Raw genomic sequence first — 288,358 nt, forward strand, 5'->3', positions numbered from 1 at the left:
GGAACCAAGACAGCTTCACTGCATCAAAGAGACAATAGCCGGGCGATGCACCATCAAATCTTGGGTGAGACAATGCCAAAAGACAATGCCAAGGCAACATAGGAAAGTCTAAAGAAGAAGCACATTATGGTCCTGAGGTGGCCTAGCCAGCCAGTCTCCAGACCTTAAAGGGGTACTTCACCCCTAGACATCTTAGGATAGGGGATAAGATGTCAGATCACCGCTGTCCCGCTGCTGGGGACCCCTGGGATCCCCGCTGTGGCACCGCGCTATCATTACAGCACAGAGCGAGTTTGCTCTGGTTGTAATGACGGGCGATACAGGGGACGGAGCAGCGTGGCATCATGGCTCCGCCCCTCGTGACATCACGGCCCGTCCCCTTAATGCAAGTCTATGGCAGGGAGGCGTGACGACCGCCACGCCAATCCCATAGACTTGTATTGAAAGGGGCAGGCCGTGACGTCACGAGGGGCGGGGCTGTGACGTAACGATGCTTCGGCCCTTCATTACGTGCAGAGCGAACTCGTTCTGTGTTGTAATGATAGCGCGGTGCCGCAGCGGGGATCCCCGGGGTCCCCAGCAGCGGGACCGCGGCGATCTGACATCTTATCCCCTTTCCTATTTGCATAGGGGATAAGATGTCTAGGGGCGGAGTACCCCTTTAAACAGCTGCATTGACGTGGTCTGAAAAGGCAGGAGGTGCTCAACCCCAAGTGCAGTTGTGCACCTTCACTGGGGTGGAGCTCCTGCACTTGTGGTCCGTTGCTATGGGCAATCCCCAGCATAATGTGCATACAATGGAGGATGCCTGCAGATGGTCACAAGTACCACAATGACATCCTACACCAGATAAATGTGTAACACTTAAAGAAGCATTCTGGGAATATTTATTTATTTATTCATTCAGTCATACTGTGCAGCATAGGCTATTATTACAAAATAATGTGGAGAATTTTTTGTGTATGCATTTTTATTACCTCTTTTGCTGATCTGGCATGCATGGGATAAACTCATTTTATCTGTTATTGCAGTCATTTCACAACAATATTGGAAACATTTAGTTTTTAATATATTTTGTATAATTGCTGTTCAATCTCCATTTTTGCCATGATTTATTTTGAAAATCTGTAATCTGTATTTAGACCTTGTTCTAAAATGCATAATTCCCCAAAAAATCAAACATAACATTTGGACAAGTCATGACTATTTAAAGCATCATAGCACCTAGACACCTAAAAAAGGAAGACTGAAACATATAAATGCATTGGCAAAACTACTCATCCAGTGAGGAAATACCGTATTTTTCACCGTATAAGACGCACTTTTTCTTCCCCAAAACTGAGGGGGAAAAGTTGGTGCGTCTTATACGGCGAATACCTGCGACCATCAATGGCCGGGACCCGCCGCTAATACAGGACATCACCGATCGTGATGATGCCCTGTATTAACCCTTCAGACGCGCCGATCAAAGCTGACCGCCGCATCTGAAGCGAAAATAACACTAACCCGGCTCAGTCGGGCTGTTCGGGACCACCGCGGCGTCCCGAACAGCTTACAGGACACCGGGAGGGACCTTACCTGCCTCCTCGGTGTCTTCTCCGTGCCGGGATCCCCTGCGCTCTCCTTCGACGTCATCATGTCGTCGCGCACGCCGTCATCCAATAGGAGCGGCATGCGTAGCGGCGTGATGACGGCGACGTGATGACGGCGACGGAGAGCGTGGATCCTGGGGAAGAAGAAGTCTGGAGTGTCGGGGACACCACGGGGTCGCGGCGACAGCAATGGAGCGACATCCAGGGCAGCGGTGACAGGTCTGGAGTGGCGGGGACACGCGAGTATTACCTCCTATACCAGTGGTCTTCAACCTGCATACATCCAGATGTTGCAAAACTACAACTCCCAGCATGCCCGGACAGCAAACGGCTGTCCGGGCATGCTGGGAGTTGTAGCTTCGCAACATCTGGAGGTCCGCAGGTTGAAGATCACTGTTGGGTGCAGAATCTTTTATTTCTAGATTTTGCACCTTTAAAATAGGGTGCGTCTTATATGCCGGTGCGTCCTATAGGGCGAAAAAAACGGTAGGTCAATGGGCAGTGGTGGTGATCAGGGTGACAGTTTTCCTTTAAAATGTGTAGGACAAAGATACAAACCAATGGTTAATTGGGGGGAAAAAATGAAACTTACAATATTCACCAGAGACAGAACATCAGACTAATTAGGAAGATGTTCTTTTAATTAGGATCAAAATGACTTGCTTGAATCTGAAATCATATCTACAGCAAAATTACATAAAATTTACTACGGAATAAAAAACATGTTCAATAACATATGTTTCAAGTCAGCTAAAATAGGAACATTTAATCAAAGTCTGGATTATTTATATAATATGATTGCAGCAGGAAATTGTGAAGGTTCCTAAAAAAAAAAAAAAAAATATCCACAGGCTTATCCAAAGGCTTGACTATGTAAAAAAAATTAAAAAAATAAATAAATAAATGTGGAAAAAAATCCATTTACATTTTAGGCACCTTCCCACTTAAAATGAATTATTAGCATTGATCAATTTCTGGTATATTTCCACTGACCGGAAGACACACTATAACTAGTCCGCCCATTTTGGCGTGCGTTTGAACTGTATATATAAGTTATGTATGTTATTGTTTTATATGGCAATCTGACAGGGTCCAGTACCCGAAACGCGCAATTGGATTAATAAAGCTTTTAAAGTATGCGCTAGCCCGTCCCCTCCGTCTCCCTCCCCCCCCGCGCCATACCCCGTTCCCTCCATCACAACCCCCCCCCCCCCCCCGCATACCCCGTTCCCTCCATCACAAACCCCCCTCCCGCATACCCCGTTCCCTCATTACACTTACTGCAGAGTCCGGCAGCGGGCGTGGAGGGACAGCGGCGGCGATGTGCGGGAGGAGTGGCCTCCCAGCCAGTGGCCGGGGAGCCAATGCACTTGCTCCCTGCCTCTCTGATTGACAGGCAGGGAGCGAATGCAGCCTAACTGAAAAAGGACTGATTGCCAGGCCAAAATCAGTCCTTTTTCAGGCGTGACATCACTCCAGGCTGCAGCCGGCTACTAGGAGGGAGACCCCTAGTGGCCGGTTTTCAAATGTAAATTAGACCATTTTAATAAACAAAAAAATAATTATAATAAAAGTATATTAGAGATATGTTGTAGTATGTAAGTACTACAACATATCAAAAAATAAAGTTGGTGACAGTGTCCATTTAAGTTTTATCGTCATCTTCTACGCTGAATGCAGGGACATTTCTCTCTGCATATTCCTTCCTGTTTAAATTAGGGAACATGGATACAGCATTGGAGAGAATTTTATCCCTTCAAGGAGTACTCCAGCCAAAATTAACTTATCCCCTATCCACAGCATAGGGGGATAAGTAGCTTATTGCGAGAGGTCCGACCACAGGGACTCCCCAATCTACAGAATGGGACCCAGACTTTCTCAGTGAGGAGCGCGTGTCGTCTATCAGTAGATGGCACATGCTTCATTCATTTCTATGGGAAAGCTCATGATGCCTGAGAGCGGTACTCGGGTCTTTTCAGTCCTATCATAGAAATGAATGGAGCGCGTGCCATCTACCACACACGCTCCTCTCTAAGAGATGGGTCCTGTTCCAATGATCGGGGGATCCCTGCGGTTGGACCCCCCACGATCATCTACCTGTAGATATGGGATAAGTTAAATTTGGCTGGAATTCTCCTTTGAGGACACAGCCTATTTTAGGCCTTGAGGACACAGCTAATTTTAGTTTTTGTGTTTTTGTGTTTAGTTTAGTTTTGTTTTTTTCTTACTCGTCATAACTTTTTTTTTTCATTTATTGATCCATATGAGGACTTTCTGTTTTCATGACCAAATGTAATTTGCATTGAAACCATTCCTTTTAACATAAAATGTATGGCAAAATCCAAAAGATTACTATTTCTGGGGGAAAACTGAGAAGAAAACCGCAATTTTGTTACTTTTTGTGCAGGAGGTGTTTTTATGCAGTGCATTTTATGGTAAAAATAACAAGTTCTCTTTATTGTGTAGGTCACTGTGATTAAATGATACCAAATAGTGTGAGTAGCATGCTGCAGAGGTGTTGCAGGTGGAAGCTGTGGACGAGCATAGATCTAGTTTGATTGGTGGCGGTAGGGGTGGATAGGAAACTGTAAGACATCATGCTGGATGTGCTGAGGGCGACCAAGGAGCCCACAATCACATGTCACAAGTTCAACTGGGTGGTGGGGATGATGAGCAGGAGTTTTAAAATGAAAATATAATATGTGACAGGACGTGGGAACCAGGTGAGAAGGAGAACACACGTTCATAGCAGGTGGGTAGTGGTACTCTCAGTGAAGAAGAGCATAGCCAAGGTAAGGCCCAGACACTCTGTTGTAGTGGATCTTAATTCCCACGTGGCCATGTTGATGGTGATGCAGGCGCTACCGTACCATCTTGTTGACGCCGCAACTTTTGGGCAACTAATGGGGTGTACCCAGCCAAGGTCGCCATTATTTTGCTAAAAAAAAATACCTGCTGGAGGGCCACTCCATGCAATTATCGGTGTGCAGCACAGTGCCTGCCATGGTAGATACTTGGAGGAGTAGCTAATGTCAGGGCCAATGGATCAACATCTTGCAGATCGAGGCTCTACTGGAATGAGGCAAGGAAATAGCACTCCATGGCTAAGCCAATCCATTTCCACTTCTCAACCAGCCACCTATACTCCTCAACCAAGTCCTCCACGATGGGCATCTTGCAGTTTCCCACAGGGTTGGAGCAAAGTTAAACATCTGCTAATCCTGGATGAAATAAGCCACACATCTGATTTCTGCAGCAGGAAATTTTACACTGACTCTCTGATCATAATCTGAGATTAGAATACGTGGTCACTCACAACAGTACAATCATTGTGGTTGCCCTGTGAGTAGGTGGCATACATTCTCTTCCTGTATGTGCTAAATCTTGTCAAACATTTCTTTGTGGTGGTCTTAGTTGTGTGTTGGCTATCTGCAGGAAAGTTTGTGTTTTGTTTAGCCATTCATATGCTTTTAAACATGCCCTCCTAGAGCTACAGCATCAAAATAGTCTTCCTTAACACGGCGTCATTTACAACGTTCCAACATCGTGGAATTCATAATTACACATGCAGCGCAAAGCGGTGACAAACTTCCTAATGTAGCTGATAAACAATTTATGAAGCCAGTGTGAATTTCAGCTGAGGTATTGACATCTGTTGTGGGATCAGGCCTTTTAAAGAGGCAACAAGATTTGTTAGCAAGGACAACAGTGGAATTAGTAAAGTTATGCTGTTAATATCAATTCTAGAGCAAACGCTCATGCTGATGATTGAGGAAGGAGCGATGGAGGAAGGTTCACATCTGGATGGCAGAAGGAGGATGTTCTTCTTGAGGAGGATGAGGTAGTTGGACCAGGATAAGAGAAGAGGAACCTACACAAGGTGACAGTGATGATGATGACTAGTGATGAGCAGCAGGGGCCATATTCGAATTTGCAATATTTTGTGAATATATTGATGATACCGTATTTAACGGGGTATAACACGCACCCTCATTTTACCAAGGATATTTGGGTAAAAAAAGTGCGCATGTGTATACCCCGATACACTGTTTCTGACCCTGCAGAAGCCCCCAGGAAAGGCAAGGGGAGAGAGGCCGTCGCTGCCTGCTTCTCTCCCCCTGGCTATCGGCGCCGCTGCCCCATTGCCTCCCCCATCCCCTTTCCTGGGCTCTAGACCCCAGGAAAGGCAGGGGGAGAGAAGTGGGCAACGACGGCCTCTCTCCCCCTGCCTTTCCTGGGGGCTTCTGCGAGATCAGAAAAAACGGGGATGGGGGAGGCAATGGGGCAGCGGCGCCGGCAGTCTCTGGACCCCAGGATAGGCAGGGGCAGAGAATCGGGGCAGAGAATCGGGTCTCTGGACCTGCAGAAGCCGCTGCAGTTCATTGCTTTAAAGCGTCCCCGCTTTAAATCATTGAACTGCAGCGGCTTATCGGCGTATAATACGCAGATAGCCTTTAGGCAAAAAATTTTAACCTAAAAAATGTGTGTTATATGCCGATAAATACGGTAATTAGTTGTCCTATGTTCTCGAAATTGTTCATGAAAAAAGCGCATAAAATTTTGCATAAAAATTTGCATGTGAAAAAAACGGAAATTTGCATGGAAAATTCACATAACATTTGCATAAAAATGTGCATGTAAAAAAAATACATTACAAATATATAGCACTATATTTTAAATATTTGCAAAATCGCGAAGTGGCCATATAGTCACGATAAAAATTAGCATTATGAATATTCTTGCTCAACACTAATGATGACGAGGACCACAATGGCCAATCAAGGCAATACAGTGATCCCACGACCTACAATGGCCACGACATATGATCATTTCAACATACGATGGCCTCTCAGAGACCATCGTATGTTGAAGGCAGCATCAACATACAATGTTTTTATATGTCGGGGCCATCCCATTAACGGCTATCTGGCAGCGCAGACTGCTTCAGCTGCCACTGGATAGCCGTTTAATGTGCCCCGCATGCTACGGTGAGTGTCCCTCACCTGTCCCCGATGTTCCTCTTCATGCTCCGCTGCATGGCCGTCGCTCTCCTTCGTCGTCATCACGTTGCTGCGCACGCCGTCCCGTCATCCAATAGGAGCAGAATGCGCAGCGACGTGATGATGGCAATGGAGAGCGACCATCCAGGGCAGCAGTGAAGGTCCAGAGCAGCTGAGACCCCTCGGGGACATAATGACGGTGATGGAGAGCGACAATCCAGGGCTGTGGTGACGGTGGGGACATGTGAGTACAACTTTCTATATTATTATTGCACGGATCCCTCAACATACGATGGATTACCATCGTATGTTGAGGGATCACTGTATTGGAACGACAGAACAAGCCAGGGCCTCAGAAAAGCTGACAAACATGGAACTCAGAGAGAGACATATTAACAGCTTGAAGGAAGGAGATGAGTACTAGATAGCCACATTGTTAGACCCTCGGTATAAAGCCAGAATCGAGAAATTTTCTTTCACCTACTGAAAAGGAAAATAGGATGTTTTTTTTATTTGAAAATTTTTATTTATTTTCAAAGCAGACATATATACGAACATCTGAACAATCAGTGTCAAACACAAGAGCAGCAGAACATGCTCAATTACACACAGGATAATTCCCAAAAACAACAGTAATCCAAAACTAGTCAAAAGAAAATGAGAGGCTTAGTGACAGGAAGTTATAGCATCTCCCAATGAGATTGTATGGACAAGTGGCATAGTACTTCTGTGGGAGGGATAGTGGGCCACAGGGCTTGTCACTATCCTGAGTCTAAAACCAAAACATGGTAACAATGAGGCATATCTCCTATCTGTGCATCAGAAAAAGGAAAGAAACGATGAAGAGGAGAAGCCGGAGAAGAGGGAAAAGAAGGGGGAAGAGAGAAACAGAAAAGGAAAGGAAACCAGGGGACAGTTAAACATACTGTCAGGATCCGGACTGGTATGCGGAGAGAACACGGGTGGTGGATCCTCTATGTCAGTGAGGCGATGGCCTTTTCTGTTTCTCTCTTCCCCCTCCTTTTCCCTCTCCTCCGGCTTCTCCTCTTCATCGTTTCTTTCCTTTTTCTGATGCACAGATAGGAGATATGCCTCATACCAGGGGAACGGAATCTAAGGGGTTGCTGGTTTTCACCAGATCCCGCCGCAAAGCAGGATGGACTTGCAGCGGCAGGTAACCCCCCAGGTCGTTCCACCCGATAGCGACTCACCCTCACTGACAGCTGAGACAAGCGCGGTACACAGGGACAAGGCAAGAGCAAGGTCTGACGTAGCAGAAGGTCTGGGCAGGCAGCAACGGTTCGAAGTCAGGGGCAACGGCAAGGGTCTGGGAACACAGGCAATGGAACACACAGAAACGCTTTCACAGGGCACAACGCAACAAGATCCGGCAGGGACAGGAAGGGGAAGTGGGTTTATATTGAGTAGGGAGTGTAAGGAACCAATTGGGCCAGGCACCAATTAATGGTGAACTGGCCCTTTAAATCTGAGAGACCCGGTGCGTGCACGGCCCCACTCTCTAGGACGGCCGGGACTCAGCAGGTGGACGGGGCAGGTGAGAGACACGGGGCGTGATCCGAGAGCGGGCACGTCCCGCACCTCAGATCGCGTCCCCTTCGGGAACATGGAAGCAGCGCTCGCGGTCAGCGGAGCCGACCGGATCGCTGCATACAGAAGCACGCAGCGAGCGCTACGGGGAAGCAGCGGGAACCGGAGCGCTCAGTGTGACAGTACCCCCCCCCCCCTTGGGTCTCCCCCTCTTTTTGGAGCCCAGGAACCTATGGATGAGTTCTTTGTCGAGGATATTGTCCTCAGGCTCCCAAGACCTCTCTTCGGGGCCACAATTCTCCCAGTCAACAATAATTTTTTTTTTACCTCTGACGATCTTGGAGGCGAGGATTTCTTTTACCGAGAAGACGTCGGAGGAGCCAGTGACAGGAGCAGGAACGGCAACCTTGGGGGAAAAGCGGTTAAGAATGAGAGGTTTGAGAAGGGATACATGAAAGGAGTTAGGAATACGAAGGGAAGGAGTAAGATGGAGCTTGTAGGAGACAGAGTTGATTTGACTCTATATGGCACGAGGTAAAGAGGACCCAACTTGTAGCTAGGGACACGAAACCGAATATATTTGGCAGAGAGCCACACTTTGTCACCAGGGGCAAAGACAGGAGGAGCTCTTCTCTTCTTATCCGCATGTTTCTTCATGCGAGAAGAGGACAGTGAGAGCGACTTTTTAGTTTCCTTCCAGATAGAAGAGAAGTCCAGGGTCAAATCATCTACTGCAGGAACTCCAGATGAAGTGGGGATGGGGAGGGGGGAAGAGGGTGACAGCCGTACACCACAAAGAACGGAGACTTGGCGGATGACTCAGAGTTTTTGAAATTGTCCGAGAATTCAGCCCAGGGTTACAGATCGACCCAATCATCTTGACGGAAGGAAACAAAATGTCGCAGGTAGTCACCAAGGATCTGGGACTGTTCATTGGACTGCGGGTGGTAGGAGGACGAGAAATTTAGTTTGATCTCTAATTGATTGCAGAGAGCTCTCCGAAATTCAGACACAAATTGAATGCCTCTATACGAGACGATATGCATGGGGAGCCCATGAAGACAAAAGATCTGCAGAAAAAATTGCTTCGCCAACTGTTGCGCAGAAGGAAGGCTTGGAAACGGAGTAAAGTGAGCCATTTTGGAAAAACGATCAACGACCACCCAGATGACCGTGTTGCCATGGGATACAGGAAGATCTGTGTTGAAGTCCATGGCTATGTGGGACCAAGGCTGTTCAGGCACCGGCAGCGGATGGAGAAGACCTAAAGGCTTCTGACGAGGGGTCTTGTCACGTGCACATACTGTACAGGCTCGTACAAAATCGGTCACATCCTTTTCCAAGGAGGACCACTATTAGTGTCTGGCAATCAACTGTAAAGTCTTTTTTATTCCAGCGTGACCAGCCAGAAGGGAGGAATGGCCCCATTTGAGGATCCGGGGGCGAAGACGGGGAGGAACATAAGTCTTTCCTGGAGGGACAGGTACCAGAGAAGCAGGAGCAGAAGAGATCAGGCACTCAGGGGGAATGATGTGCTGAAGGGTCTCGGCCTCAGAGGCATCGGTGGTATGAGATAGAGCATCAACTCTGACATTCTTGTCTGCGGGACGAAAATGGATCTGAAAGTTGAAACGGGCAAAAAACAATGACCACCTAGCCTGGCGAGGATTTAGCCACTTGGCAGATTGGAGATAAGACAAATTTTTGTGATCTGTATAAATGGTGTTGGGGTGAAGGTATCCTTCCAAAAGATGTCTCCACTCCTCAAGGGCCATCTTAATCGCCAACAGTTCACGGTCTCCGATGGAATAATTTTTTTCTGAAGGTGAAAAGGTTTTGGAGAAAAATCCGCAAGTGAAATTTTTTCCTTTGGCGGATTTTTGTAGGAGAACAGCTCCGGCTCCAACAGAGGAGGCGTCAACCTTGAGGAAGAAAGGCTTCCGAGGATCAGGTCTGGACAAGACTGGAGCAGAGGAGAAGGCGGCTTTGAGGTGGTTAAAGGCTTCCTCTGCCTGTGGCGGCCAGGATTTCGGATTAGCATTTTTCTTAGTCAAAGCTACAATAGGAGCAACGATGGTGGAGAAGTGGGGAATGAATTGACAGTAGTAATTTGCAAATCCGAGAAATCTTTGGATTGCTCGCAGGCCAGTGGGACGAGGCCAATCCATTATCGCAGAAAGTTTATCAGGGTCCATTTGAAGACCTTGTCCAGACACAATGTAACCCAAGAAGGGAAGACTGCTGCGTTCTAATAGACACTTTTGGATTTTGGCATAAAGTTGATTTTGGCGTAGTCGCTGGAGCACTTGACGAACATGAAGGCGATGTTCCTCTAGGTTGGAGGGAAAAATGAGGATGTCGTCAAGATAGACTATCACACAAGAGTACAGCATATCCCGAAAAATGTCATTAACAAAGTCCTGAAAGACTGCTGGGGCGTTGCATAGACCAAATGGCATAACTAGGTATTCAAAGTGACCATCTCTGGTATTGAAGGCGGTTTTCCATTCATCACCTGCTCGAATACGGATGAGGTTATAAGCGCCCCTTAGATCTAGTTTGGTGAAAATCTTGGCACCTTGCAGTCGGTCGAAGAGTTCGGAGATGAGAGGCAGAGGATAGCGATTTTTTACGGTAATTTTATTGAGGCCGCGGTAATCAATACTAGGGCGGAGAGATCCATCTTTTTTGGCGGCAAAGAAAAATCCAGCTCCAGCTGTGGAAGAGAATTTCCGGAAAAAACCTCTTTTGAGGTTTTCTTGTATGTACTCAGACATAGCTTGGGTTTCCGGGGCAGAAAGTGGGTAAATCCTACCACGGGGTGGTGTGGTACCAGGGAGTAGGTCGATAGGACAATCATAGGGTCTATGTGGTGGTAAGACCTCTGCCTGCTTTTTACAAAAGATGTCCGAAAAGTCCTGATAGACCTTAGGAAGACCCGGCAAAGGAGTAGCCATGGAGACTTGGCAGGAAGAAACTGGGTGAAGACATCGGTTGTGGCAAGAAGATCCCCAGCTCTTAATGTCTCTGGTGACCTAGTCGAGGCTAGGCAAATGACGTTGGAGCCAGGACAAGCCCAGAAGAATTTCAGAAGTGCAGTTGGGTAACACAAAAAATTCAATATGTTCATGATGGTGAACTCCAACAGTCATGAGTAGTGGTTGAGTGCGGTAACGCACGGTACAGACCAGTCTCTCTCCATTGACGGATGAAATGAAGAGAGGCCTGACGAGACGGGTAACTGGAATGTTGAATCTATTTACTAGGGAGGCTTCAATGAAACTTCCTGCTGAACCCGAGTCCAAGAAGGCCACAACGGAGAAGGAAGTAGCATTAGCGGGTATAGCAATCCGCACAGGTAAAGTCAATCGTGGAGAGGTAGAATTCACTCCTAGCAACAACTCTCCTACGTTGACTAGATGAGTTGGTGTGTCTCTCAGAAGCGGAGGACGAATAGGACAGTCTTTTAGGAAATGTTCGGTGCTTGCACAGTAAAGACACAGGTTTTCATTCCTACGGCGAGTCCTCTCTTGTTGGGTCAGGTGAGACCGATCCACTTGCATAGCCTCCTCGGCAGGAGGCACAGGAACAGATTGCAAAGTACGTTGGAAGAGAGGAGCCTGGGAGGAAAACCGCCTGGTGTGAACAAGATCCTGACGAAGCTCCTGGCGTCTTTCCGTGAAACGCATGTCGATGCGGGTGGCCAAATGGATGAGGTCAGACAAGTTCGCAGGAATTTCTTGTGCGGCCAGGACATCTTTGATGTGGCTGGATAAGCCTTTCTTGAAGGTCGCGCAGAGGGCCTCATTATTCCAGGAAAGCTCAGAGGCGAGGGTGCGGAACTGGATGGCGTATTCGCCCACAGAAGAACTCCCTTGGATAAGATTCAGCAAAGCAGTCTCGGCAGAGGAAGCCCGGGCTGGCTCCTCAAAGACACTATGTACTTCTGAGAAGAAGGACTGGATTGTAGCTGTGGCAGGATCGTTGCGGTCCCAAAGCGATGTGGCCCATGACAAGGCCTTTCCAGACAGGAGGCTGACCACGAACGCCACCTTAGACCGTTCTGTAGGAAATTGGTCCGACATCATCTCCAGGTGTAGGGAACACTGGGACATGAATCCACGGCATAGTTTAGAGTCCCCATCAAACTTGTCTGGAAGAGACAGGCGGAAACTGGGAGCAGCCACTCGCTGTGGAGGAGATGCAGGAGCTGGCGGAGGAGATGGTTGCTGTTGCTGCGGCAGTAGCTGTTGCAGCATAGCGGTCAACTGAGTCAGCTGTTGTCCTTGTTGCACGATCTGCTGAGATTGCTGGGCGACCACTGGGCAGCGGGACCTCAGCGGGATCCATGGCCGGATCTACTGTCAGGATCCGGATTGGTATGCGGATAGGACACGGGTGGTGGATCCTCTGTGTCAGTGAGGCGATGGCGTGGGCCGTACCAGGGGAACAGAATCTAAGGGGTTACTGGTTTTCACCAGAGCCCGCCGCAAAGTGGCATGGACTTGCAGTGGCAGGTAACCCCCAGGTCGTTCCACCCGATAGCGACTCACCCTCACTGACAGCTGAGACAGGCGCGGTACACAGGGACAAGGCAAGAGCAAGGTCTGACGTAGCAGAAGGTCTGGGCAGGCAGCAACGGTTCGTAGTCAGGGGCAACGGCAAGGGTCTGGGTACACAGGCAATGGAACACACAGAAACGCTTTCACAGGGCACAACGCAACAAGATCCGGCAGGGACAGGAAGGGGAAGTGGGTTTATATAGAGTAGCAAAAAAACTTTTGAAGAAAAAGTGTGAGGGGAGTGCTACTAAAATATAACTTTTAATATATATATTTAAAATACACCACTGGCGTGATTGTGAACCAATACCATCTTAAAAACTAATACACAGGATCCACTCAGGGTTACCACCCGTATGGTGGATTTACCAGTATTCAGAGCGCCACCAATCCGGTGGATTTGTATAAATATATACCGTTTTCAAATATATAACGTTCTCTACGCGTTTCTGCCCTAATCTAGAGCGTCATCAGGAGAACTTCACATATATAGAAAGTCTCAACAATGTGGAAATGTGTGAGATAAAGAGATAACAATAGCGTCACTCAATATATTAACATAAGTAGATGCGTGTAGCACCCCTGTGCTACTATGCGGGTGTAATTGATCTACATGTGGCACCCCGATACTAGGTGCCACTATGCGGGTTGTAATTACAGCGGATCCTAAGGAGATAACAGTCCGTGGTCCGTCTCCCAGTACAGTCCGCTGATGTAACCGCCAATTACAGGATCCCGGTAGGTGCGCAAACCCGCAATGGCGGGGAGCCAGTAGCAGTCCGACCGGCTTATATACGCTAGGTAGCGCATAGAAGCCGGTCGGACTGCTACTGGCTCCCCGCCATTGCGGGTTTGCGCACCTACCGGGATCCTGTAATTGGCGGTTACATCAGCGGACTGTACTGGGAGACGGACCACGGACTGTTATCTCCTTAGGATCCGCTGTAATTACAACCCGCATAGTGGCACCTAGTATCGGGGTGCCACATGTAGATCAATTACACCCGCATAGTAGCATAGGGGTGCTACACGCATCTACTTATGTTAATATATTGAGTGACGCTATTGTTATCTCTTTATCTCACACATTTCCACATTGTTGAGACTTTCTATATATGTGAAGTTCTCCTGATGACGCTCTAGATTAGGGCAGAAACGCGTAGAGAACGTTATATATTTGAGAACGGTATATACTTATACAAATCCACCGGATTGGTGGCGCTCTGAATACTGGTAAATCCACCATACGGGTGGTAACCCTGAGTGGATCCTGTGTATTAGTTTTTAAGATGGTATTGGTTCACAATCACGCCAGTGGTGTATTTTAAATATATATATTAAAAGTTATATTTTAGTAGCACTCCCCTCACACTTTTTCTTCAAAAGTTTTTTTGCATTTCTGATGCTGGGAGATGATATGACCCCTTGTAGGTCAGCAAAATCATTCTACATACTATATTTTTATATAGAGTAGTGAGTGTAAGGAACCAATTGGGCCAGGCACCAATTAATGGTGCACTGGCCCTTTAAATCTGACGCGCGCGCCATAGAGAGCGGGGCCGCGCGCGCGCCATAGAGAGCGGGGCCGCGCGCGCTGGAACTCAGCAGGAGAACGGGGCAGGTGAGAGACACGGGGCGCGATCCGAGAGCGGGCACGTACCGCACCTCGGATCACGTCCCCTCCGGGAACATGGAAGCAGCGCTCGCGGTCAGCAGTGCCGACCGCAGCGCTGCATACAGAAGCACGGCGCGAGCGCTCCGGGGAAGCAGCGGGACCCGGAGCACTCGGCGTGACACATACCTCGTGCATGCGACAGATCCCACTTCTCCGCGACACCCAGGCAAAAATAGAGGACCCAGACAGGATGTTTAGTAATGGCGGGAGAGAGATTGCAAAATCTATGTGGGGAGGGTGCGAGAATCGAGTGCATCAATTAGCTAGATAGAGGCGTTTCGTAATCCCTGGAGTTCAGGAACTCCGACCAGGGGTGCCATAACGTAAAGTGTTTCTCCGCTTGTAATTTAGATTCAATCAGGAGTTCTTCCATACGACATAACTGTGAGACCTTTTGTAGCCAAGAAGAAAACGATGGCGGAACTGGCGATTGCCAATGTCTAGGGATCACCACCCCAGCTGCCAGAAGTAGGAAAGAGACAAGACGCTTTACGTCTCTAGGTATGGTAGAGGGCAGTATGGAGAGGAGTAGGGTCTCCAGGGCATTCTGGAGCTTCACCAGAGTAATGCGGTGAATGGTCCTCTACACCTGTGACCAAGAAGATGTGAGGGCAGGGCAAGTCAACCACGTGTGAAGCATGGTATCTCCTGCTGCCCCACACCTCCAACAGCAGTCGGAGGTGCCAGGAAAAATCTTAGATAGCACAGGAGGAACCCTATACCACCTGGACAGTTTTTTGTAATTAGTCTCTTGGGCCTTACAAGAAGTGGATATTTTGTGACATTGAGAGAACCCCCTCGACCAATCCTCCCCAGAGATGTTGTGTCCCAGCTCCCTCTCCCAGCCCCTACAATACGGCAGAGGCTCAGGAGTGGATGATTGCAGGATCAAGGCGCAGAGGCCGCTGATGGAGCTATTGGGCGAGGGTGTAGTAGAGCACATGGACTCAAAGGTAGTGAGAGGGCGATGGAGTCTCAAAGAGTCTCTGGACAAGAGGTAGAAGTGGCGCAACTGTGTATGTTGGAAATTATGTGCTGGGGTGGGGGGGGGGTGGGGGGTGTTCAGGGACAGCAAGCCCTTAACCCCTTCATGACCCAGCCCATTTTCACCTTCAGGACCTGGGCATTTTTTGAAAATCTGACCACTGTTACTTTAAACATTAATAACTCTGGAATGCTTTAACTTATCATTCTGATTCCGAGATTGTTTTTTCGTGACATATTCTACTTTATGCTCTTGGTAAAATTTCACTGATATTTGCATCCTTTCTTGGTAAAAAATCTAAAAATTTCATGAAAATTTTGAAAATTTTGCATTTTTCTAACTTTGAATGTCTCTGCTTGTAAGGAAAATGGATATTCCAAATAAATTACATATTGATTCACATATACAATATGTCTACTTTATGTTTGCATCATAAAATTGACGTGTTTTTACTTTTGGAAGACACCAGAGGGCTTCAAAGTTCCACAGCAATTTTCCAATTTTTCTCAAGATTTTCAAAATCGTACTTTTTCAGGGACCAGTTCAGGTTGGAAGTGGATTTTAAGGGTCTTCATGTTAGAAATACATTATAAATTACCCCATTATAAAAACTGCACCCCCCAAAGTATTCAAAATGAATAACCCTTTAGGTGTTTCACAGGAATAGCAGCAAAGTTAAGGAGAAAATTCTAAATCTTCATTTTTTACACTCGCATGTTCTTGTAGACCGAATTTTTGAATTTTTACAAGGGGAAAAAGGAGAGAAATCACCCTAAAATTTGTGACCAAATTTCTCTCAAGTAAGGAAATACCTCATATGTGTATGTCAAGTGTTCGGCGGGCGCAGTAGAGGGCTCAGAAGGGAAGGAGCAACAATGGGATTTTGGAGAGTGAGTTTTTCTGAAAGGGTTTTTGGGGGGCATGTCACATTTAGGAAGCCCCTATGGTGCCAGAATAGTGGACCCCCCACATGTGACCCCATTTTGGAAACTACACCCCTCATGGAATTTAATAAGGGGTGCAGTGAGCATTTACACCCCACTGGCGTTTGACAGATATTTGAAACAGTGGACTGTGCAAATGAAAAATTGTATTTTTCCTTTTCACAGCCCACTGTTCCGAAAATCTATCATACACCAGTGGGGTGTAAATGCTCACTGCACCCCTTATTAAATTCCATGAGGGGTGTAGTTTCCAAAATGGGGTCACATATGGATATTTATTGTTTTGCGTTTATGTCAGAACCGCTGTAACAATCAGCCACCCCTGTGCAAATCACCTCAAATGTACATGGTGCACTCTCCCTTCTGGGCCTTGTTGTGCGCCCCCAGAGCACTTTGCGCCCACATATGGGGTATCTCCATAGTCGGGAGAAATTGCATTACAAATTTTGAGGGTCTTTTTTCCCTTTTACCTCTTTTGAAAATGAAAAGTATAGGGCAACACCAGCATGTCAGTGTAAAAAATTAAATTTCTATACACTAACATGCTGGTGTAGACCCCAACTTCACCTTTTCATAAGGGGTTAAAGAAGAAAAAGCCCCCCAAAATTTGTAAGGCAATTTCTCCCGAGTACAGAGATACCCCATATGTGTCCCAAAACTGTTGCCCTGAAATACGACAGGGCTCCAAAGTGAGAGAGCGCCATGCGCATTTGAGACCTAAATTAGGGATTTCCATAGGGGTATTCTATGCCAATGATTCCCAAACAGCGTGCCTCGAGCTGTTGCAAAACTCCCAGCATGCCTGGACAGTCAATGGATGTCCGGCAATACTCGGAGTTGTTGTTTTGCAACAGCTGGAGGCTCTGTTTTGGAAACAGTAGCGTACCAGACGTTTTTCTTTTTTTTTTTCGGGAGGGGGGCTGTGTAGGGGTATATGTATATGTAGTGTTTTTTACTTTTTATTTTAGGTTAGTGTTAGTGTAGTGTAGTGTTTTTAGGGTACAGTCACACGGGCAGAGGTTCACAGCAAGTCTGCCACTGGGAGTTTGAGCTGCAGCGCAAAATTTGCACCATCTCAAACTTGCAGCACTCACTGTAAACCTCCGCCCATGTGAGTGTACCCTGTACATTCACATTGGGGGAAGGGGGCAAACATCCAGCTGTTACAAACTCCGAGCATGCCCTTTGGCTGTCCATGCATGCTGGGAGTTGTAGTTTTGCAACAGCTAGAGGCACACTGGTTTGGAAACACTAAGTTAAGTAATAAACTTTCAAGTGTTTTGCAACCAAACTTAGTGTTTCCAAACCAGTGTGCCTCCAGCTGTTGCAAAACTACAACTCCCAGCATGCATGGTCTGTCAGTGCATGCTGGGAGTTATAGTTTTGCAACAATTGCAACAGCTGGAGGCACTGAGGTAGGAAACGGACAATGTTTCCCAACTAGTGTGCCTCCAGTTGTTGCAAAACTACAACTCCCAGCATGCTCAGACTGCCCAGGCATGCTGGAAGTTGTAGATCGGCAATATCTGAAGGATCTGATGTTGCCGAACTACAACTTCCAGCATGCTTGGGCAGTCTGGTATGCTGGGAGTTGTAGTTTTGCAACAACTGGAGGTCCACAGTTTGGAGACCACTGTATAATGGTCTCCAATCTGTGCTCTTCCAGATGTTACAAAACTACAACTCCCAGCATGCCTGGACAGACTGAACATGCTGAGATTTGTAGTTTTGCAATATCTGGAAGAGCACAGATTGGAGACCATTATACAGTGGTCTCCAAACTGTGGACCTCCAGATGTTGCAAAACTACAACTCCCAGCATGCACAGAAAGCCAAAGGCTGTCTGGGCATGCTGGGAGTTGCAGTTTTGAAAGTCCCAGAGGCAGCAGTGAGATCGCTTTACGGCGATCTCACTGCTGCCAATGAAGATGCCGCCCTGCTGCCGGAAACTCACCGCCGGGACGCAGCGCCGCCGGGACCGCCTGGAGGACGCCACTCGCGCCGGGACCATTCGGGACACCGCATGGCCGGGTAAGTGACACCGGGGGATGGGTAAGGGACACTTAGCAGAGCGGTGTGTGTCCTGATCCCCGTGATCGGGACTCACACACCGCGCTGCTAAGTATTCTCATAGCGAAACGCTGCTATCAGCTAGTCAGATTTGAGTAGCTCATAGCAGCGATCGCTGGGGGGGGGGGATGAAACCCCCCGTGGTCGCATGGTAAGATGGCTGACTATCTTACCGGGCGCTGCGGGATGCCGCGAGTAGCGGCAAAAATTTTCATAACGTACCTGTATGTCATGGTTCGGGAACACCTTCCCACTCATGATGTACAGGTATGTCATAGGTTGGGAAGGGGTTAATAAAGCCGACTTGATCCGGGTGGACTAGGGACTCCATATGGGCGGAGAGCCTGTTGGCAATCAACTTGGCGAAGATTTTGGCATCGGTGTTGATATGGGAGATGGGGCGGTAGCTGGGGAAAAGGAGGGGGTCTTTACCTTCTTTTAGGAGAACCATTATATGAGCTTTAAGGAAAGATGGGGCGGGGGACGAGGTGTCAGATGGGCAGTTAAGTAGCTCTAACATGATGGGGGATAGTTTCGGTCCGAGAGACTTATAAAATGTTGTGGTAGAACAATCTGGGCCTGGGCTCTTACCAGGCGGCATAGAGGAGATGGCAGCGGTAAGTTCCTCGGGTGTGATCTGGCACTCTAGTGCCTGGACGGTGTCAGGGGGCAGCTGGGGAAAAGCTGTGGAAGAAATGTATTGTGCAAGAGATGGTGGGGCCTTGAAGGGGGAGGCTAGGCCTTGGGGTTTCGGCATGGTGTATAGAGAGGCATAATAAAGACAAAAGGCATCCAGGATATCAGGGGTGAGGTAGGACAGTGTACCCATTGCAGTTTTGATGATTTACACAAAAAGAGAAGACCTCTTGGCCTTCAGGGCAGATGCCAATAGTTTGCCGGACTTGTTACCCCATTCATAAAAGACCCTCCCCGTGATTTGTTTGTATCGTCTATGTGAGTTGTTCATATGGGCCAACAGGTCATTGCGCACTCACATGAGGTCCCGGTACACAAAGTCTTGTTGGGATTGTTTGTGGAGGGTTTCCAAGGTTTGTAATTGTTGCATGAGAGAAGTAAAATGCTGCCTTCTTCAACCTGGCCCCATGTTTCATGAGGACCCTGACACATTTCAAAGCCTCCCATTTAACCATGGAAGAGGATGTGTCTACAGCGTGGTCTGAAAGAAAGTGGGAGATGGAGGATCTCAAGTCCTGAACGCAAAAATTGTCCAGGAGGAGGGATTTGTTCAGTTTCCAGGATGAGTGAGGCCTAGCAGAAGATGGCAGCCTGAGCGAACAGAATACAGGTGCGTGATCTGAGAGCATCATTACACCTATGGATGTGGACAGGACAGAAGAAAGGAGATGATGTGGGTAAAAGACATAGTCAATTCGGCTGTAGACTTGTCCAGGGTCTGAGTAGAAAGTATAATCGCGTTCCTGTGGGTGCAACGACCTCCAGACATCGCTCAACTGCATGGCATGAAGCTTTTCCCTCAAGGCTCGCAAGAGGCTGTGGGAGAGAGCCGAGCGGCCCGAGGACGTGTCTACTTGAGGGAATAGAGGGAGATTCAGGTCACCACAGAGAAGAATAGGTCCAGTGGCAAATGAATCGAGCACCTCCAATGTGCGGATAAGGAAATGAATTTGATCCCTATTAGGGGCGTATATGTTCGCCACCATAACCAACCAGACAGAGATCTCACAGTTAGAAAAGAGGAATCTTGCTTTAGGGTCAATCTGGGAGGAGAGGATCTTAAGAGGCAAATTCAGATAGAAGGCTAAAGAAACTCCCTTTGTTCTGGACTCCGAGTTCGTGCTGTGCAACCATGAGGTGTAATATCTGACAGGGTGAGTATATGGCCAGTTTTTAAGGGAGTTTCCTGTAGGGACAATATGTGTTCTTTCTGTTTATGGAGAGAATAGAGCGTCTGCGCTATACAAGTTTGCCTTGGAAATGCCCAATGAGTCAAGTACTGACTGGTGAGCATGCTCTATTTTTTATTTTGAAAGCTCCCTGATATTAAAAACTTATGGAACCTGTTATCACATTCATTGTGCTTGAACCCCAAGTTATTGAGGGAGTGAATGAAAGTCCGCCAGGGACTGTCCCGATGACTCATTTAGGCAGCATGAAAGTGATGACAGGTTACCTTTAACTCTTTCAGCAATTTTCTCTACATTTTCACTTTTGTGAGATCTTACCAGAGCATTTAAATTTCACTCCCATGGGACACGATGCCTATGACCACGTTCTTGTTTTTTTTTTTTTTTATTGTTTTACCTTAGACCACATTTGGTAAGTACTAAGGATTACATACCTGAAACACTCCACTACATGCCATTTTAAGATGCTAAGACCCAGTCATCTAGTCATCACCTGCTGGTACTTGTCTCTTACCCCACAAAGGGTTATTTACGTCACCTGGGGTTATAGCCTTATGGCTGATTAGTGTAATTTACAATCATTGTTGTTATTTTTGTCACATATTTATTTCCCTATTGTATCCAAAAAGCTGAGACAAAAGATCCCAGTAATTATTAAATATCTTGGCATTTGGAACAGCTTGACATGATATAGCGTGTCTGCAGAAAATATTATAAATATTTCAGAGTACTTTCTGTACCACTCTTTTATCCCAACGTTTCATTTTTTTTGAAGGAAAGACAGGTTTAAGTGTATTTTCCTTCAAATAGTTTCAGTCATTTGCTTCATAAGCTTTTAAAAGCCCAGGAAGTTGTTCTTACAAATGTACTTAACCTTAGTACAAAGTGCTGTTCACCAGACTAATCAAAGCAGTGGAACAGAACAGTGTTTGGAAAGACCTGGTCTCTCTACGTCAGATGGACCCACTTCTGCAACAGAAGCATTGCTTTCCCTAAGGAAGGCAGCATTCAACATGAATACATCACAGATCGGAATTAATTGCCTCAATTCACCAAATGGCATATGCCGGGGATTTTTAATGAACTACAACAGATACTTCTGATATTAGTTTAAAAGTCGAAAGCTGAGTTAATTTCTCATTAGTATTATTTCAGATACAACACATTTTGCGTCTTCAAAGCAGGACACTGCTTAAGGCGATGATAGAAGAAGTCAACTATGCTTTAATATTTTATTACAAGTGTAACTCATCAGAAAAGTATTCCCCCTCTAGAAACATAGCTGGGAAATCAAATCAGCCATGATGTTCGGGAGGAAAATAAAATAGACGGTTTAACTTTTCACATATTAATCATCCAGTGCATCCATTGAATTTGACATATCATTTCAAGTGACCACATATCTGTTTTTGCAATTGTACAATTTTTCTGAGATACTACAAGTGCAATTGGTTTATGTGATGTCAGGTAAGGAGCTGTCCCTACCTACTTGAACAATCTGCCCTAAATGGTGGCCTCAACTGGGCGATGGTCCCTACACTAGATGTCAAAATCAGCCAAGAATGGGTAAACCATAGGCAAGCCAGAAAGTCAAAACCTAGAGGGAAGTAAAGTACAAAATTAGAACCAGAAACAAAGTCAGAACAGGCAGGGGTCAAAGCAGGACCATAGTCAATGGCTGATCATGCAGTGCAATTATAGTCACATGTCATCATTGTCTGTAATGAGGCACACAAGTGAGGTCATAGGATGCAGGGACGCAGAAGAAAGTAGAGGCTTTGCAGATGAAGAAGACAGAAGACAACAGCAGCTGAGGTAAGTACACCAGGTGGGGGGGGGGGGGGGTTATGCTTGGGACTGCTGCCTACCCAGTATGGGAGAACTGCTGCCTACCTAATGTTGGGGATATCTGTTGCCTACCTAATGTGGGAGACCTCTGCTGCCTACCCAACGTGGGGGACTGCTGCCTACCTAATGTGAGGGACTGCTGCCTACCTAATTTGGGGGAACTAATGCCTACCTAATGTGGGGGAACTGTTCCCAATCTAATTTGGGGGAACTGCTCCCAATCTAATGTGGGGGAACTGCTTTCTACCTAATGTGGGAAACTTCTGCCTACCTAATGTGGGGAAACTGCTGTCTACCTAATGTCGGGGACATCTACTGCCTACCTAATGTGGGGGACATCTACTGCCTACCTAATGTGAGGGAACTGCTACCTACCTAATGTGGGGGACCTGCTGCCTGCCTATTTTAAGGGAATTACTGCCTACCTAATGTGGGGGAAATACTGCCTACCTAATGTGGGGGAACTGCTGTCTATCTAATGTGGGGGAACTTCTGACTACCTAATGTGGGGTAACTGCTGCCAATCTAATGTGGGGAACTGCTGCCTACCTAATGTGGGGGAACTGCTGCCTACTTAATGTGGGGACTTCTGCTGCCTAGCTAATGCGGGAAACTTCTGCCTACCTAGTTCGGAGGGCTTCTGCTGCCTTGTTAATGTGGGGGAAAATCCACAACTCTCCTGCCTAGCTAATATGGGGACTAACTACCAAGCTAATTGGGGGCCCATCTACTACCTACATAGCTTAAATGGGGTTTTTCATACAGGGGACAGCTATCTGGGGGATTTACCTACAGAGGGCATGATGATGACCCTGAAGATCTGCCTCATCTTTCTGAGGAAGGACCTCTGTACAGGTCACAGATCATTCCTAGAAAGCATACCAATTCTAGTGAAAAGGGTCTGGGCCAGTCTATTGTGTCATATTATGTCTATGGGCTTGCTGTAAAGCATCTCTCTAAATGCTGATAACACAACTCTGCAAAATGTTAAGCTCATTAATAATGTACAATAAAATGTATAATAAATAAATAAATAAAATTAAGAAAACAGAAACAGGTTAGAAAAAAATAAATAGGGAACAAGATGTCTGATCGCAAGGGTCCCGTCGCTGGGGACCCCGCGATCTCCGTGTCGGCAATGGCGGCGTCCAGAACACGGAAGCTTGGAGCTTCTGTGTTCGTGATGCCACACCCCCTCCATTCATGTCTATGGGTGGGGGCGTGATGGCTAGTTTGTAGCCATCCCGCCTCCTCCCATAGACATGAATTGAAGGGGGCATGGTGGCTGTAGTCGCCAGTCATCTGGCACGGAGAGGAGTCCGGATATGGGATGAGATGTTTTTTGATGGAGTACCCCTTTAAAAAGCCAATGCAATAATTATTATTTTTATTATTATTTACATTTCTAACAATGATTCTAAACCAAATAGAAGATACCATAATAGTCTTACAGCTGAAGGGGTCTCCGCAGACTGAACTCCGCTCCCCAAGCTTTTATATCTTGTTTGTTATTGCAAAAAGAAATTCACTGAAGATAACAGAAAATAACATCACCTGATTTCTCCTGACAAATGGTGACAACTTGTGGGAACCTTTTCTCTACAAAACCCCATAGGTCTCATGTACAAATTACCGTAGGTTCATTTTTGGGCCAACTTCTATTTTTATAGGAGAGAACATTTTAATGGAAAAATACTGTAATCTGTGCAGAACATTACACAGAAATAAAACAACCAAGACATGCACAGTATACAATAAAAGTCTGACAAGATAATTCACACAGGGAATATAAAACATAACTATACTTTTACACATTAAAGGAGTATCTAAGTAGTAAGAACCTTTCTCGTATTCACAGGAGATAAGTATCTGAGAGTGGAAGATCCGTTGTGGAAATTGTTGAGGGTCCCAGAGACCAGATCCTATGTCACTATGGATCAGATCACTAAGGGATTAGGTTACATACTGTCCATAAAAGTCTATGTAGAATGAAGGTTAGAGGTAAGCGCTACACAGTCAGAGATGGAGAGAGGCACATAGGCTGCAGAAAGTTCTAGTAAGTATTGTATCTTCCCCCAGTGCTGGAGTCCCAGCGTACTTCTCTATAATATGCTGCATGCTTTTTATTAGAAGGTGCTATAGAGATATTGGGTAGCAGGAGCTCCTTTTCTCTGTATATATGAGAGACATCATAGCAGCTATCATCTACCCACCAGCTCAGGGACAACTGAACATTAGACAGGGGGGCAGAGGGGAAAACTGGTGAAAAATGTTTTATCCTAGTAATATAGTGGCCAGAAACAACGCAACTCTTCATGTACACACAAGGAAGCCTAAATATTTAATGGCCATTTAAGTCTTTGCTTATGCAAGGGATTTGAAGTTTTGTAAAAGAAAAATGAAGCTCTGTGCACTATAAAAAATACTGACTGAATAATGACAAAATGAAGGACCTCAAAATGACTTGGTGTTAATGGGTGAACGTTCAATTCCATGAGCCCCCCCACTTTGTACCAAAATAGTATTGTGCAAGGCTCACCATCCGATGAACTGTTTCTGATATACTCTGGCAAATTATATACTGTAATTCATTTTTTATTCTTTATACGACTCGTATAACATATATGCCAGTATGGGGACCTTACTCTACAATTTCATTAGAAATGTAAACAAAATGGTACTCTAAAGGCACCAGAACTTCCACAGACTGTCTTCCTGTTTGGAAATTGTTTTAATTTTATATTAAACAGTTTAAATGTTTATTTATTTATGACTTTTACTGTTATTTTCTAAAATCGTCTGTAAAAATGTCCGCTTTATGTTCCTACATTAATACCATGTAATTAAAATATGCAACCTAATGCTTAAAATTGTACACAGGAAAAATAAGCGATATTATGTTTTAACAGCAGGGATGCAGGCGGGAGAATGTAATCTGTAACAAAAAAAATAATTTCCCCTTCAACAATTTAGAAGTTATTGGTGCATGAAAGAGGTTTGAACTAAAGAAAACAGCCTGTGGGTACTGGCCATTCTCCTTGTAGTATGCCATGGTTACAGCTCCAGTTAGGAACAAAGAAACATTTAGGAAAAAGAAGGTATGAATCAGATTTCTAATTATTTGCTCCTTCTGTGAAGAAGAAGATAATGACATGAAAATAATTTTTAGTTACTTTTTTTGCTATTTTTTTAATTAAATTATGATATTATATTATAAATTATTTTAAAATATGATAATTGAATATTGAAATCAATATATTTAATAATGATTTTTCTAATTGATATTGTCATGCAAATTGCAAGTTTAGAATACCTATATACTGGTTACTTAAAAAATATATATATTTCTATTTTTTTTTTACATAGATTCATATTTACTTACTAAATTGGTAAAAACAGAACCATAGTGTCATATAATGATTTAAATATAATCATGTCATATAAGATAGGTAATGAAGCACAATATTACATATAAACATTTATAGCTTTTTTCTAATTTTGTAATAGATTGCTAGATATGAGGTAAAAAAGATAGAAAGATATGAGATAGATAGATAGATAGATAGATATGAGATAGATAGATGAGATAAATAGATATGACATATATAGATATATAGATAGATATGAGATAGATATGACATAGATAGATAGATAGATAGATAGATAGATGATAGATAGATGATAGATAGATAGATAGAAATTAGATAAATATAAGATTGATAGATATGAGATAGATAGATAAATATGAGATAGATAGATAGATATGAGATAGATAGATATGATATTTTCATATATATATATATATATATATATATATATATATATATGAGATAGATAGATATGAGATAGATAGATAGATATGAGATAGATAGATAGCTATGAGATAGATAGATAGCTATGAGATAGATGGATAGATATGAGATAGATAGATAGATAGATAGATATGAGATAGATAGATAGATATGAGATAGATAGATATGTGATAGATGGATAGATATGAGATAGATAGATAGATAGATAGATAAATAAATAAATAAATAAATAGATAGAGAGATAGATAGATAGATAGATAGATAGATAGATACATATGAAATAGATAGATATGAAATAGATAGATAGAGAGAATTGAGATAAATAGAGAGATAGATAGATAGATAGATATGAGATAGATAGATAGATATGAGATAGATAGATAGATAGGTATGAGATAGATAGATAGGTATGAGATAGATAGATATGAGATAGATAGGTATGAGATATATAGATATGAGATAGATAGATATGAGATAGATAGATATATATATGAAATAGATAGATATGAAATAGATAGATAGATAGATAGATAGATAGAGAGAATTGAGATAAATAGATAGATAGAGACATAGATAGATATAGATTGGTTTTATATGTTATTAAGTCTATAGAATATTTATATACAGTTTAATTTGTTCACAGGATGAAAATATTTAGCATTTCTGGAATTCACTTAATAATAGCAACATGTTTTCTGCTATACATTAAAAAGCACACATTTTCTGGTAAGTTTTTCTTATGACAATAAGACTAAATCAATCATTGCTTTGTATAATATCTAAAACAATAATGTTAAACATTAAACCCTAATTCAGTGTAAAAATTCTAAAAAAGACTATGTAGAGACACAGATCAGTAAGTGAAGTATAAAATTAGAGCTGCTCATAGAGGTCTATAGAAGGGGGTAAGGAAAGAGAGGGCATGACTGAAGAGAGACTGAGGCAAAAAAGAGACTCAGAGACTTGGTTAAATGTTCTAGTCAGTGTTATATATACCCCAGTGCTTGATTCACAGCTTACTCTGCTCAATACTGCTGTGTGATGTCTTCTACAATGCTTCTTCTGAGGGTGTGCTGTAGAGATACAGGGGAACTCTCTTCAATATGTGTGCAGTATATGGTAGATTTCAAAGCAGCTAGTATCCACTCACCTTCTCAGGGACAACTAAAAATTAAAGATGGAGGCTGTAGAGGAGAAACCTATTAAAAATGTCAATTTACAAGCTTTTACTTGAAAGCTATCTGAACATTTATTTATTCTTACTGCCATGTTATTGACTGTGATGTATGTGTTATAAATATAGAATATATTTATAGATACCAGTCCTCAAAAGTACTGCAGGTACAGAGTGAAATAGCGGGATAATAGCAAAGAATAAACAGATAAAGAGATAGAACAATAGTAAAATGAATGCAAAATTTATTTATGTCAAATGATGTACGTCGTCACCTTTAGCAGGGCCCTTGCGTGGGGTGAACGGCAATACTAATTAATAACAAAAATATGGATAGTATATATTGATGATAATTAATAATGAATTAAAAATTAAAAGTATAATAAAATGTATAAAAAATAGCGCTTGAATAGATAAGCTATATGTGGAAATATTCACAGTCGCTATTGCACTTAGTCCATTTGAATAGAATAGTCCATTTGGCTAGTATCCACTCACCTTCTCAGGGACAACTAAAAATTAAAGATGGAGGCTGTAGAGGAGAAACCTATTAAAAATGTCAATTTACAAGCTTTTACTTGAAAGCTATCTGAACATTTATTTATTCTTACTGCCATGTTATCGACTGCCTCATCATTTTTCAACCATTTGCTCTTTTTGATTTGTTTTTTATTCCCAGCTACAAATGAAAACTCTAAATTTATAAAGAATCAATCAAGTCATCATAGAGTAAAAAGGTAACATAAAATTATGATAAATAATAATTGTGCAAATTCAGCATTTAAGGCCACAAAGGTTTTAGACTGGGCACATATTTTCTCAACCAGGGTGCAAAAGGGCACTGTAAAAAGGAAAAGAAATATGAATGCACATGAATGTCCTCAGCCAAGGCCTTCACATGACTATGGATGACAACAGCCCAGTGGTCACCTTTCCAGTCATCTGTTTATATCTGGGCATTACCTATATGGATATTGACATGTCACTTTTTTGGGGGGATGCTTATTTCAGTTCTAATATTGCAATTTCCTCTTAAAGTAAATGGGTTCAGGAAACAGCACTTCTTTTGGAGCTGATTTTGTGCAGAATTTTTCAGCATTGTTTCTGGACATTTCATATTGAAATCAGTTTGAAACCACATTTATTTTTAGGTTTCTTTCATAGCAGTTTTATACACTGTGGGAAGGTATTCAGTTACAGCCATATTACTTTAAATAGTGATGAGCGGCATTGCCCATATTCGAATTTGCGATATTTCGCGAATATATAGACGAATATTCGTCCTATATTAGCGAATTTCGCGTATTCGTTATATTCACATATGCAAATATTCGCATATTCGAGGAAGAAAAGAGTGAGGGGGGGGGGGCAACTTTACTATTGGTTGCTAGGGATGTTGTTGATAACCTCTAACAAGTGGATTTGCATCATTTTAGTTGGCCCACAAGTAAAAAGAAGGAATATGTGAATATGTGCATATGCCGAAAAAAAGTGAATATTCGCAATTTCAAACATATAGCGAATATATTCACAATATTCACGAATTCGCGATATTTGTGATCAAAATTTTAAATGCGAATATTCGTGCCCAACACTAATTAGCTTACACTTTTTATTCTCCTCACATTTTCAAAGGTCTCTTATGCTGCTTTGAAAATATGAAAATATGTGAGAGTAAATTTTCGTGCTACTTATTTTTTTTTGCACCAAAAATTGCCAAATTTGGCGGCCAAATTTTTTTGTTGCCGACATATTAGATTTTTTTTGCACCAAAATTGAGTTTGGCACCAAATCAGCCATTTGATTTTACATCCCCAAGAATTTTGGTGGAAGCATCTCATGTATTATTCCATGATTACTAGTGCCTAGACAAGTTCAGGTAAGTTCAGGTGCAGTGACCATGAAAAAGAAAAAAATAATATACCATATATCCCGGCGTATAAGACGACTTTTTAACCCCAAATTTTCTTCTGAAAAGTCGGGGGTCGTCTTATACGCCGGGTATTGGGGTCCGGCATAGGAATACTTATGATTATCTGCCCAGGCCGGCTCCTGTGTGCGGCTGCAGGCGGGGGCCGGCCAGAGCATGTACAAACTAATAACTGTACACTTAAAAACCAGGGTGCCTCCAGCTGTTGTGAAACTACAACTCCCAGCATGCCCGGACCGGCAAAGGCTGTCTGGGCATGCTAGTAGTTGTAGTTTCACAACAGCTGGAGGCACCCTGGTTTTTTGTATACATGAATTTGTTTTTACATGTTCTGGCCTGCAGCCGCACACAGGAGCCAGGCAGATAATCATAAGTATTCCTATGCCGGACATCCCTGTGTCCCGAAAAATCTTTTCGGGACATAAGGATGTCCGCGGGTCCCTAACCATTCCACGGCCGCCGTGCGTCCTCCTCCGGTCCTCCTGCAGTCTTCCTCCAGTCCTTCTGCGCTTCTCCACCTCTCTATGGTTGTAAGCACGGCGTTCAACCATAGAGGCGCAAGAGGACGAGCACCGGCCGGGCCTGGTGAGTGACCGGCGGCGCGTCATCTACAGTGTTCCGATCATCGCTCCTCTGGTCCCGGGACTGCTGCTATGGTCCATAGGCCATAGCAGTAGATTGTGACCCCGGGCCGGAGGAGCGATGACCGGAACACTGTGGGGGGCAGTACACTCTATATGGCTGGAAGTTGTATGTCTGTGGGGGGAGCTGCCTACTAATGTGGGGGGAGCTGCCTACTATTGTGGGGGAGGGAGCTGCCTACTATTGTGGGGGAGGGGAGCTGCCTACTATTGTGGGGGAACTGCCTACTGTTTTGGGGGATAGGAGCTGCCTACGATTGTGGGGGGAGCTGCCTACTATTGTGGGGGGAGCTGCCTACTATAATGGGGGGGAGCTGCCTACTATTGTGGGGGGGGAGCTACCTACTATTGTGGGGGGGAGCTGCCTACTATTGTGGGGGAGGGGAGCTGCCTACTATTGTGGGGGAACTGCCTACTATTTTGGGGGAGAGGAGCTGCCTACGATTGTGGGGGGAGCTGCCTACTATTGTGGGGGGAGCTGCCTACTATTGTGGGGGGGGGAGCTGCCTACTATTGTGGGGGGGAGCTGCCGACTATTGTGGGGGGGAGCTGCCTACTATTGTGGGGGGAGCTGCCGACTATTGTGGGGGGAGCTGCCGACCTAATGTGGGGGAGCTGCCTACTTTTGTGGGGGAACTGACAACCTAATGTGGGGGGGGAGCTTCTGACCTAATGTGGGGGAACTGCTGACCTAATGTGTGGGAGCTGCTGACCTCATGTGGGGGAACTGCTGACCTAATGTGGGGGAGCTTCTGACCTAATGTGGGGGAACTGCTGACCTCATGTGGGGGAGCTGTTGACCTAATGTGTGGGAGCTGCTGTGGGAGCTGCTGACCTAATGTGGGGGAGCTACCTACTATTGTGGGGGAACATGCTGCCTACCTAATGTGGGGGAACTACAAGATACTGTACATCGCGGTAGGAGGGGTAGTCTTATACGGCAAGTATATCCCATGCTCTATATTTTCAGTGTAAAAGTTGGGTGTCGTCTTATACGCCCAGTTGTCTTATATGCCGCCATATATGGTATATATATATATATATATATATATAGATATATATATATATATATGTGTATATATATATATATATATATATATATATATATATATATATTATTATTATTATTATTATTATTATTTTAATAACATTTTCCAATAATAATTATTTAGTTTTCTATAATTAAGTAAATAACACCTTTCCCCCCAAAAAAAAAACTAAAGAAAAAAAGACCATATACAAAAAAAAAAAGAAAAACTACAACCATTTCTGTGATGTCAATATTAGCAAAAAGCTGGTGTGAAATTTTGTAAAATGGTCTCTCACCCCTGTAAAATATCATGTAAAACAGGAAATTTACATAGTCACGCCCACTTTTGCAAAACTGGTGTGCAAATGTAAATCTTGGATAATTCTCATGTAAACACTTTGAAACGCAACATTTTTGTTCATGTGAAAAGTTTTATATATGACTCCCTGTGTGAACATACCCTTATAACTGAGCAACTTTTTATTTTTGTGTTTTCATCTTTTCCTCCTCGCCTTTAAAGGAGAACTCCCGGATACAACACTTATCCCCTATCTTAAAGGGGTACTCCACTAGAATTTTTTAATCAACTGGTGCTAGAAAGTTAAACAGATTTGTAAATGACTTCTATAAAAAAAAATCTTAACCCTCCTAGTACTTCTAAGCTGCTGTATGCTCCACAGGAAGTTATTTTATTTTTGAGAACAGTGCTCTCTGCTGACACCTCTGTGCGTTTTAGGAACTGTCCAGAGTAGGAGCAAATCCCCATAACAAACCTCTCCTGCTCTGGACAGTTCCTGACATGGACAGAGGTGTCAGTAGAGAGAACTGTGGTCAGACTTAAAAGACATTCTTAAAGAAAAACTTCCTGTGAAGCATATAGCAGCTGATATGTACTGAAAGGATTAAGATTTTTAAATAGAAGTCATTTAAAATCTGTTTAACTTCCTGTCATCAGTTGATTTAAAACAAAATGTTTTCCAGTGGAGTACCCCTTTAAGGGGATAAGTCCATAAGGGGATAAGTCCCAATGGTCCCGATTAGAGATGGGCAAATCGGAGTTGATGTATTCCAATTCGTTCCAAATTTCATGAAAAATTCGATTCGGAACTAATCTGAATTTCCTCGCACTTTGTGGTAACGAATCGCTTTATTTACTACATTTTGTGTGGGCCGGGGGGGGTTAAAATGGCAGCATGTGAGGACATGGGGCAAAGAACTCTGGCAAGGCGGGTAGGCGGGATCACCTTGAATCACAGGGAGGCATGCAGCCTATCAGCAGCCAGCCAGCCATGTGATGTCACAGCCCTACATATTCGGCAGCCATTACCGAAGATGTGCATTTTGTTGAGAGAGCAGAGACTGTTACTGACAATAGAGATCTGTCTAGCGGCGAATCCATTCACCTCAAGCCTGTATTCCTTCTGGCTAAAGAGAGAGCAGACACCATGTGGTCACTCATCAGCATAACTGACAATACAGATCAGCACAGGGGAAATCCAGGAGTTTTTCTGGGTAAGAACGGCACCAGCTCCTACGAAAGAAGCATCAACCTCCAAAGCAAAAGGTTTCTCAGGATCAGGTCTAGAAAGCACAGGAGCAGTGGCAAATGCTGACTTTAAGCGAATGAAGGCCTCTTCGGCTTCAGGAGGCCAAGTCTTGGGGTTAGAGTTCTTCTTAGTAAGAGATCCAATCTGAGCAACCAAGGAGGAGAAATGTGGAATGAACTGACGATAATAATTGGCAAATGCCAAAAAGCATTGAATAGCCCGTAGACCAGTAGGACGAGGCCAATCCAATACTGCAGTCAGCTTGTCAGGATTCATCTGTAGACATTGATATGGAAGAGGCAAACCAGGCATAGGAGGAGGTAAAGAGACAGCTTTAGACTGGATTGGCGCAAAACAGGAATTTTGGCAGAACTGTCCCCAGCGAGTGATTTCCCCAGATCTCCATTCAAGTTGCAGAGAATGATGTTGAAGCCAAGGAAGACCAAGAAGAAGCTCCAAAGTACAATGATGAAGCACAAAGAACTCAAGTTTTTCCTCATGCATGACACCCACTTGCATGACGAGAGGTTCTGTGTGGAATGGCACTGTAGAATTCAGGTTTTGTCCATTAACAGAGGTAATATACAAGGGCTTAGTAAGCCGAGTCACTGGAAGCCGGTGTTTATGGACTGGGGAGGCATCAATGAAGTCACTGGCGGAATCAGAGTGCAAAAAGGCAAAAGCAGAGAAAGAAGTCTTGGCAGGAGTAAAAACTTGGACCAGAGTGGACAAAAGAGGAGAAGTAGAATTCACACCTGGGGTCATCACACTCACTTGTCCTAGATGCGAGCATTCTCCCGCACGTTGTGGACGTATAGAACAGTCTTTGAGAAAGTGCTCCATACTGGCACAATATAAGCACAAATTATAATTGCGTTGACGGGATCTTTCCTGTTGCGTTAGGCGAGAGAGATCCACGTCCATAGCCTCTTTGGCAAGAGGCAAAAAAGACAGAATAGGTGGACGTTGGAACACAGGTGCCTAAAGAGGAAATCGCCGTGTTCGTACAGGTTGTCTTCCCAAAAGAAGTTCGTCCTGCCTCTCGGCAAAGCGCACATAAATTCTAGTGGTTAATGAATTAGTTCACTCAGGGTAGACGGAGGATCTTGTGCGGCGAAAGCATCCCTGATTCTACTGGACAGTCCTTTTTTAAATGTAGCACACAAGGCCTCATCGTTCCAAGCCAGTTCAGAGGCAAGAGTGAGGAATTGAACACTGTAGACACCAACGGAGGAATTCCCTTGGCAGAGGTTCAGAAGAGCCGTCTTGGCTTCAAATACACTGCTGAATTCTGCTAGGAAGGCCAGCAGATTAGAGGAGACCGGATCATTACAATCCCAGAGAGGAGTAGCCCAGGCCAGGGCTTTTCCTGACAATAGACTGACCATTAAGGCTACCTTAGGACGTTCCTTTGGGAACTGATCCGCCATGAGCTCCAAATGCAATGTCACAAAGTCTCTACACAACTTTGGATCACCTTCATACTTTGAAGGTAGGGATAAACTAAGCTTGGATCCGGATAGTGCTGCAGGAACAGGTGGAGAAGCAGGAGCAGGCTGTTGCTGTTGTTGCTGCTGTACGGCAAGAAGCTGTTGCATCAAGGCAGACAATTGATTCAGTTGTTGCGCCTGACAGGCTAACTGCTGCGACTCTTGAGCCATGATGGAGGAAAGATCTGAAACTTCTGACAGAGGTACCCCAGTGGGATCCATGGCCGGATCTTACTCTAAGACTCACGGCAGTAGGCTGTAGCACTCAGGGTAGTAGTGGATCCGCTGGACCTGTGTGGTAGATGATGTGGGCCGTGCCAGGGGGTGGAGTCTAAGGTGCCACTGGTTTTCACCTGAGCCCGTCGCAAAGTGGGATGGATTTGCTGCAGCAGGCAGTATCCAGGTCGCTACCCCTGGCACAACTCGACCACACAGGTGGCTCAGGAGATTCAAGGCAAAGGAGGGAAACGGAAACTCGTGGTCTGGATAGCAGAAGGTCAGGGCAGGCGGAACAGGTGCGAAGTCAGGAACGTTGCAGGAGATCGAAGGCAGGCGACACGGGAGCAAGGTCAGGTCACGGAAGGGGTCAGGATCTGGCAAGGCAAGACACTGAATAGCTTTCACTAGGGCACAATGGCAAACAAAGATCTGGCAGGGGTTAGGAGGTGCAGGTACTTACAGTATAGAAAGATGCAGGTGTATGTCATAATTACGGGCTCACTGGCTCTTTAAATCTGAAAGCTCCGGCACTGCCAGAGGACAGAAGGGACAGCAGAGAGCGGAGGTGAGTGATGGGCTGGGATTCGCATGATGGCTCGTCCCGCGATGCGAATCCGGCTGAGGAGGGCAGAAAAGGAAAGCGCTTATGGCCAGCATGTTTGGCCGGAGCTCTGGACGTAACACTCAGGCTTCCTTGTCACAGCACAGACAAGATGTGCTTCCTTTTGCCGGTCCCCATGGTTCCCATTTCCAGATTTCGTGGAGTAAGCCATGATTCGATTTCTTGATGAATGACTTTTAGCAGTTCCTCCCCTGTGTGACACCGTTCACCAATGCAAATCATATGAAGAACAGCAGGACACCACTGTGCCCTGCACACATAGTATGCTGAAGAGGCACAGAGACCTGTCCATGCAGTGGAGGCTGCGGACATGGTGGAGGATGAGGAGGCGGAGTCGCACACTGTCACAGGACCAACTGCCTGAGAGCATGAGGGGGGAAGCGACGTGACCTGTCCAAGTTGCTGTTGTGGCTGTGCAGGAACCACATTCAACCAGTGGGCCGTAAAGGACATGTATTGTCCCTGCTCGACACGTCGGCGCTGACGTGCACTTTGGTACACACCGACAGGCTCAAGGACTGGTCCACCTTCTGCTCCACAAAATTGTGCAGGACTGGTACTGCCTTCTTCGCAAAGAAATGACGGCTTGGGACTCTCCACCTTGGCTCCACACAAGCCATCACTTCTCTGAAAGGTGCAGAGTCCACCACTTGGGAGGGACTGCAGCACCAGCAACTTCGACAGGAGCACATTCAGCGTCTGCACGGTTGGATGAGTGGGCACATACTGATGTCTCTTGGACATGGCTTCGCCAATGGATTGCGAATGGAATGACTGACTCGAAGTAGGAGGAGCAGGAGCATCTGGAGTGACAGAAGATGGGTGTGACACACAGCTCCCTTCCGCTGAGGTGGTGGAGCTTTGGCTGGCTAAAACATGAAGCGGTGTGCCACTGGGTGATGCAGCAGGCTGGACCACCACATCGGAGCCAGGTTTCTCTCAGGCTGCTTCATGGTGATGCTGCATATGTTGACGCAGGGCCGTGGTGCCAACATTGGGACCCTGGCCACTCTTCACCTTCTGCCGACACATCTTGCATGTGGCCAGGTTAACATCCTCCGGATGCTTGATGAAAAACTGCCACACCGCCGAGTAACTGATTTTCCCACCAACAGTCCACACTGATTGACTGCTACTGCCGCCGACTCCAGGAACCCAAGGTCCACTACTTACCGGGAAGGTAGGCTGCCGTAAGGCAGGTGGTCTACCCGGGGCATGTTTGGCTCCTGACTTTCCACTTCTGCCACCATGCTGACTGCCAACCATGCTACCACCTTGCTGGCTCAGCTTCTGCCTCACGGGCAACCTGCAACCCTCTTCTCCTGATGATGATGAAGCCCCTTCTGCACCCGGCTCTAAGAGCGATCGGCTTCATCATCATCGAGTTGTGTCTGCACGTCACTGATGTCCTCCTTAGGTTCCTCAACAATGTCTGCTTCAGGAGCATGAACGCTCACAACACCACCTCCCACGCCATTCTCCTCATCACCACTTGCCCGCCTAGCGGAGGAAACGGCGGATGTCTCTTCCACTTCTTGGCTGGGCAGTAGCTGCTGACTGTCCTCTTGTAGATCGTCCTCCCTAAATAGTGGAGCTGAACCCATAGCATAAGATACTTCTGTGGGAACAGCATAGGACACAGGCAATGGGAGGACAGGGACTGCTCCCGGGCCATGCCAACTGAGGGTTGTGTCTGAGGAACCCACCGACTGTTGACTGGGGGTGTCAGATGTTACTTGGCATGAAGTGGATGACCGTGTTAACCAATCGATGATGGCAGATGGGTTGCTGGTCAAGACACGACTGCTAGCTGATACAGGGAGCTCAGGCCTCACGCTGCGACTCCTGCTGCCACTCGCCCCTAGTCTGCTGAGACCTCTGCCTGATGAATTTAGGCCTCTGCCACCTCTCTGTGCACATCCTGGCACTTCTCTGCCTGACATACTCAGTGCGTATATGAGAGGAGTACAATACGCTTCACTACGCTTAAAATAGTATTTGTCTACAACACCAGCAGGTGTATACGTAGGCCCTTAAGACTTTAACAGGAACAAAATGGTATACCACTTAGATGTACATATGTGCTATGCAATTATGAGGGGAGGACAATGCGCTTCAGTATGCTTTAAACAGTATTTGTCTACAATACCAGCAGGTGTGTACTTTTGCCTGGTCTTTCAAAGTATCTAGGCCCTTAAGACTTTAACAGGAACAAAATAGTACACCACTTAAATGTACGTACAGTACAGACCAAAAGTTTGGACACACCGTCTCATTCAGAGTTTTCTTTATTTTCATGACTATGAAAATTGTAGATTCACATTGAAGGCAACAAAACTATGAATTAACACATGTGGAATTATAGACATAACAAAAAAGTGTGAAAAAACTGAAAATATGTCATATTCTAGGTTCTTCAAAGTAGCCACCTTTTGCTTTGATTATTGCTTTGCACACTCTTGACATTCTCTTGTTGAGATTCAATAGGTAGTCACCTGAAATGGTTTTCACTTCACAGATGTGCTGGTGTGGAGGAGGAGGTGTGATGGTGTGGGGGTGCTTTGCTGGTGACACTGTTGGGGATTTATTCAAAATTGAAGGCATACTGAACCAGCATGGCTACCACAGCATCTTGCAGCAGCATGCTATTCCATCCGGTTTGCGTTTAGTTGGACCATCATTTATTTTTCAACAGGACAATGACCCCAAACACACCTCCAGGCTGTGTAAGGGCTATTTGACCAAGAAGGAGAGTGATTGGGTGCTGCGCCAGATGACCTGGCCTCCACAGTCACCGGACCTGAACCCAATCGAGATTTGTTTGGGGTGAGTGTGAAGGCAAAAAGAACCAACAAGTGCTAAGCATCTCTGGGAACTCCTTCAAGACTGTTGGAAGACCATTTCAGGTGACTACCTCTTGAAGCTCATCAGCTGCGCAAAGCAGTAATGAAAGCAAAAGGTGGCTAGAACCTAGAATATGACATATTTTTACACGTGTTAATTCATAGTTTTGATGCCTTCAGTGTGAATCTACAATTTTCATAGTCATAAGGTGTGCCCAAACTTTTGGTCTGTACTGTATGTGGTATGCACTTTTGAGGGGAGGACAATGCGCTCCAGTATGCTTAAAACAGTATTTGTCTACAACACCAGCAGGTGTGTACTTTCGCCTGGCCTTTCACAGTATCTAGGCCCTTAAAACTTTAACAGGAACAAAATGGTACACCACTTAGGTATAAGCACAGGTTACACTTAATAGAGGACAAAATGCTTTTAGTGCTCTACTCACTCTAACTGGCTGACTACTATTAGCTTTTCAGTTGTTGTACACACCAGTGCTGCAGCACACAATCGCTGCATAGTACACTCAAAATTGCACTCTCTTTCTCAATCTCATTCCCTTTCTTATCAGTGCTTGTAGGCTATGATTTGGGCTTGAGGTGAATAGCTGCTGCAAAAAAGCTTTTCTGTGCAACACACTGCTCTCTGTCCCTCTCTGCAATAGAACGCTGATGTGACTGGGAGGTGAATTGCTGCTGTAAAAATGCTTTTCTGTGCAACACACACTGCTGTCTGTCCCTCTCTCTCCCTCTCTCTCTGCAATAAAAGGTTGAAGTGACTGGCCGCAAGATGGATGCCGATTAAATAGGGCTGTGACATCACTGGTGTGGCTGGCTGCTGATAGGCTACATGCTACATGTGATTCAGGGTCATCCCGTCTACCCTTGTTCCTGCCTTCCCATGATGCCTTGCCCCATGTCCTCACATGTGAATCCGCCATTTTAGATGCCCTGGAGCCTGGAGCGCACTAAATGGAGTTTAATTAAGTGATTCGCGAGATTCTCATTTGTTGCAAAACAAATTTTTCAAGAAATTTGTTACAAATTCGGATTTGTCAGATTCGATTAGCTCATCCCTAATCGCAATATGTAAGATGGATGACAAGTAATGAAAACCTTTAGTCAACTGAATTTGTTTGTGTGGTAAGGCCTTGGGAGTGTAGTGTAGTTGGGGTGTTGCTTCGGTATATGAGGGGTTAACTTGACCCCTGTCACTCGTGACACCAGGGTGAGGGTTAATACGCTGAGGTAAATCTTCGGCCTATCACCACCCTTCCCAGAAACGATAGGTGCGTGCTTAAATGAATGAAGGTCCACAATAGAGATAAACTTGAACTTGTATAAACTTTATTGAGGTACTTGCGGTACATCCAATTAACAGCAACAGTCTTAGCAATACAGTCTCTATGTAGTACGGCAGTGATTGACAGATGCCACGGACCATTAGCTTATCCAAAGGACTAGTAGAATTAGGATTGATGCAGAGATCCAGCTGGATTTAGGGGTCTGTTTAGGTCCGGTGATCTTGCAGACTTAACAGGGATTGAGGTAACTCACAGTTTTGTAAGATGGCCGTTGCTGCAAGGCTAAGGCCCAGTCACTGCTGATGACAGCTGTGCAGATCCTCCTCTATCAGCAGCCCACGAGGAAAGAGGTTGCTGCTTGCTTGGCAGCAAAGGAACAAGAGACAGATTAATGGATGCCGCTCCCTTATATGGGCAGGGGCAGGGCTGTTTTGGATTGGTCCGAGTCAGCTGTCACTCACCGTTACAATGCATGGTGGGCGATTACCTGACTTCCTCCAAAGGTCCTTGAACCACAAAACCATAGAGTCTGGAACACATAACGTGAACCGCAGGTCCAGCGACACTACAACAACGTAAGTACACTTTATATGCATATATACAATTAGAATTTGAATAGTTTTAACTATTAAAGGGGTGACTAGGGGCTAACTATAGATGAGGACCCCAACGGTAGCTAGGGACTCTGACTTTGGGGACCTCACCACAAGGTAAAGGATGCAATCCGGTACTGGGACACCACATTTGTAAAGAACCTGATCTGATGTGTGATGCTCTCACAGAACTATCCATCCTTTCCTGCAAAGTGTCTTGTAACTGTCAAGTAACTTTCTACAAGACAGAGCCTCCAGTTACTCAAGGAGACAAATTTTTTAGGCAATCTTTTCCAATATGTCTCATGAAGGACAAACTTAGAGAAGAGGAATTATTGATACTGAGTCAAAGAAGGATTTTAAAAGTGTCACACTGACCCCAGGGCCAGTTTTAGACTAAGAGTGGCACTGGGTAAAATAAAAAATGGGGCCCGTGGGTCACATGAACAAAGATCACTATGTTGTGCTCCCTGAACTGTTGTTCTGCATCTCAGCCTATGTGAGTGGATGAGGTCGCACTGCAAATTGGAAATAGCTGGTACTGTTACCTGTGATGATTCCAGCCATTATAATTTACAGGCTGTGACAATTTGGGGATCGCTGTGACCCCATTCACTTGCAGTTCAGCACGATTCAGGGAGCAGGATCTGGAGATAAACTTTTCCGCCCACAGATCCATATGACATATTTTAAAAAAATATTGTGGGGGAAAATTGTAAAGAAAAATTTAGCAACTTTTGGGAGGGTTCTCATTTTTATGCAGTGCATTTTACAATAAAACTGACATATGCTCTTTATTCTGTGGGTCAATATGATTAAAATGATCCCATGTTTAGATGCTTTTCTATTATTGTATTGCTCTGAAAAAATAGTCAACCTTTTCAGCAAAATTAGTATGCCTAAAATTGCCCTCTTCTGACCCCTCTTACCGTATATACTCGAGTATAAGCTGACCAGAATATAAGCCAAGGCCCCTAATTTTACCCCAAAAACCCAGGAAAACTTATTGACTCCACTACAAGCCTAGGGTGGGAAATACATCATCCCCCCATGTAATCATCCAGACCCCCGCCATCACCCCCCCCCCCTTCATCATCACCGCCTGTCAATCCCTTCATCAGTGGTCTTCAACCTGCGGATCATATGTTGCAAAACTACAACTCCCAGCAGGTTGAAGACCACTGCGGCGTTCGTCATCATCCAGCCCCCCCCCCCCCTTTGTTTTGTATTCACCTCCCCTCGATGGGAAGTTAGGGTGAGTTGGTCCAGGCCATCTATGCTGCAGGGACCGTCCGGTGGGGAGGATTCGTGGGGAGTCGTTGCGGGCTGTCCATTTTCACAGGGGGGGGGGCTCTTCTCCGCGCTTCAGGCCAGGCCCAGGACTAGTGACATTGCCTTCACAACGACGCAAAGAGATGTTGCGCATGAAAGTCCCCGTGCGTCGTCGTCAAGGCAATGTCACTAGCCCGGGGCCGGGCCCGAAGCGCAGAGAAGAGGCCCCCCGGTGAAAATGGACAGCCCGCAACGACTAATCCTCCCCCCCTGTATACAGGGCCATATGAGGCTTCATTTTTATTTTACTGTGATCTGTAGTATTTATCAGTAAATATTTTTGTTTTAATTATTTTTCATTCATTTTTCTAAAACATATGAAGCGACCAAAAATCTGCAATTCTGATGTTTGGGTTTTTATTTCACCCCCCCCCCCCCAATTAACCCCTTTTTACCATAAGGGATCACATGCATTATATTATAATAGTTAAGAAATTCCCGCGTGTGGCAATACAAATGATATTTATTTATTTAATTATTTATTTATATATTTGAATTTTTTTTTGTAAAATGGGAAAGGGGGGGTGATTAACATTTTTATTACGGGAATGTTTAAAAAAAAAAAAAAAAAAAAAAAAACATTCAGTGTCATCAGTGCTATTGATGATCTGCTTATACCGCCTGCAAGACTGGAGACTGTAGAAGAAGAGCCTGAGATGCAGAGATGCAGGAGGGAGACTTTTGACATCATAAAACCCCTCCCCCACCCGATCGTGCTCCACTGAGATAACTGACAACTGTCACGATGCCGGCTGGCAGGTAGTGGATCCTCTGTGCCAGAGAGGGATGGCGAGGACCGCGCTAGTGGACCGGTTCTAAGCCACTACAGGTTTTCACCAGAGCCCGCCGCAAAGCGGGATGGTCTTGCTGCGGCGGTAGTGACCAGGTCGTATCCACTAGCAACGGCTTACCTCTCTGGCTGCTGAAGATGCTGAAGATAGGCGCGGTACAAGGGAGTAGGCAGAAGCAAGGTCGGACGTAGCAGAAGGTCGGGGGCAGGCGGCAAGGATCGTAGTCAGGGGCAACGGCAGGAGGTCAGGAACACGGACTAGGAACAGACAAGGGAACGCTTTCACTAGGCACAAGTGCAACAAGATCCGGCAAGGGAGTGCAGGGGAAGTGAGGTGATATAGGGAAGTGCACAGGTGGGAGCCAATTAAGCTAATTGGGAAGATTGGGCCAGGCACCATCATTGGTGCACTGGCCCTTTAAATCGCAGAGACCCGGCGCGCGCGCGCCCTAGGGAGCGGGGCCGCGCGCGCCGGGACAGGACCGAGGGAGAGCGAGTCAGGTAAGAGACCTGGGATGCGATTCGCGAGCGGGTGCGTCCCGCTGTGCGAATCGCATCCCCAACGGCCATGACAGAGCAGCGCTCCCGGTCAGCGGGAGTGACCGGGGAGCTGCAGGAAGAAAGACGCCGTGAGCGCTCCGGGGAGGAGCGGGGACCCGGAGCGCTAGGCGTAACAGTACCCCCCCCCTTGGGTCTCCCCCTCTTCTTGGGGCCAAAGAACCTGAGGAAAAAAAACTCAATTTTTCCGTGATGAGGTCCGATGCAAATTAGGAGGGGTTCTGTGTGGAAACGTACGAGACAGTCCAATCTTTTATTGTAAAAACAATAGATGTAGAGGGGTCTGGCGAGACTGGTCACAGGAACGTAGAACCTGTTGATGAGAGAGGCCAAAAAAATTTTTCCTGCAGATCCGGAATCCAAGAAGAGCATAGTAGAGAAGGAGAAGGTAGAGGCAGATATCCGCACAGGCACAGTAAGGCGTGGAGAAGCAGAGTTGACATCAAGAACTGTGTCACCTTTGTGCGGAGTCAGCGTACGTCTTTCCAGGCGGGGAGGACGGATAGGACAATCCTTCAGGAAGTGTTCGGTACCGGCATAGTACAGGCAAAGATTCTCCATGCGGCGTCGTGTCCTCTCTTGAGGTGTCAAGCAAGACCGGTCAACTTGCATAGCCTCCGCGGCGGGAAGCACAGGAACAGATTGCAGAGGACCAGAGGAGAGAGGAGCCGGAGAGAAAAAACGCTTCGTGCGAACAAAGTCCATATCCAGGCGGAGCTCCAGACGCCATCCGGAAGAACGCATGTCAATGCGAGTGGCTAGATGAATGAGTTCATGTAGGTCAGCAGGAGTCTCTCGTGCGGCCAGAACATCTTTAATGTTGCTGGATAGGCCTTTTTTAAAGGTCGCGCAGAGAACCTCACTATTCCAGGACAACTCGTAAGCAAGAGCACGGAACTGAATGGCGTACTCGCCAACGGAAGAAACACCCTGGGCCAGGTTCAGCAGGGCAATCTCGGCTGAAGAAGCTCGGGCAGGTTCCTCAAAGACACTTCGAATTTCCGAGAAGAAGGAGTGTACAGAGGTAGTGACGGGGTCATTGCGGTCCCAGAGCGGTGCGGCCCATGACAGGGCTTTTCCGGACAGAAGGCTGACTACGAAAGCCACCTTAGACCTTTCAGTAGGAAACTGGTCCGACATCATCTCCAAGTGCTGGGAACATTGCGAAAGAAAGCCACGGCAATACTTAGAGTCCCCATCAAATTTGTCCGGCAAGGACAGGCAGAGGCTAGGAGTGGCCACTCGCTGCGGAGGAGGTGCAGGAGCTGGCGGAGGAGAAGATTGCTGGAGAAGTTGCGACTGAAGTTGGTGCGAAATGGTGGACATTTCCGACAGCTGACGGGTTAGAAGGGCGATCTGTCGGGCTTGCTGGGCGGCCACCGTGGTTAGGTCAGCGACAACTGACAGAGGAACTTCAGCGGGATCCATGGCCGGATCTACTGTCACGATGCCGGCTGGCAGGTAGTGGATCCTCTGTGCCAGAGAGGGATGGCGAGGACCGCGCTAGTGGACCGGTTCTAAGCCACTACAGGTTTTCACCAGAGCCCGCCGCAAAGCGGGATGGTCTTGCTGCGGCGGTAGTGACCAGGTCGTATCCACTAGCAACGGCTTACCTCTCTGGCTGCTGAAGATGCTGAAGATAGGCGCGGTACAAGGGAGTAGGCAGAAGCAAGGTCGGACGTAGCAGAAGGTCGGGGGCAGGCGGCAAGGATCGTAGTCAGGGGCAACGGCAGGAGGTCAGGAACACGGACTAGGAACAGACAAGGGAACGCTTTCACTAGGCACAAGTGCAACAAGATCCGGCAAGGGAGTGCAGGGGAAGTGAGGTGATATAGGGAAGTGCACAGGTGGGAGCCAATTAAGCTAATTGGGAAGATTGGGCCAGGCACCATCATTGGTGCACTGGCCCTTTAAATCGCAGAGACCCGGCGCGCGCGCGCCCTAGGGAGCGGGGCCGCGCGCGCCGGGACAGGACCGAGGGAGAGCGAGTCAGGTAAGAGACCTGGGATGCGATTCGCGAGCGGGTGCGTCCCGCTGTGCGAATCGCATCCCCAACGGCCATGACAGAGCAGCGCTCCCGGTCAGCGGGAGTGACCGGGGAGCTGCAGGAAGAAAGACGCCGTGAGCGCTCCGGGGAGGAGCGGGGACCCGGAGCGCTAGGCGTAACAACAACCCTTATATCAGCCCTTAGATTCTTAGATCAGCTTTGATCACAGCGTCTAAAGTGTTCATGGCGGACATCAGCCTTATGGTGATCAGCAGCCAGGACCCGCTACCAATGAAGCAAGTGCAGCTCCTGTGCTAGCATCATAGATTGTCAGATTTAATCTAGATCACGAGACACTTTCAAAGGTTCATACTCCAGTTTACATATCCGTGGAATAGAGTGAAATTATTAAAAAGTTCAATTTAATTAGAGGGGTACTCCAGTGGAAAACAATTATTTCCAAATCAACTGGTGCCAGAAAGTTAAAAAGATTTGTAAATTACTTTGATTTAAAAATCTTAATCCTTCCAATACTTATCAGCTGCTGTAGGCTCCAGAGAAAGTTGTGTAGTTATTTTCTGTCTGACCACAATGCTCTCTGCTGATACCTCTGTCCATAACAGGGACTGTTCAGAGCAGGAGAGGTTTGCTATGGGAATTTGTTCCTGCTCTGGACAGTTCCTGACATGGACAGAGGTGTCAACAGAGAGCACTGTCGTCAGACAGAAAATAACTACACAACTTCCTCTGTAGTATACAGCAGCTGATAAGTACTGGAAGGATAAAGAAGTTTTAATAGAAGTAATTTACATGTCTAACCCTCTGGAGCCAGTTGATATGAAAGAAATTGTTTTCCACGGGAGTAACCCTTTCATCTCCTTTACTGTATTTGCTTGCAGCTACCACTTCTGCAGGAAGGCTACTCTCTCAGTAAAGTAATACTTCCTCATATCACTGCAGAAACCTTTGCCCCTCCAATTTAAAGCTATAAACATGTGGTAAGAAAAAATGACTGTACCATAAATCATACAGGTTTTTGAATATGTCCCAAAAGAGCTCCAAAGAAAGAACATTGCACATACAAATGAGTGCGGCAAAAATAGGTTGATTTCGGTTCTGTTTTCGTATGGCCTTGCATTGATCTACACTGCGGGATATATATCTTGCTGCCCGTTTCTTTCATAATTATGTCATCATTAGAAGACATGCATTATTAGCTCCATAAAATATCTCTTCTTAGTAGAACACTCAGTTGGCGGCTAATAATTGTAGCCATGATCGCTGGGGATATACAAGTCATTTCTCTATATGTTACATAGGATGTAATTAAGTGTACTTTAGCATATCCATCCATCCATTATACTACTTGCTTATACTTACGTGCTAAACAAAGCCAGTTTATCAGCGACATTTCAGTCAACGCTACTACTTTAGTTTCTTTTGAGTCTTTTAGAATTATATAGACAGTTTAAACTGCTTAAAGGAGCTTGATATATTTATTCTATGCATACACTATATCTGATTTTATTATATAAATATATATATATATATATATATATATATATATACTTATTTAATATATATATATATATATATATATATATATATATATGTGTGTGTGTATGTATATATATATATATATATATATATATATATATATATATAAATAGAAAATAGATAGATAGATATAGATATCTTAAACAGGAGACTCGGTGCTGCCCCCTAGTACAGAGGATCTATAGTGCAGCACACTCACAGCTCTGGTCTTTCGAGAGACTTCATGCGATTTTAAGGGATACTCCAATGGAAAACAACTTTTTTTAAATCAACTGGCGCCAGAAAGTTAAACTGATTTGTAAATTATATTTAACCCCTTAATAACCAAGCCCATTTTCACCTTAAGAACCAGTCCAATTTTCATTTTTGCACTTTTGTTTGTTTCCTCCTCTCCTTCTGAAAATCATACCACTATCAATTTTGCACCTACAGACCCATATAAGAAATTGAAAGAAAAAAAATGCCATTTTGTAAGCTTTTGGGAGCTTCGGTTTCTACACAGTGCAATGTTCGGTAAAAATTACAACACAGCTTTATTCAGTAGGTTACAAGGATACCCAATTTATGTAGGTTTTATTTTATTTAACTAATAATTGTCATTTTCTGACTCTTGTAATTTTTTTATTTTCCCGTATATACGGGGCTATATGAAGGCTCATTTTTGCGCCATGGTCTGTCGTTTTTATTGGTACCATTTTTGCTTTGATGGGACTTTTTGATAGCTTTTTATTAGTTTTTATGTTATATAGAGTGACCAAAAATGCACAATTTAATAGGGAAGGAGTTAATTCACTTTTATTAACTTGTATTTTTACACTTAATTTTTTTAGTTTTAGTCCCCATAGGGGGCTATAACAGGCAATCTTCTGATTGCATATACAGTAACCCCCCCGACCTGCGATGGCCACGACATATGATAAAATCGACATATGATGGCCTCTCAGAGGCCATCGCATGTTGATGTCAGCATTGACATACGATGCTTTAATATGTCGGGGCCATCGTATTAACTGCTATCTGACAGCGCAAAATGCTTAAGGTGTAATATTCGCATTTCAAATTTTTATCGCAAATTTTCTATTTCGTGAATTCACGAATATTGCGAATATATTTGCTATATATTCGAAATTACGAATATGTGTGAATATTCGCATTTGCACATATTCGCATATGTGAATATTCGCATATTACTTCTTTTCACTTGTGGGCTTATTAGAATGGTGCGAATATCAACAACATTCCTAGCAACCAATAGTAAAGTTGCCCACCCCTTCACTGTTTTCTTCCTCAAATACGTGAATTTGCGAATATGCACATATGCGAATATTCGCATGTGCGAATATAATGAATACGCAAAATTCGCGAATATGGGAGGAATATTCGTCTATATATTCACGAAATATTGCAAATTCGAATATGGGCAATGCCGCTCATCCCTAGTAGGAAAGTGTTTAGGCTCAATCCACACTGGCTCAAAATTATTGACAGAAAAGCTCACATCCGGGAGGGTCATCCACACCGCAAATGTAAAGCATTTTCTTACAAGAAAAATATTTTTTGACAGGAAGAAGACGAGCTTAATCGCAAAGTTAGGGAAGCAGAAAGGGAACATGCGTTGGACCCAGGGACAGAGAATTATCATCAAATGATAGAGTGTCAGGAGAAACTTGTATTAACACTAAGGTGCAACACAGGCTCTTCTTCCAGGGCCAGAAAAATTCTGTGGAAGGAGGCCGCCCGGGCAAGTTATTTCCAAATATAATTAAAGCCCAACAGCAGAAGACCTGTGTTATTTCCTTGCGGAATGAGAGAGGCAAAGTGGTTACTGATCAAGGTCAAATTCAACAGTTATTTAAAAACGTTTTCAGGGACCTGTATGCCTCTGAAAATCTAGGCAATGAGCTGCATGTTAATGAATTTACCAAAAATAGGATCAGAGCAGTCCGAGGAGTTAAATAGGCTGATCCCTGTTCAAGAAATTCATATGGCTCTATCCACCATGTCTAGTGAGTCAGCTCCCAGGTCGAATGGTCTCCCGTTTGGGGTTTATGCTGAGTTTAGGGATGTTCTCCTGCTGGTCCTCTTAATTGTCTTTAATTAATCCTGGGCAAGTAAGTCTCTCCCAGAGTCAATGCGCAATGCGAATATAATTTTGTTGTTAAAAAAGGAAAAAGACCCGCTTAGGGTGGATTCATACAGACCCATCTCACTTTTAAATGTGGATGCTAAAATCATTGCCAAAGTGTTGGTAATGAGGTTGGCGAGAGTCTGCACTGAAATATTTGGGGAGGATCAAACAGGTTTTGTACCGGGTCGTAATATTCATGATAACATGGCCTAACTTAATGCCCACCTTAAAAATCCGGGGAGGGGGCACCACTCCATCCTGTGGATTGATGCTATGAAGGCTTTCGAAAGGGTGGAGTGGAGGTAACTCTGGAAGGCAATGGAGGGGCTTGGGCTGGGAGGGAAATTTTTTGATTGGGTTCAAGTTTTGTATGACCACCCAACTGCCTGTGTTATGGTCAACGGGACACAAACAAAACAATTTGATTTGGAGAGAGGAACAAGGCAGGGGTGCCCCCTATCCCCTCTGCTTTTCCTCCTATATATTGAACCCCTCGCACTGGGAATAAGAAGAAGGGAGGAGATAGAGAAATTTGGTATGTGAGGGAAACATAGTAAAATTTTGCTATACGCATACGATCTGCTTCTCCTGCTTCAAAATTCAGAAAAGTCGATCCTCAGAGCCATTCATTTGATTGAACAGTTTGATAGCATATCTGGACTAAAGGTCAATTGGTCTAAGTCAAGTCTGCTGCCATTTGAGTCAGTCAGGGATGTACCATTGGGTGTGGTGAAGGTCTTAGAACCAGATAACACCATTGAATATATTGGAGTAAAAGTGTGAATTGATCCAAAATTATTTTCCAAACTTCATTTATACCCCCTGTTTAATAAAATTAGGAAGAAAATCGACTTATGGTTAAGACTTCCCATGGGGACTCCACAATGGTGGATAGGGCTGCACTTATTAAAATAATTGTTCCACAAATCCTTTTTGTATTGAATGCATCTCTGGCAAGTGGGTTCAATTGCTTATTTATTTACTAAATTCATTATTATGAGGTAGAAAATGCACTAGAATAAAATATACTTCCTTGACAGTATCAGAACACGAAGGGGGCTGGGCACTTCCAGATTTTTTTTTGATATTTTTTACTTTAAAATTACAGGATATCATGAGATGGAGGAATTTGAAGTACTCACTATCAGGATATCTTCGAGTTGTTGGAGGCTGGGTTTTTGACTTCTTTTACACTTAGTAAGAACACATACGCACATTTATACAATAAAGTATGGGTGGAATATAAAAAATACTGTAAAATAACAGGTAGATTTCACTTTACTCCACTTTGGCAAAATTTGACACTTAAGGAATTTAATAAGATTAAAGATTCACAGTTTTGGGTTAAGAAGGGTTTGTTATATGTTAATCAGTAATATAGTAATGGACACTTGATTTCTTTTGCAGAAGTCCAGGCCAGATTTGGGATGTCAGTCCACCAGAAGCCTTGCTATCTCCATTTAAAAAAATGTGGATTGGAAATCCGTAAAAGGGATTTTAATACTATACATTCAGTTTAGATTTCTTGAGGGGAGCCTTGGTTTCTAGGCCTATGTCAAGAATTTATAAAATCTTGGGCCTCGAGTTTTCGAGAAACTTTCAAGAAATTATTAGGGGAAGGAGGAAGAGAGATCTGGGAAGTGTTCCAACAGATATGTGGCAGAGGTCCATAGAAAACTTGAAATTGTCATCTTATTGCAAGGCTCACAATATGGTTCAGATGAAGATTTTGTATAGACTTTATCATACCCCAAAGGGACTGAATTGATTTGGTATTGGACAAGATACTAGGTGTCCAAAGTGTCAGATGGAAGAGGCAGTTTTTTTTACATCTTATCTGGGAATGCCCAACTATACAGTCTTATTGGAAGGGTGTCATTGTAGCCATAGAAAGAAAGCTTAAAATAGAGGGAGATCCAAAGAAAATTATACTGGGGGACATTCGTGGGTCAAGTCATAAGAAAAGCCTGATTAGATTTTTCACCTATGTAAAATTATAGATAGTTAGAAAATGGTTCGACTGTAATCCACTGATGGTACAGCATTGGATGGCAATGTTACAGAAAATATGTGCAGTAGATTAACAGATACTGGCCAAAACATCTAAAAAGAAACGAGTAGAGTACCGAAGGATATGGGAACAGTGGAATAGATGATTGGCCCCTTACTAAAAATAGTGTGAATTTCCTGTATTGTGTTTTTTTTTCTCCCTATGATCCTTTAAGGAGGGTGGGGGTGTTTAGGGATAAAGAAAAAAAAGGAAGCTATAGCCATATTATTTCTGCATATTTGCATCAGGCATTAAATAATAAATTATGTTTACCCCAATTTAGAAGGAAACTTGTGAATCTTATTCAGGCCATCAACATAATATCTGGGTTATGAGCGTAATGCTGTATTTCTGAACAAATGTATCTATATTTACAATACATATATAAATATGCAAATATACAGGGATACATCATTCATGAAGTAAGCTGAGAACTTCAACTCTAGAAGCAGAATTGCAGAGAATCATCATAGCGGTCAAGAGGGCCACCCCTGTGCTAAGCCCTGCATAGTCTTGGCTTGTGTAGTCAATGACAAGCCTATATTAACACATGGAAGAGTTTTATTGCAGAAATTTCTGCAACTGACATTTAAGGCGTCGTTCACATGGTGAAATTTCTGAGTGGAACCTGAAGGAAAAATTCCCCATGGAGATTTTGTTGCTCTCAATGGGATTCTGCTGAACCATTCACACAACGGAATTTCCGCGGCGGAAACACCTGCTGCAGAAATTCAGATTCCAGTCTTTGCAGAAAGAATTGACATGTCTATGGAGACAATGCTTTCTGAGTGCCAGCATATTCTCCTGTTGGACATTCCTCCATAAAAATATTGCCTCAATGCACAAATGTCCAATTCAAATTTATGGAAGATTTACATCAAGCTAGTATCAATTTATACTGTAGTTTATGCTATTTACTGGTGTAAACTATATTAAATCTTCCAGGCTGTAGAGGCTCTGCCCCCTTTTACATGAAGCCCTGCCCTCTTATTAAAAAAAAGGAGGAGGGTGGCATAAACACCTCGGGAAGTTGCACATTTTTGCACAAATGGCCATTCCACATTGTTATTTGGTAAAAATGAAGAAAATAAATATTAGTTAGGAAACATTTGTCAATGCAATGTATGTAGTCCAAAATGGTTTCTACAAAAACTACAACTTGTCTTACAGAAAAGCAAGATCTCATACAAACTAAACGCATGTGTGTAAAAATGTGTATATGTAGGTTCCAGGATAACTTCCAAACAGCTGGAGATATTTCGATTAAACTTGGTACACATGTTTCTTATATGCCAAAGAAAAATAAAGAACCCTAAACCTAGAACACTTTAGGGGTGTCCCGATACTAACAATATCAGTCTGAGAGAGTAAAACAGAGAGACCGGACAGTTGAATCATACTTTATCATGACATTTGTCCCACAGCAGGATGTTGAAGCAATCTTCATAGCCTGACAGTAAGGGGATCTGGACACATGTACGTGAAGTCCCATGCAAGTCTACAGGACTTCTGGTACTTCTTCTGATAGCGTAATTTCAACCATCCTGACTCCAGACCAACGTCATGGTAAAGTATTATTTAACTGTCCGGCAGGCAGGTGCACATAATAGTCAGTACAGAGGAGGAAGAGGGGATGGGGAAGGGTAATGAAAATCTATTGCAGGCTGAGAAAAGGGTGAGGGGGGAGAGAAGACATCAGTGCAGCAGCAGGGAGAGGGCATGGCAGTGATGCAGCAGCTGGGACTTCAGGAGGCTGGGAAAATTGCTGCTTTTTCACTTCCACAAGATTAAGGTAAGAAGACCAAGCAACACTGGATACTAGTAGTTATTTAAAAAAAAATGTAATTTCAAATGTACAACATATTTCATTTTACACTCATTTTTGCTGCTGTAATTGAGAAAAAAATGGGTTAAAAAAAAGAATATGTTAAACTTTACACAGTGTGAACCCCATCTGAGACTAAGTTGACACATTATAAAATGAGAAAAAATACTGTATTTATTGGCATATAAAACACACTTTTAAAACTAAAATATGAGGCAGAAACCCTACCTGCATGTTATATGTCAATAAATCCAGGGGATGTCGTATCTAGCCCACAGCAGCCTCCACTGGTCTCTGTTCTAAATTGTCCGCAGCTGTGCTTCTGATCTAGAACAAGCAGTGGGCGCTGTAGGCACCTTAAATCAGTGACCAGTGGCGGCTTCCGAGACTGACGAGTGACTTCCCTGATGCTGCGCAGAGGACGTCATTCGTCACTGTCGCACTGACTGTGTGCTAAAGAGCAGCCCGGAGGTCTCCTGAACCTGAGCCTTCCAGAGCGCGTCCAGAGACAAAGGCCGGATAATAAGACAAAAAAGCAGGGGAGCAGACAGAGGGGTAATGATGTGCTACAGGGGCACAGGGGGGCTCAGATGGACGTAAATGATGTGGCACAGGGGGGATCAGATGGGCTTAATTCATGTGGCACAGGGGCACAGGGGGGATCAGATGGATGTAAATGATGTGGCACAGGGGCACAGGGGGGATCAGATGGATGTAAATGATGTGGCACAGGGGCACAGGGGGGATCAGATGGATGTAAATGATGTGGCACAGGGGCACAGGGGGGATCAGATGGATGTAAATGATGTGGCACAGGGGCACAGGGGGGATCAGATAGATGTAAATTATGTGGCACAGGGGCACAGGGGGGATCAGATGGATGTAAATGATGTGGCACAGGGCAACAGGGGGGATCAGAAGGGGGGGGGGGAAATGATGTGCCACAGGGGGGATCAGCTTTAAAGTAATTTCTTTTAAATGTATTTATTGTTTTTCTCCAATTTTGCTCTTAAACTACACCAGTGCATGTTGTACGCTGATAAATATGGTACTTCGGGGCACACATTGCATGCAGAAATTCCAATTCCGCTGTAATTACAGCAGTTTTTTTAAACAATGCGTGCACTGACGGTCACTTTTCCATAGGCTTTAATGAAACACATTATTAGATTAAATAAACTGCTGCTTTTTATATTTATTTTTGTGCAGCATTTTTTGTTTTCATTTTACAACGTGTGAACATAACCCGGATTTGACTTTTAGATGAGACAACTCCTTTTAAAATGCGACCACTGAGGCGATGGAGCTGATATAATATCTTTCTCTTGCAGAAATGCAAACCAAAGCGACAGAGAAATTGCTGTTTCGGAAGAAGAAAACAAACTAAATACGAGACGTGGAGAAAAATATAAACGCATGATGCAATCTGCGAACAATAATACAGACAAAGCATCTATTCAGCCCCATGGTAATTATTTCCATTATTTGTTTGTAAAGAAAAAATATGATCTAATCAGAAAGTGTTTTACCCCCTCACTATGACACAACAAGTGACTTTACAAAAAGCAGGAATTTAAGAGGTGATCCTACCCAGGAACGTCAGGTCAGGAAAAGCTTTTATTTTTAGACAAAGAAATAAATGTTTTCAATGGCAAATGACAGGTGGGAATGTTCCTTATTTCCGTTGAATAAATTTAATGAAGTCAATTATTTCGCACAACATACTTTTCTGCAATGTTAATGGATTTGTTCAGTAACACTATTGAAAATATTTACCTTATGTATAATTCAATAAGTCGCTGGCAATTATGTAATGTTTAGACACCTACAACATCTAACACAATAAACACAATGTTATATTTTTTGCTCTAAGCTTCATCTATAATGCCTTTGAACAGCGTGAAAAGTTCTTAAAGCGTGGCGGTACGCGTTTAATGGATAAGTTAAAACTGCTAAATTTTAGCAACTAAAATCAATTGTTCAAAGGAGCAATTGTCACCATTTAACTTATGGAAAATGCATTAAAAAAAATTGTGACCTTGCACCTGTCTTATGTTCTTAATTCAAATATTTAAGGAGTTGTCCCAGCGTCTGGTGCTCGCTGCAGTCCTCTTCTTACTATCCAGTGACAGGCCGTTCGGACAGGAACTACCTTCTTGGCCAATGACAATTATTATTATTTATTTCTTGCTTATATAATGCAGCATAAGCTGCATTAGAGAATAATATAAAGGTAGTTGTGTACACCTTGCGCTTACCTGTTTTAGCTGATGCGGCAGGCATGACATTGGCTCCATGATGGCTTGCAATTCCTGTATGGATGAAATTCCATAAGGTTGCCAACATTTACTAGGAATCCATTGGCTGAGAGTGGGGAGTTTGATTGCTGCAGTAGTGCTGAAAAAGTAATTCAGATAGTGATATCCAGCCCTCCAAAACAATTAAAATAATCAATTGTATTTGCTCAGATAAATTTAAATGGAAAAAGAAAAAGAAAAATGAAGAGAAAGGTTGTTTGTTTTCAGACATGTATTTTTTCCCCTTTTTTAATAGTATTTCTTCCTGGGTTAAACATAAATATGTATTGAAATTATTAAGAATAAAGCATTTAGTTATGTGTATTTTCTGAATTTAATTGAACACATAGTACTTTTACCTTGGTTTAACATCATTATTTATTTAAAAGTGTTAAGAGTGAAAGTGCATAGCCATCTAAGGCTAAGTTATGTGTATTTTCAGCCTTTTTTAATAAAACATACAGTATATTAATCTGGGTTTAACATAACTACAAATATAAAAGCGCTAAAGTAAGATCCATCCAAGGACAAGTTACATGTATTTTCTGTGTTTAATCAAACCTATAGTATGAATTCCTGGCTTTAACATAACTATGCATTTAAAAGCATTAATAGTGAATGCAGCATATCCATCAAAGACAAGTTACATGTTTTTTCTGGGTGTAATCAACCCCACAGTATATGTACTTGGGTTTAACATAACTACAAATTTTAAAGTGTTAAGAGTGTACGCGAAATAAGCTTTTCAGGCCATGTTATGTGCATTTTCTGGGTTTAATAATAAAAAACTTTGTTTTTGTAGCTAGGTTTAACATAAATACACATTTCTAGTGTTCTCAGTCGGGTTAGTGACAAGTCATCACAAAAACATAAAAATGGGACAATAAGGAGGAATTTGATAATGACGATGCAGTGTTGGACAGGATGTGGAGTCCAGGGGTGGGGGAGGTTGCAAATTCAGAGCAGGAGGGTAGAGGTAGTGTTAGCAAAGAAGAGCTTAGCTGAGGTAGGACAAGAACACCTGGCATAGGCCGTAGGCCTGCTGATATGATCAGCTAAGATGCCGGTGACACTGCTGCATCTCTAGGCAAAGAAAAAAAAAATCATCAAGAGGAAGGGCACAGTCAGGTAGTGGTGTACCTGTCCTATGTTCTTACATGTGGAAATTCTTTTCTACCTTTCCAGATGCAGAAAGCATGGCACTGTGCTTTCTCTGCAAAAATAAAGTCCTTGGTACGAGTATAGGAACTACATCTCTATGTAGACACATGGAGAGGCATCAAAAGGCCACTTAGAACTGTTGAGACGCTTCACAACATGAGGAAAATGCTGCTGCTGCGACTGCTCCTCCAGATCCCTCACAATTGTCTAGCAGCCAGTCCACATCCACAGGCAGCACATTATCTGTCTTGTCTTCATCAGTGTCATTGCCTCCTTAATCCTGTCAGTAATCTACTGAGGAATCTATATCCTGCATACAACATTATTCGCCCCGTCATCCTATTGCAGTGCACCTTTAATGGCACTTGGCCAAGTTGTTGGTGACGTAGGCCCTCCAATATCATCTTGTTTACTACACGGCCTTAAGACAACTAATAGTAGTGGCACATCCACCGTTACGCCTATCCAGTTCAACTTCTGACATCTGCTGCCTATCCTACTCATCAAGGTCCTCAGACATCTTGGATTCCCCCCACAGAGATAAGCATAACTTGTCCTCTTCCTCCCCTCTTCTTTTATTGGTGCAATGTCAAGCACTCCCATGTTGCTAAGCCTAGGCAAGAAAAAAAAAAAACACATTGCTTAACTCTACCTATAAGTGGGTTAGAGTCAGGTCACATTATGTGCAGTTTTTTTTATCAAAGAGCTATGTGGAGAAAGTGATTTGGCCTATAATCACAATCGAAGTGTTATATAAAGATATAATGTCTTTCGGCTATGTTCACATGTTGAATTCTTATTACATTTTTCAAATTTTTTTACTGCCTTTTGGCTACAGGACTAGTGATGGTGAGTGTGCATGATATGGGAAAAATACATGGAGTGCTTCTTTATCTCAATTTGGTATTCAATTGTTGGTGTGGTTCTTACCAAAGTTGGAAACCTTCTAACATGCCTAAGTTTCCACCCAGTTAGGTTGTATTGTGTGTTCGGTTTTGCCATTGTGATTCTTTAGAATGTGAATTATCTTAAAATTAATCATGTAAACAATGTATTTCTTTTTTAGAAATATCTCACTTTCTAGATGTCTTAGCCAATATGACAGATTGTGTCGCCCAATACAATCCACCACCTTGTGAGAATCCCTGCCAGGATTTGAGGTACAGATCAATCACAGGAGCATGCAACAATAGGTGAGCTGCACTACAAAGAGTTGTGTGTTTGGTATATTTAAGTATAGAGCAGGGTTTCCCATTTTGGCTGAACATGTCAGTTCCCAATATACAATGCATTATGTGATAGTTGTTATTGTTGGATACATTTGATAACAGTCTGGTGTAACTACTATTGTTCAATAAGATGCATGTAGAAATATAGAAGTACACTTATTTATATGTTATGACTAAAAGAGTACCCGGTTGTGCCGTGTCTTCCTGAGGAAAAGCAACAATGTCACTCATATCCTCATCTCCTGTCCTAATCTTCTGTCCTCATCTCCCATTCTCATATCTCGTCCTCATAGTCTGACCTCATATCTTGACCTCATATGCTGTCCTGATATCCTGTCCTGACATTCCAACCTCATTTCCTCTTCTCATATCAAAACTTCCTATTTTGTCCTCATATTTCAACCTCATATGCTATCATGATATCCTGTCCTTACATCCCGACTTTCTATCCTGCCTCATATCCTTATATCTTAACCTCAGATCTCGTCCTTATATCCCAATCTCATATCCCAATCCCATATGCCATCCTGATATCCCATCCCTTGCAATAACTGTTCTTTGCACCTGCCTGCCGGATAGTAAGTTGGATGTTTTAAGTCCTGGACAAGCTCTGCAGCACAAGATCAGAAGATTTACAAGAAGTTCCAAAAACTTGCAAGAGACTTCAGAGACCCCTCCTGCCACCCACCCATCCTCGCAAATAGTGGTGGGTTAGAGTTAAATTAACTCTACTATACTTTTAGTTCACAAATAAGTAACGTGTACCAAGTTTCATCAAAATATCTCCAGCCATTTGGAATTACTTGAACATACATACATTGGGGGGTTTAATGAAAAGTGGAGGAAGAGAATATACTTCTACTCCATTAATTCACGTGGTGGAAACCACAGGGGGAGATTTATCAAAACCTGTCCAGAGGAAAAGTTGCTGTGTTGCCCATAGCAACCAATCAGATCGCTTCTTTCATTTTTAACAAAGCCTCTGCAAAATGAAAGAAGCGATAATAACGTTTTTAATAACGCCATCCACAGTCAGTTTCTAAGCTGACCGAGGACTGGTGTACATTTGCGCCTCAGTTAGCACAGTTGTGCCGAACAGTTGTATCCACTGCAGGATATCAACTGAAATCACGACTTGGAATGTTCTTTCTGATATAGTCTTCTACACCAAAAGTCGCAATGAAAAGTCTCTAAACAGCATCTTGGAAAAACTGTGCAACAAATTTACCCCACAAAACCAGAGTAAAACCAATGAAAAATGTCCCCCATTGTTCCAGTATAACTTCCAAATGGCTGGATATATTTAGTTTTGACTTTTTAATGTTTTTTATTTGTGAAAGGGGTCTTCCTGCTAAATAACAGGTGGTCCAGGTCAGGGGGTATAAGCTCCACCCATTTCCCTTCCACTTTATTTTCATTATTTACCATTCATACAGGGTATACCCTCTTTAGGTGTACCCCTCAATAGCAGCCTGGGCACACTTCTTGCCCCTGATTAGGTTCTGGGTTAGGTAGGGGTTCCAATTGGGCTAATCTTATGCCACAACCACAAATTTTAATTATTTGGGGGATTTTTTTTTATTCTACAGAGTAGTATTTAGGGCAAGTGTAATTAGTTGTGGAGAGATGAGTTTATTATAGGCACTATATTATACTAAGACTGAAGTACTATAATTACTCTTGTGCTGCGCATGGGGAAGTCTATATTGGGGTTTATGTTTTTTTAATGGTGGCGGTTGTTTGCCCTTTGTCTTTATCATGTAAATATTTTGGGATACTAATAAACTGAAGTGCAATTGATTCTAAAGTTATTGTTATAATTTTGAGAGGGGTGGAGTTTATAGGTTTTGTAAGGCTGGGTTCACATATATCAGGCGTCCGGCATAGTTTCCCTCTGGCGTGCACCAGAGGAAAACTGATGCTAGAACTGATCCTATTCATTTGAATGGGACAGTTCACAATCATCCAGCATCTCAATTTTGACAAAATAAATGGGCGAATATAAAGCCCATGGGAAGTGCTTTAAGACGTAACTTTTAATAGATATCTCAATAAAATACACCAATATTCTGACCCAATAAAATGAAGGATTAAATATATGTACCAATTGTACCAAATGTGATATGCCCAATGCGTTTCCACTGCGTACAGCAGTTTCCTCAGGGGAATAGAATTGGCACAATTAATTGTCAACAGTATATTATGTAAGATAACCAAATATGCATAGCACTAGTCGGGTCATACATCACTATCTCCAACAACACCTAAATGCCCTCAGTTTCAAATATACACCATTATGCATAGACAAACAGGTATAAGTATAGACCATCATATATGTCCACCATGGTGCAGTGTTTAAGATAGGTGTGTTAAAGATATAATACAAAAAGTACCGGACTGGCCTGTTTCCTGGTGGTAACGTGTAATGAAGAAATAAAGGCAATATTTAGACTCGGCACAGTCATTGTTTTTGAGAAGCCAGTATGATCATGATCGGTATATTTCTCTACCTGTCGAAAAACACAGACAAAATCCCCATTAGGAGTACTTCTTTTGTAGCCAAGTACCTGAAAAGGAAAGTATTGCCAAGGTATGGCTTCTCACCTTTCAGTGTCCGGATATTGAGTGTGGGTAGGAGAACTAGCTACAATGGTAGGGAGCCACACTGCTGGCTACTGGCAGCAGCGTCCGGCCTCCCATGAGTATGCGTCGCTGTGCCGCGCGCGATCTCGTGATAGACAGTCATGTGATCCAGTCCGATCTTGTGATGAGCCTGCTCTCTAGCACTGGGTGAATCTCACCCCTCGGCATATGTCAATGTAGCAGAATGACAGCGCAGACTATAAATCAAAGCTATTTAGGCTAGTAGGTATAGTACTTAGTCAATATCAATAACTGGTAATGCCTCTGGTATATTAGATTAGTATGTTATTAGAATCAGATCACTGCCATCAATGAAAGGATGAGGGTGCTATAGCTGTCACAACAGTGCTCATAATAGGATAATACCTATAAAATTGTAATATACACTAGTATCATTTAGAGATAAATTATAATCTGATACAAGTATGGCATAAGAAATTATTTTATAAGAAATATATATGAAACCACATCCCAAACAAACGGTAGAGGATCTCGCGGACGCAGAGGAACAGGGAGGGGCCAGGTGAATCAAACATCATGCACCGATGGCTCATCTGCCTCCTCCTCTGCTGCTCAGGCTCCCCCTCCTTTTTTAGGGCCGGCCAGCAGGGACAGCAGCAGGGACCCATACCCCCTTTGTCCCAAAACCCATTACTAAATAACTCAGCATCTAGTGATAATTTATAGGTGGTAAACCTCTCAGATGTTCTGTTAACTGAACAACAGGTGCAACTCCTTGGCAGGAGTCTTTCATTTGTGCCAACAGTGGAATACGATTCATTTACATGGATCAAGGATTTGCACCTGTTCTCCAGAAAATTGAAGTGGCACAAATTCTATAAGCAAAAAGACAGACGAGAATGCCAGGAATTAGGGATTAACGTTGGGGAACTGTTTACAACTAGGACTCTAGCAGATGTATTAGAGGTGAACAATAGACCTAGGGATGAGGGACCCTTTACCACTTGTGGCCCCAAGAGCAAGGTGTTTCCGCCTATCAGTGAAACGTCATGCATAGACGTTTTTCTTGACCCAGTACAATGGGATCTGAAGGCATTAGCTACCTCCTCCTTATCAGTCAAAAATAATCTTTCAAGACATGAACGACGAGCTATGAAACAGCTCCGGGAAAACAGCAACTTAATTATTAAATCTTCAGATAAAGGGGGAAATATTGTGATCCTCAATAGACAACAATATACTGAGATGTGTCACAAATTATTGGATGATAGGTCCGCTTATGAAATTCTCCTGAGAGATCCTACTCATGAATATCTGACAGAATTGAGAGGCATTATTTCCAAAGCTAGACTTGCCAGGCTGCTGTGTGATAAAGAAGGCCAGTTCCTACTACCTTGTAAACCTACTATTGTTACCTTTTATGCACTCCCTAAGAATCATAAAGGGGTTTCCCCCCTTCACGGATGACCGATAGTTTCGGGGATACTGAGCTTGGGACAAAATATTGGCATATATCTAGATAAAGTTTTGCGTGAATTTGTGACCACTCTTCCATCTTACCCTAGGGACTCTATGGACCTCTTAAACAGGATTGACGGTCTCCCCCTTGACAGAAACACTCTTTTAACAACTATTGACATAGAGGCCCTTTATTCCTCTATTCCTCACGAGATGGGACTGAGGGCTGTCTCATACTTTCATTCATCCAGAGGTAACCATCTGCGGGCACACAATAAATTAGTGTTGAGACTTCTGTACATGTCTTATTGATGTGTCTTTTTAGGATGCTAGTGTTAGTCTTACATATCATTATTTACATGTACACCACTTGTTGTTGTTCACCTTGTATTTGGCCTTGTTGGCCGGTTCCTTTGATGTATGGCTAGCTATTGTCATGTTTTTCCAGCTTATATTCTCTCAATAAAAGCTTCATGGTTTGACCTTTAAATTAGTGTTGAGACTGCTTGAGTTTGTCCTCACACGGAATTATTTTCTTTTTGATGGCCATATTTACCACCAGCTTAGGGGCACGGCCATGGGGAGCCCATGTGCCCCCACTTACGCCAACATGCTCCTTAGCTGGTCGGAGGCAAGCCTCGTCTTTATTGACGAAAGAGAGAAATTCAGTAATCTCGCCTTATTTTGGGCAAGATTCATTGATGATATTCTCATACTGTGGAAGGGCTCAGGGGATGATTTCAAAACATTTGTAAGCTCTCTCAACACCAATCCCATTCACGTTTGAGATCAGTAACAAGGAGTTAGCCTTTCTTGACCTGAAGATTGCAAAGGATGAGGAGGGTATGTTGCATTCAACAGTGCATCGCAAAAAGACAGCAAAGAATAGCCTCCTGAGGTGGGAGAGCTGGCACCTGGTCCCCCTAAAAAGGGGGATACCGAGTGCCAGTATCTCTGCCTCAGGAGGAACTGCTCCCAAACTGAGAACTTTATAGTACAGGCTAGGGATCTTATAACCCGATTTCGAAATCGGGGTTACCCCGACTATATCTTGAGGGAGGCTTTCCAACATGCCCAACGGACCCCTAGAGAGAATTTGTTGATCCCGCGTAAAAAAGATGTATCAGATGGTTTGGCCAGAGTAATTGGTACGTTTGACCAAACATAGGCCCCTGTAAGAACGATACTTGAAAAGCATTGGAGGATCTTACAGATGGACCAGGATATGGGCGATATTGTAGGAGAACGGCTACAGATCACAGATATCCTCACTCAAAGTCATCTGGCCCCTGATACACGATCGAGAGAAACATGGCTGGGCAGTCGTATGAAACCGAAGGGCTGCTTTAAATTTTGGAAATGCAAAGCCTGTCCATTCATCAAGAAAGCATATACGTTCACCGATATCAAATCTAATAAGAACTTAAATATAGGAAGTTTCATTAACTGCAAATCAAGTGGGGTCATCTATGTAGCCACTTGTCCGTGTAACATGTACTATGTGGAGAAGACTACAAGGGCCCTTAAACGCAGAGTCCTGGAGCATTTAGGAGATATCAGAAATAGTAGCGAAACCTCCTTATCGTTACATATGCGTGGAACACACGGAGGCTGGCTGGAAGGACTTTCCTTTATAGCCGTAGAAAGGATCAAACCCTCTCCCCGAGGTGGGGACATGACCGCATTTTGTTACAGAAGGAGTGTAGGTGGATTCACCAGCTAAATTCCACTGCACACATAGGACTGAATGAACAACTTAACTATTCTTGCTTTCTATAAAGTTCTCAGTTTGGCTCTTCCAACCCTAAGTAATGACATGTTAGGTAGTCAGTGAACCCTTAGTAGGTGTTCTGAGATTAGTGTCACTACCTAGACAGTATAGTGTAGGGTGTATTAGGAGGATCCAGAGTGGGACAACCCTTTTTAGGGCGGCCACCCTGCCTAGGCAGTAGGGACCTACTATACGGTTTGTAGGGATATATTTAGGCCCACTAGGCCCACACTATCCCCATCCCTCCCCTCCGTCGCCTTAGGGAAATCCCCTAAAATAGGGTGGGAGAAGCCAGAAAATGGGATGTGGTTTCATATATATTTCTTATACAATAATTTCTTATGCCATATTTGTATAAGATTATAATTTATGTCTAAATGATACTAGTGTATATTACAATATTATAGGTATTATCCTATTATGAGCACTGTTGTGACAGCTATAGCGCCCTCATCCCATCATTGATGGCAGTGATCTGATTCTAATAACATACTAATTTAATATAAGAGTACACCGGAGGCATTAACATTGACTAAGTACTATACCTACTAGCCTAAATCACCTTGATTTATGGTCCACGCTGTCACTCCACTACATTGATACATGCCGAGGGGTGGGATTCCCCCACGGCCTCAGCGCTGCAGAGCGGACTCATCGCGAGATCGGGCTGGATTTTTACCTGGAATAATAAAAACAAAAAAATAAAATTTTTGTAATTTCTAGTAAAAGACGCTATTTTCAAACATGTTGTTTTGCATTGTGGAAAATGAAGGCAGATATGATATTTCCGTCAATTATAATTCAGTCTGGAAGTGTCCAGTCATCTGAAAACTAGAGGGCATGTAGCATTCATGGCAATGCTAGAACAAGGTCAAGCTTTCCAGGTAGCATGCCGTCTCCAAGTATAATAATGCACAAAGTTACATTACTCAGTTTCGATTTGCTGGCAGACATATCATGTCATCTGATTCAGCCCTAGGGGCAGTATTTCCGGGCCTCTAGTGCCAACAACAGTTCAGATTTTGGAGATTTAGTTTGGAGATTTTTTTTATGTTGCAGTTTGTTTAATATTCAGAAGTGTCTCTATGGAAACACGGCTTGTTGATTAGTTTAGGGCTGCATTGTTTGGTACATCACCTAAAGATAACATAGCTTTTACAAGGCTAGAAAGAGACATATCAGGTTTTGTCCAAATAAAATGCAAGAAAAAACAACATTTTCCCCTAAATTCTAAATCAATGCACACCATGTTCCACCTTTGTTATACACTTTAAAATTTGCCAAATAATAAGCCATTACATATTTTAACAACCTAGCAAGTTCTTCAAGCATCCTTATATTTTCTATTTTTTAACCATAGAAATCATAATATGGTTGTGTGCTTGGGCTCAGGCCTGGTAGAAGGATTTTTGCCACCCTATGCAAAAGCTAATTTGGTTGACCCTTGACCCTGCCCATTGGCTCCTCCCAATGTATGGAGGGGCACGCGATGTCAGGATGTTGGACACACCTGACCTTAGTGATCGACCCTATCTGCCTCGGAGGTGGCACTGTGCAGGCTGCAAAGAGTAGATTATTATAGTATGGGTGGTGTGGAGGTAGCATAGTGGGGTTTTGCTTGACGGGCAAGTGCTTTGGATGGGCGGGTGCTTTGGATGCTGGCTAGCTTTATTGCAGCAGGCAGAGCCCCCCATCAAAGGGCGCTTTAGACGGCTGCCTATTTTGCCTATAGACAGAGCCGGTGTAGTGAAGAAAACTGTTCCCTGTAAGAAATGTGTCCAAGCAGTTGATGATAAATGATGAGTTAGTAAAGCCACTGTGATTGGCTGAGACGCGCACACCCGCCCCATACTATTGGTTGTTGGGGGGGAGGGAACAGTGCAGCCTCGCTCAGCTCAGTATTTGGCACCAGCTCCCTGGACACATTTCTACATTCCCGCCGCAGGGATCGGGGATGGAGAGAGCCAGCAGCGGGGACACACATTTCTACATCCCCCAGGCTGATGAAAGCCGTGGGGATCAAGTTCACAGTTTTACAGCAGCGGCAAGAGCGAGCTGCAGCAGCGGGGTCACAGTTTTCAACATCACTGTTCTCCGCTTCTCTGCCCCGATCTCTCCACTCTCATAGAGAGGATACAGTTTGCTATATTCTGCTGTGAGAGTGCAGAGCTCGAGGTGTATTGAAATGTGTCCAGGGAGCTGGTGCCAAATACTGAGCTGAGCGAGGCTGCACAACCCCCCAACAACCAATACTATGGGGCCGGTGTGTGCGTCTCAGCCAATCACAGTGGCTTTGCTGACTCAGCATTCATCATCAGCTGCTTCTAAAGGGAACAGTTTTCTTCACTACACCGGCCCTGCATGGACTCACTATAGTTTTCTATTGTGACGTAAGCTGTGTTAAAAAAATTTCACGAAGTCCAGGTATTGAGGCTGTAGATCAGTGGTCTCAAACTATGGCCCTCCAAATGTTGCAAAACTTCAACTCCCAGCATGCCCGAACAGCCGTTGGCTGTCCGGGCATGCTGGGAGTTGATGTTTTGCAACATCTGGAGGGCCACAGTTTGAGGCCACTGCCGTAGATGTTAGTATGCAGCCATATTGTGTAATGGGTGTTCCTGCCTGTGGCTCTGTTTGCAGTCCCTCCTTGTCTTCAGCTGCAGCATTGCTTGCTGCCATGGCAATGCCCGGGCCAATCAGGAGCATGGATGACTGGCCAATGGTATTCTGCCTGTAATTTGTTCAGCGCATATTAACCCTTTGTTTCCGACCATTTCCCCAGACCTGTGGTGTGGTTGTTTTGTTCTGACTCTTGTCGCCCCTGCATTTTAGTTTAGCGGAGTGACTGACACCCAGTTGTGGAATTGACACAACATATTGGCCCTGATTTACTCAGAGTGGAGTTTCCTGTGTGGGTTTTTTTTCCCTACAGTAATTTTTCCACGGTATTTACTATTTTTTTGCACTTTTCCCTACATTTTCTTTTTTTACATTTGCTCTGATCTGTGGGGTTTTCCAGGGCTCCAATCCACCACATTTTCTCTGGAAACATTAATAAAAAATTTTGGATTTTTCCTAACAACGTCCCCTTTCACTGTGACCATGCCCTGTTTTGGGGATTTTCTACATAAAATGGAGAGCTGGTCTGTTTTTTTAACTTTTCTGGTCCCAAACTCTGGCTCAGACTCAATTTGTGGCAATGTGCCAATTTCTGGTTCCACTGTACCACATTTTGGCGCACAACCCGACAAAACAAGTTGGGTTTACAATAATAAATCAGGGCCATTGTGTCTGTTTGAAGCCTATTCTTACTTTAAAACACTGAAAAAAAACTTTAGCAAGGAATATTATGGTGCGGTAATTAGCAGAAGTAATATTACGGTAAAAGTAATATTACGGTGCACAGTATCTCGGTTATTATTTATGCACTCTGCTGCTAATGAAATGAAAGGCATTACTCAGCATCCCATAATGACATTGCTAAACAATAAGCTCATTTTTTATTACGGGTCTAACAAATTTGGAAAACATTACCCAGATTAATTTGTGAATGTTTAAAGAATTAGAATAAATTTAATTGACCAAATACTTCTGTAAATGATTAAAACATGAAGAGTTCATCATTTTAATCTGTTTTTAAATATTTTCTTTTTTTTTTGTTTCCTTATATAAACAAGATCAATCAAAGCAGCAACTATACGATAGAGCTGGGATGTAGGTTATTTTTCCGGCATTTATTTTTTATTTTATATAGAATATAACTCTATTTTGCTTTTCTTGTTCCTTGTATACACTACATATATTTCTAAATTAGATTGTTCGGAATTTCTTTAGAATTGTAACTTATTTAACAAAATGAAAATGAAGGAACGTTACGGTAAATGTCCCTGTAAGCGGAAGCCGTATTATAAGAGAAGCCCACCAGTGGTTAAGTGTTTTAACACAATAACCAAAATACAGACTCCCCAGAGACCAATGTTCAAATCCGGCTCATATTTGACTTCTTCGAACTTTTGGAAACAGCAGCGTAGCTTGAAAGGCCGTCATTGTGGGCGCTTAACAGGTGGGAGTTTGCTACGCGCCGTTCTATCAGCAGGCAATGCAGTACATTGGAGCTGAGTGACATGATGTGAAATGCAGATTGTCTACAAAATTGTTTCTCTTCAAATAACAACGTTAACGTCATGTACATGTGTACTTTCTTTACATTCCTGTGCAAATCATAGTTTTTCTATGTGAATCATCATTTGTAATGTAATGATGTTGGCCAAATACTTACTCAGCTTTCACATATTCTGAATAAGGAGAGGAAAGTAAGCCATAGCCAGACTCTTAGGGTGGTTATGAAGTTTATCTCTTTATTGATAATTCAGTCATCATTACAAGTCGTACAATAAATTACAATCATACAAAGCATGACAGTACAAAATATAGCAAAGGTTGCCTAAGTTATATACTATACCACATGCAACACTAACATTCCACTCCATCACTCATTATGGAAGAAAAATTTTTGAACCACAATACATTACAGTCTATGATCGGGGAGGGGTCTGGAATCTACGGGGGATAGGGAGGGGTGGATCACAGGGCCAGATTACTCAGCAAACATGGGGGGAAGTGGGGAAGTAGAAGGGCGTTAGTCCTCTTTGTCATCGACATCCGGACAGTCTATGAAGTTTATCTCCCTCAAAGAGGACCTGTGGTCTTTTTGAAAGAAAAATGAGTTAGTGGATAGACAGATGAAAAAGAGGGACTGATCCCACACCTGTTTTTGGCATGGTGATCAAATTTCCTCGTTTCAGAAATATAAGGCACGTTAGCCAATCTGACAAATTGGCTAGCGGCGGGCATTACACAGTGTGCAGCACCCCACTAAGATGGGGAGCATGCATACTTAAAGGGGTACTCCGGTGGAAAACTTTTTTTTTTTTTTTTTTTTTTTTTTTTAAATCAACTGGTGCCAGAAAGCTAAACAGATTTGTAAATTACTTCTAATAAAAAAAATCTTAATCCTTCCAGTACTTGTTATCTGCTGAATACTACAGAGGAAATTATTTTCTTTTTGGAACACAGTGCTCTCTGCTGACATCATGACCACAGTGCTCTCTGCTGACATCTCTGTCCATTTTAAGAACTGTCCAGAGTAGGAGAAAATCCCGATAGCTAACATATGCTGCTCTGGACAGTTCCTAAAATAGACAGAGAGGTCAGCAGAGAGCTCTGTGCTCATAACGTCAGCAGATAGCTCTGTGTTCCAAAAAGAAAACCATTTCCTCTGTAGTATTCAGCAGCTAATAAGTACGGGAATGATTAAGATTTTAACCCCTTAAGGAGCGGGTTTTTTTCCGTTTTTGCATTTTCGTTTTTTGCTCCTTGCCTTTAAAAAATCATAACTCTTTCAATTTTGCACCTAAAAATCCATATGATGGCTTATTTTTTGCGCCACCAATTCTAATTTGTAATGACGTCAGTCATTTTGCCCAAAAATCTACGGTGAAACGGAAAAAAAAATCATTGTGCGACAAAATTGAAAAAAAAACGCAGTTTTGTAACTTTTGGGGGCTTCTGTTTCTACGTAGTACATTTTTCGGTAAAAATGACACCTTATATTTATTCTGTAGGTCCATACGATTAAAATGATACCCTACCTATATAGATTTGATTTTTTCGGACTTCTGGAAAAAATCATAACTACATGCAGGAAAATTAATATGTTTAAAATTGTCATCTTCTGACCCCTATAACTTTTTTATTTTTCCGTGTATGGGGCGGTATGAGGGCTCATTTTATGCGCCGTGATCTGAAGTTTTTAACGGTACAATTTTTGCATTGATAGGACTTATTGATCGCTTTTTATTCATTTTTAAATTATATAAAAAGTGACCAAAAATGCACTATTTTGGACTTTGGAATTTTTTTGCGCGCACGCCATTGACCAAGCGGTTTAATTAATGATATATTTTTATAATTCGGACATTTCCGCACGCGGTGATACCATATATGTTCATTTTTCTTTTTATTTACACTGTGTTTTTTTTTTTATTGGAAAAGGGGGGTGATTCAAACTTTTAATAGGGGAGGAGTTAAATGATCTTTATTCACTTTTTTTTTTCACTTTTTTTTTGCAGTGTTATAGGTCCCATAGGGACCTATAACACTGCACACACTGATCTTCTATGCTGATCACTGGTTTCTCATAAGAAACCAGTGATCAACGATTCTGCCGGATGACTGCTCATGCCTGGATCTCAGGCACTGAGCAGTCATTCGGCGATCGGACAGCGAGGAGGCAGGTAGGGGCCCTCCCGCTGTCCTGTCAGCTGTTCGGGATGCCGCAATTAGCCGCGGCTATCCCGAACAGCCCGACTGAGCTAGCCGGCCACTTTCGGTTTCACTTTCAGCCGCGCGGCTCAGCTCTGAGCGCGCGGCTAAAGGGTTAATAGCGCGCGGTGCCGCGATCGGCACTGCGCGCTATTAGAGGCGGGTCCCGGCTTCACTATGACGCCGGGCCCGCCGTGATATGACGCGGGGTTACTGTGTAACCCCGCGTTATATCAGGAGAGCAGGTCCAAGGGCGTACCTGTACGCCCTTGGTCCTTAAGGGGTTAATAGAAGTAATTTAAAAAATCGGTTTAACTTTCTGGCACCAGTTGATTTAAAAAAAAAAAAAAAAAGTTTTCCACCAGAGTATCCCTTTAATTAATGGCCAGGGTGTGTATTCAGCTCCTGCCAGCACTGAGTGAACAGGAACTCATGCTCACTGTCCTGAGCTGAATACACGCGCCATCCATTAAGTATTCACACCTCCTGTCCTAGTACAGTGCACACCAGATGTACACTGTTTAATGTCCTCCTTGTCCATTTGACAAAGTAATTAAAACATCAGATGGGGGGGGGGGGGGTGTTAGGAAAAAGGTGAGGAATGATTATGTATATGGCAGAATAATATGCTGTTTCATTATTTAATACTTAATCCTTGGTTGACATCTGATGTAGGGGTTTACTGTCAGCTGATGCTCCCCATCCATTCTTTTTGTTTTTGGGTTTGTGTGTTTTAAAGGGTGGATATATTTTTTCTAATAAAGATTATTATATTGTCATTGTTGTAGTATGCATCTTTTGTAGGTTAGGTATTGTATTTTGATTGGCATTTTGGTAATGCTGGATTGTAGGTTGATTTATCTCTTTAAGGAGTGCTTACATTTTTTTCAAATTTCTCACTTAGGCTGCATTCACACCACGTTTTTTACATACGGGTGCCGGATCCGGCCGAGGGAGGGGCAAGCCGGGCGCTCCCGTACCCCAGCCGAATCAGCCTGTGACTCTATTTACTTTAATGAGCCGACCTGTGTCAAACGGTGACTCCGGTCTGCTCAGTTTTGACCCGTATGAGGTTTTGTGACCGGACCTAAAACCGTAGTGGTGTGAATGCAGCCTTATAGTTATAGGGACATACCCAAACTTTTTATAGGTGAAGTCTGGATGTGGAGACACCCACCAATGCTGAAATAAAAGGCAAAGCGCTTAGCTGAGTGTTGTCCCATTGTTTTTCAGCTTTGCTCTTTTTGCCTTTCCTTAAAAAAAATTTGCTTATAAGACTTTCCATAATCTAAGCACACTTGGCATTCAGAGGTAAGATGAGCAGATGACCACAATGTTAGCGATTATGGAGGTCTCGCAGCGATCATGGAGGTCTCAGCAGCTGGACCCCACCGATCAAAAGTTGTGTCATGTCACCATGACATGTCAGAAGTTTGCAAAGTAAGCAACTATTGGCTAACCCAAGGTCATGTGATCTTGCTGCTGGATGCAAGGTATGCTGGGATGCCCTTGACATTATCTCAGTGTTCCTAGTACTTCCTCCATTGATTCAGGTGCCAAAATTCCATAGGTTCCTCATCCCTTTTGCTATTATTACCGCTGTTGCCATGCTCAGCTCGAGTGGAGCCTGGCAAAGTTTGAAAGCTCTGAGTGGGAACTGTCACCCCAAAATTCTTAGAGATCAGGATCGCCAGGTTCGGTTAAAGGCGTACTCTGCCCCTAGACATCTTATCCCCTATCTAAAGCATAGGGGATAAGATGTCTGATCGCCGGGGTCCTGCTGCTAGGACCCCCGCAATATCTGTGCACCAACCGATGTTTTTTTTAGAACGCTGGGTGCGGGCGGCTGAGGTCGTCGTCCACGCCCCTTGTGACGTCAAGTCACGTCCCCTCAATGCAAGTCTATGGGAGGGGGCGTGGTGGCCACCACGCCCCCTCCCATAAACTTGCATTGAGGGGGCAGGGCGTGAATCTCAAGGAGTGTGGCTGTGACGTCAGGACCCTGTCACTCCTCTCCGAGCATTTGGAACAGAATGTTCGAAAAGCTGGGGCAGCGAAGTACCCCTTTAATTCATCTCCCCATTGTTTACCAAAGTGATGATCTCTTTAAGGAATCTTTTTTCTATGTTCTTCTTTTTCTTTTCTTTTCTGCTCAGCATACAATGAGCATCACCAAAGCCTCCTCCATAGAGATCAATAGAACGTTAATTTGACATCTGCTTAACCTGCTTTGACTTCCTATTGAAAGTAATGATGACACAGGCTGTATACCGAAACTTGCTGCGGTTTCTTTTCTTCAGTGTTTTCCTATTTTTAACTATTGCGTAGCTCTTGCTTTTAATGGTGTTTAATGTACTTTAATAGGCTGACCCTGTGACACTACTTAATTCATTCTATGAGATATAGAGTATATAATCATCCCCAATATTCTTCATCAAAAGTATAATGGAGTGTTAGGTTTTCCCTGATAAAAGGCTACAAATATAGATAAAAGCCTGGTCAGAATGTCAGCAATTTTGGAATACTAATGCATTTGAAGCATCTATTAAGTGAACCTCCAGTGCTCCACATAGAACGTGCACCTAAATTCTTAGTATAGAATTATTTAAACACCTTTGAAATTGCAATAAATTGAGGCAAAGTAGGAGGCAACTTGAATAACTACAGTTCTTTAAAGGGGTACCCCGGTGAAAAGCATTTTTTAAAATCAACTGGTGCCAGAAAGTTAAACAGATTTGTAAACTACTTCTATTTAAAAATCTTAATCCTTCCAGTACTTATCAGCTGCTGTATGCTCCTGAGGAAGTTTCATTTCTTTAATTTCTTTTCATTCTGACCACAGTGTTCTCTGCTGACACCTCTGTCCATGTCAGGAACTTTACAGAGCAGGAGAGGTTTGCTATGGGGATTTGTTCGAGCTCTGGACAATTTCTGACATGGACAGAGGTGTCAGCACAGAGCACTGTGGTCAGATAGAAAGAAAACTCAAAATGAAAAGAACTTCCTCTTGAGCATACATCAGCTGATAAGCACTGGAAGGATAATATTTTCAAATAGAAGTAATTTACAAAACTGTTTAACTTTCTGGCACCAGTTGATTAAAAATGTTTTCCAGTGGAGTACGCTACGACAAACAAAAAATATATTCAAATCAACTGGTGACAAAAAGTTATGCAAATTTGTAAATTTCTTCTATTTGAAAAATGTAAACCTTCCAGAAGTCATGTAGTCTTTCCAGTCTGACAAGGTGATTTTATTTCTTACTAGCTGAGTACCCAGTGTTGCCCTGTTTTTCCTTCCTAATCCTTGTTGGGGAGGAAGCTTTTGATTTCATATCCCATCCTCATATATTTTTGTCACATCCCGTCCCCATATCCCATCCTCATATCCCGACCTCATATCTGACCTCATATCCCGCCCTCATATTCCGACCATCATATCTCGACCTCATATCCTGACCTCCTATCCCGTCCTCATATCTCGACCTCATATCCCGTCCTCATATCCCGACCTCCTATCTCGACCTCATATCCCGTCCACATATCCCGTCCTCATACCCCATTCTCCTATCCCATCCTCCTATCCCGTCCTCCCATCCCTTCCTCCTGTCTCAACCTCATATCCCATCCTCATATGCCGACCTCCTATCCCATCCTTCTATCTCGACCTCATATTCTGACCTCCTATCCCGACCGCCTATCCAGACCTCATATCCTGTCCTCATATCCTGTCCTCCTATCTCAATTTCATATCCCATCCTCATATCTCAACCTCCTATCCCGACCTCCTATCCCGTCCTCATATCCCATCCTCATATCTTGACCTCATATCCCATCCTCATATCCCGACCTCATATCTCATCCTCATATCCCGTCCTCATATCTCATCCTCATATCCCATCCTCATATCCCGTCCCCATATCCCGTCCCCATACCCCATCCCGTCTTTGTGAGATGGAGTGTGGCTTGCAAGCCGGACCAACACATTCACCAGGAGATGCAGAGCGGAGCTTGTCGAGTAAGGTAGTTGAAGTCCCATATACGTGCAATAGACTTAAAACAAAAACCCTTCTTTTATATTAGGGTGTAGGGTAGGTAAGGGTTAATTTAACCCGCATATATTTACATTTGACGTATAAGTAATATGTGTATCAGGTATTATTGAAATATCTCCAGCCGTACAGAAGTTATGTGGGAACATACAATTCCCATTGATTTGCATGGGACTTTAACCCCTTAAGGACCAGGCTTTTTTCCGTTTTTGCACTTTAATTTTTTCCTCCTTACCTTTAAAAAATCATAACTCTTTCAATTTTGCACCTAAAAATCCCTATGATCGCTTATTGTTTGCACCACCAATTCTTCTTTGTAAAGACATCAGTCATTTTAGTGGTACCATTTCTGTATTAATAGGACTTGTTGTTCGCTTTTTATTCATTTTTTCATGATATAAAAAGTGACTAAAATACGCTATCTTGGACTTTGGAATTTTTTTGCGCGTACGCCATTGACTGTGCTGTTTAATTAACAATATATTTTTATAATTCGGACATTTCTGCACGCGGTGATACCATATATGTTTATTTTTATTTACACAGTTTTTTTTTTTTAAATGGGAAAAGTGGAGTGATTCAAACTTTTATTAGGGGAGGAGTTAAATGATCTTTATTCACTTTTTTTTTTTGCAGTGTTATAGCTCCCATAGGGACCTATAACACTGCACACACTGATCTTTTACATTGTTCAATGGTTTCTCATAGGAAACCATTGATCAATGATTCTGCCGCTTGACTGCTCATGCCTGGATCTCAGGCACTGAGCAGTCATTCGGCGATCAGACACCAGGAGGCAGGTAGGGGACCCTCCTGCTGTGTCTCAGCTGTTCGGGATACCGTGATTTCGCCGCAGACATCTTGAACAGCACCCTGAGCTAGCCGGCAACGTTTTAGTTTCACTTTACGCCACATCTAAAGGGTTAATAGCGAGCGGCACCTCGATCAGTGCCGCACGCTATTAGCCACGGGTCCCGGCCATTGTTAAAGGCCGGGCCCGACCCGCTATGCTATATGTTATAGAATGGGAGCAGACTAAAGATGTAACGGTACGTCCTTGGTCCTTAAGAGGTTAAACAAAAACCCTGACCCTCACAAATGGGGGTAGTTAAGGGTTATATTAACTATCCTATATTTTAAGTGGACATATAAGTAACATCTGACCCAGTATTATCGAAATATCTCCAGCCGTTTGCAGTAACATATATTTCCTTGGATGGAACTTTAAACAAAAACCACGACCCTGGCAAATGGGGGTGAGTAAAGGTTAAAGGGGTACTCCGGTGAAAACCTTTTTACTTTTAAATCAACTGGCTCCGGAAAGTTAAACAGATTTTTACATTACTTCTATTAAAAAATTTTAATCCTTCCTGTACTTATTAGCTGCTGAATACTACAGAGGAAAGTTCTTTTATTTTTGGAATGCTCTCTGATGACACCACGAGCACAGTGCTCTCTGCTGACGTTATTATAATAATAAGAAGTCTTTATTTATTACTGTCCTTAGTGGGATTTGAACCCAAGGCCCCAGCACTGCAAGGCAGTAGTGCTAACCACTAAGCCACCATGCTGCCTTTAGCGTACATTTGCTATGCACGGTTGCTAAAATGGACAGAGATGTCAGCAGAGAGTACTGTGCTCATGATGTCATCAGTGTTCCAAAAAGAAAGGAATTTCCTCTGTAGCATTCAGCAGCTAATAAGTACTGGAAGGATTAAGATTTTTTAATAGAAGTAATTTACAAATATGTTTACCTTTCTGGCACCAGTTGATTTAAAATAAAAAAGGTTTTCACCGGAGTACCCCTTTAAATCACCTATCCTATGTTTGTTGTTGACATATAAGTAACATGTGGCCAAGTTTCATGTTAATATCTTTAGCCGTTTGGACGTGATGCAGGAACATACACACACACACATTGAATTTTAAATATATAGATTAGTGGAGGATAGGTTTTTAATTAATTTTTAAAACTTTTTTTTTACATTTTATTTTACATTTTTAAGCCCCCCATAGAGGACTTTTGCATGCAATCAATAGATTGCATTCACTGTTTAATGCTTTTACTATTGCATAGCATTGAACAGTGAAATCGGTGCTCCACTGATACAGCCTGACTCTGCCAGGCTGCATCATTAAATTAATTGATTTGGCAGGTATAGGGACCCTCTTCTGCCAATTTAACTTATAGGACCCTCACGATCATGATCGGCATTGTTCACGGCATCTTAAGGGTTAATGACAGGTAGCGGTGGGATCATCATTAGTGCTGAGGTCCTGACTACTGATAGAAGCCATCCTTCACCACCTATAAAGCGATCACATCTCCTGTATTCATTTTATAGGCATTTAATGATCCTGGATATACATTTTTACCCTTAAAGGAGTACTCCGGTGAAAACCTTTTTTTCTTTTAAATCAACTGGTGGCAGAAAGTTAAACATATTTGTAAATTATTTCTATTAAAAAAATCTTAATCCTTCCAGTACCTATTAGCTGCTGAATGCTACAGAGGAAATTCCTTTCTTTTTGGAACACTGATGACATCACGAGCACAGTGCTCTCTGCTGACATCTCTGTCCATTTTGGCAACCATGCATAGCAGATGCATAGCAGATGCATAGCAGATATATAGCAGATATATGCTAAGGGCAGCATGGTGGCTCAGTGGTTAGCACTGCTGCCTTGCAGTGCTGGGGACCTGGATTCAAATCCCACTAAGGACAACAATAAATAAAGCATTATTATTATTATTATAACGTCAGCAGAGAGAACTGTGGTTGTGATGTCATCAGAGAGCATTCCAAAAAGAAAAGAATTTCCTCTGTAACATTCAGCAGCTAATAAGTACAGGAAGGATTAAGATTTTTGATTTAAAAGAAAAAAGGTTTTCACCGGAGTACCCCTTTAAGGATTAAGTTTCAGATGGCAAAGGCATACCTATATGCCTTTTTTTTTGTCTAGGGGTTAAAATACTGAAAATATTGTAATTATTATTATTATCATCATCATCATCAGATAAAAAATTAAATTTCTTAGAAAAACAATGATATATATATATATATATATATATATATATATATTTTTTTTTTTATTTATTTATTTATGTATTCATTTTTTTATTTAGAAATCAACCTTCCTGGGGAGCCTCAAATGCTGTTTTACCTAGGTGGCTACCATCACAATATGAGGATGGAATTGGTGAGCCAAAGGGATGGAATAAATATTTCCTCTACAACAATTTTTCCTTGCCTCCAGTAAGAACCTTTCAAGACGGGTTATTTCACAATGTTCAGAGTTAGGTTGCGAGCTTTGTAATGTAAATGCAATCTGTTCTTTTTGTGCATGAGTTCTGCTATGAATGTGCCACTTTGTAAAGTCTATTCCTAGTGGAAAAAATAAATAAATAAATAAATAAATAAATATATATATATATATATATATATATATATATATATATACAGTATATATATATATATATATATATATATATATATATATATATTATTATTATTATTATTATTATTATTATTAATAAGCACTGACTGTCCACCAGTGACATGGATTAGTTAAATGGTCACTAACAGGCAGCTTTCTTTTCATACTGCTATCACATCACATGAGCTCCAATCTGACTTGGCTCCATTGGAGGGCTCGAACGGAGAGGTAAAAACGTGTTTTCCTAAGGGCGCACACCGCTACGGTAAGTTAAAACCGCAGACATCAAAAGTAAAATAATAAAAGTGGCTTTATTGTCATAGACATAGATGACGCGTTTTGAGGACGCAGCTCTCTTTATCAAGTCACATGACTTAATAAATAGAGCTGCTCTCTCAAAACGCGTCTATATGTCAATAAAGCCACTTTTATTATGTTACTATTAATGTCTGCGGTTTTAACTTACCGTAGCGATGTGCGCCCTTAGGAAAACCAGTTTTTACCCCTCCAACGGAACCAAGTCTTCTCTGCAAACTCCGTGCATCTATAGAACTGGGTCCCGGCTGCCACGCAACTACTCCTATTTATACGCAAAAAGGTGTTGAGATCTGAGCCCAACACGTCCAGGTACGTGGGCAATTTACAAAGAGAAAACTGTTATTGTGTTGCCCTTGGTAATGGCAGAAGGATAGCGCCACCACTGTCTGTTTTTTCTTTCCATATAAACTTGCACGACCCCCAATCGGACTTGCCAAATCATACAGTACCTGCTGTGTGGACCATCTGTCATCAAGTATCCCATAGAAATAAAGAAAGCAGCATCCAATCCACATAGCAGAAGATGCTGTGCAATTTGGCAGGTCAGAGGTCAAGTGTGAACATAGGACCCGCGGGCTCCTAGCGTGTAAATAAAGCATCAGTTAAAAAAAAAATGCTCGGAGCACTCCTTAAATGTTCTAAAGCCCACATATTGACAGACTGAATCAACTAGTAAAAGCTGAACCATATAAATTTACATTTGCACTTTCAGAGACAATGAATGGAGCGATGGCCGATCATATGCCACTCTATTCAGGTAGGATCTTTGGGAGGAACATTTTAAAGATCAGACACTTAAAGGGGAACTCCAATACTTAAAGGGTTATCCAGGAGAAAACTTTTTTTTTTATATATCAACTGGCTCCAGAAAGTTAAACAGATTTGTAAATTACTTCTATAAAAAAAAAAATCTTAATCCTTTCAGTACTTTTTAGCTGTTAAAGTTGAGTTGTTCTTTTCTGTCTAAGTGCTTTCTGATGACACGTGTCTCGGGAACTGTCCAGTTTAGAAGCAAATCCCCATAGCAAACCTCTTCTAAACTGGGCGGTTCCCGAGACACATGTCATCAGAGAGCACTTAAACAGAAAAGAACAACCTTAACTTCAGAAGCTCATAAGTACTAAAAAGGATTAAGATTTTTTTTTAATAGAAGTGATTTACAAATCTGTTTAACTTTCTGAATCCAGTTGATATGTAAAAATTTTTTTTTTCCTGGAATACCCCTTTAACAATGTATCCCCTATCCACAGATAAGTGTCTGATCATGGGGGGTCCAACCGCTTGGACCACCCCCCACCTGTGATCTCCTGCACTGAACCCCAACTCACCCCATGCCGGAACCAGTGGTAGACCCACCCCCTCTATGCATCTCTTTGGGAGAGCCAGTGCTTCGGGCAGGAGATTGCGGGATCCCAGCGGTCAGGCCTCTAGCGGTCAGACATTTACCCCTTATCCTATGGAGTATCAGAGTTTCTCTTTAAGTGTCGATGGTGGCAAAATCAAGTTACTAACTTGCAATTTATCTTTACAGGTACGAGAAGTTACAAAAAGAATCATTTATGCATCAAATAAGGCTTTTCAAGAAGACAGTCTATACTCCCACATAATAATTGAATGGGGCCAATACATAGCTCATGACATGGCTTTTACTCCACAAAGTAAAGTAAAAAGTATGTGGGGCTCAGACTGCCAGTGTACCAGCGAGGATCAGAAGTCCTGCTTCCCTATAAAGGTAAAAGACCACTGTGTGCAGAAGTCTTCTGAGATTTTACATTGTCATCAAAAACCAACTAATCCTAATTTGACATGTGAGTGAAGCCACAGCAGTATGTACGCTGCCTCTGCTTGCTTTGCCCAGGGTACTGGGGAGGGCTTATATAGTTTAAAGGGGTACTCCACTGCCCCAGCGTCCAGAACGTTTAGTTCAGAACCCTGGGTATGGTGGTCATGACGTCACGGCCACGCCCCTCGTGACATCACACCGCCTCAATGCAAGTTTATGGGAGTCCATGCCAACGGCTGTCCGGGCATGCTGGGAGTTATGGTTTTGCAACATCTGAAGGTTCGCAGGTTGAAGATCACTGTTCTATATTGTATTTGGTTCAGAATCTTTATTTTCTAGATTTTTATCCTATAAAAAAATTAGGTGCGTCTTATATAACGGAGCGTCTTATATGACGAAAAATACGGTATGTGTTGTTGATTTTTTATTTCACAATACAAATTTGTTTTTGTGAGGTTTTGCAGTATATTTTATGGTAAAAGGAAGGATTCTATTAAAAAGCTACAATTGGTCCTACAAAAAACAAGCCCTACTATTGCACTGTTGATGGAAAAGTAAAAGAGCTTTGGCTTTTAGAAAACAAGAAAAATAAAAAAAAATTGTCTGTATCCTTAAAGGGTAGCTCCCACCATCCTATTTTTTTTTTTTTTGCTAGCCCGCCCCCCCCCCCCCCCCCCCCGCTACGGCACTAGCCCGTTCCCTCCTCCCCCTCCCCCCCCGCCCCGCATACCCCGTTCCCTCATTACACTTGCAGTTACTGCAGAGTCCGGCAGCGGGCGTGCAGGGACAGCGGCGGCAACGAGGCGGCGGCGATGTGCGGGAGGAGTGGCCTCCCAGCCAGTGGCCGGGGAGCCAATGCGCTCGCTCCCGCCTGTCTGATTGACAGGCAGGGAGCGAGTGCAGCCTAACTGACAAAGGACTGATTGCCACTCCAAAATCAGTCCTTTTTCAGTGGCCGGTTTTTAAATGTAAATTAAACCTTTTTAATGAAAAAAAAAAAATAATAAAAGTATATTAGAGATATGTTTTAGTAGATAAGTACTACAACATATCAAAAAATAAAGTTGGTGACAGTGCCCATTTAACCCCTTAAGGACTCAGGGTTTTTCCGTTTTTGCACTTTCGTTTTTTCCTCCTTACCTTTTAAAAATCATAACCCTTTCAATTTTCCCCCTAAAAATCCATATTATGGCTTATTTTTTGCGTCGCCAATTCTACTTTGCAGTGACATTAGTTATTTTACCCAAAAATGCACAGCGAAACGGAAAAAAAAATCATTGTGCGACAAAATCGAAAAAAAAACGCCATTTTGTAATTTTTGGGGGCTTTCGTTTCTACGCAGTGCATATTTCGGTAAAAATTACACCTTATCATTATTCTGTAGGTCCATACGGTTAAAATGATACCCTACTTATATAGGTTTGATTTTGTCGCACTTCTGGAAAAAATCATAACTACATGCAGGAAAATTTATACGTTTAAAAATGTCATCTTCTGACCCCTATAACTTTTTTATTTTTCCACGTATGGGGTGGTATGAGGACTCATTTTTTGCGCCGTGATCTGAAGTTTTTATCGGTATGATTTTTGTTTTGATCGGACTTTTTGATCACTTTTTATTCATTTTTTAATGATATAAAAAGTGACCAAAATACGCTTTTTTGGACTTTGGAATTTTTTTGCGCGTACGCCATTGACCGTACGGCTTAATTAATGATATATTTTTATAGTTCGGACATTTACGCACGCGGCGATACCACATATGTTTATTTTTTATTTTTTTTACACTGTTTTATTTTTTTTATGGGAAAAGGGGGGTGATTCAAACTTTTATTAGGGAAGGGGTTAAATGACCTTTATTAACACTTTTTTTTTACATTTTTTTTGCAGTGTTATAGGTCCCATAGGGACCTATAACACTGCACACACTGATCTCCTATGCTGATCACTGGCGTGCATTAACACGCCTGTGATCAGCATTATCGGCGCTTGACTGCTCCTGCCTGGATCTCAGGCACGGAGCAGTCATTCGTCGATCGGACACCGAGGAGGCAGGTAAGAGCCCTCCCGGTGTCCGATCAGCTGTTCGGGACGCCGCGATTTCACCGCGGCGGTCCCGAACAGCCCGACTGAGCAGCCGGGTCACTTTCACTTTCACTTTAGAAGCGGCGGTCAGCTTTGACCGCCGCTTCTAAAGGGTTAATACCGCACATCGCCGCGATCGGCGATGTGTGGTATTAGCCGCGGGTCCCGGCCGTTGATTAGCGCCGGGACCGACGCGATATGATGCGGGATCGCGGCGCGATCCCGCTTCATATCGCGGGAGCCGCCGCAGGACGTAAATATACGTCCTGCGTCGTTAAGGGGTTAAAGGGGTACTCCGCTGATTTATTTATTTTATTTATTTTTTATATAAATTAACTGGTGCCAGAAGTTAAACAGATTTGTAAATTACTTCTATTTAAAAATCTTAATCCTCCCTGTACTTATCAGCTGCTGTATGCTCCAGAGGAAGTTGTGTAGTTCTTTTCTGTCTGACCACAGTGCTCTCTGCTGCCACCTCTCTCCATTTCAGGAACTGTTCAGAGCAGGAGAGGTTTGCTATGGGGATTTTCTCCTACTCTGGACAGTTCCTGACATGGACAGAAGACTCAGCAGAAAGCACTGTGGTTAGACTGTAAAGAACTACACAACTTCCTCTGGAACATACAGCAGCTGATAAGTACTGGAAGGATTAAGAATTTAAATAGAATTAATTTACAAATCTGTTTAGCCTTCTGGCACCAGTTGATAAAAAATATATATATTTTCCACCAGAGTACCCCTTTAAAGATAAACTGACCATTCACCCGCACTAAACCCAATGCATGGGGTTACATTGTGGGTGACGAGGATTAAAATGAGGTAATAACCCATTATTAACTGGCATTACGCAATGGACAAATGACATTGGGCGGCATACCCAGCATCCCTGCCTCCATGTCGAGTCCCACCTTCATTACGCAAAGACGGCAAATGACGCATATATTTCAATACCCGGACCGCAGATCGGTGTAAGGTACATCAGTGTATAGAGTTTGGTGCTGTTGAACCGGTTGCCAGTAAGGTATTAGGCATTCTGTGGACATCATACCACCAGCTTGTGATGGCCAATACACTTCTACATGAAATGAATTATAGGCAGGGGTACCACCAGATCTTAAAGGGGTACTCCGCATGAAAACATTTTTTATTAAATCAACTGGTGCCAGAAAGTTAAACAGATTTATAAATGATGAATTCGGGTAGAAAACAGACATGGTGCACATCTACAATCTTGTATAATGATCTGATTGCTTCTCAGCATAATATAAAAAACTAACAGGTTTTTAGTATAAATTTTTGATCAAAAAGTACAAGCCCACTCGCCACGTCAAGGCCACCTATTTAGAGTGGATCCCTAACGTCCCTAGCATAAAATGGCATAGCACTGGGCGGCGACCACCACCGCCGTGACACCAGTGCCCACGGGAGGGGAACGACCCACTGGCAGAGCGGCCCCAATGCCACTCAAACCAGTCTATGGGCCGCACCTCCCCGCAGACACGGCGCCACGGCAGCAACGGACACCGCACAGCTTCCATTAAATTACTTCAATTTAAAAATCTTAATCCTTCCAGTACTTATCACCTGTTGTATACTCCACAGGAAGTTCTTTTCTTTTTGAATTTCTTTTTCTGTCTGACCACAGTGCTCTCTGCTGACACCTCTGTCCATATCAGGAACTGTCCAGAGCAGGAGCAAATCCCCATAGCAAACCTATACTGCTCTGGACAGTTCCTGACATGGACAGAGGTGTCTGCAGAGAGCAAAGTGGTCAAACTGAAAGGAACTACATAACTTCCTCTGTAGTATACATCAGCTGATAAGTACTGAAAGGATACATTTTTTTAATTTACAAATCTGTTTAACTTTCTGGCATCAGTTGATTTAATTTTTTTTTTCCAGTTGAGTACCCCTTTAAAAACTGCAGATGCATACATCTGCCCCCTAGTGGTTTCTACCATTACAATTCTACAGTAACATTTTTAGTTTGTTAGATGGGTACAATAATATTAGGTCACTTTTATATGGCTCGATATGGCTCACAAGCTACAACCATACATTTGCATCTTTTCTAAATCATGCAATGTATAAACCTAGGAATATCCTGCATTGGAAAGATTTTTTTTCCCCAGCAGTTCAGCACCACCGTAAATTTGTCATATAAATCAATGTACCGTATTTTTCGCCCTATAGGACGCACCGGCGTAAAAGACACACCCAATTTATAGGTGCAAAATCTTAAAAAAATAAAGATTTTGAACCCAATAGTGGTCTGCAACCTGCGGACCTTCAGATGTTGTAAAACTACAACTCCCAGCATGCCCGGACAGCCGTTGGCTGTCCGGGCATGCTGGGAGTTGTAGTTTTGCAACATCTGGAGGTCCGCAGATTGAAGACCACTGCATAGGAGGTAATACTCACGTGTCCCCGCCGCTCCGGACCCGTCACCGCTGCCCTGGATGTCGCTCCATCGCTGTCGCCGTGTCCCCGTCGCTCCGGAACGTCTCTGCTGCCGGCCGGGTATCCTCGCTCTCCGTCGCCGTCATCACATCGTTACGCACGCCGACGCACGTACGCAACGACGTGATGACGAGGAAGGAGAGCGCCGGCCATACAGGGGATCCCTGAACGGAGAAGACACCGAGGAGGCAGGTAAGGTCCCTCCCGGTGTCCTGTAAGCACTAACCCGGCTATTCAGTCGGGCTGTTCGGGACCGCCGCGGTGAAATCGCGGCGGTCCCGAGCAGCCCGACTGAACAGCCGGGTTAGTGTCACTTTCCCTTCAGACGCGGCGGTCAGCTTTGATCGCTGCGTCTGAAGGGTTAATACAGGGCATCACCGCGATCGGTGATGTCCTGTATTAGCCGCGGGTCCCGGCCGTTGATGGCCGCAGGGACCGCCGCGATAGGGGTGTATTCGCCGTATAAGACGCACCAACTTTTTCCCCCCAGTTTTGGGGAAGAAAAAGTGCGTCTTATACGGCGAAAAATACGGTAATTCTACACAGTTTTTCACTTGGGCATACAGCTTTATATCGTAACGGCTTGCAGATTAAAATTAAGCTTCATTATATTTTCAACGTGCAGGAAATTTATTGTAGTTAAAATAGTATTATACAATAGCCTTTCAATATGATTTCCTAAATGTGCAAAAAATGCTAGAAGCGGACAAAAGAAAAACACTTGGAAAAATTGTGCAAAAAGACATCAATATACCAAAGGTGCCCCTATTTTGAATGCATAAAAAATTGAATGACACCACAGTGAGTGACTGACCACTAGAACAAGTGAGCCAGACAATCCCTCCACAGCCCTGCAATAAGAGACTGTCAGGAGAGAACGGGCTAAGCTTGCATGTCTCCCGGCTCATTCTACTGACCGGTCAGGTTAGGAGCCTTGTGATGACAACTTTTGATATGTCTCTATGACAAATGAAATGTCTTTAGTAATCACAGGTACCATTTAAAGGGGTACTCCACCCCTAGACATCTTAACCCCTATCCAAAGGATAGGAGATAAGATGTCTGATCGCGGGGGTCCCAGCAGCGATCTCTGTTCAACATCCAGCGTTTGTTAAGAATGCTGGAGGCAGGTGGCGGGGTCATGATGTCACACCATGCCCCCCTTAATGGAAGTCTATGAGGTGTGGAGTGATGTCATTAGGGGTGTGGCCATGACGTCATGACCCTGCCACCCACTCCAAGCGTTTGGAACAAAATGTTTCGAATTCTGGGGCAGCGGAATACCTCTTTAAATCCTGTCAGTTGTAACGTGGGGCCTCCATGGATCACCCCCAAGGCACTTTTTTTGGTTGGCAATGAGACTATTGGGGTCATTTACCAAGGTGTTTTACACTCCAGTCCTCTTAATGAATAAGACATTTCTTCTGTTGTCCCGCTCAGCGCACTTTGAAATTGAGACCGGGTCCGAGTTGGTGTAGATTTATGCCACATTATATACCATCTTGCTAGAGCATATTTAAATAAATTAGAAGTAGGGTTGGCCACACCCTCTTTTTTAAAACAGACAAACCTGTGGTAAAAGAGCAAACAGTGGCACATATTTGCACAAATATGGGCTTGTGCAAACATTGTTTAACTTTTCTGCACCTAAGAAGCAAACGTAGAAGGTTATTTAATCACTCCCTATGTGTTTTGATAACTTTATACCATAGTCAGCATTAAAGAGGTACTCCGGTGCTCCAGCATTTTGTTCAGAACGCTCGGTGCCGGGGGCCGTGAACTTAATGTCACGGCCACCCCCTTGTGATGTCATGTCCCACCCCCTCCATTAATGTCTATGACATGCCCTCCTCCCGTAGACATGAATGGAGGAGGGCGTGGTGTGACATCACTAGGGGCGTGGCTGTAAAAATCATGACCACTGCCGCAGGAACCCGATGTTTGTTTAGAATGCCGGGTGCTGCGGGAGATCGCGCTGCTGTTCCTTTGAGTAGGGGATAAGATATCTAGCAGCGGAGTACCCCTTTAAATTTCTTAGCAATTACTGCAGTCCCTGTTCACTGCTCGTCCTTCCTTCAACCACTTTTGGTATGTACTCACCACTACATACCAGGAACACCACACAAGATCTGCCTTTTCAAAGATTCTCAGATCCAGTCAACTAGCCATCACAATTAAGTTCTTGTTAGGCCCCGTTCACACTACGGAATTCCCGCAGAATTTCCAGGCGGAATTCCGCGGTGTGAACTTTAACATTAGTGTGAACGGGTTTCCGCGAGACCCGTTCACACCGCGGAATTTCAGCAGCGGACATTTCCGCCGCTGAAAGTGTTCCGATAAAAAGAAAGAACATGTTCATTCTTTGCGCGAATTCCGTGAGCACTGCATAGCCGTGAATGGTGACAGCTTAGTGCCCTGCGGCCCAGCGCCAAAGTACTTTCGGCGGTGGCCGCCAGGCGGAAGCTCCACTCGCGGAATTCATCCGCGAGAATATATCCCGCTTGTCATGGTAGAATCAATGCTATTCACTTAAATTTTTAATGTTTTGGTATAAAAATGTGTTTATTTTCACAAAACTTTAAATTAAGACATTAAATGTGTTATTTGACAATGTATGTCGGGAGTTGAAAAGTTAGGACACCTCATGCAGAGTCATAAAATATTATAAACTCATCAGGAAAATGAGGTGATTAGCTAATATATGTATAACCTAAGTTGGACAATACAAGACACTGTTGAGATGTGCAGAGGTGCTACCTAAGAGATGTTTACTCTATATTCCTATACACTATGGGGGAGAGTTATCAAAACCTGTGCAGAGGCAAAGTTGCCCAGTTGCCCATAGCAACCAATCAGCTTGCTTCTTTCATTTTGCATAAGCCTTGTTAAGAAAGTAATAAGAAAGCTGATTGGTTGCTATGGGCACTTCCCCTATTAACATACTTTTCGCCGTATAAGATGCACTTTTTCTTCCCCAAAACTGGGAAGGGGGGGAAGTTGGTGCGTCTTTTATGGCGAATACACACCCATCGCGCCAATTCAACGGCCGGGACCCGCGGCTAATACAGGACATCACCGATCTTGGTGATGCCCTGTATTAACCCTTCAGACACGGCGATCAAAGCTGACTGCCACGTCTGAAGAGAAAGTGACACTAACCCGGCTGCTCAGTCGGGCTGTTCGGGACCGCCGCGGTGAAATCGCAGCGTCCCGAGCAGTTTCCAGGACACCGGGAGGGACCTTACCTGCCTCCTCGGTGTCTGCTCCGTGCTGCATGGCGGCACTCTCCTTCCATGTCATCCATCAATAGTAGCGGCGTGCGTAGCGACGTGATGACGGCGACGGAGAGCGTGAATCCCGGGGAAGAAGACGTCCGGAGCGTCAGGGACACCACAGGGACGCGGCGTCAGCGATGGAGCGACATCCAGGGCAGCGGTGATGGGTTCGGAGCGGCGGGGACACGTGATTACAACCTCCTATCAGTGGTCTTCAACCTGCGGACCTCCAGATGTTGCAAAACTACAACTCCCAGCATGCCCGGACAGCCGTTGGCTGTCCGGGCATGCTGGGAGTTGTAATTTTGCAACATCTGGAGGTCCGCAGGTTGAAGATCACTGTTGGGTGCAGAATCTTTTTGTTTCTAGATTTTGCACCTTTAAAATTGGGTGCGTCTTATATGCCGTTGCATCCTATAGGGCGAAAAATACGGTGTAAAAAAAGTGTGTATTCTTTTTTTTTGGGTATATGTGTTAGTGAATTATTAAAAGTAATTTTTTAAGTTGATACTTTGAATAAATTGAGGAAACTGTCGAAAAAAGAAAACACTATTTGGCATAACAAACCCAAGAGAGTTATAAATATAGATATTAATTATTTTCCACTTTTATAATACCTCCAGCTGGTACCCAGAATAAAAAGGAAATTGAAAAATTTGCGGCGAGATACTGTACGAAAAGGGAATAAATACTTCTTTCTTCTCCTTTCTTCCTGATCCTTAAATGCCAGTCTTTTGAACTCATTTCCTCTTTCAGGCTCGTGTGACAATAAGTAAGACAGCAGGTAATTACCTACACAGAGACCTCTGGAATCGCTCATTTACAAAATTAGATTTGGTTGATAAATTAGACAAAAGGGTACGGGTCTTCATCACAGATGAATAGAACATGTCACAAGATCACGACTCATTAAGTGTCTATCTAGAAATAATGTGTTTATTTCCTCTTTCGCCAAAAGAGAGCAGAGTAGTAAAGTAAACTGCATCTTGGCTTTAAGACCCAGACATTATCCTAAAGGGAGTTTCTTTCCATACATAACATTTAATTCAGTGAAAGATAAATTATACATTTACAATTTTTATTTAAAGGGGTATTCCGGGAATTTTTTTTATTTGACTATGCTACAGGGGCTGTAAAGTTAGTGTAGTTCATAATATAGTGTCTGTACCTGTGTTTGACGGTTTTCTCACAATTCTTACGTGATTTTCACCCCAATATTTATTTTTAACAGCATACAAAATGACTGCTGTCTCGGAATTTTTCCCAGCTTGCAATGCGGTCGAGACCTGACTCACTAGTCAGCTGATGACAGGGAGCCTGTCTGCTTCAATGGGTGGAGAGAGCAATCTGCAAGTAATGCAACAGCTGTAGGCACCCTGATTGAAAACCACAGATCTGCAGCTCATTTAGTTTCAATGGGTGGGGTAGCTGATGTGTGGGAAGGAGGAAAATGGTATCATGGGATTTGTAGGCAAACAAGAAAACAGAAAACAGGAAATACAAGTTCACAGAAAGCTAGCCACAGTGTTATGGTAATCTCACAGCATAGCCATTTAGCCTAAGACAAGCGCAGATCCTTCCTAAGCATGTCCATTACTGTCTGCAAGGTACCATTTAAAATCACCTTATGCTGGATAACCCCTTTAAGTATTGTTATGTGGTGTACTACTGGGGTGATGCACAATTTGCGATGCCAGGGTAGTGTTAACCACCACGCTACAAGGTTTAGACATTTCTTCTGGGCCAAGCGCTGGGAACAATAATGACCACAGATGTAGGGTTACAGAAAACTATCTTTTACTGAGACAGGAATGATGGCAATATCCTTTACAAAACAGATCAAAGTAACCCTGTGGAGCCTTTCTGCTTGCTGGGACTTCCCTTCACTTGGCTGAATGATGGCTGCTATGGACTTTATACTTTAGATTGCTGGCTTTAGATTTGTGACTGGTAACAACCCACACTGGCTTTAGACGGACTACTGTATATTTATCCAGAGCTTCTAGCTTATCGCCAGGCTTGAAATTGAGCCTGTGTGATGGAGGGCTTGTGAATAGCGTGGCTGCAGACTTTTGAGCTCTTCCTGGGCATCCTTTAGATTACCACTAGAGATGAGCAAACTTTTGAAAAATTTGATTCGGACGATTCGCAGGTTGAATCTGAAATTATTTGCAGCAAATCTATATTAAAAACGGCCTACAGAGAGCCTCAATAGGGGTGTAGAACACTTTGCTGTGTTCTAACACGCATTTGGAGTGTGCAGGGGTAGGGAAATAATACTTTTATTCAGAATAACATGCAGATTTCCGGCATCGCTTTTAGAATCACTGCTGAATGACATAGCGTGGAGGTGTTGGCAGCATGAGGACACCATATAGTGGCTGAATTACACAGCGTGGAGATGTTGGCAGCATGAGGAGACCATATAGTGGCTGAATGACACAGCGTGGAGATGTTGGCAGCATGAGACCATATAGTGGTTGAATGACACAGTGTGGATGAGGCTGAAGCATGAGGACACCATATAGTGGCTGAATTACACAGTGTGGAGATGTTGGCAGCATGAGGAGACCATATAGTGGCTGAATGACACAGCGTGGAGGTGTTGGCAGCATGAGGAGACCATATAGTAGCTGAATGACACAGCGTGGAGGTTTTGGCAGCATGAAGAGACCATGTAGTGGTTGAATGGCACAGCCAGGAGTTGGCAGCAGCATGAGTAGACACTAGGCCTTCACAATCCCTAAGATTATAAAATGAATTCTGAAATTTAAACCAAAGATTTTGGGTAGCTAGTGCTACCATAACAAAAGTTTTTATTCCCCAGCATCAGTAAACCATATATTGCCTGAATGACACAACCTGGAGTTGGCTGAAGGATGTGGAGACCCCAGGGATTCACAATCCCTAAGAAAAAAAGACGAAGTTTGAAATTTAAATGAAAGATTTTGGGTAGCTAGAGCTACCATAACAAAAGTTTTTATTCCCAGACGCAGGGCCAGCAGCATCAGTAAACCATATATAGGCTGAATGACAGAGCTTGGAGTTGGCAGAAGCGTGAGGAGAGCCTTGAAATGTATGAGTTGGAAAATTAAATATAAGATTTTGAAATTTAAATTAAGGATTTTGAAATTGAACTTTTAAGCCTGGAGGTGGCATCAGTAGGAGGAGACCACATAGTGGCTTAATGGCATAACCTGGAGTTGACTGAAGCATGAGAAGATACTAGAGATGAGCGAACCAAAGCTGACGAACCCGAATTCATTACGAATTTCATGAAAAATACGATTTGCAACGAATGCAAATATCGCCGCGATTCTATAGTGCAAATTGCTTCATTAAACTCCATTTTACAGCGTTCCAGGCTATTGGAGACCTAAAATGGCGGATCCACATGTGAGTACATGGGGCAGGGGATTATGGGAGGGCGGGAAACAGCGGCGGGAATGAAGGTAGGCGGGCTGACCCTAAATCACATGTGAGATGCAGCCTATCAGTGTTCACTGGCCCCTGTGATGTCACAGCCCCTATATAATTGGCAGCCATCTTGCCTCTCTTCATTTAATCCATGCACTCAGAGATAGAGAGGACGGGACTGTGTGTGTCTGACTAGCTTATACCACAGAGTTACACTGCAACTGCTAGTCACATCAGCATTGGGGAAAGACAGGAGTGCAGTGCTTTGGTGTTCTCACTGCGAAGGATCTTTGATCTTTAAACCTCCTATTCACATTGTTGAGCATTGCAGCAGAGAGGGGCAAATAGCTGTCAGCTGCCTCATACAGATCTCCAAGCTGCCTGAACATCTTATCGTCTCATTTTTCAGCGTAATTCAGTGGTTTTTTTTTGCTCCACAAATCATCTGCTGCTCAGAATTGTGTGACAGAGTGCAATTTGGGGTTTAATCCCTTTTTTTTTTTTTGTGGCGCTGCACTGTTGGGTCCTGCTGCTGTTCACAAATAAGTTATTTTTTCAGCAGACTGTAGTGCATTTGTCTGCTCTTATACGGGAATACCATATGACTAGTGTTGCTCGCGAATATTCGCAATTCGAATATTATTCGCGAATATTGCATATTCGCGAATTCGCGAATTTCGCGAATATAGCGCTATATATTCGTAATTACGAATATTCGTTTTTTTTTTTGTTTTTTTTTTCTTCACAGTACACATCACAGTGATCATCCCTCTCTGCTTTCAGCTTGTGTGGTGTAAAGAAGGCTGTAATACTACTGTGTGAGACTGGCGCGCGTAAATTCGCATATGCGAAAATTAGCATATGCTATTTTTCGCATATGCGAATTTACGCGCGTGTTAATTTTGTATATGCAATATTCACTTATGTTAATTTTCGCATACGCGAATATTCGCATATGCGAAAATAAAACGAGAATATAACGAATATGCGAATATTCGCGAATATATGACGAATATTCGTCCATATATTCGCGAATATTCGCGAATTCGAATATGGCCTATGCCGCTCAACACTACATATGACTACATCAAAGCAGTCTACTATTCTGTATCTGTAACAAGTCTAGATACAGGGAAAGTCCTGACTCCTGTCAAAAGTAATCACCTGCTGGTGTTTTTAAAAAATACTGATTTTTTTTTCTGCGTATTGTTGCGCATATTTTTCCCGTCATCAGTGCATACTGCATACGTACATCCAAGTATTGTACCATTTTGTACCTGTTAATCTGTCAAGGTGCTCCATACCGTGAAAGTCCAAACAATAGTATTCACCAGCTGGTGTTTTACAAAAAAACTGATTTTTTTTCTGCGTATTGTTGCGCATATTTCTGCCTTCATCAGTGCATACCGCATACATACATCCAAGTAGTGTACCATTTTGTACCTGTTAATCTGTCAAGGGCCTACATACTATTAAAGTCCAAACAATATTACCCACCGGCTGGTGTTTTACAAAAAACTTATTTTTTTTCTTCATATTGTTGCACATATTTCTGCCCTCAACAGTGCATACCGCATATGTACATCCAAGTAGTGTACCATTTTGTACCTGTTAATCTGTCAAGGGCCTACATGCTTTGAAAGTCCAAACAATAGTATTCACCGGCTGGTGTTTTACAAAAATACAGATTTTTTTCTGCGTATTGTTGCGCATATTTCTGCCCTCATCAGTGCATACCGCATACGTACATCCAAGTAGTGTATTGGCCTACTTACTGTGAAAGGACAGCAATAAGTAAACACAGACAAATACTATTTAAAGAGTAGTTTAGCGTATTGTAATACCCTCATATACGCACTGTGTCAGGCAGAGAAGTGCCAGGACATGCACAGTGGCAGAGGAGTGGCAGAGGCCTAAATACTTCAGGCAGAGTTGGAAGCAGACTAGGGGCGAGTGGCAGCAGGAGTCGCAGCGAGGGGCCTGTGCTCCCGTTATCAGCCAGTGGTCGTGTCTCGACTAGCAACCCATTTGCCGTCGTCGATTGGTTAACACGCTCATCCACTTCATCACAAGTGACATCTGACCCTCCCAGTCAACAGTCGGTGGGTTCCTCAGACACAACCCTCAGTTGGCATGGCCCGGGAGCAGTCCCTGTTCTCCCATTGCCTTTGTCCTATTCTGTTCCATTTCCTAGAGAAGTATCTTATGCTTTGGGTTCAGCTCCACTATTCACTGAGGACGATCTAAAAGAGGACAGTCAGCAGCTACTGCCCAGCCAAGAAGGGGAGGAGACATGCGCCACTTGCTTCACTAGGTGGCCAAGTAGTGATGCGGAGAGTGACGTGGGAGGCGGTGTTGCCAGGGTTCAGGGTCCTGAAGCAGACACTGTTGGGGAACCTGAGGAGGACATCAGTGACGTGCTGACAACTGTTGATGATGATGATGATGATGAAGCTGATCGCAATTGGGAGCCAGGTGCAGAAGTGGCTTCATCATCATCAGGAGATGAGAGTTGCAGGTTGCCCTGGAGGCAGCAGCTGAGCCAGCAAGGCGGTAGCACAGTTGGCAGTCAGCATGGTGGCAGGAGTGGAAATTCTGGAGCCAAATGTGCCCGGGGAAGACCACCTGCTTCGAGGCAGCCTACCTTTCCGAGAGGTAGTGAACAGGGGTCCCTGGAGACAGTGCCAGTAGCAGTCAATTAGTGCGGACTGTAGGTGGGAAAATCAGCTACTCGGCGATGTGGCAGTTTTTCATCAGGCATCCGGAGGAGGTTCATGTAGCCACATACATGTCAGCAGAAGGTGAAGCGTGGCCAGGGTCCCAATGTCGGCACCACGGCCCTGCATCAACACATGCTTCGCCACCATAAAGCGACCTGGAAGAACCGTGGCTCCGATGTAGTGGTCCAACCTGCTGCATCACCCAGTGGCCATCCGCTCCCTACTTCATCCAGCCAAGGCTCCACCACCTCAGCCGAAGGAAGCTGTGTGTCAAACCCTCCTTCTGTCGCTCCTGCTTCTCCCGCTTTTAGTCAGCCATTCCGCCAACAATCCATCGGCGAAGCCATGTCCAAGAGACAACAGTATACGCCCACTCATCCAACGGCACAGAAGTTGATTGTGCTCCTGTCAAAGTTGCTGTTGCTGCAGTCCCTCCCTTTTCAAGTGGTGGACTCTGCAGCTTTCAGGGAATTGATGGCTTGTGCCGAGCCAAGGTGGAGAGTCCCAAGCCCTCATTTCTTTGCGAATAAGGCAGTACCAGCCCTGCATAACTTTGTACAAGAGAAGGTGGGCCAGTCCTTGAGCCTGTCGGTGTGTTCAAAAGTCCATGGCAGTGCCGACGTGTGGAGCTGTAACTGCGGGCAGGGACAATACTTGTCTTTTACGGCCCACTGGGTAAATGTGGTTCCTGCACAGCCACAACAGCAACTTGGACAGGTCACACCGCTTCCTCCTCCACGCTCTCGCTTTCAGGCAGTTGGTCATGTGTCAGTGTGCGAATCCTCCTCCTCATCCTCCATCGTGTTCTCGGCCTTCACTGCACATAGAAATCTCAGTGGCCCTTCATCGTACCATGTGTGTAGGGCACAGCAGTGTCAAGCTGTTTTTCACATTAATTGCCTTGGCGAACGGAATCAGACAGGGGAGGAACAGCTAAAATACATTCGTAAAAAAATCCGAGTATGGCTTACTCCACGAAATCTGGAAATGGGAACCATGGTGACCGACAACGGGAAGAACATCGTGTCCGCGCTGCGACAAGGAAGTGTGAAACATGCGCCCTGCATGGCACACGTGTTGAATCTGGTTGTCAAGCACTTCCTCAAGTCTTCACCCCATTTGCAAAACATCCTGAAAATGGCAAGGAAACTGTGCATGCACTTCAGCCACTCGTACACCGTCAAGCACACCTTCCTTGAGCTGTGGCGTCAGAACGGTATCCCACAACATAGTCTTATTTGTGACATTGCCACACGTTGGAATTCCACCCTCCATATGTTGGACAGACTATACGAACAAAGAAAAGCCATCACCGATTTCTTGATGATCCAAGCAGATAGGAGTACTCCCCTGTGTAACTTCAATGTGAAAAAGTGGCAGCTCATACGTGACACCTGCCGTTTTCTGAGGCCCTTTAAGGAAGCCACATTATTTGTAATTTGCCTGGATTACGCCATGAACTACGTAATTACACTCCTACATTTCCTACAACAAATGATTGAAACGATGGCTGGTCACGGCAATGGAGACGTTGTGCCTACGTCTAAAGGCTACGTGAGCCCTGTGGGGGCTGAACTGGAGGAGGAGGATGAGGGGCAGAGTGGAGAACAGTTTAGGTTGGATGAGATGACCGGTGTTTCTAGTCATCGGACAGGAGAGGAGGAGCAGGAGCAGCCCGAGGAGCTGGAGGGTTATGAGGAAGGCGAGACTGAGGACCCAGACACACCGTGGCAGTATGCAGTGGAGATGGAGGCAGGTAGTCCCTCCGAGTCACTGGCGCAAATGGCATGAGTTGCTTGCCAAAATTGTCAAAATTCGTCAGCGGGATGACTTCTGTATCTCCACCTTATTGGACCCTTGCTACCGTCCCAGAATGGGGGCCTTTTTTACACCCACTGAGAGGGAGGACAAACTGACCTACTACAGTGAGATCCTACATAGTCAGTTGGCCGATGCCTATCGGCGACATGGTCCATCAACTCGCAGGTCTGACTCGGGGGGGCCCTCTGCGCTCACCTTCCTCTGCCATGGCTGCTGGGGAGGGGATGGGTGGCAGGAGCAGTACCGGCTCAATCAGCAGCAGCCTGAGTCTACAGTCGCTGATGAGTAGCTTTCTTCACCCACATAGTGAAGCAACTCATCAGCAGCAGGTAGACATGGAGCAGGACCTGAACCAGCAGGTGGTGGCATACCTTGACACATAACACAAACTCACAAGATAACAAAATGCAATATACTCTGGATTAGTGGGCCCAGAACAGTGACACTGGAAGCGCAAGAGGCAACATTTACCTGACAGTACAACATCCTGTAATGGGTCACCACAGGTATATATACAATATCTCTCTTGAGTCCACCCATTTCCTTTTTTTAAATATTTTATACTATCTTTTCATATGACAACACTGAAGAAATCACCCTCTGCTACAATGTAAAGTAGTGAGTGCACATCCTGTATAACAGTGTTTAAAGGGGTACTCCGGTGGAAAACTTTTTTTATTTTTTTAAATCAACTGGTGCCAGAAAGTAATACTTTTATTAAAAAATCTTAATCCTTCCAGTACCTATCAGCTGAATGCTACAGAGGAAATTATTTTCTTTTTGTAACACAGAGCTCTCTGCTGACATCACGAGCACAGTACTCTCTGTTGACATCTCTGTCCATTGTAGGAACTGTCCAGAGCAGCATATGTTTTCTATGGGGAGTTTCTCCTACTCTAGACAGTTCTTAAAATGGACAGAGATGTCAGCAGAGAGCACTTTGCTTGTGATGTCAGCAGAGAGCTCTGTATTCCAAAAAGAAAATAATTTCCTCTGTAGTATACAGCAGCTAATAAGTACTGGAAGGATTAAGATTTTTTAATAGAAGTCATTTACAAATCTGTTCAACTTTCTGGTCAATTTAGACCAGCGATTTGCGGCAATTCTGGGTCAATCGGGTGTCTGGTGGTGAGACCAGTGCCACCCCACGATCCCTTGATTGATTGGTCGGAACGACCGACCAATCACTTCCCTGCTGGGCGGTGATCAGGATGGCGATCGGGGCCGGCAGGGGTCTCCTACCTTTCCCTGGTCTGGCGGTGGTCCCGGTGGCAGAAGCGGTGGCAGCAGATGCGGTGGTCTTGGTGGCAGGATACAGCAGGAGGTGAAGCCTGTTCACCTCCTACTGTTGCTTAGCAACAACTTTTAGTATGCACAGCCAAATGGCATTCTGGGAGTTGTAGTTTTGCAGCAGCTGGAGTTCCAACTACAACTCTCAGCATGCCCTTTGGTAGTCTGTGCATGCTGGGGATTGTAGTTATGCAACAGCTGGAGGCGCATTTTTTCTATGAAAAAGTGTGCTTCCAGCTTTTGCATAACTTCAGCTCCCAGTATGCACAGACTACCAAAGGGCATCTGGGAGTTTTAGCAGTGTGCCTCCAGCTGTTGCAAAACTACAACTCCCTGAGTACGCCCAATTTCTCCTGAGTACGGAAATACCCCATATGTGGGTGTAAAATGCTCGACGGGCGCACAACAGGGCTCAGGAGTGAGAGTGCACCATGTACATTTGAGGTCTAAATTGGTGATTTGCCCTGGGGTGGTTGATTTTACAGTGGACCTGTCATAAACCCAAAATAATAAATACCCAGATGTGATCCCATTTTGGAAACTACACCCCTCATGGAATGTAACAAGGGGTATAGTGAGCCTTGACACCCCACAGGTGTTTGACAAATTTTCGTTAAATGTGAAAATGAAGAAAACATTTTTTTTTCACTAAAATGCTGGTGTTATCCTACATTTTTCATTTTCACAAGGGAGAATAAGAAAAAAAATGAAGCCCTATACCCCATATGTGGATGTAAAATGCTCTGCTAGTGAAATTCAATGCTCAGAAGAGAAGGAGCACCACTGGGCTTTTGGAGAGAGAATGTGTCCGAAATTGAGGGCCATGTGTGTTTACAAAGCCCCCATAGTGCCAGAACAGTGGACCCCCCCCCCACATGTGACCCCATTTTGGAAACTACACCGCTCACAGAATTTAATAAGGGGTGCAGTGAGCATTTATACCCCACTGGCATTTTACAGATCTTTGGAACATTGGTCTGTGCAAATTAAAAAATAAAATTTTTCATTTGCAAAGACGTCTGTTCCAAAGATCTGTAAAATTGACAAATCTTCAATTTGTCCCCTTGACATTTTTATGTCCCAAATTCTGAACTGATCGTATCCTTTCTTTATAGTTTTCTTTCCTGATACAGAGCTCCAAATCACCTGCTATATTTAAAAGAAAACAGAGGGTGCTTAGAAGCTCGCCGCATGCTGTTTTACTTTTTAATTCAATGTATAACCACATGCAGTTGGCGCCTAAGCTTCCTCTAGTAGCAGCTGCAAGCAGCCAGCATGGTATCCTTTAAATCTGCAGTATATCTATATCTGGGGTTTGAAACTTTGTGTTAAAAAGAAAAAAAAAATGACCATTATAATCTATTAAGATATATTGAGAAATTAACCAGTGCTGAACATTTAACCTACTTAGGCAATTGTGGTGTTTACCTTTAAACAGGCACTCTCATTAAAACAAATTTTAGTGCTCCTTATGGTAAATAAAAAACATCTTTCAAATGCAATTTGTTTATTTAAAATTTTTTAGTTTTCTTTGTTTTATTTGTGTTTAACGAAGCTGCTACTAAATGTCTCTCTATCTGTCCAGAGTACATAACCCCCCCCCCCATCTCTTGCACAGACTTTGGACTCCTGCTGGCCTGGCAGAAGTCCAAAATCAGGAAATGCAGTCTGGAGTGCTGAGGGGTGTGTGTGCAGCCTTAGCTGATCATAACTCATCTCACACTGAACTGCTCTGGGCTGTGTGCAGCAGAGTAAGGGAGGAAGTTCTCCCCTGTATGGCTTCAGATGATGTCTGTGAATCTGACTGAGACTGAGCAGAAAATACAGAGAAATATCAAGGTAGAAAACTAAAAAAAATATAAAAATTAAGGCAGGGGGTGGTTTATCATGATGGGGCAGTGAACTGAGGGGATTATAACAGTTAACAAGATCATGAGAGGTACTATTTAAGGACAAAACAAAATTTGGATTTCAGCACCAAATGTACCAGGCCACATTTGACATAGTTAACATGCAAACTTGAATATTATTTTGATGTGAGGAAAAATGAAAACTTTGCCACATTACTTTTATCAAATTCATCTTTAGGCAACAGAATTAAGCATGGCATTTATCATTGTAGGTGAAGAATTTTTCTACACCTTTTTTTGTGCGCTGGTAATGTGTAGGAGAATCAGATTTATTAAATGGTCGCAGAGCATTTCATAAATTTTGTGCAGGTCACATTTTCTGAAATTTTACTCTTCACATACACCATAAAGCTAAGCTAAGTCTGGGATGGTGTCGTTTAGAGACTTTTCAGTGGCTTTGCGCCTTTTTTGCACCTTTTCACAAAAAGGCGCAGTTCATAAAATCCTTCCATATCATGTGTATTGCCAAAATCAGTGGATTGCAACTCAAAATCAGCAGAAATGTGTAAACCAAAATGCCCAAAAGAGGCACAATTAAACCCTGCTTGTGCCTTTTTTGCACCTTTTCTAGACACAAAAAACAGTCTACAGACAATGATGAATGTTAGCCTATGTACTGATGATAATAAGTGTAAATTCATAGTCTATGGCTTCTGTGCAACTGAGACAATGCTAATGTAATCTTAAAGGAAATCTAGAAGCTTAAAAGTAAATCAATGAACAGCAACATTTAGATTTAGTCAGGCAGAGCACATCTATCTTGGTCCCAAAAGTAAGGTTTTCAGACTGCGTCCCTTCCCCCAAGGTCCAGGAATATAAGCTTCATAGTTATCAGATGGACAATCATTCATGAAATTTCGTCTCATATGAAAATGCAGCATGGGAAAATGGGAAGCATGAAAACTCAGACCAGAACCCAAAGATTATTTAGACCCCAAAATTTATGCAGACCTCAAACCCAGACCTTTAACTTATATGAGACACCAGACCAAACCCCTTAATAAATATTGACCACATACTTGAACACCAGAAGAATTCAGAGCTAAAATTAACCCAGGCTCCATACTAGAACCCAAAATGAATTCAGACCCCAGACTAGAACCCAAAATGAATTCAGATCCCAAACTAGAACACAAAATGAATTCAGGCCCCAGACTAGAACCCAAAATGAATTCAGACCCCAGACTAGAACCCAAAATGAATTCAGATCCCAAACTAGAACACAAAATGAATTCAGGCCCCAGACTAGAACCCAAAATGAATTCAGACCCAAATGAATTCAGATCCCAGACTAGAACCCAAAATTAATTCAGATCCCAACCTAGAACCCAAAATGAATTCAGACCCCAGACTAGAAGCCAAAAGGAATTCAGACCTCAAGACTAGAAGCCAAAAGGAATTCAGACCTCAAGACTAGAACCCAAAATGAATTCAGACCCAAACTAGAACTTTAAACACTCAATGTTACTTTAGAATGAAATTAATTTAGACTCTGGAATAGCACCCTGGCCCCTATGTCACATATAGATACATCAAGACAATACATGATAATGGATAGGAGCCCTTTTTACAAGATTTGCATTATTCAGCTCCACTCATAAGGATTTAGGAATAATGGTATTCTGATATTTAGTTGAATATAGGCGTTATATGAATGTGAATGGTAACATTCATCTGACAATAGGGTCGACAATTAGGCTGACTGCTTCTGGCAGAAGAGAACAAAAGAGAACAATACTGCTAATGTTACACAATCCTTCACTTTAACCCCCTGCAAAATCCATCCCTTTGCCTTTATAAAAGATACAATGTAGCCGTCTCACAGAAAGCAATACGTTTTACCGATGATAGATGTCAATGGGCTCCTTGTTTCGTACCGTCTGCCCGGTTTGATAATTCTTAAAATTACCAGGAAAAACCTGAATGGTTTCTATATAATAACACAGAGAGTCTGTGTTTTGTTAATAACATAAAGACACAATGATAATTATTCATTATAAGTATAAGGTATAACCATTACCCATAATACTAACGTTGGCCTTTCACTTCCATGTTTTGCAAATAAATAATCTCAAATTATGTTAAAATGGCAGCTTTACGGCAATGTGGAAGAGGAAACTTCAAAAAGTACTGGAAAATTACATGATCATTTTGATGATATTCAAGAGACTTTTCTCACCGGGGACAGATCTGTAACTATTATATTATTAGATGTTTCCTGTGAATCTTGGATCCGCTCTCTTTCTGGATAGAATTCTCTAACAGATGGTCGGCATAGTTTACCTCCGGTCTCCCCGGGATTGGGCACTTTACCACGTTAATGAGATGAGTGAATGAGGGGTCTTCAGAGATGATGTCGTAATCATTACTGAGCTTTATGTTCTTTCTGACTATTCAAACACTTGTTTAAAACTACCCCACCCCCAACATCAAGGCCCTAATATATTTCCATCCAAATTCAATGTACTTGTAATAAATCTCACACACAACTTTTATTCTTCTTCAATGTATTCTGTTATGAATATTCTAATTCCCAAATAGGAACAAAGGAATCAGAAAGGTAATTATTAGCCAGAGGAGTTGGTAGTTCTGTCCAGGTCTTGGAGACTGTGGGGAGCCAAAAGTTCCTCGGCTCCATATGGAATCACTGGTGCTGTGAGTGATATACTGTACAAAATGTGAAATACAAGTTATAAAGGGTGGCCCTGTTATAGACTTTGCATTAGGGCCCGGGAGGCCTTAAAGGGGTACTCCACCCCTAGACATCTTATTCCAAACCAAAGGATAGGGGATAACATGTCTGATCACGGAGTAACCCCCCCCCCCACCGCAATCTCAGCTGCGGCACCCCAGACATCTGGTGAACGGAGCAAACTGCCAATGCGGAGCGAGGCTCGTGACATCATGGCCACTCCCCTGCTAGTGACATCACGACCACACCCCTCAATGCAAGTCTATGGGAGGGGGCATGATGGCCATCACGCCCCCTCCCATAGACTTGCATTGAGGGGGTGTGGCCATGACATCACCAATGGGCATGGCCATGACGTCACAAGCCTCTGGATCTGCACTCGATGCTCTAAATGAACGCCGGGCGCAGCAGGGAGATCGTGGGGGTCTCCCGCGGCGGGACTCCGGTGATCAGATATCTTATCCCCTATCCTTTGGATAGGGAATAAGCTGTCTAAGGGCGGAGTACCCTTATAAGGGAGACATGTCAGTTGTTTTAAGTCTATGCAAACATTGGGGAGTGGAACCATGCCTATTGTCTTGGTCATGCAGCTTGCATGACTCGAAAAAACATTGTTTATAGTCAAGACCACCACCGGAAGGCAGGTTCTTTTTGTTTGGTGTCCAAAGTTCCATGTCTTAAGAGCCATCCTGACCCCCTCTGAACTCCAGTGGTGTTTTGATTGGGCACTAAAGCTGTCAATCCTAGTGAAGAGGAGGGGCTTGGCAAACTCAATACATTGAGCTCCATTCACCTACCATAGAGAGCTTGCCTTTTAAACAGTATTTTTTTTTTATTCGTGAAAGCCAGATGACAGATACATCTGGTGTTGTTTTGCGCTTTCATCCCTAACTTCTGTATAGAGCTCTCAGCAGTTTTAATGAGTCCCTTTAACGTATGCCTCTGGGTCATCATTGTATATAAGTAATGGTTAGTAATGAGTGCCGCAGATGGTGGATACAGCATGGGCTCGATGTTCCTTTTGCTACTCAGTAATTAAGCCCTCATTGTATCCACCATTTAAGGAACCTATAAGGATTCTTGTCATTGGCCAATAAGTTCAGATCGCTGCGGTCCCCCATGTTTAACTACCTTTTTGATGGGCTCACTGTGGAATAGCGTCCCCTGATGAACCTTGTTTAGGAAAACTTTCTTTATCACTCCCACTGCACCTTTTTGACTATGACCTCACCCACTACACTCTCTCCTACCAAATACATTTTCTTTTAGTTTCACAAAGAGGTCAGATTAGTTTAAATCCCAAAATTTTGTGTCACCATTCACAATATGTGATAAATAACATTATATTTTAAAAGTTCAGACAATAGTCAATGTGACTATACCAAATATGTCTATATTTATTATAAACATACAAAAGAACAATAGCATGCACTCACTGCTCAACTAGTGTCTAGGCGTCCGAAGGTCTGGGATCATGGGGCAGCATATCTGGTATCGCCTAAGCGCTCAGAGGCTAAGCCAGTCATTTGACGCGACAGTGCGTGCTTCTTCCGGCCTCTAAGAGGCCGGAAGAAGCGCGCACTGTCGTGTGAAATGACCAGCGTAGCCTCTGAGCGCTACCTCTGGACGCCTAGACAATAGATGAGCGGTGAGTGCATGCTATCGTTCTTTGTATTTTTGTTACTTGTTACTTCAACTTTATTGCGTGCACCCCGCAGGTGTCAATTGCTTCATTGGATCGCTCCCACTGCACCTTTTTGACTATGACCTCACCCACTACACTCTCTCCCTATCAAATAGATTTTCTTTTAGTTTCACAAAGAGGTCAGATTAGTTTAAATCCCAAAAATTGATTTTTTTCAGATTTTTATATCCCTGTATACTGAGTGGTCCAGGGGTAAGCAGTTATGCTCTATGCATTGTCGCTTCCACTCACTTTGTTCACTGGGTACTCTGCCCCCGGCCCTGCTGATTGGTGTACTGTACAGGAGCAGGGACTCCTTCCAAATCTGATTTGTGATCCAAATCCAGAATTAATTTGCCAGTTGGAGTCACCGAATTAAACCCAAAATGACGCCATTCACAATATGTGATAAATAACGTTATATTTTAAAAGTTCGGACAATAGTTAATGCGACGATACCAAATATGTCTATATTTATTATAAACATACAAAAGAACAATAGCATGCACTCACTGCTCAATTCTCTGGTTGGACTTGATGGACGTATGTCTTTTTTCAATCATACTAACTATGTAACTATGTAACTAGTGTCTAGGCGTCCGGAGGTCTGGGATCATGGGACAGCATATCAGGTATTGCTGAAGCATTCAGAGGCTACGCCAGTCATTTCACGCGACAGTGCTCGCTTCTTCCGGCCTCCAAGAGGCCGGAAGAAGCGAGCACTGTCGCGTGAAACGACCGGCGTAGCCTCTGAGCGCTACCTCTGGATGCCTAGACACTAGTTGAGCGGTGAGTGCATGCTATCGTTCTTTTGTTTGTTTGTTACTTGTTACTTCAGCTTGATTGCGTGCACCCTGCAGGTGTCAATTGCTTCACTGGATCCGCATACAGCTCAGCACACATATCCTTTTGTTCCATTGTATCCGAATTGTGTGCAAATAGGAGTGCTCTCCCCTATATTCCTTCTCTATTGCATATATCTATATTTATTATGTTTACATATTTTTATATGGGAAAGGGGGAGAGAGTCAAACTTTTAATAAGAACATTGATGTATGTGGTCTGCGCTCTATTAGTAGAGACTGCTCCCGACAGTAGCTATGAATGACAAAGGATCTGCAAATACGGAGTCTTTCTGAACAGTGGCTTGCCGTCACCGCTGTTTTGAAACAAATCCACACAACTATGTCACTAGGCAGAACTAAAACATTTTTTGGTATGCCACTTTCAGCTTTGACAGCGGCGATCTAGGATTCATAGCTGCCTGAGGCAATCTGCACATGCTGGCTATTTGCTGTGGCCCCAGCTAATTTTGGGGGCCACTCAATATGGCGTGGTCTCGAGTCAATAGCCTGCACCATTTGTACCTAACAGCCCTGAAGGGTATTCCCAACTTGCAAATGTATTCCGTATCCACGGGCTAGAATATAACAAGCTGATTGGCAGGGGTCTGACTTCTAGGACCCCTACTGATCATAAGAAATGAAAAACTACACTCGACAATTTTTGGAAGCCCCATAAAGAAACTGATCGTTCAAGTGTACTCTGTTATTTTATTGGACGGTTTTCCTCCGTTATCATGATTGGTGGGGGCCCTAGTTGTCAGACCCCCTCTGATCAGCACATACCCAATACATTTGTCAGTTGAAAATACCCCTTTAAGTACATTGTATCTGTATCACAATGTCTGTTAGATTGGTGAGCTACCCTCATTTTGTTATTAAAAGTAGAATAGCGCAAATAAAGGCATGCCTAAAAATCCACTACATTCACTTATGCTGTACTGTACTATGTTGCCGATTCTTTTTTGCATTGAACTTGTGTGCACACAGCCTTACTTCGTCCTTACATGTACCAATAATTTCCTGTTTTATTCTCCCTATAGATATCTACAAATGATTCACTGTCCACAAGTGGATGCATACCATTCTTCCGCTCTGTAGCAGCCTGTGGTACCGGAGATCAGAGTGCAATATTCGGACTTCCCTCTATTACAAGGCCAAGAGAACAGATAAATGCTTTGACATCATTTATTGATGCATCGACTGTCTATGGCAGCACTGTAGGTGTGGAAAAAAAACTGAGGAATCATGACAGTGAGGGCCTTCTAAGAGTGAATCTTCTCCATTCTGATCATGGACGGGAGTACATGCCTTTTGTAGCTGACAACCCATCACCCTGTATACAAGATCCTAATGCCGCACATGATGATAGAATCGAATGTTTCCTTGCAGGTGAAACCAGGTCAAATGAAGTCGTCACCCTAACGGCAATGCATACATTGTGGTTGAGAGAACACAACCGTGTTGCCATTGCTTTAAAAAAACTCAATCCCCACTGGAGTTCTGAAACAACCTACCAGGAAACTCGGAAAATTGTTGGAGCACTTCATCAGGTTTACATTTTTTTATTTCTGTCCTATGTTCTTTCTTTAATGCATTACTTGGGGTGTATTTGAGTTGGTTTATCAGTTTGAGCATCACAGTTCACAAACTGAGCTTGAGCTACAATACGGTAATCTACTATAGTCTATTGGGCATTGCTTGGAGGTGGAGGAAACATTACAATTGCTGTAGGTCATGGTTGGGAACACATGGAGCATACCAGCAATTTTTGTTTTTCAGCCATGCTTCTCTCCTTCCCCATCCTCTCCTATCCCTGCGATTGGTCGGTAGGGAGTGACCGACCAATGGCAGATCTGGGCAGGGGGTTCAAAGTTCGGTTCCCCAGTTCTTCCCACCCCTACCAAATTTAGGCAGAGCAGAGGAACATGTGAAGCGGCAGCTGTGATCCATGGTGGTGGTGGCAGTGGCAGCGGGACAATCGTTGTTGGGCGGTGGTGGCAGCAGTTGCAGGGCAGTGTCGCGGCGGCAGCAATCGGGTGAGTTTTGTACTCTTAAATGGAGGGTCACAGTTTGGAGATAACTGCAGTGATCTCCAAACTGTGGTCCTCCAGGTCTTGCAAAACGACAACTCCCAGCATGCCCAGATGTCCGTTTGCTGTCTGGGCATGCTGGGATTTGTAGTTTTGCAAGATCAGGAGGGCCACAGTTTGGAGATCACTGTGCAGTGGTCTCTAAACTGTGGCCCTCCAAATCTTACAAAACTACAAATCCCAGAATGCATGGACAGCCAAATGACATGCTGGGAGTTGTAGTTGTGTGCATCCAGTGCATCTGTCAGTGCATGCTGGGAGTTGTAGTTTTCCAACAATTGGGGGCACACTAGTTGGGAAACACGAGTTAGGGTATGTTACCTAACTCAGTGTTTCCCAACCCATGTCCTCCAGCTGTTGCAAAACTTAAACTCCCGGCATGCACTGACAGACCTTGCATGCTAGGAGTTGTAGTTTTGCCACAGCTGGAGGCACACTGGTGGGGAAACACTGAATTAGTTTGTTACTTAACTCAGTGGTTCCCCACCAGCATGCCTCCAACTGTGGCAAAACTAGAACTCACAGCATGCATGGTCTGTCAGTGCATGCTGAGAGTTGTAGTTTTGCAATAGCTGGAGACTTGCACCAGCACTCCCCCTACCCCAAAAAAAAAAAAAGTACAGTGTACATTGACACAGGCAGGGGTTTAGGGGTTTACAGTGAGTTTCCCAATGCAAATTTGAGCTGCAGCAAATTATCCACTGCAGCTCAAACTCATAGCGGGAAACTTGCGGGAAATAAAGAGTAAAACACTACATATACAAAAACTTTTACACAGTTACCCCCCCCCCCCCCCCCCCCCTAAAAAATAAAATCATGTTGAATGGCACTGTTTCTTAAACAGAGCCTTCACCTGTTGAAAAACAACAAGTCCCAGCATTTCCGGACAGCCAATGACTGTCCAGACATGCTGTGAGTTTTGCTACAGCTGGAGGCACCCTGTTTGGGAAACACTGCCGTAGGGTAATTTTGGTGGAGGAGGCAAGTGCCATGTTTGCATCCGGATCCTCCCCCATGCAAATCCTTAATTTAGGCCTCAAATGCGCATTGCGCTCTGTCACTCCGAAGCCCTGTCGAATTTCAAGGCAACAGTTTAGTGCCACATATGGGGTATTTCCGTACCCAGGAGAAACTGTTCTACAAATTTTGGGGGCTTTTTCTCCTTTTACCCCTAATGAAAAGGAAAAGTTGGGGCTACACCAGCATGTTAGTGTAAAAAATTCCTTTTTTTACACTTACATGATGGTGTTGCCCTATACTTTCACAAGAGCTAAAAGGAGAAAAAGACCCCCAAAATTAGTAATGCAATTTCTCACAAATTCGGAAATACCCCATATGTGGATGTAAAGTGTTCGGCAGGTCCACAAAAGGGCTCAAGAGGGAGAGCGCCATGTACATTTGAGGCCTAAATTAGTGATTTGCACAGGGGTGGCTGATAGATGCAGCAGTTCTGACATAAATTGAAAAAAAAAAAAACCACTCACATATGACCCCATTTTGGAAACGACACCCCTCATGTAATGTAATAAGGGTTACAGTGAGCATTTTTTGGAACAGTGGTCTGTGAAAATGAAAAATTACATTTTTAATTTGCACAGCCCACTGTTCCAAAAATCTGTCAAATGCCAGTGGGGTGTAAATACTCACTGCACCCCTTATTACATGCCATGAGGGGTGTAGTCTCCAAAATACAGTCACATGTGGGGGGGGGGGGGGTCCACTGTTCTGGCACTACAGGGGGCTTTGCAAACGCACATGGCCCCCGACTTCAATTCCAACCAAATTCTCCCTCCAAAAGCCAAATTTTGCTCCTTCCCTTCTGAGCATAGTAGTGCACCCACAGAGCACTTTACGTCCACATACAGGGTATTGGGTTACACATTTTGGGGACATTTTCTCCTATTACCACTTGTGACAATGAAAAATGTGTGGTAATGCCAGCATTTTAAAAAAAAATCTAATTTTTATTTTACATGGCCAACTTTAATGAAAATTCATCAAACATCTGTGGGGTGGTAAGGCTCACTGCACCCCTTGTTATGTTCTTTGAGGAGTGTAGTTTCCCAGCTAGTGTGCCGTTTGTTTTTATTTATTTATTTTTTGTTTTTTTGTTTTTGCTGATCTAACACCATGGGGGCTTCATAAATGAAACATGCTCCTTAAAAAACAGCAAAATTAGCTCTCCAAAAGCCAAATTTTGCTCCTTCTCTTCTAAGCATTGTAGTGTGCTCACAGGGCACTTTACGTCCACATATGGGGTAGTAATATACGCCAATACAGAAATTTAGGTGCACTACTGTGGTAGATGTATACAATGACATTGGCTATCCCTCAACACTGATGTTAAAATAGAGACATTTGCCAGTGTATCCTTATATGACGGACACACCAGAGCCCGCACACCAACGCCAAGGTTTCTCAAATGGCACGGGACCTAACGCTAACCTACCTGTGCGTGAAAAGCAAAAACCAGGGGCCAGTGGGCAATTACAGCGGCACTAGGCCGACATGCAGCCTGCTCCCAGTTACCTTCAGCGTGACTGAGCACACATACAATGGGAGGAGGGAGAGAGGCTACAAGCCCCACCCAAGTTGGCTGATATAGATGCATGGCCTCACAGGTGCAACCTTAATGCTGCCTAGAAAATGTTCAAGGCGCATTAACATATGGAGTTTACACACCTCCAAGTATAAGGAGGATACTTGGAGGTGTGTAAACTCCATATGTTAATGTGCCTTGAACATTTTCTAGGCAGCATTAAGGTTGCACCTGTGAGGCCATGCACCTATATCAGCCAACTTGGGTGGGGCTTGTAGCCTCTCTCCCTCCTCCCATTGTATGTGTGCTCAGTCACGCTGAAGGTAACTGGGAGCAGGCTGCATGTCGGCCTAATGCCGCTGTAATTGCCCACTGGCCCCTGGTTTTTGCTTATCACGCACAGGTATGTTAGCGTTAGGTCCTGTGCCATTTGAGAAACCTTGGCGTTGGTGTGCGGGCTCTGGTGTGTCCTTCATATAAGGATACACTGGCGAATGTCTCAATTTTAACATCAGTGTTGAGGGATAGCCAATGTCATTGTATACATCTACCACAGTAGTGCACCTAAATTTCTGTATTGTATTATTCTAATTGTTACACATCCACACCGTTTATCTGGTGTAGGATTCTATTGTGGCACTTGTAGTCCGCTGCAGGCATCCTCCATTGTATGTATTTTTATGCTGGGGATCGCCCCTAGCAATGGACTACAAGGGCAGGATCTGCTCCCCCAGTGTAAATGCACAACTGCATTTGGGGTCGAGCACCTCCAGCCATTTGAGACCACGTTTTTTGTTGTTGTAGTAATATACTCAGAAGAAATTTGGTTACAAATTAAATTGAAAAATTTGAGGTAACACCAGCATTTTAGTGAAAAAAAAATAACATTTAAAATTTTCCATGTCCCACTTTAACGAAAGTCTGTCAATTACCAGTGCAGTGTTAAGGCTCACTGTACCCCTTTTTACATTCATTGAGGGGTGTAGTTTCCCATTTAGTGTGCCAGTTGGTTCTTTTTTGCTGTTATGGCAACATGGGGGCTTCCTAAATGAGACATGCCCCCCAAAAACCATTTCAGCAAAATTTGCTCTCCAAAAGTCCAATGTCGCTCCTTCCCTTCTGAGCATTGTAGTGCACTCGCAGGGCACTTTACATCCACATTTCCTTACTCAAGAGAAATTGGGTTACAAATGTTGGGGGGCTTTTTATCCTTTTATAGCTTGTAAAAAAAAAGGGGGGCTACAAGAACATGTTAGTGTAAAAAATTTAGATTTTGAGTTTTCTTCTCCACATTGCTGCTATTCCTGTGAAGCATCTAAAGGGTTAACAAAACTTTCTGAATGTCATTTTGAATACTTTGAGGGGTGTAGTTTTTATAATGGGGTCATTAATGGAAGATTTAAATTGCTGCTATACTTTGAAGCCCTCTAATGCCTTCAGAAAGTATGAACATGTCTACTCTATGATGCCAACATAAAGTAGACAAATTGTATATGTGAATCAATATAGAATTTATTTGGCATGTCCATATTCCTTACAAGCAGAGGGTTTCAAAGACAGAAAAATGCTAAATTTCCCAATTTGACATTAAATTTTGCAATTTTTCACCAAGAAATGAGGCAAATATTGATGAACATTTACCACTATCTTAAAGTAGAATATGTCATGAAAAAAAGAATCTTGAAATCAAATTCATAAGTAAGAGAATCCCAGAGTTATTATTGCACAAAGTGCAGATTTGAAAAAAATGGCCTGATCCTTAACCCCTTAAGGACCCAGCCCATTTTCACCTTAACCCCTTAAGGACTGAGCCCTCTTTCACCTTTAGGACTCGGCCATTTATTGCAATTCTGACCACTGTCACTTTAAACATTAATAACTCTGGAACGCTTTTAGTTATCATTCTGATTCCGAGATTGTTTTTTCGTGACATATTCGACTTTAACATAGTGGTAAAATGTTGTCGATACTTGCATCCTTTCTTGGTGAAAAATCCCAAAATTTGATGAAAAATTTGAAAATTTAGCATTTTTCTAACTTGGAAGCTCTCTGCTTGTAAGGAAAATGGATATTCCAAATATTTTTTTTTATTCACATATACAATATGTCCACTTTATGTTTGCATCATAAAATTGATGTTTTTTTTACTTTTGGAAGACACCAGAGGGCTTCAAAATTCAGCACCAATTTTCCAATTTTTCACAAAATTTTGAAACTCGCTTTTTTTCAGGGACCAGTTCAGGTTTGAAGTGGATTTGAAGGGTCTTCATATTAGAAATACCCCACAAATGACCCCATTATAAAAACTGCACCCCCCAAAGTATTCAAAATGACATTCAGTCAGCGTTTTAACCCTTTAGGTGTTTCACAGGAATAGCAGCAAAGTGAAGGAGAAAATTCACAATCTTCATTTTTTACACTCGCATGTTTTTGTAGACCCAATTTTTGAATTTTTGCAAGGGGAAAAAAAAAGGAGAAAATTTTTACTTGTATTTGAAACCCAATTTTTCTCGAGTAAGCACATACCTCATATGTCTATGTTAATTGTTCGGCGGGCGCAGTAGAGGGCTCAGAAGGGAAGGAGCGACAAATGGTTTTTGGGGGGCATGTCACCTTTAGGAAGCCCCTATGGTGCCAGAACAGCAAAAGACCCCACATGGCATACCATTTTGGAAACTAGACCCCTCAGGGAACAAAACAAGGGGTAAAGTAAACCTTAATACCCCACAGGTGATTCACGACTTTTGCATATGTAAAAAAATAAAAAAAATTCCCTAAAATGCTTGGTTTCCCAAAAGTTTTACATTTTTAAAAAGGATAATAGCAGAAGATACCCCCCAAAATTTTAAGCCCAATTTCTCCTGATTCAGAAAACACCCCATATGGGGGTGAAAAGTGCTCTGCTGGTGCACTACAGGTCTCAGAAGAGAAGGAGTCACATGTGGCTTTTTTGAAGGAAATTTTGCTCTGGGGGCATGCCGCATTTAGGAAGCCCCTATGGTGCCAGGACAGCAAAAAAAAAAAAACACATGGCATACCATTTTGGAAACTAGACCCCTTGGGGAACGTAACAAGGGGTAAAGTGAACCTTAATACCCCACAGGGGTTTCACAACTTTTGTATATGTAAAAAAAATTAAAAAAAATGCTTGGTTTCCCCAAAAATTTACATTTTTACAAAGGGTTAAAGCAGAAAATACCCCCCAAAATTTGTAAAACAATTTTTCCTCAGTACGGCGATATCCCATATGTGACCCTAAACTGTTACCTTGAAATATGACAGGGCTCCAAAGTGAGAGCACCATGCGCATTTGAGGCCTAAATTAGGGATTGCATAGGGGTGGACATAGGGGTATTCTACGCCAGTGATTCCCATACAGAGTGCCTCCAGCTGTTGTAAAACTCCCAGCATGCCTGGACAGTCAGTGTCTGTCTGGTAATACTGGGAGTAATTGTTTTGCAACAGCTGGAGGCTCCGTTTTGGAAATCGTGGCGTACCAGATGTTTTTCATTTTTATTGGGGAGGGGAGGGGGGCTGTGTAGGGGTATGTGTATATGTAGTGTTTTTTCCTTTTTATTTTATTTTGTGTTAGTGTAGTGTAGTGTTTTTAGGGTACAGTCACACGGGCAGGGGTTCACAGTAGTTTCTCGCTGGCAGTTTGAGCTGCGGCAGAAAATTTGCCGCAGCTCAAACTTGCAGCCGGATACTTACTGTAAACCTCCGCCCATGTGAGTGTACCCTGTACGTTCACATTGGGGGGGGGGGGGGGAGGGGGGAAATACCTCCAGCTGTTGCAAAACTACAACTCCCAGCATGTACGGTCTATCAGTGCCCTTTTTGCCCTTTTTGCATGCTGGGAGCTGTTGCTAAGCAACAGCAGGAGGCTGTCACTCACCACCAACGATCCACGCCACATCAGGTCAGTCCCTCGTCGTCGCCGCCGCTCCTGGGGCCTCGATCCCAACATTGACGCCGGGGATCGGGGTCCCCAGCTCCCGGGGTGCACGTCCCGCACCCGCTCACGTCCTCAAGAGGGGCGGAGCAGGTTGCGGGAGTGACACCCGCAGATGGTCGGCCGACGAATCAGGGCGATCGTGAGGTGGCACCAGTGCCACCTCACCCCTGCTGGCTATGGCTGTTCGGGGCCGTCAGAGACATCATCATGACCCCCCTGGGCGATATGCCCCGATGCCTGCTGAACGATTTCAGCCGGCATCGGGCACCGGCTCCCCTCCAGCTAGCGGCGGGGGGCCGGGATTTGACAGGACGTACTCAAACATCCTGAGTCCTTAAGGACTCAGAAAAGGGGCCGTTTGAATACGTCCTGCGTCCTTAAGGGGTTAAGGACCCGGGCATTTTTTGCACATCTGACCACTGTCACTTTAAGCATTAATAACTCTGAAAATGAAAATGGAAGATAGTCAGCTACTCCTTTCCTTGCGCCCGGCAATCTCCTCAGAAGTATGAAGAAAGAAAGCAAGAGCCAGCGCATGGTCTTCTGATTTATTCAAGAGGTATAAACAGGTAACAGGATAGTACACATACCGGCACTCCGGATAGGATGTGACGCGTTTCGGGTCACGTGACCCTTTGTCAAACAGATGAAGTTTGTTTGACAAAGGGTCACGTGACCCGAAACGCGTCACATCCTATCCGGAGTGCCGGTATGTGTACTATCCTGTTACCTGTTTATACCTCTTGAATAAATCTGAAGACCGTGCACTGGCTCTTGCTTTCTTTCTTCATTAATAACTCTGGGATGCTTTTATTTTTCATTCTGATTCTGAGACAGTTTTTTCGTGACATATTCTAGTTTATATGAGTGGTAAACTTTTGTCGATACTTGCATCATTTCTTGGTGAAAACTGCCAAAATTTGATGGAAAATTTGAACATTTTACATTGTTTTTACATTGAAACTCTCTGCTTATAAGGAAAATAGACATAACAAATACATTATATATTGATTCACATATACAATATGTCTACTTTACATTTTCATCATAAAATTGACACGTTTTTACTTTTGGAAGACATCAGAGGGCTTCAAAGTTCAGCAGCAATTTTCCAATTTTTCTAAATCGGAATTTTTCTATTAGAAATACCCCATAAATGACCCCATTATAAAAATTGCACCCCTCAAAGTATTCAAAATGACTTTCAGAAAGTGAGTTAACCCTTTTGGTGTTTCACAGAAATAGCAGCAAATTGAAGGAAAAGATTCAAAATCTGACTTTTTTACACTCGCATGTTCTTGTAGACACAGTTTTTGAAATTTTACAAGGGGTAAAAGGAGAAAAATCCCTCCAAAATGTGTAACCCAATTTCTTTTGAGTAAGGAAATACTTCATATGTGTATATAAAGTGTTTGGCGAGCGCAGTAGAGGGCTCAGAAGGGTAGGAGCGACAATGGGATTTTGGAGAGTGAGTTTTTCTAAAACGGTTTCTGGGGGGCATGTCACATTTAGGAAGCCCCTGGGAAGTCAGTACTGCAAAAAAACAACAACAACAAAAAAACAACACATGGCATACTATTTTGGAAACTACATCCCTCAAGGAACGCAACAAGGAGGTGTTTGACGACTTTTCGTTAAAGTCGGATGTGTAACTTAATAAATATTTTTTTCTAAGATGCGGTTTTTCCCCCAAATTTTACATTATTTTTTTCAAATAAAGCTTTATTGAAATATCAACAAGGTGCACAATTGAAAATGTACAACATATAGGAATGACAGTACACAAAGCGGGTGGACATGGTGACAGTCAGCTGCTTACTAGACTTCAGGTTGGTGACATGTGAGCAACAAAATTTCGCGTTGCGTTGCAGTCAGGGGAATCCCGCAAATATAGACTGGATATCTCAAATGGTGGTCACTCTATAACAGAAAATCTACAAAAATGTAAAACTCTATAAGGCCTAAGGGGGTAGGAGGGGGGGAGAAGGGGGGGGGATGGAAAGGGGGTATGGGGTAAGAGGAAGAGAAGAATAAAGAAGGGGGGAAAATAGGCAGGTAGCAGGAGGAAGTAAGCAAGTAGGATAGTCGGTTACCTCGCAATAATCGCCGTCTCCAGACTCCATGGCGTCTTGTGTCACTCATCAGTAAATGCCAGGTGCTGTGGAAGCGTGACAGTATAGGCAGGGAGGGAACAAGTCAGTGGTATGAGTGGGGATGGCCTAGGGGTTAATTGGCCAGGTGTATGCCTTCATAGACCCTGGATGCTAGGAACGTCGTCCAGGGGCTCCATTAGGAGTAATGTTTGTCTACTTGGTGTTTGCTTTCTGCCATTAATTCCTCCATCCTGTATAAGCATGTCACCTCCCGCAGACAGGAGGAAATTGAGGGCGAAAGTTGAGATTTCCATAGCCTTGGTACAACGGTTCTAGCCACTATAAGCAGAAAGGACACCAAGCGGCTGTACTCTCTGGGGAAGTTATCAGGAAAAATGTAAAGTAGATGAGTCTCAGGTGTGTTCGGGAGATGTATGCCGGTGATGTGCACTATGATGTCTAAAACCTGGCACCAGAAATTGGTCAGGGATGGACACTTCAGCCAGATGTGGAGTATTGTACCCCCGGGACTCCCACATCTCCAACAATTATCAGCCACTCATGGGTACATTTTAGAGAGCAGCGCTGGTACTCTATAACATCTGGTTAAGATCTTGTAATTAGTCTCCTGTGCTTTGTAGGAGATCGAGTTGTGGTGGCAACGGGACAGAGCCTGGTGCCATTTGTCGGCTGGGATGGCGTGGCCCAATTCCTTCTCCCATCTTTCACAGAAAGAGAGAGAGACCTTGGTCGACGCTTCCAATAGGAGAGGATAGAGCGCGCTGACCGTCCGGAGAGTGGGAGAGGCCGAGGAGCACAATCGTTCAAATGCTGTCAGAGGTCGATGGAGGTTAAGCGATAGTTTATTCGAGTGATAAAAGTGACACAGCTGTTGGTATTGGAAGAGAAAGATTGGAGAGGGTGGTACATCTCCCAAAATGTCCGCTAGGGGTTTCAGGGTCGCTGGGGCCAAAAGGGATCGGAAAAATTTTACATTTTTACAAGGGATCATAGGAGAAAATGCCCCCCAAATGGAAATACCTCATGTGTGGACGTCAAGTGCACTGCGGGCACACCATAATGCTCAGAAGAGAAGGAGTCACTTTTGGCTTTTGGAAAGCAAATTTTGCTGAAGTGGTTTTTGAGGGGCATGTCGCATTTAGGAAGCCCCTATGGGGCCAGAATAGCAAACAAAAATACATGGCATACTATTTTGGAAACTACACCCCTCAAGGAATGTAACAAGGGGTACAGTGAGCCTTAACACCCCACAGGTGTTTGACAAATTTCCACTAAAGTTCGACATGAAAATGAAAATTTTTATTTTTTTCACTAAAATGCTGGTGTTACCCCAAATTTTTCATTTTCACAAGAGGTAATAGGAGAAAAAGCCTCCCAAAATTTGTAACCACATTTCTTCTTAGTATGGAAATACCCCATATGTGGATGTTAAGTGCCCTGCGGGTGCACTACAATGCTCAGAAGAGAAGGAGCGCCATTGAGCTTTTGGAGAGAGAATTTGGTTGGAATAGAAGTCGGGGGCCATGTGCGTTTACAAAGCCCCCTGTGGTGCCAGAACAGTGTGACCCCATTTTAGAAACTACACCCCTCACAGAATTTAATAAGGGCTGCAGTGAGTATTTACACCCCACTAGCATTTGACAGATCTTTGGAACAGTGGGCTGTGCAAATGAAAAATTGTATTTTTAATTTTCACGGACCACTGTTTCAAAAATCTGTCAGACACCTGTGGGGTGTAAATGCTCATTGAACCGCTTATTAAATTCTGTGAGGGGTGTAGTTTCCAAAATGGGGTCACATGTGGGGGGGGGTCCATTGTTCTGGCACTATGGGGGCTTTGTAAAAACAAATGCCCTTCAATTTCAGACACATTCTCTCTCCAAAAGCCCAATGGTGCTTCTTCTCTTTTGAGCATTGTAGTTCGTCCGCAGAGCACTTTACATCCACATATGGGGTATGTTATTACTCAGAAGGGGCTATAAATTTTGGTTTTTTTCCCTATTCTCCCTTGTGAAAATGAAAAATGTAACACCAGCATTTTAGCTAAAAAAATTTTTTTTTTCATTTTCACATTCAACTTTAAGGCTAGGATTCCACTGAGATTTTTTTCCCTGCGATTTTTGTGGCATAAAAACGCCAAAAAAAACACCAGAAAAACTGCCACAGTTTTTCCCTGCGTTTTGACGTTTTTTCAGGCGTTTTTACCTTTGTGTGGAATTTGCCACACAAGGATGCAGTAGGGATGTAAAAATGTATTTAACCAAATGTTTATTTTTTTATAACAAAGTTTTAATACATTTTTTTGTAAAGTGTGTGTGTTTAACTTTTTTTTCTTTTTTTTTTCAAATTTTTTATGTAGTACTACTACTCCCAGCATGGAACACACTGTTCCATGCTGAGAGGAGTAGTACCTGTACTATAGACATATCGCCCCGGGTGTCTGTCTGACACCCAATGCGATCATCCAGTATATAGCAGAGAAGCGGAGAGGCTCTATACATGGTATATGTAGTGTTTTATTTTGTGAAGTGTAGTGTAGTGTAGTGTTTTTAGGGCACATTCACACAGGCAGGGGTTTACAGTGAGTTTCTCGCTGGGAGTTTGAGCTGCGGCATCTCAAACTTGCAGCAGAAAACTCGCTGTAAACCCGCCCATGTGAATGTACCCTGTACATTCACATGGGGGGGGGGCAAACCTCCAGCTGTTGCAAAACTACAACTCCCAGCATGCACTGACAGACCATACATGATGGGAGTTGAAGTTATGCAACAGCTGGAGGTACATTGGTTGGGCAACACTGAGTTAGGACACAAACTCTGTTTCACAATCAATGTGTCACACACTGTTGCCAAACTGCAACACTCAGCATGCATTGACAGTCGAAGGGCATGCTGAGAGTTGTAGTTTTGCAACAGCTGGAGGCACACTGCTACAACTCCCAGCAGGCCCTTTGGTAGTCTATGCATGCTGGGAGTTGTAGTTATGCAACAGCTGGATGCACACTTTTTCATAGAAAATATGTGCCTCCAGCTGTTGCAAAACTGCAACACTCAGCATGCATTGACAGTTGAAGGGCATGCTGAGAGTTGTAGTTTTGCAACAGCTGGAGTCTGTGCATGCTGAGAGTTGTAGTTATGCAACAGCTTTATGCACACTTTTTTCATCAAAAAAATTTGCCTCCAGCTGTTGCAAAACTACAACTCCCAGCATGCCCTTTGGCTGTGCATGCTGAGAGTTGTTGATAGGCAACAGCAGGAGGTGAACAGGCCTCACCTCCTGCTGTATCCTGCCGTCGGGACTGCCGCCGCCGCTCTTGAGGGAACCCTCGCCGACATCCGGACAGGTAAGGGACCTCGCCTGCCCGATCGCCGCCCCGATCGCTGCCCAGTAGGGCAGTGATTGGTCGGTCGTTCCATACACCATCACCTGAACAACCAGGTTGATCTAAGCTGTGCCTTTTCAGACACTATGAGCCCACAGTGTCTGAAAGGGCATACAGACACCATGATCTTCTGGGTCACCAGATTACACCATTGGCCAGATATTGCCCAGTTTGCCATAGGTTTTCTGTTTTATTCACCCTCCAGTGTAGCTTCAGAGAGAGTGTTCAGTGTGGCAGGTGTCGTCACCCTGAAGCGAACACATTTTTCAGCCAGCAATGTGGAAAAACTGACATTCACTGAAATGAATCAGGCAGGAATTATCCATGAATTTAAACCCCCTTTGCCAGATGCTACAGATTAGACATTACTACCACCACCCCTGCTGTTCGCTGACTACTACAACACCCACCAGTCGCCACTCCCTACTCTCCGCTGGCCACTACAAACCCCACGAGTCCTAAAATCCACTCCTAGGGGACCCTAGCAGTCTGATATGAGGTTCTAGAGCTCTTAGGCAGTGTTAAACACATGTTTTGAGGTTTATTTCCTTGCCAGTTTGCAGAGAACATGCATTTTATCGGAAGGTTCGCTCAAGTCTATTTTTGAGGAAGGACACATATGTACATAAATTGATAGATTTTGATCCCTAATGTATGTTTAGAGGAAATTACTTTTTTTTTTTTTTTTTTTGCATAAAAGAGCTGAGGAATCAGCAGGTGATGCATTTCATTAACTCGACTCCCACTGATAAAAAAAAAGAAATATTACATTCTGGTGCACCTGAAGCACAGCACAACTGTGACACGGAAATTTGCATCCATCAATGATGTGTAACAAACAGCTCCACGACTCATTGATATAGTTAGAAAAAGGAATGTGTAGCTCACTTAGGGTTGAGGAAGTATGTACCCAAGGTTAACGGTGATGCCTTCACCCAAAAAGGCCAAAAATTTAAAAAATGGATATAGAATTAACCAGTCCTCAAATGTACATTAGAAAAGAGAGAGATAAAAGAAGGAAAAAATAGAAAATGGATCCAGATATCACAAGTTTATCATATGATGAGTATAGAATCTACACATAAAATCAAATCAGCCTCCTATCGCCTTAACAGGGCCCTTGCATCAGGCGAAAAGGTTCAATACAACATAATAAATGATATAATGTAATAAAAAAAAATGTTATAAAAATATGCTGATGGTTCAGGCGTATATACCAACTGAGGTGAATGGCAGGTGAAAATGGTAAGGTGCACTTAGTTCATTGGTGGTACCGTGCAACAATTCAGTGATAATGTAGCAGTGTTTAGCAATAGTTCATAGAGTAGTTCATTGGTGGCACAGTGCAACAGGTCAGTAATAGTAGCAGTAATGTTGCAAGGAATAACTTCCACTATTGGTGAATGGTCCTTGGTGGTATAATGACGCTGGAATAAAACTAGTTTTTTTGCACGGCACCACTCACCAACCGTAATGGATGTAGAAAGATAAACAGTCCGGGCTGGCACGGTGGCGTCCGGCACTAAGAAGTGTGCCCGTCTGAGCGATGCTACCGGATCTCGGTCTCCAGGTTTGTTCTGCGATATTCGGCTGATCGCTGTGGTAGCTGGCAGATGAGTCCTGTGCTGGTACGGGAGTGGATGCCGGCGTCCTCGTGTCAGTGATGCGCTACAAGCGCTCGTATAGTAGTGGTCCCAGAATAGGGGGCATCCAGCTATTGCAATTGTGAAAGCTGACTTGGTGGTTGGTATATAGGCTGGAGGGGGTGGCAGCGGTGAACATGTATGAATTCTAGACGTGTTTCAGGGCCATAGGCCTTTTCTTCAGTAGCAATATGAAACTAAGTGCACTTTACCATTTTCACCTACCATTCACCTCAGTTGGTATATACGCCTGAACCATCAGCATATTTTTATTACATTTTTTTTTCATTATTACATTATATCATTTATAATGTTGTATTGAACCCCTTCGCCTGATGCAAGGGCCCTGCTAAGGCGATAGGAAGCTGATTTGATTTTATATATGGATATATATATATATATATATATATATATATATATATATATATATAAAAGATGCAAAAAGATACAGCAGCACACCCGGTAGTAAAGTGCAAAAAAATGGGATTTATTTAACCCATATCAAATGCGACGTTTCGACGGCATCCCGCCATCTTTTTCAAACATGGTACACAGGTTACAACATCCACATTACATCAGGTGTGCAATTACATATCGGCGTTCCTCACTTCCGCATCGGTACCCAGCAGTCACATGACCATCACATGATCACACAAGTCATCTTGTGTGACTTGTGTGATCATGTGATGGTCATGTGACTGCTGGGTACCGATGCGGAAGTGAGGAACGCCGATATGGCGTCTATGGGCGTACAGGAGTATGTGGATCTGTCTCAAGGTAGATTTCATGTTTTTAACTTGTTTCTAATTCACTGCTGATATGGCACACCTGGGATTCCGGTTTAGGGAAATTGATATATGTGTATTTTTTGATGATTTTGCTTAATTATTTTGATGTTATGATTGCATTGGTTTGTAATATATGCACTTTATATATTGTATACACTTACATTTTATGATTGTATTTTTGATCACTTTTATGACAATGTTTACATTTGATTGTTTGTTAATTGCACACCTGATATAATGTGGATGTTGTAACCTGTGTACCATGCTTGAAAAAGATGGCGTGATGCCGTTGAAACGTCGCATTTGATATGGGTTAAATAAATCCCATTTTTTTGCACTTTACTATCGGGTGTGCTGCTGTATCTTTTTGCGTCTTGGATTATTTGTGCAGTCTGCGATTGGGACTGCTATCCTCGCTTGCACCCCAAGATTTTGCCAGAATACGTGGTTGTGCTGCCTGCTTTCTACATATATATATATATATATATATATATATATTATACTCATTATACTCATCACATAATAAACTTGCGATATCTGGATCCATTTTCAATTTTTTCTCCTTTTCACTCTCTCTCTTTTCTAATGTACCTTTGGTGACTGGTTAATTCTATATCCATTTTTTTTTTTTTTTCATTGAAATAGTGGTTTATTTTTATTTTTATCTAACTTGACTGAGGGTGGAATTAGCTCAGAATGCAAGGGTGTGCAGCTGATAGGGTGTTTAGACAAGTTTGGCATTTATCTTTTATTTTGAAGGGTTCTTTGGATAACAGACTCTGCTAATCCATTTAATGCAGAAAAGGAAAATGGTATTCATAGTGGATTTTTTACCCATTGCCAAAAAAAACTATGTATTTGTCCTATTTAGGGATCTAAGCCACCTACTTAAGAATTATTAATGATGTGAAGTTACATGAGGCCTACCTAGATAAACAGCGATCAGCTGAGCTGCAACAGATTTGAATTAGGGCTAAACTGAGGAGTGGAGACTTAAGGCCCTATCACGTGGCTCTAGACATGCTGTAAATGAGTGTTAATCTCATAGATAGGTGCTCATTTACTGAGCCTATTAAAAGGCTCGACCATCATGCCAGAAGGGCCAGGATCACTGGATTGTTCTCCCACTTCGTCCCCATCATTCATTTGCAACACATCCCCTATTCCACTGGGAGATGTGCGACCACCGAACATTGATTTTTTTTTAGCAAGGCAAAACAATGGGATAAGCTGACAAACAAGCAGAAATCGGTCTGCTTGTCTGATAATCGCTTCATGTAATTGGGCATAACGTATGGTCAAAGGCTTATGAATCGACCCTGTACAACAGCACAAGGCGTCCTTAAATTCTGTATTTTGGAGCTGTAGGAACTCAATGAAACACCTTACTTCTTGAAGTTACCCTCCTGCTTTTTTATCTCTAACATATTCCATAGAACATGAGGTTGAATAAGATTAAGTACGTAGTCAAAAATAAAGATCCCACTGTCACTATTGACTTTCCAGGTGCCGTTCTCTAAATTATTAATCGAGAGCCAGGCGATTGTCGGATTCATTGTCGTTAAGTTCTAAGGTGTTGCATGTAAAATAAAATATTGGAATTATTTTTTCGTTAAACAAGGCTCCACACGCTGCCATGCTTGTAAATTCTGTAAGTGAAGTTCTCAGATTCTAAAAGAGGATTTTTTTTTTCCTTTGTATGCGGAAGAACATTTCTTCTGGTATACTTTGCCAATGAAAAGAATAATATATGAAAAGGAATAGAGTATGGAAGCTTGAGGATATAATGAACAGAGCTGCAAGACAGTATGTTTATCTGAATATAAGACTTTTCTCCATTGTAAGCATTGGAGAAAACAAGATTCTTCACCAATAACCATCACGCTCTAAATATAGAGATGTCTGGATGAGAATCGCTCTTTAATACTGTGACCACTTTTATCTGCTGATTGCCCTAGAATGCCAAAATCCCCCCCCCCCCCTCCCCCCCACAACGTGACTGCAGGGGTCCAATGTTTTACTTTTCTGCCAGAGTCCTCCTAAAGTCATATATGCAAGCAGACTCTTCTAGCAGATCACACTGAGCAGTATTATATAATAATGTAGCATTCCTCAGTAGATGTAATCTAATGATTGCATATAATAGTCCCATATTGAGCATTTAAAAAGATGAAAAAATATATATTTTTTTTATTTTATTTTTTATTTGAGGGACCACTGCATTAGAAAGGTTAATGTATTGCTAATATGTACAACATATAAAAAGCTTTTGATTCTGACATTGCCCATTTAAAGGGCCCCTGGCTACACTACTTGGACGTGGCAAAAAGACAAAAAGAGGAAACATGCCACCATGTTTCTGACGAATGAGGTGTCAAAACCTTTGAGTGACCTGCAACAAGATTTGGTAGCAGTGATCACAAAGGTTTCCCAATGCAGATTAAGGGGCATATTAAACATTAAAGGTCTTCATGCAGAAACTCCAAGACTTAGACCTGTACTGACCCAAAAGCACAAAAGAAGTCAACTCCAATGTGCTCAAAATTAAAAACGATCAAAAGAAGTTCTGAAACCTTTTTAGGACACTGCTACAATAATCCACTTTTTAAATCCCCATGGGAAGTCACCATCAATTTCGCTATATATGAATGTAACTGTTACGCCGAGCGCTCCGGGTCCCCGCTCCTCCCCGGAGCGCTCGCAGCGTTTACCTGCTCGCAGCGCCCCGGTCAGACCCGCTGACCAGGAGCGCTGCGATAGTGTCTCTAGCAGGGATGCAATCCGCGATGCGGGACGCGCCCGCTCGCGGTTCGCATCCCAGCCTGCTTACCAGACCCGTCCTCCGTCTGTCCAGTCCCAGCGCGCGCGGTCCCGCTCCCTAGGGCGCGCGCGCCGGCTCTCTGCGATTTAAAGGGCCAGTGCGCCGCTGATTGGCGCCTGGCCCAAATTAGTGTTTTCACCTGTGCACTGGTCTATATTACCTCACTTCCCCTTCCCTGTATTGCCGGATCTTGTTGCCATTGTGCCAGTGAAAGCGTTCCTTGTATGTCCCAAGCCAGTGTTCCAGACCTCCTGCCGTTGCCCCTGACTACGATCCTTGCTGCCTGCCCTGACCTTCTGCTACGTCCGACCTTGCTCTTGCCTAATCCCTTGTACCGCGCCTATCTCAGCAGTCAGTCGGGGTTGAGTTGCTATCGGGTGGAACGACCTGGGGGTTACGTGCCGCAGCAAGTCCATCCCGCTTTGCAGTGGGCTCTGGTGAATACCAGTAACCCCTTAGACTCCGTTCCCCTGGTACGGCCCACGTCATCACCCCACTGACACAGAGGATCCACCACCAGTATCCTCTCAGTACCCGGATCCTGACAGTAGATCCGGCCATGGATCCCGCTGAGGTCCCGCTGCCAGTTGTCGCTGACCTTACCACAGTGGTCGCCCAGCAGTCGCAACAGATAGCGCAACAAGGTCATCAGCTGTCTCAACTGACTGTTATGCTACAGCAACTTTTACCACAGCTACAGCAACCATCTCCTCCGCCAGCTCCTGCACCTCCTCCGCAGCGAGTGGCCGTTTCCAGCCTCCGCTTGTCCCTGCCGGACAAATTTGATGGGGACTCTAAACTATGCCGTGGTTTTCTCTCGCAATGTTCCCTGCATTTGGAGATGATGTTGGACCAATTTCCCACTGAACGTTCAAAGGTGGCTTTCATGGTTAGTCTCCTGTCTGGGAAGGGCTTGTCAAGGGCCACACCGCTCTGGGACCGCAATGATCCTGTCACTGCCACTGTTCAGTCCTTCTTCGCTGAGGTTCGTAGTGTCTTCGAGGAACCAGCCCGAGCCTCTTCTGCCGAAACAGCCTTGCTGAACCTGGTCCAAGGAAATTCTTCTGTAGGCGTATACGCCATCCAATTTCGTACCCTCGCCTCTGAATTATCTTGGAACAACGAGGCCCTCTGCGCGATCTTTAAAAAAGGCCTATCTAGTAACATCAAGCATGTACTGGCCGCACGAGAAATTCCTGCCAACCTGCATGAACTTATCCATTTGGCCACCCGCATTGACATGCGTTTTTCCGAAAGACGCCAGGAGCTCAGTCAGGATATGGACTTTGTTCGCAAGAGGCGATTTCTCTCCCCGGCTCCTCTCTTCTCTGGACCACTGCAATCTGTTCCTGTGCCTTCTGCCGTGGAGGCTATGCAAGTAGACCGGTCTCGCCTGACCCTACAAGAGAGAACACGCCGCCGCAATGAGAACTTATGCTTGTACTGTGCCAGTACCGAACACTTCCTGAAGGATTGTCCTATCCGTCCTCCGCGTCAGGAAAGACGCACTCCGATTCCGCACAAAGGTGAGACAGCTCTAGATGTGAACTCTGCTTCTCCACGTCTTACTGTGCCTGTGCGGATTTCTTCTTCTGCTAACTCCTCCTTCTCAGCTGTGGCCTTCTTGGATTCAGGCTCTGCAGGAAATTTAATTTTGGCCTCTTTTGTTAACAGGTTCAACATCCCAGTGACCAGTCTCGCCAGACCTCTCTATATGGCTTTAGTTAATGGAAAAAAATTGGACTGTACTGTGCGTTACCGCACAGAACCCCTGTTAATGTGCATTGGATCTCATCATGAAAAGATTGAATTTCTGGTCCTCTCTAACTGCACTTCTGAAATTCTCCTCGGCTTGCCTTGGCTCCAACACCATTCTCCTACCCTTGACTGGACCACCGGGGAGGTCAAGAGCTGGGGTCCTTCTTGCCACAAAAAATGCCTCACGTCTGCTCCCAGGAGTAAGTCAAACCTCAGTGACTCCTCCTATACCAGGTCTCCCCAAGGCCTATCAGGACTATGCCGATGTTTTTTGCAAAAAACAAGCAGAGACTTTGCCTCCTCACAGGCCTTATGACTGCCCTATTGATCTCCTTCCTTGTACTACGCCACCCCGGGGCAGGATCTACCCTCTTTCTGCTCCTGAGACTCAAGCCATGTCGGACTACATCTAAGAAAATTTAAAGAGGGGATTCATCCGCAAGTCTTCATCCCCTGCCGGAGCGGGGTTCTTCTTTGTCTCCAAAAAAGACGGTTCCCTACGGCCGTGCATCGATTACCGCGGTTTAAATAAGATCACTATAAAAAAAACGCTATCCCCGCCTCTTATCTCGGAACTCTTTGACCGCCTACGTGGCGCTAACATCTTCACCAAATTGGACTTAAGAGGCGCATATAATCTCATCCGCATCAGGAAAGGGGATGAGTGGAAGACTGCATTTAATACCAGAGACGAACATTTTGAATATCTGGTTATGCCCTTTGGGCTCTGCAATGCCCCAGCTGTCTTCCAGGACTTCATGAATGAAATATTTCGGGATCTGTTATATACCTGTTGTTACGCCGAGCGCTCCGGGTTCCCGCTCCTCCCCGGAGCGCTCGCTACACTCTCCCCGCTGCAGCGCTCCGGTCAGATCCACTGACCCGGGGCGCTGCGATTCCGCTTCCAGCCGGGGTGCGATTCGCGATGCGGGTAGCGCCCGCTCGCGATGCGCACCCCGGCTCCCGTACCTGACTCGCTCTCCCTCGGTCCTGTCCCGGCGCGCGCGGCCCCGCTCCCTAGGGCGCGCGCGCGCCGGGTCTTTGCGATTTAAAGGGCCACTGCGCCGCTGATTGGCGCAGTGATTCCAATTAGTGTCTTCACCTGTGCACTTCCCTATATCACCTCACCTCCCTTGCACTCCCTTGCCGTATCTTGTTGCCATTGTGCCAGTGAAAGCGTTTCCTTGTGTGTTCCTAGCCTGTGTTCCAGACCTCCTGCCGTTGCCCCTGACTACGATCCTTGCTGCCTGCCCCGACCTTCTGCTACGTCCGACCTTGCTTCTGTCTACTCCCTTGTACCGCGCCTATCTTCAGCAGCCAGAGAGGTGAGCCGTTGCTAGTGGATACGACCTGGTCACTACCGCCGCAGCAAGACCATCCCGCTTTGCGGCGGGCTCTGGTGAAAACCAGTAGTGGCTTAGAACCGATCCACTAGCACGGTCCACGCCAATCCCTCTCTGGCACAGAGGATCCACTACCTGCCAGCCGGCATCGTGACAGTAGATCCGGCCATGGATCCCGCTGAAGTTCCTCTGCCAGTTGTCGCTGACCTTACCACGGTGGTCGCCCAGCAGTCACAACAGATAGCGCAACAAGGCCAACAGCTGTCTCAACTGACCGTTATGCTACAGCAGTTACTACCACAGCTTCAGCAGTCATCTCCTCCGCCAGCTCCTGCACCTCCTCCGCAGCGAGTGGCCGCTCCTGGTCTACGCCTATCCTTGCCGGATAAATTTGATGGGGACTCTAAGTTTTGCCGTGGCTTTCTTTCCCAATGTTCCCTGCATCTGGAGATGATGTCGGACCTGTTTCCCACTGAAAGTTCTAAGGTGGCTTTCGTAGTCAGCCTTCTGTCTGGAAAAGCCCTGTCTTGGGCCACACCGCTCTGGGACCGCAATGACCCCGTCACTGCCTCTGTACACTCCTTCTTCTCGGAAATCCGAAGTGTCTTTGAGGAACCTGCCCGAGCCTCTTCTGCTGAGACTGCCCTGTTGAACCTGGTCCAGGGTAATTCTTCCGTTGGCGAGTATGCCGTACAATTCCGTACTCTTGCTTCAGAATTATCCTGGAATAATGAGGCCCTCTGCGCGACCTTTAAAAAAGGCCTATCCAGCAACATTAAAGATGTTCTGGCCGCACGAGAAATTCCTGCCGGAGCCGGATTTTTCTTTGTGTCCAAAAAAGATGGCTCCCTACGTCCTTGCATTGACTACCGCGGTCTTAATAAAATCACGGTTAAGAACCGCTACCCCCTACCCCTCATCTCTGAACTCTTTGATCGCCTCCAAGGTGCCCACATCTTTACTAAATTGGACTTAAGAGGCGCCTATAACCTCATCCGCATCAGAGAGGGGGATGAGTGGAAAACGGCATTTAACACCAGGGATGGACACTTTGAGTATCTGGTCATGCCCTTTGGCCTGTGCAACGCCCCTGCTGTCTTCCAAGACTTTGTTAATGAAATTTTTCGTGATCTGTTATACTCCTGTGTTGTTGTATATCTGGACGATATCCTAATTTTTTCTGCCAATCTAGAAGAACACCGCCAGCATGTCCGTATGGTTCTTCAGAGACTTCGTGACAATCAACTCTATGCCAAAATTGAGAAATGTCTGTTTGAATGCCAATCTCTTCCTTTTCTAGGATATTTGGTCTCTGGCCAGGGACTACAAATGGATCCAGACAAACTCTCTGCCGTCTTAGATTGGCCACGCCCCTCCGGACTCCGTGCTATCCAACGCTTTTTGGGGTTCGCCAATTATTACAGGCAATTTATTCCACATTTTTCTACCGTTGTGGCTCCTATCGTGGCTTTAACCAAAAAAAATGCCGATCCCAAGTCTTGGCCTCCTCAAGCGGAAGACGCCTTTAAACGACTCAAGTCTGCCTTTTCTTCGGCTCCCGTGCTCTCCAGACCTGACCCTTCCAAACCCTTCCTATTGGAGGTTGATGCCTCCTCAGTGGGAGCTGGAGCTGTTCTTCTACAAAAAAATTCTTCCGGGCATGCTGTCACTTGTGGTTTTTTTTCTAGGACCTTCTCTCCGGCGGAGAGGAACTACTCCATCGGGGATCGAGAGCTTCTAGCCATTAAATTAGCACTTGAGGAATGGAGGCATCTGCTGGAGGGATCAAGATTTCCAGTTATTATTTACACCGACCACAAGAACCTCTCCTACCTCCAGTCTGCCCAACGGCTGAATCCTCGCCAGGCCCGGTGGTCTCTGTTCTTTGCCCGATTTAATTTTGAGATTCACTTTCGTCCTGCCGATAAGAACATTAGGGCCGATGCTCTCTCTCGTTCCTCGGATGCCTCAGAAGTTGAACTCTCTCCGCAACACATCATTCCACCTGACTGCCTGATCTCCACTTCTCCTGCCTCCATCAGACAGACTCCTCCAGGAAAGACCTTTGTTTCTCCACGCCAACGCCTCGGAATCCTCAAATGGGGTCACTCCTCCCATCTCGCAGGTCATGTGGGCATCAAGAAAACTGTGCAACTCATCTCCCGCTTCTATTGGTGGCCGACTCTGGAGACGGATGTCGTGGACTTTGTGCGAGCCTGCACTATCTGTGCCCGGGATAAGACTCCTCGCCAGAAGCCCGCTGGTTTTCTTCATCCCCTGCCTGTCCCCGAACAGCCTTGGTCTCTGATTGGTATGGATTTTATTACTGATTTACCCCCTTCCCGTGGCAACACTGTTATTTGGGTGGTCGTTGATCGATTCTCCAAAATGGCACATTTCATCCCTCTTCCTTGTCTTCCTTCAGCGCCTCAGTTGGCTAAACAATTTTTTGTACACATTTTTCGTCTTCACGGGTTGCCTACGCAGATCGTCTCGGATAGAGGCGTCCAATTCGTGTCTAAATTCTGGAGGGCTCTCTGTAAACAACTCAAGATTAAATTAAATTTTTCTTCTGCATATCATCCCCAGTCCAATGGACAAGTAGAAAGAATTAACCAGGTCTTGGGTGATTATTTGCGACATTTTGTTTCCTCCCGCCAGGATGACTGGGCAGATCTCCTTCCATGGGCCGAATTCTCGTACAACTTCAGAGTCTCTGAATCTTCCGCCAAATCCCCATTTTTCGTGGTGTACGGCCGTCACCCTCTTCCCCCCCTCCCTACCCCCTTGCCCTCTGGTCTGCCCGCTGTGGATGAAATTTCTCGTGACCTTTCCATCATATGGAGAGAGACCCAAAATTCTCTCTTACAGGCTTCATCACGCATGAAGAAGTTCGCGGATAAGAAAAGAAGAGCTCCTCCCGTTTTTTCCCCTGGAGACAAGGTATGGCTCTCCGCTAAATATGTCCGCTTCCGTGTCCCTAGCTACAAGTTGGGACCACGCTATCTTGGTCCTTTCAAAATTTTGTGTCAAATTAATCCTGTCTCTTACAAACTTCTTCTTCCTCCTTCTCTTCGTATCCCTAATGCCTTTCACGTCTCTCTTCTTAAACCACTCATCCTCAACCGTTTTTCTCCCAAATCTGTTCCTCCCACTCCTGTTTCCGGCTCCTCGGACATCTTCTCTGTCAAAGAGATCTTAGCTTCTAAAAAGGTCAGAGGGAAAACTTTTTTTTTAGTGGACTGGGAGGGTTGTGGTCCTGAAGAGAGATCCTGGGAACCTGAGGACAACATCCTAGACAAAAGTCTGCTCCTCAGGTTCTCAGGCTCTAAGAAGAGGGGGAGACCCAAGGGGGGGGGTACTGTTACGCCGAGCGCTCCGGGTCCCCGCTCCTCCCCGGAGCGCTCGCTACACTCTCCCCGCTGCAGCGCTCCGGTCAGATCCACTGACCCGGGGCGCTGCGATTCCGCTTCCAGCCGGGGTGCGATTCGCGATGCGGGTAGCGCCCGCTCGCGATGCGCACCCCGGCTCCCGTACCTGACTCGCTCTCCCTCGGTCCTGTCCCGGCGCGCGCGGCCCCGCTCCCTAGGGCGCGCGCGCACCGGGTCTTTGCGATTTAAAGGGCCACTGCGCCGCTGATTGGCGCAGTGATTCCAATTAGTGTCTTCACCTGTGCACTTCCCTATATCACCTCACCTCCCTTGCACTCCCTTGCCGGATCTTGTTGCCATTGTGCCAGTGAAAGCGTTTCCTTGTGTGTTCCTAGCCTGTGTTCCAGACCTCCTGCCGTTGCCCCTGACTACGATCCTTGCTGCCTGCCCCGACCTTCTGCTACGTCCGACCTTGCTTCTGTCTACTCCCTTGTACCGCGCCTATCTTCAGCAGCCAGAGAGGTGAGCCGTTGCTAGTGGATACGACCTGGTCACTACCGCCGCAGCAAGACCATCCCGCTTTGCGGCGGGCTCTGGTGAAAACCAGTAGTGGCTTAGAACCGATCCACTAGCACGGTCCACGCCAATCCCTCTCTGGCACAGAGGATCCACTACCTGCCAGCCGGCATCGTGACACCTGTGTTGTGGTTTACCTGGACAACATTTAGATTTTTTCTTCTAGCCTCGAAGAACACCGCCGCCATGTCCGTCTAGTGCTCCAGAGACTCCGTGACAATCAATTATTTGCCAAGATTGAGAAATGTCTCTTTGAATGCCAATCTCTTCCCTTTCTAGGTTATTTAGTCTCTGGCCAGGGACATCAAATGGACCCAGACAAACTGTCAGCTGTGTTAGATTGGCCACGCCCCTCCGGACTCCGAGCTATCCAACACTTCTTGGGGTTTGCCAATTACTACCGACAGTTTATTCCGCATTTTTCCACCATTGTGGCTCCAATTGTGGCCCTAACCAAGAAGAACGCCAACCCTAAGTCCTGGCCTCCCCAAGCGGATGAGGCATTCAATTGTCTCAGAACTGCCTTTTCTTCTGCTCCTGTACTCTCCAGACCTGATCCATCTAAACCCTTCTTGCTGGAGGTAGACGCCTCCCCGGTGGGAGCCGGAGCTGTACTTCTACAAAAAAACCTCTACTGGACATAACATTACTTGTGGTTTCTTTTCTAAGACCTTCTCTCCGGGGGAGAAAAATTACTCCATTGGTGATCGAGAACTTCTGGCCATTAAACTAGCCCTCGAAGAATGGAGGCACCTGCTGGAGGGTTCCAAATACCCAATTGTCATCTACACGGATCACAAAAATCTCTCGTATCTTCAATCTGCCCAACGGCTGAACCCACGCCAGGCTAGGTGGTCGTTGTTTTTTGCCCGTTTTAACTTCGAGATTCATTTTCGCCCTGCTGACAAAAACATCAGGGCTGACGCCCTTTCTCGTTCCTCTGATGCTTTCGAAATGGAAGCCCCCCTGCAACACATTGTTCCTCCTGAGTGCCTGATCTCCTCTTCTTCAGCTTCTATCAAACACCTCCTGGAAAGACTTTCGTCCCCCCGTGCCAGCGCCTCAAGATCCTCAGGTGGGGACATTCCTCGCACCTCGCCGGCCATGCTGGCGTCAAGAAGTCCATCCAACTCATCTCTCGTTTATATTGGTGGCCTACCCTGGAGGCAGATGTCGCTGATTTCGTTCGGGCCTGTACAGTTTGTGCCCGGGACAAGACTCCTCGCCAGAAGCCTGCCGGTCTCCTTCATCTTCTGCCTGTCCCTGAGCTACCATGGTCTCAGATTTCCATGGATTTTATAACGGACCTGCCTTTATCCCATGGCAACACAGTCATTTGGGTGGTCGTTGATCGTTTCTCCAAGATGGCACATTTCATTCCACTTCCTGGCCTTCCTTCTTCTACAATTTCAAGGACTTGAATCCTCTGCCAAATCCCCGTTCTTTGTGGTGTACGGCCGTCACCCTCTCCCCCCCCCCTCCCCACTCCCACCCCTTCTGGTTTGCCTGCTGTTGACGAAGTTACCTGAGACTTCTCCACCATCTGGAAGGAAACTCAAAAATCCCTCCTACAGGCCTCATCCCAGATGAAGAAGCATGCCGACAAAAAGAGAAGAACTCCTCCTGTCTTTGCTCCTGGAGACAAAATGTGGCTCTCCGCCAAGTATATCCGCTTCCGTGTCCCCAGTTTTAAACTGGGACCACATTATCTTGGACCCTTTAAAATCAAGTGCCAAATCAATCCTGTCTCCTACAAACTCCTTCTTCCCCCTTCTCTCCGTATTCCTAATGCTTTTCATGTTTCTCTCCTTAAACCGCTTGTCCTTAACCGCTTCTCTCCCAAGGTTGTCGCTCCAGTTCCTCTCTCCGGTTCATCCGATGTCTTCTCTGTTAAAGAAATTCCTGCGTCTAAGACGGTCAGAGGTAAAAAACATTTTCTCGTAGATTGGGAGAATTGCGGTCCTGAGGAGAGGTCGTGGGAACCCGAGGATAACATCCTCGACAAAGACCTCATTCACAAATTTTTGGGTTCCAAAAAGAGGGGGAGACCCAAGGGGGGGGGGGGTACTGTTACGCCGAGCGCTAACCTGCTCGCAGCGCCCCGGTCAGACCCGCTGACCGGGAGCGCCGCGATAGTGTCTCTAGCAGGGATGCGATCCGCGATGCGGGATGCGCCCGCTCGCGGTTCGCATCCCAGCCTGCTTACCAGACCCGTCCTCCGTCTGTCCAGTCCCGGCGCACGCGGCCCCGCTCTCTAGGGCGCGCGCGCGCCGGCTCTCTGCGATTTAAAGGGCCAGTGCGCCTAGCCCAAATTAGTGTTTTCACCTGTGCACTGGTCTATATTACCTCACTTCCCCTTCCCTGTATTGCCGGATCTTGTTGCCATTGTGCCAGTGAAAGCGTTCCTTGTATGTCCCAAGCCAGTGTTCCAGACATCCTGCCGTTGCCCCTGACTACGATCCTTGCTGCCTGCCGTGACCTTCTGCTACGTCCGACCTTGCTCTTACCTAATCCCTTGTACGGCGCCTATCTCAGCAGTCAGTCGGGGTTGAGTCGCTATCGGGTGGAATGACCTGGGGGTTACGTGCCGCAGCAAGTCCATCCCGCTTTGCGGCGGGCTCTGGTGAATACCAGTAACCCCTTAGACTCCGTTCCCCTGGTATGGCCCACGTCATCACCCCACTGACACAGAGGATCCACCACCAGTATCGTCTCAGTACCCGGATCCTGACAAAAACCTAGAAGGTTTTTCTCTGGATCGCTGAAGAGTACACCTTAAAAGGGTACTACCGTGCTGACAACTTATCCCCTATCTAAAGGATAGGGGAGAAGTTGCCTGATCACACAGGGTCCCGCCGCTGGGGACCCCTGCAATCTCGCACGCAGCACCCCGCTCTCATCAGGCCCCGGAGACGGTGGGGACGGTGATCATGACGTCACAGCTCCGCCCCCGTGTGACGTCATGCTCCGCCCCCTCAATGCAAGTCTATGGCAGGGGCGAGACAGTTGTCTCGCCCCTGCCATAGACTTACATTGAGGGGGCAGAGCGTGACGTCACATGGGGCGGAGCCGTGACGTCACTACACTCCGGCCCCTTGATCGGCAGTCATGAGACCCGGAGCGATGTTCGCTCCGGGGCCTGATGAGAGTGGGGTGCTGCGTGCGAGATCGCGGGGGTCTCCAGCAGCGGGACCCCGCACGATCAGGCAACTTATCCCCTATCCTTTAGATAGGGGAGAAGTTGTGAGCACGGTAGTACCCCTTTGAGCAGTTTGCTAATATTGCTCCCCCGAATTGACTGTGCTGTAAGATATTAAAAGCATTACTATCTCCAAGTTCTTTCCATTTAACCTACGCTCTTTAAAGCATGCTAACAATAACCTTATATTGTTTGGAGGTAAAATCATACGGTCACCAAGATTACTTTTTTCACCGCCTGGAACATATTTTAGATGGTTCAAATGTGATTATACATCTGCTCACCATCCAATCGATCCTGACCGTGGACGGTAACAACACATTAGGTATTCGCCGGCACAAAGAAAGCAGATAAGGGGCTCGGATATTAGATTAAAGGCAATAGCTATTTCTGCAAGAAACCCTCTGCCAAAGATAAAAAATGTTCACTGTGTTAATAACACAGAAACGTGGAAATGTTAAGTCATAGTGTGGTTGGTTGGCAATAAATAGAAGGTCAGGATTTCTATTATGAACCAATTTTTGTGGCTTCAATTTCCAGTAGCAGCAGCTGGCCAGAGAAGGGAGTACTTTATAGAAGGTCATCAAGGCTAATAGAGAGCTAAAAAAAAAGTGTAAGCTTGGCAAGTTTTTACAGTGCTTGTCTTAATAAGCGTCTTGCTAACATCACAAATCTAGATTTTTTGACAAGAAACGGTAAAGATTGCTTACAAGCGTAGTTATTGTTGTCTCGCGCAAGATGCAAGTAAGCAAAGAAAACCTTGTCGCTTACAGGCTACGGAGGGGCTATGTAGAACTGATTGGTATGCAAGCGTGGAAGAGGAATATGGCAGAAGGAAAGTGATGAGCGAGCAGAGCTCTGGCGGCCGAGGAGGCTTCACGCTAGTAATTGGAGTTATGGAAAAGACACATGTACTAGTAAAAATATAGATAGTAGTAGGCTAACTGGGTGGGGTATAAAAGGATTGAGATGACAGGGACGTGTGAATACTTCATCTGTGGCTACAATTTGTAGCAAATACAGTGGTCCCTCAACATACGATGGTAATCCGTTCCAAATGGACCATCGTTAGTTAAAACCGTTGTATGTTGAGGGATCCGTGCAATGTAACGTATAGGACAGTGGTCTACAACCTGCGGACTTCCGGATGTTGCAAAACTACAACACCCAGCATGCCCGGACAGCCTTCGGCTGTCCGGGCATGCTGGGAGTTGTAGTTTTGCAATATCTGGAGATCTGCAGGTTGAAGACCACTGGTTTTGGAGGTTATACTTACATGTTCCCACAGCTTCGGACCGTCACCGCTGCCCTGGATGTCGCCGTCCATCGCTGACGCCGCGTACCCGGGTTGGCCCCGACGCTCCGGCAAGGCCTCTGCTTCCCCGACATCCTCGCTCTCCGTCGCCGTCATCACATTGCTACGCACGTCGCTCCTATTGGATGACGGGACGGAGTGCGCAGCGACGTGATGACGACGATGGAGAGCGCCGACGATACAGGGGATCCCGAAGAGGACGCGCCGGAGCCCCGAGGAGAGGTAAGTGATCATCAGCGGACGACACAGGGCACCGTAAGCGGCTATCCGGCGGCAGCTGAAGCAGTCTGTGCTGCCGGATAGCCGTTTATGCGATGGCCCCGACATACAAAAGCATCGTATGTTGAAATGGAATGGTTTTGCATCTGACAGTGCCCATTTAAATCAACTGGTGCCAGAAAGTTAAACAGATTTGTAAATTACTTCTATTAAAAAATCTTAATCCTTCCAGTACTTATTAGCTGCTGAATACTACAGAGGAAATCATTTTCTTTTTGGAACACAGTGCTCTTGGCTGAATCACGAGCACAGTGCTCTCTGCTGACATCTCTGTCCATTTTAGGAACTGTCCAGAGCAGCATATGTTTGCTGTGGGGATTTTCTCCTACTCTGGACAGTTCTTAAAATGGACAGAGATGTCAGCAGAGAGCGCTGTGCTCGTGATGTCAGCAGAGAGCTACACAAGAAAAGAATTTCCTCTGTAGTATTCAGCAGTTTATAAGTACTGGAAGGATTAAGATTTTTTAATAGAAGTAATTTACAAATCTGTTTAACTTTCTGGAACCAGTTGAATAAAAAAAAAAAGTTTTCCACTGGAGGACGCAGGGTTTTTCAGTTTTTGCATTGTAGTTTTTTCCTCATCACCTTCTAAAATTCATAACACTTTAAATTTTGCACCTACAGACCCACATGAGGGCTTATTGTTTTGTACCACCAATCGTACTTTATAATGACATCAATCATTTCACCACAAAATTTATGGCAAAACCCAAAAAAAAAAATTTTTGTGGGGCAAAATTGAAAAGAAAAATGCCATTTTGTAAATATTGGGGGCTTCCGATTCTATGCAGTGCACTTTTTGGTAAAAATGACACCTTATCATTATTCTGTAGGTCCATACGGTTACAAGCATACCCAATTTATATAGGTTTAATTTTATTTTACTACTTAACCTCTTAAGGACACAAGGCGTACCTGTATGCCCTGCGCCCGGTCGCGGTATATAACCATAATGGGTCGGTCCCAGTGGCTAATGAAAGCCGGGACCCTGAGCTAATAGTGTGCGGCACCGATCTTTGTGCCGTGCGCTATTAACCCTTCAGACGCGGTGTTCAAAGTTGATCGCCGCATCTAAAGTAACAAAAATACACTCCCGGCAGCTCAGTCAGGCTGATCGGGACCATCGCAGTGAAATAGCGATGTCCTGATCAGCTAGAATGCAAGTGAAGGGTGCCTTACCTGCCTCCGTCGTGTGTGATCGGCGATTGATTGCTCCAAGCCTGAAATCCAGGCTTCAGCAATCGACCACCGATAACACAAATCATTGCCATGTTAATGCATGGCAGTGATCTGTGTAGCAGTGCTATAGCCACTAGAGGGAGCTATAACACTGCAAAAAAAAGTGTAAAAAAAAGTTAATAAAGATCATTTAACCCCTTCCCTAATAAAAAAAAAAAAAACCTGTGTAAATAAAAATAAACATATGTGGTATCGCCGCATGCGTAAATGTGTGAACTATAAAAATATATTATTAATTAAACCGCTAAATCAATGGCGTGCACGCAAAAAAATTCCAAAGTCCAAAATAACATATTTTTGGTCACTTTTTGTATCATGAAAAAAGGAATAAAAAGCGATCAAAAAGTCCGATCAATACAAAAATAGTACCAATAAAAACTTCAGATCACGGCACAAAAAATGAACCCTCATACCACCCCGTATATGGAAAAATAAAAAGTTATAAGGGTCAGAAGATGACAATTTTAACTCCTTGGGGACGAAGGGCATATGCATACGCCCTCGCGTCCCGTCACTTAAGGACGGAGGGTGCATCCATACGCCCTCCGTATTTCCGATATCTATCAGCAGGCATCCCGTGGCAATGCCTAGGGGGTCCTGAGACTCCCCCATGTCGGCGATCGCAGCAAATCGCAGGTCAATTCAGACCTGCGATTTGCCGCGATCCGGGCAAATCGGGTCACTGGTGACCCGATCTCCCGGAAAATAGGCATGATCGGAGCTGTCAGAGCCAGCTCCGACCAGCCTAAAGGATAGGAGCGAGGTGGCCATTGGTCGGTCAGGCTGACCACCAATGGCAGGAGGGGGGCGGGGGGATTAGAGTTCATTTCTCCACTCTGCCCACCGATCGAAGCCGGGGCATAGCAGGGGGGGGAACACGGGCGGAGAGGGGGGAGCATGGCCCGGCTTACCCGTACCTTCAGAGGCGGCGGAGGCGGCATGCCGGAGCAGCGGCTGCAGCAGGAGGAGCAGCGGCCGGAAAGTGCAGCGGAGAAGGCTGCAGTGAAGATAGTGATAAGTGATCTTCACTGTGGCCTTCTAAAAGCTGCAAAACTACAACTCCCAGCATGCCCACACAGCCAAAGGCTGTCTGGGCATGCTGGGAGTTCTAGTTTTGCAACATCTGGAGGGTCACAGTTTGGAGACCACTATATGGTGGTCTCCAAACTGTAGCCCTCCAGATGTTGCAAAACTACAATTCCCAGCATGGCCAGACAGTCAGGGAATCGGATGCTGGGCATGTAGTTCTGCAATATCTGGCCCTTCAGATGTTGCAGAACTACAACTCCCAGCATGCCTGTACAGTCTGGGAATGCTTGGAGTTGTAGTTTTGCAACATCTGGAGGGCTACAGTTTGGAGGCCACTACTTAGCGGTCTCCAAACTGTTCTTCCCCAGTTGTTGCATAACTACAACTCCTAGCACGCCCAGACTGTCCAGGCATGCTGTGAGTTGTAGTTCTGCAACATCTGAAGGGCCAGATATTGCAGAACTACACGCCCAGCATCCTTGACTGTCTGGCCATGCTGGGAATTGTAGTTTTGCAACAGCTGTAGGCACTCTGGTTGGGAAACACTGAGCTAGGGTCTGTTTCCTAACTCAGTGATTCCAACCCGTGTGCCTCCAGCTGTTGCAAAACTACAACTCCCAGAGTGCACTGGCAGACTGTAAATGCTGGGAAATGTAGTCTTGCAACAGCTGGAGGCACATGGGTTGGAATCACTGAGCTAGAGTCTGTTTTCTAGCAGTGTGCCTACAGCTGTTGTAAAACTACAACTCCCAGCATGTACGGTCTGTCAGTGCATTCTGGGAGTTGTCATTTTGCCACAGCTGAAGGTTTGGGGCGCCCCCCCCCCCCCCTGTGAATGTACAGGGTACATTCACACGGGCGGGTTTATAGTGGCTTTCCTTCAAGGAAACTTACTGTGAACCCCTGCCTGTGTGAATGTACCCTAAAAACACTACACTACACTAACAAATAATAAAAAGTAAAACACTACACATACACCCCCTTACACGTCCGCCCGCCCCCCAATAAAAATGAAAAACGTCTCATATGGCAGTGTTTCCTAAACGGCGCCTCCAGCTGTTGCAAAACCACAACTCCCAGTGTTGCCGGACAGCCATAGACTGTCCTGGCAGGCTGGGAGTCTTGCAACAGCTGGAGGCCCCCTGTTTGGGAAACACTGCTGTAGGGTTTTGGTGATGACAAGCCCCATCCTTGTAACCGGGTCCACCCCTACTGCAAATTCCTAATTTAGGCCTCAAATGCGCATGGTGCTCTCTCACTTCAGAGCCCTGTCGTATTTCAAGGCAACAGTTTTGGGCCACATATGGGGTATCTCCGTACTTGGGAGGAATTGCGTTACAAATTTTGGGGGGATCTTTCTCCCATTACCCTTTGTAGAAATGGTAAATTTGGGGAAAAAACTGCACTTTAGTGAAAAATTTTTTTTTTCATTTACACATCCGAATTTAACGAAAAGTCGTCAAACACCTGTGGGGTGTTAAGGCTCACCGGACCCCTTGTTACGTGCCTTGAGGGGTGTTGTTTCCAAAAAAGTATGCCATGTGTGTTTTTTTTGCTGTTCTGGCACCAAAGGGGCTTCCTAAATGTGACATGCCCCCAAAAACCATTTCTGCAAAATTCACTCTCCAAAATCCCATTGTCGCTCCTTCCCTTCTGAGCCCTCTACTGCACCCGCCGAACATTTGACATACACATATGAGGTATTTCCTTACTTGAGAGAAATTGGGTTACAAATTTTGGGGGGCTTTTTCTCCTATTGCCCCTTGTAAAATTTCAAAAACTGGGTCTACAAGAACATGTGAGTGTAAAAATTGGAGATTTTGAATTTTCTCTTTCACTTTGCTGCTATTCCTGTGAAACACCTAAAGGGTTAACAAACTTTCTGAATGTCATTTTGAATACTTTGAAGGGTGCAGTTTTTATAATGGGGTAATTTATGGGGTATTTTTAATATGAAGGCCCTTCAAATCCACTTCAAAACTGAACTGGTCCCTAAAAAATTCTGATTTTGAAAATGTTGTGAAAAAGTGGAAAATTGCTGCTGACCTTTGAAGCCCTCTGATGTTTTCCAAAAGTAAAAACATGTCAACTTTATGATGCAAACATAAAGTAGACATATTGTATATGTGAATAAATATATAATTTATTTGGAATGTATGTTTTCCGTACAAGCAGAGAGCTTCAAAGTTAGAAAAATGCTAAATTTTCTATTTTTTCATCAAATTTTGGAATTTTTCACTAAGAAATGATGCAAGTATCGACAAAAATTTACCACTAACATAAAGTAGAATATGTCACGAAAAAAAATCTCGGAATCAGAATGCAAATTAAAAGCATTCCAGAGTTATTAATGCTTAAAGTGACAGTGGTCAGAATTGCAAAAAATGCTCCTGTCCTTAGGGTTATAATGGGCTCCGTCCCCAAGGGGTTAAACATATACATTTTCCTGCAGTAGTTATGATTTTTTTCAGAAATGATACAAAATCAAACCTATATAAGTAGGGTGTCATTTTTACCGCATGGACCTACAGAATAAAAATTAGGTGTCATTTTTACCGAAAAATCCACTGCGTAGAAACGGAAGCCCCAAAATTTACAAAATGGCATTTTTTCTTCAATTTTGTCGCATAATGAATTTTTTTTCCATCTCGCCGTGGACATTTTGGTAAAATGACTGTCACTGCAAAGTAGAATTGGTGGCACAAAAAATAAGCCATAATATGAAATTTTAGGTGCAAAAGCGTTATGATTTTTAGAATGTGATGAGGAAAAAATGAAAATGCAAAAACGGAAAAACCCTGAGTCCTTAAGGGGTTAACAAATTATAACTACATGCACCAAAATTAGTATGTGTAAAATTGTCATCTTCTGACCCCTATAACTTTTTTATTTTTCTGCATACTGGGATATTTGAGGGCTATTTTTTTTTTTTGCACCATCATCTGAAGTTTTTATCGGTACCATTTTCGTTTTGATGGGACTTTTTGATCACTTTTTATAAAAAAAAATGTGGGTATACAAAGTGGCCGAAAAATACACAATTTTTTAATTTGAATTTTTTTTTACATGTACGCCATTAACCGTGCGGTTTAATTAACATTATATTTTCATAGTTGGGACATTTATGCAGGTGGCAACACCACATATGTTCATTTTTATTTACACCTTTTTTTTTTATGGGAAAAGGGGGGTGATTCAAACTTTTATTAGGGAAGGGGATAAATCACCATAGGGGACTATAACATGCAATACCTTGATTGCAGACACTGATCAATGCAAAGCCATAGCATTGCATTGAACAGTGTTATCGGTGCTCTGCTGTTCTAGCCTGGCATGGAGAAGCAGAGTGAAGATCGGATGGTGCGAGCCAAGGTAAGCACCCTCCCGCTGTCCTCTCAGCTGTTTAGGACGCCGTGGTAACAATTTTTTCCCGTTTTAGACACCGCGGTCAACTTTGATCTCGGCGTCTAAAGGGTTAATACCGGACATCAGCCCGATCGGCGATGTCCGGTATTAGCTGCGGGTCCTGGCTGCTGATAGCAACCGTAACCTGATGGATATGAAGCGTGATCAGCTCCTGAGCGCGATTCACATAACGGGAGCCGGCCACGAGTTTAAGTTGTGCTGCAGAGAACAAGCGGCCCACATTGGCCCGGGGCCCAGACAATATATAGTCTACTTCTGTCTCTGTTTTCCTTAAATACGGCATTTCTGCTAATGCACGGAAATGAGACAATTGCTGTAGAAAATCAATTTCCGATACTTTTCAATATTTGTGTAGTGATGCAGTCATGCGGGCTCGAATAGAAAATGTGTCTTTGTGGGATTTTTGTTATTTTCGTCCTTCCCCGTTATAGAAATGATGATAGTCTGAGTCTGTTGTTGAAGTTCGGCGGACTGTGGTTTAATGTGGCAGTTCCCATTGAGGATTAGCCCACACTTTAATGAAAACACGGGTCACGCTGTGATTACCTTTATTATACTGTGTATATCAGGGGTATGGATTTGACACATTCTGTTGAAATATTCAGGTATAGTATTTCTTTTTTTTGTAGTAATAATAAAAAATGGGCCCATTGGAACGATAACTGTTTTTCCAAAGTAAGTACAGAAGAGGATCCTGTCACAATCCTTGGAACAAAACTTGTGAAGGTACAGATGCAAAATCTGTGTAACCCTTTACTTGAAGAGATAATCCGCCCCTAGGCATCTAATTCCCTATCCAAAGGACCAGCACACCGCCGTCACAACCCCTCCCATGGATATGAATGGAGGAGGCATGGTGTGATATCACAAACGTTCAAAACACCGGAGTGCCAGCCGGAAGAACCCGGGGGTCCCAGCAGCCAGACCCCCCACCTCCACAATCAGACATCTTATCCCCTATCATTTGAATAAGGGATAAGATGTCCCCCTTTAAGTAAGTTAAATGCTGTCTGTTTGCTATAAATCTCCATTTAATAATATGATGTATAAAAATAACACTGTTTTACAGGTGAAAAGTTGCGAGTATGAGAACAACTGTTCTTACATAATTTCGGGGTGCTAAAAACGAAAATAACATTAAAAAAATGTATATTGGCTTTAGTTTTTATGATATAAGCCACCAACTAATGAAGTAAGGTTTATAAAATGCATGATGCAACTTACACCATAGATTACATAGTCAGGATTGGGTACCAATAAAAAAAATCACCAAGTGTACCAAGATGATGCAATATTAGCTAATATCACATCACCAAATTGTATAAAAATCACAGTATCTGTAGCTTGGAGAGTTTAGGGTGGGTTCACACTGCGTTTACTAACTACGGCACCCGGATCAAGAAACCTAGTACAGCACAGCAGACTCAGGGAGAAGGTAAATGCATGGTGAGTAAATGTGGTGCTTACCTCAAAAATGCCTCTTCCTGAGCAATGGAAGTCAGAATGAGTGAGCAACAGAACAGATTTATGAGCCAAATACAAAACTTAGACACATAAAAAAGACATGTAAAGTGAGTGACATATAAAAGTGTTATTATTTTCTGTGATATGGTAGGAATGCTTTAAATGGGTAATATCACTTTAAAAAACTTGGTTGTCTATGAACATGGTTGTCTATGAAGTAGAGGGGAGGAGTCCAGGCGGTCATACCAGTGCTCCAAGAAATGCAGCCACGTTCCCGTTTTTTTTATTTATTTATTTTTTACGGCAAACGCATGCAGCGCACGAAAATAATAAAGTCCCGGTAACCCCACTGTGAATGCATCAATAACAGTGTCGAAAGTGTATTACAATTGTATTGAAGAGTGCTAAACCCCTGTGTTTCAAAATAACATTTAATTCAATATACATATATATATATATATATATATATTTTTTTTTTTTTATTCATTTTAATTACATTTATTTAATTAATTTAATTTTCTTTTCTTTTAGGTCATCACCATACGAGACTACATTCCCAAAATTCTGGGTCCGTCGGCATTTCAGAACTACGTAGGAATCTACCAGGGATATGATGAGAATGTCAATCCTTCTATCTCGAATATATTTTCTACCGCAGCTTTTCGCTTTGGCCACGCCACTATTCCGCCGGTCGTGCACAGATTGGATTCTGAGTATAGAGAGCACCCTCGGTATCCAAGTCTTCTGATGAATGAAGTATTTTTTCGCCCTTGGAGGATAATAAAAGAAGGTAAGGTGCAGTTTTATTACACACTAGCTGAGTACCCGGCGTTGCCCGGTTTTTCCTTCCTAATCCTTGTTGGGGAGGAAAATAAACAAAGGAGGAAGCTTTTGACTTTATATCCAGTCCTCATATATTCTTGTCATATCCCAACCTCCTATTTTGACCTCCTATCCCGTCTTCCTATCTCGACCTCCTATCCCGACCTTCTATCCCGACCTTCTATCCCGACCTCCTATCTCGATCTCCTATCTCAACCTCCTATCCGGATCTCCTATCCCGACCTCCTATCCCATCCTCCTATCCTGTCCTCCTATCCCATCCTCCTATCCAGTCCTCCTATCCAGTCCTCCTATCTCGATCTCCTATCCCGACCTCCTATCCCATCCTCCAATCTCGAGCTCCTATCCTGACCTCCTATCCTGACCTCCGTTCCCATCCTCCTTTCCCGTCCTCATATCTCGACCTCCTATCTCGACCTCCTATCCCGACCTCCTATTCCATCCTCCAATCTCGACCTCCTATCTCGACCTCCTATCCCGTCCTCCTATCCCGACCTCCTATCCCGAGCTCCTTTCCTGTCCTCCTTTCCCGTCCTCATATCTCGACCTCCTATCTCGACCTCCTATCCCGTCCTCCTATCCCGTCCTTCTATCTCATCCTCCTATCCCGTCCTCCTCTCCCGACCTCCTATCCCGACCTCCTATCCCGACCTCCTTTCCTGTCCTCCTTTCCCGTCCTCATATCTCGACCTCCTATCCCGCCCTCCTATCCCATCCTCCTATCCCGTCCTTCTATCCCGACCTCCTTTCCTGTCCTTATATCTCAACCTCCTATCTCGACCTCCTTTCCCGACGTCCTATCCCGATCTCCTATCCAGACCTCCTATCCCGTCCTCATATCCCGTCCTCCTATCCCATCCTCCTATCCCTACCTGCTATCCTGACCTCACATCTCGTCCTCATACCCCGTCCTCCTATCCCGACCTCCTATCTCGACCTCCTATCCCGACCTCCCATCCTGTCCTCATATCCCGACCCGTAATATGTGTACCAGGTATTGAAATATCTCCAGACGTACGGAAGTTATGTGGGAACATACATTTCCCATTGATTTGCATGGGACTTTAAACAAAAACCTCGACCCTCACAAATGAGGGTAGTTAAGGGTTATAGAGAGCACCCTCGGTATCCAAGTCTTCTGATTAATGAAGTATTTTTTCGCCCTTGGAGGATAATAAAAGAAGGTAAGGTGCAGCTTTATTACACTCTAGCTGAGTACCCGGTGTTGCCCGGTTTTTCCTTCCTAATCCTTGTTGGGGAGGAAAATAAACAAAGGAGGAAGCTTTTGACTTTATATCCTGTCCTCATATATTCTTGTCATATCCCAACTTCCTATTCTGACCTCCTATCCCGTCTTCCTATCTCGACCTCCTATCCCGACCTTCTATCCCGACCTCCTATCTCGATCTCCTATCTCAACCTCCTATCCGGATCTCCTATCCCGACCTCCTATCCCATCCTCCTATCCTGTCCTCCTATCCCATCCTCCTATCCAGTCCTCCTATCTCGATCTCCTATCCCGACCTCCTATCCCATCCTCCAAGCTCGAGCTCCTATCCTGACCTCCTATGCTGACCTCCTTTCCTGCCTCCTTTCCCGTCCTCATATCTCGACCTCCTATCTCGACCTCCTATCCCGACCTCCTATCCCATCCTCCAATCTCGACCTCCTATCTCGACCTCCTATTTCGTCCTCCTATCCCGTCCTCCTATCCCGACCTCCTATCCCGAGCTCCTTTACTGTCCTCCTTTCCCGTCCTCATATCTCGACCTCCTATCTCGACCTCCTATCTCGACCTCCTATCCCGTCCTCCTATCCCGTCCTTCTATCTCGTCCTCCTATCCCGTCCTCCTCTCCCGACCTCCTATCCCGATCTCCTATCCCGACCTCCTTTCCTGTCCTCCTTTCCCGTCCTCATATCTCGACCTCCTATCCCGACCTCCTATCCCATCCTCATATCCCGTCCTTCTATCCCGACCTCCTTTCCTGTCCTTATATCTCAACCTCCTATCTCGACCTCCTATCCCGATCTCCTATCCAGACCTCCTATCCCATCCTCATATCCCGTCCTCCTATCCCGACCTCCTATCCCGAGCTCCTTTACTGTCCTCCTTTCCCGTCCTCATATCTCGACCTCCTATCTCGACCTCCTATCTCGACCTCCTATCCCGTCCTCCTATCCCGTCCTTCTATCTCGTCCTCCTATCCCGTCCTCCTCTCCCGACCTCCTATCCCGATCTCCTATCCCGACCTCCTTTCCTGTCCTCCTTTCCCGTCCTCATATCTCGACCTCCTATCCCGACCTCCTATCCCATCCTCATATCCCGTCCTTCTATCCCGACCTCCTTTCCTGTCCTTATATCTCAACCTCCTATCTCGACCTCCTATCCCGATCTCCTATCCAGACCTCCTATCCCATCCTCATATCCCGTCCTCCTATCCCATCCTCCTATCCCGACCTGCTATCCCGACCTCATATCTCGTCCTCATATGCCGTCCTCATACCCCGTCCTCCTATCCCGACCTCCTATCTCGACCTCCTATCCCGACCTCCCATCCTGTCCTCATATCCCGACCCGTAATATGTGTACCAGGTATTGAAATATCTCCAGACGTACGGAAGTTATGTGGGAACATACATTTCCCATTGATTTGCATGGGACTTTAAACAAAAACCTCGACCCTCACAAATGAGGGTAGTTAAGGGTTAAATTAACTATCCTATATTTTAAGTGGACATATAAGTAACATGTGACCAAGTATTATCGAAATATCTCCTGCCGTTTGGAAGTTATGCAGTAACATATATTTCCCATTGACTTGTATGGGACTTTAAACATAAGCCCCGCCCCTGGCAAATGGGGGTGAGTAAGGGTTAAATCACCAATCCTATGTTTGTAACATGTGTGCCAAGTTTCATGTTAATATCTTTAGCCGTTTGGAAGTTTTTGTGGAACATACATACACACACACACACACACACACACGTTGAGTTTTATATATATATAGATTTATACATTTTGTACCACTATATGAGTGTTTTCCAAACAGTGTGCGTCCACTGTTGCAAAACAACATCTCCCAGCATGCCCGGACAGCCTTTGGCTGTCCGGGCATGCTGGGAGTTGTCGTTTTGCACTAGCTGAAGGCACACTGTTTGGAAAACACTGAACTATATAAATGTATTTTGTTGATTTTTAATATTTACTAGCTAAGTACCCGGCGTTGCCCGGTATTTCCTTCCTAATCCCTGTTGGGAAGGAAAATAAACAAAGGAGGAAGCTTTTGACTTCGTATCCTGTCCTCATATATTGTTGTCATATCCCAACCAACTATCCTGTCCTCCTATCCCGACCTCCTATCCCGACCTCCTATCCCGACCTCCTATCCCGACCTCCTATCCCGACCTCCTATCCCGTCCTCCTATCCAGTCCTCCTATCCCGTCGTCCTACTATCCCGACCTCCTATCCCGTCCTCCTATCTCGTCCTCCTATCCCGTCCTATCCCTTCCAAAACAAGAATGCAGATGGAATTCAAAACACGTTGTATTGTGTTTTTTTTTTTTTTTTTTGCAACTTCCTTTTTATTTATTCTTCATAAAGTGCAATACACGATGCAAAAGTGCTTAAAAAGTTGATGTGCATTCAGACAACTTGATGCATGATGTTTAGTGATTTGGCCACTTACAGTACATAAATTAAGTTTATAACTAGTGATGTCGTGAACATAAAATTGAATATAGAAAAGAAGGGGGACTCACCAAACATTAGCGTGGCTGCTACTACTCAGTAAGTGCCATAACTGTTACTATACCAAGAAGCAGAGTTATTGTAAAGAGCGCACACCACAAAATTTGTAAATATAGAGCAAAGTTTTTATTGATATCACAGTAAAAAAACACAAGACAAAAAGGGCTAAAATCAATTAAAAAGCTCTATACAGAGCAAGCCTACAACATGGGAGAGGGGCCATGAACCCCCTTCTCACCATAGTCCCGTCCCTCTGTTAATTAATGATATGGCTACTGAGCAGTGGTGCTAAATAAGAAATAAATACACATGCTAGAAATAAACCTCTGCACCATACAATCAATTTAAACAAAACACTAAATAATATGCAGATAAATAGTATGCAAGAGAGCAGAGTAAATTCATATCACCAGTGGATAGAAACCACAAACGGACGATCCAGAATGGTAAGTGGTGGGAAGGGACCCCAAAGCTCCACGCGTTCCGTCACCGTCTGTGACTTCCTCAGGGGTGTGAACACAAATGTTCGCAAACCGACGAACCGGGCGAACCGCCATTGACTTCAATGGGCAGGCAAATTTTAAAACCCACAGGGAGTCTTTCTGGCCACAATAGTGATTTAAAAGTTGTTTCAAGGGGACTAATACCTGGACTGTGGTGTGCCGGAGGGGGATCCATGGCAAAACTCCCATGGAAAATTACATAGTTGATGCAGAGTCTGGTTTTAATCCACAAAGGGCATAAATCCCCTATTATTCCTAAATTCTTTGGAATAACGTGCTTTAGCCCCTTTAGGCAGCACATAGAGCCCCCTTTAGGCATCACATAGTTAGATCCCCCCTTTAGGCAGCACATAGTTAGATTCCCCCTTTCGGCAGCACATAGATTCCCCCATATTAGGCAGCACATAGTTGGAGCCCCCATTTAGGCAGCACATAGAGCCCCCCTTTAGGCAGCACATAGATTCCCCCATATTAGGCAGCACATATTTAGAGCCCCCTTTAGGCAGCACATAGAGCCCCTTTAGGCAGCACATATTTAGATCCCCCCTTTAGGCAGCACATAGATTCCCCCATATTAGGCAGCACATAGTTAGATACCCCCTTTAGGCAGCACATAGGTTCCCCCATATTAGGCAGCACATAGTTAGAGCCCCCCTTTAGGCAGCACTGGTTTTATTTCACAGCCAAAAGAGGTTGTTTTTTTTTTTGTTTTTTTTTTGAACAACTGTCACACCAAATGTGATTTGCACTAGTGTGACAATGAGCAAAAAAGGTTGCCAGCGGAGTTCCCCTTTTAAGCAGAGGTCCCCAACCAGGGTGCCTCCAGCAGTTGCAAGACACACGGACTGAACTTATAGCCATTTTAATACTGTAGTTAGTTGCTTGAAGGAACTTAAGTTTTACGCTGGAGTACCCCTTTTAACCAGCGGTTCCCTCCCAACCAGGATGCCTCCAGCTGTTGCAAGACACACGGACTGATATTTGAGCCCTAAAAAGGGCTTTTTTGGGTGCTGTCCTTAAAGAAGATGTTACACTAGTGCTTTAGGAGTAAAGTGGACCCTGATTACACCACCTAGCAGCAACCTAGCTATCGCTTTCCCTATTACAGCAGGAGCAGCTTCTCTGTCCCTCCACTTCCTAAGCCTGCAGCATGCTGAATGAGGGTAAAATGGCGTCCGAGCAGGAGGTAGGAGGGTCTGGAAGGGAGGGACTTCTGCTGATTGGCTGTAATGTGTCTGCTGACTCTGACTCACAGGGTCAAAGTTTACCGCAATGTTAAAGTATAAGGGGAGAATCGAACTTCACATATGTTCGCCCGGAGATGTGAACGCGAACATGCTAAGTTCGCCGGGAACTGTTCGCCGCCGAACAATTCGCGACATCTCTATTTATAACGCAACTACTAGGGGACAGCAACACTGACATTGCAGCATCTGGAGAAAAATCATGTGACAACCATGAGGCAACACAACACACAGAGGAACCCTGATATAGATGTGTATTTATATGTACTGCTCAAAAAAATAAGGGGAACACTTAAACAACACAAAGCAAGTCACTTCTGTGAAATCACACTGTCCACTCAGGAAGCAACACTGATTGACAATCAATTTCACATGCTGCTGTGCAAATGAAACAGACAACAGGTGGAAATGATAGGCAATTAGCAAGACACCCCCAATAAAGGGGTGGTTCTGCCCGTGGTGACCACAGACCACTTCTCAGTTCCTACGCTTCCTGGCTGATGTTATGGTCACTTTTGAATGCTGGCGGTGCTTTCACTCTATTGGTAGCATGAGACGGAGTCTACAACCCACACAAGTGGCTCAGGTAGTGCAGCTCATCCAGGATGGCACATCAATGCGAGCTGTAGCATGAAGGTTTGCTGTGTCTGTCAGCGTAGTGTCCAGAGCATGGAGGCGCTACCAGGAGACAGGCCAGTACATCAGGAGACATGGAGGAGGCCGCAGGAGGGAAATAACCCAGCAGCAGGACCGCTACCTCTGCCTTTGTGCAAGGAGGAGCAGTGCAGAGCCCTGCAAAATGTGCATGTGTCCACTCAAACAGTCAGAAACAGAGGGCCTGGTGTTCACAGGTGGGGGTTGTGCTTACAACCCAACACCACGCAGGACATTTGGCATTTGCCAGAGAACACCAAGATTGGAAAATTTGCCACAGGCACCCTGTGCTCTTCACAGATGAAAGCAGGTTCACACTGAGCATGTGACAGAGACTGGAGAAGCTGTGGAGAACGTTATGCTGCCTGCGACATCCTCCAGCATGACCGGTTTGGAGGTGGATCAGTAATGGTGTGAGGTAGAGTTTCTTTGGGGGCCACACAGCCCTCCATGTGCTTGCCAGAGGTAGCCTGACTGCCATTTGGTCCCGGAATGAGATCCTCAGACCATATGCTGGTGCGGTTGGTCCTGGGTTCCTCCTAATGCAAGACAATGCTAGACCTCATGTGGTTGGAGTGTGTCAGCAGTTCCTGCAAGAGGAAGACATTGATGCTATGGACTGGCCCACCCCTTCCCCAGACCTGAATACGATTGAGCACATCTGGGACATCATGTCTCGCTTCATCCACCAACGCCACGTTGCACCACAGACTGCGCCACCTCATCAGGAGCATGTCCAGGCATTGTAGGGAGGTCATACGGGCACGTGGAGGCCACACACACTACTGAGCCTCATTTTGACTTGTTTAAGGACATTATATCAAAGTTGGATCAGTCTGTAGTGTGGTTTTCCACTTTGATTTTGAGTGTGACTCCATATCCAGACCTCCATGGGTTGATACATTTCATTTCCATTGATAATTTTTGTGTGACTTTGTTGTCAGCACATTCAACTATGTAAAGACAAAAGTATTATGACTAGTTCATTAATTCAGGTCTAGGATGTGTTATCTTAGTGTTCGCTTTATTTTCTTGAGCAGTATATATATATATATATATATATATATATATATATATATATATATATACATATATATATGTGTGTGTGTGTATATATATATATATATATATATATATATATATATATATATATAGATATATATAGAAATAGAAAAGCAGGTGGAGCAGCACTCTCGAATAGGAATAGGTGCAGTGGGTGCAGGCTGTGGATGGGCCCTGGTCCTCGAGCCCCAATAAGATACAGCAACCAAGTAGACGCAGCAGCACTCCAGCGTAGTGAAAATAGTGACTTTTATTTATCACCAAGATGCAATAGCGACGTTTCAACCACCTCACGTGGCTGTCCTCAAGCTTGAGGACGGCCACGTGAGGTGGTTGAAACGTCACTATTGCATCTTGGTGATAAATAAAAGTCACTATTTTCACTACGCTGGAGTGCTGCTGCGTCTACTTGGTTGCTGTATATATATAGAAATAGATATATCTATATATAGAGTCATGGCCGTAAATGTTGGCACCCCTGAAATTTTTCAAGAAAATTAAGTATTTCTTACAGAGAAGGATTGCAGTAACACCAGTTTTTCCATAGACATGTTTATTCCCTTTCTGTGTATTGAAACTAAACCAAAAAAGTGAGGATAAAAAGCAAATTGGACATAATGTCACACCAAACTCCAAAAATGGGCTGGACAAAATTATTGGCACCCTTAACTTAATATTTGGTTGCAAACCCTTTGGAAAAAATTACTGAAATCAGTCGCTTCCTTTAACCATAAATAAGCTTCTTACACCTCTCAGCCGGAATGTTGGACCACTCTTCCTTTGCAAAATGCTCCAGGTCTCTCTTATTGGAAGGCGTCTTTACCCAACAGCAATTTTAAGATCTCTCCACTGGTGTTCAATGGGATTTAGATCTGGACTCATTGCTGCCCCTTCAGAACTCTCCAGCGCTTTGTTGCCATCCATTTCTGGGGGCTTTTTGACATATGTTTGGGGTCATTGTCCTGTTGAAAGACCCAAGATCTCGCATGCAAACCCAGCTTTCTGACACAGGGCTGTACAGTGCGACCCAAAATCCATTGGTAATCCTCAGATTTCATGATGCCTTGTACACATTCAAGGCACCCAGTGCCAGAGGGAGCAAAACAACCCCAAAATATAATTGAACCTCCACCATATTTCACTGTAGGTACTGTGTTCTTTTCTTTGTTGGCCTCATTCCATTTTCAGTAAACAGTAGAATAATGTGCTTTACCAAAAAGCTCTATCTTGGTCTCATCTGTCCACAAGATGTTTTCCCAGAAGGATTTTGGCTTACTCAAGTTCATTTTGGCAAAATGTAGTCTTGCTTTTGTATGTCTCTGTGTCAGAAGTGGGGTCCTGCTGGGTCTCCTGCCATAGCGAATTAATTTAATTTAAATGTCGACGGATAGTTCGCGCTGACACTGATGCTCCCTGAGCTTGCAGGACAGTTTGAATATCTTTGGAACTTGTTTGGGGCTGCTTATCCACCATCCGGGCTATCCTTGGTTGACACTTTTCATAAAATTTTCTCTTCCATCCACGCCCAGGGAGATTAGCTACAGTGCCATGGGTTGCAAACTTCTTGATAATGTTGCATACTGTGGACAAAGGAAAATCTAGATCTCTGGAGATTAACTTGTAACCTTGAGATTGTTAATATTTTTCCACAATTTTGGTTCTCAAGTCCTCAGACAGTTCTCTTCTCCTCTTGTGTGCTTAGTGTGGCACACATAGATACACAATGCAAAGACTAAGTGAACTTCTCTCCTTTTTATCCGACTTCAGGTGAGATTTTTATATTGCCCATACCTGTTACTTGCCCCAGGTGAGTTTAAAAGAGCATTGATACAATCTTATTTATCCACAATTTTGAAAGGGTGCAAATAATTTTTTCCAGACCATTTTTGGAGTTTGATGGGACATTATGTCAAATTTGCTTTTTTTCCTCCATTTTTTGGTTAAGTTCCAATACACACAAAGGGAATAAACATGTGTATAGCAAAACATGTGTTACTGCAATCCTTTTCTGTGAGAAATATTTCATTTTCATGAAAAATTTCAGGGGTGCCAACATTTACTGCCATAGATCTATCTATCTATCTATCTATCTATCTATATATATATATATATATATATATATATATATATATATATAGATCAATGTAGGCAGCACACCAAAATTTGTGCAAAATTCAAGTGTTCATTCCAGGAATAGGTGACAACGTTTCGGCGATCTCACACCGCCATTTTCAAGTGATTTACAAGTGATACAGGTGGGGTTTAAATACACTCCCCATTTAGTGACATCATGATTATTAGCATATCACATGATCATAAACAAGATGTAAATAAAGTGAAAAATTCATGCTATACAGTGAAATATATTAAATAAAAGCATCTCATAGATACAATGTTATACAGTGAATACATATACATGATCTGATCACCTATTCCTCCGTTGACAGATTGATCAACTCATCTTAAGTGTCATAATTACAATGTGGGCATTGTGAAAACAAGTGAAGGGTTAAAAACATTACCGATTCAAGCAGCCTCCTCCAAACACCAGCCTCATAGCGAATCGCGCCATTGTCCGCACGCCCGTACTCCACATGGGATGCCGGGACTTACTTCCGGCATTGCCGGACCTCAACCAATCACAGAGACGGCATCTTCTGTTGTCATGGCTACTCTCTGCACTGTCAGAGCAGCGGTGACGTGTGCGGCGCGGCCAAGCTCCGTGGCCCTCTGCGCATGCTCAGTGCATATTAACACACTCATCGGCGCCATTTTAATTTCAGGCAAATAGTTGGTAACCAAAGCGCATCCTATAGTAATATACTGGCAAGGTAAATTGCTCTTATGTTAAACAATAAACCTCCTGTGATACAGAGAGGTATTCTTATTACATCCTGATAGTAATACCCTGCATACACCAAATGAAAACATTCAAGGGGCTTAAACCATTCACCCTGTACCATTCAAGCTAACGTCTGGGTGCGTCTTGTAGGACCCAAAAGGGACCCTCAAGCCCGCTTCTCCTTCCCAGCTTGGTGTGTCATCACCTTCCGGGTTTCAGGATACTTCACCAGACCATCGCTTCTGGCTCAGGGGGGTTATTGGCAATCCAACATCCAGATGTCACTCATTCCAGGGTATAAACACAGGAGTATAAGTAACTCTATTAAAATTAGTCCTAGTTGCCCCAGAGACCCTGTAACTGTGTTGGTAGAAAAATAAAAATAAAACACTATCTAAATCTAGACACAAAAATAGATATGCGGCTCCATGTTGAGATCCTTGGTTCATTTCTTGGGCTGCTTGATAGTAATGTAGTAACTAGAAAATCTGAAATACAAAAAAAATAACATAAATTAATAAGTAATATCACTCATAGATATAACCACATTGTATGCAAACTGTAACCTGAGATATCAACTGCTGTCTACATCATCATTTTAGGGGAAACCACGAACTCTACATTGAGGCCATTTGGTTTAAGTGAGTTGAGGTTATACATCCACCTCAACTCTCTCCTTTGTAATAGAGAGACTCTATCCCCACCTCTTCTCAGTGATGGTATATGGTCTACTATCATGCATTTCAGATCCTGTTCCTGGTGTCCCGCATCCAAAAAATGCTTGGACACCGGTAAGTCAGTCCTGTTCTTCCGAATGGAGTATCTATGTTGGTTCAATCTTACTTTAAATTCACATTTAGTTTCTCCAATGTATATCAGCCTACAGGGGCACCATAAAATGTATACCACGTAATCACTCTCACAGTTTAAATAGAAATTTATCGGATATATTTTGCCCGTTAGGGGGTGCGTGAATGCATTCCCTTTTTCCATGTATTTGCAATTCACGCACCTCCTACACGGGAAACTTCATTTGACTTGTACAGATGCATACCTATGTGTCAAGAGTTGTTTTGACACATCCGATTTTACCAATTCATCTTTCAGGTTCCTAGCTCTGCGGTACAACATCAAAGGTGTTTGTCTAAATTCTGGAATATTAGGGAAACTCTGGCTGATCAGATACCAATGTTTTTTTAATTTCCATGCTATCTGGCCTGAAATCTCATTGTAGGTCGAGATAAATGGAATGCGTGTTGTTTGGTCTCTCTTTAATTTGGGTGTCCTTAGTCCACTCCGTTCCTCATAGAGTCTCTGTTTCTGTCTATCTATGAGTGTGGGCGGGTAACCCCTGGTTATGGAGAGGTCATTTTCTCAATTGCCCGATCTAGCTTATCATTGTTATCAACAATCCTACTGGCTCTTAGAAATTGGCTGTAGGGTAACGTCTCTATCATTGGTCTAGGATGACAGGAATTACATTTTAATAGGGTATTGCAATCTGTCGGCTTACAGTAGAGATCTGTAGACAATCTATGGTTAACAATGGATCTGTAGACAATCTATGGTTAACAATGGATACTTCTGTATCCAAAAACTGTATTTTGTCTTGCGAGTATACCAGTGTGAACTGTAATTCTCTGTCGATATGATTTAGATATGTCTGAAATTCAACCAATTCGTCACCTGTGCCGTCCCAAATCAAAAAAATATCATCTATGTTGCGCCACCACCCCAGGATTTTCCTGGAGTGGTGGGCTACATAGACGTGGCTCTCCTCAAAGTCTCTCATCACTATGTTTGCGTAAGTGGGCACCATGTTACTGCCCATGGCAGTCCCACGTAGTTGAACATAGTATTTCTCATCAAAGAAAAAATAGTTGTTTTGTGACACATACATTAATAATTTCAAGATGAACTCAATTTGGTCAGTATCAAAATGTGCCCTTTCAAGGGTTTTACCAATTGCTCTATGCACTATGTCAAAGCTAGCAATTATAGCATTAGTGGGTACAAAAATTTGTGAGATTTTCGTCAAAAAATCTCTAGTATCATGTAAATATGACCCTGCATCAATAGCAAACTGACGCAGGATTTTATCTAAAAAGATAGAGACATTGTTAGTTATCGACCCCCTGCCGGAGACTATGGGCCTGCCAGGTGGATCTCGCAGGCCTTTATGGATCTTTGGCAGGAGGTACAAAAGGGGAGTAATTGGGTGTTCCATTTGGATTGTATATATATATATATATATATATATATATATCTGTGGGAATTGTGTAAACTAGAACTGTGTAAACTATGTTAATTAGCCGATTTGGCTATTTTTGGCATCCTGATCCTCTCTGACCATTGTAAGGAGACAGAACGGGACTTTCTTTTTGACATAGGTGCAGGTCCCTGAGCGACACTGCATACCCTGTATGCATCGGTGCTCACTTCACATTTGCCAGGCTTGGAAAGGTATGAGAGTTTGGAAGAGTAGAAATGAGATGGGTCATATGAAGAATGGGGCAGCATTTGCTAGTTCTGGTGAAGAAGGAGGTACACAGCCTGCATCACCCTTCTGCATTTCCCTCTTTTCTGGTCCATCTGCCTCTGAAATTTTGTTCCCCTAAGAATTTTATTCCTAAGGCAACCCCACCCTGACCACTACTGAGGAAGTAGTACTGTTAGAAGTTTGTTGACATGATAGGTATGCCTCGAGAAATTCATGACAGAGTAAGGGTAGACACATCTAGACATAGGTAAGAGTTAGTTGATTCACCACAATTTTTCTTGATGGAAAACATGGTGGATACCCATGGCTCTCCATTAGATGCTGTTCCTTTCTAGAAATTACAGATTGTGATGTTGAGAGTCCAAGCAGTATGTTTAATGTAGGCATTCATCTCACGGCCGAAACCGCTCCTGCCTGTTTTTTTTTTTTTTTGTATACTTTATATATCTAACCTACTTCATTAATGTTACGGTCCTGAGGAAGAGATTTGTAAGCTCTTGAAACAATGTTGTCCAAATAAAGTTTTTGGTTTCTTTATTTTTCCTGGTATTCGTTATCCAATTTTTGGGGTCATTTAAAATTAGGCATTCGACTCCTTAGGCATCTTAATCTCCCCATGTAATTTTCTTTGATTACATTCTGCATATACAGTTCCATCATGATGCTGGTCTGGGGAGATCCTGCACTCTCATATGTAACTTTAATGCATTTATCTTTGATTGATTTATGAAAATTGGTGTCTGAATGGAGTCTTCATCCGCTTCCATCTCTATCATTGACTAGCAATGAACTAATTAGTTAATGTATATTTTTCTATTTAGCATCCCATGAATCATGGATGAGCCTCAGCTATAGTTTATATTTGGACAGTGAGCAATAATATTATTGCGGCAGATGTCACTTCGACTAATTGCTATTCCTAATTAACACATTTTTTAAAGTTTTACCAAACTAGTAACAAAGAAGTTAAAAAAAAGTACAACCACCCAAGATGAGGTATACGTGGTGATTCTGAAGTCTGTTTAGTAGGGAGTTGTCAGAATATATGCATAAAGTAAAAAAAAAAAAAAAGAAAGAAAATTAAGTCATAAGTTTCTGTAAGATAAAGTCATTAAGACTCATATTTCTCCCATCAATAGACCCCACAGCCACAAAATATAATTTAAGCAAGTTGTTTAGGAAATCTACTGTACTTCAGAGATGACACAATCATTTTTTCCAACAAATGTTTATAAACAGATCATCTCATTTACAATTCAAATTGGTTAGAGATTTACATACATCAAGTTAGCTGCGCCTTTGAATAGCTGAGATACAATGTCATGACCAGAGATGAGTGAATAAAAAAAAAAGGTTTATTTCAGCAGCTATGGCCGAAAACGCAACAGAACATTGAGATTACTTTTAATAGATTCCTGGAGCACTGCATTTGACCACTTTTCTCCCACTCTAAACAGCAAGTCACCGATACTATACACAGAGTTGACTTGGTGTCAACTACCACAGGATTAATAAGGGGACTAAGCCAGAGCTTAGCATTAGCCTATATAATGGCTAACACGAAGACCCCATTATTACCTCAGTACACACCAGCACCAGGGGTACTGGTAAGAGCCGGGTGCCATCATACCTGTAACATCAAAAAATGATGGTCCATAACTGGGTGGCACAAAGCTAGTGTCAGGATCTGGGCTGGTAGCCGGGGGCTGTACCAGGGGAACAGAGTCTAAGGAGTTACTGGTTTTCACCAGAGCCCTGCCGCAAAGCGGGATGGACTTGCTGCGGCAGGTAACCCCCAGGTCGTTCCTCCCAGTAGCGACTCAACCTCTCTGGCTGCTGAGATAAGGCAAGGTACAAGAAGATCAGGCAAAGGCGTAGTCGGACGAAGCAAATGGTCAGGACAGGCAGCAACAGTTCACAGGCGGTAGTCAGTAGCAACGGGTTCGACAACAGGCAGGGTAACACAGGAACAAAGGACGCTTTCTCTCAGGCACAAGGCAACAAAAATCCGGCAGGAGGCTGTGCAAGGAGATGGTACTTATAGGCAGTGCACAGTTGAGGCCTAATTAAGTCCAAGCAGCACTGCCTCTCACAAACCTTAACCCTTAATTAACCACATTGGACCAGGCACCAATCACCGGTGCACTGGCCCTTTAGATTTAAGAGTCCCAGCCCAAGAGAGCGGGGGCGCACACACTGAGACGTCGGAGCGCTGCCTGCGGACACACGCCGTAAGCACTCCTGTCCAGGAGCGGCGTCCGGAGCGCTCAGCGTTACAGCTAGTATTATAAGGTTGAGGAGGCTTTCCCACCCTGGTAGTATCTGGCTTGTTATGATAAATAGAGTGAACCACACACTTTTTTAAAAATAAATAATTTTAATACAAAAAAAAAGTGTGGGCTACATTCTAGTTTTTATAGACAGCAAGATACAAAACCAAGCAGCATCAGCCTGGCACTACCAGGGTGCCAGAGTCATTTATTTTGTCAGTTATCAGCCTGATAATATCAACCTGCTACCAACCAGTCCAGGACTTTTAATATGTAAAAAAAAAAATAAACAAACCTTTTTTCTTTATGTTCATTTATTAATCTGATGTAGTCAGGTGTCTTTCTGTAAGACAAACAAAAAGAACTTCTAGTTGATCCATGAGGATACATGCAGCTGGAATTCTCCACAGATCACCTCCATTCAAGTGATCACTGTGGTTTACCAGCTGTAGCAAAACTACTATTCTCACCATGCTCATACAGCCAAATGCATGATGGGAGTTGTAACAGCTTTTGCAACAGCTGGATAGCCACAGGCTTGGGAACATTACTGTGCAAAATTTGTTGCAAGATGCACCAAAAATGTTCTGCTTTTCTCTGGGAAACCTTGTGGCAGTTGACAGTCGGAGCAAGGCAACACTGTGTATAGTAACAATGGCTTGCTGTGTAGTGCAGGGGAAAATAATTCCAGGGACAGACGCAGCACCCCCAGTCCGAGAAATCTGTTCTAGTAAGCTAGGGGTGCATAAAGCATTCCTAATTTACTGCATGTAAGCAGGTTCAGTTAAAACTGACCACCAGTTTTAAAAGTTTATTCCCAACAAAATATTTTGCAAGGTTTTGACCAAATTTGGGTTCTGTTTGCTCAACACTAGCTTCTCATTGACATTATGTGAGGTAATTGGAGTTGTGAGGTAATTGAAGTTGTGATGAGATTTCAAGGCCTACTTGCCTCTTTTCTTGACATGGGAAAATCAAAAGAAATCAACCAAGGCAATAGAAAAAAAATAGTAGTCCTCCACAAGTCTGGTCTGTCCTTGGGAGCAATTTTTTAATCCCTGAGCATCTAACATTAATCTCTGCAAATGATAATATTAAAGTGTAAACACCATAGGATCAAGCATCCATCTAACTGTTGAGGAAAGAGACACATTCTGTGAGATCATGCTTTGGTGCTAAAAGTAACAGTCAAACTAAGAACAACATCAAATGCCCTTGTGAAGATTCTGGAGGAAACAGATACAAAAAGGTATCCATATGAATAGTACATTTTGTCCTGTATTAAAAAGAAAACGAACACTCAGCAAGGAAAAAACCTGGCTACAGTTTGCAACCACACATGGGACAAGGATCTTACTTTTGGGAGAAACGTGTGGCCACAATGACAATGGATACACGTGGAGAAAAATTAGTCAGCCAATCACTAGACTGAGAAGGGTCCCACAGGATAGAATATGTGTCTTATTGTGGGAGGTCTGACTGCTTGGGCCCCAGAAATCTCCTGTACCAGGCCGGCTACTCACCTGACGCGGCTAATCACCAGGCTGAGACGGGACCCTGGTTGAGCAGGCCATTACTGAAGCTTGTCTTCAAGGGTGTGGTTCAGAACACACCAAGGATGGATAAGTAGCTGGGCCCCATAAAGAAGATCACGGTGGACCCAGGAGTCAGGCCACCCACCAAAAAAAGCATAATTTCATCCCCCAAAATTTTTTATCAAGATCTAATCAATAAGTATAAGGTACTCCCAAATGGTTCCACTGAAAAATATGACTGGTCTAGAAAGTCTTCTCACAGCTATATTAACTTAAAAATCAAAAAGTTATGTCTCTTGTAGTTGGACAATGTAAAAAAAATGCCTTAGGTATTAAGAGGTTAAAAAAAGTTATAGTGAACAACAAGACTGGCTAACGGTGAGGGGCCTCGGGAAACCTTGGGCATCCATATATTATTCCACCCCTGTAATCCACCAAATTGTGATTTTCCCTGTGATCATGCAGAGATCTTTTTCTTTCCATCTTCTTGTCATTACAAAACACTACAACATATATTGCAGTGATCATGTACAATGTGCCATTGTTGAGTAATCATTTGGGGAAACTATCAATTAGCTCAGCATTACCCCAACCCCCAATAAAAGCAAGTAATAATAAGTCAGCGCTGCACTTTATAATCATCACTAGAGTATTACCTGATGGTGGTGACAGCAAACATCAACATATAGAACAACACCTACTACATCTCAATGAAAAGACCTGTGTGTAAATCAAAGGCTGTCAGTGATGGAGAAAATTATCATTGACAAGCACAGTTTCAACTTTACCAGTGATACTTAAGAAGTTTGTAGCCATTTACTAAGAAGAAACTGAAAAATGTTATGTTCTCCCATTGGATAATCTGCATGAATGATGAAGAGTAGAGATAAGTGAACCTGAACCTATAGAACCCAAGTCAGAACTTTGCTAAAAGTTTGGCTTGGCTACAACTTCAGGTAGTTCGGTTTAGTAGAACCTGCTTACTTCATTTGTCACTAACGTCACTTATACAATCAAACAGTACATTAATTGTAATACCACGTATGTGGTGTACCTGGTGTCGTGCATGACCTGCCGTTTACAGTACGTCGGCTGTACCACAAATCCATTAAAAGTCCGGTTGAGAAAACATTTATCTGACATCCCCCATTTCAATTCTAGAAACACCTCTGCAGTGTCCAGACATTGTGCTGAAGCACATCATGGCAGTTTTTCTTCCTTACAGTGTACCGCCATTGAACGTGTCAACCCATCCAAGAGAGGAGGTGACTTGAAACAAAAGCTTCTCAATCGAGAAGTCTTTTGGATTCTTAAATTATCAACACGAGTTCCTCTTGGTATGAACAAACGGCAGGATGTCATTCTTCATTATTAAGTATAACTCTATTCATGTTACCGTCTATGTACTTCTTGACATCCTCACATGTTCCCCAGACGTCCATTAATATATATTGACTCATTTGTATATTTATGTTATTTTCACATAGGACCTATCTGGTGATACATCCTTAAGATGTTAATCTACATGTAGCTTCCTTACAGCCTATGTGCATGATTGGCATATATCTTCCTAATATGAAACTTAATAACTTATGTCTTTTTATTCATTTATTTTTCTTCCATCTCCCTACATATTGGTCATTTGTTGTTTTCAGTCATTACACTTTTATGTAGTTACTAATTATATCTGTATTTATCCATCGTTTTTGATACTTGAAGTATATTTTGTATGCCTCCATTTACCTGTAAGGGGTTAATTCCTGCCGGTCACATGACCTGCGACCGGCTGTAATTACCCCACTGCTTATTTAAGCCGACTTGTAACATGCATTTGTTGTATGACTAAGAGCGCTTGCAGCGCTTGAAACGCGTAACTTGTTCCTTCCTTGTCCTATGGATTAAACCCGATTTTACCTGCATTGAGCTGGATCCGATCTCTTTCATTTTCACAACCTGCTTAAATAACATCAGCCACATGGCAGAAAGGAAAAGGGAAGATGGACCCAGAGAATCCCATAATGCCTTTGAGACAGCTCTCCCAGCTAATCGGGGGCAGTATAGATGTGATGTCAAAGCCACTATAAAAGCCTATGCACATAACTTCAGCTGCCATTTTAGAGATAGCAGGTGTTAGATAAAGCTGTGGACAATGCACATAAGAAAAAAGAAACAAAAAGGGGTGTGCTCACCTTTGGGTGTTGCACTGCGAGCACAACACCAGTGGTAATTCAGTGGGCAGCTGGCAGCATCAATCCCATCTCCTCAATCACAGGGTGAAAATGGAGGACTTGGTGGTTTTCTTAGTTAGTGAGGCAAGGTAGGCGCTAACCTGATATAAAAGCAATTAATCGTAACTGGAGCAGACTGAAAATAATAAAAATAAATGTAGATTGCAGAACCTGACGAAAAGGGGTTCCATCCATTCGAAACACGTTGTCCGTGTGTGTATTACTATACTTGGCAATAAGAGTCAGATGGGAATGAAGTTAACTTTAATAATGGGAGTGACTATGAACTGGTAGGCGGGAGTATAGAGTCAGGGAATGAGGATATATTACATTGAGGGGTGTGTATGCCTAATACCCACCCCCTGAGTGTATAATCTGCCCATCACCTGTAGAATCACTTCATTATATAAATTAAGTTCACACCCATCTGACGATTCCCTGAATTTCCATACAAACTATAAACCCACATAGCTTAGGAATGGAAGCGCGTATCACTGGGGTTTTTTGTTTTGTTTTTTGGGAGGTCCTCTTAAGAACACCTTTCTACTATTTCAATTTTCCCGATGTCATAACCTGTTGTGTTTGTTTTTTTTTTTGCACCTTTACATTTCTCTATAACCCCGTGACTTGTTCCAGGAGGCCTCGACCCCTTGATAAGAGGTATGCTCGGAAAACCGGCAAAGCTACAAACCCAGCAAGAACTCATGAATGAAGAGTTAACACAAAAACTCCTTGTACTTTCCAATAACGGTTCGATGGACTTGGCGTCTCTTAATCTGCAGCGAGGTCGTGACCACGGCTTACCAGGTCAGCTTTTCTTTTTAGTCAATGAAAAAGTTCTTTCTAAAGAACGCCTCGGCTTGTGGCCGCTGTCAGAACTTTTGTACATGTTCTAAAGAGCAGTCATGAGTTATGTGAACTCCGTCTGTTCGCTACTTCTGTACCGACCACTTTGTCACCATTCACCTTTGTTGTATAAATCTCAAACGCACGTTCAAATATCTATATATTTCATGTTAGGAATGACATTTATCTTTTTACTTTCTTTTGAGTAAACAACGATGAATGAAATGGCAAATACAAATGGTTTTCAAACAGGTTAAAAGTGGCAAAAAGGTGTGGAATTAGAAGTTTCAAAGTTTTATGTAAATATTATTATAGAGTATAGAGTGTATATGTATATATGTATATATATATATATATATATATATATATATAGATAGATAGATAGATAGATAGATAGATATAGATATATATAGATATGTAGATAGTAATATTTCATCAGTTTAATACATTTTTTTTTTTTTTTTTTAAGGATACAATGACTGGAGGGAGTTTTGTGAGCTACCAAGACTGAACTCAACTTTGGACATGAAAATAGATATTTCTGAAGAGAACATCACAAAGAAAATTATTGAGTTGTATGGACATCCTGACAACATTGATGTGTGGTTGGGGGGTCTAGTAGAAGACTTCTTACCAGGAGGAAGAACAGGACCTTTATTTGCTTGTTTAATTGGAATGCAAATCAGAGCATTGCGAGATGGAGACTGGTAAACAGAATTATATACTTATACAATTCTAATACAAATGCAAATTATCCTCCTTACTTAAAGAGTGCCTGTCATGTGCTTGATACATTGCTTAATCCTCCTCACTTCCCCCATCATGATACACCACCCCCTGCCTTTATTTGTATTATGTTTTAGTATTCTACCTTGATATTGTTTTGTATCTTCTGCTCAGTCTCAGTCAGCTCCACAGACTGGGAAAGGGCATTACCCAACAGGTGAGACATAATCTGAAGCCATGCTGGGGAAAAATTTCTCCCTCACTCCGCTACATACAGCAGAGAGCAGTTCAGTGTGTGCAGCTGTCGGGTGTGTCCAGGGCCCGCAAAAATGTGGAGCCCACTCCCCCGTCCAAATCCAAAGGACGCAAGTCTACAAGGAAGAGTAGAGGACCTTCTGCTACCCCAGAACCCCAGCAATTGGGGGTACGGTGTCCAAGAGAGTCTCTGGTGACCTATGGGTCACGGATCCAGGCCAAGATGGTGGAATATGAGTAGCTGGGCAGAAGACTTCGGAGCCTGAGGGAAGATCTGAAGTTCTCACGTTACCAGGCTGACCATGCCTCTGGAGGTAAGAGGCAGAAGTTTTCTGCTCAGGCACAGGCTCTGAAGATAGAGGTGGCTGAGGTGGAGGAGGCCAGAAGGAACATTGCTGGGGGTGCAGGGATCTTTAAGGAAAAAATGTCAAATGATGACAGGTTTTAAGTAATGCAAGCAGGTGCAGAAAGCCATGTAGACAGCAGTGAGGAGGATGAAGGAGAGGAGTAAGGTGAGGAGAGTCTGGTGAAGGTGAAGCTGTGGAGAGTGAGGGGGGATGTCACCCCTAATGCATGTAACCCCCAGCCCCCCAGGATAGCTACCCTGAGCTATATCAGGTGGCGCTGCCTTCTAGTGATGGTGAGGATAGCGGTGAAGAGAGTCTGGTGAAGGTGAAGCTGTGGAGAGTGAGGGGGGATGTCACCCCTAATGCATGTAACCCCCAGCCCCCCAGGATAGCTACCCTGAGCCATATCAGGTGGCGCTGCCTTCTAGTGATGGTGAGGATAGCGGTGAAGAGGACCTGGCCAGTGGGGTATGTTGGGAGCCATCATACAGCAGGAGTCACCTACCCGCTTGGAGGATTTCGCCTTTGGTGAGGATCTGGGCAAAGATGATTTGGTGAAGAAAAGGAAGAAAAAGAATCAGAAAGTTCAAGAAACTGTGTCCTTTGTGTTTCATCCTTTCCAGCAGTCTGGGCCAGCTGTGAAGTTGGTTCAAGCTGTGGGGCCCCCCCAGATTGTCAGACCCCATTTCTATAGTGGAACGGGGCCAGCATGGGGGTATAGCATGGCGTCAAAGATGGCTGCAGACGCAATAGATGTGAAGCCCACCCATCCTGTCGGTAGGGAAGAATGGGCTCATGGTGGGCAGCTCTGTCACTACAGGACCGCTCCAGGGTGGCGGGGGGCGTGTCCAAGTGCCAACGGTGAGTCATGTTGCCGTGTGCTCAAGGGGGAGGTTCCCCGAGTGCTGTGGGCATTACCATCGCTGCGGGGCACTCCTCTGTGAGAGGGGGGAGTGTCCGGGTGCCGGTGGCGGAGAGCAATGGGTCCATGTGCTTGGGGGGTGGTCCCCTGAGTACTGTCTGTTCTGCGTGCGCTGCGTTGCACTCCTCTGTGAGGGGGGGAGTGTCCAGGCACCGGGATCAGCTGCAGAGCCTGTGTGATCAGGCAAACCAAGCGGTGGCGCAGTAGGAGAAGCTGGGGTGTGCTTGGAGGGGCAGCCCCAGACTTAGGAGGTGTCATCGCCCATGGAGGAAGAGTCATCAGGGTCGACCCCAGCAGCAGATCAGCCAGCAAAGAATAATAAAGCATAATAAGACCAGCAGTACTACAAGTACAAGCCAGCTCAGAATGTGTTTGGCAGGTTTCTAAGGGTGCAAGATGTGTGAATGAAGGGTGTAGTGTTGTGGATGAGAGGAGTGTATGTGGGAGAGTCAGTGGAGAGAATGTTGTTGGGAGTAGTAGTGGTATGAATGGGAAGTCTGGTTTGGATGGAGAAAAAGATGATGGGAGTGGTGGTGTGAATGGTGGTTCTGGGTCTGGTTCTGGTCCCGCTGCCCCCCAGGTAGTGACTGATCCTAGGAGCTATGCTAATGTCGCTGCCAGGGGTTCTGGGGGGTCTCCCTCTCTGTCCGGCTCTGAAGGCCATTTGCAACAGCACCTCCTGAAGGCTCTGCGTAGGGGCGACAGGTCGATCCAGGTAGAGGGGAGGGGTTAAGTCGACCTGTCTTTCTGGATAGAGAGGCACGGCTTGGGGCCTTTCTGAGAGCGGAATGGGGAGGTCTGGTCCCTCCCGACACTCAGGCAGGACAATAACCATAGGAATGTGGTCCATCGGATTTTGAGGGGCGAGGATGTGTGTCCACCTCGTGCTAAAGTGGTTAGGCTCCTTCAGATGGAATTCAGGGCGAGTGACATCTTTGCGCTGATTCACCCCTATGGTTCGTCTGAGTTTGACGTCAGTTTCGTTAGGCCAGAGGGTCTTGAACTCTTCTGGTCAAACTACGAAGTGGCGAAGAACGAGCCTGGCTGCCGGGATTTTGCCGTAAAGGCAATTTCCCGTCAGAACTCTGTCAAGAAAGTGACCGTTTCGACCCGTAACGAGTCGATTTCTTGTTATGACATCATGACCTGGCTCGGACGGTATGGGGATGTGACGGACGTGCCCAAGAAAAACTTTGATGAGCAAGGGATCTGGTCTGGGGCCTGGACGTTTTCCGTCAAACTCAAGCGTTCAGGGAGCATGGTTGTCCACATTCCGTCAGCCGCCTTCCTTGGACGCGATAGGATCCAGGTCTTCTACCAGGGGCAGCCTAAGGTCTGTCACAGGTGTGGCAGCCCCACCCATTTTAGCGCAGCCTGTACTGTGCAGGTCTTCGCTTTGTGTGGTGGGGTGGGTCATCTGGCCACATCCTGTAGGCAGATCCGGTGCCACCTGTGTGGTATCCTCGGACACCCTTTCAGCCGTTGGCCTTGTGCCTTCGCCTGTGCAGCAGCCGCTCCGGTTGAGGAGAGCTGTGAAGTTGCCTCGGCTGGGGATGGTACGGGCAGGGATGGGGGCACAACAGAGTTAGTGAGAAGGAAAAAGGGCTCTGCCAAACTAAGGCGGGAGGAAAATAGTAGAAGGAGTAGGGAGCTGGAGAGTGTCCAGGTGGCATGGGTAGCTTCAGCCCCTGCTCCTCAAGGAGCCCTGGAGGAGAATGTGCTGGATGAGGAGATCAGGAGGCTTCACAGAGAGGAAGGCAATATGGCCGACCCTTCCGATTCCTCCCACTATGAAAGTGTGGATGAGGAGAGTGGGGAGAGGCCCAAAAAGAAAGACAGGGGCAAAAGAAAAGGGAGAAAGAAGAGGTCTGTATTAGGGGCCAGGTCCAAAACGGACGCCTGACTGCCCCCCTCCCCCCCCCCCCGATTGACCTGTCCTCGATACCATCTCCTCCCCCTCCTTGGAGGGGAAGGTGAGGGCGAGGTGCCAAGGGAGAAAGAACCTCTAGGGGGGAACTAGGCCCTGTCCTGTTGAGGCACCTTCCTCAGAGGGCAGGGCTAGACCGGGGCCGGACAGAGACGGGGACAATATGGATCAATCTGAGTGTAAAAAAAGATCCGAGAGTGGTCTTCTTCTCATCTTCTTCCGGGGATGAGGGGGCCAAAAAGAAAGGGAAAGAAAGGTAAAGGGTGTGGTTGTCTAATTTAATCACCCTGTATGGTGGCACTCACCCCATTGATGCTGGCATCTATTAATTGGGCCAGCATAAAGTCTCGGCCGCGTTGAAGCCGACATTTTCTTTTTACAGGAGACCAGGTTGTCAGATCTAGCCTCTCTGGTAAAAGCCAGAAGAGAGTGGAGGCGGGGTCCCTCCCACTGGTCTCTTGCGGCTGAGCCATATAGTGGGGTGGCGGTCCTTTTTACCACTCCTGTTGAATGCCGATGGGTTATTGAATTAGAAATGGAGAGGTGCCTGATCTTAGATGTCTTCATGAAGGGACAAGAGCTCCGGCTCATTAACATCTATGCCCCACAAACTAGGTGGGGCCGTAAAGATCTCTTCATGAAGATTAAGCCCTTTCTTTTTATGAGTCGGCAAGTGATTTTTGGAGGGGACTTCAATAATTTCACGAGGTCCCAAGATAGGACGGGTTCCAATAATCCGCTGACTTATGACTGTGTGGCCCTTAATAATATAGTTAGGGAAGCTCGCCTAGAGGATGTCCACATCTGGAGCTCCTCGGGTCACGCGGGTTTCACCTTTCATGGAGTTAGCTGCAGGTCTAGGTTAGACAGGTTTTATTTAAAGGAGGAAGCCGTCTGTGGTTGAGGTGGAGTTCTCCGATCACTGTAGGATTTTGTTTTCCTTGACTGTTTCAGAGACCCCCGGATGGGTAAAGGTTTTTGGAAGCTGAATTCGTCCCTCCTGGAGGAAGCGGAGGTAAGACAGTCCTTTGAGGATTTTCTTCAGAGTCAGGTACCTTTACTGGACCTATGTAGTAGTAAGTCAGAGTGGTGGGAGATATTCAAGAAGCGGGTTGCGGGCTTCTTCCGCCAACACTCGAGCCTCAGGTCCTTGAACAGGTATCGCCTGTATCAGGGTCTGAGGAGGAAACACGAACTTCTCGTCTCGACTGGAGGTAGCCGAGAGGATATCTCCAGAGTGTAATCCTTGCTGATGAGGTTTCAGTACGATAGGCACACATCTTTGGTTTTTGAGAGGGATTACGGGAGGTACCGCTCGCCTGACCCTTACAAGGGGTAGACCCCTCTCTTGGCATTTTGGCAGAAGAGATCAGGGAAGAGGAAGTGAGACTGACGATCGAGGGGCTTGCCCAGGCTTGTCACCAGGTCCGGATGGCTTAACATCCGAGTGGTACAGGACCTTAAAGGAGTTTTTAGCTCCCCTCTTGACTGAGGTATTCAATGAGTGTCTCTCCTCGGGCACTCTGCCGAAGTCAAAGGATAAAGATCCCAGCCCTATTGAGAATTGGAGGCCCATAGCTCTTCTCAATACGGACAGGAAGCTTCTGGCTAAGATACTGTTTAATGTGTTGGCGAAGTTTGCACCCCGGCTCCTTTCGGAGGCCCAGCACTGCACTGTTCCAGGCCGAAGCACCTTAAGTGCTGTCCTTAGTGTCAGGGATGCAGAGGAGCAGAGTAGTGCGGGTCTCTGGAAGGGGTACTTGCTGTCCTTGGATCTGGCCAAAGCATTTGATTGGGTGAACCACGAGTACCTCTGGTCTGTCCTCCTGAGATATGGCTTACCGAGTACTTTTGTTAATTGGCTTAAGATCTTGTATCCAGGGGCAGAGAGTTTCCCTCTGGTGAACAGTTGATTTGGCTGCTCTTTTGAAGTGGGGTCCGGAGTCCGTCCGGGTTGTCCTTTGATCCCACTCTTATATGTGTTCGCTATCGAACCCTTCCTTAGGAGGGTGAGTTGCGGACCATTGGCGGGAGTCGGGATGAGTCTGGCGGAGCCGGCTGTTACCCAGAGAATGATGGCGTACGCTGACGATGTCACTATTTTCGTCTCTTTTCGAGAGAGAGGAGGACGATGTGGTGATAGCGGAGATAGACTGCTACTCGGAGGCATCCGAGTCTAAGATCAACCGGGATAAGTGTAAGAGTCTCTGGCTGGGAGGGGGGATCCCACGTTTGATCTCCTGGACACCCTTCCAGGGCCCCAAGAATGAGCAAAAATCTTAGGCATCACATTCGGGCAGGATGATTATCCCATCAAAAACTGGGATGGTAAGCTTCAGGATGCCACTCAGAGGGTGAACCAGTGGAAGGGTTGGTCTTTGACCCTCAGGGAAAAGGTACACGTGATCAAATTGTACCTGCTCCCCTTCTTTATCTATCTTGGCAGTGTATGTATCTTGCCAGAGGCTCACTACACTAGGATCTACAGCCTGTTTTTCCAGCTGTTATGGGGGAACAGGATGAACTTAGTCAAGAGGAAGGTTACATACCGCACGAGGAGAATAGGGGGTTTATCTATGATAAATAGTGTCGCTCGCGAATATTCGCAATGCAAATTTTATTTGCGAATATCGCATATTCGCGAATTCGCGAATATTCGCGAACATAGCGCTATATATTTGTAATTACAAATATTCTTTAGTTTTTTTTTGTTTTTTTTCACAGTGCACATCACAGTGATCATCCCTCTCTGCTTCCAGCTTGTGTGGTGTAAAGAAGGCTCTAATACTACTGTGTGAGACCGGTGTGCGAATTTTCGCATATGCGAAAACTTGCATATGCTAATGTTCGCATATGGAATTTTCGCTTATGCTAATTTTTGTATATGCTAATTTTCTCATATGATAATTTCCGCGTACGTGAATTTTCGCATATGCAAAAATAAAACGAGAATATGCGAATATTTGAGAATATATCATGAATATTCGTCCATATATTCGCGAATATTCGTGAATTCGAATATGGCCTATGCCGCTCAACACTAATGGTAAACCCGGGGGTATTCTTTACGAACACCTTCTTGAAAGCCAACATCGCAATCCTCTGGAAAGAGAGGGCTCCTCCGTGGGTACTCTCCTGCAGGGAATGGTTTCGGCCTTTCTTCCTTGAATGGGAGAGAGTAGGGCGAGTGAAGGACCATCGTACGCCCCATGGACATCTTCCGGCTTACACTACCCCGACTCTGAAGGCGATACATCTGTGGGGTCTGGAAGTGTGGGAGATCAGGACCCAGTCAAGGCAGCTCCTTAAAAAGCGGGTTCTGTTGACCCACTTCCAGAAGCCTCTGGCGCTCAGGGACTGCCCAGGTCAGGATCTGATGGAGGGGTTGTACCTTTTGAACATGAAAAGGATCCCCCAGAAGATTTGGGACTTGACCTGGCGCTGCTTTCAGGGGAAGTTATATGTAAGGGACAACCTGAAGTACAGGAACTCTGATGAATGGGGATGTCCCCGAGAAGAGTGTGGGGACATGCTGGAAAGTATGGACCACTTCCTGCTTCATTGTCTCTTTAATATAGGGGTATACAACTGGGTGGGTGCTTCCATCGGCTGGAGTCAACTTGCCGGCCTTACCTATCCGGATTGGGCTTATGGGGCATTCAGTACATTGGGTGGCCGAGATCGGGAAACTTTATTCTTAGTTAGCTTAGTGGTTAGGTAACCGAAAAAAACTTTCCTCAAGGGCTCAAAGAGTAAAAATACCAAATATGGTGGGGGAACTTTTCACTAAAAGAACAACTATAAATCAACCTACAAGTGTGGAAAACCACACAGAACTGTGAATTTGTCCCAATGTAAATAATTTATAACAAGCGTAATCACATATAAAAATAATTTTATTGAGATGTTGATTAAAAAATGCATATATGTATAAAATACAGAATCAATTCATTAAAAAATATGTATATATACGTAAAGTTAAAAAATATCAATGTAAAATATAATTTATAAGGTGGATACTGGGGTGAGGAAGCCTGTGTACCAATAAGAGTAAATATAAACAGTATGACAGAACTGCTGGTAAGCTGCAATTGTAATAATAATAGGATTGCATACACCAAAAAGAAAATAATATAATGAAGCTATACCCAGGAGATATGTGCAAAAAAAGTTATAAATGTGCAAAAAGGCATAGGACAACACACTCCACATAGAGGCCAAAGGACAAAGAGTGAATTAAAAAATGATACAGTTAAAAAAATGACTGTTGGTGAAAAAAATCAATAAAAAAAACAGTGATGGATCACAACACACTGGTGAAATACAAAAGAGGGTATATAAAGTGCAAATGTGTGTGAATATAACAAATACAGGCGTAATTAAAGAACCCAGTAGTGAATTGATAAATAAATAATATCTGGGTGACCATATAGGGTCTTGGCAGCAGTGATGGTGATTAGCAGCAAACAGGTAGTAACAAATAAAGTAACTAGCAGAAACCAAATGAGCAGCAAAGATAGTAACGAGCAGCTGGCAAAAATGCTAAGAAGTAAAGGTAAAGGAAACAAGAGACTTTAGTATCAGCTGGCACAGGACTCACCCCAGTCCACCTCCACAACTCCGACGCGTTTCGCCGGAAGCGGCTTTGTCTTTGTATACCCTTTGTATACCCTCTTTTGTATTTCACCAGTGTGTTGTGATCCATCACTGTTTTTTTATTGATTTTTTTTCACCAACAGTCATTTTCTTAACTGTATCATTTTATAATTCACTCTTGGTCCTTTGGCCTCTGTGTGGAGTGTGTTGTCCTATGCGTTTTTGCACATTTATAACTTTTTTTGCACATATCTCCTGGGTATAGCTTCATTATATTCTTTTCTTTTTGGTGTATGCAATCTTATTATTATTACAATTGCAGCTTACCAGCAGTTCTGTAATACTGTTTATATTTACTCTTATTGGTACACAGGCTTCCTCACCCCAGTATCCACCTTATAAATGATATTTTACATTGATATTTTTTAACTTTACGTATATATACATATTTTTTAATGAATTGATTCTGTATTTTATACATATATGCATTTTTTAATCAACATCTCAATAAAATTATTTTTATATGTGATTACGCTTGTTATAAATTATTTACATTGGGACAAATTCACAGTTCTGTGTGGTTTTCCACACTTCTAGGAAGCTTAGTGGTTAGGTACTACACGTGGAATGCATGGTGTTTAGTATCGACCCAACAGAAAATCCTCTCTGAGGTGGAGCTCTCTAGGAATATCACCGGTGACCTTGAGAAGATCAGGTCTTTGGAGTAAGATCAGGTCTTTGGAGTCTTAGTACCTGTAGAAAAATGTGAGTTGTCATTTTGAGACAGAAAGTCTGTATTTATGTTCAGTTTTGCTAATTTTTGTTAGAGTCAATTGTACTTGATTTTGTATTTTGTTTTTTAATTTTATGATAAAAGAGTTTCAGTGTGAGATGGGCTGTGATTGGCTGAGGCCGCACATGCCCCCCTCCACTCTCGGCCCTGAACTCTACAGTGTGCAAGCTCTGCCCAGCATCTAGCAAAGGGAGCAGCAATATTTATCACAATAGGTCCCACCAGAATTTCCTGACTTTTGTCTCTGCCAGGATACTGCACCAGACCATCTGCAAGCAGTACTGCAGGCATGATCAGAAGGAGGACTTCTGGTGGCCAAACTTTCAGTGATTAATTAAACACAAAATTATAAAAAGTAATTAGAAAATTAATTAAAATAGGCTAATCTATAACATTAATTTTATTACTAATGACAGGTACCATTTAAAGGGGTACCTCCGCCCCTAGACATCTTATCCCTATCCAAAGGATAGGGCATAAGATGTCAGATCACCGGGGTCCAGCTGCTGGGGACCCCCTGGATCTACCATGCAGCACCCACCTGTAGCGGGTTTGCATTGAGGGGTGGGGCGTGACATCACACGTGGGCGGAGTCGTGACATCACGATCTTCTATCCCGGTGGTCGAGATGGACTCAGCCTGAGGACCTCCAGCGGTTCCGGAAGCCGCTACAGGTGCGTGCTGCATGGTAGATCCAGGGGGTCCCCAGCAGCGGGACCCTGGCGATCTGACATCTTATCCCCTATTCTTTGGATAGGGGATAAGATGTCTAGGGGTGGAGTACCCCTTTAAGAATGAACTTTTGTAAAAAAAAATAAAATAAAAAAATAAATAATAAGGTAAATGAATCATGAATGAGCAAACTATGTCACCTTGAGATCACCATGTGGGACTTATGGGTTCTTCGATTACATTTAGATGACTGGGTTGTTGATGGTTTGACAGGAGGAGTACCCTTCTTAAATATGCTTAGTGACCTATAGCTATTTCAATGGTAAATTGCATGGCACAAATTAAAAAAGAAGGGAGGAAATGCCCAATGTGAAATCTATGATCTTTATTTGAAATTGCACCTTTGCCATCCTGTGGTTGGTCTACTGGCTTCTAAAGGACACTAGTTAGGGACTTTACACATCTTCCATGTACAATATTACCCCAGCCACTCTCTATTCTGTTTCCTGAACTTTTAATCTGTATAATTTTAATCTGTACACAATCTGTGCACAATTGTTTTCCTTCCCCTGATAAATTCCCTCCACAATCTTTGCCTGAAAAATCTTTGGATGGAAATGCTGTAGTATGAATATAAACAGTAAGTTACATACACAGCTCTATACAAAGTGCGAAGAGCAGTACAAGGGCCACAGTGTAATGGCACACTGATGCCTCAAGATGCTACGCCATTGTGATAGCATTGATATGGATTTTATCAGTGACCTAGTAAATATCTTACTCCCGACCAAATTCGTTATTTGAGTGTATACATCAAAGTAAATCAAATGGAGTCATGTCAGTTTCAAATACTTCATACTTCTAGCATTATTATACAGTTGTCTGGGCTATATAGCCATTGCAATTAGCATAAGTTCCCACCCTCACTAGGGAGGTAAGTATAGCTTTGGCATACCATATAAGGTATACTTATAAGGTGTAATTTTTGGAGGGATTCAAGGAGTTGTTCAGGACAGGAAATCTTCTTACACGGTGGGGGGAAAGCAAGGAGCAGAGTATTGTGGGGGATGGGCTTTGTCAAATAGTCTTTTTTTATAATATATGCATATATATATATATATATATATATATATATATATATATATACATACATATACACAAACACATACATACATCCACTACAATCCCCCCTTAAAATGACCATCATCCTAACCCATCTGCCCCAATGTGTTTTCTCAAACACTTCACTGTACTTTAGACGACCCATGGCTTGTCCATCGACTCTCTTAGCCTCAGACTTTACACATATGGGGTGCATTCTCCAGTCCAATTCCCTTCTAATTGGGTTCTGAGCTTCATTTCCCCAAGTATCCCATAACTTGAGGTAGTTAACATTTACTCATCCCACTAGCTAGGCCTATTGTTACGCCTAGCGCTCCGGGTCCCCGCTCCTCCCCGGAGCGCTCACGGCGTCTTTCTCCCTGCAGCTCCCCGGTCAGTCCCGCTGACCGGGAGCGCTGCTCTGTCATGGCCGTTGGGGATGCGATTCGCACAGCGGGACGCGCCCGCTCGCGAATCGCATCCCAGGTCACTTACCCGTTCCCGTCCCCTGCTGTCATGTGCTGGCGCGCGCGGCTCCGCTCTCTAGGGCGCGCGCGCGCCAGCTCCCTGAGACTTAAAGGGCCAGTGCACCAATGATTGGTGCCAGGCCCAATTAGCTTAATTGGCTTCCACCTGCTCCCTGGCTATATCTAGTCTCCTCCCTTGCACTCCCTTGCCGGATCTTGTTGCCCTTGTGCCTAGTGAAAGCGTTTTGTGTGTCTAAAGCCTGTGTACCAGTACTTCTGCTATCCACCCTGACTACGAACCTTGCCGCCTGCCCCCGACCTTCTGCTACGTCCGACCTTGCTTCTGTCTACTCCCTTGTACCGCGCCTGTCATCAGCAGTCAGAGAGGTGAGCCGTTGCTAGTGGATACGACCTGGTCACTACCACCGCAGCAAGACCATCCCGCTTTGCGGCGGGCTCTGGTGAAAACCAGTAGTGACTTAGAACCGGTCCACTAGCGCGGTCCTCGCCAATCCCTCTCTGACACAGAGGATCCACTACCTGCCAGCCGGCATCGTGACAGTAGATCCGGCCATGGATCCCGCTGAGGTCCCTCTGCCTTATATCTCTGATATCACCACGGTGGTCGCCCAGCAATCCCGACAGATCGCCCATCTAACCCACCAGCTGTCGGAAATGTCCACCATTGTGCACCAACTTCAGTCGCAACTTCAGCAGCAATCATCTCCTCCGCCAGCTCCTGCACCCCTTCCGCAGTGAGTGGCCACTCCTAGCCTCCGCCTATCCTTGCCGGACAAATTTAATGGGGACTCTAAGTTTTGCCGTGGCTTTCTTTCGCAATGTTCCCTGCACATGGAGATGATGTCGGACCAGTTTCCTACTGAAAGGTCTAAGGTGGCTTTCGTAGTCAGCCTTCTGTCTGGAAAAGCCCTGTCATGGGCCACACCGCTCTGGGACCGCAATGACCCCGTCACTGCCTCTGTACACTCCTTCTTCTCGGAAATTCGAAGTGTCTTTGAGGAACCTGCCCGAGCCTCTTCTGCTGAGACTGCCCTGCTGAACCTGGTCCAGGGTAATTCTTCCGTTGGCGAGTACGCCATACAATTCCGTACTCTTGCTTCTGAACTATCCTGGAATAATGAGGCCCTCTGCGCGACCTTTAAAAAAGGCCTATCCAGCAACATTAAAGATGTTCTGGCCGCACGAGAAACTCCTGCTAACCTGCATGAACTCATTCATCTAGCCACTCGCATTGACATGCGTTTTTCTGAGAGACATCAAGAGCTCCGCCAGGAAAAAGACTTAGATCTCTGGACACCTCTCCCACAGTCTCCACTGCAATCTGCGCCTAGGCCTCCCGCCGAGGAAGCCATGCAAGTGGATCGGTCTCGCCTGACCCTGGAAGAGAGGAATCGCCGTAAGGAAGAGAATCTTTGTCTGTACTGTGCCAGTACCGAACATTTTTTGGTGGATTGCCCTATCCGTCCTCCACGCCTGGGAAACGCACGCTCGCACCCAGCTCTCGTGGGTGTGGCGTCTCTTGATGCTAAGTCGGCTTCTCCACGTCTCACGGTGCCTGTACGGATTTCTACTTCAGCCAGCTCTTCCCTCTCAGCCGTGGCCTGCCTGGACTCTGGTGCCTCTGGGAATTTTATTCGGGAGTCCTTGGTGAATAAATTCCGCATTCCGGTGACCCGTCTTGTCAAGCCACTCCACATTTCCGCGGTCAACGGAGCCAGGTTGGATTGCACCGTGCGTTTCCGCACGGAGCCCCTCCTAATGTGCATCGGACCTCATCACGAGAAAATCGAATTTTTGGTCCTTCCCAATTGCACTTCCGAAATTCTCCTTGGACTACCCTGGCTTCTACACCATTCCCCAACCCTGGTCTGGTCCACTGGGGAGATCAAGAGTTGGGGTCCCTCTTGTTCCAAGGACTGCCTTCAACCGGTTCCCAGTACTCTCTGCCGTGACCCTGTGGTTCCTCCTGTATCCGGTCCCCCTAAGGTCGTTAAGGACTCTGCCTGCCACAGGAAATGCCTCTCCCCCCTCCCAGTCCCATCAGGCAAGCCTCTGTGTCCCCTCATGGCTCCCGTCCTTGTGTCTTCCTGCCCCGTGCCAAGCTTCACCCTCTGCCCTCCCTCCCCATTCCTACTCCTGCTGTACTGCCTGCCATTGAGGAAACCATCCATTCCTTCCCGGTGTCCTCATCCCAGGGGAGGCAGTCACCGGACAAAAAAAAGGGGAGACCTAAGGGGGGGGGGTACTGTTACGCCTAGCGCTCCGGGTCCCCGCTCCTCCCCGGAGCGCTCACGGCGTCTTTCTCCCTGCAGCTCCCCGGTCAGTCCCGCTGACCGGGAGCGCTGCTCTGTCATGGCCGTTGGGGATGCGATTCGCACAGCGGGACGCGCCCGCTCGCGAATCGCATCCCAGGTCACTTACCCGTTCCTGTCCCCTGCTGTCATGTGCTGGCGCGCGCGGCTCCGCTCTCTAGGGCGCGCGCGCGCCAGCTCCCTGAGACTTAAAGGGCCAGTGCACCAATGATTGGTGCCTGGCCCAATTAGCTTAATTGGCTTCCACCTGCTCCCTGGCTATATCTAGTCTACTCACCTTGCACTCCCTTGCCGGATCTTGTTGCCCTTGTGCCTAGTGAAAGCGTTTTGTGTGTCTAAAGCCTGTGTACCAGTACTTCTGCTATCCACCCTGACTACGAACCTTGCCGCCTGCCCCCGACCTTCTGCTACGTCCGACCTTGCTTCTGTCTACTCCCTTGTACCGCGCCTGTCATCAGCAGTCAGAGAGGTGAGCCGTTGCTAGTGGATACGACCTGGTCACTACCGCCGCAGCAAGACCATCCCGCTTTGCGGCGGGCTCTGGTGAAAACCAGTAGTGACTTAGAACCGGTCCACTAGCGCGGTCCTCGCCAATCCCTCTCTGACACAGAGGATCCACTACCTGCCAGCCGGCATCGTGACACCTATCCTTTCTATAATTTTACACCAAGTATTCCTTTTCCTTATAACATTATCACCACTAAGATGCCTATTTCACCCCGCTATTTGTACATGTTCACCAACTCATTTTTCTCATACAATGTCACATCCTAACAATCCGTTGTGATTATCTTTTCCTCTGGATCAACCATGGTTATGTAAAGACATAGATTTAACAGTTATCAGAGAATATATCTTAGATACATCTATATGGGATCATCATGATCCTCACTTATTTTCTGACACAATCACATGTTTAAGGAAATGGGTAACAATTACAGAATCTGAACTAGGCACAACTTTATGAAAGGTTCTCTGCATCTATGGTTAGGGAATCTGTACAGTCAGACAAGGACATACTGATATTGGTCCACCTTAGGCAGTTAAATAAAGTCTACTCATAGTCTCTGAAACAGGTAAGATGATTATGGAGTATGCTGGACAGGTACCTTTATTAATTTTCCTGGGTCATAACAGATTTAACTAATGAAGTCTTTACAAACCTTCTTTCTGCATTGTTGAATCCTGAGGCCACCCAATGTACAGATATTACTACATACATAGCTCCCTTCTTTTTAGTGTATGGGGCCATATATGTTACCATGGGATACAAGGCTGTTGGCATACACAATTTCCTACCAACTCTCCAGATACTGTCTTTGCCCTGTACCACCACTTTCTTCTTCCATTGGTTTCTCTCAGCATGCATTGCTGGTACTTGCAAGAGACCTAACTAGACAGATCCACACTCCCCATCCGCTTGTATACTCTGTACCATAACTGTGGGAGGACAGTCCCCTTGGCTTCTGAGGTTTGTCTCCTTCATGTTGGTCTGATCTTTATGATAGCCACTTTCTCTGGCAGCTCTAGGACTTTGAACACTTGAATGACAAACTATAGATTCTACATTTCATTGGTTTTCCCAAGGATTAAAAAAAAAAACTTTACTCCAATAAGCTCATAGTTGTGGGAGGTAATAAAAGTGTACCCGTACTCATTATGTCTTACTTTCAGATATCTTACACACGTGAATATCTTCAACTCTACTTTCTGAACCAACAGCTCATATTGAGTGGTTTATTGAAGTAGAACGTCATTCTGCGTGTGGTCACCATATATCCTGCCTTATGTATTACACCTTTGCATCACTTGGAGTAAGCTAACATTTACAACTCAACATCAACCATGGATTCTCTGATATATTTAATTTTTAACCTCATTAGCTCAAGGCAATAATTTAATCATAATCTGAGAGTAGCAAAGCTACCAAAGAATGGTCTTCTTTTTTGGCATCTTCATGTTACACTAAATTATCATTTTAAAGTTACCCACTCAAAATTGATGTTATTCAAATAAATGCAATGTAGAATGTACAGGTATGTCACATTGGGTATACATGTACTATGAACATACTCAAGTTCAAACAGTAGATATATATGTATCCTTCAAGTCTAATGTGACTTTGTGTTTCAGGAGAGGAGGCTGTCAATCTCCCTATAAGCCCCACCTTTCTCCTCCCACTCCTCTATGTCACTGGTCACCGCCCATTTGAGTCTGGCTTTTTGTTTTCCTTCAGGTTTGGTCAGTCTTCAATAACAATTGAATGTCTAGTAACTGACTGGATTTCTGTATCACCCTACAAGGAGACATATGATATACATGTAACATGTAACCAAGATGTACAAATACCAAATACTCAACATACAACACACAGGGCCAAACACACATTCTCACCAAAAATGTAAAAGAAATACAAAAATATACAGAGCTCTTTCAAAAAATTTGGAAAAAATCACCTTCAATGCACATTGTTTATAATCCAATAAACCATTAGCTAATTTAAATGCTTAAGGTAATATTTATCAATTAAATAGTGATGACTTTTTTATATCTTATTTTAATTTTCTTGTCCAAACTTCTCCTGCTGCAACTGTGAAAACAAAACTTATTAGGAAATTAATGAAATATCATCAAATAGGTTCAATTAATACCACTTGGATTTTCTTTTGTTCTTTACCTATCTAAAAATGATCCATCACAACACAAACAGCTTCACAAAGAAAACATTCACTTGTCATATTCCATGTATTCCTGATTCATTAATACATATCACACATATACAACATACTTTATATCATAAGGACCATCCTATGAACGTCATCATATAACTACATACACAAAATATAAGTAACAATCATGTATCACACAGCTTTCCTAGAAACCTACCAGGCCCTCTGCATTCCATAGCACTAAACGCTCCTCATCATCATCTTCACTTTTACCCCCACCACTGAAAACAATTATCTCCATTCATACATCTGGAAGTTATCATCTCCACCCTGAAACAAAGGCTCTCTTCATTCAATATATGATTTATCTCTTATTCAACATCCTATCAACAGGCTACCAAAATGTATATATCTGTACATCGGTGTTAATTTCATTGCATAATTATTTTGATTATAATTTTAGCCAACCCCAACCCCTCTTTATCTTTGACTTAACTATACACTACAATCATACTTTGCTCTGAAGAATCACACTGCTGTATATGACTGTATATGAATACTGTATATAAGACTGCTATATAAGAATACTTCTGTTAATCAACCATCAGTATATTATATATCAACCTTTCAACTGCCTTAGACATTCCATAGTCCATTCTTCACTCACCACATGCTTTTCCATCAAAACCTTGAATCTCCATTTTGTTTCTCTTTCTAATCCTATCAAGCTGCTAACAACAATGTGCTCCTCTTTCACTTGTCTTATCACTTGTATATATAATTAACTTTTGGACTAACTTATCAGCTTACACAATACATAAAAAACCACTAAGGAGGAGCCATCAGGACAATTAGTCATCATAGTCAAAAACTTAGGTTATAACTCAGACATAGCTTTTGAGGGTACTACAACTCCCATCATACCTTCTATTCATCCCTTGACACACACACACACACACACACTTTTTCCTTTTCTCCAGCTTACCATCTCTATACGTTTCCCATCTTTGCACACTCATACATCCTTCCCGTGGCATTTTCCTACAGCTCAGTCACCCATTTGACATTTGTGCGGCAGCTACTTGCTATACACTCTCTCCCCCTCAGGTCCGGTGCCCCCCCCCCCCCTTCCTCTTTCAACACAGTGAGGTCTGTTTGAAATTGCAGCTCTGTAACCTCTGACTTCTCCTTGTATCATGTAACTTACATCTGGCCCACAGCCCCCCCCCCCCCCCTTGTGCTATTCAAGGTGTTTCCTATTTTTGGGACCTCCAGCTGCTACTCAAACTGGTCTGCTATCATCTAATTAACTACAAACCCCTTTCAACCCCTCCTTTTCATAGGAGATATCTTTAAAACATTAGGGTTCAATTAACAGACACATTTAAATGCAGTTCTGCCTTTTTAACTAGGTCTAGTACTAGAAAGGAAAGATCTACTCTCTCTTCTACATTAGCTAGATAACATTAATTCTGGGACACATCAAGACATGACACATATACCACATATACAATCAGTTGCAATGGGACGGGTCCTGGGATAATGTAATTGTCAGAGAGTCCCATGTCATACCGTCTAGTATACACTCTGGCAATGGGACGGGTCCTGGGAATATGTTATTGTTGGAGAGTCCCATGTCGTACCTTACGGTATACACTCTGTCCTAGACATGCCTTCAGTGTCTACTTATGACAGTATCCTCTGATATCCTCTCTCACAGACAGACTTCTGGAGGAGCGATTATCAGTGTACCCCAAAATTCAATTCCCCAAGAGACAGCCCCAGTTAATCGACTTCCTACGCCACTGATATCCTCTCTATGGATCATCAGCTTACTCTGAAGCAACTCAATTGCCCCAAAGAGACCCAGTCCCCCCCCACAGGATCCTGCTTATTCACTCACTCACATTTCATACACACTCGGGTAGCAGATAGTTACTTATGACATGCTTAGGTAAATTACTCTGGGCAAGAATTTATGTTAACTGCCTTTTGTTGGTCGTGAGCCAGTTGACTAAGGCACCAAGATAAACCAAAGGGGGATACAGTCGAACTTTGGCTAAGTACAAGAAGGTGTCCTACCGTACTCTCGGAGATGATCCGCTTCTCGTCTCTGTGTCCCATCTCTTTTGGTCCAAAATGATGCCTTGTATTGCGACTGCCTCACGGCTCCATAACCCAGAGTCCCTGTTCAGGCACCAAAACTGATATGGATTTTATCAGTGACCTAGTAAATATCTCACTCCCGACCAAATTTGTTATTTGAATGTATACACCAAAGTAAATCAAACGGAGTGATGTCAGTTTCAAATACATCATACTTCTAGCTTTATGAGGCAGTCGTCTGGGCTATATAGCCATTGCAATTAGCATAAGTCCCCACCCTCACTAGGGAGGTAAGTATAGCTTTGGCATACCATAAAATATTTTTTGTTGTTTACACAGTGTGTGTGTGTGTGGGGGGGGGAGGGGAGCAAGGAGCAGAGTAGCGTGGGGGATGGGCTTTGTCAAATAGTCTTTTTATAATGCATACACATTTGCTTGTCTCGGGAACAGCACAGAGTAGAAGTGGTTTGCCTTGGGGATTTGCTTCTACTCTGGACAGTTCCCTAGACAGGTGTCATCAGAGAGTACTTTGACAGAAAAGAACAACTCAACTTCAGCAGCTCATAAGTATTGAAAGGAGTAAGATTTTTTAATAGAAGTAATTTACAAGTCTGTTTAACTTTCTGGAGCCAGTTGATATATATATATATATATATATATATATATATATATATATATATATATATATATATATATACAGTACAGACCAAAAGTTTGGACACACCTTCTCATTCAGAGTTTTCTTTATTTTCATGACTATGAAAATTCTAGATTCACATTGAAGGCATCAAAACTATGAATTAACACATGTGGAATTATATACATAACAAAAAGTGTGAAACAACTGAAAATATGTCATATTCTAGGTTTTTCAAAGTAGCCACCTTTTGCTTTGATTACTGTTTTGCGCACTCTTGGCATTCTCTTGTTGAGATTCAAGAGGTAGTCACCTGAAATGGTTTTCACTTCACAGATGTGCTGGTGTGGAGGAGGAGGTGTGATGGTGTGGGGGTGCTTTCCTGGTGACACTGTTGGGGATTTATTCAAAATTGAAGGCATACTGAACCAGCATGGCTACCACAGCATCTTGCAGCGGCATGCTATTCCATCCGGTTTGCGTTTATTTGGACCATCATTTATTTTTCAACAGGACAAAGACCCCAAACACCTCTCCATGCTGTGTAAGGGCTATTTGACCAAGAAGGAGAGTGATTGGGTGCTGCGCCAGATGACCTGGCCTCCACAGTCACCCGACCTGAACCCAATCGAGATGGTTTTGGGGTGAGCTGGACCGCAGAGTGAAGGCAAAAGGACCAACAAGTGCTAAGCATCTCTGGGAACTCCTTCGAGACTGTTGGAAGATCATTTCAGGTGACTACAGCTCATCAAGAGAATGCCAAGAGTGTGCAAAGCAGTAATCAAAGCAAACGGTGGCTAGAACCTAGAATATGACATATTTTCACACTTTTTTGTTATGTATATAATTCCACATGTGTTAATTCATAGTTTTTATGCCTTCAGTGTGAATCTACAATTTTCATAGTCATGAAAATAAGGAAAACTCTGAATGAGAAGGTGTGTCCAAACTTTTGGTCTGTACTGTATATATATATATATATATATATATATATATATATATATATATATATATATATATTTCCTGGATAACCCCTTTAAGCTCAATAATAGACAAACCAGTACAATACCTTTATACTAAAGCAAGATATAAGATTGCTACAATGTGACTGCTCATGATTAACTGAAGTCTCCCTGCAGAGTTAAAATGACTGAACTGGGACACATTGATGAATTTATCACAAGTCAACCTATATCTTGGGACACACGTGTATAGCTGCAGAAAAAAAAATTGAGAAGATTTTGCACATCCAACAGTATCCAAAACTAAAACACGAACAAGCTTAAGGCACCGGCTAAAAATAGAGATATCATTGAACTGTCAGCTGTCAGAATCCATTCATATAAAATAAGCGTTTCTCATAAAAGTTTCCATAGAAAATGTATAGAAAATTCTGGATTGTACTGAATGTATTGAGCCAACAAAATATAGTCATTACTTTGTGTTAAATGTGATGCAATAATACTCATATGGTGGGGACTTCAAATAACATAGCCAATTCTGTGTTACTAATTCTGGTCGTAAATGTTCATGTATTTCTCATGTTTATCACTTTATAGGGGTTTTCCAATTATAAAACCTACTTTTATTGTTTAATAAATGACCATATTTTGATATTTTCCTACCTTTCTGTGGTCTTTCTTGATTTCCTTCTGCTTCTGCCGCAAAATTTCTTTTGCTGCTTTATTGCCTCACTTCGTGTCTAGTGTGCATCCTGTAACAGACTTTCTGTTCCTGCTGTAGCTGGGAATTCAACTAACTCTATATCCCTGCCACTTTGTTGGAGGCTCCTGTGGGTGTAGTGGGTAGTTGTAGTCAAAAGTTTGTAATGGGAGGGAAATAGAGTTGGCTGAATTCACAACTACAGTGTATAGCAGGAACAAGGCAAAAAGGTTCTCTGCAGTTATGCCCCCCCCCCTTAGCCAATCACTAACTGAGGCAGGAAACATCTGCATCTGGTGATCGACTGAGTGGCCCGTCACTGCCAAGACTAGTACGTCTTGAAAGGTAGGGGCTGGTGTGGTAAGAGAAGGACCCTGTTCTGAAGATCATGGTGGGTTCCAGTAGTTGGCCCCCACGTGTTTGGAAACTTATTTTCTATTTTATGGATGGGGATAAGTTTTATATAACAAATAAATACCCATTAACTTGCAATGCAGTAAGTCCACATATAGTTGGGGCAGAAGAAAACCACAGGGGTTTTGCTTTGCTTTGCTGTGAGTCCACAGAAAACAGGCATGTCTGATATATGGATTTTTCCACAAATGTTGTTGTAAATTTGACTCTGATTTCCAAAACCATATTTTCATGTACTATTCCATAATTAAAGGGGTATTCCAGGAAAAAAACCTTTTTATATATATCAACTGGCTCCAGAAAGTTAAACAGATTTGTAAATTACTTCTATTAAAAGTTAAGGTTGTTCTTTTCTGCTTTCTGATGACACGTGTCTCAGGAAACGCCCAGTTTAGAAGAGGTTTGCTATGGGGATTTGCTTCTAAACTAGGCGTTTCCCAAGACACGTGTCATTAGAGAGCACTTAGACAGAAAAGAACAACCTTAACTTCAGAAGCTCATAAGTACTGAAAGGATTAAGATTTTTTAATAGAAGTAATTTGCAAATCTGTTTAACTTTCTGTAGCCAGTTGATATATATTAATTAAATCAGATCTGCAATGATAACTTGGCCCATGGGACCCTGTTACTGATTTTGCATCGGGGCCCAGAAGTTACAAATTATGTCTCTGCTTCTAAGGAATCTATCATGCCTCATGTCACGTATATCAGTGGTCTAATTTGTCTTTTTAATATATTTAGGTTTTGGTATGAAAATACGAATGTGTTTACTGAAAACCAGAAACTGGAACTTGAAAAACATTCTCTCTCTCGGGTGATTTGTGATAATTCCGGACTAACACACGCACCTCCTGATAGCTTTCTGATGGCAAGTTATCCTGAAGGTTTTATATCTTGTGACACTATACCAAGCATGAATCTGGAAGTCTGGAAGGAAAATCCAGAACAAGGTATACATAACTGAACGTGCATTTCTCTAAGATTTTCAGTAAATTTATTTGAAAGACAAATATCACTGTAAAAAAACCTGAGTAAAAAATATTAGCAAAGTTCTATGTGATTTTTTAAAGTTGAAAAATAAACAAATTATATATATATATATATATATATATATATATATATTGTTACAGTATTTGTATCTATTTTGGATAGCACACATTGCAACTCGTCTGTATTTTATAAACTGACTCCTAGAAGTCTTTCATCTCTATCGTCATTCAGTGAAAGAAACAAATCGGTACACTCTGCGCTCCGGCCGCAAGCATCGGCCATGAGCGCAGAGTCCCTGTGTCCCCGTCTGCCGGTGGGGCTGGGATTTGCATCGTGGGACGCGCTTGCATGCAAATCCCAGCCCGTCACTCACCATGCTCCACTGCCGCCTCCTCCTCTGTGTCTCAGCTCCGGCATGCGCGTCCCCGTCCCCTAGGGCACGCACGTGCCAGAGCTCTGAAATTTAAGGGCCAGTACGCCCATAATTACTGTCACACCTGTCACTACATTATAAAGTTCCTGCACCTCCCCCACTTCCCTGGCGGATCTTCAGTGCCTCTAGCCTGAGATTAAGCATTCCATATTGCCTGTTTGCCTTATCCACGTATCCAGACCTTCCCGCTACGTTACTTGACTTCGCACCTTTGCCGCCTGCCTTGACCTTCTGCTACTTCTGACTACATTTCTGCCTTATCCTTCTGTACCTCGCCTTGCCCAGCTACCAGTGTGATCTAGCCATGTTGGGGGTAGCAACCTGGGTGTCGCCTGCCGCAGCATGACCATCCTGCCTTGCGGCGGGCTCTGGTGAAGACCAGCGGCGCCTTAAACTCAGCTCCCCGATATGGTCCGAGTCATCAGTCACACAGGATAGAGGATCCACATCCAGCTCCTTAACACAAATTGTTTACCCAAAGCACATACACTGTAGAAGTGCTGACTTTGAGAAATATATTTTATGACTGAAGGGCTATGGACACCTTTGCAGCAGGACAAAAATTATTTGTACATATATTAGATGAGTTAAATGAAGTTAAACTAAACCTCTGGATTTCAATTCTTATCAGTAATACAGGTTCCTCAGTACCTACCTGGTAGACTGACTGTCTCCTAGTTTTAAAGCCCAGCGATGAGCTGTCTTCAGCACCTGTGCTGATCTAGGCTAGTCTGAATACCTGAACTATCCCAGGAAGGGGATAAAAGCACAACTACCAAAGTTACCTTTCATCCCAAAAAAATTCTGGCCCAATAACAAGACTTACTAATGTCCCTAAAAAGCCAAGTCTCAACAGGTATTTAACAATTTCCGAATTTCCCGTATCTCACTTTACTTTCTTGGGTGTGATATGCATTTCCTGAGATCTGGTATCCACATATGACTCGTACATTGGAAATGTATAATGATCCCCAATGACTATTCCTGTCAATGTGTTGCAGAAAGAATACAACCAAAATGTGATTTGAACTGCATCTACTGCTGACATTTTCAATAAGATACCATTTGCACAATTAATATACAGGTTATTTACTCTTTTCTCAGCAAAGGATGACAAAGTGCCACATACATACTATATATACAGCCTGGTTGGATACAATGAGTACGAGTCCATGTGTGCGACTCCTCTATACAAAGTATCTACAGTACATTGTTAGCAAAAGCAAACCAGAGATAGGGAATTGTCCCAAGATTCATAAAAATGGTACAAAATATATTTGGCCCTTCCCCATGGCAAAACCAATCTATACAATGGAGCACTTTGTTTGGCACTAGCATATGTTCCTTCTTTAATATTAATTGCTGTACCACAGAATGTACTCAACACATACTGTATTACAAAAGACATTTAGATGCATCATTTGGCTTAAAAAAATTACTAAAAGCTGGCTTAAATAAAAAATTTAAAGGAGATTTTGTTTCATGGTTTCTTTCTAGAATTGTCTTTGCCAGATTTTCCTATCTTTTTGGAAATATTCAAATGTTTTCTATTTTTTATCCAAATACAAGCCTTGGATTTGAGAAAGAAAATCAAGATAAACTTAAAAATGGATTTGACCAGCCTGTATCTCACTGTAGGTGCATCTTGTGGTCTTCCAAAGAAGATAGAGAATGGGGGTTTTCTATATTGTTCGGAGATGGTCTTAATTTATTTTTGTAACTCTGGATATTACTTAGAAGGACATGAAAAATTTGCTTGTCTTGGAAATCAATGGAATGCCCAGCCCCCGCTCTGTAAAGGTATCATTTAATGTAGGACATATTACAATAAAAATCTATGGGAGGTGAACAGAATGTTAACTAGAGTGAATCTAAGGAAAGCATTTGGCGCAAACAAAGATGACAAATTAACATTGCAAACCAAAGTTCATTGCTCAGCAGTTTACATACAAGATTTACGCTATCATGAACAAAGTAAAAAATATTTTACATGTGGTAGATTAAATGACACAAAAAATGTGCATATTTTTTAAGGTCATACATTTTTGTTTTCATTTATGCTATATGTGGTTAGGAATGTAAATACGAAAGCATTTTATACCTTTACATTAAATTATGCTTTACTGTGATTGGAAACAACAGTTGTTGGCTCCAAAATGCCTCGGAGACATGGGCAAACATGAACAAAGTGTAAAGGTTAAAATCCTAATTTACATGTGCAACAATGAAAGATTTAAGAGTACCTGTCACCAAACTAAACTTTTAATATATTGTTTTGTATGTAATTATAAGACACTTTGCTATTTTCTTGCTGTTAAAATTCTCAACATTTTGATGCAGAGCTTTTTAAAGCTGGAAAACAATGTTAAGGGCAGGAGGGGTGTTAGGGGGAGTAAGGGAATATAAGCTAGTTAGTTTAGAAAATATGGTTTGATGACAGGTACTCTTTAATAGTTTTTATTGACTGGCATTGGAACAAAAAACTGCCATACCTACGGTTAACCATCCTAGTGATTCAAGGGACCTATCACATTGGATGCACATAATATAGAACAACAGAGCTGAGTAGACTGATTTTGGGGGGGGGGGGGGGGGGAGAATCAAAACTTTAATCTTAAAGAGGTTATCCAGGAATAAAAGGAATAAAAAAAATGGCATCCAGCCTTGGTGTCCACCCCTTCTGAGGTGGACTATTTAAACCTCAGTCTGTCCTCTACAGATTAGAAAGAGGTTATTACTTTGGCTTATGACTTGACTACACTGCTGCCTTCTGATTCTGTACCATGCTGCTATCCTGGTTTTGACTTGGCTTGCCTGGCTTCTCTTTACCTGCCTGTTTGTTCAGTCCAATTGTTTTGCTATTTATTCCTGGTTGGTGCCTGATTAACCCATTGTGTCCTGATCTGCTCACTGAGTTAGGACTGTTGATAAATTGAGGTTTGTCATTTAGGGCAGATTGCCAAACAGGCAGGGTCATGGGTAGCCTATGGCTGCACTTATCCATGGCCAATGTAACACATTGGCATCTCCATCTCCAGGTGACATCTCATGTCTACCATCTACTTATTTAAATGAAATATCTGTGTACAAAAAAATAAATGAAACAATAATCTATTATAAATATCCAGTGATGAATGAAAATATGATCTAAACCTGATGGGATTAAGAATTTATAGAATGGTTTCATCATCTGACAGCTGCCATCAGTGTCTCGTATCAGAGATAATATATATCCCAGATGTTTAACAATTTAGGTGCCATGGTCAATAGAAATCGTGGCATCTAAGTGGTGGATAAATATCTGCAGTTGCAGATTTTTACGTACTTCTGCAGCAGAACAGCAGAAAAACTGCAACACAGCAGATGGACTGCATCTTTTTCCATTTCCATTGAATTCCATGGAAAAAAAATCATCCAAATCCACCTTGTTCCCTCAACCTATATTGACATTGGATTTCTAAACTACACTACAGGTCAATTTCCCATATGGATTATTTTATGTTTATATACCAGAAATTTGTTCTATATACCAGTTATACTAAGTCTCACAGTCTAATTTTCTGTGTACAATTTATAAGCTACAACAAGTATAGCAAAGTTGGTGTTTTTTTTTTTTTTTTTATACTAATACGGTCAATGCTAAAAACAATGTAGAAACAAAGTTATGTATTTGCTTTTAACAAAGCCAAAGGTGATCTTTAGCACTTCAGCTATCCTCCGGCAATATACAGGTTAACAGGAATTGGAGTATATTGATTTTTTAAAGGGTTTTTATGGCCTGGCCTGCCACAGTGACAGCTTCCTTCAATTTCAATTATGTGATGAGCTCCCTAGTCAGCGCATTTACTGCTAGTTTTTGTACCACATAAAATCCAAAATGCAGAGGATAACAGGTGCAAAGTACTGTTTCAATGCTTTCATTTCCTTCTATCGAGTGAATATGTGACCTGATCTTTGAGTAACACAACAACCTCATCACTGTCCTTAAAGGAGTAGTCCAGTCCTGAAAACGTATCCCCGGTCCATAAGTTTCAGATCGCGGGGGTCCGACCGATGGGGCCCCCCGCAATCTCCTGTACGGGGCCCTGGCAGCCTGGCACAAAGCGGCGGCTGACATGCCCCCTCAATACAACTCTATGGCAGAGCCAGAGTGCTGCCTTCGGCAATCTCCGGCTCTGCCATAGCGCTGTATTGAGGGGGCATGTCAGCCGCCGCTTTGTGTGGTGGTCAACACTCCCCCCTTCCCACGGGCTTCTGGGACCCCGTACAGATCGCGGGGGGCCCCAGCGGTCAGACCCCCTGCAATCTGAAACTTATCCCCTATCCTTAAGATAGGGGATACGTTTTTCAGGACTAGACTACTTTAAAAATCATAAAGGGCTTTTGTGAAGTTGAAACTACCATGTATTACTGCTCCATTTGTTTATCTATGTAATTATTTATTCATATATAAATTTATGTAATTATTTATTCATATATTTATTTATATTATTATTTATTCATATATTTAAGTTTTTATTTAATTATTTATGTAATTATTTATTCATATATTTAGGCAATTATTTATTTATTTATTATAGGAAACTGTGGATTAATTATTGTAGTCAATGTCTTCACTCTGCATCAAATGTTTGTTCAAGTGAATATAAGTGTTGTATCCATTTTTTTTTAATTATGTTTTAATTGTATTTGTTGTGTTTTTTCACAGAAGGCTGGGTTCACATATATCCGGCATCCGGCATAGTTTCCCTCTGGCATACACCGGAGGGAAACTGATGCTAGAACTGATCCCATTCATTTGAATAGGACAGTTCACAATTATCCAGCTTCTCAATTTTGACGCCAGGTGGTTGGACACCGGACACTGGAACACAGCTTGGCACTGTCCTGGAACAATGGACGTTGGATACCATACAACAATCAGTTGCTGCATCGGTTGTGTCGAGATATAGGCTGAACTCACCTATGCCGGATAACCGACATATGTAAACCCAGCCTTACAAGCTCAAGTGCACAGAGAATAACAGAACAGATGATACAAACTACAATCTGTTTTGATACATTGTTTGGAATATAATTCATATCCCACACAGAATTTAAAAAAGATATAATAAGATATGTAAGATCCCCACCGCTCATTATAGCAAAGGTGTAGAAGTTTGGCTCTCAGACAATGTGAGAAATGCACCAAATTTATTAAGAGGTCTGTGCACATTTTATGCCCAAGGATTTTACTGAAGACCAGCTTATAAGATGCCAGTCTTCATAAATGTCCCCATGTCTTGATAGTTGAACACTTCTGTCATGCCCCACTTCCTTAGACCCTAATTCTAGGTACAATACACCATATCAGATATGCTAAGGGAGTTCCTATAAGATGAAGTAGAAGCTTTTGTGGCTTATAAAAACTTAAAGCGTACCTGTCATAGTACAAAAAAAAGAAAAATACTGATCATGTGCATATAATTTTTATGTGTCTCGGACCTATATATCCAAAGATATAAGCATTTATCTGCTGGTGAGTTACTTTCTCATTGTGCAGGCTGGAGGGGGCGTGTCAGTCTGTCTCCCTCACAGAAGCAAGCCTGGGCAGTCAGCCAATCAGTACTCTCTACTCTGTAACCCTTTCCTCTCTGGTTTTATGCTGTGTCATGTGTCAGAGGAAGATGCTTGGAGCTTGCCTGCAGTAAGCAGAAGACATTATGGTGAATTCATAACAGGATAAAATGTATAAATATAAAGAATAGATCTTTATAAAATGAGTGCAAGGATTTTTTAGATAAAAGTACAGCATTTTTTTGAATACATGTTCTATCTGTTTTATCTTCTCCTAGTAAAGCTGGATGCTAATCAGCATAGCTGTCACTATGTGTGTCATTCATCTTTCACAGATTCCTGAATGTCTGATCAACTTCTTTGTCATTCAGGAATCTGAGAAAGCTTTGACTATTTCAGCATGCTGGGAGTTGTAGTTTAGTAACAACTGAAGCTGCAATGTTACTAAATGATACATTCCTAGAACAAAATAACATTAATGCTTATGCAGAATTATAAAACTACATCCCTTCCACTTATCCCCTTACACCCTTCCCTTCAATTCCCTGGTTGGACTTGATGGACGTATGTCTTTTTTCAACCATGCTAACTATGTAATGTTTGTAAATAACTGTGTTAGAGCAGTGTTGCCTCCAGCTGTTTTAAAACTACAGCTCCCAGCATGTCCACACATCCTTTATCTGTATATTTGCATACACAATAGAAATCTCCTATACTGGATACCGGTATGCTTTACGGGCAGTATCCAGTATGCTGCAAAATCTAGACTAGTCTGTCTGGCTTAAAGACAGGCGACCCCTAGTGGTGGCTATTTTGAGCTTGAATTTCAGGTGAAAAAAAAAAAAAAAATTAACAGGTGTATATTGTGAAATGTCATATTATAATGAGTTCTGCAATATATGAAAAGTTTTTAACAATGACAGTGCCTCTTTAAATCTCTGCCAAACGAAGGAGAAGTAGAGACATTTGATCATGTCTTGTAATAAATGTAGACATGCCTGACTGTAGAGCCCACTCTGGCCCTCGGATTCTTGTTCTGCACATGACTAGTGATATTGCCGCACTGGCCGATCAGGAGGTGAGAGAGTGCTGGGCCAATGATCTCTGCTTGAGGCCTGACTCTGCCTTTGCCTGCTGCTGACTTTAAACTATGCTATTCTCCTGGTTTTGCCCTTGCTTGTCCTGACTTTAATTCTGATTTTGTACTGCACTCCCCTCTATGTTGTGACTCTCTAGCTTGTCCCTGGTTTACGCTTTTAGCTGCTGATTTTGTCACTGCCTTGCTCATGTGTTGCAGACATGGCCCATCTTACTTCCCTAATGCACCATGCACTTATTCCAGTGTAGGGGTGTCGTAGGGGTGTGCCCAGTAGGGGGCCACCACTTAAGGCATATTGTCCTAGTAGATAAGGACAGTGGTTTGGAGCGAGCACAGATTTGCCTTACTCCCGACCCCAATGTGACATAAATATTTTTTATCACTAACTATAATATTAATGTATTTTTTTTCTCTAGACATTGATGAATGTTCAGATCAAGTGACTCCCGCTTGTCATATTTCTGCTACATGTAAGAATACAGCGGGCAGCTACCAGTGTTTATGCACAGATCCATATGAACTTGCTGAAGATAAAAGGACCTGTGTAGGTAATGCATTCCGCCTCCTTGTTATTTACTTGCACTGGGATCTAGTGCAGCACTGCTCTCCATTAAAAGTGCTCACTTAAGTAGCTTCTGTAGTCCCCAGTTAATCATAGTGGATTGTGCCAAGAATAAATGTCAACGAGCTCGTAAAATAAAATATAATTTCCTTATTCTCGAATGTGTGGTCTCTAGGAAATCCTTCCTCACCAAGTGCCAACCGTTCCATCTTCAGGTTTTAATTAAGACCTCTGTTTATAGAAAACAATTTGCCAAATGGTGCATCTGTTTCTTGAGTGTCATCCAGAAATATGCATTGTGGTGATTAAAGAGAAGTGCTTAGAAGGCAATTTCTCTGGGCTTATCTGCTTATGAATGCCAATAGTGGAAGATAGATATAGATAGATAGATAGATAGACACACAGACAGACACATAGCATTGAACTGCACATGCAAGCAGAAGATTGCATGTTATAGTCCCCTATGGGGACTATAAAATAGTGTAAAAAAGTTTTAAAAAAATGCTAATTAACCCCTTCCCTAATAAAAGTTTGAATTGCCCCCATTTTTCAATGAAAAAATATGTAAACAAAAATAAACATATGTGTTACGGCCATGTGCGTAAGTGTCCGAACTATAAAAATATAACATTAATTAAACCACACGGTCAATGGGGTATATGTAAAAAAAAAAAAAATTAAGTCCAAAATTGCATGTTTTTGCTAACTTTGTATGAAAAACAATTATAAAAGCAATCAAAAAGTCCCATTAAAACAAAAATGGTACAAATAAAAACTAGAAATCATGGCACAAAAAATAAGCCCTCATTCATCCCCGTGTACGGAAAAAATTAAAAGTTATAGGGTCAGAAGTGGGCAATTTCAACATACTCATTTTCGTACAAAAAGTTATACATTTTTAACAGAAGTAATACAAAATCAAACCTATATAAGTTTAATCGTATGGACAGAATAAAGTTAAAGTGCTATTTTTAACCAAAAAGTGCAAATGAGTCCTTAAGTCCAATTTAGCTAAGCAAGCTAAGGGGTCTTCATGGAATTTGTCTGCAGTAAACTGTTGTAAGAATCCCATCCCTCTTGGTTTTGGGTATACTGACACATGACTTACTGAACGCATCCAGAAATTAAGACATTAATCTGTCACTAACTAGGCCTGAAATAGAAGGATAAATATGTAAAAATGAGTGTAGCTCACTCAGTAGAATAAATACCTGAGGTTAACTGGTGTTACCTTCACCCAAAGGTCTATTGAATTGATTATGGATAAAGCTGATAAAACAGCTAAAATACCAGTCCTCAAGGTATAGATAAAGAAGAAAGAGATAGACAGTAATAGATGATGCAGGTATTAGTAATAAAAGTATTTATTTGGTACTATGTATATTAATAGCTACTGTACTATGGTACTATGTATATTAATAGCTACTGTACCACTGTAGGGCCCTTGCATGGGACATAGAACAAAGCAAAATGTAGCGATGGTATGAATAATCAGTAAGACAAATAAAATAATAAAATCAGCAACTTGCATCTATAGTGGTGAATAACTAGTTGGAATAGATAGTCCTTATTAAAAAGTCCTTGGTATTAAATGTCTCTCAATAGCATTCAAATAGCTAAATACGATGTTAGCTTCTCTGTATAGTCAGAATGGATAGTGACGGTTGTAGAATATGATGTGATCAGCACTTCAATATACTGTCAATCTTAATCAAGGGTAGCAGTTTTGTAATATAACATTTCCAGTATTGGAAGTACAGTCTTTATGTGCGTTGGTGACACAGTAGCAATGAAAGCACAAGGTCCGGTGCACAGCACCACTTACCACTCCTGGGATCGTTCTGACAGCCGGCTCTGCGGTATGGCACGGAGGTGTCATCCTCCGGCAATGACTGGTATCAGTCTCCAGTGGTTTGGCAACGCTGTAGGTCTCCTCCTCCAGACGTCCGCGGCTGGCACGGATGGCACCGGCCCAGCAGGTATGCCAAGGGTATGTGGGCGGCGTGTGGAGATAGCGGTAGTGTGGCGATGTAGTGGCAGCAGCTGTGAGAGCAGGAGCGGCATCCCTCGTGTGAATTAGGCGCAAACGCCTAAGAAAAAAATGACTTCAGAACTTGCTTACCAAAGCAACGATGATAAATGTCCTGTATGAGGAGCAGCACTATTTCTGGCCATAATATAACATACAGATGGCATTTTTAGCAGATTTCTGCTCTATAGGCTTTATCTATAATTTGCAGTTCTCCCAGAGCGGAGCTCCCTCCTCCCCCTCTATAGATTTGTATTGCTTGTCTTGCAGACACAGGACAAAGCTGATCTGATTTTCAGAGACTATTTGAGCAGTGAGGATGGGAGGGGGAAGGGGAAAAGTTTTATAACAGGAGAAAATAATTTTTGTCTAATCAGATATATTACACAGTTTCATATAGTCGCTTGTTCTATAGATCTATGCAAAGTTTGTCCAAATGACTGTCTGTTTGAGAAAATATACCCCATTTGCTCTTTTGTGGCATCCATATTCTAAACCCTTGTAAACAGATTTTTCCAGCAAGCCCATTCAAGAGAATGGCTTAAAGTGGTACTCCACTGGCCAGCGTTCTGAACATTTAGTTCCGAACGTTGTGTGTGCGTGCTGCCGGGGCGGTCAGCCACACCCCCTCAATGTAAGTCTATGGGAGGGGGCGTGGCTGCCGCCAGGCCCCCTCCCATAGACTTCATTGAGGGGGCGTGGCCGACCCCCGCACACAGCGTTTGGAACTAAATGCTCCGAACGCTGGCCAATGGAGTACTCCTTTAATCTACTTCATTACACACCACATTTCCTTCCTCCACTTAGAATTCAATGAGAAGTGGGGAATCTTGGATGCGAATTGTTAGAAGATAAAATAATGAAATGAGTTATCTCTGCTCCACATATAATGTCTGCTTTATGCTGATCAATGGAGAAGATGGCCTTTAGCCAACTAGAAATTGAATGACAAAATCAAAGTTTAGTAACATCAATGAGATGGGAAGCTGAGGATATCAATGAGGCAGAACGTGGAACGTGGCGGTAGATAAAGATCTCCGGAGTAATCAATCCTTTCTTCATAATTTACTCACTCTATGGGGCTATGTATTAGAAGAGAATCGCTATTAAATATGAATAGTCTGTGTACTCCGCATTCTTAGTTTTCTTCTGCTTTATTCATTGCATAAATGATGACAAAGATTTCCTTTCAAAAAGTCTTGAATCCTCAAACATTTAGGATTAGTGCTAATATCTGTGTAAGGAAGAGCCCATACACACGGCAGAATTTCCGCGTATAATCCATCTTATGAATTGAACTTAAAAATAATACTACATGAAGTTAAAGGAGTATTCCTCCGAAAACTAACTTATCCCCTATCCACAGAATAAGCGAAGTGATTGCAGAGGTCTGCTGGAGCCCCCCACGATCTCCAGGATGGGATGCTGGCACTCTCAGCGAGGAGGATGTGTCGTCTACCGATAGACGGCATGCGCTCTATTCATTTCTATGCGTGCGCCGATGATGCCCAAGAGCTATACTCTGGTATTTTTGGCGCTACCATAGAAATTAAAGGGGTTATCCACCATAAGGTGAATTTAGTGCGTACCTGGCAGACAGTAATGGACATTCTTAGGAAGGACCTGCGCTTGTCTTGGGGCTAAATGGCTATGTTGTGAGATTACCATAACACTGTGGCTAGCTGTTTGTGAACTGGTATTTCCTGTTTGACTTTTCTTTTTTTGACTACAAATCCCACAATTCCATTTTCCTCCCTCCAACACATCAGCCACCCCACCCATTGAAACATAAATGAGCTGAATCCATTCAAAAGACCTGTGGTTTTCAATCAGGGTGCCTACAGCTGTTGCATTAGTTGCAGATTGATCTCTCTCCCACCAAGCAATTCCTCCACCCATTGAAGCAGACAGGCTCCCTGTCATCAGCTGACTAGTGAGTCAGGTCTCAGCCACATTGCAACCTGGGAAAAGTCTGAGACAACAGTCATTTTGTATGCAGTTAAAAATAAATATTGAGGTGAAAATCACAGAAGAATTGTGAGAAAACCATCACACACAGGTACAGACACTATATTATGAACTACACTAACTTTACAGCCCCTGTAGCATAGTCAAATAAAAATAATTCCTGGAATAACCCTTTGATGGAGCGCATGCTCCATTTATCTCCCATCTCCTATCCTGTGGATAGTGGATAAGTTCATTTTCGCCAGAGATCTCCTTTAACATTTGGCCAATGGGATTTCCGCACTCCCATTCACACAGCAGAATTTCCGAATATAATTCATCTTAATAATTCTTCTAAATGAAGTTAACATTGTGGTTAATGCGATTTCCACAGTACCTTTCACACAGAAGAAATTCTGCAATCCAGATTCCGACAAAAGAATGAACATGTTCATTCTTTTAGCGGAATCTGCACGGAAATGCATAGCCGTCAATAGAGGTGGCGCATGTGCAAGCGGTCCTTGTACACACTGAAATTGGTGCCCGCTGCTGCATACAGAATATTCAAGCGGAATTTCTCTGCTTGGAATCGAAAATTTTCCCTTGTGATTGGCCAGGCCAGTGCAGCGCTCTCTCGTCAGAGCAATACAGCCGGGGAACTTCCGAGGATGATATGTCAGGACCTTCTGTACTGAGATGTCACTGTGTATATTATCCCTGTACTGTGACTTCACTGTGTGTATTATCCCTGTACTGTGACATCACTGTGTGTATTATCCCTGTACTGTGACATAACTGTGTATTATCCCTGTACTGTGACATCACTGTGTGTATTATCCCTGTACTGTGACATCACTCTGTATTATCCCTGTACTGTGACATCACTGTGTGTATTATCCCTGTACTGTGACATCACTGTGTGTATTATCCCTGTACTGTGACATCACTGTGTATTATCCCTGTACTGTGACATCACTGTGTATATTATCCCTGTACTGTGACATCACTTTGTATATTATCTCTGTACTGTGACATCACTGTGTATTATCCCTGTACTGTGACTTCACTGTGTGTATTATCCCTGTACTGTGACATCACTGTGTGTATTATCCGTGTACTGTGACATCACTGTGTGTATTATCCCTGGACTACATAGTACACAGTACACAGTGTCACAGTACAGGGATAATACACACAGTGATGTCACAGTACAGGGATAATATACACAGAGATGTCACAGTACAGGGATAATACACAGTGATGTCACAGTACAGGGATAATATACACAGTGATGTCACTGTACGGGGATAATACACACAGTGATGTCACAGTGCAGGGATAATATACATAGGGATGTCACAGTACAGGGATAAAACACACAGTGATGTCACAGTACAGGGATAATATACACAGAGATGTCACAGTACAGGGATAATACACAGTGATGTCACAGTACAGGGATAATATACACAGTGATGTCACAGTACGGGGATAATACACACAGTGATGTCACAGTACAGGGATAATATACACAGTGATGTCACAGTACGGGGATAATACACACAGTGATGTCACAGTACAGGGATAATATACACAGTGATTTCACAGTACGAGGATAATACACACAGTGATGTCACAGTACAGGGATAATACACACAGTGATGTCACAGTACAGGTATAATTTACAAAGTTATGTCACAGTACAGGGATAATATACACAGTGATGTCACAGTACAAGTATAATTTACATAGTTTTGTCACAGTACAGGGATAATATACACAGTGATATCACAGTACAGGGATAATACACAGTGATGTCACAGTACAGGGATAATACACACAGTGATGTCACAGTACAGGGATAATATACACAGAGATGTCACAGTACAGGGATAATACACAGTGATGTCACAGTACAGGCATAATATACACAGTGATATCACAGTACAGGGATAATACACAGTGATGTCACAGTACAGGGATAATACACACAGTGATGTCACAGTACAGGGATAATACACACAGTGATGTCACAGTACAGGTATAATTTACATAGTTATGTCACAGTACAGTGATCCCTGATCCTGCCTATTACTGGTATAAAATAGGTAGGGCACATATACATGATGGGGAGTCACACTATGGCAGTGTTTCCGTACAAGTTTGCCTCCAGCTGTTGCAAAACTACAACTCCCAGCATGCCTAGACAGCCTTTGGCTTTCTAGGCATGCTTGGAGTTGTAGTTTTGCAACAGCTGGAGGCACACTGGTTGGGAAACACTGCTTTATTGTGTTATCTAGGTAATAGTGTCTGTATAACAGCCTCTTATCAAGATGGCACATGATCTGTGAATGCAGGTACACCAATCTTATAGAAGGGACACTCCACTCAGAAGAGCCCTGTGTACACTCCACTCAGAAGAGCCCTGTGTACACTCCACTCAGAAAAGCCCTGTGTGCACTCCACTCAGAAGAGCCCTGTGTACACTCCACTCAGAAGAGCCCTGTGTACACTCCACTCAGAAGAGCCCTGTGTGCACTCCACTCAGAAGAGCCTTGTGTGCACTCCACTCAGAAGAGCCCTGTGTACACTCCACTCAGAAGAGCCATGTGTACACTCCACTCAGAAGAGCCCTGTGTGCACTCCACACAGAAGAGCCCTGTGTGCACTCCACTCAGAAGAGCCCTGTGTGCACTCCACTCAGAAGAGCCCTGTGTGCACTCCACTCAGAAGAGCCCTGTGTGCACTCCACTCAGAAGAGTCCTGTGTGCACTCCACTCAGAAGAGTCCTGTGTGCACTCCACTCAGAAGAGCCCTGTGTACACACTCCACTCAGAAGAGTCCTGTGTGCACTCCACTCAGAAGAGCCCTGTGTACATTCAACTCAGAAGAGCCCTGTGCACACTCCACTCAGAAGAGCCCTGTGTGCACTCCACTCAGAAGAGCCCTGTGTACACTCCACTCAGAAGAGCCCTGTGTGCACTCCACTCAGAAGAGCCCTGTGTGCACTCCACTCAGAAGAGCCCTGTGTGCACTCCACTCAGAAGAGCCCTGTCTACACTCCACTCAGAAGAGCCCTGTGTGCACTCCACTCAGAAGAGCCCTGTCTACACTCCACTCAGAAGAGCCCTGTGTGCACTCCACTCAGAAGAGCCCTGTGTTCACTCCACTCAGAAGAGCCCTGTGTACACTCCACTCAGAAGAGCCCTGTCTACACTCCACTCAGAAGAACCCTGTACACACTCCACTCAGAAGAGCCCTGTGTGCACTCCACTCAGAAGAGTCCTGTGTACACTCCACTCAGAAGAGCCCTGTGTGCACTCCACTCAGAAGAGCCCTGTGTACACTCCACTCAGAAGAGCCCTGTGCACACTCCACTCAGAAGAGCCCTGTGTGCACTCCACTCAGAAGAGCCCTGTGTGCACTCCACTCAGAAGAGCCCTGTGTACACTCCACTCAGAAGAGCCCTGTGTACACTCCACTCAGATGAGCCCTGTGTACACTCCACTCAGAAGAGCCCTGTGTACATACAGTATAATAGTGGAGGCTGCATGCCAGACCCACCTGAAACAACAGCCACACATGGAGGAGTCAGGTGCCGCATGGGGAATCTGAGGTAACTCTCTTCTCTCCTCTGGTGAAGAATGGGACAGGGGGTGGGGGGGATGGACAGAGACATCACGTTTTTCCCCACACGGGAGCGCAAAGGGCAGGGGACAGTTAAAACTTGCGCTCCTGTATCCTGCTGTATGTGGTCCTGTATGTAATTCATTTCAATGAGCCGACTGGAGTGAACCGGTCGGCTCATTTTTCTCCGTTTGCTATATTCTACCGGACCTAAAACCGTGGTTGACTACAGGTTTTAGGTACGGTAGAAAACTACATACGGGGAAAAATGAGCCGACCGGTTCACTCCAGTCGGCTCATTGAAATGAATTACATACAGGACCACATACAGCAGGATACGGGAGCGCAAGTTTTTAGCTCTCCCCTGCCGTATGCGCTCCTGTGTTGGGAAAAACGTGATGTGAACCCAGCCTAATCGGCTCTGTCTGTACTAACAGAGGAGAGAGGGAGGGGGAGGGACTGTAAGCAGTGCGGCCTGTGAGGAGGAGGCAGAGCGCAGGCTGTGATTAGCAGTAGGGATCAACCGATATCGTTTTTTTAGGGCCGATACAGATACCGATAATCAGTGGAGGTTAGGGCCGATAGCCGATAACTTATACCGATATTCCGGTATAAGTTATCGGCTATTTATCCCCCCTCGACACCGCTGCAGAGCATTGATTTAAAGCGGGCGCTTTAAATCAATGCACTGCAGTGGCTTTTGCGGTGCCATAGGCCGCCGCCACCACCACCACCCGCTTCTCTCCCCCTACCTGTCAAGGTGGTCCGGGCCATCCATCCTCCCTTCCTGTAGTGTCCGGTGGCATTCCGGGTGGAGGGTGAACCGGTCCGGGCTGTCCTTCTTCTCAGGCGGTCATCTTCTCCACTCCGGCCTCGTACGCTGCATAGACGCCGCTACGCAGTGACGCCCGTGCGCAGCGACGCACCTGACATCACGGCGTAGCGGCGTCTATGCAGCGTACTAGGCCGGAGCCTGCCCGGAGTGGAGAAGATGACCGCCGGAGAAGGACAGCCCGGACCGGTTCAACCTCCACCCGGAATGCCGCCGGACACTACAGGAAGGGAGGATGGATGGCCCGGACCACCCCCAATACGTGTAAGTTTAATTTTTTTTTATTGACTCGGAGGGTGGGGGAGGGGCCCGACCGGAATAGCGGTATGGGCAAAAATCCATACCGGTATACCGCCCAGCACTACGGGGGGCGGTCGCGGTGCGGTGCGGCGCATCGGGGGGTGGTCGCGGTGCGGTGGGGGCGGTGCGGGGGGCGGGGCATTATCGGCTTATCGGCAAGGTAATTGCCGATACTGATAATGCTCAAAATCGTGATGAGCGGCCGATAATATCGGCCATACCGATAATCGGTCGATCCCTAATTAGCAGAGTAGAGAATACCTGTGTGAATAGTGTCGAAGATCTGATGAAAACTCCGTCGGGCCCCTTACCACAGCTCTGCACTGTGCGGCTAGATCTGTTTGGCGGCCTGCGCCCTCTCCAGGTATGCGCCCCCGGCGGGGATCAGGTTTGCCAAACGGTAAGTATGCCACTGTGTGTATATATCATAGGTCACGGCCAAAATTCAACCTTTCCCAAGAGCCTGGGGTGTTACCTCAAAGCTGGGCTGAAGATCCAGGAGAATCACGGTCATTAAAACAAGAGACAGATGTTCTTATGTGAGCTGCAAAAAATATCCATTTCTTCCTTCAATGACTGGAATTCTCCTCACTCTTCAGCCCTAATCAGGCAAGGTAGAGAGGGGGGAGGGGGGCACGCTGCATTTAGAGAGCTGTTATAGAGCTGACAGATTCCCTTTAAAGGGGTATTCCGGCGGAAAACAATTTTTTTTTTTTTATAAACTAGTGCCAGAAAGTTCAACAGATTTGTAAATTATTTCTATTACAAAGTCTTAATCCTTCCAGTACTTATCAGCTGCTGTATGCTCCACAGGGAGTTCTTTTCTTTTTAAGTTTATTTTCTGTCTGACCATAGTGCTCTCTGCTGACACCTCTGTCTATGTCAGTAACTGTCCAGAGCAGGAGTAAATCCCCATAGCAAACCTATCCTGCTCTTGACAGTTCCTGAGACAGACAAAGGTGTCAGCAGAGAGCACTGTGGTCAGACCGAAAATACATTTTAAAAAAGAACTTCCTCTGGTGCACACAGCAGCAGATAAGTACTGGAAGGGTTAAGATTTTTAAAAAGAAGTAATTTACAAATCTGTTTAACTTTCTGCCATCAGTTGATTAAAAAAAAAAAATCACCGGAGTACCCCTTTAACCTCTTGGGGGCGCAGGGTGTACGCATACGCCCTGCATCCCTGATCCTTAAGGATTCAGGGCATACCTGTACACCCTGGTCCATTTTAACGGGTTTAAACCGTTCTCACCGACGGTTGTTACGGGCACCCAGGACCCACGGCTAATGCCGGGCATGGCCAATCGAGCCGCTGCATGGCATTAACCCTTTAGACGCCACAATCAAAGTTGATTGCGGGGTCTAAAGCGAAAGTAAAAGAATCCCTGCTGCTCAGCAAAATCGCAATGTCCCGATCAGCTTGCCTTTCCATTGTCCGATTGACAATCTACTGCTCCATGCTCCAGGGTATAGAAGCAGATCACCGGTTACACTGATCAGTGCTTTGCATTGGAATAACAGTGACCAGTGTATGCAATCAGAAGATAACTTCTTTTTTTAAATAAAAGTTCTATAACCCCTTCCCTATTAAAAGTTTAAATCACCCCCCTTTTCCCATTTTTTAAATAAAATAATGTAATAAAGAATGAAAATAATTATATGTGGTACCGCCGCATGTGTAAATGTCCGAACTATTAAAATATTAGGTTAGCTAAACCACACGGTCGATGGCGTACAAGTAAAAAAATATCAAAGTCCAAAATTGTGCATTTTTGGTCACTTCATATACCATAAAAATATTATTCAAAAGCGATCAAAAAGTCCCTTAAAGAAAAATGGTACCGATAAAAACTATTTTTTTTTAAGTATTAAAAAAAATAAAACCTATATGAATTCGGTATCTTTGTAACCATATGGACCTACAGAATAAAGATAAGGTGTAATTTTCGCCAAAAAGGGCACTGCGTAGAAACAGGAGCCCCCAAAATTTTAAAAATGGCATTTCTTTTTTTATTTCACCCCAAAAATAGTTTTGTTTTTTGTTTTGATGCAGGTCGTATTATAAAATAAGTGATGCCATTACAATGTACAATTAGTGACGCAAAAAAAAAGCCCTTATATGGGTCTGTAGGTGCAAAATTGAAAGCATTATGATTTTTAGAAGGGAAGGAGGAAAAAACAAAAATGCAAAAACCAAAATGTTTGCATTTCCTTAAAGGAAATCTGTCATCAGAAAAACCCGCACTAAACCTGTTACACAGGCTTGTAGTGCGGGTGATTCTGATTAAAACGCTCATTACCTGGTTAAAAATGGTTCAGCGCTTCTTAAGATATCTATATTTTTAGTTTTCTGTTATTCCCTGGCTTGGGACTCAGTGGGAGGTCTTATCATCTGGGACTCCGCCACACGTCATTCTAGCTGGGCGGAGCTGCCGCCCGGCTCATGAATATTCATGAACTTATCCTCCTGGTCTAATTCTTCTTTCTCGGTCTGTTTGTGAATAAATACACCCTCCGTCCCTTCCTCCCACCCCCGGATTTTCACTTATGCAGCCCGTCTTCTTACTTGTATAGGGCCGCAGCTTGAGTGAAGCCGGGGGAGAACGCCGCTTCCGGGTGTACGGAACGCGGCGCATGCGCGGCCCTCCCCACCAGACCGAGAAAGAAGAATTAGACCAGGAGGATAAGTTCATGAATATTCATGAGCCGGGCGGCAGCTCCGCCCAGCTAGAATGACGTGTGGCCGAGTCCGAGATGATAACACCTCCCACTGAGTCCCAAGCCAGGGAATAACAGAAAACTAAAAATATAGATATCTTAAGAAGCGCTGAACCATTTTTAGCCAGGTAAGGAGCGTTTTAATCAGGATCACCCGCACTACAAGCCTGTGTAACAGGTTTAGTGCGGGTGATTCTGATGACAGATTTCCTTTAAGGTGAAAATAGGCTGAGTCCCTAAGGGGTTAATGTTTTCTTTTGCAGAAGATGGAGTTAATTCCTAGTATCCACTGTTTTTTGTTTTCGTTTTTTATGTCCCCATCAGGGGGGCCAACTGTCTATAAATTTCTTGACAATCCATAATAATAGCTCACATTTTCCAGTGTCCATTAAAACAATTTGGAGAAGCTTGTGCTGGATATTGTAATTCTCATCATTTTAGAGTTTACAGTAAAAGCTACTGATATCCTCATACCAGTATTGCAGTGAATTATACACATATATGACTCCAAATTTGTATGGTTCATTATGGTTGTCCAATTTGTTCGTATAAAAGGTAGACTGACTGTGATTTTTTTGGGATAAATTGTTTAGCAAAATCATATAATCAGACTGGCAACCCCAGGCTCCAGCTATGTTTCTCTTTCTGAGTAATCATGCTTCAGTTCAGTTACACTAACTTTGTAACTGCATAAAAAAATGCATTGATAATAATAATAATAAGAAGAAGAAGAATAAGAATAATAAGAATAGCAACAAAGTCTTCTTATTAGTATTACATTATTATTATTATTATTATTAATAAATACATTATAAATAGTGATAATAGTTATTATTTATTTACTACTATTATTGTAATGATTAATAATAATTGTCATTATCATATTTTATCATTTTTATGGCATTATTATTATGATTAATAATAATATAATAATAATAAATGCTTTTTTTATTTGTTTTTTATTATTATTAAAAATGAATAAATAAATACTTATAATCGTTAATATTTATTTGTTATTAAAATAATGATGATTATTCATAATAATAATTTAATAATAATAATAATAACTTACCTTTATTAACATTATTATTAATGATAATTAAGATAATAAAAATAATAATCTTATCATTTGCATTCTTCTTATTATTATTATTTTGTCTTATATTGATAATTTCTATGTTTGTTACAAAGTAACAAAATCTGTGTTACCATCCTCTAAGTCAGTGGCTTCCAAACTGTGGACCTCCACGTGTTGCAAAACTACAACTCCCAGCATGCCCGGACAGCCAGCAGCTGTCCGGGCATGCTGGGAGTTGTAGTTTTGCAACATCTGGAGGTTCACAGTTTGGAGACTACTGCTCTAAAGGTAATGATTCCATACTGCTCTCAGTCAATATTTGCTTTTGTTTTTCTCGGGCCGCAGATTAAACGTTCCCTTCGACTTTCGCAAACAGGTGACTATTAGAATAATTGCACTGCCGCCGTGACTACATAAATGTCACAATAGATTTCCATCATTATCTGGCAATTGGGAGAAGAACATGACACATCCAATTTTGCGAGACGCAATGTTTTACAGCCCAATTACCCCTGGATTGTAACGCATTAGGACCATCATGAGATCTTCCTTTTGTAAACGGTTTTTCCTGATTAAAAGCAAAGACTGCCCAATAAAATATTTATACGGCAATAATTTGTAGGTTTCATTAGCCGTATGCTAAATGGTTTACCCAGCGTTACATTTTTTTTAGATTTTTTTTTTTTTTTTTACCTCTATAGAAAATCCTATTAAACACATATTTTGTCACGACTTTCATGTCTTCAGATTCTGGAAAACTTCCGCGAGCATCCATAGCATCCATCATTTTGGTGGCGCTGCTGTTCCTTTCCTGGGCCGTGATATGCTGGATTCTAGTTTGCAGAGGGTAAGGAAGATTTGTTGTGTTCTCTGCTTATTGCATATTTTATTATCAATCACTTAGATAACAAGACGCTTGTAGATGCTTAGGTGCCAATGATTGACAATGTAATGTCACCAACCTGCCAGTATCTGAATGCCCTTGCGAGTGCATGTGAGCCTGTACATCTGTATCTGTGTATCTCTACCTATATGTGTGTGAAGCTCCATCTGTCATCTCTGCCTCTCTGGATATTATTGTCAATCACGGGCAGTTGTTTTTTTTTTTTCCCCATTTAAGATGTATCTTTTACATGTTGTTTCTTATCCAAAGGATATATTCTGTATAATATATATATATATATATATATATATATATATATATATATATATGATGTACAATGCTAAGATTTGTGGCATAGATCAAAACAATGCTTATTTTACTGTTTAGACTGTTGCACCCTGGCCCTGGAGTCTTAAAGGTTATCCAGTGAAAGAAACAACCTATGTTTAATGTTAAAAAGTATAATAAAGCCACTTACTGATATTGTATTATTAACCATAGTGCACAGATCTTTAATTTCAGCTGTGCTCTCTCCCTTGTGAGCTGTTCCATCACGTCACAGGCTCTGAAAGCAGTCTGCTATGTCCCTCCCCTCCTGTCAGCGCAGGACAAGATCAGGGATTTAAGGGGGAGCTGGTGTTGCTTCTCATTTGATAAGGCAGCAGATAGCCTGTTCTTATTCACAGTAGTATTGGTTAGAATGAGCTCTCTGCTGCCTTATCTAACCTTATCTAATGAGTCATGAATCTAATAAGAAGTAATACCATCTCCCCCTTCACATGACTGGTCTTGCCCTATGCTGACAGGATAGGGGGTGAAGGGATGGAGGAGACTATTCCCAGAGCCTGTGACTTGATGTCACAGCTTACAAGGCAGAGGGCACAGCTGAAATGGAAGATCTGTGTACTATGGTCAATAACACTATATTAATAAGTTGCTTTATTTTACTTCCTTTCCCTGGTCGTTTCTGAAGTATACCACTCCAAGATGAGAGTGGGTGGGGCCAGTCATGATCATCGGGTGTGGAAGATATCATGTCCACATGCTATAATCAATGGCTTGTTTATCTATTGAACATCGCATGTGGGCAATGATTGTTAATGGTACCGGCCCCCTCTTGTATTGAAGCTGTATACTACAGAGACAACCAGGGAGCAGAAGTGGAGGTCCAAGTGGCAGCACACGTGGGACCTTTTCAGCTTCCTGGACAACCCCTTTAAAGGGATAAACCTGTCATATGTCCATCTTTCTCCAATTCCCATTTTTAAATAGTAAAGAAACACTACACATATATAAACTAAATTACAGATTCAGCAGCACCACAATAAAATTCAAATATATCAAATAAATTACACTATTTACTGTACTATAAAAAGTGAAGTAAGCAGATGACAGATCCTCAGAACGATAGGCTGTAAACTTCACTTAAAGACAGGTGGGATTTCAATGAGTGATTTATAGAAATACCCAACTTATTCTTCAGACTTCTTCCATGTCAATTGCACATCCGCTCTGGAACCCGCTGTGCAAGTTCAAGGTGCCAGAAACAAAAAGGAAAATTGCTTCCATCATCCGTTACAGACAGAAACATAGAACAGAATGTAGGTCTCACATCAAGTGATTTATCTTTTCCACCCAATCATTTATTAAACTCCCTCATTGCCCAACAGGACACCATCAGAAGCTGCTATATGCATTTCAGGCTTTACTGCCAGGAGTTATCTCTACAGATGAACATGAGCCATCCATAGCACATAGCAATCTGTACCACAAAAGTAAAACCTAGCATAAGGGGGAAAACATCTCGTGGTCCTGTTTTTGTCCTCCTGACCACTTCCACAGCCAATGTCTTCCTAGAGGTGAAACACGCCTTCCATGTATATAACATAAATGTTTGAGATGGGAAAAACTCTATGAAGAAGTTTTGTTGGAAATGGACCCAAAATAAAAAAAAACACAAACTGCATACTATACAGAAGCTACTCTGTACCCCTGACACCAGTTTTGGGCTTCCCCCACTATTCTGTAGATTTTCCATAAATGTGAATACCTGTCTTCCTTGACCTTTCGATGCCATGCATCATGGTTTGCTGTCCCATGGTTTGCTGTTGGAAAGTGGCCTGCTATCCTCTAGCAGAAAAGTCCAGCATAAATATCCTGTGGTAGAATAGAGGGTAAAACCTTGAATGTACTCAGTCTCTGCTTCTGAGTGTGGCCCAAAGAAGACCAGTTGTGTAACGCAGCGGATCCATGCTTGTTACTTACTTGAACACTGCACAGTTAAAAACTGGAGTGGAATCAATTAAACACATTGAAAACTTGCAGTAAAACTTTGCTTTTGTTGGTGTCACATCAAAGGGTAGAGATCCAGTGCTGACCTGGATCCAGATCCAAGAACTGTCCCTACCTACTTGGATGTTCTGCCATAAACAACATCCCCCAACTGGGCAATGGTCCTGATGCTAAACTAAGGGCAGTATCAAGAAGCATCAAACAGTCCAGGTCAATAACATATGGGCTAAAACAGTAACACATACAGAGTAGTCAGGAGAAAACCAGAGGGTTAGAACCAAGAGGGCATTGCAGTAAAATTTTTTTAGACAAAACAGTCAGTACAGGAAAGGGTCAAACCTAGAGTCATCAGGCAGGAGCAAAGTCAGTGTTGTGGTCAGAACAAATAAAGGGAAACAGGAATGCTAGTGATGTGCTAAACCTCAATTATAGGCATAGTCCTGAGATCAAGGCCCGGAGGTGTGAACGTCACTGATAGGCAGGCACTCTCACATCCCGATAAACAGACTTATTGCAAGGCCGTTTTCAAGACAACGAGGTAAGCTGCGGGGCATACTGAAAAGAGGGTGGAAGCAGCACTGGACTCAGCATATAAGATATGTTGAGCCAGTAGAAAGATATTGAAGGAGATATCTGTATTGGGGTATAAAAGTGAAGTAGTGGTCAATAAAGACCAGTCATGTTGCTGTCATGGAGGAATAAGATCATAGATCTGACTAATTTTAATGGGTAACTCTTTCATCTTACACCAGATTTGAAAAATGCATCCATTATGTTTCACATCATTCTTATCTGTGACCTATTGTAAACCTAACAGAATCAATATCCAGCTATATCCCAGGACTTTATGTTCATGGAAAATAGTCTGTGTGGCAGAAAATAGAAATGCGTTGGACCAGATGGAAATTTACGTGCTGCCGTACAGTGGTTCATCGAACACCACATTTATTTAGCTATTCTCCAGAAGCACTGATTTTAGGAGGGAATTACATGTGAGGGGCATGCCATCCTTTTTTTGTTGGATTTCTATAAAATTCAAAAAAATATCTGTATACTACATGTAAACCTGTACGCATCCTATACATGCGCCATTGTATGCTTCTGCACAGAGCTGTAATACAGCCGCCTGCACGAGCCTTCTGCACACAAGAAAGACATACATTTTATAACGAAAATCTAGTTGTATTTCCCAACCACCTTTCACCATCCTGTATTTTCTACAGCAGGCTGTTCTCCTACAAGACCTCTGTGGACTTTCACTGTGAAGAAGAAAACCTGAAAAAAATGGCATTAAAAATAGATTGTTCCAAGTGTCACCAAATGTCTTTGCCGTCATCTCCATCAATAATTTTACAGCCAAACAAGGCTAATAGTTCAGTGTAAAGACCAACAATTTACAGATAAATAAAAATGTATCAGAAGACCGGCTGGACTTTATTTTATTTTTTTATTTTTTGTTTTCTACCAAGATTTTATTGTAAAGATAAGCACATTTGATGTATCTATTTTAGAACTACTAATTTCATTGGGAAGCATTAGATTCAAGATTTACTTTAAGAATCCATTAAGAATATTTTTTTTTAGAAGCTTTAGATGTTACAGCTGCTATTAGGAGGTTATAGAATCGAATGACTCTGTCTTTTCCATCTTTTTCCATTAAATCCTTCATTTTCAGAAATTTAAAAATGATGATTAAAGTAAATGTATGATAAGTCAGTAAAAGGTTTATTATTATTTATGTTTACTTTTTATGTTTGACTGTTCTCACTGACCACTAGGACAGACACAATGAGCTCATACATCCTGTTTCTGCAGCTCCATTGTCAGCTTTGCTGTGTAGATTGGAACAGAGACAACAGAGGAGTGCAATATCTTTCTGTTATAAACTGTAATAGATCATAATAGTAACAGAGTGACGAGGGAAGGCCAAAGACTATTACTTCTGATATGTTGTCTAGTGTAAGTGTAGTTCATTACTTTAGGCATGTTCCCTCCATTTCATCTAGATATCGGTCCATCATTTCCTCTAAAGGCACCAGTGAGTAGTTCCAGCGTGTGATCTCTGGGCTGTTCCATATGAGCCTAGCCCCCTCCCTCCTTGGTGTTACTATTATCTTCTATTCATTTGTCCTTGAGGTATCTAAAATATTTGATCAAGCTGCTGTGTATTCTGAGATCATGAGCTTCCGCAGGAGAGTGAGGGAGGAAAAGGGAGAACCACGGGAAATATGCTTGTTAAAGGGTTATTCCATTTTGGAAAAACTCATCCCCTATTCACAGGATAGTGGATAAGTGTCTGATTGCGAAGGATCCAATCACTGGGACTTCCCTTAACCTGTTAAGGACCCAGGGCGTACCTGTACGTCCTGAGTCCGCTCCCGATCTATAACGCGGGGCCATGGCACGACCCCGCATCATAGCAGGTCGGGCCCGGCATCTAACAATGGCCGGGACCCTTGGCTAATAGCGCGCGGCATTGATCGCGGTGCCGCGTGCTATTAATCCTTTAGAGGTGGCGTTCAAAGTTGAACACCGCGTCTAAAATGAAAGTGAAACCATGCCGGTTAGCTCAGGGAGCTGTTTGGGATAGCCGCGGCGAAATCGCGGCATCCTGAACAGCTTACATGACAGCTGGAGGATCCCTACCTGCCTCCTTGCTGTCCGATCGCCGAATGACTGCTCAGTGCCTGAGATCCAAGCATGAGCAGTCAAGCGGCAGAATCATCGATCACTGGTTTCTTATGAGAAACCAGTGATCAATGTAAAAGATCAGTGTGTGCAGTGTTATAGGTCCCTATGGGAGCTATAACACTGCAAAAAAAAAGTGAAAAAAAGTGAATAAAGATCATTTAACTCCTCCCCCTATAAAAAGTTTGAATCACCCCCCTTTTCCCATAAAAAAAATAAAAAACTGTGTAAATAAAAATATACATATGTGGTATCGCTGCGTGCGGAAATGTCCGAATTATAAAAATATATTGTTAATTAAACTGCACGGTCAATGGCGTATGCGCCAAAAAATTCCAAAATAGTGCATTTTTGGTCACTTTTTATATCATGAAAAAATGAATAAAAAGCGATCAATAAGTCCTATCAATACAAAAATGGTACCGCTAAAAACTACAGATCACAGCGCAAAACATGAGCCCTCATACCGCCCCATACACGGAAAAATAAAAAAGTTATAGGGGTCAGAAGATGAACATTTTAAACGTATAAATTTTCCATTTAGCATGTAGTTTTGATTTTTTCCAGAAGTACGACAAAATCAAACCTACATAAGTAGGGTGTCATTTTAACCGTATGGACCTACAGAATAAAGAGAAGATGTAATTTTTACCAAAAAATGTACTGTGTAGAAACGGAAGCCCCCCAAAAGTTAAAAAATGGCGTTTTTTTTTTTTCAATTTTGTCTCACATTGATTTTTTTTTCCATTTCGCCGTAGATTTTTGGGTAAAATGACTGATGTCATTACAAAGTAGAATTGGTGGTGCAAAAAATACCCCATCATATGGATTTTTAGGTGAAAAATTGAAAAAGTTATGATTTTTTAAAGGTAAGGAGGAAAAAACGAAAATGCAAAAACGGAAAAACCCCGGGTCCTTAAGGGGTTAATCTCCGGAAAAAAGCCTTGTTACTCTGATTCAACTTGAGCGTGACCTTGAAGGTGGGGGTCGGAGAGCTGAGGGGAGAAGATGTGTCTGGGTAAGTAAGGCTGGAAGAGATGAGGCTCCCTATGGGAGATCACGTGCTGGTGGGAGGGATGCCCCGGGATTAGACAATTCTACTCTATCGTATGGAAAGTGGATATGTTTTCCTTAACCGGAGTACCCCTTTAACTTGTTGATGACACAGGATGAGTGTACTCAATAGTGTATGGAATGGGTCACTGCTAATAACCGGCACAGAGATCACTTTGTGCGGCTATTTTAACTGTCTAAATAACTCTGTCAAACCTGAGAGTGGCAATTAATCATTTTCATGCCACTTCATTGGTGGTTCAGGTGCAGGTGGTTCTGAAGTTTGACAGGGGGGGCATGATGTAAGGTTGGGGAAGCAGCAAGGACATAGGATTATGCATGGCCAACCTCAGTTCCTAACACATGGATGGGTGTCACAGGCGGAATGCGCGGCCCATGCATCATGTGTGTTGAGTGTTTGAGTTAAAAAGGTTCATGACTAACCCAATGCCCATCCAGGTGAGAACCCACTCTAGCGGTGCTTTATATGAGCTCTACTGAGTGTTTGTTTTTACCTTTTATCATTTTTCTCTTCTACATTACACCTTGAGGAAACAAAAAAGGAAGGAGAACAACACTATACACATAGATAAAGTTTTGAATGCTGCTCATTCCTTGCCGCCAGGTCTCAGGAGGAGGATGGGGGTTATTACTTCATTATTTCCTGTAGAAGACTGTAATTGCCTATTGACATTTCTTTGTCTATTAACTCCCATTCATTGCAGCCGCCATATGGTGCACACCATGCTGCACTGACTATACCTACTGTAAAGAGAGGAAGTATGTGTCTCTGATATAGCTACCCCAAGAACATAAAAAAAAAAATAATGACATACATTATACATTTTCTTAAAGGGGTACTCCCGTGGAAAACTTTTTTTTTTATCAACTGGTGCCAGAAAGTTAAACAGATTTGTAAATAACATCTATTAAAAAATCTTAATCCTTCCATTACATTTTATGAGCTGTATACTACAGAAGAAATGCTTTTCTTTTTGGATTTCTCTGATGTCACGACGACCACAGTGCTCTCTGCTGACCTCTGCTGTCCATTTTAGGAACTGTCCTGAGTAGCATATGTTTGTTATGGGGATTTTCTCCTGCTCTGTACAGTTCCAAAAATCGACAGTAGAGGTCAGCAGAGAGCACTGTTTTTGTGACATCAGAGAAATCCAAAAAGAAAAGCATTTCTTCTGTAGTATATAGCCCCTAAAAAGTACTGGAAGGAATAAGATTTTTTAATAGAAGTAATTTACAAATCTGTTTAACTTTCTGGCACCAGTTGTTTAAAAAAAAATAAAAAAGTTTTCCGCTGGAGTACCCCTTTAAAAATACAGCTATCCTGTCTAAACAGTACCTTTTCTAAATAAGGATCTACTAGCGATCACTAGATCACTATAGATCCTACAGTTGAATTCTCCAAGACAGCTGGATGTGTAGACCAGTGTTTCCCAAACAGTGTGCTTTCAGGTGTGGCAAAACTACATCTCCCAGCATGCCCATACCTGCTACAATTCCCCAAGGTACCTCTCGTATGAGTCAACCAGGTTTTAGGAGGCTCATATCTTTTTCAGGAAAAGTTGGGGTTGAGATATGGGAAAATCCAGTAAAGGGTTCAATGGACACTCTCATTAAAACACATTTTTGCTATTGCATTGTTTCTAATGTACTTTACAAAAAAAATTAAGTTTTCTATGTTTTATTTGTGTTTAGAAAAGCTGCCACTAGGTGTCTCCCTACTTGTCCAGAGAACATTTCCGCCCATCTCTTGCACATACTTTGGACTCCTGCTGGCCTGGCAGAAGTCCAAAATCAGTCTTGAGTGCTGAGGGGGTGTGGGTGCAGCCTTAGCTAATCATAGCTCATCTCCCACACTGAATTGCTCTGGGCTGTGTGTAGCAGAGTGAGGGAGGAAAGTCTCCCCTGTATGACTTCAGATGATGTCACGCCTGCTGGGGAACGCCCTTACCTGGTCTGTGAATCTGACTGATATTGAGCAGAAAATACAGAGCAATATCAAGATAGAAAACTAAAAATAAAGGCAAGGGGTGGTTTATCATGATGGGGGCAGTGAACTTGGAGGATTATAAAATATAACAAGATCATGAGAGGTACTCTTTAAATACTTTTTGGTAAGTCCTATTTCCAGGGCTGGATTTTTACAAAATTAAGAGCAGCCTAGTAGTGGGGTCTTTCATTTTGCCTGGAATTTGGGGCCTTTCATTCTGCTTACTGGGCCACTGCAGGTTTCAGTCTTTCCCAAAATCAGCCTGAAGCCTTGACCTTTTCCGACACAATTGCCAGTGCATAAGGCAGTTTTGCCCAACCAGGGTGCCTCCAGCTGTGGCAAAACTACAACTTCCAGCATGCCCGGCCAGCCGAAGGCTTTCCGGGCATGCTGTAAGCTGTAGCTTTGCCACAGCTGGAGGCACCCTGGTTGGGAAACACTGCTGTAGGCAGTATTTTTTATCTTTCAGCAACACTACCATTTTGGCCTTAAGGACTCATAACTCTTTTATATTTTCATCCACAGACTAGTATAAGGGCTTGTTTTTTGCGCGACCAGTTGTCCTTTGTAATGACATAACTCATTATATCATAAAATGTATGGCGCAACCAAAAAACACTATTTTTGTGGGGAAATTAAAAAGAAAAACGCAACTTTGCTAATTTTGGAAGGTTTTGTTTTCACGCCGTACAATTTACAGTAAAAATGACATGTGTTCTTTATTCTGAGGGTCAATACGATTAAAATGATACCCATTATTACATACTTTTCTATTATTGTTGTGCTTAAAAAAATCACAAACTTTTTTACCAAATTAGTACGTTTATAATCCCTTTATTTTGATGACCTCTAACTTTTTTATTTTTCCGTATAAGCGGCGGTATGAGGGCTCATTTTTTGTGCCATGATCTGTACTTTTTTTTATACCACATTTGCATATAAAAAACTTTTAATACATTTTTTATAATGTTTTTTTTAATAAAATGTATTAAAAAAGTAGCAATTTTGGACTTTTTTTTTTTACGTTCACGCCGTTCACCGTACGGGATCATTAACATTTTATTTTAATATTTCGGACATTTACGCACACGGCGATACCAAATATGTCTATTAAATTAATTTTTTACGCTTTTGGGGGTAAAATAGGAAAAAATGTAAGTTTTACTTTTTTATTGGGGGAGGGGATTTTTCACTTTTTTTTTACTTTTACTTTTACATTTTTTTACATTTTTTTTTACACTTGAATAGTTCCCATAGGGTACTATTCATAGCAATACCATGATTGCTAATACTGATCTGTTCTATGTATAGGACATAGAACAGATCAGTGTTATCGGTCATCTCCTGCTCTGGTCTGCTCGATCACAGACCAGAGCAGGAGACGCCGGGAGCCGGAAGGAGGAAGGTGAGGGGACCTCTGTGCAGGGTTCTGAATGATCGTATCCCCACAGCAGCGCTGCGGGCGATCCGATCATTCATTGAAATCGCGCACTGCCCCAGATGCCGGGATCTGTATTGATCCCGGCACCTGAGGGGTTAATGGCGGACGCCCGCGAGATCGCTGGCGTCGGCCATTGCCGGCGGGTCCCTGGCTGCGATCAGCAGCCGCGCATGACACGGGCCTCGCTCCGATGTCCGCGGTTATGCACAGGACGTAAATGTAAGTCCTGGTGCGTTAAGTACCACCTCACCAGGACGTACATTTACGTCCTGCGTCCTTAAGGGGTTAAAGGCCATCTGTGGCCGAAAACAACTTATCCCATATCCGCAATTTTTGTTCGCAAGGGGTCCGAACACTGGGACTCCCGGCGATCTCCTGCACAGGGCCACGGCTCTGCCGCACCTCTCCTATGGCCAACACGCCTGCTCCATTTAGTTCTATGGGAGAGGCGGGGAAGCAGCGTTCGTGCCTCCCCACCTCTTCCATAGAACTGTATGTGGAGGGAGCGGGTAAGGTCGACGCTGCGCACATTTGTGCTCTCACTGAGCGCTAATGCGGGGGCCCAGTTCAGGAAATCGTGGGAGGGTCCCAGCAGTAGGTCGCCCCGCGATCAAACACTAATCCCCTATCCGGTGGATAGGGAATAAGTGTAATAACGCTGCAGTTGTCCTTTAAGGAAATGAGATTTAATACGGCCCCAGCTCTACCGCAATGCCGAAATTAACAAAGTCTTTAACCTCATGTTTTATTGAACTTGTCCTTCAAAATGTCATCGATGATGGCTTCACCTAGTTATACACCATACAGTGCAATCCATTGATCTTTTCATCAAAACCATTAACGTGATCTCATCTTATAAATTATAGCAGCTTATTTTTCTTTCGACCGCTTTATTCTTTTCCAATGGAACCTCTCATAGGTATCTTGTTGAAATCAAAGGTCAAACCACCTACAGAATCGCTAAAAATCAGCACTTTGCATTCTTCAGGCATCCTACCATACATCATTTACTTATTTTAACTGCAATGTCCCCTTGACTTCTTATGTAAAAAAAAATTTTCTGGATTCTTCAGGGGAAAAAAAAGTGTGTTTTTTTTTTTACTTTTTACTAGAGGTCTGGTAATAATTAAATAGTCATTCATGTTCTCCAAGCTGTTAAAGGGGTACTCTGGTGGAAAGTTTTTTTGACAAACATACCCAGGCTCCAGGAGAAGTATACTTGTCATATCAAAGAAAAAAATAATTCTTCTATATGTTACTCACTAGGTCATGCAGATGCTTTACATGTCGTTTTTACCTATCTAGCTTCTGTATTTAGCTCACAAATCCCACTGTTCTGCTGCTCACTTATTCTGACATCCACTGTTCAGGAAGGGGCGTGTCTGAGGCAAGCACTGAGCCCGCCCTCATTCACCATGAAATACCTTCCTCCCTGAGTCTGCTGTGCTGTGCTGGGTCTCCTCATCCAATCACTGCAGGCTGCTCTGTAACACTCTCCTCCATATTTGCTGCAAGCGGCCCCTGGGAGCTATCTTGAGTCTATCAGGTGCTCACTCAAGATAGCTTCCAGGGGCCGCTTGCTGCATGTTCAGAGCTTTCTCGCTCAGAGCCGATAAGCGCACCAGGTGGTGCTGAGTGCACCTCTATTTGGATAATATTAAGATAACACATAATAAATCTGAATGAATGAACTAATCATATGAAATACTTTTGTCTTTACATAGTTGAATGTGCTGACAACAAAATCACACAAGAATTATCAATGGAAATCAGATTTATCAACCCATGGAGGTCTGGATATGGAGTCACACTCAAAATCAAGGTGGAAAACCACACTACCAGCTGATCCAACTTTGATGTAATGTCCTGAAAACAAGTCACAATGAGGCTCAGTAGTGTGTGGCCTCCACGTGCCCGTATGACCTTCCTACAATGCCTGGGCATGCTCCTGATGAGGTGGCGGATGGTCTCCTGAGGGATGCCCTCCTAGACCTGGACTAAAGCATCCACCAACTCCTGGACAGTCTGTGGACATGATGTCCCAGATGTGCTCAATCGGATTCAGGTCTGGGGAATGGACGGGCCAGTCCATAGCATCAATGCCTTCCTCTTGCAGGAACTGCTGACACACTCCAGCCACATGAGGTCTAGCATTGTCTTGCATTAGGAGGAACCCAGGGACAACCGCACCAGCATATGGTCTCACGAGGGGTCTGAGGTTCTCGGTACCCAATGTCAGGCTACCTCTGGCAAGCAAATGGAGGGTTGTGCGTCCCCCCCCCCCCCCCCCAAAGAAATGCCACCCCACACCATTACTGACCCACCGCAAAACCGGTCATGCTGGAGGATGTTGCAGGCACCAGAACGTTCTCCACGACATCTCCAGACCCTGTCACGTCTGTCACATGTGCAGTTTGAACCTGCTTTTGTCTGTGAAGAGCATGGCGCCAGTGGTGAATTTGCCAATCTTGGTGTTCTCTGGCAAATGCCAAATGTCCTGCACGGTGTTGGGCTGTAAACACAACCCCCACCTGTGAACGTCGGCCCTCATACCACCCTCATGAAGTCTGTTTATGACCGTTTGAGTGGACACATGCACATTTGTGGCCTGCTGGAAGTCATTTTGCAGGGCTCTGGCAGTGCTCCTCCTGCTCCTCCTTGCACAAAGGAGGAGGTAGCGGTTCTGCTGCTGTGTTGTTACCCTCCTACGGCCACCTCCACATCTCCTGATGTACTGGCCTGTCTCCTGGTAGTGCCTGCATGCTCTGGACACTATGATGACAGACACAGCAAACCTTCTTGCCACAGCTCGCGTTGATGTGCCATCGTGAGGGTTGTAGACTCCGTCTCATGCTATCACTAGAGTGAAAGCACCGCCAGCATTCAAAAGTTACCAAAACATCAGCCAGCAAGCATAGGAACTGATAAGTGGTCTGTGGTCACCACCGGCAGAACCACTCCTTTATTGGGGGGGTCTTGCTAATTGCGTATAATTTCCACCTGTTGTCTGTTCCATTTGCACAACAGAATGTGAAATTGATTGTCAATCAGTGTTGCTTCCTGAGTGGACAGTGTGATTTCACAGAAGTGTCGTTGACTTGGAATTACATTGTGTTGTTTAAGTGGTCCCTTAATTTTTTTGAGCAGTGTATTTTTAAGTACCACAGCCTGCTAATGTATGTCTAAAAAGATAAACATTACCTTTGAAGGGGTAGCCCTATTATATACAAAAGTTAAAGGTTTACTATCGTAAAAAAAAATGATGACATGCGCAGGCAGGTAAAAAGTTTTAGTTGCATCAAGTCTCACACCTGAGACCTGCTGTGATCATTATAATCCAGGGAAGTGCACAGCATCGCACTCCATTCCCTGAGCAGCCAGCAGATCCAACTTTTTCCTAGCACATACTTCTACAGCAAAAAGGTCAGATTTGATTGATAGCTCGGCAGTATGCCTTGTGCTCCATAGACTTCTACAGCTAAAAGGTTGTATTTGATTGATAGCCTGGAGTGAGAGGTGCACTGCTGCAAACTTCCCTGTAATATACCGTATTTTTCGCCCTATAGGACGCACGGGCGTATAAGACGCACCCAATTTATAGGTGCAAAATCTAAAAAAATTTAGATTTTGAACCCAATAGTGGTCTTCAACCTGCGGAACTCCAGATGTTGCAAAACTACAACTCCCAGCATGCCCGGACAGCCGTTGGCTGTCCGGGCATGCTGGGAGTTGTAGTTTTGCAACATCTGGAGGTTCGCAGATTGAAGACCACTGCATAGGAGGTAATACTCCCGTGTCCCCGCCGCTCCGGACCCGTCACCGCTGCCCTGGATGTCGCTCCATCGCTGTCGCCGTGTCCCCGTCGCTCCGGAACGTCTCTGCTGCCGGCCGGGTATCCTCGCTCTCCGTCGCCGCCATCACGTCGTTACGCACGCCGACGCACGTACACGACGACGTGATGACATGGAAGGAGAGCGCCGGCCATACAGGGGATCCCTGAACGGAGAAGACACCAAGGAGGCAGGTAAGGTCCCTCCCGGTGTCCTGTAAGCACTAACCTGGCTATTCAGTCGGGCTGTTCGGGACCGCAGCGGTGAAATTGCGGCGGTCCTGAACAGCCCGACTGAACAGCCGGGTTAGTGTCACTTTTCCTTCAGACGCGGTGGTCAGCTTTGATCGCCGCGTCTGAAGGGTTAATACAGGGCATCACCGCGATCGGCGATGTCCTGTATTAGTCGTGGGTCCCGGTCGTTGATGGCCGCAGGGACCGCCGCGATAGGGGTGTATTCGCACCGACTTTTCCCCCCAGTTTTGGGGAAGAAAAAGTGCGTCTTATACGGCGAAAAAATACGGTAACTAGTGATCACAGCAAGTCTCAGTTCTGGGATCCAGTGAGACCAAAACTTTTGCCATTTCTTTATTCAAAGTAACTCTTTAACTTCCTGAAAGTATTGATACAAAGTTAAAAAAAAACTCAGTAAATATTAATTGAATTTTTTTTGGTATCACCACTTACCAGTACAAAATGTGATGTTCATAGCCTGTTGTTTAGGGTTATGATCTGTAGTTCAGTTTCAGTTTGCTGGTCGTACACGCTCAGTTGCAGTACTAGGAGTTACAGGAGGGGGAGCTGTGTGATTATGAAACAGCAGTGGATGGGAACCAAGAACTAATGTGGGAGGGCACAATTTGAGGTGTCCAAGAGTGCACTTTATTTTTTCAAAACTGTCTAGAAGAAAAGCTGTCTCTGTTGCCCATAGCTGTAAGGCCTGATTGCTGCTAGAGTCCCAGCTTGTGTATTCAGAGTCGGGTGACAGATTACTGGTGTGAGTCAAAGGGCTGAAAACAAAAGGACCGCCGATTGGCCAAAGGGCATAAGTGCCACGGAAACGTGGACAGGTAAGTGCTTTAAACCATCAATAATATTATATATATATATATATATATATATATATATATATATATACGAATCTTATTGGCCCAGATTTATCAAACCTTGTGAGAGAAAAAGTGGAGTGATTTTCCCCCAGCAACCAATCACAGCTCAGCTAACGAGCTCTGGTAAAGTGAAAGCTGAGCTGTGATTGGTTGCTTTGGGAAAATCACTCCACTTTTTCTCTCAGTTCGATAAATCTGGGCCAATGTGTGTATGTGCGTGCGTGTGTGTGTGTGTGTATGTGCGTGTGTGTGTGTGTGTATGTATGTGTATGTGTGTGTATATGTGTGTATATGTGTGTGTGTGTGTGTGTGTGCGTGTGTGTGTGTGTATGTATGTGTATGTGTGTGTATATGTGTGTATATGTGTGTGTGTGTGTGTGCGTGTGTGTGTGTGTGTATGTATGTGTATGTGTGTGTATATGTGTGTATATGTGTGTATGTGTGTGTGTGTGTATGTGCATGTGTGTGTGTATGTGTGTGTATGTGTGTGTATGTGTGTGTATGTGTGTATATGTGTGTGTATATGTGTGTGTGTGTGTATGTATCTGTGTGTGTGCGTGTGTGTGTGTGATTTTGTGTTTCTTCCATTTTTGAATAATCGCACCAACCGTTGTAAACTGGCCAGCAGGCAGACAGGGGCAAACTGAGACTATAGATAGCGTCAGACATCACGGCTGAAGATATTAACATGAAAATAGGTATATACAGTACAGACCAAAAGTTTGGACACACCTTCTCATTCAAAGTTTTCTTTATTTTTATGACTATGAAAATTGTAGATTCACATTGAAGGCATCAAAACTATGAATTAACACATGTGGAATTATAGACATAACAAAAAAGTGTGAAACAACTGAAAATATGTCATATTCTAGGTTCTTTAACCCCTTAACGACGAAGGACGTATATTTACGTCCTCCGCCGGCTCCCGCAATATGCCGCGGGGTCACGCGGTGTCTCTGTGGCATATCGGGTCGGTCCCGGCGGCTATCAACGGCCGGGACCCGCGGCTAATACAGGACATCACCGATCGCGGTGATGCCCTGTATTAACCCTTCAGAAGCGGCGATCAAAGCTGACCGCCGCGTCTGAAGTGAAAGTGACCCGGCTGCTCAGTCAGGCTGTTCGGGACCACCGCGGTGAAATCGCGGCGTCCCGAACAGCTTACAGGACACCGGGAGGGCCCTTACCTGCCTCCTCGGTGTCCGATCGACGAATGACTGCTCCGTGCCTGAGATCCAGGCAGGAGCAGTCAAGCGCCGATAACACTGATCACAGGCGTGTTAATACACGCCAGTGATCAACATGAGAGATCAGTGTGTGCAGTGTTATAGGTCCCTATGGGACCTATAACACTGAAAAAAAAAGTTAAAGAAAGTGTTAATAAAGGTAATTTAACCCCTTCCCTAATAAAAGTTTGAATCACCCCCCTTTTCCCATAAAAAAAATAAAACAGTGTACATAAAAATAAAAATAAACATATGTGGTATCGCCGCGTGCGTAAATGTCCAAACTATAAAAATATATTGTTAATTAAACCTCACGGTCAATGGCGTACACGTAAAAAATTCCAAAGTCCAAAAAAGCTTATTTTTGGTCACTTTTTATACCATTAAAAAATTTATAAAAAGTGATCAAAAAGTCAGATCAAAACAAAAATGGTACCAATAAAAACTTCAGATCACGGCGCAAAAAATTCGTCCTCATACCGCCCCGTACGTGGAAAAATAAAAAAGTTATAGGGGTCAGAAGATGACATTTTTAAACATATACATTTTCCTGCATGTAGTTATGATTTTTTTCCAGAAGTACGACAAAATCAAACCTATATAAGTAGGTTATCATTTTAACCGTATGGACCTACAGAATAATGATAAGGTGTAATTTTTACCGAAATATGCACTGCGTAGAAACGGAAGCCCCCAAAAGTTACAAAATGGCGTTTTTTCTTCGATTTTGTCGCACAATGATTTTTTTTTCTGTTTCACTGTGAATTTTTGGGTAAAATGACTAATGTCCCTGCAAAGTAGAATTGGTGACGCAAATAATAAGCCATAATATGGATTTTTAGGTGGAAAATTGAAAGGGTTATGATTTTTAAAAGGTAAGGAGGAAAAAACAAAAGTGCAAAAACTGAAAAGCCCTGAGTCCTTAAGGGGTTAAAGTAGCCACCTTTTGCTTTGATTACTGTTTTGCACACCCTTGGCATTCTCTTGTTGAGATTCAAGAGGTAGTCACCTGAAATGGTTTTCACTTCACAGGTGTGCTGGTGTGGAGGAGGAGGTGTGATGGTGTGGGGGTGCTTTGCTGGTGACACTGTTGGGGATTTATTCAAAATTGAAGGCATACTGAACCAGCATGGCTACCACAGCATCTTGCAGCTGCTGCTATTCCATCCGGTTTGCGTTTAGTTGGACCATCATTTATTTTTCAACAGGACAATGACCCCAAACACTCCTCCAGGCTGTGTAAGGGCTATTTGACCAACAAGGAGAGTGATGGGGTGCTGCGCCAGATGACCTGGCCTCCACAGTCACCCGACCTGAACCCAATGAAGGCAAAAGGGCCAACAAGTGCTAAGCATCTCTGGGAACTCCTTCAAGACTGTTGGAAGACCATTTCAGGTGACTACCTCTTGAAGCTCATCAAGAGAATGAGTGGGCAAAGCAGTAATCAAAGCAAAAGGTGGCTACTTTGAAGAACCTAGAATATGACATATTTTCACACTTTTTTGTTATGTCTATAATTCCACATGTGTTAATTCATAGTTTTGATGCCTTCAGTGTGAATCTACAATTTTCATAGTCATGAAAATAAAGAAAACTCTGAATGAGAAGGTGTTTCCAAACTTTTGGTCTGTACTGTATGTTACTTATATGTCAACAACAAACATAGGATAGGTGATTTAACCGTTACCCACACCCATTTGCTAGAGTTGGGGTTTTTGTTTAAAGTCCAATACAAGTCTATGGGAAATATATGTTACTGCATAACTTCCAAACAGCTGGAGATATTTCGATAATACTTGGTCAGATGCTCCTTATATGTCCACTAAAAATATAGGATAGTTAATTTAACCCTTATCTACCCCCATTTGTGAGGGTCAGGGTTTTTGTTGAAAGTCCAATGTAAATCTATGGGAAATGTATGTTCTCACATAACTTCCGTACGGCTGGAGATATTTCCATAATACTTGGTCACATGTTACTTTAATGTCAAATAAGAATATATAATAGTTAAATTAACCCCAACCTACCACCATATGTGAAGGATGTGGTTTTTGTTTCAAGTCCCATGCAAGTATATAGGACTTCTGGTATCTTACTCCACAAGCTCCGCTCTGCATCTACTGGTGAGTGCGTCAGTCCGGCTGGCAAGCCACACCCTCCTTGCATTCCATGCTCCATCTTGCAAATACACACCCACCTTTTAAGCCACACCCCTTTTAATTTCAGTTTACAATTTCTTCATCACAACTCAGCCCCACCTGAGGACGGGATATGAGGATTAGAAATCAGGATTAGATATGAGAACAGGATATGGGGAAGGGATATGAGGACAGGATATGAGGGCGGGATATGAGGACGGGATATGAGGTCTGGATATGAGGTCGGATATGGGGACGGGATATGAGGACGTGATATGAGGTCAGGATATGGGAACAGGATATGGGGACGGCATATAGGGACCGGATATGAGGTCGAGTTATGGGGATGGGATATGAGATCTGGATATGAGAACAAATATGAGTATGGGATGTGGGAATGGGATATGAGGAGATGATATGAGGTCGGGATATGAGGACGGGATATGAGGAAGGGATATGAGGTCAGGGTATGTGGTTGAGATATTAGGATGGGATATGAGGTCGGGATATGAGGGGGGGATATGGGGTCAGGATTTGAGGATAGGATATGAGAACAAAAGCTTCCTCCTTTGTTGCTTTTCCTCCCCCACAAGGATTAGGCAGGAAAAACCGGGCAACGCAGAGTACTCAGCTAGTAATAATAATACAAAAACATAAACCCTTTATCTTTTCCACACATCTCTTTCAATGTCTGGTGACATTCTTTATTAAACATATTATTTATTTTGCCTTTTTTGCTCTGTTCTTGACAGACGGCCATGTCACACATTTCCTTCTGACATGTCAATAATGTCTGCAGATAAATGATGGGTAATCAAGCCCTGCAAATTATGATAATAGCGCGTCATGATATTTTCTCTTTTCTGGTACTTTTCTTTCCAAATGTCACATTTTGTTTATTTATTTGCAGCGAATAATGGGATGGTGGCGATTTACAACATTGATATTGTGATTAATGAAGAGTGTTCTATTCTGTCTGTCTATGCCTGAAAATGCCGCTCAGATTAATAACACTTTGCTCTTTCAAGACAAATGGTTATGGAAGAAACAAACTTTATGCATAGCTGGAGGTAAAACCAAGATTAACATAAATCCAGACATCGCTTCTCCACTGGACCACAGAGGATTTTATATCTACTTAATCACATGGGTAGAAATGCTCTTGGGGGTATATAGGGTTTTCTTTTCAGTCTGGGCACAATTGGGAAGATGGGATTTTATACTGATTGAAGAATTAATCTAAATTTAAATATATTATCTATTAAAGGCGTATACCAAGCAAAAGTGATGCTCTGTGTTATGCCTAGCACAGGGCCTAATCGGACAGTGCATGGCACAAGGCTTTGTTCTTTGGTGTCCTTGAATTCATGTTATTTTGCACCACTCTCTTGAAGGGGTACTCCTCCCCTAGACATGTCATCATCTATTCAAAGGATAGGGGATAAGATGTCTAATCGCTGGGGGGGGGGGGGGGGGCCTTCCTGTTGGGACCCCTGCAATTTCCAAGCCGGCACCCTAGCGTTCTAAACATTTACTTAATCCTGGCTTCGGGTGGCTGTTGTCGTAACGTCATGCCACACCCCCACCATTCAAGTCTATGTTAGGGGGCATAGACATTAATGGAGTAGGCGTGATGTCAAGACCGCAGCCACCCGACGCCAGCATGGGTGCCAACCCAGATATTGCAAACCCATATATTGTGTTCCCAGCAGCCAGACCCCAATCCTTTGGATAGGGGCTAAGATGCCTAGGGGTGGAGTTCCCCTTTAAGCCATGCAATAAACATGACACAATATATAGGTTTTAACCTATCTACAGTGTCTGGTTGCACTCAAAGGGTCTACCAGCTTTTACCCATTCAGGGTTTTTGGAAGGCTACTCTCTACACCAGCTTGTCCCACCTTGTCCCACCAGTTACTTGGTATGGTTCATGTGACCACAAGGTTGCCCCTTCCATATAATTTAGGACTACCTGCAACTTTGTCCAACACCTTGTATCTGCAAAAAGTTCCAAAATCATTGCCACTACAGGTCCAAGAGTAATGCTTCTTAATTCCACAATGGATTTCAGCTAAGACCGAGCCCTTTACTTAACAGTAGCTATACGCTGATCCATATGGTGGTGCACATTTAAAAACAAGTATGTATAGTCCATCCACAAAATATAAATATAGTAACAACACTCGTCACAATTTCACTTGATAAACTCTTCATTCAGAAGGGAGAAATGTTCCACTGGAATGTGCTACAGCCCTTTCGCACAAAACATGCTTTTTGCGGCCAAAGACCAGAGAACACTTTTCACAATAGATGTGTGTTTCCAAACCAAGGAGGGGTCAAAACAGCCCAGGTCCAACAATGGCGAAAGTGAAGGACTGCATGAACAATGTTTGTTCAACATGGCCCTGCCTGCTAGATTGGTGCTTATTACAGACCCAGGTCTGCCAGTCTAAAAGGGTTTTTAGTCTTACAAAACCCCAGTGAACTTGTCAGTGTCCCTCTAAATTGCAACACACTACCCACTTCACCAGATCTGGGTCCACAGGTCTCTCCCTTGTTTTTCAGGGTAACTAATTTCTCAGTCATGGCTGCAAATGTGCCTATTGACAAACGCTGCACAGCAGGATAATGGTCCCAGTCTGGTTTTAGAGCAGATGGTCTTTCATCATCTTCTGCTTCTCTAACTGGGCCGGCTTCTGTTTTACTACACAGTGTCCAAGCAATGGCTCCCAAATTATAACAGTCTATCAGACACACACTACTCAACCTATTTAGCATGTGGAATTAGTAATTTTAGAGATGGCAGTACTGCAAAAGCCATAGGTGTCACGAGTACCTCACATCTCAAGTCAGACACATAGCTACCAAGATTAAAGACATGGACATGGTAATAGCAGATGAAATGACCCAACTCTACTGTAGAAATGGAAGGGGGGCAGAGATGGTGCTACAGTATATAATGTTGTTATCTTTGATAGGAGAAAGAATAAACATACGGTGGAGTAATGAAACTGCTCACCTTTTCGTGTTCCACTAGCAGGCAAAACACTGTTAATCGCATATGGTATTAGCCCGGCGTCAGGGAGCGGCCGGCCATCGGTACCATTGGCAAACAATTCAGGAAACAGTTCTGGAAGATAAAGATTGGGGTTTCTTGGCCAGGATACTTCTTTCTTGTAAATCTGACTCGTGGCCCGTAGTGCTTTATCCAAGGATGACACCATGTGGATAATTTTGACGTGCTTTTATTCACACACTTATACATAGAAAAAGTGCATACGGTGGATGATGCATATCTACATCAGGTTTCTTCCATTTGTGAATAATCGCACCAACTGTTGTAAACTGGCCAGCAGGCAGAATGGGGCAAACTGACACTATAGATAGCGTCAGACGCAGCAGAATGGAGCATGTGTTTATAGCAGAAGCTGTAAGGATAGTTAGCCAAGATGGCTACAGGTGCAGCAAGGTGGAATAAGCTTTAAGTAGACAGGAATCGTGGTCGATAGTCCAAGTACATAAACAGGAGAGACAGGTCAGGTTCCAGGATATAAGACAGAGGCAAGGTCCAGTAGTCAGGCAAGGTCAGGAACACTAGATCAGCAGATAACTCAGAGACCTAAGCTGTGTGGAAACGACACTATTGTTTAGGCATCAGCGAACAGGTGGTGCTGCTTTATTTATGGAGTACTTATCAGAGATTGGAGTTGGAACCATTAGGAAGTGCACCTTCCAAGCAGTAGCCCTCGTGGCCCCTAGTGGACAGAGAAGAAACTGTAGCAAACACTGAAGCAGTGGAGAGAATTCAGAGGATGTCACCTGACACTGACCACATAATATGCCGGTAGTTTTGAACCACATCCCTGACATCCTTGGACAGTTTTACGGTTCTGGCCATGGGGGAGAGTTTAGAATCTGATTAATTGCTTCTATGGACAGGTATTTTTTATACAGGTAACAAGTAGTGTTGCTCGCGAATATTCACAATGCGAATATTCGCGAATATAGCACTATATATTCGTAATTACGAATATTTTATTTATTTATTTTTTTGTTTTTCCACAGTACACATCACAGTGATCATCCCTCTCTGCTTCCAGCTTGTGTGGTGTAAAGAAGGCTCTAATACTACTGTGTGAGACTGGTGTGCGCATTTTTGCATATGCTAATTTTGTATATGCAAATTTTCGCATATGTTAATTTTCCCATTCGCAAATTTTCGCTTACGCGAAAATAAAACGAGAATATGCGAATATTCGCAAATATATGACGAATATTCGTCCATATTTTCGCAAATATTCGCAAATTCGAATATGGCCTATGCCGCTCAAAACTAGTAACAAGCTGAGATTAGGAGTGTTCCCTTTAAGAAAGTGCTCATAATCTTAGCTCCTTCCCTGTATAAAAGACACCTGGGAGCCAGAAATCTTGCTGATTGATTGGGATTAAATACTTATTTAAATGAGTAAAATACAAACCAATTCATAACATATTTAAAAAGCGTTATGCTTATTTAAAATAATAGATTGATCTTTTTTTTTCAGTGGTCAAATGTACTGTAAATGTACTGCATGTTGGGTTTGAAAGAAAGGTAAAGAACGTGTGCCATAATGATCAGAATCTACACCCTTCCTAAATTTCCTCCTGATAAATACCCTCAGTGGGAGCGATATGGGGGTCACATGACTATTTACAGGCCCCTCTGTCCAGTTTTGTTGATGACAGAGCCTACTAAGGATAAGCAGCGCTCGATCCTGTATAATCACCGACTCAGAGATCAGAACTTGGCATTTACGCTGCATCTTTCTCAAACCCATTCTGAATGTAAAGTGCCCATTCTTATGCAGCAGTCGGTGCATTTAGAAGAACCTGAAAGTATATTCACTAATAAATAATCATTGAAGAAATGGGAGATGCCTGAGTAAATAGGAATCTATAGCAGAGGCTCTTAGAATAAATAAGACAGTGAAACATTTCTAGGCATAATAACTGTGCGGATTATCTTAACTATGCTTTTTCATTCATTTGAGCCGCATGTGTCCTGTGTATGACTGCGGAGAGCCTTGGCCCTTCTGCCATTGAGGAAACTCAGGGCATGGTTCTTCCTGTGCTGTTTTCCGACACTGTTGATAGAATTTGCAGTGGGCATATATAGATAGCAAATTGCATATTGTCAAATTCTTGTCCTGTTATGGGGCAACGCAACTGGATCTTTGAGATTACTGTAGTTCTCACTGTGAAGGGGCTAATATGGTGGTCAGTAAAGGGGTAAAGGGGTTATTCCAAGATCCAAAGTTATCTGTGGGGCGTCTGACACCGGGACCTCTTTAAAGGGGTACTCCGCTGCCCCCATGTCCCTCATGATGTCACATCACCCCCCTCAATGCAAGTCTATGGGAGGGGGCTTGGCAGTTGCAGCTCCCTGCATTCATTTAGAACATTGGGTGCAGGCGGTGGTGGGGGATGTGATGTAATGGCCATGCCCCTTGTGATGTCACACCATGCCCCCTCAATGCAAGTCTATGGGAGGGGGCGTGGCAGTTGCAGCTCCCTGCATTCATTTAGAACATTGGGTGCAGGTGGTGGTGGGGGATGTGATGTAATGGCCACACCCCTTGTGATGTCCCACCATGCCCCCTCAATGCAAGTCTATGGGGGGGGGGGGCGTGGCAGTTGCCACGCCCCCTCCCATAGACTTGCATTGAGGGGGCATGGTGTGACATCATGATTGGCGTGGTCATGATGTCACGACCACCACCGCCCGCACCCAACATTCTAAATGAATGCAGGGAGCTGCAACTGCCACGCCCCCTCCCATAGACTTGCATTGAGGGGGCATGGTGTGACATCATGATTGGCGTGGTCATGATGTCACGACCACCACCGCCCGCACCCAAAATTCTAAATGAATGCCGGGTGCTGCACAGAGATTGTGGGGGTCCTAGCGGCTGGACCCCCCCCCCACAATCAGGCATTTTATCCCCTTTCATTTGGATAGGGGATAAGATGTCTATGGGCAGAGTACCCCTTTAAGGATGCACAGAGCTATATTTATTTTCTATGGGGCTGACGAATATTGCCAAAAATGGTTTGCCTCATTAAAGGATTATGTCCGGTGCTCACTTTTCTTATTGTATCCGTTCCGAGCTGCAAAAAAAAAGAGAAAATAAGCTTTCTCTTACCTGCCTACTCTCCCCCAGTGCTCCGGCACAGGTGTTCGGTCCCCGGGCTGTATTCTTCTTACTTCCGGTTAGCCCGGCACGTCACACGGAGCTTCAGCCTATCACTGGCCGAGGCGGGACATGGCTGCGGCCGGTGATAGGCTGAAGCTCCGTGTGACGTGCCGGGCTAACAGGAAGTAAGAAGAATACAGCCCGGGGACCGAACACCTGTACCTGAGCACCGGGGGAGCGTAGGCAGGTAAGAGAAAGTTTGTTTTCTTTTATTTTGCAGCCCGGAACGTATACAATAAGAAAAGTGAGCATCGGACATCTCCTTTAACTCAGGGGAAGACTGTCCTATGATGTTAGGATTAGTAATTCCCATCTATACACTAGATATCTCATATCATGTGGATAAAGGATCATTTTGGATAACTTATTTAAGGGATTATTATGATTATGAGGACACTGTGGCTCTAAATGCTATTTTAGAGCCACATGAAGACAATTTGGAGGACAATTATCAAGCTGCGCCAGCGGCACAAATCCTCTAACGTCACAGAAATGGTGATATTTACAAAAAAAATCACAATTTCTGCACAAAAATGGGTGACTTTGGAGAATTTACACTGCTTGAACCAAGGGGGCATAAAGGAGACCTGAAAGAGGTTACAAGGGGGTTCAGCCTTGCATGGGGAGGGGCATATCACAGACATATACACCATCTCAATATATTCGGCGCCAGGTGCAGCAGCAGCCACGGCGCTGCTGGATTTTTATAAGAGGTGTGCGCTTTTAGTAAATTCAGCAAACTAAAAATGGGCACACAGAATGGTGACTTACCTTCACTAGTGCACAAAACACAAGATCAGATTAGAATTTTTTTTTTCTCTAGGTTTTACCAATTACGCAAAACGATATATCACCTTCTAAAATTTTAGTAGGTTATAGTTTTGCAATTTAGTTTTTTATGCGATGATGCTTCCAACATTATCAGTCTCTAGTAACAGACTTACTGGTTACATGATCATCCATAGGTTGTTTTTTCCTCTAGGTTTTAGTCAGAAGGGAAAGAGAAGAAAACTAACGCATCTTAGTTCTGCTTTGGGTTTAGAGTGGAGTAAGAAAGGTGAATCCTGGGCATATGTCCTGGTTAACTGCCAGGAAGGGGTGCCAATAAGGCATTTCACCTTAGCCAAATTATATAAATGCATGGGTAGGGCAACGAACTGATCTATGCTTTGCATGAACAAAAAAAGCCTAGTGTAATTACATTGATCGATGGCCAGTCTGGCCATTGATCAATGTCATTCCACTAGGCTTTTTTTGTTCATGCAAAGCATAGATCAGGCTTCACTTTTAGCTTTCTTGGGTCCTAACTAGTGTTGCTCACGAATATTCGCAATGCAAATTTTATTTGAGAATATGTCTGTGATATGCCCCCCCATGCAAGCACTATATATTCGCAATTACGAATATTAATTTCTTTTTGTTTTTGTTTTCACAGTATACATCACAGTGATCACCCCTCTCTGCTTCCAGCTTGTGTTGTGTAAAGAAGGCTCTAACACTACTGTGTGAGACTGGCATGCGACTTTTTGCACATACGAAAATTGCATAGGCGAATTTTCGCCTATGCAAATTTTCGTATATGCTAATTTTCACATCACATATGCAAATTTTCGAATATGTGAATTTTCGCATGTGCGAATTTTCGAATATGCTAATTTTCACATATACAAATTTTCACATTCGACTTTTCAAATATGCGAATATTCGCATGTGCGAATTTTTGTATATGCGAAAATAAAACGCGAATGTTACGAATATGCAAATGTATCGAATATATGACGAATATTTGTATATATATATTCGCGAAATATCGCAAATTCGAATATGGCATATGCCGCTCAACACTAGTCCTAACAATGGTTCCTGGTTCTCAGATACCCTCAGGGCTTATGGTACAGCAGAATAGTGAGACCCATAAGCAGTTGGTAAATCATACAACTTTATAAAAAAAATTCAAAATTGAAAACCAGAGACCACTCAGCATAGATGTCAGTGCCTGATGGAAGTTGTAGTCCTGCAAGGAGTGGTAGTCATCTTGCAGGAAGGCTCAGATAAGTGCAACAACACGCACACACACACACACAATATGACAACATAGGACAAAATATTTGACAAGAAAAGGAACAGAAAAGAAACAGCAAAGAGACATATATGGAATGGATAGGCACAGACCACTAAGACAGCACTCATGAATGCAGACTGAACAAGAAAAACAAACAAACAGCCAGTGACACCAGTGCAAACCAATATCCCATAAATATAACTTCAACCAGACACAACAAAATCCTGGCATGGATCCATGGAAAAGTGAATAAACACTTGCAGGCAGGAGAAAGCCGCATACACCTAGTTAGGGGTGTAAACTGTAAAACACATATTTGTAACAACCCACTTATAGAATACTGTACATATAGAAAAACAGCTGTCAGTCCAATACAAGGTCAGAACATAATCCCTTTATATAACAATATCAGGGGTACAAAGTATTGGATGAATGCAGAGTGTATTGAATTCAGCTTCTCTGTGCAGGTCAACGTAGGAAATGATACAATTATTTCCCACTTCTCTTTCATCCTCTGTCTTGCTTTGGTTAATCCCTTTCAGCAACCTTCATGAGGACGTGGCATCACTAATTTCCAAGCAGAGCCGAGCATACTTTCCCTTCAGCATTCAATTTACAGGATGTAATTTCCATTAATTCTTCAGAAGTGACCTGCGTATTGGAAAATAACAAAATTAAAACTTTCAATTACAGTATATAATGCAAAGTTTTCTTGTAATTTCTGTCGTTTACACCAATACACACAGAAGTTTCCTTTGGTGAAGTTGAAGTGATTTTATTTCTTACACCCTATGACACTGCTGAAGCTGCTCCATAAACCTTTTTTTTTTTTTTCACTTTTATATTTGTGTTAAATTAACAGTACACAGCCTCCCCGCATCAATCCCCCTCTCTCACAGCTTCGAAGTTGAGGATCCAATTTACATGGAATGTTCTAAAAATATATCTACACGGCCATATGAATACCATGATACACCACACAGTCTACAAAGTCCTGGAAAACTTGGTAAAAAATGACATTCCTTTACTCAAACTTTAGTATGCAGAGCCCACCGGAGGTATAGAGTAGCGATGTCCAGTTCATGAGTAATTTGTTCTTTTAGACAAAAGGAAGGAAACTTTTTCATTTAAATTTCATTTTTTATTTATTTATCATTTGTCATGACTAAGAACGCGTAGTAAGTTCGAAACACGTCGGCATTTGTTTTCAGTGCACCTATAGGTTTTTGTTTTCTTTGTTCGTTGTCCATGTTTTTACCCATGTGAAGTAAAAGTTAAGTTTTACCTATTTTTGTGAGCTGGACCCCCAACTTGCTTTGATTGTACTATATGATTTGTTCTTTTGATCGGGTTCTTTTCAATGATCCGGATGATTCCGTTTACCAGACTAAATGAACCTTTTAAAAGGGTTACTCCGCTGCTCAGCGTTTGGAACAAACTGTTCCGAACACTGGAGACGGCGCCGGGAACACGTGATGTCATCGCCCCGCCCTCTCATGACGTCACACCCTGCCCCCTCAATGCAAGTCTATGGGAGAGGGCATGGCGGCTGTCATGCCCCCTCCCATAGACTTGCATTGAGGGGGCGGGGCTATGATGTTTTGAGCTCCTGACCCCCGCTCCAGCGTTTGGAACAGTTTGTTCCAAATGCTGAGCAGCAGAGTACCCCTTTAAAACGGTTCAGTATGCAAATCAGATCAGGTTGCAGGCAGCAGTTCATCGAAGCAGTTCTGATTCATTAGGTTGCAGCAAACAGACTCCAGTCCTCAGAAGAACAGTACATTGAGTCACCGGAAGAGATTTATTCTTATGCAGTAAATCTGCAGCAGAAAATACGCACGTGTTAACTGACCCTTAGGGTAGGGTCACACGTAGCACATCCACAGTGTATTTGACACTGCAGATGCACTACTGACCTCCCTAGAGTGTGTCTCCTTCCGTGCCCCGTGTGTCCTGCCTTGTTTGCTCACAGCAGCAATCGGCTGCTACTAGCAAAGTGACGGGCACACATGCGCATGCTCATAAACATAGAGGCCATACCCTGATGCACTACGTGTGACCCTACTCTAAGAGCGGGTTCACGTCTGCATATTTTGCTGCAGATTTTCTGCAGCTGATTTTGCTGCACTTTGACTTCAATGGGTAGAAAAATCAGCAGCGGAAAATCTGCAGCAAAATATGGAGGCGTGAATGTACCCTTCTGCAGAATGATGACTTGTACAAGTCGGAATATTGAACTCACAGCAATGTGAATTCGTTTATCACTTTGCATTAGTGTTTGCCAAACAGTGTGCCTCCACCTGTGGCAAAACTACAATTCCCAGCATGCCTGGACAGGCATGCTGGGAGTTGTAATATTGCAACAGCTGGAGGCACACTATTTGGAAAACAATAATGCAAGGTGATAAACTAATTCACATTGCTGTGAGTTCCCTATATTGATTGCTGAACGTTAGGCGAGGTTGGGGTTAATTTAGGGACATGACATTGAGTCAGTGTGAATCAATGATCAGGTACTGACTCGAGGAGGTGACTGTGCAAGCAGATTTCTCCCTCTAGGACAATGGTCTTCAACCTGCGGACCTCCAAATGTTGCAAAACTACAACTCCCAGCATGCTGGGAGTTGTAGTTTTGCAACGTCTGGAGGTCCGCAAGTTGAAGACCACTCCTGGGGGAGGTTGTGCAGTGGAGCTGTGTGATATAGTTATACACATATGTACATTCAGGGGCAGACATATCGCCTGTGCAGCCAGTTCAGCTGACAAGGGGACCAGCACCTGAGGGGGCCCACCGCCCTTTGAAAGGGCAGCGGGCCCCCTCACACGCTGGGCCAGCCCTACCATGGGACCCGATGCAGGCATGTGGAATTTTTTTCGCCCGATGCCCAGGACATGCAGTTTTGGGCGCCGGGCAGGTGATTTCTTCAGGCATTTAGCCCTGCTTCGGGCAAAGCAGCGCAAAATGACAGAAGAAATTCACATATGATGGGGCAACCAGTCTTGCCCTGTCACTAAACTGCTAGTAAGTAACTGCTACTTTCATCTGCCTTCGGGGACTTCCTGGCAGAGGTGCACGTGGTGAGTGATGTCATCGCAAGTGTCGCACTGGGACGCCAACGTCCTGCGCAGCGCCTGTGATGACGTCACTTCCGCACACCTCCGCCAGGAAGTCCTCTGCTTCCTAATGTGGAGAATCTATGCTACCTAATGTGGGGAATCTATACTACCTAATGTGGAGAAACTAGGCTACCTAATGTGGGGAATCTATACTGCCTAATGTGGAGAAACTATGCTACCTAATGTGGGGAATCTATACTACCTAATGTGGAGAAACTATGCTACCTAATGTGGGGAATCTATACTACCTAATGTGGAGAAAGTATGCTACCTAATGTGGGGAATCTATGCTCTCTAATGTGAGGAAATTATGCTACCTATTGTGGGGGATCTATGCTACCTAATGTGAGGAAATGATGCTACCTAATGTGGTGAATCTATGCTACCTAATGTGGGGAATCTCGGTTTTCTTTATTTATTTATTTTTTTGGGGGGCAGCATTTTCTTGGGGGGGGGGGGGGGGGGTGAGGGCCCAGGCACATTCTTTGCACAGGGATCCTCTGCTGTCTGTGACCACCACTGTGTACATTATTTTCATGTATTGCTCTATAGAACTCTGTCACCAGAATTGGGAGTAGGCAGACAAAGGGCTAAATAGAATATAATGGAAAGGGGTGTGGCCAATCGGAGATGCAGGGTGTGACATCACCACAACTCCTAGTCGCTCCCCACACTGCCGACTGGTCCAGCGGTGGTTATATTCTATTAAAGGACAAGTCTCCTGATCAAAAACGTATCCCCTATTTGAAGCATAAGTTTTAGCTGGCGGGTGATCTGAGCGCTGGGGCCCCCTGTGATCTCCTGTTTGGAGCCCTGATGCTCTAGCACAGGAGTGCGTCACAATCCCCGCTAGAAGCGGAGGCTAAAATGCCCCCTCCAGCTTTATGGGACAGCCGAAGATTGCCGAACAGCTCTCCCATAGAACTATATGCAGGGGGCTCCCGCTTCGAGCAGGGGTCGTGACGCACTCCTGTGCTAGCGCTCCAGTGCTCCAAACAGGATCACGGGGGGGCCAAGTGCTCGGATCCCCCGCAATCTAAAACTTATCCCCTATCCTTTGAATAGGGGATACGTTTTTGATCATGAGACTTGTCCTTTAAGCCTCGTGCACAGCAGACATTAATAGACTACAATGAAGGGGTTAAGGCCAATTGGCAGTGTGGGGAGTGACTGGGAAGTAGTTACTGGTGAGTCACAACCCCCACCCCCTCCTTTTCAGACCAAGAACCGAAGAATCATGAATTGGTTAATTTCAAGTTCATGAATTGGTTAATTTCAGTGAATCACTCAAAATGAACCGATTCACTTTAGGGATCTGAACTTTACATCTTTATTATAGAGATAGATTTCCTTAAAGGGGTACTCCACTAGCCAGTGAGCAAATAAATGTTTCAAATGCCCATAGACTTGAATTGAGGGGCATGGCCGTCACATCACAAGAGGTGTGGCCGACCCCTGCAGTGCGAAAATAGCGTTCGGAACATTTAGTTTCACAGTGGCTAGTGGAGTACCCCTTTAAGTCAATGATATGCAAAAAATACAATGAGTTAGGCCATACAAGGGCTGCCCCCTAGAGGAAGGCCTTCAGGACAAGGGCTGGGGGGCTGGGAAGATAAGTTTAATGAGGTAGAAAAGGACAGTAAAGTGTAGTGATGGATTGAGCCTTAGTGATAGGAAAGGGGGATGGAAAATGGGGAGGAAAAGGGACAGTGGTGTTGGGGGATAGCATGGCTATAGGGAGGAGAAGAGGGTTAGGGATTGGTAGGGGAAGAAAGAGGAGGACAAGGAAAGGTGACATAGGGTAAAAGTTGGGTCAGCCATTTTGTGGTTGCTCAGCCGTCTGGTGTTTTTGGGTGTGTTTTAATAGATGTTCCTGAAGTGTGTTGGTTTTGATCATGGTGGGAAAGCGGTGGTAGACCTTGTTGGGGAACCCTTTTGAGGACATAGGGGAGTCAGATATGAAAAAGGTGAACGAATGGTAGAGGGGAGGGAGGGGAGGGTTCCAAGTTAAAAGTTCTGGACTCCCTGGGTTTTGGTACCAATGGGTTTAGTGCTAGTGGTTTCCGAATATCATTACTGGGAAGGGAAGCTAAGGCTGGGGTGGTCTAGGCAGAAATACTGGGACATACAGGTTCATTAGTTGGGCTGCCAATGGGTATCGATTGGAGGCAAAATAATCTGCTGGTGAGGAGAGGTTACCTGGTAGTCATTGAGAACCTACTTATAGGTTGTTAAAATAATAAAGGTGTTATGGGGAAAAAACATATACTTGCCTCCCTTCCTGCTGTGGTGCCTCTATCACAGTGTTAGTCTTCACTGTGTTGCACTTGCTTGTGTCGGGCACGGTCCCCATACCATCCAGAACATAATCCTTTGTTCCAGCAAAGGCACAAGCTGGGACAAAGTCCAGGAAGTGAGGGCGGGACTAGCACTCCTGTCCTGACTGCTTTCTGAAAACAGAGAAGAGGGGGTTACAGAGCAGCCTGCAGTGATTGGATGAGTAGACCCAGCACAGCACAGCAGACTCATGGAAGAAGTGAGTGCATGTGGAGTGAGGGCGGGCTTAGTGCTTGCCCTGGACACACCACTTCTTGAGCAGTAGATATCAGAATAAGTGAGCATCAGAAGAGAGGAATTTGTGAACCAAATACAGAAGCTAGAAGGACATGTAAAGCATCTGCATGATCTGTGAGTAACATATAGAAGCAGGGACACTTTGAAGCGCTATACAAAAAGCAAACAAAACAGAGCGACTACAGAGCTCAGGAACTATAGACTATTACTCCCATCAGGACAGGCAAACAAAGCTGGACTGGTCTACAGTATCACATATATAAGTGTCTGATCGCGCGGGGTCCAAGTGGTCTGGAGTATTTCCAGCGCTCCCATAGAAAATGCATGAAGCGCGCGATGCCCCTGTGTTCCATGCAGCGGGAGATTTGGGCCCCATTTTGGAGATCTCTGGGCTTCGGCCTCGGAAATGCAAGTCTACATTATGTCCAAAAGTAAGCTATCTGGCCGCACCCAATCCTGACCACCTTCCCAACACTTTCATGGCTATCAATGCCCTGTTGCAATTGCAAATAACCTGGAGGATGATAGAACAGTGTGTTCCAAACTGTGTGTCTCCAGTCGTAGTTTTGCAACAGCTGGAGACACACTGTTTGGAAAACGCTGCAATACAATATATGTTCTTCATGCTCACGTCCACTGTCATCACGCTTCTTGTCTTTGTCCGTTCAATATTGCCCTCCCCATTAGAACACAACTTGTACATGGAGGTCACTATTAATTGCGGCATCTCCAGCGAGCGAGGAAAAATACCCGTAAATAGCCGCTTAAGTGATTCCGACAATATCCCTTTGAACATCATTAGCTTTTAACTTTTAAACCTTCAGCGCTGTAATATCTTTGTTAAAAAAAAAAATGACAGTGACAAATCCGATAGTAAAGGATCATAAAGTGGCCTCTGCCCAGTGCGAAACGGGAGGCTCAGCCTCCTGCACTACAATTTATTTTACTATAAAAGTAGAGAAAAGATTGCTTCTGTTTAAGTAAAAAAATAATGTGCCGTTCCTCCCCTGACATTTATTAGCAATGACGCATCATCTTTAATATAAGTGTTCACTGTATACATAAGACCTTTAATATTACCAATACAGATAACGGGAGAAGCCATACTAATTGTGGGCCAGCAGCGCCATCTGCTGGCTTTATCTAGCACAGCAAGCCTGCATTCATGAATTTTATTTGCATTTCAATATATCTACATATCTATAGGGAATTTTGAGTTAAAAGATAGTGTCACTTATTCTATTAATAAGAGATGGGAGCTCGTACAAAGAAAGGTTTTATTAATTAGTATTTTTTTTTTTTTGTCAATACATGACGCAGCCATTCCATATCACTGAAAAAAATAAAAATGCTAACATATGTTACTCACTAGGTCATGAAACACCAAAACTAGATAATCTAAAGTGCACAAGGAAATATCAACATAAAGAAAAATATATCTTTATGGAACATTATAGATAAAAACACAACATAAAAGAAGCACCAAGACACATACTGAAAGGTAAGTAGTATGGGGAAGGGGCACATAAATTCAGGCAAGCAGGGTATAAATTAAATGCAATGGGGGGGGAGGGGGGCAATCAAATAGAAAAAAGTGAAAATAAATGCTAACTGGCAATGCATTCAAGGTGCCAATGCATAAAGGATATAGTAACACAACCTGCCAAAAAACAAAAATTAGACCATGTGTAGTGTCAGACCATACCTGCCTAACGCCAACGTCCGTTTTGTTTGCTAAGAGCTTCATCGACCACCACTCACCAGGTCATGCAGATTCTTTCCATGTCTTTTTTATGTGTCTAGCTTTTGTATTTGGCTCACAAATCCCTCTGTCCTGCTTCTGTTCTCCTGCCCGCTCTTACCATGCATTCCTGAGTGCTCGTCATAGAAGGGGAGCAGGCGCAGGGCATGCATGTACACCCTTCTTCCATAAGAGGTAAAGCGATTACCGGTGCCGAGTAAGGAATACCACAAATGCAAGGTTAGAGAAACCACTTGTTGCTGTATTAGCACTTTTGGATTTTTAGTCCTTCCTACTGAGATGTGACTTGACTTGTCTGAACTTGACTTGGACAGACTTTACTGAGCTAGCCTTGATGTGACTAGTCTTGACCTGAATTAGGCTTGACTTAACTTAGGAGCTGACTATCAAAAACTCTTGCATCTTTACCGTGTGGAATCCAATGTGGGTGCTTACTGGCAGGGTGGACTTGTATTGACCGAAGGATCTTCACTTACTTTATCTTTTGATTTGGCTATGGGGCCCGACTGCTCAGTGGCTCTTGTCCCCAAAGCTGACTTAAACTTGACTGGATGGACTGGATCTGGTCAACGGGATCCGGTTGAAGGTTGATGTAGCTCAGGAACTGAAATCTTATTTGGTGAGGAACAGGTCACGCAGCAGAGGTCTTGACTGAACCTCCACTCACTTTCCTCTCCAGACTCACGCTAACTGACTCCTCCCGGTCTAGACAGACCTAGGGGAGAAGGGCTGGAGGGCCTGATTGGCCAAAGTGCTCATGTGATTCCAGATGCATCCTCCTACACAGATAAAGTTATCTATTTCAGGATAATAAAATACTTGTACATTAGATGAATGAAGGTACATAATAATGTATCACATAAAACACATAACACATATCAAATAAAATCACATAAAACACATAACAATGTAAACTTATACTGTGGGCCAGACAGACACCAGAAAGTGACATCTACCTCACAGGACAGGTGGACAAGAGTGTTCCGCACTGGGATACCACATGTATGGAGATGGTCTGGTTTCAGGTAGCATACATGGCAGGTATTCTTTTGTTTTCTGTCTCCAGTGTGCTAGAGATATTCCTCATGTGGTGCATTGTATCTGATGTGTCTTATAGTTCCAGCATTTATCCACCATTCATTTTTACTGTGACCTTTTTACATCATATTAATTTCATTCATTACCTGTATGAAACCATGATATGTACCATGTGATCACGACCTCCTCTTCTGTGACTGTAGTCTCTGGAACACTATCCTCTGCTTTTGCCTTTTTTTCATGTTGTTATGTACATTGAGCAATAAAGTTTTGTACCATTTAGTTTTAAGTCTTAGTGACTGGTGTTCTATTTTTGGGGTTAATACTTTAGCATCCTGTCAAAATGGGATGCTGAGGTATCATGCCAGACTGGCATGGGTTCCATATACTTCAATGGCCTTAAAGGGGTACACAGCCCCCAGACATCTTATCCCCATCCAAAGGATAGCGGATAAGATGTCCGATCCCACCGCTGGGAACCCCTGAGATCGCTCCTGCAGCACCCCCTGTCATCTGCTGCACAGAGCTAACTTCGCTCCATGCCTGATGACGGGCGATACAGAGGACGTATCGTGACATCATGGCCCCACCCCCTCGTGACATCACGGTCCTCCCCCTCAATGCAAGTCTATGGGAGGGGGTGTGACATTATGAGGGGGCAGGGCTGTGACATCACGAAACTCCGGCCCCTGTATCACCCCTGAATCATGCACGGAGCGAAGTTAGCTCCATGCAGCAGATGACAGGGCATGCTGCAGGAGAGATCCCGGGGGTCCCGCCGATGGGAACCTTTGGAAAGGGGGATAAGATGTCTAGGGGCGGAGTACCCCTTTAACATTGTTAGCCAATGACTACATTTAGGTTATTTTCTGAAGGTATAGGAGTTTAAAACGGTACTCCACTGGAAATCATATTTTTTTAAATCAACTGATGCCGGAAGGTTAAACAAATCCTTCCAGTAATTATCAGCTGCTGTATGCTCCACAGGAAGTTCTTTTCTTTTTACATTTCTTTTCTGTCTGACCACAGTGCTCTCTGCTGACACCTCTGTCTGCGGCAGGAACTGTCCAGAGCAGGAACAAATCCGCATAGCAAACCTCTCCTACTCTGGACAGTTCCTGACATGGACAGAGGTGTCAGCAGAGAGCACTTTGGGCAGGCAGAAAGGAAATTCAAAAAGAAAAGAACTTCCTGTGTAGCATACAGCAGCTGATAAGTACTGGAAGGATTAAGATTTTTAAATAGAAGTCATTTACAAATCAGTTCAACTTTCTGGCACCAGTTGGGTTAAAAAAAAAAAATGTTTTCCAGTGGAGTACCCCATTAAACCCGGACTCTAAAAAGCTCAAAACCACACTTTAGGGTCCTAGTAAAAACTTCAAGAAAATGGCCCAAACATAGTCACTAGCTGTAAAGTAAACAGGGTATACGACAGTCCATGTACAGATGTCCGCATCCCATCACAGCATGCTGGTATCTCCATGCCTTGGAGAACAATTGTGGTGTTATGCATCCTAAGAAATATTAGCTGCTGATATGTTATGTATGTATATAGTTCCAGAGACACAAACATTTGTAATAATCCAACTCACCACAAAACAGCTTGGAGTTTGCTAGTACAAACCAGAGAGTGGGTCAAAAAGGTGAGCAATAGTTGTGTTGCAAATAGGTTGTGCCGCTCACCTTCGCAACCAATTGCTGAACCACCTGCGCAGGGACGCGCCGGTCCCGCCCTCGGCTTAGTAAGGATACTTGCAAAGAAGGAATTGTCCAGTGCCAGGTGTGCAGGTAAAATCTTACTTTATTTTGTAACCAACAGAAGTCACATACAGAGAGCAGTGTATGACGCGTTTCGCACCAAGGTGCTTAATCGTAGACTACGAGTCTACGATTAAGCACCTTGGTGCAAAACACGTCAGACACTGCTCTCTGTATGTGACTTCTGTTGGTTACTAAATAAAGCAAGATTTTACCTGCACACCTGGCGCTGGACAATAGGGGTGTTGTACAAGAACTGGGGCCAGGATTTCAAAAGCTGACAACCTTGTGGGATTGTGAAGGGCATAGCAGTGTCATTGGGTGCGAATGGGTAAAAATATGTCTGGGACACAGTAGATCAGTAAAAACATATACTATTTACCTGCTGCGTGTGCAAGGGACCTTTCTGCCATGCTGCTCTCCTAGTCACATGACAGCATCAGCACCGAGCAGCGTGGCAACGACGTCCCTTGCATGATGAGCAGGCACGCAGCAGGTAAATTAACCCTCCCCTCTCTGGCCATAGTGTCTGTCATTCGTAGTGCAGCTCTGCTCTGCCACTGCCCACCTGGCTGTGCCGGTTTACAGCCACCCCTGCTGGCTAGCAAAGTAATATGTCAGCCCTGACCGGATCAGCCTGCCTGCAGTTAAATGTATGAATCCTCTGCCCCAATCCTACACCCCCACCCCGCCCTAGCCCCGACCCCACCTAAGCAGCATTGGAGCCCTAAGGCAGCCGCCTTAGCTGCCTTACGGTAGCGCTGGCCATGCGCACAAAAATAGAATACTGTATATGTGAAGCATTGGTTTAACTATTGTAGAGTTAGAAAGTTGATGCACATAGGAATAGCCTTGAACTTTCCAGTCAGTGTCTGTGTATTTGCATTTATATAAATGTATAATAAAAGTCTCCATATATGAAGAATATGCGTACATAAATGAAATACATCTTTATCAGTAGAGAGGCTGAGTGCTTTACTTATATACAAGGCCATTTTATTCTCTATCTGTCTAGGCTTAGGACAGTTTTCCGTAAATAGACTCTTCAAGGGCTCTAGGTAGAACCCCATAGTTTCCGCTACTTTTCGAGCATTGAATGTCGCTTGGTAGAAACAATATACCGAGACTTTCATCAATAGTTCTCAGTACACAATGATATAACTTTTGTTATAAAGAGCCAAGGCTAGAAGACTTGAGAGCAGGATCCTAGTCGCCTACCGTACAGCACTGCAGCACAAAGAAATAGATCAAAGCTCAAAAAGCCATAAAAATGCCTATATGTTGAAATTGGGATGTACCACGCTTATTCCACATTATAGACTTATATTTATAGTGTGTTCTCCACAGTTAATGTCATATTTGCAAACTGTAAAAATGGAGGCTCGCCGCATAAATCCTGCTCCTGTGTTCTGCCGTGTAGTTGTGTCAGAGATTGTGTACGCCTCAGCTTGTTTTGCTAGTGTGTTATTTGACCTTATACGTATTTTACTATTGTTTGATTTACAAGTTCTCTTGGCAAGTTGCTGTCAGAATACGGAATGAAAAGTTTTGTTTTATTATTACTACCTTACTTCCAACTTGATCACCTACCTTAACACTAGAAAGAACAACATAAACATGGAAGCTTAACCCCTTAAAGTGGTACTCCGCCCCTAGACATCTTATCCCCTATCGAAAGGATAGGGCATAAGATTTCAGATCGTGGGGGTCCCGCCTCTGGGGACCCCCAGGATCTGGGCTGCAGCACCCACCTGTTGCGGCTTCCGGCAGTGCTGGAGGCTCTCTTCCTAACGCCTCACGACCACGGTGACGGGAGATTGTGAAGTTACGACTCCGCCCCCGTGTGATGTCACATCCCAACCCTCAATGAATGTCTATGGGAGGGGGCGTGACAACCACCACGCCCCCTCTCATAGACTTGCATTGAGGGGCGGGGCCTGACGTCACAATCTCACATCACCGTGGTCGGGAGCCGAAGCCTCCAGCGTTTCCGGAAGCTGCAACAGGTGGATGCTGCAGCCGAGATCCCGGGGGTCCCCAGTGGCAGGACCCCCCCGCGATCTGACATCTTATCCCCTATCCTTTCAATAGGGGATAAGATGTCTAGGGGCAGAGTACCCCTTTAAGGACCAACACAAGTAAACCTGTACGCCCCTGAAAGACCAGGCCTGTTTTTTTTAATCGGGATGTCTGACTTTATTAGAGAACGTTTTGCCAATCATGATAATTCTGACATTGTTTTTTTTGTCACAAGTTGTCCTTCATGTACATAGTAAAAGTAAGCCGATATCATTTGTAGTTTTTTTTTTTTTACAATGCAAAAATCATTAAATAAAAATAAAAAATAAAGATCTTTTGCTCTTTTAACACTAATAGGTTGTAAATATTTATACTTTCTGACCAAATAGTTTATGAAACATATACTTTTAGATGTCTACTTTCTTTTGAAAGCATTTTTTTTTGTTTTTAATTAACATTTTAAATGAATTAAAAGGCTAACAATTTAACTTGAAATTTTGAAAATGTTAAAAGTACTTCTTTTTTTTATGTGCTATGCAAAGTTTGCAGAAATTTGAGGGTGGTAGAACATAGGAACCTACCCTCCAAATGACCCCATTCTAAAAATTAGACCCCTCATGGTATTCGCTAGGGGGTACAGTAAGTATTTTAACATCATAGTTTTTTGGCAGGAATTATTATTACAAAGTCAGTGTTAAAAATTAAAAAATTTTGGTACATCACTTCTGATATTGAAAGAAATGCACTCTATATTTTATTGAGCTGCTCGGCCCATGTTTGGAAACACCCCCGCTTAGGCCATATTTGGTTCCTTGGCCCGGAGGAGCGCCATTTGGCTTTCAGGGCATCATTATATGAATGATAGACCCCATTCCATGCCTGCAAAGGATCAGAGCTGTCAGAACAATACTGCACCCCACAAGTGTATTGGCTGTACCAGGCACCGCTCTGATCGGTCCCTGGTCGGCTAGTAGTGACGCCTGGCTGTAACATGCTGCTGGAACGCAGTATGAACAGGTCGCAGTGTAGGGTCACATAGAGCACATCCACAGCATATTTCACACTGCAGATGCCCCCCGCAGTCACAAGTGCAAGATCACTGCTACGGCTGGGTAGCTCAATGTGTCCGCTCATGACTGCCGGCGGGAAATCCGACGCTATGAGTGGACTCACAAAGCTATCCAGCCGCAGCAGGGAGCTCATTATTGTGACTGCTGGCGGGCATCCACAGCATGTAATATGCTGCAGATGTACGCCGTGTGATGCTACACATTTCAATTTTCATTGTATTTATTTAATAAATGTGTTTTCATTTTATTTTTTCACTTTTTTTACACTTATTGTTTTTACACTTTTTTTACACTTTTATTTATTTAATATTTTTTTACACTTTTTTTTGAATGCTTTGGAATTTTTCCAAAGCATTGCAGTTATATGCGGTCTGCCAGTTTTACACTGGCAGGCAGCATGTCAGGGGCAAACCTGGGGGTCCTAGTAAAGACCCCCGGCTGCCCAGGTAACAAGCACCACCCCGCGATCGTTGTAGGGTGCTACAGGAGAGAGACAGAGAGAGCCCCCTCCCTCTGTCAAAACTGCTTACAGCTCGCGTGTATACACATCCATGGTCATTAAGGTGTTAAAGAGGACCTGTGGGAATTGCATTGTACATTAAAGGGGCAATCCGGTGGAAATTTTTTTTTAAATCAACCGATGACAGAAAGTTAAACAGATTTGTAAATTACTTCTATACAAAAATCTTAATCCTTCCAGTACTTATCAGCTGCTGTATGCTCCAGAGAAACTTGTTTAGTTCTTTTCTGTCTGTCCACAGTGCTCTCTGCTGACACCTCTGTTTCAGGAACTGTCCAGAGTGGAAGCAAATCCCCATAGCAAACCTCTCCTGCTCTGAACAATTCCTGACACGTACAGAGTGATAAGTACTGGAAGGATTAAGATTTTTAAATAGATGTAATTTACAAATCTGTTTAAACTTTTGGCATCAGTTGATTTAAAAAAAAAAAAAATTCCACTGGAGTACCCCTTTAAATATCTTAGGGAGCCCTTGTCAAACACCCTTTTTCAGTTTCTTGATACACCCTTCTGTTTCTGAGATATAAGGGTTTAAAACTTTGTCTGACAACTAAGAAAAATAGTCAGATGGGCATGAACTTAAAGGGGTTATCCAGGAAAAAACTCGATAGTATATATATATATATATATATATATATATATATATATATATATATCAACTGGCTCCAGAAAATTGAACAGATTTGTAAATTACTTCTATTAAAAAATCTTAATCCTTTCAGTACTTATGAGCTGCTGAAGTTGAGTTGTTCTTTACTGTCTAAGTGCTCTCTGATGACACCTGTCTCGGGAACTGTCCAGAGTAGAAGCAAATCCCCATAGCAAACTTCTCCTACTCTGTGCAGTTCCCGAGACAAGCAGAGATGTCAGCAGAGATCACTGTTGCCATACAGAAAAGAACAACTCAACTTCAGCAGCTGATAATTATTGGAAGGATTAAGATTTTTTTAATAGAAGTAATTTACAAATCTGTTTACCTTTCTGGAGCCAGTTGGTATATATATAAAAAATATTTTTTTTTCCTGGAATACACCTTTAATTTTATTAAAAGGAGAGATCAGGTGATGGGTGGGATTATACAGCCCATGACTTGATAGTTACTCCTATTAATAAAATTAAGTTCACGCTCATCTGACCGATTCCCTGAATTGTCAGACAAATTATAAACGCAAATATCTTGGGAACAGAGGGGTGTATCAAGAAACGGTAAGAAAGGTTTTTTGGCACCCTAAGCTATTTAGTGACTGTAAACTAGTCAAGATGTATGATAGTGCTTCACAACCACTCCTCTCTGCAGATTCTCTCTGTCAGTAAGGTTTCAATGCTGATGTTTGGCAATGGTGTTCTTGGGGTCATAGGCAGCATTCCGCCTCCTCCAAACATGACTAGTTGATTTCATGCCAAAGAGCTCAATGTTACTCTTATCTGAACACAACACTTTAACCCAGTTCTAAACGCTTGGCGGCACTGTTATTAAACAGAATGAAGCAATGTGGTGCCCATGACATCGAGTAGTCCCTTGAGTGCATGTTCCCCCTTTGCCTGTGCAATTTTTGCAACTCTATTAGAAGGCGTACACTGGCTAATTCTTGACATGGCAGCCACACAGCACTAACTCATGCCAGAAGCCCACAAAGAGATTAGTGTAAGCAGAAGGGTTCTTGCTCAGCTGTTCTCCACTTTTGACTAGTTGTTTCTCCTTCACAGCAATCCTGACCCAGATTTCTTTCTGGGTACAAGATGTGAGCAACTGTAACTACACTTGTTTCTCTCATAGAGACAAGGCTAAGTTATCTTGCTTGTTGCAAGTATGGTTTTCTGGTTTAAACAAGGCTGAGTTACAGTGAGGGAAAAAACGTATTTAATCATCTGCTGATATTGTACGTTTGCCCTCTGTCAGAGAAATGATCAGTCTATAATTATAATAGTCATTTTTTTTTTAACAATGAGAGACAGAATAACAAAAAAATCCTGAAAAAAACTAATTTTAAAGAAAATATGAATTGATTGGCATTATAATGGCTCCCAGGTGTCTTTTAAACAAGCTGAGATTAGGAGCAATCTCTTAGGCTATGTTACTACGGTGGAATGTCGCCAAAGAATTATGTACAAATATTCAACTGCCGAATTCTATTGATTGAATTGGGATTCTGCTGCACTGTGCGCATGGCATAATTTCTGTGGCAGATGTTTCTGCAACGGAAATCCCAATTTCAGCGTCCGCAGAAAGAATAGAGATGTCTTCCCTTGCATTGCCATCTATGGAAACAACTCATTTCCAAGTGGTCCTAGTGCCTAGGATGTTCTGCAAAATTTCCAAGTGGACATTTTGCTGTGTAAACGTAGCGTTTAAAAGGAGTGCTCCTCACCTCAGCTTGTTACCTGTATAAAAGACAACTGTCCTCAGAAGCCATCAATTCCAAATGCTTCAACATGGGTAAAATTCAGTCGTCAGAGGGTTCAGCAATACATATAGTAAGTAAGAGGAATTCACGCTATACACTGTACCACATGCTGCACTAACATTCCGCTCCATCACTCATTATCACAGAAACAAATTTAAAAAAAAACAGTGCGTTAAAATCTGTGATCGGGGAGGGGTGTGGGGTCATGGCCAAGACCAAAGAGCTGTCCAGGGATGTCAGGGACAATATTGTAGACCTACATAAGGCTGGAATGGACTACCAGACTATCACCAAGCAGCTCAGTGAGAAGTTTACAACAGTTGGTGCCATAATTCACAAATGGAAGAAACATAAAATAACTATCAATCTCCCTCATTCAGGGGCTCCATGTAAGATCTCACCTCTTAGAGTTACATTGATCATGAGAATGTGAGGAATCAGCCCAGATCTACACGGGAGGATCTCATCAAGGCAGCTTGGACCATGATCACCAAGAAAACAATTGGTAACACACTACACTGTGAGGGACTGAAATCCTGCAGTGTCCAAAAGCTCCTGTTTAAGAAAGCTCATGTACAGGCCCATCAAAAGTTTACCAAGTAACATCTGAATGATTTAGAAGAGAACTGGGTGAAAGTTTTGTGGTCAGATAAGAGTAAAATCAAGCTCTTTGACATGAACTCAACTAATCATGTTTGGAGGAAGAGGAGGAATACTGCCTATGACCCCAACAACACTATTGCCAAACGTCAGACTTGAAACCTTAATGACTTTTCAGAATCTTCAGAGAAGAGTGGGACAAAATCCTTCCTAAGATGTGCTAACCTGGTGGCCAACTTCAAGAAACATCTGACCTCAGTGATCGCCAACAAGGGTTTTGCCATCAAGTACTGTTTTGCAAAGGGGAAAAATACTTATTTCACTGAGAAAAATGCAAATCCAATCATAACTTATCTGAAATGTGTTTTTCTTTATTTTTCAAATAAACCTACCATTAAAGTTATAGACTGATAATTGTTGCAGTCAATGGGCAGACGTCAGGATGAAATAATTTTTTCCTTTACTGTATTATGCTTATAGCATGCTTTATCCAGAATAGGTTGTTGTCTAAAATTTTATTATAAGGGCAACCTCAGACTAACTGGTCTACCCAGCAGGAGCATATTTGGGAGACGCACCATTTTTGCTAAAGCTAGACGCAATAGTTTTTGGTTGGACTTGTAAACTCCTTCCTCAGCCTTTCTAGGAGTTTCTACATAGAAACTGTATTGTCCATTTATTTTTAATTTTTTTTAATATTTTCTGTTTTGGGGCCTGATTAGACATGCAGTTTATGTCTGAACAGTTTCTGTGTTAAAGGGGTATTCCAGGAAAAAAACTTTTTTTTTATATATCAACTGGCTCCAGAAAGTTAAACAGATTTGTAAATTACTTCTATTAAAAAATCTTAATCCTTTCAGTACTTATGAGCTTCTGAAGTTAAGGTTGTTCTTTTCTGTCGAAATCCTCTCTGATGACACCCGTCTCGGGAAACGCCCAGTTTAGAAGCAAATCAACATAGCAAACCTCTTCTAAACTGGGCGTTTCCTGAGACAGGTGTCATCAGAGAGGAATTAGACAGAAAAGAACAACCTTAACTTCAGAAGCTCATAAGTACTGAAAGGATTAAGATTTTTTAACAGTAAGGTTTTTATTGAAAGTTTAAGTGCAATACAATAACAGCATAATAAGGAGAGAAACAATAGACAACAAGAAAGGTAGTCCCCAGCAACATATAAAAATATGCATGGATGTGTTCCGACATTAGAATCTACATATAGCTTCACGGTAGCGTAGTATGACCTTGCAATACAACAATAATAGAGTATACACTATAGGTGGTCACTATATGGGTATGTCAGAGTGGTGGTATTGGTAAAGTAGTAAGGTTATGCAATCAAGGGATAGAGGAAAGGTGTTGACAATAACCTAACACTAGAAGCAACCATCAAAGTGGAACATTCTAGTTATCTTAAGTAGCATGAGTGGGGATAGGGAAAGGTTAAGGGAGAAAGGTCAAGGAAAGAAGTGGGAAGGGAGGATTAGGAAAGGTCAGATAGAGTGGGGAGTAAGAAACATAAGAGAGGAAGTAGCGAAATAGGCAAACAAGTATCAGAGAGATCTTACCTAGCCGACTGGACCAGCTCCACTGACCCTTATGGCGATACAAGGTGTATGTTTTGTGAAAGTGGTGAGTATAATTGTCCAAGGAACAGTCAAATAGGGTAACGAGGAGGTACTCAATGTGTAAGGGAGTGAACTATTCTAAGTGGAGTCTTGTAAAATCAGGGGATGACATGAAGGACAGCCAAGGGGACCATACTGCATGGAATTTATCATGTTGGCGCTTCGAGTCAGCCAGAAGTTCCTCCATGCGACACGTATGTGAAACTTCCTGAAGCCAGGCAGAAAATGTTGGGGGGTGTTCAGACATCCACAATCTGGGTATCACCGCTCTCGCGGCCATTAAAAGGAAATTAGCCAATTTAGAGGACGCACAAAGTGGGGAACGAGGGAGAATGGATAGCAAGACCACGGCCGGACATTTTCGCATTGATATAGATGTCAAAGTCTAAATAGTGTTAAGGATATTCGACCAATAATAATTCAGTTTCTGACAAGTTAGCCAGATATGAGTCATTGTACCTTCGTCTTTGCCCCATCTCCAACATTTGCCAGTTACAGAGGGATAAATGAGGGAGAGAAGAGATGGGACTCTATACCACCTGGTGATAATTTTATAATTGGTTTCTTGCGATTTACAGGAGATGGATGCCTTATGGCATAGAGTAAAGGCCCTAGTCCACTCCTTGTCAGATAGTGTGAGATCCATCTCTCTCTCCCAGGAGGCACGGAAAGGGAGATCAGTAGTAGCATCTGTCTCCAAAAAGAGGGAGTAAAGAGAACTGATTGCATGTGGGATCGGGGAGGAGGCAGTGCAAAGGGTCTCAAATTTGGTCAATGGGCATCTGAATTTTAATTTATGTTTATAAGAGTTGTAAAAATGGTATAGTTGATGGTATTGAAACTCTAGCAGTTTTGTGCATGGGGAGCCTCCTAAGATGTCTGTGAGCGATTTCAATCCAGAGTCAGTTAGTATGGAGCGGAGAGATACTCCGTCCTCTCGTTTATAGGTTAAAAAGGAGCGTAGATGTAAAGCCGGTTGAAAGGAATGATTACCGAATAATGGGGTAAGAGGGCCATCAGGTGTGTAAAGCGAGGTTCGGGTAAGGTAGGTGAGGTGTGCCTTCAAAACTGAGAACATGATGGGTGGTAAAATCTCACCTATCCGAGAGACAGAGGTAGAGTTTGGTGTCCACAGTAGGGATCTCAGATACTGATCACAAGAACGAATTTCAAAATTGACCCATTGCATGTCTTTCCTACTGTGGAAACAGTCGAGTACTCGAGTAAGAACTGCTGCTAAGTAGTAATAGAGACAATTGGGTAAGGCCAAACCACCTTCCGTTTTTCATCTACAGAGTATTGATTTAGCAATTCTTGGGCGCTTTCCAGCCCAGATAAAGTGTGTTTGGAGTTTTGAAAGTTCTTTAAAAAAGGATTGTGGGATATGGGTTGGGACGGCAGCAAAGAGATAGAGGAGATGTGGAAGGACATTCATTTTGAAGATGTTTATTCTCCCCAGCCAAGAAAAGTCTTTGCGTTCCCATTTAGTTAAATTTGATTTTGTTTGTAATAGAGGGGGGAAACTAATGCGGAAAGAGTCTGTGAGGTTCGAGAGGACTTGTATACCTAGATACTTTAGCGAAACTGACTGCCATTTAAAAGGATATGACGCCTTCAATGTCTGTACTATTTGTGAGTTCAAAGTAATATTCAGGGCTTCACTCTTTGAGGGGTTCAGTTTATAATTACTGTAAGCTGAAAATTGGTTTAGGGTACGCAACAGAGAAGGGAGAGATGTGATAGGCGATGAGATTTATAATAAGACATCGTCCGCAAAAGCAGAGCATTTATAATGGTACGGTGGGTCAGGGAGCCCCCCGATGTCAGGATTTAGTCTGATGGCATTAAGCAGATGCTCCATGCAAAGCACATAGAGAAGGGGAGATAGGGGACAACCCTGCCTTGTACCACTACAAATGGGGAATGATGGCGATTATTGGCCATTAATACGGAGTTGCGCCCCAGGGTTAGTATAAAGGGTTATTATTCTGTGTAGCATTGTAGGGCCAATACCTATTTGTTGCAAAGTAGCTTTCAAAAAGTCCCAGTCCACTCGATCAAAGGCCTTCTCCGCGTCCAGAGAAAGCAAGAAGAGTGGAACCCTGTGCTTCCGGGCAAGATATATCGCCGAGAAAGCACGGAGAGTGTTATCCCTTGCCTCTCGGCCATGGACGAAGCCCACTTGATCCGGATGTATCAGAATGGGCATGAGTGGAGCCAATCTATTTGCGACTATTTTGGCAAAAAGTTTAGCATCATTGTTAATCAGGGATATGGGTCTATAACTTGGGCAAAGTAACAGATCTTTCCCGGGCTTCGGGATCACTGTAATAAATGCATTCAAAAATGATTGCGGCAAGGGTGAACTTCCTGGCATGTCGTTAAAGGCCTCTAGAAATAGAGGAGTCAGTTCACACCTGAAAACCTTATAAAATTTTGCAGAGTATCCATCAGGGCCCGGACTCTTGCCAGCGGGCATAGAGGAAATAGCCGTTTCTAATTCCTCAGGGGTGAACTGAGTCTCCAGTGAGGCAACGGTCTCAGGGGTAAGGGTTGGCAGGGCGGTGTTATCAATGTAGTGTTTCAAGGTGGGCTGAGTCAAGTCAGGTGATAGTAGTGCAGAGGGTTTGGGCAAGTTATAGAGGACATTATAATAGTCGCGGAACGTTTCTAATATTTTATGTGTGAGGAGGGTGATAGGACGAGATGGGGGCTGAATGGCAGAAATATACAGAGATGACTTCTTCTCTTTTAATGCTGAGGCCAATAGGCGACCAGATCTATTGCCCCATTCATAAAATAATTTTCCAGCGATCTGTTTGTAGTGACTATGTTTAGCATTTAAGTGTTCTAAGAGGTCGTGTCGTACTTTGATTAGGTCTCGGAAGATTGAGTCTTGCTGTGATTGCTTATGTTGTGTTTCCAAAATCTGGAGTTGTTGGTGAAGGGAGACCAATTTGGCGGCCGCCGCCCTCTTAAGCCACGCCCCATGACTCATGAGCACACCTCGGAGTACACATTTTAGCGCTTCCCATTTCACCAAAGGTGAAGAAGGGTCAGATGAGTGGTCTGATACAAAGTGGGAGATGGACATCTTGATCTCCTGCAGGCAAAGATCGTCCTGCAGAAGTGATTCATTCAGTTTCCACGAGGCATGGGGTTTAGCCAATGAGGGGAGCGTGAATGTACATGTAACTGGGGCATTATCAGATAGGGACATCACACCAATATTTGCGTTAGTAAATGTAGGAAGCAGAAAGTGGGAGCAAAAAATATATTCAATTTGACTATAAGATTGTCTGGGATAGGAGTAAAATGTATAATCACGGCCCTGAGGATTTAATGTTCTCCACACATCTGTCAGCTGCATAGAGTGAAGTTTTTGTCTCAGTGCTCTGAGTTTACTGTGAGAAATATGGGAACGATTAAGGGAGGTGTCAACAATGGGAAATAGAGGGATATTAAAATCTCTGCAAAGTAAAACGGGGCCAGTCGCGAAGTTAGCAAGGGTATCCAGTGTTTTGAGGAGAAAAGGTATTTGATTAATGATTGGGGCGTAGATGGAGGCTATGGTAATGTGCTGGTTAAGTAAAGTACAGTTAGCATTTGTATCTGTTTGTAAGTGTAGGGAGATGGCCTTTCTTGAAGTGCATTTCCTGGAGAGCCAGAATGTTTATGTCCTGTTTGTGTTGAGAGTAAAGTGTTTGGGCTCGTTTTTCAGGGGTATTAAATCCCTTCACATTGGGGGAGGTAATTTTAATGTCAGCTGCCATGTGGAGAGTGTGGTATGACAATCAACTCACCATCGAATGTCAGGGTCAGTGAGAGGTCCAATCGACGAGGCATTCTCGAAAGACGCAGCTGGAGCCTAGAAAAAAAAGAAAGGGTACAAGGGTGAGAGGGTAAATGGGAGGGTGAGAGCAGCATCCACACCGACACACAGGTACTAAAAGAGGAGGCCATAAGGGCCAGAGACCTAGTCAGAACCCATCTGACGGTGGATCTAATGGGAGTAACGGGGAAGATGCGCCAGAAGAGAGGCAGCAATAATGTCATAAATAACAAGAAACACATTTGTACAGGGTAATAAAACACACGGTCCGTTATTAGGACCCTTTGGATTCTAATGGAGGTCCATGCAGTTTGACAACGCAGGAGCGGAAACTTGAAACAGGCTATAAAGTAAGGGTGTGGGCGTAAGGCCCTGTGAAATATAATGGCGGGAGGCAGAACATGAAAACTAATAGGCTACAACCCAGAAGAGGGCAAATCAGGAAATATTGGCGGACTAATTAAGCGGCAACCAGCGTAGTGTGGGTGTGCCACGCATCACCATAGCAATTGTAAGTGAAGTGCAAGAAAGTCAGTTCAAAAAGCACCACTGGGTGGGAGACGGGAAATGTTCAGGTTTTACGTTTCAGTTTTTGAGGAAGTGGGTCAGAAGGCTTCCCAGTCTTCCGGACTTGATCATGGGAGGTCCCAGTCGGCGTCAGCGGAGGTATCGGCGGGATAGGCAGGAACAGGTCATGCCATTTCGAGAGCGAGATAGGTGGCAACTTAAATGTGGAAAGAAAGTTCCTTAGGTCACCAGGGTTGTGCAGGGTAGCTGCAGTCGATCCATATCTAGCTGTCAAGGAGAAGGGGTAACCCCATCTATACACTATTTGAGCATTCTGCAAGGTTGTTAGAAGAGCGAAGACGTAGAGTACGAAGAGATAGGTCTTGGAATATTCGAATTTGTGCGCCTTCATAAGTGAGGTTTTTAAGGGTTCATCTTTTTGAAGCAAATTATGTATTCTACAAATCACGTCTCTCGGTTTTGTTGGGTCAGGGCTTTTTGCCTTGAGGGCTCTGTGTGCCCTGTCCATTTCCAGCGGAGTGTCAGCTGGTTTCTTCAGTATTTCATTAAAGATTTTCTGCAGTGTTATAGATAGGTTTTGGGGAAGCACAGTCTCAGGAAGACCCTTGATCCTAATATTATACTCTATATCATCTAGGTGGTCTATCGTCTGAGCATGCTGTATAGTCAGGTTGGCCGTCGCTTCTTGCAGCTGTAGTAGGTGAGGAGTCACTGAGTTGCAGAAATCCTCCAGTGACAGCATTTTGTCTTGGAGATGAGTAACAGCAGCTTTGATCCGGCTTAAGATCCCGATTCCATGCGTATCTCAAGTCTGCCGCCAGTGAGTGCATGTCTGCTTTAGTCGGTAACAAAACCAGTAATTCTTGCAATACAGGGTGTCCTTTCAGGGCGTTTGTGGCCATTTCTGGCATAGGGAAGTTAGGATCAGATGATCCGGGTAAAGCATTAGCCGTGTCTAGGGCATATTTTTTGTATTTAGGCATAGAGGTCCGGTTTGGAGATTCCTCTATGGCTGTATGTGAGTCATCAGAGGAAGAATGTCCAAAGCTTCGTCTCCTTGTGGAGCGCAATTTAGAAGGTGTTTTAAACAGTTTCTTTTTGGCTGGTGGACTTTCGCCCCAATAGTCAGGGGTGTCACTATCAACTGAGGAGTTCTGAGAGTCCTTTTCAGAGTGAGAGTTATCAGAGTCCATTTCTACGGACCAGTCAGTGACATCCCGAGCAGGAGGGCCTGGGACAGGGTTGGGATAATGGCGGTCCACTTTTGATGAGGAACAGGTCATTTGTGTTATTTGAGGGGGGAGAACTTTGGATTTAGAGCTTTTGGTAACAGGCTGCCATTGTTCTGGAGAATCAGCTGCCATATCTGAAGGGACGTCTGTTGTAGATTGCACAGTAGATGCAGTAGCATGCAATGGTGTCAGCATAGCCTTATGTGCAGGTTGCATAGCAGTGTTAGGTGGAGTGTAAGCTGCTGGGTCGCCTGGGGTGAGAGTAGATGCCCTCAGCTGGGAAGCCCGGAGAATAGGGGGCACAGGAGGGGATGCAGCAGCTGCAGCAGAAGAGGGAGACTGAGGCATAGTCACTGTTAGAGGAGCTGCTGGGGTCAGTGCAGCCTGTAGCTGCTTAGAAGATGGCTGCCTGTCTGCCTGCAGTGGTTGTGGGTGCAAGGCTGCGACACCCCCTGCCTGGGGAGAGGTATCGTGACCCACCTGCAGGTTCCATTGTAGAGGCACAGCCTGCTCGTCAGTGAGGGGTTGAGCTGCGGTCCGGTACTCCTGTGACTGAGAAGGGGATCGCTGGTGCGAGGTACAGGCCTTGTGGACGTGCGCTGCCTTGCGCGCGGTGTCGGAGGCAGTGAGAGGACCGGTCACGTGAGTCAGCGTCTCCGGAGCACAGGCTGCAGGCCGCGGCTCGCACGGAGCTGAAGAGTCAGCGGTGAGTGGGCGAAAAAAGTGGGCTATGCTGCCAGATGAATTCACGGAGGTTTGCTGGGTCTTCTTTTAATTTCGGGATCTGCCTCTCATTACCAGCGTAGAAGCCCGTTATTGCGGAGGTCCCGTGGGAGCCCTCACAGAGTGCGACTGTCCTCCAGCGCGCCAAGCCACGTCCCCCGGATTAAGATTTTTTAATAGAAGTAATTTACAAATCTGTTTAACTTTATGGAGCCAGTTGATATATATAAAAAAAAGTTTTTTTCCTGGATAACCCCTTTAACTTTTCTCTGTTTTTGTGAGTTATCACTTCCAGCCCTTCAGCACTGGTAGGTTATATAAGGCTTCTTTAGGTGCTGCTCTAGGCTGGTAATTTCACCTTATATTCTGACCATGTTTCTTTATGCACCTTTGTCTGTCTGAGCACATTTCCTGAGTTTGAACATGGTTATCTATCCTGGATTTTATCCTACTTTGTTCAGTACCTTGGTTTTAGTATTCTTGCATTGCATTTATTTAGCATTCCTTGTTTAGATCCATGTTCAGATTGTTTTCTATTTTGCCTGAGTTTTGTGATCCGTGTTCACATTATGCCTTTGTATCAGTCCTGTTTGACCTTGTTGGATCCTGGATCTCCTAGAAAAGAATCCTGTTCTGAGCTTTGCACTTATCCAGCACGATACCTCTGTTTGAATAGTTATTGTGTAATATTATGTCTGATACTTGTCTTTGTTTGTATCCCATAATTGTAAGCGCTGCAGAATCTGTAGGCGCTATATAAATAAAATTATTATTATCTATCTATTAATATGTTGGAGTCTGTGCCCATGTTTCATGTATTTTTAATAATTTTTCCTCCTTGTCTGGTATCAGTTCCACACTGTTGAGTGTGCTGCTAGCAGGGAGTCCATTTGGGGTTATTATTGCAGTCCACTCCTTTTTTGGAGTGGGGTGTCTTTTTGTCTAGTGTGAATTGTGCTCTTGTTATCCTGTTCTTGATGCCCATGCACTTAAGCGCAGTATGGGAACCGTCCTTGTGGTTGTCAATCCAACGTTTGTGGTGGAATGGCAATAGAAAGTTCCAGTCCAGCACAAGTCCAAGGGCTATGCAGAGCCTGCTGAACGCTACAGAACAAAGACCCCTAGCAGCCACTTTTTCAAAGATATTATATAAGGAATAACATAGCAAATGTTTTACTTGATGACAGGTTCTCTTTAAATATTCAAAACATTTTACACAACCATATTACAACAGGTCTTTATCAGAGACAACATATAAAAAGTTTTTGGATCTGACAGTGCCCATTTAAATAATGTTTGGAATAACACTCCTCTTAGCAGAAACTATCTATTTAGAAAACAGCTACGTATAGAATGAATGTGATCACTATAGAAAAAAGTTAAAGGGGTACTCCACTGGAAAAAACATTTTTTAAATCAACTGGTGCCAGAAAGTTAAACAGATTTGTAAGTTACTTCTACTAAAAAATCTTAACCCTTCCAGTACTTAAGTACACCAAAAGAAAAAAAGGCCATTCCTGCATGGCAAAATAAAAAAAAAAATAATGAGTATATAAAATATATATTATATATATATATATATATATATATATATATATATATATATATATATATATAGTAATTAGTTCATGTAAATCGTTAATTTCTAACGATAATTTGTTTTCCCTTAGTCCTAACAGTGGCACAGATGGGGGGTATTCTACCCCCCGCGAACTGGTAGGACAGATGGAATTTTTATTGATTAATAAACTAATTAGCAAACCACACCCACAATACCCTGTATAAAGGAGGGGTCACCCTCTGTCCCCTTGTGTTGTAACAAGAAGAACTAATAATAATAATAATACTAGGGAGGGAAAGTTGTGCTACTGTTAGGACTAAGGGAAAACAAATTATCGTTAGAAATTAACGATTCCCTTACGTCCTAACCAGTAGCACAGATGGGGATATGGCAAGCAGAATACCCTATGAGGGAGGGCTCTCATGCCTGGCGGCAGATAATACTGACCGTTCAAAGGAAGAGTAATCGGCAACTCTACTATCAAGCCTGTAGTGGGTGATAAAGGTGGAGAGTGAACTCCAGGATGCAGCCTTGCATATGTGTTCCAAGGGAACTAAATTCCTTTCCGCAAAGGAAGTAGATACAGACCTGGTAGAATGAGCTCTTACGAACTCAGGAGGCTCCATGTTCTGAGATACCATTGCTTCACAAATGGCATTTTTTACCCATCTACTGATGGAAGGTTTAGAGGCTTTGTGACCCTTCCGGGCCCCTGCAAAAAGGATTAGAAGATTTTCATCCTTCCTAAACAGCTTAGATCTTTCTAAGTAGATCCGGAGACATCTAGAAATATCGAGGCAATGCAGGCCTCTTTCTTCGTCAGTGGATGGACGTGGAGCTAGGACTGGAAGAGAAATTATTTGATTTATGTTCTGGAAGGATGGTACTTTAGGGATAAAAGATGGAATAAATCTCAATAGTACCCTATCTGGCAAGAATCTTGTATAGGGTTCAAACGCAGAGAGCGCTTGTAATTCACCAATTCTCTTGGCAGATGTTATAGCCAGTAAAAATGTTGTTTTAATGGTAACAAACTTCATGTCCACGTCCTCCATAGGCTCAAAGGGAGGAGATGACAGTCCCTTGAGTACGACTGATAAATCCCAAGTGGGAACAGGTTGTATAATTGTAGGTTTCAACCTTGAGGCCCCTCTCAAGAATGTTTTGATCAGTGGGTCTTGAGATAAAGGCTTATTAATGTAAGCCGAAATGGCCGAAACTTGGACCTTGAGAGTAGAAGGAGACAAATTCTTGTCTAGTCCATCCTGGAGAAAGCTGAGAATGGTAGGAGCAGCTATATCTCTTCCAACTTGCTTCTTGGAGCACCAAGATTGGAAAATTGTCCAGATTCTTTTGTATGTCTTATTGGTTGACTCCGCTCTGGAGTGTGAGAGTGTTTTCAAGACCGCACTGGAAAGCCCTTCTAAATGTGGAAGGGACTGATCAACCTCCAGGCTGTCAGGTTGAACATCTGAAGATTCGAGCAGCTGTGCGTGTCCCCCGACACTAATGCTTGCTCTGGGGGAAGCCTCCAAAATTGTCCCCGACTCATCTGAAAGAGTTGGGTGAACCAAGCTCTCTTGGGCCAAAATGGGATTATGGCTATGACGGATGCTTGGTCTTGCCTGATCTTCATCAATACCCTTGGGATCAAGGAAATTGGAGGGTAGATGTAGGCCAGCCTGAACCTCCACGGGATTGAGAAAGCATCTATTGCCACCGGGTTGTCTTCCCTGTAAAGGGAACAGAACCTCTCCAACTTGGAGTTGAACCTCGTTGCCATGAGGTCTATCTCTGGCACACCCCACCTGAGCGTTATCTCTCTGAATATGACTGGGTGGAGAGACCATTCTGCGGTTAGGAGTCCTCTGCTCAGGCGGTCGGCTATCATATTGAGGGAACCTCGAATATGAACCGCGGACAGGTGGGTGAGGTTCCTTTCTGCCCAATCCAAGATCAGACCCACCTCTCTGAGGAGGTTTTGTGACCGAGTGCCTCCCTGCTTGTTGATGTACATCACAGCCGTCATGCTGTCGAATTGGATCTTGACAGCTTTCCCTTGGAGGACAGAAGCAAAGTGCAGCAATGCTAGCCTGATTGCACGAATCTCCAGGAGATTGGAGGTTAATAGTTTGTCCTGAGGAGACCATGCACCTTGCACTGTCAGATCCTGAAGATGCGCTCCCCAACCCACAAGGGATGCGTCGGTAGTAAGTATGATCCAAGAGGGTTGGATCAGGGACCGGCCGTCCTCTAGGTGAGACCACCACCTCAGAGAAGAACGGGTTGCGCAAGACAGGGAGAGACACCTGTTCAGGCCGGATGGCCGGTGATTCCAAATGGCAAGAACCTCTGCTTGGAGAGGGCGAAGATGCCAAAGAGCCCAAGATACCGCGTCTGCGGTAGCGGACATAAGTCCCAACATCCGCATGAGAGTGCGAATAGACACTTTCCGGGATATTAAAAGATGTTGAGCCGATTCTTGAACCCGGAGTTTTCTCTCGGGAGTGAGGTAGAGTGTCATTGAGATTGTATCGACTATGAAACCAAGGAACCTCACTGATGTTGTCTGGAGGAAATTGGACTTGGCCCAATTGACTATCCAACCCAACTGATGAAGGAAGGATACGGCTAGCTGGAGATGTTGGGACAGGATCGTTTGAGATGGAGCTCTGAGGAGCCAATCGTCTAGGTAGGGAACAATGCTGAGCCCCTGGAGCCTTAAGGCAGCTACCACAGCCACCACAACCTTGGTAAATGTGTGAGGGGCAGAAGAGATCCCAAACGGGAGGGCTACAAACTGGAGGTGTTTTAGAACTCCCCCTACCTGAACAGCGATCCTTAAATACTTCCTGGATGCAGGATGAATAGGGATATGGAGGTAAGCATCCTTTAAGTCCAGGGTGGCCAGGTAATCTCCTGGCGAGATAAGGTTGACCACAGACTGAATGGTTTCCATGCGAAAGCGTTTGTGCTTTACAAACTGATTGAAAAATCTTAGATCTATAATCATCCGCCAGTCTCCCGTTAGCTTGGGAACAAGGAAGACTGGGGAATAGATCCCTGCCCCCAAATCCGGTGTAGGAACTTCCTCCAGGGCACCTTTCTGGATATACTCCAGAATGTAAGACTCTAGAACCAACTGCTTGACTGGGGGAAGAACTCTTGTTTGCACATACCGGGAAGGAGGAATTGATACAAGATCTATTGAATAACCAACTGAAATTATTCTCAGGACCCAAGGATCCTGAATAAGTAGAGTCCAAGCATCTAAAAAATGATGTAGGCGGCCGCCTACAGGAATATGGGGGGCAGGATGGGAAACTGGAGAGGTCAACCCGGCAGGGAACCCAGAGCTTCCTAGAAGCCCATAGTCAGAGTCTTCTCTCCTTGGGACCACGGGAGCGCTTACCGCCCCGGCGTTGATTACCCCACTCCTTCTGGGGTCTAGGTTGGGCAGTTGATCTGTCCCCAAAACGCCTGCCCCGACCGCGAAAGGACTGCTGAGGAAGGGACTTTCCCTTTTTGTCAGACAGGCCCTCCATTATGCGGTCCAACTCTTTACCAAACAAAATGCCGGGTTCATAGGGCATACTACAAAGAGTATGCTTGGAGGAGTTGTCAGCCTTCCACGGCTTTAACCAGAGAGGACGACGTCCGGCGGAAGACAAGGCCATAGTTTTAGAAGCCAGTTTTAGCTGCTGGATAGCAGCATCGCAAAGAAAATCCATGGCCAGATTGGCCGTTTTGAAGGAGGCCAAAATTTTGTCTCTAGGGACCCCCTGATCTAAATCCGCCTGAATGGAGGAGAGGCGAGTCTTCAGGAAGTTTGCCACTTCTGAACTGGCAATAGAGACTGAAGCTGAGGCAGCTGCTGTCGAGTACGAGCGCCTAAAAGCGCAATCAGCTTTTCAGTCCATTGGATCCTGGAGGGAAGACCCATCCTCTGAAGGAACCAAGGTTCTCTTGGACATTTTAGCAACAGCAATGTCCACTTTGGGAACAGAGCCCCATGAGGCCAGCTGATCTTCCCTAATGGGAAACATGGTCTTGAAACGTTTGGACAAGACCGGGCCTTTTTCAGGCTTTTTCCATTCTGTCTTAAGTACAGACAATAGGGTCTCGTCCGCTTTAAAGGCCCTAGGCCCCTTAGAGGCGGAGGAGGAAGCTTCCCCGGGATCAACATCCTGGTCCCCCGACCTGATGGATCTCAAAAGTCGCTGGGTTTTTTCCAGCGGAAAAAAATAAGGGATGGTCTCTTCCTCATCGGAAGAGGATGATGTAGGATCTTCTTTATCCGGTCCCATAGATACATCCATTCTAGGAGGAGAGGCTGGTCTGGGACGTTTCTGAGCAACAGCTTGCTTTAATTCCTCAATGGATGCATGCATAGCAGACATATTCGTGGAAACCCACACATACATATCTTGCACAGTAGGTTCCGCCAGATGGGAGGGTAGAGTCTTGGCCCTACAAGGTGGACATCTAGAAAATTCATAAGAATCTTCTAGCGGAACACTACAATCATGGCAAGCGAGGTGTTTCCGCTTGGAGGTCCTTTTTCCAGGACCTTCACGGTCAGCGGAGCCTTCCGTAGACATAATCTGAGTAAGATATTGATATTACTATTAAGCAAGCTCAGAGAAAAAAAGACTCATAAAATCTAAAGCAAAGAAGACTACCGAAAAGCAGCAAAAGCGCGAGTGAAAAATAAGTCACAGTACTTTCCACAGGGACAGTACAGGCCTAAGGTCACAATCTCAGAGACAGATACGTGGACAAGCCAAAGCATCTGGGCTCAAAGAGACTGAGCTGCACTCTGGAAGGGATTAAATACCCTTCAAAATTGGCGCCTAAAGGAAGCTCCGCCCACTAGGGCGGAGCAACCTGAAAATAGTTTATTCTAATAAGAAAATGTAATTATCTAAAAAGTGACTGGAAGAGAGAAAACCCCCCGCCTGGGGAAACAATATCTACATAGGAAAAGTTGTTCTTTTCTCTCATGCCCCCCTTTCTTTTTTTTTTTTTTTTAAAAAGGAGGGGAAGTGACGTAAGACGCCGCTGACGTCACTTCCGCTGGCCCGAGATGCGGGGCTTAGCCGCACATAGAGAGCCGAGCCGGTGGGCGGAACCTCAGAGCCAGGTCGGCATCAGAGGGATAGCCAAGGAGAGAGCCTGCCCGAAGGTGAGCAGAGCTAACTATAGATTTATTCCCCACAGCCGCAGAAGGCTGTTCAAGGGGAGCCAGTAACTGGCAGTGAAAAAAAGAGAGAACACCTCCTAAGCACGGAGGGTCACCATCTGTCCCACTGTCCGGGAGGACAGAAAAAAACACAAGGGGACAGAGGGTGACCCCTCCTTTATACAGGGTATTGTGGGTGTGGTTTGCTAATTAGTTTATTAATCAATAAAAATTCCATCTGTCCTACCAGTTCGCGGGGGGTAGAATACCCCCCATCTGTGCTACTGGTTAGGACGTAAGGGAAATAAAGAGTACATACAAGACACAACTTTTGGTAAATTCATAAAAGAGGAACAGAGTATAAAATCAATATGCTGAAAGAGGGTACAAATGTATGTATATAAAATATAAAAAGTGAGGTTGCTGGGGTAGGAATCCTGAGGTAGACAATATATTGGGGCCGTACGATAAATATAGCTACTGGTCAGCTGCTGAAAAATGCAGGAGGGGTAGTGTGGAAAAATAAATATGCAAATAAACACAATGTGCAAACATGTGCAACTAGTGAAAAACACACACACTGAAAAAATGCTAAAAAAAAAAAAAAAAACACACTCACTAAACAGTGTGAGTTCCAAATAAGGTGCATAAAGTGCAACACAAAAAGTAGCAGCAATAGTAACACCTAAGGTGTAGCAGCAGGGGAATGCAATATAGCAGCAGAGAAATGTAAAACATACAGGCCGAAAGGAAAATAGGCAGGATTCACCCCAGGCACCACACCACACTCCAACATGTTTCGCCGGAGCGGCTTTATCAAGGAGTCAGCTGCTGTATGTTCCAGAGGAAGTTCTTTTCTTTTAGAATTTCCTTTCTGTCTGACCACAGTTCTCTGCTGACACCTTTGTCCATTTTAGGAACTGTCCAGAGTAGAAGCAAATCCCCATAGCAAACCTATCCTGCTCCGGACAGTTCCTAAAATGAACAGAGGTGTCAGCAGAGAGCACTGTGGTCAGGCAAAAAGGAAATTCAAAAAGCAAAAAAAAAAATCCTGTGGAGCATACAGCAGCTGATAAGTACTGGAAGGATTAAGATTTTTTAATAGAAGCAATTTACAAATCTGTTTAACTTTCTGGCACCAGTTGATTTAAAAAAATATGTTTACCAGGGGAGTACCCCTTTAAAAGAAATCTACCAGCTGCAAATGATATTTCAAGCTGCTGACACTGAAAGAGGACACATGGTACCTTTTGATACATCTGTCTGTACTTTCATACTGTGGAAAAATGCTTTTATCCTCTGGTGCCAAGTGTATTTCTTATGACTGTACTGTAACATTACTGTTTATCTCTGCATTGTGACGTCATAGTGTGTTTTATCTCTGCATTGTGACATCATAGTGTGTTTTATCTCTGCATTGTGACATCATAGTGTGTTTTATCTCGGCATTGTGACATCATAGTGTGTTTTATCTCTGCATTGTGACATCATAGTGTGTTTTATCTCGGCATTGTGACATCATAGTGTGTTTTATCTCGGCATTGTGACATCATAGTGTGTTTTATCTCGGCATTGTGACATCATAGTGTGTTTTATCTCGGCATTGTGACATCATAGTGGGTTTTATCTCTGCATTGTGACATCATAGTGTGTTTTATCTCGGCATTGTGACATCATAGTGTGTTTTATCTCGGCATTGTGACATCATAGTGTGTTTTATCTCGGCATTGTGACATCATAGTGTGTTTTATCTCGGCATTGTGACATCATAGTGTGTTTTATCTCGGCATTGTGACATCATAGTGTGTTTTATCTCGGCATTGTGACATCATAGTGTGTTTTATCTCGGCATTGTGACATCATAGTGTGTTTTATCTCGGCATTGTGACATCATAGTGTGTTTTATCTCGGCATTGTGACATCATAGTGGGTTTTATCTCTGCATTGTGACATCATAGTGGGTTTTATCTCGGCATTGTGACATCATAGTGTGTTTTATCTCGGCATTGTGACATCATAGTGTGTTTTATCTCGGCATTGTGACATCATAGTGTGTTTTATCTCGGCATTGTGACATCATAGTGTGTTTTATCTCGGCATTGTGACATCATAGTGTGTTTTATCTCGGCATTGTGACATCATAGTGTGTTTTATCTCGGCATTGTGACATCATAGTGTGTTTTATCTCGGCATTGTGACATCATAGTGGGTTTTATCTCTGCATTGTGACATCATAGTGTGTTTTATCTCGGCATTGTGACATCATAGTGTGTTTTATCTCGGCATTGTGACATCATAGTGTGTTTTATCTCGGCATTGTGACATCATAGTGTGTTTTATCTCGGCATTGTGACATCATAGTGTGTTTTATCTCGGCATTGTGACATCATAGTGTGTTTTATCTCGGCATTGTGACATCATAGTGTGTTTTATCTCGGCATTGTGACATCATAGTGTGTTTTATCTCGGCATTGTGACATCATAGTGTGTTTTATCTCGGCATTGTGACATCATAGTGGGTTTTATCTCTGCATTGTGACATCATAGTGTGTTTTATCTCGGCATTGTGACATCATAGTGTGTTTTATCTCGGCATTGTGACATCATAGTGTGTTTTATCTCTGCATTGTGACATCATAGTGTGTTTTATCTCGGCATTGTGACATCATAGTGTGTTTTATCTCGGCATTGTGACATCATAGTGTGTTTTATCTCGGCATTGTGACATCATAGTGTGTTTTATCTCGGCATTGTGACATCATAGTGTGTTTTATCTCGGCATTGTGACATCATAGTGTGTTTTATCTCTGCATTGTGACATCATAGTGTGTTTTATCTCGGCATTGTGACATCATAGTGTGTTTTATCTCGGCATTGTGACATCATAGTGTGTTTTATCTCGGCATTGTGACATCATAGTGTGTTTTATCTCGGCATTGTGACATCATAGTGTGTTTTATCTCGGCATTGTGACATCATAGTGTGTTTTATCTCAATACTGTGACATCATTGAGGGACTGTTTTTATCAGCAGCGCATTGGTGCGCCACACAAATCCGAATGCTGATTTGGCGCTGTAGGGGTCGGCCACACCCCTAGTGACGTCATGGTAACGCTCCCTCAATGCAAGTCAATTGGAGGGGGTGTGACGGCCGTCACACCCCCTCCCATTTACTTGCATTGAGGGGGCATTACCATGACGTCACTAGGGGTGTGGCCGACCCCTACAGCGCCAAATCAGCGTTGGGAACATTTACTTCCGAACGCTGGCCAGTGGAGTAACCCTTTAAGTGCCATGATCAATAGTGGCTAAGCAGGGGAACTTCTTGTGGGGATGGCATGTCACCAAGAACCAGGAAACAGAGACAAGGAACGTCAATGCTGCAGCTGCGGGAGCTCGGGGTGCTCAGTGCTGAGACCACGACCAATCATTAAAACCAGCAGAGAGAAGCACATGACTATGCACTTCACTTTATGGTTTGCTGCAATCCTTGTCCAGTTGGCTGGGGTCTCCTAAGCTGAATTGGTATTCCCTGCTGCTTGTGATCTCCATGTAACCCGAAGAGCTGCTGCGTAGATAATTGTTTTTGAAGAAAAAAAAAAGTTACAAAGATTAAAAAAGGAAAAACACTTAAAGGGGTACTCCCGTGGAAAACTTTTTTCTTTTTTTTTTTTTTAAATCAACTGGTGCCAGAAAGGTAAACAGATTTGTAAATTAATAATAAAATAAATTTGTAACTGTGCTTCAGATTTATGATGAAAATAAACTGTTTTTATTCATAGATAACAATATAAAATACCGCTACTATAATCTCTTAATCATAACAATCATAGTAAAATGATTAGCAATAACTCCTTACACAGGGCCCTTGTGTGGAGAGAAAAAATTTCCTTTGTAGTATTCAGCAGCTAATAAGTACTGGACGGATTAAGATTTTTTAATATAAGTAATTTACAAATCTGTTTAACTTTCTGGCACCAGTTGATTAAAAAAAAAAAAAAAAAAGTTTTCCACGGGAGAACCCCTTTAAGTCATGGATAGTGAGATAAATGCCAACTTTCTACCTCTAAAAAGAGTTTAATATCCTGGAGATCCTTTGTATAAACACAGTAGGGTTATAGATTGAATTTGGGGGTCTCTTGTCTTTTTTCAACTTTACACACTTTAAACTATGTAAGAAACATTTTGGCCACTAGGTGGCAATAGTTTTCTATACTTCTAATTTCTATATTTCACTCCTGTCAATTACCCTGAACAAAGGAATTACTGTAAATGTGAGAACTTCACCAGGGGATCTTTTTAGACAAGATATCAATTAGCTTTATCATTTTAAGAACCTTCTCCCCTACAGTTCAATCCATTACATTTCCCAATCTATTGCTCTAAATTTGATACTCTATCAGTATTATTTATGTTTTTATCTTTTTTTTTTCACATTTTCCGTCTCCTTTTCACCCACATGGGCAAAGCTTGGGAGAGCAGCCGGGGCATGTGCCCAGATTCTAGCTGCTTGGGAGGCACCTAAAACTCCCTTAGACTTAGCCAGCATGTATAGATACAGACACAAGGCTAGTCAGGGTGCTGGACCCCAGTGCAAAATCTAAAGTGCCATCTATTCTGCTGGGGGCACTAAACCCCAAAGTGACTATTGTCTCTGCAACCCCAATAGCTACTTCCCTGTCATGGGCTGCCAAGGAATCTGCATATGAAAAATATTCTTTTAAATTAAATTATATTTATTAAGCCCACTTTAACTTCCACTGGTTGTCAGTGAAGGTTAAATGGGTACTCCGCTTCTCAGCGTTTGGAACAAAATGTTCTGAATGCTTAGAGCCGGCACCGGGAGCTCGTGATGTCATAACCCCGCCCTTCATGACATACATATAGTTACATAGTTACATAGTTAGTACGGTCGAAAAAAGACATATGTCCATCAAGTTCAACCAGGGAATTAAGGGGTAGGGGTGTGGCGCGATATTGGGGAAGGGATGAGATTTTATATTTCTTCATAAGCATTAATCTTATTTTGTTCCAGGAATGTATCTAATCCTGTTTTAAAGCTGTTAATTGTTCCTGCTGTGACCAGTTCCTGAGGTAGACTGTTCCATAAGTTCACAGTTCTCATGGTAAAGAAGGCGTGTCGCCCCTTGAGACTAAACTTTTTCTTCTCCAGACGGAGGGAGTGCCCCCTCGTCCTTTGGGGGGGTTTAACCTGGAACAGTTTTTCTCCATATTTTTTGTATGGGCCATTAATATACTTATATACGTTTATCATATCCCCCCTTAAACGTCTCTTCTCAAGACTAAACAATTGTAACTCCTTTAATCGCTCCTCATAGCTAAGATGTTCCATTCCCCATATTAGTTTAGTCGCGCGTCTCTGCACCCTTTCCAACTCCGCAGTGTCCCTTTTATGGACAGGCGCCCAAAACTGAACAGCATATTCCAGGTAAGGCCGTACCAATGATTTATAAAGGGGGAGTATTATGTCCCTGTCCCTAGAGTCCATGCCTCTTTTTATACATGACAATATCCTGCCGGCTTTGGAAGCAGCAGCCTGACATTGCATGCTATTTTGTAGTCTGTGATCTACAAGTACACCCAGATCCTTCTCTACCAGTGACTCTGCCAGTTTAATCCCCCCTAAGACATACGATGCATGCAGGTTATTAGTACCCAGATGCATAACTTTACATTTATAAACATTGAACCTCATTTGCCAAGTGGATGCCCAGACACTTAGTCTATCCAAGTCATCTTGTAACTTATGCACATCCTCTATAGACTGTACTGTGCTACAAAGCTTGGTGTCATCTGCAAAGATAGAAACAGAGCTGTTAATACCATCTTCTATATCATTGATAAATAAATTAAACAGCAGCGGGCCCAGTACTGAACCTTGGGGTACACCACTAATTACCGGGGACCAATCAGAGTGCGAATCATTGACCACCACTCTCTGGGTACGATCCATGAGCCAGTGTTCAATCCAGTTACAAACTAAAATTTCCAAACCCAAAGACCTTAACTTACCTGTCAGACGACTATGAGGGACAGTATCAAATGCTTTAGCAAAATCCAGAAACACTATATCCACAGCCATTCCTCTGTCAAGGCTTCTACTCACCTCTTCATAAAAGCAAATTAGATTGGTTTGACAACTTCTATCCTTAGTAAACCCATGCTGGTTATCACTTATAATACTATTATCCCCTATGTATTCCTGTATGTAATCCCTTATAAGTCCTTCAAACAATTTACCCACAATGCACGTTAAACTTACCGGTCTATAGTTTCCTGGGGAAGACCTAGAGCCCTTTTTGAAGATTGGCACCACATTCGCCTTGCGCCAGTCCCTTGGCACAATACCAGACACCAGAGAATCTCTAAATATCATGAACAGGGGTACAGATATTACTGAACTTACCTCTCTAAGAACTCTTGGGTGTAGTCCATCCGGTCCTGGGGATTTGCTTACATTTATATCACTTAACTTACCTTGTACCATCTCTACATTAAGCCAGTTCAGTACATTACATGATGTGTTACCAGCACCGACCTGGCCAATGTCAGCTCCTTCTTCCATACCCCTCCCCTAAATGCAAGTCTATGGGAGGGGGGGTTACAGATCGGGGGGGTCCCGCTGCTGGGGACCCCCGGAATCTGGGCCGCAGCACCCACCGGTTGCGGCTTCTGGCAGTGCTGGAGGCTCTCATCCTAACGCCTCACGACCACGGTGACGGGAGATTGTGAAGCCACAACTCCGCCCCTGTGTGATGTCACGCCCCGCCCCTCAATGCAAGTCTATGGCAGGGGCGTGACGGCTGTCACGCCCCCTCCCATAGACTTGCATTGAGGGGGGTGCATGACATCATGAGGGCCGGGGCTATGACATCACGAGCTCCTGGCTCTAAGCATTCGGAACATTTTTTTCCAAACGCTGAGCAGCGGAGTACCCCTTTAAAGAAAATCTGCAAGCTGCATTTAATGCTAACAGCTAAAGACACCACTGGATGCTGTTAGGATATAAAAGCAAACTATAATTTTTCCTGAAGATGATGCGGTTGGCAAACTTATTAAATCATATTTTTATTTCTCAGTCAAGTGTCACAAGGCGGAGCTGAGTTGCTCAAGTGCCACAGTCTGTCACGCCTCCTTGATTGCCCTCCCCTCTCAGCCTCTTCTTGATTAAGTTACAGGGTTCTGTACATCATTCAAGGAGGGGCTGGAAATTGAGGGTAAGTAAGGATTTGTGCCATGCTATGGCACTTGAGCAGTTAAGCTCCACCTCTTTGACACTTGGATGAAAAATAAAATGGAGATTTCATGTGTTTGGAATCTACCATAAGCTCCCTGACTTACTAAGAGTAAAGTGTTGTTTTCTTTCTGGGTTCTAATTCCCTACAAGTATTTTTCCACGGTATTCACTAATGTTTCCCTACGTTTTGTACTTTTCCCTACATTTTGCTTTTTTTATACACATGCTCTGATCTGTGGGGTTTTCCAGAGCTCAAATCCACCACATTTTCTGTGGAAACTTAATTAAATATGTTGGGATTTTTTTTATTTTTTTTTTAAATGTTGGGAACACGCCCCCTTTTTGGGAGCCACACCTCCTTTCCCTTTTTCGGGTTTTGTAAGTAAAATGGAGAGTTGGGCGGATTCTTAAATTTGTTTTGCGCAAATTCTGGCAAAGACACAATTATTGCCGCCATGCGCCAAATTCTGGTGCACAACCTAACAAAACAGGCCGGGTTTACAATAGTAAATCAGGGTTATTGTCTTTGAGCTGTTCACATGCACAGTACCAGGTTGTGAGTGGCACTATGGCCCAATGTCCACATCCTTAGACCTTCAGTGGTAAGACATTTGTGACACATAAATATGCCGGATCAATGTTGCTGGGTGTTTAATACTTTTTAAGACAGTAGGTAGCCGAATGTCATCACTTCTATCACATATCTGAAGGATTAGCGTTGTCATGCTTTCTTGCACACATAATAGCTAATCCGTCCAAACAGCTGCATGCATGCTGGAATAAATAACAGTACGAGTACCCAGGCTGATTTTACACAGCGTAGTGCACATTCAACGTATGAGCCAGGAAAGATCAGGCCTTACTAGTACAGTGATCCCTCAACTTACAATGGCCTCAACATACAATAGTTTCAACATACAATGGTCTTTTCTGGAACATTGTAACTTGAAACCAGACTCGACATACAATGCTATGGAATCTGCGAAACTTGGCAATGACTGGAAGAACCGACCAATCAGAATGGATATTTCACTGGTAAAACCGGTGTAATCCTAAAGTGCATGCACTGCCTGGTGTCTGGTAGCGCCCCCTTCAGTACAGGGAGGTATTACATGCTCCGTACTCTTTACCTGGGCAGGGTTGCCTGCTCCTTTGGACACCAGGTGAGGGCGGCTCCATTTTCCTTTTTTTTTTAGGACACTGTGTGTTCTGTACAGGGCCCTGAAGAAGCTTCTGTCCTCTACATAGACCAGTGTTTCCCAAAGAGGGTGCCTCCAGCTGTTGCAAAACTACAACTCCCAGCATGCCCGGACAGCCTTCGGCTGTCCAGGCATGCTGGGAGTTGTAGTTTTGCAACAGCTGGAGGCACTCTGGTTGGGAAACGATGACATAGACAGTGATTACAGCTCCCAGCAGATCTTTCTTACTTTTATATGTAAGGTTTTGCTTTATCTGTATTAGTTATCTAATTAGTTTTCTTTAATCCTCACTTTTTCCTATTTTTGGATGACATTTTGGGGCTTCAGAACCAATTACCAGGTTTCCATAGAGTTCTGGTCTCAACATACGATGGTTTCAACATACAATGGTCGTCTTGGAACCAATTAATATTGTAACTTGAGGGACCACTGTACTTTGTATTTAGCCCAAGTAAGAGAAAAGCTCTTGTATTCTATGCCTTAAAGGGGTATTCCAGGAAAAAACTTTTATATATATATATATATATATATATATATATATATATATATATATATATATATCAACTGGCTCCAGAAAGTTAAACAGATTTGTAAATGACTTCTATTAAAACATCTTAATCCTTTCAGTACTTATGAGCTTCTGAAGTTAAGGTTTTTCTTTTCTGTCTAAATCCTCTCTGATGACACGTGTCTCGGGAAGCGCCCAGTTTAGAAGCAAATCCCCATAGCAAACCTCTTCTAAACCGGGCGCTTCCCGAGACAGGTGTCATCAGAGAGGTTTTAGACAGAAAAGAACAACCTTAACTTCAGAAGCTCATAAGTACTGAAAGGATGAAGATTTTTTAATAGAAGTAATTTACAAATCTGTTTAACTTTCTGGAGCCAGTTGATATATATAAAATTTTTTTTTCCTGGAATACCCCTTTAAACATATCTATAGATCCCCATTACCCTATGGTGTCATTCTGGCCTCAGTTCGGGTAGTCATGTACCTCCTATGGACACTGTATAGAGCAGTGTAAAATCAGCCTAATACAGCCATGTGAATGAGCCCTTAAAGGGGGACTCCAGTGAAAAAACTGTCTCCAGAAACTTAAACAGATTTATTAAAAAATCTTAATCCTTCCAGTACTTATCAGCTACTGTATGACCACTGTGCTCTCTGCTGCAGCCTCTGTCCGTGTCTGGAACTGTCCAGAGTAGGATAAAATCTCCATAGAAAACCTATCCTGCTCTGGACAGTTCCTGACAGGAGAAGAGGTGCCAACAGAGAGCACTGTGGTCAGCCGGAAAAGAACAACTTAACTTCCACTGTAGCATACAGCAGCTGATAAGTACTGGAAAGATTAAGATTTTTTAATAAAAGTAAATTACAAATCTGTTAATAACTTTCTGGCCCCAGTTGATTTGAAACAAATTGTTTTCTTCCGGGGTAGTTAAGTTGGCCATACACGTGATCCGGAAGGCCAGGAGAGTCCAGATGTTGACATAAATGTGATGACATGGAGGAGAATGCCTATGGGACAGCTAGCGCCTTACACAGATCACAGTTGAGGTAGCTCTAGTCACACTGACACAAGGACTATCAGGATAGTCTCACATTTTGGAGGCACATCCTGTAAGAATTTCAGCCTGATGCTGTTTGGGGTGTCTGTGATGGTGTAGTACAGAAAGAAGGCAAAGCTTTTACTATAGGCCAACAAATTCTTCCACCATGTGAAGGCACAATCTTCAATAGTTTCAAAAACAGGTTTTGGCTGGAGTTAAGCCCAGCCTGAAGCCCAATAGGATCTTAGGGTGATACTATGGGGCCTTTGTATAACTTATCCCCACAGGCTAAGTACTTTTTTTTTCTAACTTAACTCACCGACTTGTTTTTTAAGAGGTACGAAGATAAGCGGACAAAGGTTTTTCAGATATCAGCTAATACAACTTAAAGTGTACCTGTCGTTAACAAAAACATTTTACATAATGTATATTTGTGATATACATTGGTTAAAAAATGTGTGAGGACAAGCAGGGCTCTGTACACTGAGGACAAGCAGGGCTCTGTACACTGAGGACAAGCAGGGCTCTGTACACTGAGGACAAGCAGGGCTCTGTACACTGAAGACAAACAGCGCTCTGTACACTGAGGACAAACAGGGCTCTGTACACTAAGGACAAACAGGGCTCTGTACCCTGAGGACAAGCAGGGCTCTGTACACTGAGGACAAGCAGGGCTCTGTACACTGAGGACAAGCAGGGCTCTGTACACTGAGGACAAGCAGGGCTCTGTACACTGAGGACAAGAAGGGCTCTGTGCAGTGAGGACAAGCAGGGCTCTGTACACTGAGGACAAGCAGGGTTCTGTACACTGAGGACAAGCAGGGCTCTGTACACTGAAGACAAACAGCGCTCTGTACATTGAGTACAAACAGGGCTCTGTACACTAAGGACAAACAGGGCTCTGTACACTGAGGACAAGCAGGGCTCTGTACACTGAGGACAAGCAGGTCTCTGTACACTGAGGACAAGCAGGGCTTTGTACACTGGGGACAAGCAGGGCTCTGTACACTGAGGACAAGCAGGGCTCTGTGCACTGAGGACAAGCAGGGCTCTGTACACTGAGGACAAGCAGGACTCTGTACACTGAGGTCAAGCAGGGCTCTGTACACTGAGGACAAGCAGGGCTCTCTCTATACACTGAGGACAAGCAGGGCTCTGTACACTGTGGAAAAGCAGGGCTCTGTACACTGAGGACAAGCAGGTCTCTGTACACTGAGGACAAGCAGATCTCTGTACACTGGGGACATGCAGGGCTTTGTACACTGGGGACAAGCAGGGCTCTGTACACTGAGGACAAGCAGGGCTCTGTGCACTGAGGACAAGCAGGGCTCTGTGCACTGAGGACAAGCAGGGCTCTGTGCAATGAGGACAAGCAGGGCTCTGTACACTGAGGACAAGCAGGGCTCTGTACACTGAGGACAAGCAGGGCTCTGTACACTGAGGACAAGCAGGGTTCTGTGTAGTTAGGCTCTGGGACATGCTCCTGGCTCACACACAACAGAAAGATTGACAAGCCAGGAGCCTGCACAGAGCCCTGCTTGTCCCACCTACACTTCTTTTATTTGGGCTTCTCACAGGAACACATAGGCAATAGCTGTAAGGACAGCATTTTTCACTCAAAAATATACAAATTTTTCAATTAAAGGTACCTTTCATCAAGGGAGCCAGGGAGCAGTGCTGAGCTTGTCTGTGTCCTGGCTGCTGTCTGAGATTTAGGACTCCAGCATGAGTCTGAAATCTATAAAAAAAAAAAAAAAAAAAAGAAGCCTTGCGGCCAGGACTGGTAGAAGGACCCCTAGTGGTCATTTTTTCAAAGTGGAAAATTAAATAGAAAGAAGCATATTTTTTAATAACATGCTATTGGAAAGTTATTCTGCATACATTAATCTATAATATATCAAAAGTTTTTTTGATGAAAGGTACCCTTTAATGTAGATTACAAATATACATATAATGCATATTATCTACACAAGTTCAAAAGTTTTTGTTAGCACATGTACACTTTATTAGACCTCTGCAAGAAATGTTATACCCATAACTGGGAATTCAGAAGATACAATCAGTTCTTCTGTTGGTTCGGAACGCTGTCAAGTATTGGTTATTCCATAAAGAAAACACAAACATCTGTGTGAGATTTTTCAATAAAAGCAACAGGATATTTCAGTTTAATAAACAGTATTTTTGTTTCAGCATTTTATGGAATCTTGGATATGTGACCCGGGTTACTCCTCCCATGTTCCATTATTTATGAAACTTAAATACCTTTTATAGTTAGTGGAGGAGGTCAGCCAAAAAGTTCCAATTGTACATGTCGCTATGGATGGGGCCCTGTGTGTTCTGCTGAATTGCACATTCTACCAAATACTTAACAAGGCTTTCTCTTTAATCAACTGTAATGAAAAATGTCAACAGAGAAGTAATACAAGGTTCTGTCCTCAGCCGTAGAACTAGAAGGATCATGAATGGGCATGTTTTACTGTTGTATTAACCACACACCGGAGAACAAAGGGCTTCAGAGCTTTACTCCTAGTAGTAGTGAAATGTTCTGTTCCATCAAAAGCAATTGCAGTTACTGCTGATCTTAACATCGTCTACTAATAGTACCGTATATACTCGAGTATAAGCCGAGTTTTTCAGCACGATTTTTCGTGCTGAAAACGCCCCCCCTCGGCTTATACTCGAGTGAACTCTCCGCCTGTCAATCCCTTTCAGGGGTCTTCAACCTGCGGACCTCCAGATGTTTGAAAACTACAACTCCCAGCATGACGTTCATGCGCGTCCCTGTGCGTCGTCGTCAAGGCAACGTCACCAGTCCTGGGCAGGCCCGGAGCGCGGAGAAGCCCGGAACGACTAACCCTCCCCACCGGACGGTCCCTGCAGCATAGATGGCCCGGACCAGCTCACCCTTCCTTACCACCGAGGGGAGGTGAGTAGAAAACTAAATGAGGGGTCTGGATGATGACGAAGGCTGCAGTGGTCTACAACCTGCGGACGGACCTCCAGATGATTCAAAACTACAACTCCCAGCATGCCCGGGTGTGAGTTCCATATTTTGATTGCTGAACATTAGGGGAGGTTGGGGTTAATTTTCGGGACATGAGTCAGTGTGAATCAGTGATCAGGTACTGACTCCAACTGTAACGAGGAGGTGACTGTGCAAGCAGATTTTTCACTCTAGTACAGTGGTCTTCAACTGCCGTTGGCTGTCCGGGCATGCCAGGAGTTGTAGTTTTGCAACATCTGGAGGTCCGCAGGTTGAAGACCACTGGACTGACAGGCGGTGATGATGAAGGGGGGGTGGGATGATGACAGGCAGTGATGATGAAGGGGGGGGGAGATGACAGGTGGTGATGATGACAGGCGGTGATGATGAAGGGGGGGGAAGATGACAGGTGGTGATGATGACAGGCGGTGATGATGAAGGGGGGGAAGATGACAGGTGGTGATGATGACAGGCGGTGATGATGAAGGGTGGGTGATGACAGGGGGATGATGACAGGCGGTGATGATGAAGGGGGGGGAGATGACAGGTGGTGATGATGACAGGCGGTGATGATGAAGGGGGGGATGATGTATTTCCCACCCTAGGCTTATAGTCGAGTCAATAACTTTTCCTGGGTTTTTGGGGTGAAATTCGGGGCCTCGGCTTATATTTGGGTCGGCTTATACTTGAGTATATACGGGTAGTGCTAAAACGGACTATAAGTAAGTTTTAAAATCTTATTGTTTATGCTGGGGATATACTCTCAATAGGCATCAACCACTGGGACACCCACCGCTCATAATGATGGATGTGGAGGAGTAATGTGGCCCTTCTATCTTCTTAGTAGATGCAGTGACCTTTATCTGCATGTTGTGTCTGGTATTGCAGCTCAGTTCCTTGTATTGGATGCAGTATAAGACACAATAGGGGAGATTTATCAAAACCTGTGCAGAGGAAAAGTTGCCCAGTTGCCCATAGCAACCAATCAGATTGCTTCTTTAATTTTGCAGAAAGGTAAAGGAATAAATTAAAAATAGAGGACAGCGCCTCATGTCATTCAGTGTGGAAAAGACCCCCGCTAACTCCTGGGGTGGTGATGTGCTCACCTGAGGTGAACCTCGGGTTCATGCGTGTCACCCCTCCGTGGCAGGGTACAGTTGTGCGATCTCGAGCTGCTGTCTGCAAATTCTGGACCGGTCTCCTCAAGGGGATCAGTAGTACATGGAGTAGAATAAAGGCAGAGAAAATTCTTTGCACTGGCACTGCTCTCCAACGATCAATTTCAGATGTCATTCCAACGAGGGTGTGTATCAATTTTATTTTATTGACAAATGTATATATAAAAACAGCAAACAAATAAAAGATGGACACGAAGCAAGACGCGTTTCGGGAGCAAATTCTCCCTTTTCAATTACATAAAATGTCTGTCTCTGACAGCTCACTGAGGAGCGTGTGTTGTCTACCTGTAGACAGCACGCGCTCCATTATTTGTATGGGAGCGCCGATGATGCCCGAGTGCTGTACTTGTGTCTTTTCGGCACTCTCATAGAAATGAACAGAGCGCGTGCAGTGAGCAGCATGCACTCCTTACTGGGCACCCGGGCCCGTCTGTGAGATCCCGGGGGGCCCTAGCGGTAAGACCCCCGCAATCAGCTATGTATCCCCTCTCCTGTGGATGGGGAATAAGTACATTTTTGCAATAGTTGTCTTTAAAGGGGAAGGAACGGAGGAATAAAAATGCTCTCAAATCAGTAACAAAATCTCATATATAGAAAGAGGAAATCTCTGCACTGCTAACTGTGTGGGCTCATCTGATGTCAGTACCTCTGTTAGCTGACCTACGCCAGGTGGTGCTCACTGTATATAATGTAGACCAAAAAGCAAATCCAATAAAGTAATGAATGAACAGGGGACTCACCACAGGCGAAATCTTCAATCTTCCTTATTCAAACATGAAGTAGAAAATTCCGCCATCTGTATCGTCCACCCTGATCCTGCACTGTATGTATTTTCTACCTCATGTTTAAATAAAGAAGATCACAATTGAAGAAGTCAGAAATAAAGTCGCACTCACCCAAGTCTTCAGCAACGTAGAAATCTTTATTGTATGTGTTCGGAGCTGAACAATCAAAAGTCAGGTACACTAAGCCGGAAGAAGCGTCCCACGTGACGTGAAACTAGTCGCTCCCACAGGTGTGTCCCGCTTCAGGAGAGTCGGCTGACTCTCGTTCCCCACCATTGGACTTTTGATTGTTCAGCTCCGAACACATACAATAAAGATTTCTACGTTGCTGAAGACTTGGGTGAGTGCGACTTTATTTCTGACTTCTTCAATTGTGATATTATTTATACCACTTGGACACTCATGAGTCAGCACCCTCAGATACAGCAATACTTCGGAAGATACTATTGAGTCTTGCCGCATGGTGTGAACTACACCTATACACTGTGTGTGTATCCGACAGCATAACGCCCATAGTGCAGTGCCTGGACTTCCTACCTTGCTATTGTCTTTAAATAAAGAAGATTGAAGATTTTGCCTGTGGTGAGTGCTCTGTTCATTCATTACTTAGTTGGATTTGCTTCTGTTCTCAAATCAATTGGTGACAGAAAGTTATACAGATTTGTAAATTACTTCTATCTTAAACCTTCCAGTACTAATCAGCTGATGTATGCTCCTGAGGAAGTTGTGTAGTTTTTTTTGCAGGCTGACCACAGTGCTCTCTGCTGCCACCTCTGTTCCAATCAGGGACTGTCCAGAGCTGAAGAGGTTTGCTATAGGGATTTGCTCCTGCTATAGACAGTTCCTGAAAGCACTATGGTCAGACTGGAAAGAAATACACATCCTGCACTGGAGTGGAAGTTCATAAGTATTGAAAGGGTTAAGATTTTTAGATAAAAGTAATTTACAAATCTGTATCTCTTAACCTCTTGCAAAGTTATCCCCTATGCACAAGATAGTGAATACATAGTTAAACGTGAGGGGGTCCAACCGTGCTGGAGCTATCAGAGATAGCAGAGTTCAGTGTTTAGCTGCCTCCATGGCTCCCATAGAGAATGAATAGAGCTGCGGCCCACATGGGTAACCAATAACTTCATTCTAACAGGAGACTTGGGTCCCTGTTCTCAAGATTGCAGTTGGACCAGCAGGTTACCTAAGGAAATCAAAATCAGAGATATATGCTCCGTCCTGTGATAACTTTATCCTGGAATAACATTATAAGATGGGAAAAACCTCTGTAAGTTGATAGATCCGCTTTAATTAGCATATAATACTACTTGCACCATCCCTGGTTGATTATCAGATTCTCATTATCTGATCTTTAACTTCAAACATGCAAACTGCATCCAATAAGGGGTTCCAGGGTATAGACTCCCTTCCTCAGATTGGCATAACGATGAGGGGGCTCTGTACCTCGAAATGCATTGTTAAATGTTATATGTGATTTGCATGTTTAGACTAAAAGATCAGATTATGCCACTCTGATGAAGGGGCTTTGTACTTCAAAACATGTTTTTGGATGTGATTTGCATGTTTTGAATTAAAGATCAGAATATGCCATCTGATGAAGGGTCTATATATCCTGAAAAGCATTGTGGGTTGGGATATGTACATTTAGAAACACATTATTGATTATGATTTGCACAGAGCCTCTTCATCAGATTGGCATAATCTGATCTTTTAGTCTAAATGTGCAAATCACACCCAATAGCCCGTTTCAGGGCACAGAGCCCCTTTATGAGATTGGCATAATGCCAATCTGATGAAGAGGCTCTGTACCTCGAAACACGTTGTTGCATGTGATTCACAAATTTACACTAAAAGATCAGATTATGCCAATCTGATGAAGGTGCTTTGTATCCCAAAACGCATTATTGAATGTGATTTGCACATTTAGAAAAACATTATTGCATGTGATTTGTACAGAGCCTTTTCATCAGATTAGATCTTTTATTAAACATACAAATACAAAGCCCATTGATTGATTAGCGTAATACCAATCTGATGAAGGTGCTCTGCATTATTGGATGTGAGTTGCACATTAAAGATCACAGTATGTCATTCTGATGAAGGGGCTCTATACCAGAAAACACTATTGGATGTGATTTGCACATTTAGACTAAAAGATCAAATTATGCAATCTGATGAAGGGGCTCTGTACCCAAAACACACTATTAGATATGATTTGTATATATAGAATAAAAGATCAGATTATGCCAATCTGATAAAGGGGCTCTGTGCCCGGAAATGCGTTATTGGATGTGTTATGCACATTTAGACTAAAGCTCAGGTTGTACCAGTCTGATGAAGGGGCTCTGTACCCAAAACACGCTATTGAATATGATTTGCATTTATTGAATAAAATATCAGATTATACCAATTTTCTGAAAGGGCTCTGTACCCAGAAATGCTTTATTGGATGTGTTATGCACATTTAGACTAAAGCTAAGGTTGTGCCAGTCTGATGAAGGGGCTCTGTATCCAAAACGCGCTATTGGATATGATTTTCACATTTAGACTAAAATAATAGATTATTACAATCTGATGAAGGGGCTCTGTACCCTGAAACACGCTATTGTATGCTATTTGCACATTTAGAATGAACATGAATGCAGGGGTCATATTTGTCTACTACTGTCTAGACAAGTGTTTACCAACCAGCGTGCCTCCAGCTGTTGCAAAACTACAACTCCCAGCATGCCCGGACAGCCTTTGGCTGTCCAGGCATGCTGGGAGTTGTAGTTTTGCAACAGCTGGAGGTGCACTGGTTGGGAAAAACTGATCTCGCTCATACATTTTTTTTTAAATGGACACCTAACATACACAGCAGATATTTGGCACTTACATCATACTTCGTATCCAAAGACAGAACGCAGGTAGTGTGAACTCCACAGACGTCACCTTTATAGCAGTTATTCTTCGGAAGCGGGCCCCTATATTTTTTGCCATCAAAGTGCGTATTCTTCACATCACACAGACGCGGGGATCTCTAAAGATAAAAACTGACAAAAAGAACAAAAACATTCATGATAGCAGCAGGGCAAATTGGCGAGCCATGTCAGATGTCCAGACAGCCATGTACTGTTTACAAAAATAAAAAAGGGCTAAGACAGGCAAATGTATAACAGAGAGGGCAGGTACATGCCGAAAGTGCAAAGGGAAATATTGCGGTCATCTGCTCATCCTTATGATCAAAGGTGTTATTTTTGGCATCTTCATTTTTTGACCAGGCTTTGAAGTGTTAAATTATACGATACAGATATTGTAAAATACGGTAATTCTCTCGTAGTCCACATATGGAAAATAGCAGGGGTGTACAGTGACAGTCTTTTGGGGGCCACCATATTGTCTAGTTGCCGTTCAGGGGCCTCAAACTAAATATAGAGACATAAGCTGTGATCATATCGCCGAACCAATCCTAGTTGTAACCTTAAAGGGGTATTCCCCTGGAGAAAATTTTTTTTTCATTAACTGGTGCCAGAAAGTTAAACAGATTTGTAAATTAATTATATTTAAAAATCTTAATCCTTCCAGTACTTATCAGCTGCTATATGCTCCACAGGAAGTTCTTTTCTTTATGAATTTCCTTTCTGTCTGACCACAGTGCTCTCTGCTGACACCACTGTCCATGTCAGGAACTGTCCAGAGCAGGATAGGTTTGCTATGGGTATTTGCTCCTACTCTAGACAGTTCCTGACACAGACAGAGGTGTCGGCAGAGAGCACTGTGGTCAGACAGGAAGGAAACTCAAAAAGAAAATAACTTCCTCTGGAACATACAGCAGCTGATAAGTACTGGAAGGGTAAACATTTTTAAATAGAAGTCATTTACAAATCTGTTTAACTTTCTGGCACCAGTTGATTTAAAAAAAAAAATGTTTTCCACTTGAATACCCCTTTAAACCAGTACAGTGGTCCCTCAAGTTATAATATTAACTGGTTCCAGGATCACCATTGTAAGGAGTCAATTGCATGTTGAGACCAGAACTCTGTAGAAACCTGGTAATTGGTTCATGTCATCCAAAAAAAAAAAAAAAATAAGGAAAAAGTAAGAATAAAATAGAAATATGTAGATAGCTAATACAGATAAAGCAAGTCCTTACATATAAATGTAAGAAAGATCTGCTGGGATCTGTAATCACTGTCTATGTAGAGGGCAAGAGCTTCTTCAGGGTCATGTATAGAACACACAATGTCCCAAAAAAGTAACATTGAGCCGCCCTTACCTGATGTCCAAAGGAGCAGCTAACCCTGGCACAGGTAAAGAGTACAGAATATGTTGTACCTCCCTTTACTGTAGGGGGCGCTACCAGACACCAGTCAGTGCATGCACTTCAGTAATACAGGTGTTTTACCTGTGAATGCCCATTCTGATTGGTCAGTTCCTCCGGCTATTGACAGGGATGAGCAATTCGAATCTGACGAATCCAAATTCATTGCAAATTTCAGGAAAATTTTGCTTCACAACGAATCTTAATATCGCCGTGATTCGATCGCACAAATTGCTTCATTAAATTCCATTTAATGCAGTCCAGGATCCAGGGTGTGGTGGCGTAGTACAGGAGTTGCACCCCTCTACCCATGCTGCCCTGTCAGGCAGCCTCCGTACAGTGAACCCTGGGCCCCCCTGCACCTGTACCCTATGTATATTCCTAAGTGCCTGTGTTGTAGTGTATTGCATATAAAATGTGTTATGCCTTTAAGACTTGTTGTCATGTGATTGTAACCAGGGAAGGTACCAGTGCCATGTGACCTACAGGGTGACCTATGGGAGCCCTCAGAGTCTCCCCCATATAGGCCCTGAGTGGAGGCTCTGCTTAGCTGAGTTGCAGTAAGGTCAAGTCCTGTAAGAGTGTGTCTGGAGTCCAGAGGAGGCTTAAAGTCTACCACGCAGCCACGGATCCACAAGTCAGTCAAAGAGAGATTGAGTCGGCACTGCCTATCAGCATGGTGTCCGTATAGATCAGTCCCGAAGGTATACACCAGTACACTGGTCTCCAGTATGGGGTGCTCTAGTAGATATAGTCAAGCAGAACAATCAAAGTAAAGAAGACGTCATAGGCACTCACCATAAAAACTGGATATTCTTTATTGCATCTTCAATGGAGGTACGGTCAGGTCAGGTGCTCCAGCGGTCTGCTGGGGGCGTGTCTGGAAACGTTTTCGTGCGAAGTGACACACTTCCTCAGCCAACACTGGACACCTTGCTGCCTGTCCGTGCTTAAATACATTAACAGGTGAGTTGCCACAGCAACTAAAACAACACTAATGTGAGTTAAAAACAATGTAAATTATTACAAAAACATTACAAAAACGGGCTGAGATCATGGCGGTCATTCAAACCGAGTGGACCGAGGGCGCCCAATTTTAAAATCCATCGGGCTTCCCTCTGGAGTAACAGATTATGTCTGTACCAGTTCTAACAGCAGCAGCCAGAGTCTACAGTCCCTGATCAGTAGCTTTCTTCACACTCATAGTGAAGCAACTCATCAGCAGCAGGTAAACCTGGAGCAGGACCTAACCAAGCAGGTTGTGGCATACCTTCACATGACCTTACCAACACACTTTGAAGATCCAATGGACTTCTGGGCAGCCAAACTTGATTTGTGGCCGCAAATAACAGAGTTTGTCCTGGAAAAGCTTTCCTGCCCGGCCAGTAGTGTGCCATCAGAGCTGGTGTTTAGTGCGGCGGGGGCCATAGTCACCCCAATGAGAACTCGACTGTCCATGAAAATTGTGGAGAGACTGACGTTTGTCAAGATGAATCAGGCATGGATCAGCCAGGATTTCCACCCACCAATGCCTGATGCATCAGAGTAGATTGACCATGGTGCCACACCAACACTTCACAAGTATGGATAGTGCAAAACAGATTTAAGGTGCTGCTCCCCAGTTAAATAAATTACTCTGCACCAGACCACAAATAAGTAATGAGGATATGCATTAGCTAAAACTTAACTTTTCTTAGGATAAAATATATGAACCCCAATTGTTTTATATCTAAGAAAAGGAAAGGTGTGAAAAAAACACCATGTGCAACCTACACCACCAAGTATTAATGTGATGCAAAGACCTCTAAAAGGTTAGAAGGGAACAATGTATGGTCCATTGTAAACGGTGGGGGTAAAAACTTCCCCTGTGAGGTCCTACTCTTGCATTATTATTCCCTTCTTGGCAAGTGTTACTCGCCCTAAAAAGGGTGGCCCCACACAGAACCTCTCCCTATTTCCACCTGCAAACACTGCCATTTCACAGAGTTTTTAGGTGGAAATAGAGAGAGTTTCCTGTGTGGGGCTGCCCTTTTTAGGGCAAATAACACTTGCCAAGAAGGAAATTAATGGGGTGAGAGTATGGCCTTACAGGGGAAGTTTTTACCCTCACCTGCTACAATGGACAATCTGTTGTTCCCTTCCACCTTTTCAAGGAAAGTGTTACTCGTCTTAAAAAGGGCGGCCCCACACAGGAACCTCTCCCTATTTCCACCTAAAAACCCTGAGAAATGGCAGTGTTTGTAGGTGAAAATAGGGAGAGGTTCCTGTGTGGAGCTGCCCTTTTTAGGGCGAGTAACATTTGCCAAGAAAGGAATTAATAGTGCAATAGTAGGGCCTTTGAGGGGAAGCTTTTACCCCCACCGGTTACGATGGACCATACATTGTTCCCTTCCACCTTTTAGAGGTTTTTGCATCACATCAATACTTGGTGGTGTAGGTCGCCCATGGTGTTTTCGCACACCTTTCCTTTTTTAAATAAAATAAAAAAAATTGGGGGGTACATATATTTTAGTCTGAGTACTATTTAAAGTTAAGTTTTACGTAATGCATATCCTCAAACCACTTTTACAAAAGAGACCGTTTTCTTCTGCATACCAGCTACTATTCTGATCCTGCCACCCACCTGATGCCACACATCTGATGCCAAGTTCTCCTTTTTTCACCCACCTTCATCATCGGGTACTGGTATTTTCACCCACCGCCCCACTCTGTCACCAGGTCACTTTTAGGACAGCTCCAGGCTGTCTCATTCTGCCACCATATGTTCTCCTAATGCTGATGCCAGCTCCACGCTGTGTCATTCAGCCACTATATGGTCTCTTCCTGCTGCCGCCAACTCCAAGCTATGTCATTCAGTGACTTTATGGTCTCCCCATGCTTCCGCCTCCTCCAGGCTGTGTCATTCAGCCACTATATGGTTTCCTCATGCTGCTGCCACCTCCAGGCTGTGTCATTCAGCCGCTATATGGTCTCTTCTTGCTGCCGCCAACTCCAGGCTGTGCTATTCAGCCACTATATGGTCTACTCATGCTTCCGCCACCTTGAGGCTGTGTCATTCAGCTACTCTATGGTCTACTCTTGCTGCCACCACCTCCAGGCTGTGTCATTTAGCCACTGTATGGTCTCCTCTTGCTGCCACTACCAACTCCAGGCTGTGTCATTCAGCCACTATATGGTCTCCTCATGCTGCTGCCACCTCTAGGCTGTGTCACTGTGCCGCCATGTGGTCTCCTCATTCTGCCAGCACATTAAATAAAACTTTTCAGGGTCATCTATTTGAAATCTTCAGTTTAAATGTTAAAAAATATCTTTAATCTTCTCAATTTTGAGGCCCTATGGTCTCGTCAGGCTGTTGCCACATCCAGGCTGGGTCATTCAGCCACTAAATGGTCTCCTCATGCTGCTGCCACCTCCACACTGTGTCATTCAGGCACAAATGGTCTCCTCATGCTGCCTCCACCTCCACGCTGTGTAATTCAGCCACTATATGGTCTCCTCATACTGATGCCACCTCCAGGCTCTGTCATTGTGCCACTCTGCGACAGTGATTCTAATAGCGACACCTCTAATCTGCATGTCATACTGAATAACAGTATTATTTCACTAACCCAGCACACAACCTATGCGGGTTACGGCAAGGCTAAGTGTTCTATATCCCTATTAAGGCTCTCTGTAGCCCAGAAATAGCGTTTTTAATAGCTATTCAGCGCTAATAAATTCAGACCGAACCAAATTTTTGGCCGAATCAAATTTTTCAAAAAATGTGCTCATCTTTAATTGATACGTTTCACTGATCTGGACTGTCCGTAGCATTGTATGGTGAGTCTGATTTCAAGTTACAATTGTCCAAAAAAGACCATTGTATGGTAAAATATTACATGTTGAGGCCATTGTACTTATCCCAGTGCTAGTGAAACTGGTAATGCAACCAAATGGCTCTGATCTATATTCCCCACACCTGGTCCTATAGTCAGATATTTAGCACATATTCCACAATGCAGTAACCATAATAGTGGTGCCGGCTATGGTGACTTGTTTTTGTAATTTTTTTCCCTAATCAAATTTTCATACCCGGCAAAAAGTTACCCACCCATAAGGGAAACTCACAGTAGGAGCCCTGATAGGAGATATGATATTTGGGTTCCATGGGTATAAGGGCCCTAAGGCTGTCCAGGCATGCAGGAAGTTGTAGTTTTGCAACAGCTGAAGGCACACTGGTTGGGAAACACCGGTCTACATCTTCAGTCCAATCGGGGATTTTACATTCAGTTTGATAACCAGTGTGATAATGTCACATGTGTGAAACCGAGGGGCTTAAGGATTCCTGTTTGCAGCTGGCGGCTGCTGTTTCCCAAGCTATTTGTTTTTCTCAGGACATATTAATAGCCTCCATAAGCTCAGACAGGCTAAATAGATCATGTCGGTGCAATTTTAGTGTTAGTAGAGACACAGGAAATTCCATTGACTTTAAACATGAAATGTTATGGAACAAGGGGCTGTGTTTTTAATGAGATGCCCTAAAGATAACGAATATGTTGAGTCTTGCATACATCTTGAAAACATATATATATATTTACACAAGTGTTTATGCATAACATTAAAAGGTACTTAGAGAGTACTTAAACTCACAGGCGGCCTTAACATCAATGCTACAAAAACATTCCAGAGAGATTTAAATGTATAGATTACGTTAAAAATTCTTCTGACCAATGGCCATTATAAGTTCCAAAAGGTTTTCTCAGGGAATAAATAACTGATGACTTATCCATAGGCCATCGATGGCTGAAAGGCAGGGTGTCATCATTAGACACCCCTGCTGGTCATTCTGATCGGCATCCAGATGTACAGAGCTGAAAGCCTCGACTGCTTACACAACTTGTATTTACTTCAATAGGAGCTGTGCTGCAGTAATTTCAACTATTTTCCCCTAGAAAACCCCTGGAAAACTCAACAGAAAGTGCAGTAAAATATTAAAGTCAGGCCAAGTCAGAACCAGGATGTCACACAGTACTAAATCACTAAGCAAAGGGCTAATCAGGAAAACAAGCCAAAAGTTCTGAAAAACAAGAAGACAGTAAAACTAACCAAAATATAAGGAGCTAGTGCAAGGACGAAGACATTTACCTTAAACAAGAATGTAAAGCAGGCTTGTGAATTCAATAGCCACCCCATGAGGGTGTGGACGCCAAGCAAAGCCACAGCTGAACACAAGAGAGTATAGGCTTGCTGCCAGAACCAATGGCAGACACACCATTACAACTTTACTTTTGGTTTAAAAAGCCCATAAATAATTGCAACTCAGAAAGAAAACTCTCATAGGTTTCATGCTGCACAGGCTCCTTTAATACAAACAGCCAGGGGCGTAGCTATAGAGGTAGCAGTCGCACCGGGGCCCTGGTGCCTAAGGGGGCCCCAAAGCACACATTTTGGCTGAAAGAGCACCATGGGAGATGTAGTCCAAAACATCTGCAGTGCCGAAGGTTGCCTTTGCCCGTAATATAATGTTGAAATGAACAAATGGGTATAAGTGGTTGGTGTATAGCTGCACTATATGGACATCCAATTCTATGAAGCTGATCTGATTTTTGAAAATGTATTTGTGATGTCAGACACCAATGTTGTATAATAGGGCCTGACTCAAAACCATTATTATTTACCCCAAAGACGTTGAATTGGATGGAGATCAAGGCTTTTTGAAGGCAAGTCAAGTTCTTTCACACCAGACTCACCCAACTATGCCTTTATGGCCCTGACTTTGTACACTGGGGCACACTCATGCTGGAACACAAATAGGCCAAAATCAAACTGTCCCCATAAAGTTGGAAGCATGGAATTGTCCTCAATGTCTTGATTTGTGGAAGAATTAAGATTTCCCTTCACTGGAACCTAGGCCAACCGCTGAAAAACACCCCTGATAGCGTTGTCCAATCTCTGCCAAACTATACAATATGATGTATGTATAAAAACACTGATAGCACATTGAGACACTATGATGATCTACCAAATAAAATATGCACACATAGTACATTATTTGTGACTTCCACCAGAAGACTAAAATTCATTTAGCCCACCAGAGGAAATGATTCTGGGAGCCCACCTTACTTTTAGTCCACTTTAAACTAATCATTGCACATCCAGTGTTTAAAGAGATTATCCAGGAATAGAAAAACAGGGCTAATTTATTTCAAAAAACACTCCCTGTCTGTCTCCAGGTTTAATGGTGGTTTTACAGCTCAGTTCCATTGAAGTGAATGGAGCCAAGTTGTCATACCACACCCCACTTGGAGACAGACTTGGAGCGATCTTTGAAAGAAATTAGCTGTTTTTTTATTCAAGGATAACCCCTTTAAGGCTGCGTTCGCACGCTAGTTACTAGCAACGGGTTTCCTGCTACGGGAAACCCACTGCGAGTTACGCTACCATTCATTTGAATGGGTCTGCGGACAGTCCGCAAATCTGACACTATTGCGGACTGTCTGTGGACCCATTTAAATCAATGGTAGCGTAACTGGCAGCTGGATTCCTGCAGTGGGCAACCCGCTGCTAGTAATAGCGTGTGAACGCACCCTAAGGGATCCATACAGGATCCTGCGCAGATTTTATTCGCAGGATTTGTAACTGCCGATTAGAAGCTGCGCTCAGTCATTTAGTTTACACTTAAATCTGCAGCAGAAAATCCTGTGCATCAAATCCTGTGCATCAAATCTATGGGTTACCTCTAAATGAGAAGTTCTGTTAGGACTTTGGGGCCCCATATTAGGGTTCATTATTATATCACAGCTTGGGCCCAAAAGAGGATCCACCAGTACTGGTTAAACTTTTTGCACTTCACATGGAAGTATTAAACATAGACAGAGTAGCTGTGAATAGAATATTTTTGCCATAACCTGCATGACCCATGCAGATCATAAACACTGGTTCTTTCTCTTAAAGGGATTGTCCAGCCACAAAACGGGATAGAGAATTAGTGTCTAATTGTGGAGGGTCTGACCGGTTTTCCGCACATCA

At 43.6% G+C, this 288,358-nt stretch overlaps 1 protein-coding gene across 1 annotated transcript; it reads left to right on the top strand.

Moving 5' to 3' along the window:
* Positions 1 to 35,675: 35,675 nt before the first annotated feature.
* TPO (thyroid peroxidase) lies at positions 35,676 to 208,157 on the top strand. The gene is made up of 14 exons (XM_056563064.1): positions 35,676 to 35,755; positions 52,871 to 53,007; positions 56,064 to 56,190; positions 75,562 to 75,691; positions 77,722 to 77,922; positions 103,213 to 103,722; positions 141,035 to 141,293; positions 160,571 to 160,741; positions 161,250 to 161,487; positions 183,149 to 183,357; positions 185,469 to 185,630; positions 190,902 to 191,033; positions 204,326 to 204,425; positions 207,977 to 208,157. The coding sequence occupies exons 2-14, from the start codon at positions 52,956 to 52,958 to the stop codon at positions 208,134 to 208,136; spliced, it is 2,451 nt and encodes an 816-aa protein (XP_056419039.1). The 5' UTR covers positions 35,676 to 35,755; positions 52,871 to 52,955; the 3' UTR covers positions 208,137 to 208,157.
* The last annotated feature ends 80,201 nt before the right edge of the window (positions 208,158 to 288,358 follow it).

Source organism: Hyla sarda, chromosome 3 (assembly GCF_029499605.1).
Source record: "Hyla sarda isolate aHylSar1 chromosome 3, aHylSar1.hap1, whole genome shotgun sequence".
Lineage (NCBI taxonomy): Eukaryota > Metazoa > Chordata > Amphibia > Anura > Hylidae > Hyla > Hyla sarda.

Coding starts and splice junctions, on each gene's coding strand:
- TPO (XM_056563064.1), top strand. CDS start 52,956: ATGATGCAATCTGCGAACAATAATACAGACAAAGCATCTATTCAGCCC. Junction 160,742..161,249: donor TCGTGACCACGGCTTACCAG/GTCAGCTTTTCT, acceptor TTTTTTTTTAAG/GATACAATGACTGGAGGGAG. Junction 161,488..183,148: donor GCATTGCGAGATGGAGACTG/GTAAACAGAATT, acceptor TAATATATTTAG/GTTTTGGTATGAAAATACGA.